The sequence below is a fragment of the Protopterus annectens genome, chromosome 13.part0 (assembly GCF_019279795.1).
Source record: "Protopterus annectens isolate FY-2018-M chromosome 13.part0, PAN1.0, whole genome shotgun sequence".
In the NCBI taxonomy this organism is placed as follows: Eukaryota; Metazoa; Chordata; order Ceratodontiformes; family Protopteridae; genus Protopterus; species Protopterus annectens.
In genome coordinates, this window is record NC_056747.1 from 897,774,564 (window position 1) to 898,062,921 (window position 288,358).

The following is a 288,358-nucleotide window of genomic DNA, read 5'->3' on the forward strand; positions in this document are numbered from 1 at the left end:
CTAGAGGAAAATAATTTTTTTTATTCAGGCATGTCCAAGGGTCAGCTCTGAGTGTTCTCTCCTGTCTAGCTGATGAATCTGGGCATCTTGGAGCAATGTAGAAATTGCCTCATGTACACAGACAACCATCTCCTCCTACCACCCAGCACTACAACCTGCGAGAGATGCACTTATCTAGCCAACTGGAGGTAAAGCTCTCTCCAATCAAGACTGAACTTGACAGTCAAGAGGAGAAGGTAAACACTTGCACTACACCACACTCATCACATAGTCTCACTAAATCTACACCACCAAAATCCACACATAGAAATACAAAAACATTCGCAGAGGCTCTCAATAATAATCTGCTCAAGCAACAGAGACCTCCAAAGCAGAAATGCAAGCAACCTCCACCCCCCAACACAACCCAAATGACACATAACCCGCAGACTCAGTGTGCCACTCAACCACAGCCAATAAGGCAAAACAATGTACCCAAGACACTAGTCATAGGTGACTCTATAGTCAGGCACACTGATGTCCCACTCACCAGGCTAAACAAGGAGAAGGTTACTGTCAGCTGCCTGTCAGTGCCACGATCCACCACATAACCCATGCACTCAGGTCACTCCACAACAAGTACAAATATAACTCTGTCATTGTCCATGTTGGTGTGAGCAACCTGCGACGTACCTCCCTGGACTACATGAAAAGAGACATGGAAGAGCTCTCCGATCTTGTAACCCATGCAGGTATGACCCTAGCCCTGAGCAGCATTCTGCCATCACCCAGAATGATGCCGCAGTACAAGGACAAAATGATTGACTTCAACAATTGGCTAAGCTTCTGGTGCCATTCTAAAGGGATCCAGTATCTGCCTGCCTGGGATGACATGGTCGACAGACCACGATGCTTTGCCAGAGATGGCCTGCATCTGTCACCCCTGGGATTCCAGATACTGACTAAGGTTCTTGCCTCCCCTATAGTGCCTTTTTTAGGCAAGGTTCAAATGACAAATTCACCACCATAACAGGAAGAGGCAAGCAAAAACTGAGGGTGATGCTACTCAATGACAGAAGTCTAAATCTCAAAATGCACTCACTTGAAGCACCCCTTAAAACAGAAAACATTGATATCTGTGCAGTAACTGAGACCTGGTTCAAGGCTCCAGAGAGCACCCCTGCACTACCAGGCTATAACTCATACCACACTTTTCGGCCATGTAACCTGGACCAGAACACCAAAGGTGGAGGTGTATCCATATTCATTAAGGATATCCACACCTCCAGGCTAGTTGCTCAACATAATGCAGCCGAGGTTATCCAAGTGCAACTAACTCTGGGCAAAACTGCAATCCAAATTGTAGCTTGCTACAGATCACCCACCATGCCCCAGGATTCCCACTCCTCTTTTCTTGATGTAATGGAAAATATTAGGGTTCAACCAAACACCCTAATAATGGGTGATTTCAACTAGCCCACCATTAACTGGGAAAACTACTCATGTACCAACTACTTCGCTCAACACTTTCTGGAATTCATAAACTCCAATGCCCTGGATCAACTTATCCACAACTTCACCAGGGGCAACAATATCCTAGATCTAGTCATTACCAATATGAGTGACCGGTGTTCCACACCTGAAGTCAATGCCTCATTGGTCCGATCCAACCATAAGCTAATTACCCTAGATATCCCCATCCTGCCTCCACCCCCCATTAAGGAAACCATAATAAAAAATTTCTCCAAAGCCAACTATATGCTTCTTAAGACAGAAGTGGTGGACTTCATGACACCCATGCAGATGGACAATACAGTTACGAATACTGAATCCTACACAATTGCACTTTATAAGCACTTACATGAGTGCATGGATCGTGCTATCCCAAACAGAACCAAGACGCTATCCTCCAAAAAAGGAAGTCAATCTGGTGGTCCCCTGCCATAAACAAACTGTACAACAGAAGGAAGAAACTCTTGCAAAAGAGAGTAAAATCCCACGAGTGGAGGAGCTCCCTGGTCAGCCTCAGTAAGAAGCTGCGATCCCTGATAAAATCCTCCAAAGCTAGTTACGAAAACAAAATTGCCACTGATTCTAAAGACACCCACAAAGCATTCTATAGCTATGTCAAGAATCTGAATGGCAACACTCAGATCTTCTCTGAGTTACAGCACAATGGCACTAAATATACAGACACAACTGATATTGCCAACATCCTGGCAGATAGGTTCAGTGCTAACTTTACCCCCTCTCACCCCCTAAAGAGCCCATCTTTATACCGGAAGAATACAAAGTTCCTGTAATCATGGCTGCACAGGTAAAAACCACACTCTCCAAAGCCAAGAACACAGCATCCATGGGACCAGACAACATCCCAGGCTGCGTTCTACATGAACTACAGAACGCACTGGCACCCCACCTAAGTACCATATTCAGTCATAGCCTCACCTCTGGCTTTGTGCCTGCTGAATGGCACACAGCAACGGTTATCCCACTCCACAAGGGGGGAGCCATCACAGACCCCGGGAACTACTGCCCCATTAGCCTGACGAGCCTGGTCTGCAAGGCCATGGAACGTATCATCATGGAACTTATAAACAAACACATTGGTAATCTCCAAACTCTGGATCCCACCCAGTTTGGGTTTGTAAAAGGCAGATCATGTCTACTAAATCTGATAGACTTCTTTGAAGCAGTCACCAAAGCCGTAGACAAGGGTAAGGTGGTTCACACAGCCTATCTAGATTTTGCCAAGGCTTTTGACACCATCCCCCAATCTGGAATTATAGATAAACTCACTAAACTAGGTATAAATCCCTGTGTCACAAGATGGGTTGCCAACTGGCTCACTGACAGAACCCACACTGTGAAAGTAGCAGACTCCAAATCCGACTTCAGACCAGTGACAAGTGGAGTAACACAGAGTTCAGTCCTGCATCCTCTCCTGTTTGGTATCTACTTCTCTGAAGTACAGGCTAACACAGAAGGTCTTTGGCTAATGAAGTTCACAGATGACTGCAAACTGGGAGTCATAATCAAAACTCCTAACGATGTGGATATCCTACAAAAGTGCCTCACTGAGACAGATGCCTGGTGTCAAAGCCATGGCCTCAAGCTCAATGCCAAAAAAGTGCATTGTCATCCAATTTGGTAAAAACTCTGTACCCATGAACTACAACATAGGCGGTAGTATACTTAACACCAAAAGTGTGATAAGAGACCTTGGGACACAGGTGGACAGTAGTCACTCCTTTGATAATCACATTGCCACAGTAGTCAGGAAATCCTTCTACGTGGCACACCTCATCACAAAAGGTTTCTCATCCAGGAAAAAAAGAGGTTATTATTCCCCTCTACTCATCACTCATTAGACCCATTATAGAGTGCAATGCCCCTTTTGGTATGTACCTCACAAGACATCTACAACAACTGGAAAGGCCGGAGAAATACCTCACAAGGAGGATTACCGGCCTCAAACAGATGCTCTATGTTGACTGTCTCAAAACACTCCAGCTTTACTCTGTCATATATCGCCTACTCAGAGGCAATCTCTGCCTAACATACAAAGCTATGTCAAACTCAGAGCTGTTGGACATGCTCCACTTAAAGAAATCCCAATCCCTCCGAGCTACACGGTCTAGGGACCTAAACCTTGTCACCACAATAAACAGAACATGTCAGAGGGATAGATTTCTGTCCCAGAGACTTCCCATACTCTGGAATAAACTACCTATCTATATCAAACAAAGCTCCTCATTAGCACTCTTCAAGAAAAATCTTGATGATTGGATGGGAAATAGGAAATTCACCCCGGGGATCACCTCTGTGGCTCTGCACGACAGTGGCACAGGAAAATAATTTTCTTGGGTGGCAAAAGCCAGGGTACCTTTTTGGCTGGGCTTGTATAGGCCCCAGGGCCGATAGCCTAGTACCTACCTATGAACCTATGAACCACCATAGATGGGAGAGCCATGGTACTGTGAAGTCCCACCATGATATAGCTGAATTTACTGCTGGCAGCATAGCTGGGAGAGGCATGGTACTGTGAAGTCCCACCACAATATCTCTGTATTTAGTGCTGGCACCATAGTTGGGAGAGGCATGGTATTGTGAAGTCCCTCCATGATATCGCTGCATTTAGTCCTGGCACCATAGTTGGGAGAGGCATAGTACTGTGAATTCCCACCATGATATTGCTGCATTTAGTGCTGGCACCATAGTTGGGAGAGGCATGGTATTGTGAATTCCCACCATGATATCGCTGCATTTAGTGCTGGCACCATAGTTGGGAGAGGCATGGTATTGTGAATTCCCATCATGATATCGCTGCATTTAGTGCTGGCACCATAGTTGGGAGAGGCATGGTACTATGAAGTCCCACCACAATATCGCTGCATTTAGTGCTGACACCATAGTTGGGAGAGACATGGTATTGTGAAGTCCCACCATGATATTGCTGCATTTAGTGCTGGCACCATAGTTGGGAGAGGCATGGTACTATGAAGTCACACCACAATATCGCTGCATTTAGTGCTGGCACCACAGTTGGGAGAGGCATGGTATTGTGAAGTTCCATCATGATATTGCTGCATTTAGTGCTGGCATCATAGTTGGGAGAGGCATGGTATTGTGAAGTCCCACCATGATATTACTCCATTTAGTGCTGGCATGCAAGGAGAAAAAGTCGGTTGATGGGCATGTAGATGACGTCTGTTGCTGATGGGCAAAGATACTGGGAGAACCAGTCTGGATAAATGGGGTAAAATTACTGCTAAATGTACATGCTAATATATATTGGTTATATCCTTGGGATCAGAATGTGTGATATTATTATAGATGAGCAGTACTTTGTTAATTTCCTGAAGTAAGTGAAGAAAGATATACCATTTGTCTTTGGTATCTGTAATGACCTTAAGCTTGTACTCTATTTTATATTTTCTAATAGTGCTCTTGTGTTTATTGCTGTCATGTTTCAGTGTAATCACAAGATAGAGGGATAGGAATTTCTTGAAACTTATCATCAATTTTCTTTTTTGTTATCTATTATATTAACAAGGGAGTTCTAACAGAGCATTTCATTCCTGAATTTAGCATTACAGAATATTTAGGGTGAACAGGCACTGACTTTTCTATGCCTCTGTTTAGATGCTGGTAAAAGTTGGAAGTGAATGTGGAAATCCTCTAAGTTGGATCCATTTGTGGGAGATTGTTGGACGTTTAGTGCAGGTCTTCTTCAAGCTGAAGTAGGTTGGCCTTTGTTAACATTTGTTAAAACTACCAATTTGAAGCCCTACATACAGTCTTATGTGGTGGTGAGCTTATATCAGTAGCCCTGACTGAGAATGACTGATTCATGGTCAGATTTAACAGTGGATGACGAGATGTAGGTAGGATATAGAAAAGAACTAGGTTGGTTAGGACCAGGACAAGGATATTAGAGCTTCAAATTGGTAGTTTTAACAAATGTTAACAAGTATGGAAAGCCTTCTCATAGAAAGCCTAGATTTTAGCAGATATTTATAGATTTAGAGATGCAATACTGAGCATTACTCAGAAATATAGTCTCACCAGTGTAATCTTTGTTGGAAAGAAAAGATGTTTCAGAGCAACGGGCAATTTTCTTCTAATTCTGAAACTGAAAACCAGTGGGTTTAGTAAAATGCCTGTAAGATGGTTTCAAAATATGTAGCTGACTGAACTTTCCATCTCTTAAATATTCTACCTGATGTGACAGACAATATTTAAATCAATGGTCTAGCAAAGATGAGCAGTAGTATAATACTGCTCTTACTCTTGAGGAATGCCCTAAAATTTGATTCCCCACATCTGCGGGTAAGCTGATATGTTCATAATCTTCTAATCTTCAAACCTGGCAGAACCTGGACAAAATTAAGGTTATAGCTGTTGCCAGCAAAACAATGGTTAAGTGATTATGCTACTGGGAAAACAGTAAAAACTGAAATATGCTACCAGTACCCATCATTGTGATAACTTAACAATTCCAACCCAAAAATTATGAACAAAGGTTATTATGGTTTATGCCTTCTTCTAACTCTGATCTTTAGAACTCATACAGTAAAAAATAGCTGCAGTTCTTAGGCAGTTCAGGTAGTGCTAGAATTAGCTAGTCATGTGGCTCTCAAAGCAATGAGAAAATTTCTATCAATAGTCATTTGTTAGCCGGGATAGTCCATTTGGACTAATAGCCCCCCTTTTCAGCAAAATCTTTGGAAAAAAGTTCTATTTTACAATGAAAAGGGTAATTAAGCATGAAATAAAGTAGTAGTGTGTCAAGTATATCAAAAACAAACATAAAATATTGGAAATCATAAGATGAACATACATAGGAGAAGCCTATATGCAAAGTGTCAGAAATCTGGCATTACTTTTCAGTGGTAAAAGGAGATGAAGAGTTAGAAAGAAGTAACAGAATGTAGTCAGATGACACCTGGGATAGATAATGAAAGTAATCAATAGATAACAATGGGCATAAATGAGAAACAGCTGTGACTGACCTTTCAGGTGTGACAGACAAGACCATGAAGAGGTTAAGTAGATTTTCAAATTGTTTTTGGAAACATTGTGTGCTTGATTCTGTTCTTTGTTCATAAGGAACAGAGTTCTATGGGTTTGGCCATGAGAGGAGAGGAGAGGAGAGTAGAGACAGTTGCCAAAATGATTGCTGGATTTTGTATAGAGTATTTAAATTTTGGTGATGGGATAAGAGTTGTCTGTTTGGAGTGTATCTGCACAGCAAGTCTGAGCTAGAAGGGCATTTGTTTTATATATCATGTTTAACACTGTCTTGAACATGTCTTCCCTGATTACCTTAAATTCATAGGTTCATAGGTTCATAGGTTGGTACTAGGCTATCAGCCCTAGGGCCTATACAAGCCTAGCCATAACAATTCCCTGGCTATTTCTTCCCACATTATTTACTTTCCTGGACCCCTGTCTAGCAGGGCGACTGACGTGATCCCTGGGGGAATTGAATTTCCTCCCATCCAATCATCAAGGTTCCTCTTGAAGAGGTCCAAAGAGGCCTCTGCTTGACATATGTGCAATCTATATTCCAGAGTCTGGGGGGTCTCTGGTCAGGAACCCTATCCCTCAGCATGTTTTTTTTATTGTGATGACAAGGTTTTATCCCCTGGGCGCTGTAGCTCTTGGGGATTGGGATTTCTTTAAGTGTCCAATGCTCAGGGGTTTGACATGACATACTTGTTTAAGTAAGCAGCCTGAGTAGACGATAGTAGATAGATATAGCTTTAGTTTTTAAGGCGTTTTTGGAGGGCCAGCGCCTGTGGGATTCTTTTTTTTTGAGGTATTTTCTGAGGGGCCATTCCAGTTGTTGCTTTGTTGTTGTTGTATGGGGCGCATGTGGGAATGGGTATTCTATAATGGGTCTAATGAGGATGAGTACAGTGGGACAATGACCTCCTTTTTCTGGATGAAAAGCCCTTCGTGATGAGGTGTGCCACATAGAAGGATTTGACTGTTGTGGCGATGTGGATGAATCGAAGTGAGACCACTGTCCACCTGTGTCCCTAAGTCTCTTATCACACTTTCTGTGTTTAGTGTACTGCCACCTATATGGTAATTCATGGATACATGTTTTTCCCAAAGGGATAACAATACATTTCTTGGCATTGAGCTTGAGCCCATGGCTCTGGCACCAAGCATCTGTTTCTGTAAGGCCCTTTTGTAGAGTATCCACATCATTTGGGATTCAATAATGGCTCCCAGTTTGCAGTCATCTGCAAACTTTGTTAGCCAGAGTCCCTTAGTGTTGACCTGTACTTCAGAGAAGTAGATGCCAAACAAGAGCGGCCCCAGGACTGAATCCTGAGGTACTCCACTTGTCACTTGTCTGGAGCTGGATTTGGAGTCAGCTACTTTTACAGTATGGGTTCTATCAGTAAGCCATTTAGCAACCCATTGGGTGACATAGGGATTAATGCCCAACTTAGTAAGTTTATATATGATTCCAGAGTGGGGGATGGTGAGAGCAAATCTGCTTCTTGCATTCACCACATTTGCATTTCATTTTGATTACTGCCCTCTTTGGGCCACAAATGTATAAACTGATTTTTATCACTATCCCCAGTGGGTTCAAGAGAAGGAGGCATTGACTCTAAAAAGGCCATCCATTGGTCTACCTATCAAAGAAAGCTCGGTCTCTAAAAACAGCATCTGAAAAGTGGAATCAGCCATCAAAAGAAGCAGGTAATGAAACTACCTACTTGGTTTTCTGGCTAAAACTGGTTAAGTATCTGAGATCAATACAAAGGCATAACTGGTGCTATACCCTTACATTTTGATCATGTAGAGGGTTTGACATGATGCTTATGTCTCTGACGGACAGAAGCAGTCAGTAAATCATGTCATAACTAACAATCACTCCTATACAAACATCTAAAACATATAACGTATGGGATACATTTGGGTAGCACAGTTAGACTTATAAAGGCCCCAGTAGTCATTAGCCTAGTATACACCTATGAACTTATGCTATATGTTAAAGTTCTTCTTTTTGCTATTAATGTTGCTCAAACATATGTGTTAACAGTAATGAGACGTGCTGCTGGTAGATAACATTCTTGTTTCTGATTCTTTATTAATTTCAGTTCTGCTGTTTAACTCCTGTTTATGTGGGTATCCAGAATGTTACATTGTATTTGTGCTAGAAGGCCTGGCTCATGGATGGAACATTCCCATTCCCTTGCCTGATTAACAAATAAATAAACAGATAATACAGTTATGAGACCTGGCCCTCCCCAAATCATTTTATTTATGCATGATAATAGCTCAAATATGTGTTTCACAGGGGGCAGTAAAGGAATCTTTTAAGCTAGACATTAAACAAATAAACTTAGAGACCTCTTGAATTATTGTATGATAGGACTTTCTGAAATACACTCTGGACAATGCTATACACAGCAGAAGGTAGCGAGATATAAATATTTCTGTACAGATACCTAAATCATAGTCTTGCCCAACTGAAAGATAACCATATCTTAATATGAACAAGGATTAAAATTAATCCATAATAATGCTTGTTTTGTTCTGTTGATTTTTGAAACCTGTTAAGATCTCGAAAATAAGAAAGCATCTGAGAAAAGATCTGCTAATATTTATCCACTTTAGAGAAGTAAATGAGTAAGTCACCAGAAAGTATTCAAGGCTTTGTTTGTTTGGAAATTCCCATCAGGGTGCTCTAATTATCTGAGCCAGAGGCTCTGAGAAAAGGTTAAAATACAGTGCTGAAGAGGGAATTCTTACCTATTCCCTATCAGCAAGACAGAGATCAAGGACCGAGTATAATTATCCATCAGCTGGACCTTCGACCCATGTTATACACTACCAAGACCGTAGACAAAAAGCCATGGAAATTTAAATGTCATTAGCATTAAACTGAATTTTTGACATTTGGTACAGAGATTAAGGTTGCAAACTGTAGCTACTGAGGTACATAGTTTGCTTCCCTTAGCCCTCGTTTGCCTACTGTGTGACCTTGAGCAAGTCACTTAACCAGACATTGCTTCTGGGTTGACTCTGAAAAGGGACTTTGTCCAGTGGACCTTCTTTGTAAACAAATAGGATGATTATTATTATTATTGTTATTACTATTATTAAAAGGCCACACAACACAGTGATATACATACTCTGCATCCAAAAAAAGTATGCTGCTTGACTCCCTCTGCAAAAAACTATCCCAAATAACCTAAGCCACATTTCAGGGTCAAATGAGTCTCCTGCCCCACATCAAGATTGTGATAAACACAGATACCATGAGCACCGAACACCCTTGGTCATTGCCCAGTAACCAAGGCGGCCCTCAACTTTTGTAGGTGTTTATATGCCAAGGAGTCTAGGCTAGTACTGGAATTGTTTCAGATAAGATTATTCTGTTATGTATTCCTCCATTACACTTCATTACTGATGACCCCTCTGCAGAAGAAGTAGCTGCATACCTCTCCCTACCTTATACTTCCCCACCCCCAAAACGGGTGGAATACTCTGAGATAAAGGAAAAACAATGATGCTAAGTAAAGTATTACTTTTTAAGATAGGAGAAAACTAAGAAGCAATGTATTATTTGTTTTATCTACTCCAGGGGTACAAAAACTGAGAATATAGCTTCTTTCTCTCCTGTTTTTCAAGATGCAGCAGGCACTATCTATATTTCCCTATAGAAACAGTTATTCAATAAAGGGATAGTGTTAAGCTTAATACCTGTTTAATATAATAACTGCTGATTGGTGTTCATTCCTCGCGCACAGCTCAGCCAGGGTGAGCCCAGCTCTTTTTGCCCTCGCTGTGCTTGGGCAAACTCCACTTCCCTACCCTACCCCCATTCCCACCCACCCCCACTACATCTAAACTTATAGTTAACCATTAACCACACTCCTCAACCAGTTATCCAGTAAGGACACATTCTTTTTAAACTAATACAACAGCAACCCTCGGGCTAACAATATCTTTTATTCTATTATCTCTTAAAGGCAAACCCATCTTAAACATCATACACTCACTTCCCCCTACACTATCAAAAATAAAAAGACATAATGATACAATTACACATTACCTTACTCACCCTACTAATCATAACTTAAAACTGTACCTCCTATCTGAATTAAAAAGTAATACACATCCACTCACCAACTAATTCCATGCTGACTACACAACGTACTACATCATCTAATATTATTATATGCTCACACCTCTACAACACATCCTATTCAAAACTTTTCACCATCAGATATGCCCAGTCACATAGAACACAACATCTACTGTGCAAAATATCAAAACTATCACCAAAATTCTCCCAAATAATTCTGCATAAACCAATGTAACTCAAACTAAGTGGTGACATACATCCCAACCCAGACCCCCAAATTTCAAAACAAACCCCCCCCACAAATCTACACTCCCACTCACATCACCAACCTAACTACCAAGTCTTCTAACCTCCTAACTTTCAATATGAATCTTCGAAGCATACTTAATAAAATTCATGATGAACCATGCAACTCTTGCACTATACTCTTTTCCGATCTAGTCATACTTACTGAAACCTGGCTCAAACCACATATGCAAGATACCAAAATCCTACCACAAGAGTATAACATACTCAGATGTGACAGATAATTGAAGTGTGGTGGTGGAATTGCCATAATGTTCAAAAATTCTCTAAACGTAGTTCACTTAGAGTATGCCCTTACCAGAACCTTTAGATTCTGAGATACTAATCTCTTGCCTTGAACTCACCCCCCAAAAATGTAATAATTATTGCTACATATATCTCTCTAGATAACAACCAGTCAAATATTGAAAACTTTCTTTACTGGCTAGCTTCTACATTCAATCAAGAAACTATCATTATGGGAGATTTCAATTTGGACTGGTACACCTGCTCATCAGATAACCCATCCGACTTCATCAGCTTGTATGTTTTTTTCCCAAATTATACTGTCCCCAACCAGAGTGGATAAAAATACTGCTAAACAAACCATCCTCAGCTGAACCTTAACAAATCAACCCAACCTTTGCCAACACGCCTGCTGCCTTCAAGACAAACTAAGTGGTCACCTGCCGACTTACCTAGTGTGACAAAATACCATATATAAACACATTGGGAACAAAAGAAATTTCCCTCCAGAACTCTTCAAATCCCTTCTGCAAAAATCCAACTGGTTCTCACATAAACATCTCCCTCTAGACACAGCAGTAGAATTCTTCAAATAAGCATTTCCTTGTGTATTAAATACTCTTGCACCCCTAAGGAAGACATGTATCAAATCAAAATTTCCATGGCTATGAAATGAGACAAGACAACTCTTCAAACAGAGAGATTGTGCCAGGTCCTAATACCAAGCAACCAAATCCCAAACATCCCAGCTCACCTGTTATAAATCAAAACCTAGCAAAAAAGCAAATCAAAAATGACAACAAAATTTACTACACTACATTGCTACAGAAACACCAAAACAACCCCCAGAAATTTTGGAGTACCATAAAACAAATTCTTAATCCTGGGTAAAGTACTACTCCATCCTCCACCACCAAAAATTCCTCCGAATGTATAGCCTCACAATTTAATACCCACTTTATGAACTCTAGACTAGTTCTAGTAAAAAAAATGCTAACAGTACACCACTAGCAATTCCTTCCAGTTCCCTGACAAACCTTAACTCATTTACTTCCAAAACAGTACAAACCAGGACCATCAAACAACTTCTAAACAAACTAAAACCCATTTCCTTTGCTGCTGACCAACTCCCCATTGAAATCCTCAAAATCACTGCTGATATTATTGCATATCCCACCTCCATTCTGTTTAATCATTCCATCTCTGATCAATATGTTCCCAGATTTTGAAAAATCTCACATATCAGCCCCTTGCACAAAGGCAGCCCCTCAACAGGCCTATCTAACTACAGACCAATTGCTATACTTCCTCCACTAGCCAAAATCCTAGAAAAATGCATACGCAAACAATTCCTAGACTACTTACTGAGCAGGAACCTCCTCTCTAGCTCACAACATGGCAGTCAACCTGAGAACAGGACCACAACAGCATTAATTAGCTTTACTAATACCATCATGATGCTTAATTCATCTCATCCATTTTCCTCAACATGTCAAAGGCTTTGGACAAGGTGTCACACCAAAAACTACTGACCAACCTTGCTTCTCTTAATTTATCCATCCAATCTTAACATAGTTCCATAACTACTTGACTGATCGCCAGCAAGCAGTCTAGTGGCTAAACTCACTCACCTCCCTACTACCTGTCTCTGTAGGCGTCCCATAACAGTTGATCCTCGGACCACTACTGTTCTCTATATTTACAACTAAACTATACACTGCTACTAGCAGTGCTACCATCATTCAATATGCAGATGATTACTCCCTCATATGCTCAGCCCCATCCCTCTCCAAACTCCTTGATACAACACAAAGGTCTTTTCTAGACATTGAGACATATCTCTCAGACTACTAACTAATGCTCAACCCAAAAAAAACAAAACTAATTGTCTTTACTAAAGGCATAACTCAAGAAATTTAACCCCCCCATTTACTATCATTCCTCCAACAAAATCAGAATAGAACCTGTTGAACACACAAAATTTATTGGTGTCATAACTGACAACACACTAAAATTTGATATACATGTGGCTTTAACCATTAGCAAGGTGCATATCAAATTTGGATCTCTCTGCAGAGCCAAACTATTTCTTACCAATACCACCAGACACACCATAGCCATAACACATGTCCTCTCTACTCTTCTACATGCCTCACCTATCTTTTCTAACCTTAGAAAATCAGACTTAACAAACTGGAGACCTGCTATAACAAAATAGCCAGATTTACCTGTAATCATCCCAATAGAACACACCACTGCTCTGCCTTATGGGAGCTAAACTGGATTGAACTACCCCATCTATTCTATGTAAATCAATTAACTATTGCCCACTCTACTGTATTCCAACCCCAAAATGCCCAGAACTTTAAAATCTAGTACAACCGTTCAGTAGCAACAGAACTCTAATATCTAATTGTATAGCATTTATTAAAACAGAATCCAGACTTTATTCTGCTTGCTGTTCCTGTGTTGCATTTTCTAGTTTGTCATGTGCCAGTAGTATTTTATATAAGAACTCTAATATCCTCTGAAAAATTGTTACTAAAATTCTCTAAAGTGAATAATTCCTCTGGAGAATCTCCTTATTCACACAAAACATCCAAAATCTGGAACAACCTCCCTCAACAAATTCTAAATACCACTAGCATGCACAAATTCAAACTACTCCTCTGTGACCACCTCAGGAAAATATGTCTCTTCTCCTGTATTTCCCCCGGATAACCCTACATCCCCTCCCTTCCTACCCTTTTAGTGCTGCCTAACCTCCTGTCAACCTAATATCTCCCAAACCTACCAGGCTTTCTTGCCTGTCAACTTAATTCATCTAAATTCTTCCTATGTTTCCCGACCTGACTCCAAGATCAAAACTCCCATGATGTCTTAGCTTTCCATGATCGGCTAGCATCTAGCAGCCCAAACAGAACTAAAGCCTCCAAAGACTGCACCTAAACTACTATTATTGATATGGCTCTATGAATAGCATAGCTAAGCAAGAAAATGTAGTCTCAATATATTTGTAAATTATCCTTCATTTATTAAATCTCCATACTGGAAGACATTACTGCCATATTTACAATGTTAACCAACCTTGTAACTCATTATCACAAAACATTTCTCAGTCTCTTACTTACTGCCTACTTGTATGCTTGAATGCTTTCCTCAGAACTATATGTACTTTTTGTAGTGCCTATACCTATGTATTCCTTGCACCCAGTACTCTTACTGTACTTTTGCATTTCTGCAAATATTGGCACTTTCTACATCACTGTCTCCTTTACTTAGTGGCATTTTGAAATATTTTGTATTTTTTTTGCATACTTTTCTATCTTTGGTATCTTTTGTATTTTTGTATATTTACATTATTGTATTCTGACATTTTCTGCCATATTGTATCTGGAGCTTTTCTCCCTGGGCTTCTACTGAAAATGGCCTCCTAGGTCAGTCAGACATTCCCAGGAAACAAATGTAAAATAAATAAATAAAATAAATAAAAGATTTTTCAGGGGACAAGCCCGTAAGAGTTACAGAGAATCTGCTGCATCTAAAGCCATCAGTATCATTTTGCACATCTCTGATCATTTTCACTGTATTTCATAAGAATCCTGTATTAATTGTTACATTTATCACACTTTAGAAGAGTTTCAAAGCTGAACTATTTTCACTGCTGCTGTAGTACTTAATTACATTGTGTCTGTTAAATTTACAGAATGGTAGTATCTAGACTGTGTGGTTTCCCTGCACTTGAGTTCTAAAACCAGAATTTTTTCATTAAGAGGGTTTTCTGACTGTACTGTTGTGACAGAAATGTGCTGTAGCAAACCTATGTGAATTGGGGTCTGCTGGCTGAAAGCTTATTGTGTGTGTCCCTGACTGGTCATAGGCCTTGTTTTATCTGATTCTATATAAGCCCAGTGTATGGGTTGGCTTGTACTCAATTCCTCACAGCTGCTCTTGGTTTGCCTACTTTGTCCGAGTTTCTGAGCAGAGACTATGCTATATCTAAAGCCACCTGCTGCCAAAAAAATGAACATAAGTATCATTTTGCACTTCTGCTGACTATTTTTACTGTATTTCATAAGAATTGTGTATTATTTTTACATTTCTCACACTTTAGTAGACTTTCAAAGATGATCTGTTTTCAGTGTTGTTGTACTACTTAATTACATGTTGTCTGCTTGTTTTACAGTACAGTAGTATTTAGACCAGTATTTTTACATTAAGAGGGTTTTCTGACTGCACTTTTGTTGTAGAAGTCAGTTGTAGTAAACCTATCTGAGTTGGGGACTATGGGCTGAAAGCTTCTTGTGTGTTTTCCTGATTAGTCTGTAGGCCTTACTGTTATAAAACTAGTTTTTCTGATTATATATAATCCCAGTGGTTGCACTAGGCTGCTGTCCACACAGGGTAGGTTAACAGTGCCCTGTATAGAAACAAATGCTTTCAAGTTAAAATTTCCCTTATAATAACTCTTTCTGATACATTCCACAGCCCGCCTGCTGCTCTAGGAACATCTCATTTGCACACCGTGCAGCATCACCTTGTTTCATAGCTGCAGTTCACAATGGGTATAGCACCCATTTTTCCTTTGTGTACCGTCATCCCAGTCCAGTTAAATCCCCCCACTCTTCTCCCTGGTTAAACCCATAGTAAAAAACCTGAAACCATAAATAGGAACTCTGCTGCTGTTGCTGTGGCCAGCCTGTTGGACAGGGGTATCTTGAAGCAATGTAGCAATTGTCTCATGTGTACTGACAGCCACTTAATCCTGAAACAAACAAACAAAGTATGTGAGAGATGTATTTACACTATGAATATTGAGACATGACTCTCACATACTGACAAATCAAATGACAAATGGGTTGTTAGTACATGCACCTCATTTCCCTCACTAAATGAGGTACACACAAGTGACTTATTAAAACCTCAGAGGCCTCCCATATACTGCCTTCAGAAACCACATACAAACAAAACCAAGTCAACACCAACCACTACACATAAAACATACACATCAAATTGTCTCCACAAGCAACCCCCTAAGGCAAAACACTATACATTCAAACATCTTGGTCATAAGAGACTCCATCGTGAGACACCAGGTTGGATAAAGGGAGGGTTACAGTCAGTTGCCTGTCAGGGGCCAGGATTCATCAGATCATGTAGGCACTCAGGTCACTCAACCACAAGTACAAGTATGACTCAGTCATAGTCCATGTGGGTATGAATGACCTGAGATTCACTTCTGTAGACTACATGAAGAGAGACATGATGAACCTCTCTGAGGCTGGCCAGCATACTGAGCAGCACGGAAGGACCTTCTGTCTTGGGCAATTTTCTGTATTGTGTTGTTTAAGGTCTTCAGGTCTGTTTCTGCAGTTTCCCACCAGGTGTTCTTTGGCCTGCCTGTCTTCCATTTGCCGTTTGAGGTTCAGTGAAGACCTGTTCTTGTAATGGAGTCTTGTTCTCTTCTCATGGTGTGTCTGATCCTTCTCCATCTTCCCCTCATAATGATGATGTCCATGTACTTTTGCTCTTACCTGGTGAGCTGTTTGTGGTTGAAGATGGTTTGCAGTCAGGAAATTTAGAGGATTCTTCTTAGGTTACTGATGTGGATAGTTGACACTTTGGTAATGCCACTTTTCATCATCCTCCAGCATTCTGACATATACAAGAGTATGAACATAATGCAGCTCTGGTACAGCCTCAGCTTGGTGTTACTGCTGTATTGAGATGACCTCCACACATTGTTCAGCATCCTGAATGTATTCTTGGTCTTGTTCAGTCTGCTGTTGATGTCATTGCCTACCCCTCCATCATGTCTAACAGTACTGCCTAGGTAGCTGAACTCTTTAATCATTGCTATGTCCTCTCAATCCACCTTGATTGGTGAAGGCATGACTTCTGATTTCTTGTTGATGATCATCAGGCCCATTTACTGTGTATAAGTGTTGAGGTGAGATGTCTTATCCTGCATGTGCTGATGTGTGAAAGAGAGCAAGGCAAGGTCCTCTGAATAGTCAAGATACTCCAACATAGAAAACAAAGTCCTTCTGATACCCCTGGCTAGGTCTTCTGTTGAGCATCGCATTACTCAGTCAATGACTATGATTCACATAAAACAGGGTCCCTTCCTGGCCCTCTTTAAGTGCAGCCTGGATCAAGTGGATGGGTAACCATAAATTCACTCCTGGGGTGAGCCCATGTCCCTCGTGGACAGAGGCAGTCATTATTAATCTTTATAAACTCATTCCTCTGCAAACCTTGCTCCCCTAAATACTTAATTTGGGTAGGTTGGGATAAATATGGCTAGGCTTTTCAAGGCTCCAGGGCAGTGCCTAGTAACCTGCTGTGAACCTATGAACCAAGTTGAAGGGTAATGCTAACATTATACATCCCTGTCTCACACCAGCCTTGACTTCAAAGCTGTACTCACTGATGCATACCTTGCAAAGAAAGTTGATATAAAAGCTCTTGATGAGGAGACCTATCTGCTGTGGTATGCCATAGGCTCTCAATGTATGTCGGAGGTTGTCATTGTGAATACTGTCAAGGACTTTCTTAAAATCAATGAAGATGATGCATAGCTAGTCTCTGCACTGCTTTATGATGCTGCGTAGAGTAAAGATCTGATCAGGGCATCTTTCAGTCTTGTGGAACCCAACTTTTTCATTTCTCAACTTCTTTTCCATGGCTTCAGAGATGCAATGTATAATGATTTTCTTTTTGTCTGTATCTTTTTATTATTTAACCATAAACACATAAAACATCTTGATTATATTTACAGTGCATGATCACTTAGCATAAAACAACATCCATGGATGTAAGTAAAATAAATTTCAGTGTATCGATTTTAATGTCAGTTTTACAAAGATTAACTGATGTATAATGAGTTTTGTCAGCATTCTGGATTAACAGAAGGGTGATAGTGCACCCCACTAGTAACATTATTCATAAATTACAGAATTAACCTATGAAACTCACAGTCCTTAACCAATAAAACCAGTTGAAGATAAACTGTATCAAAACCATCCCACTCCCACAACCAACCAGAAATGCTGCCTTTGTTATCCAGTTCCAGTGTTATCACATTGATATATGCAGATACAAAATATCCATATTTTTTTACTGCAGCAGCACCTAATTTGCTGTTGCTGTGAGCCTGAGCCATTTGTCTATTTATTTTGATTTGCAGTTTGTTTTTCCTTTTGGTGGTTTTTACTTTATTACATAGACTATTTAATGCTTGTTATCCAAATTTTAAAATTTTCAGGAAATCATTCCTCTTTACCATTTCAATCTATTACCAATTCAGCAGTCTTCCCAATGCAAAGTATATGACGTTGTTACATACCTCTCAACTGTTCAGATTTTTACAGAATTTCCAGATTTTTGCATCAAAATTCCAGTCTATTCATCATAAAAGTTTTGGTTTTCTGGCAAATCACAGGGATGATCTGAGAAATGAAATTAATAAATAATGTCATACATTTGAGATTAGGCTTCATACCCTTTAGAAAACATATTCTAATATATACACTGTTATTCTAGCAACTTTCTAAGTTTATAGGAGCAATATTTAAAATCTGTCCCTATTTTAGGTCCTTTGTAACCCATTATGTTAGGCTTTGTCCAGCTTTCTAGGGCTTAGAGGTTGAGGGGTATGAGTTGTTAACAATGCAATACACAATACAAACAATAGGACACATCCACTGAAACTATGAACTGAGGTTAATATAAAATTCACTGACTGACTTATCCTTCCTTGCAGTTTCTGAAAGTTCAGTTCTTCAATTCCCAGTCAGTATGCTCTTCTCTGTCATGAGTTTACTTGAAAATATCTTCTCAGTCTTAGGAGATTTTAAAAATCACCTACAGATTACTCGTTCAGAAATACTGGGGAGCAAATGGCTGTAACTAAGCAAATTACTTTTTAGAGGTGATACACATGACCTGAATTGCCTAGACATCGTAAGGCCCTAGTAAATTTAGCTCTGCTGGCAGCCAAAAAAGCAATTGCTAGAAAATGGAAATCAAAGTCTAAACCAACTGCATTTGAAGTATTGTCTTCTATAAAATTGATAAAAAGAACTAGAAGAGGGATCTAGAAAAAGGAAGGAGCAAATTATAAAGAAAAATAAAATTTGTGGGAAAAATACACACACAATAATGAATGTTCTGAAGTAAGAGTGAGGTTTAAGGGAAGATAATAACAAAACAATTTGTGTAATGGTGGACTGAATGATAATTGTTAAAAATAAAATCCATGTACATTGCATTAAAATGTTACTATGGATTGTTTTTTTCTGTTAATGTGGGCATATGTTAGATTAAGGTTTTTCACTTACAAGTAGCTGTTAGGCATAAGGCAGAATAAATAGTAGAATAAGCCTGAAAATACAGTCAGGTTTGTGTTTTCATTTTGGCATACAGTTTCAGGGAAATACAGTTCTGTAGAAAGGAAAAGATAACCTTGCTGGCTAAACAAGAGATGTGCAGAAATAACAGTTCTCAAGAGAAATATACTTGCAATGGAATGCTAGATAAAAAATATTCAGTTAGGCACTGTCAGGCACCTGGAAGACAATGAAGGTAGAGGTGGATATGGCTCCTAGTGAAAAGTTATTGGACTGAAGTAATATAATATGTACATTTAGGACAGAGAAGTTAGTTGAAGTCTGGTACAAGACTTGTTCAGATATCGTTATTGAAATACTTTCATGCTTTCAGTTATTTGATATACCATTTACATAATCTGCTATGACATTTTAGATATGCTGCTATTATACTAAATGTTACTCACTATAATAAACTATTAAGCAATCTGTGGCAACAGACCTCTGATTTCTTACAGTGTACCTATGTCACTATCTAAAATAGGATTTAATAAAGATGTTAAAAGAAATTATCCCTGATATTTAATATACATTTATCCATATTAACAACTGTATCCTTATGTACTATTTTGTTATATTATTTTGTTTCAGATTTTTGAAAGCCTTTAAAATAAGTATCATTTATTGCAAATAAACCACTGTTCAAAGAAACACTAGCTTAACGGCCTACACATATCTTGTATGCCACTAAGACTTTCCTATAACTACTTCCTTTTCAGCCTCATTGTCCTGAAGCCATTGCTATCTCCAGTATTGATAATCTCAGTACCCCTTTCTATAAACATATTTCACTTCATTTTTGCATTTAAAATGGAATTTCTGTGTAGCTGTTGCCACCAAGAAAACCAAACCCCTTCAATATTACCCTTATCCACAGCCTTCACAGCCAACACTTCATCCTTTACTCATTAAGAATCATGCCTTTTTGGGAGCAGGTTTACACTTTCTAACCCATTCTTAAGTATATATGCATGCAACAAAAGTTTCTTAGTTGTCAAATATTCGGCACAAAACCCACTTGTCCCATTAACTGATTCACTGCATAAATCTACTAGATAAAATATATTACCAATGTCAACACACTTATGCCCTGTCCCCTCTAAATGTGTTAATATCAACATATTATTCAGTTTCTATGCCCATCTTTTAAAAATCAGCAATGATCAATGTTCATTTTTTCACTTAACAATTCCGGAAAGATAATTCACCATTGAAATGTCCATTTATTATAAAAAGAAGTCATCAATTTATTGCTAAGAAGTCCATATACCATTACAAACTATCCATTTAATATTGTTAAATAACACTCCTATTATCATCATCTTCTTCTTCAGAGTCAATAGCTCTCAGCCAAGTCCTGAAAATTGAGATAAACCAAGCAGAATTGTAATTCCTAATTTCTAGTTTTGTAGCAAAAAAATAAAAAAAGAAGAAAATAAATTTGTGTTTTGTTTGCCATTCCTTTATGCATCTGATAGACAGAGAAGAAGAAGGCACATGTGTCTACATTTAGGTATAACCCAGGAGCTCTCAATGGTTCAGCAGTTTGCTCTGATCATCTAAAATGTAAGCAAAGGTACCAGGAATTAAGTGCATCACTGATATATCACTGTCATTCATGACCCTTTGCTCTAATCTGTATGTCATAATGCCCACAAGGTTTACCAAATGGGATAAAGTGGAATGTAACATGAATGCATAACAATTTCTTGTAAATGTGTTTAATGAATACATCTTAAGAATAAACATACCTCAACAGCATACTAGCATATGGCAACTCTGTTTTGAGTTATCTATTTTAAGGGGGGCTGGCACCCTGTTCATCCTTCCACCACTTTAGTTTAGCAGTGCCCAAAAAGTATTGCTAATGGGGTTTAAGGGGGCACAGACCTGCTATTATAAAGCTTCCCATAAGGTAGTGCATGTGTAAAAATACTGAAACAATGTAGTGATTAATTCATTCTGTTATCTTACACTTACACCTCAAAATTAGTCTTTTTTTTTTTTTTTTGTGGTTTACCACATTATAGAAGCAAATACATGATGTCTGTTATTGGTTCCTGCTTTTTTTTTTTTTTTTTTTTTTGTGGATAAATGCAGGATATTTGCCTGAGGTTCTGATGAATGTTTCTATGGTTTATAAGAGGTGTCGTATTTAATAATTTACATCTATCTGGTGCAAAGCCATCAGATGCGCCTTTATTTTACAATCTATATGAACTGGGGATGACAGAAATGCAGCATCCCACTTCCACTCTCACTACAGTATATGATCTCACATTTCCATACTAGGAATAAAACCCAGAGACTCCAATACTATGAGAACTCTGCATTTCAGATGGGCAGACAGTCTGCTGTGATACTGACACATCAAAGAGGTACACATATCTCTAATTTATTCAAAATCAACAGTCATACACCATTCTCTGATGAAATGGATGAATTATAAGGAACAAGCAGTATTTCATAAGAGAAGCACAGTGACCCAATTAAGAAATGCTTTCTTGAGGCCCCTTACATAGATATTGAGATGGCATGGTCTAATGAACAAATACAATTTGAAAATTACAGTTAGTGTATAATTTCATAGTGCATATTAATTACTACAAGATCATGTAGCTGTCTTTCTTATAGAAAACACAGCCTGATGGGCATTTGAGCATGGAACATTAATTAAAGCCTTAGATGTACGCTTGACACAGTCAGTCATTTCTGTTTAGTGCTCTTGTGTGCTGCTTTAAAGCCACAGATGTTTATCATAGTTTGCTGCAAGCAGAATAAGAATAATAACACAATTAAGTAAATATGTCATCTGCTTGATTGTTTTATTCAGTAAAACGCCACTTAAAATGTATTAGCTATGCCATGCTATTGTTTTATCATGTCTCCAAATGGCTGTAAGTGACTTAAATCATGAGCCGTTATGCAGAAAAATAAAGGTCTAACTGACTAGTCCTGCAGATCATGAGTAAGACCTTGCAACACTAGTTATCCTTGTTTTATTTATGTCATAATTAGGAGAAAGTTAGGCCAACTAGTGATAAGTGTCTTTTTAGAGAGAGACAGCCCTGGCACTCTGTCTGATTAAGTGATTTGTATAATGTTGCACAATATGAAACACAAGAAAATCACATGCAGGACTACAGAATGAATACTGTTAACAAATCGCTGCCTAGGCTAATTAATGATGGTATATTACTGTAATGCCACTCAAGATGATGAGGCTAATAACTATTGACATAGTACCATAACTCAATGCCACAGCCAGAAGCCAAAACAGTTAAGAGGTGATAATTTTTGCTCATAAAGGTGCCACAGACACATGTGCTTATGTCTGTTACATGCTGATGCCCTTAGTGCATGATTAGAAGGGGACTTGTTTCACTCAACTGTATTACTGCCCTATGTGTTGAATAACTGGGATGCTGGACAGACACCAGGACAGAGAGGAGAAAAAGGTATAAGCACAGAAACCAGGTGGACTGCTTATCTGTTCTATAAGGAATCTGGCAGTGTGCCTGAAGATTCCATAATGTTGTTTTCATTAGGGCACTATCCACTGCAGAAGTGCTAAGAAATGGAAGATGGTATATGTGGTACCCTTGTATGAGTGGGGAGCAGGAAAAATCCAGGGAGCTGCTGTCTTGTTCACCTAAAAGCAGTTGCAAAGAAAAGAATGGACATAATGCTGTGAAAAAGCCTGGCAGCTTTCCAAAAAGACAGAAATTTTCCAGAAAATGACTAAATGGGTTCATAGATGCAACTGTTAATTAAATCTGATCTAGTTTCACAGTGGAGTTACTGGAGAACTTTACAGGGGGGGAACTGATAGATGTAGTCCATCTGGACTGTCAGGAAAATGACCACAACTGGTTCATAGCCAGAAAAAGATGTAAGTCAAATCTGATAGTTTTATGATGGCGTTACTGAAGAACTTGACAAGGGAATGCTGTCAGATATGGTCTAGCTGGCCTACATCAAGGTCTGTGACTCAGTCTCAAACAGATGGTTGCTAGGAAAACTGGAGAAATAGGGTTAGGATCTTTACTGTATATTCTGTGGCAGAATTCATGTGCTAGTTATAGGCACTAAACAGCTTGATGGAAAGATACATGCATTCAGGAGTCAGTAAATAAGTAGGCAACCACCTGCTTTAAAACAAGTCAGCAACTGATTAAGCAATACATCCCACATGTACTACATGTTTAAATAACCTTGTAGGGTACTTAATAGATACACTGCAGTACATATGATATGCCTTCCCCCAAGGTACATGCTTGCATTTATCCAAAAGAAGCAAGTAATAATTTATGTTATACTATACTATGCTATGCTATGCTACATTATCGATTAAGGATGTTTCAACATTTCAGTATTTCATGGTTTAGCTTTTTGGTTAGAAGACCTCAGATGAGATCACTTGCACCCAAACTCTATGATTTACTTGTCCAAGAAAATTTCCACACTCCTTTGAGCTAATAATAATAATAATAATCTTAAGGGCTGAGGGAATCAAACTCTGTACCACAGGAATTACAGCTTGCAATTTGAACCTCTGCAACAACTGCAAACTCGAACAAAAGGAATCAATATTCAAAGCCATTTTTACATCATAGGACAAAAAAATTAAACCTTTTGTTTGTCCTAACATGGAAAAATACTCCATAAGTTAGTTCTCATAATCTGCAGATCAAGAAGAAACTTGTTAACCAACCATGTTAGAAAAACATTTAAAAATCCATAATCATTCCCCTGAAGATTCTATTAGTTCAATATTTTAAGTCTTTCCTCATATCCTTTACTTTTCTTATGAACCACTTCTTGAAAATGAACAAAACCTAACCCATATTCTATCATTGATCTTACTTTAGATTTATAAATGAGTCTTAGAATTTTAATGTTCCTCAATGATATTTACCTAAATAAAGTTCTTCAGGATAACCAACATCTCCCCAAAATAATTTTAATATGACTTAAGAAAATTAATTTATTATCAAAATTCAATCCCAATTCTACAAATTCATCACACTCTCCTATAGTAATTAAGTCCAAAGAGTAGGGTTAGCTCAGATTCAGTTTACTCAGCTGTATCACTTTAGATTTTGGATTGCACCTGCTGAAATAAGATGTCCAAAATACCCTTGAAGAACCATCTGATCTTTTACTGATGATCAAGCTGCAATTTTTGCACCATAACCAAATTTAATAAGGCTCTTACCATGGGCAACGTAGATGTAAATATATACAAAAGAAAGTTCTAGTACAGATCCTTCATGTACCCCTCTGTTTATACTGTATTCTTGCATAATTGACTACTTATGGACATCTAAATAAGAATATCTGCATTTTGTAATGAGCTTGACTAAATTGTCTGAACGACATTTAAAAGTATACTCAAGTGTTACTTAATATAATAATAAGAACTGATTACCTAAATAATTATTATCAGTATGAGTTAAGAAATATCTTCCTCGGTTATGTTACTGGTATGTGTATCTACTATTGCTTAATTTTGCAAAGTGTCTATGTATTGCTTTACGTATCTTGGTTTCAGTCATTACTGGTGTGATTTATAGATGTTGTACACACAGATGGATACAACTAGCCTGGCATTGGAGTACAAATAAGTTTCCTGTTGATATTCTAACTTCCTGGTGACATTGTAATTTTGGGATGAAGCCAGCTGGGACAGGTTACTCTTGCAAACCTAACTTATGTTACATACTGCAGTCTGACATATTTATCTTCATTTTTTTCTTGCTTTCTACTGACAATTAGTCTGCATGCTTCCCCTATATCATCCAGTCCTTTATTTTTTTATGCAAATCGCTCCATACAAGAAGCATATGTCCCACAGCTATGGAAGGTATTGTACATTATTCCACTACATAAAAGTGGAAACTCTTATGAATACTCAAATTATTGCCCCATTGCCATGGAAGGTATTCTACATTATTCCACTACATAAAAGTGGAAACTCTTATGAATACTCAAATTATTGCCCCATTGCCATTCTACCCCCTTATCTAAAATACTAGAGGAATGTATACATTCTCAAGTAACACAATACCTAAACTCAAAGCATCTCCTCTCCCCCACACAGCATGGCTTCTGACAACACTAGAGCACAACCACTGCTCTGCTCTCTTTCATCAATCTGATCAACCAACATAGAAATAATAATAACTTTGTATCTGCAATATTTCTAGACCTCTCCAAAGCATGTGACATGGTTTCACATTCCTTACTACTAGACACCCTGACATCCCTATCCTTTGCTCCTTCTGCTAGAGCCTGGTTTAAAAGCTAGCTGTCAAATAGGCAACAATCTGTCCAATGGCAAAATGTACTATGCCCCTTACTCCCAACTACCATAGGTGTACCACAAGGCTCTATATTAGGCCTATTTCTTTTCTCCATATTTACCAATAATCTCCATACCACCACACAGCATGCTTCACTTATAAAATACGCTGACGATTCATATCTTTTCTGTTCAGCTCCATCAATTCCCACCCTACAACAACTCACCCAGGAATCCTTTAGCTCTGAGGAAAGTTGGATCACATCCAACTTATCCTAAACCCTAATAAAACCAAATTACTACTTTTCACCCCAACAAAACCATTTCCACCACTCTATCCTTCACTATTTCCTCCAAAAAATGCACTATTATCTCTCCCTTTGACCATACCAAACTCCTTGGCATTGACATTGATAAAAATCTACACTTCAACATCCACATTTCACAAACTATCAAAAAAGTCCATAAAAAAATGGGAACACTATATAGGCACAGGAAATCCCTCTGAAAACAAGCATTGATTACCCTAGCCCAAACTCACCTCTTGTCTACCCTAATGTATGCTGCTCCAATTCTTACCCAGATTAGAAAACTTGACCTTTCCAGACTCAAATTATGTTATAATAAAATCACCAAGTTTGCAAACAACTCCACCTTTAGAACCCACCATTGCCAGGCTCTAAGGGAACTGCAATGGCTGGAACTTCCACAGCTACTAACCTATCACCAATTAGTCATTGCCTACAATGTGGTAACACATCCAGGAAAAAAACCCTGCACTAGGCCAACTTCTCACCCACTATAATACAAAACCGTCCTCTCCGATCTTCCGACAAACCCCTTCTCTGTATCTCTAGGGCTAACAGTACTGCAGGAAAAGCACTGTTTTCCCAGTCCATAGCTAGAACCTGGAATAATCTCCCTCCTGCTCTGATATCTGCCCCTATGTCTTCTTACTTTAAAAACTAACTTAGAACAGACTTAAAGAATAAGTGGCTATGCCCATGTATTACATATGTCCTCAAATTATTCCACTTATATACCTCACTTCCTAAAATACCTACTGTAATATATATTACAGTCTAGGTCTTCTTCTAAAGCTAATTGAATTTGTATACTTATTCTGTTATTAACCATGTGTAACTATTTTTTCCTGTATAGGTCTTGTTATGTCTTCTGCTATATACTATATTTTAACGGTTCCACTTCATATCATCGAATTACCATTTCATCGAATTGCAAATCATCGAGACCAAATCGTCAAAAACTCATTTCATTGAAAACTCATTTCATCGAATCTCAAATCATTGAAAACTATGAAGCAACTACAAATAACATTCCACAATGTTTTTACTATGTTTATGCAGGGGGGCAAGCCCCCCTGCACCCTCCACACCCCACATAATTAAATATACCAACTCCAAGGTCGCACTACAGTGGGGTTAGGGAAACAGATGATTGTATTTTTGATGAAAAGTATATATATCTACCAGTCTTTGTCCCCACATACGTCATCTAACTACTACATGTAATTCAAGAAAGAATTTCCGTGTGCACCCCTCCCACTACTACCACTGATTCTGTGGCTCTTTAAATTACAACCGTTAAACTTATCCCAGACTTTCCTAGGGGTAGCTGTCTATGGAGAAATTCCATCTCCTTACTACAGCTAAGAACATTGAATGGTTACAAGCCTTAATACACTTACTCTTCAAGCCAGTTCACCCCTCAGTAGCTTGCCTTTTAACCCTAGGCCTCCAGTAATGCATATGTATGCCTTGCTCTTTTGCCCCTACCAACATTGCCATATTTCTGATTAATTATCCCCAGTAAAGTTTTAAAAAAGGATTAATGTCATTGTGAGAGCAGTTAAGTATTGACCTCCATATACTTGCTTAGGTTTTTGCCATGCTCTCTCACTTCTGTAAGTTCAACTTAAGTAAGATAGCTACAGCACTGTTTTGCCTAATACTCTTTTTGCTGAAAGATCTTTGTTAGAGGCAAATGTCATGAGAATTCCACTGTGAATCTATTCTATTTTGTGTCCTATACTATACAGACTTCTGTATGGAACAAAACACTTCTTTCTGAGGTGATCCAATGATTTTTGGTGTCCAAAGACTGACTTACATGTTTAATGGAGATGGACAGAGGTGAGTCATTATATGCCTCCACCAGGAAAAGGACAAGAAAGAATGTCAGCAAGGTCACACATTAACAGGGTATAAGCAGGTATTTTGCACTGTGCACGTAGAAGCAATGCATCCCTTTATAGATTTATAGGTTCATAGTTGTACGCTAAACTAATGACCATTGGGGTCTTTATAGGTTCATAGGTTCATATGTAGGTACTAGGCTATTGGCCCTAGGGCCTATATAAGCCTAGCCAAATGGTACCCTGGCTTTTGCCACCCAAGAAAATTATTTTCCTGTGCCCCTGTCAAGCAGAGCCACATAGGTGATCCCCGGGATGAATTTCCTATCTCCCATCCAATCATCAAGATTTTTCTTGAAGAGTGCTAATGAGGAGGTTTGTTTGATATAGATAGGTAGTTTGTTCCAGAGTATGGGAAGTCTCTGCATGCTCTATTTATTGTGGTGACAAGGTTTAGGTCCCTAGAGCTTGTAGCTCGGAGGGATTGGGATTTCTTTACGTGGAGTATGTCCAACAGCTCTGGGTTTGACATAGCTTTGTATGTTAGGCAGAGATTGCCTCTGAGTAGGCGATATGTGACAGAGTAAAGCTGGAGATTTTTGAGATGGTCTGCGTAGGGCATCTGTTTGAGGCCAGTAATCCTCTTTGTGAGGTATTTCTGTGGCCTTTCCAGTTGTTGTAGATGTCTTGTGAGGTACATACCAAAAGGGGCGTTGTACTCTATAATGGGTCTAATGAGTGATGAGTAGAGGGGAACAATGACCTCTTTTTTCCTGGATAAGAAACCTTTTGTGATGAGATGTGCCATGTAGAAGGATTTCCTGACTACTGTGGCGATGTGATTATCAAAGAAGAGACTACTGTCCACCTGTGTCCCAAGGTCTCTTATCACACTTTCGGTGTTAAGTAGACTACCGCCTATGTGGTAGTTCATGGGTACAGAGTTTTTACCAAAAGGGATGACAATGCACTTTTTGGCATTGATCTTGAGGCCATGGCTTTGACACCAGGCATCTGTCTCAGTGAGGCCCTTTTGTAGGATATCCACATCGTTAGGAGATTTAATTATGGCTCCTAGTTTGCAGTCATCTGTGAACTTTGTTAGCCAAAGACCTCCTGTGTTAGCCTGTACTTCAGAGAAGTAGATATCAAACAGGAGAGGACCTAGGACTGAACCCTGTGATACTCCACTTGTCACTGGTCTGAAGTTGGATTTAGAGTCTGCTACTTTCACAGTGTGGGTTCGGTCAGTGAGTCAGTTGGCAACCCATCTTGTGACATAGGGATTTATACCTAGTTTAGTGAGTTTGTCTATAATTCCAGAGTGGGGGATGGTGTTGAAAGCCTTGGCGAGATCTAGATAGGCTGTGTGTACCACCTTACACTTATCTACAGCTTTGGTGACCGCTTCAAAGAAGTCTATCAAGTTTAGGAGACATGATCTGCCTTTTAAAAACCCAAACTGGGTAGGGTCCAGAGTTTGGAGATTACCAATGGCATTGTTTATAATTTCCATGATGATATGCTCCATAGCCTTGCAGACCAGGCTCGTCAGGCTAATGGGGCGGTAGTTCCCGGGGTCCGTGGTGGCTCCCCCTTTGTGGATTGGGATAACCATTGCTATGCACCATTAAGTGGGTGCAAAGTCTGAGGTGAGGCTATGATTGAACATGGTACTTAGGTGGGGTGCCAGTTTGTTCTGTAGTTCATGTAGAATGCAGCCTGGGATGTTGTCATGTCCCATGGATGCTGTGTTCTTGGCTTTGGAGAGTGTGTTTTTTACCTGTGCAGCCGTGATTACAGGTACTTTGCATTCTTCTGGTATAGAGATGAGCCCTTTAGGGTATGAGAGAGGGGTAAAGTTAGCACTGAACCTATCTGCCAGGATGTTGGCAATATCAGTTGGTTCTGTATATTTAGTGCCATTGTGCTGTAACTCAGAGCAGATCTGAGTGTTGCCATTGAGATTCTTGACATAGCTATAGAATGCTTTGTGGTTGTCTTTAGAATCAGTGGTGATTTTGTTTTCTTAACTAGCTTTGGAGGATTTTATGAGGGACCTCAGCTTCTTACTGAGGCTGACCACGGAGTTCCTCCAATCATGGGATTTTACTCTTTTTTGCAACAGTTTCTTTCTTCTGTTGTAGAGTTTGTTTATAGCAGGGGACCACCAAACTGGCTTCCTTTTTTGGGGGGGATAGCATCTTGGTTCTGTTAGGGATCCATGCACTCGTGTAAGTGTTTATAAAGTACAACTGTATAGGATTCAGCAGTCATATCTCTATTGTCCGTCAGCATGGGTGTCGTGAAGTTTGCCACTTCTGTCTTAAGAAGCATGAAGTTGGCTTTGGAGAAATAAGTTCAGCCATGCATCCCACATGTAGCCTGCAAGCTTTTTGAGCCTTAAAGATTATTTTAAGTATATGTATCGAGGAAAGCAAGGATCCACCTCAAAGAACATGGCTAATAAGAAGATCTTCTGTTTACTACAACCAATTTCCTTCCTTTATACCATAACTACTCTGGTTCATATGTAGTTAGTAGCCTCCATGGAACCATTGAGGAGGATAGCCCAAATTTACAGTTATCCCAAAACATTGCCTGGTTAAGTGATTTGCACAAGGTTACACAGTAGGCAAATGTGAGGGCTGAGGGAATCAAACCCTGTACCACAGGATCTAAAATGCATAACCTTGGCCCTCTGCTAGATAAACAGACAAGCCAACTGGATATAATGGACCCTCTTCAGGAGTGATCCAGGAGCATTGTCTGGTTAAGTGACTTATTCATAGTCATACAGTAGGCAAATGAAGGCTGAGGGAATCAAACCCTAAGTTACAGGAAGCAACTTACTAACAGTTCACAGCCGTAACCTGTGCAGTAACTGCCAAATTTAACATTAGACATTCAGTTCAGGAGAAGTACACAGCTGTCAAGTAATCACCACTTAGTGGTGAGTTGGGCCACTTGATAAGTGTGATTGCTGGACAGATGCAGGAAACCACAACATCTAGAGAGGGTATACTCACAATGTTTTGATGATGTAACTGTGTGGGGTGAGTGAAGATTCTGCATTCAGAAGACCTCCCATATACTTAGAGAGGTATGGACTGAGGAGTCTGAATGGATCCTGTTTAAGCCTTTAGAAGCTGAGGTGGTGGCAAGCACCAGTAGCCTTAAATGGTCATTTTTTAATGACAGTATCCCTAAATTTGGCTGGGTGGTCACATGAATTGCGACAAGTTGTCTCTTTAAAGAAAAGAGTTCAAGAGACACAGGCTACAGTGTTGTGCACCTGAATCACTCTACAGCGATACCACATCATATGGCATTTTCTTTAAAAAAAAGTACAGTGATCTAACAATATACTGAGCATTAGATATAATACAGACAGCATCTTGAAATAATATGTTTTGCTGTATTGGGCTTTCTTTCTGATTTATTGCCTAGTGCCTTGCTAATGCTGGACCTCATACACGGAAGCACATTTCATGTAAAGCACCTCCTGAAACATATAAAAACAAAAAACAAGAAAGCCGTAGATGTTCTCCTCACTTAAAATGAATCACTGTAAGCTTTAATAAACGCAAACCACATTGACATTAAGCGCTTTTCATTTAGCTGATAGCTAAACTTCATCAGATACAATTCACTTGTGTCAGTAGTGTTTATATAGGAATCATATGGCCTGCCCTCATCAACACTCGTTAAATATCTGTCTCTTAAAGTAAACACTAAAAGTCGAATTATGAGTGTCTTTAAATATAAAAACTCAAGGGAACTCTAAAATCCAACAATATAGTTACTTAAAATTTATGAACTAATACATTGATAATTAAAAAACATAGATGGTCTGTATAATGTTTAAAGTCCATGGTTAAACCAAAATAAACAGTTACTTGTTTACCAAATGTTATCTCAATAAACTTTTCAGTTTTAAAATACAGGTGATAGAATAAATTTCATTTAGACCTGGGTTCTGGCAAGCATTCAGCCTCAACTGCCACAGTAACTCCAATCTTTCATGTAATAAAGAAGCAGGGCCACACCTGATGTCTGCTTGTACTTGGTCTATTACTCTGAACTTGAATTTGTGGTCTGAAAAATCATTGCAGAGTTTTGCTAACACATTGTCCAGCTTTTTCTACTAATGTTGTAAGTGTGTTCGTATATTGTCTCTTTGAATTTACAGTCGGTTTTACCAACGTAGAATGCTGGACATTGTTGAAATGTTGCTAAGTAAACTATAGATTTGGATTTGCAATTAAATGTATTCTTTAACCAATAGACCTTGTCCCTGATTCTAAACTTGGAACCTATCTCTATATATTTGCATTGGTTACATGCATCACATCTATACATCCCTGGATGCCTACTAGGGGTTATTTTAGCTGATTCCATTAAATTCATTAGGTTCATAACCTTTTTAAAAATAACTACTGGGTGTTCACCTAATTTACTTTTAATATCATTGTCTGAAGTCAGTAGGTCCTGAAAAATTATACGGAGCTTACTGCTTACTTGCTTGCTGTGGGATTTGAAGTCTTCTTAAGACACACAGTCTTGCTGTGCTGTTTACTGCTGAATCAGAGACACATAGCTCTGCATGACTCCATCTGTAGTCTGTTTAAAGCACCAAGCCTTTCAAATTGCACACTGATAAAGAAATATATTTTGCAGCTATAAGCACAGTTACAGACAACTTATTTTATAACAAACCACACGTAGTCTGTCAGATTTGTAGCATATATTTACAAAGTTTTCCTTCATTACAGATATGAATGATGACTTCTACAAAATACCTCTCTGTTCTTCTCTCACATAACTGAATTACTACAATTGCTATATACAGAGCTAGTCATACACCCATTTCCTCTTGGTATGTTTTTCTGGCCTTATGTGGGAAGTCACATAATGTCTGTTTTAGACTTTTCTATTGTCCTTTGTGATTTAAGCACTTTTGCTGATGTGAGGATGCCATTCTGAAAGGAAACATCTGTATAAGCTGTTCCTACTGGAAAAACATCACGTATTGCTGAATTTATAAAAAAGGATGTCTGTTAATAGATATTTGTTCTACAAACATGAGAAAATCATGTAATGCTTGTTTTCCAGTATTGCTTTGTTAGGCATTTTCTGATGCTGTGAAGAGAAGTCTGTCTGTTATACATATAGTATGAATGCACATTGTAAACTCTATACATATATTCAAGCAAACTTTTTCTTTCAGCATATTTACAACAGAATTAATTTCAGCCTTATATTCATAATATCTATTATACAATTCCTCCCCTAAAATGTGCACGCTGATTGGCCAGCCCAACCAGCGTGCCCGTTGTAAATCCCTCAATATACTAACGGAAAAAGTCCGGTCACCCGGACTTTTTCCATTAGTATAAAACACTGTCTCGCTATGTTAAAAGAGTTTAACATAGCGATGCAGGTTTAAAAAAAAGCAACGGAGATCTCTGTTGTTTTTAAGTATCTCGCTATGTTAAACTGTTTAACATAGCGACACAGGTTTAAAAAATAAGAAGGAGATATCCGTTGCTTATTTTAAAGCTGTCTCGCTATGTTAAACCCATTTAACATAGCGAGACAGTTTTAAAAGCAACGGAGATCGCAAGATCTCCGTTGCTTTCGCTATGTTAAATGGGTTTAACATAGCGAGACAGCTTTACAATAAGCAACGGAGATCTCTGTTACTTATTTTAAAGCTGTCTCGCTATGTTAAACCCATTTAACATAGCTTAAACAGTGCTTTTGCCATAGCTCTGATGTACTGTAGGCATGCACAGTACATCAGAACTGCCGCAGAATACCAGACAGCTGCGGAAGGGCAGTAAAGAGGCATTATACAATGCCATTATTTAAGAAAAGTAATTATTTCTTTTCTTAAATAATGTCATTGTATAATAATAGCAATACCCATGGCTTTGTTTGGTCCCGAAGCCCGATGCCAAACCATGGGTAAATCCAGCATTAACCACACCCAGGTGTGGGTTATTGCTATAACAATTCCCTCTGTTTTTAAACATACTCAAAACATTCTATATAAAAAACACATTAAGAAACAAAACCTTTAGTCTTTTTTGATACAAGTCAAAATGCAATTTTACATAGTTAATACAATGAAAACATGTATTACTACCAAACCTGAATGTATTTAACAACTTTTTCTTTTGCAGACCATTCTGTGAAAATATTTTATCAGTTATGAGCTGTGTCTGTTTTAATTTTACTTGATTAATTTATTCTTTTGCAATCACAGAATTTAATTTATGACTTAGAATTGTTTCATTAACTCTTTGCAACTGTTGAATTAACTATAAGAGACAATAACTATGTGCTACTGCAAGCATTTATACACTGTTGAAAATATACAGTTTTAATGTCATTTTAACCATAAGATTGTGGTCATGTCTCTGAACTGCTCATTAACATCTTGGTAAAATCCTGAACTGGGTTTAAAGAATGCTATGTACATATTAGTCCATTAGCTGTATATGAGTACAATATTTTAATATAATTTTCTTCTAACTGGGGTAAAACCAGTGATATTACAACTTGACAAATTAGTTTTGAACTTATTACAATGTATCCTGTACAGTATGTATTTACACAGACTGTTTACTATTTATGCATTTCAATCTAGTAGGTACCCTGGACCCATTTTTTCTTTAAATATGTTTTTTTTTCTACATTTGTACATACAAAGACTATCATTTGTACTGAAATTTTCTACATTTGTGCATACAAAGACTGTAAAGTACATTTAGTCTAATCTTACAGATTTAATAACATTAATGTTAAGCAACATCTTGGAAAATGTTTGTCTCTTTAGAAATATTTAGTGGAACTGATACTGATATGTCCTGTTATTTTAAAGTACATACTCAGGAATTAAAAATATTCATACTTTTTTATACCAACATTGTTTTGCCAAAAACATATTAAAAATAGTGACCATTCTTGCTATTAGAAACATTTATGCATTTTGCATATCTTTATTCTCTCTTGTATAGCTTTAATAAAGCAATTTTAAATCATCTCTTGCTTTTTAACCCATCTCTTGTATAGCTTTACAATTTAACAGGTTGTAAATACAATTTAATTCTAAATAATACAATAATTATGATAGCTATTAAAATATCTTATCCTGTCAGGTTTAATCTAGTTTACCAGTATTTCTAATACACTAATACCTGTTTTTCGCTCTCCCTAAAAGAGTATTGTCAAGAAGGAATGATATATTTCTTCCTGTAGCTTTATTTTAGACCCTTATTGTTTATTTTTTCTGTAGCTTTATTTCAGACCCTTGTGCAGTACTGCTTATACAGTCAGTGTAAAACTGAGAAAGTACCCCTCCCCCTGTAGTACTGCAGCACTGTTTACCTGCCCTATGCTGTGAGAATAGAATGTATGTCAGCCCAACACTTTGGTTATACATTTATTTTATTAGGTTACTAAATAAAGCTTTCACTGTATATTACCTCTAGTAGGTATTTACACCCTCCTGCACAATTGATTTGAACTGTATATATACTATAGCCCATTTGCTGGCTGTACTTGATGCAACTGAGGTTTTTTTTCCTTTTAACATTTACTTGCAAACAGATTATAAGTGACATCTATGCACAATTGTGGCATTTTGTTACAATTACCAAATAGTGTTGCCTGCAAACATTTTAACAATTATGTTTTAATAACAATGATGCTTTAGAAAAACTCAAGCTACTTGCCTGGCAATCAGTCTTGTTGTTTATCTTATCTTTTCAACATTTCTTGTAACTAGTCATTCAGTCTAGGAAGGTCTGAGCTCACATTTTATACTCTATAAACTATAATTAATTATTTTGGCATTTTTCCTTTAATGTGATTGTGATTTGCATAACTATGCATTTATACAACATAAATAGATATCATTTTACAATTACCTTACATGGATTTCAGTATTTTTTTTTTATTTATTTAACTATTTAACTGTCCTGCCATTAATTTTACAAAAACTGTTTGACTAATACCATCTGTGATTTTCTTTTTAAAATTCAGAACTTTAACTGTTTGGTGTTAACTATATAATTATAAACAAATTGTAAAAAATAAAATAGATATTAGTTTAACCAACACATTTATATTTATATTATTTATATTTGCTGTTGTCTGCCTGTTATTCTTGTGTATTTTAACAGATGTACTCTAGATGAAAAGAACACACATGCATGTCTGTCTTGTATATGTATATCTTTATACAAGCATGTCATGTCCCTACCATCCTAGCATGCATGCTTAACCATTTTCAAAACATAAACATATTATAAAATATATTTCTTTTGCACAGATTAACTGTGTATGCAGGAAATTCCCAGTCTTTGTCAGTTGAGCTAATTTATTTCCTTTATCCTGCAACTGCTGTTGAATTTCCTGTGATGTTGCATGGTCTTTCTGACATTCTTTAGTAAGCTGTTCTGCTGAATTTGAAACTCCTATGCACTTTTGAAAAGATGTGTGTATAACTTGTCTAAGCTTCCTGAACTCATTGTGTCTGTCTTTTAGAAGTTTATTACATTTCTTTGTAACAAAATGTACTAGAGTTTCTATCAGTAACTGATTTGACTGTTGTTGCAACTCTGAAATAAACCTTTTACATCTGGTGACAGAACATAACTGTCTAACATTTGAATATAATGTCAACATATTAACTTTTCTTGGTTCTTTACCTTTACAATTTTTGTCTGTACAGTCTAACCTTTGGATAATGTCATGCACTGTATTTTTATGACATTGTACACACAATAAACATTTTTATACCACACATGATTTTATTTCAGATACCAGTCAAATATTATAATCCATTTGCATAATGCCTTACTATCAAATTGCAATCCATTTGCATAATGCCTTACTATTAACTTGCCCTAATAAGGTTTTACATTTGCTAATATGTTGTATATACATTTATTCTGTTATTATTATTACCTCTATGGCATTCATACTGTATGTAACACAGAATAATTTTCTTACCAATCAACAGACAGGCAGATGGCCAAGCTGCTTTACTGTAGATTGTTAGATTTTATGAATATAAATCTGAAATTAATTATGTTGTAAATATGCTGAAAGAAAAGGTTTGCTTAAATGCAGAAACAAAGTTTAGTAATATGTGATCAAAAGGAATCTGCTGAATGGACATTCTTCCCTTACAGACTCAAAATAGGATGTAAAATACAAAATCTGCTTTTAAAGAATGGACATTTTTCCTTACAGACTCAGAAACAGGATGTATGCAAGAACAAAATGCAAAATCTGCTTTTAAAGAACACTGACATGCAAAATGGACACAATATGTTTCCTAAAACAACAGGATATGTTTATTTCACTGTGACAATGTGAAAACAGGATATAGCACAGAACAGATTTTTTATACAAAGATCCAAATAAAATACAGGATGTTCACACTGTCAGAAAAGCTGATCTCTGACAATGTGTTTTCTCAAAATATGTTTTCTACATGGACATCAGGACACTGTTACAGGATATTCACACTGTCAGAAAAGCTGGTCTCTTACAAGACATTGTTAAACAAGGAAGCTTAGTATTGTTTCTACAGGATAAGCAATTCTCCAAAATAGATTACAGAACAATGTGTTTCAAAAATATGTTTATGCATGACTAAAAAGTGTATATAAAGAGCTGTATAAATCCAGCTATGTTAGAGGTATGGTAGGGACACAAGTCCTAAGGTAAATGTTATATCTCTCACATCATCTGTACTATATGAAAAGTTATTTGTTACTGCTCTTAAAGACAAGTGCTGCAAAGTATATTCTCTCATCAGTGTATATTCTGCAAGTTTCTGTATGCAACAGACTGTGAATGCAAATATAACCAGACTTTGAATTTTAGCAGAATCTAGCCAGCAAGACTGAGTGTCTTAAGAACACTGCAGATCCATCACACCATGTGCACCAAGCAGTAAGCAAAGTAAATCTCAAAATAGGCAGCTGAGTGACTAGCTCCATATAATTTTTCAATCATTTGAACCTACAATCTGCATTCAAACACAGGGTAAGAATTGCAGTAACTAACATTTGTGCGTATGTGTCAATGAACAGAAGTATTCCAGTTCATGCAGCTTGCAGTAGTTAGTTCACTGCCTGTTGCAACAACAGCCTGATCACCTGTTTTCTTGCTCACTGGCAAGACTTTTTTCTATCACCACATTTTGGTATGGTTGCTATTCGACAGTATGGATATTTTCATGCATAATTTAAGCAAATGTAAAAATTGCTATGTTGGTATACACAGCACATTAGTAAATGTAAAACCGTTGATAGTAAGGCATTATGCAAATATATTACAATATTTGACTGGTATCTCAAAGAAAACCATATGAAATATGACAAATGTTTATTGTGTGCTTCAACATAAACTGCATTTTGTGTATTATAAAATAGACTGTAAAGACAGATCTGAAGAATGAACTAAGGGTAAAGTGTTTCCATTACATTCTGATATTGAACAGTTATGTCATGTCACAAAGTGCATAGGAGTTTCAAAAAATTCACCAGCAGTTGCAGGATAAAGGAAATAAATTAGCTGAACTGACAGAAATATATTTTATAATATGTTTATGTTTTGAAAATGGTTAAACATACATGGTAGGATGGTAGGATCTGATGTCTGGACAAATCATTCTTAAATGTTTTACTTTCATTCAGTTAAAGCATGACATATATCAGTACTATGACATATATCAGTACTACAGTAAGTAAAAGCATATGAATGCCATTCAAACTGTTCTAGTGTATACAAAATTAAATGAAAATAGTTAATAAGAATAAAGATTTTTTCATCTAGAGTACATTTGTTTACAATGCAAAAGGCAGACAACAGCAAATATAAATAATATAAATATAAATGTGTTGGTTAAACTAATATCTATTTTGTTTTTTACAATTTGTTTATAATTATATAGTTACACCAAACAGCTAAAGTTCTGAATTTTAAAATGAAAATCACAGATGGTATTAGTCAAACAGTTATGTAGTATAAATGCATAGTTATGCAAATCACAATCACATTAAAGGAAAAATGCCAAAAGAATTAATTATAGTTTACAGAGTATGAAATGTGAGCTCAGACCTTCCTAGACTGAATGAATAGTTACAGGAAATGCTGGAAAGATAAGATAAACAACAAGACTGATTGCCAGATAAGTAGCTTGAGTGCCAGATAAGTAGCTTGAGTTTTTCTAAAGCATCATTGTTATTAAAACATAATTGTTAAAATATTTACAGGCAACACTATTTAGTAATTGTCATAAAATGCCACAATTGTGCATAGATGTCACTGATAATCTGTTTGCAAGTAAATGTTAAAAGGACAAAAACTCAGTTGATATATATATATATACAGTTCAAATCAATACCTACTAGAGGTAGAGGTAGTAAAACAGCAAAAGCTTTAGAAAAAAATTATCAAATCAGACAGGGGTCTATAGTTTGGTAACCTAATAAAATAAATGTATAACCAAAGTGTTGGGCTGACATGCATTCTATTCTCACAGCATAAAGCAGGTAAACAGTGCTGAAGTACTACAGTACTTTCTCAGTTTTACACTGACTGTATAAGGGGAGGGCACTTTCTCAGTTTTACACTGACTGTATAAGCAGTACTGCACAAGGGTCTGAAATAAAGCTACAGAAAAAATAAAAACAACAAGGGTCTGAAATAAAGCTACAGAAAAAATAAACAACAAGGGTCTGAAATAAAGCTACAGAAAAAATAAAAACAACAAGGGTCTGAAATAAAGCTACAGAAAAAATAAACAACAAGTGTCTAAAATAAAGCTACAGGAAAAAAAATATCTCATTCATTCTTGACAATACTCTTTTAGGGAGAGGGAAAAACAGGTATTAGTGTATTAGAAATACTGGTAAACTGGATTAAACCTAACAGGGTGAAATATTTTACAAGTTGTTAATAGCTATCATAATGGTTATTATTGTATTGTTTAGTATTAAATTGTATTTACAACCTGTTAAACTGTACAGCTATACAAGAGATAGTTTAAAAAACAAGAGATGGCTTAAAATTGATAAAGCTATCAAGACAGAATAAAGATATGCAAAATGCATAAATGTTTCTAATAGCAAGAATGGTCACTATTTTTAATATGTTTTTGGCAAAACAATGTTGGTATAAAAAAGCATCAATGTTTCTAATTGCTGAGTATGTAGTTTAAAATAACAGGACATATGCATTTGGTGACAGTTCCACTAGATATTTCTAAAGAGACAAACATTTTCCAAGATTTTGCTTAATATTAATGTTATTAAATTTGTAAGATTAAACTAAATGTACTTTATAGTCTTTGTATGTACAAATGCAGAAGAATTCAGTACAAATGAGATTAATGTCTAGTAATAAATATGTGTGAAAAACCATATTTAAATAAAAAATGGGTCCAAGATACCTACAAAATTGAAATGCATAAATAGCAAACAGTCTGTGTAAATACATACTGTACAGGATACATTGTAATAAGTTCAAAACTAATTTGTCAAGTTGTAATATCATTGGTTTTACACCAGTAAAATAATTGCTTTCAAATATTTATTATCTAAGCCCAGCTCAGAATTTTACCAAGATGTTAATGAGCAGTTTGAAGACATGATCACAATGTTATGGTTAAAATGACATTGAAACTGTATATTTTCAGCAGTGTATAAATCCTTGCAGTAGCACATAGTTATTGTCTCTTATAGTTAATTCAACAGTTGCAAAGAGTTAATGAAACAGTTCTAAGTCATAAATTAAATTCTGTGATTGCAAAAGAATAAATTGATCAAGTTAAACTAAAGCAGACACAGCTCATAACTGATAAAATATTTTCACAGAATGGTCTGCAAAAGTTGTTAAATACATTCAGTTTTGGTAGTAATACTTTAATATCATTGTATTAACTATGTAAAATTGCATTTTGATTTGTTGTATCAAACTAAAGGTTTGTTTATTGTGTTTTCTATATAAAATGTTTTGAGTATGTTTAAAATCAGAGGGAATTGTTAGATTTTATGAATATAAATCTGAAATTAAAAATATGCTGAAAGAAAAGGTTTGCTTAAATGCAGAAACAAAGTTTAGTAATATGTGATCAGCAGTCATACTAAATGACCATGGCTTGGAAAAGGAATCTGCTGAATGGACATTCTTCCCTTACAGACTCAAAACAGGATGTATGCAAGAGCAAAAATACAAAATCTGCTTTTAAAGAATGGACATTTTTCCCTTACAGACTCAGAAACAGGATGTATGCAAGAACAAAAATGCAAAATCTGCTTTTAAAGAACACTGACATGCTTTTCTGCATATAAAAAATTATGTTTCCTAAAACAACAGGATATGTTTATTTCACTGTGACAATGTGTTTTCTCAAAAATATGTTTTTCTGCATGAAAAACAGGATATGGCACAAGAACAGATGTTTTTTTATACAAAGATCCAAATAAAATACAGAATGTTCACACTGTCAGAAAAGCTGATCTCTGACAATGTGTTTTCTCAAAAATATGTTTTTCTACATGGACATCAGGGCACTGTTACAGGATATTCACACTGTCAGAAAAGCTGGTCTCTTACAAGACATTGTTAAACAAGGAAGCTTAGTATTGTTTCTACAGGATAAGCAATTCTCCAAAATAGAATACAGAACAATGTGTTTCCTCAAAAATATGTTTATGCATGACTAAAAAGTGTATATAAAGAGCTGTATAAATCCAGCTATGTTAGAGGTATGGTAGACAACAAGCAGTCCAGTGGCAAAGCAAACTATCCCTCTTGCTACCAAATACCATAGGAGTTCCCCAAGGCTCTATACTTGGTCCCCTTCTCTTCTCTGTATTCATAAACGACCTCCATTCAGTCATCCCCAAAGCCACCTGCATCCAATATGCAGATGACTCCACCCTGATTTGTTCTGATGTCTCCCTCCATAATCTCCAAATAGCCACCCAACACTGCTTCGCGGCAGTGGAAAAATGGTTTTCAGAACGGAAACTCATACTGAATCCCATAAAAACTAAGCTACTTCTAATCTTCCTCACCACAGGAATCCCCTCAGGCCAATACCCACCTCATTCTAATAATAAGATCTTTCATGTTCAATCCATTAATGGCACCATCATTGAACCTGTTACCAACACTAAACTACTAGGTGTTACTATTGATCACAAGCTTAAATTTGATGTTCACATTACTCAAACTATTAAGACAGTTAATAAGAAACTAGGTTCTATGTACAGAATTAAGAACTTTCTAACTCCTTATACCAAATTAACTATAGCGCGAACTCACCTTCTTTCCACTCTACTGTATGCTTCCTCAATAAAAATGAGCTCAACAAACTCTCAGTTGCTTATAACCATATCGCTAAATTTGTGACTGGGTCTCCTTCATCACTGTCTCAACCTAAAGAAGCTTGAATGGTTAGAATTACCTAATCTTCTAAAATTTAACCAACTTACGGAAGCATTTAAAATAATTAAGGAACCAGAAAAAATACCCTCTCTGAACAAACTCCTGACCCCTTACTCCAACCTTAACTGCCTCCGATCTTCTAACAGTGTCCTGGTACAAACCATGAAATCAAATAACTTGGGAGGTGATGCTCTCTATGCCAATTCTATTGGAAGGCTATGGAATTCCCTTCCCAATAACCTTAGACTAACAACCTCACTCAGCCATTTTAAAACTAGTCTCAAGTCATTTCTTAAGGCACACTGGCTATGCCCTTGTGACAATCCTGACTAACCCTATAGCTCCCTACAACCCACTCTTTATTATCTATAGGACTTCCTCACCCAAATCTCACTGGTTTCACTTAAACTTATTCTCTATACACGTCCTCTTCTCTTTGACTGCCCTCTCCTATACCCATAGACTCGACTTGTCTATGTAGATATAGCCTTCTCCCTTGTGCTTAAAAGCGTAAACCTCTTTACTTCTCAACCTATCTAAATATTTGGTTATCTACTCAGCATTGTAATTGTGGAATTTAATAGAATATACTTGTATTCAATCTATCTGTATTTTGAATGTTTCTGATCTTAGACTATGTATTGTTTGTTCTATTTAATTGTGGAGCTTTTCTCCCCGGGTCTCTGCTGAAAAGGGATATGTATCCAGTCAGACTAACCCGGTAAACAAATGTAAAATAAAAATAAAATAAAATAAATAAAGTCCTAAGGTAAATGTTATATCTCTCACATCATCTGTACTATATGAGAAGTAAAGTTGGAACAGTACTTTAAGCCTGCAACGTGTTTCCGTTGGGTTTATTATAAAAAGTTATTTGTTACTGCTCTTAAAGACAAGTGCTGCAAAGTATATTCTCTCATCAGTGTATATTCTGCAAGTTTCTGTATGCAACAGACTGTGAATGCAAATATAACCAGACTTTGAATTTTAGCAGAATCTAGCCAGCAAGACTGAGTGTCTTAAGAACACTTCAGATCCATCCCACAGCAAGAAGCAGCAAGAAAGTAAAGCTCAAAATATTTTTTCATAGATGGTTGAAAAGTTTCTGTAGTCACTTGTGGAGTCGGTACAGCAAAACTGGCAGATTCAGTCTTACAACTTTGTCTTGTACCTTTTCTGGAGAATTTATGGAACTGCTCCACCTTCCTGCAATGCAGTCTCACCGGATTTAGACATCTATTAAACTGTATTGCTACAAACTGTTGAAAACTGTAGAAATCTGAAGTACTTCACATAAACGTTACTGTGCTTTTACAGGAGTGACATTACCCATTCACTCCCCCTGTTTTTGGATACAGGCTAGGAACGTTGTCAAAGGATCACCACTGAAAAATTATACGGAGCTTACTGCTTACTTGCTTGCTGTGGGATTTGAAGTCTTCTTAAGACACACAGTCTTGCTGTGCTGTTTACTGTTGAATCAGAGACACATAGCTCTGCATGACTCCATCTGAAATCTGTTTAAAGCACCAAGCCTTTCAAATTGCACACTGATAAAGAAATATATTTTGCAGCTATAAGCACAGTTACAGATAACTTATTTTATAACAAACCACACGTAGTCTGTCAGATTTGTAGCATATATTTACAAAGTTTTCCTTCATTACAGATATGAATGATGACTTCTACAAAATACCTCTCTGTCCTTCTCTCACATAACTGAATTACTACAATTGCTATATACAGAGCTAGTCATGCACCCATTTCCTCTTGGTATGTTTTTCTGGCCTTATGTGGGAAGTCACATAATGTCTGTTTTTAGACTTTTCTATTGTCCTTTTGTGATTTAAGCACTTTTGCTGATGTGAGGATGCCATTCTGAAAGGAAACATCTGAATAAGCTGTTCCTACTGGAAAAACATCATGTATTGCTGAATTTATAAAAAAGGATGTCTGTTAATAGATATTTGTTCTACAAACATGAGAAAATCATGTAATGCTTGTTTTCCAGTATTGCTTTGTTAGGCATTTTCTGATGCTGTGAAGAGAAGCCTGTCTGTTATACATATAGTATGAATGCACATTGTAAACTCTATACATATATTCAAGCAAACTTTTTCTTTCAGCATATTTACAACAGAATTAATTTCAGCCTTATATTCATAATATCTAACAGGTCCCAGTTTTTTACCAGTATCCTTTTTAAATCCAGTGCGTCTACACTGATAGTTGTTATTAAACTCAAAGTGTATGGAGCAACTGCTTTAGTCATGTTACTGTTGTAGTTCTCAATTTTTTCCAACCTTGTTTGGAAATCTACATGGTTCTCTTGATTCACTGTTCTCATGGTACCGTCATTTAAGATAGGTCTATATAGCCCCTGTTTTCGTTTGACCTGTACTTCTATAATTAGTTGGAACAAGAGGGTGTTTGTATAACCTCTATGTAAGAGCATGCACCATAGGGTTTCACATTCTTCTTCAAAGTGGTTATCTTCCATCACCATCCTTGCAGCCTGTACTAACTGCCCCTTCACTACCAACTTCTTCTGATGGTAGGGGTGGGAGCTGGTGTAGTGCAGGAAAGAGTTTGAATATGTATTCTTCCTGTAAATACAGGCTCTGTATTGTAAGTCTTTCCTGTCTTTAGTAAGTTCAATGTCCAAATAGTTTATTGTCTCCACAGAATGCTGTAAAAACATGTTTCATATACTGGTTAGTGCTGAACACATACTAGTCTATTAGCTGTATGAGTACAATGTTCAGTTTTGTAAATCCATATAATTTCCCTCTAGCTGGGGCAACCAGTACTGATATGGATAAAATGATGGTAAAAAAAACAGTGGTAAAACTACAACCTGACACATTAGTTTTGAGCTTGTTACATTATAATATGTAACTTTTCCTGTACAGTACATATTTGTGCAGATTGTCTGCTGCTCATGCATTTCAATCCAGTTGGTACTTGGGATTAATCTTTTAAACATAGTCCTCCACACATATTCATTGCTAGACATTAATTTCATTTGCACTGATTTTTTTTGTATTTGTACGTACAGAGACTGAAAAGTACATTTAGTCCAATCTGCAAATTTAGTAACATTAACATCAAACCCTAATCCGCTAATTAAAGAGTCATTAAAGTGTTGGAAGAAAGTATTTTGAAAATTTATATGTGTCTTTTGTGATTTACATATGGTAGTTAAGCATTGTGCCTGTAAATCTACAATTCGTGGAATATTCTGACCTGTCAGTTTTAATCTGTTTGACAATATTTCTATTAAAAATGTATAAAAAGCAGTCCGATCCACATCCATATGGATTTAATACCATATAAAGACAAATAAAACAAACTTATTTAGCACTTTCATCTCTCTCAGGAGACTTCATCAGAATACAATCAGTGCCATTTCTTCTACCATTTTATATGCAAACTTTCAAGTTAAGTCATTAATTGTGTCACCAATCAAATTCCATTTGGCAAATGTTCTCATTAACATTTAAAAAGACATATATTTAATAACACATCATAAAATACTTTAAAAACAACACAAATAAAATAGAATAATCAATGTATATGTTCCCTACCTTTATATTTATAAATATGATACATTTAAAAACATCTTAAAAATATATTTATTAACTTAAATGGATTTGAGTTATATTGTTAGCCCTTTCTACTAACATGGGTGTAATGGAAACTGTTTAATTGAGTCCCGGTGGAAGCATAGCTGCTAATTTCAACTGCCAAACAGTTTCTTTCTTCTTTAACAGATTTTCCAATCCCCCTGGGATTCAAATTCACATTGTCCAGTATACCTAAAGAAAATTTTGTAAAAGTGGGGCAAGAGTGGGAATGCTTATACAAGGCATTGGTCATCTTTTTATTTTTTATGTCATTGGTGTGCTCATAAATTCTAGTTTTAAACGCACGTTCAATTTTCCCCACATAAAAATGGGGGCAGGTCTCACACAGTGCCAAGCAAACCACTCTGTTAGTATTGCAATTCCCTCTCTTCAAAAACACTTTATTTTGCCCATAATTCTCCAATTTCACAACCCTTTCTTTCATAATAAATGAACATTGCCCACATCTTCCACAGGCTCTAGTGCCTTGGGTCATGTTATCCTCCATTTCAATTTTTTGTTCAAGCAATCTCTTAAAGTTTGGTGCGGTTTTAGTGGCAAAAATAGGTTGCCTTCCCAATTTTTCATCCACTTCTTTATTGATTTTAAAAATGTTCCAATTATGTTTTAAAGCTTCCTGGATTCTACCAGTAAGATGGTTATGTTCCAGAATACAAGCTTTATTGTAACTCTTATTAACTTCCAAGTTTACTTCTTTAGTCAAACCTACCCCCAACAGGGGCCAATACCTCGTCCCCCATTTACTATACACATCATAGATTATCCCATTCACCAGGGGTACAGGGTACCCCCTTTCATAGAACAAATGTGCAATTTTATCAAGCTCCTCACTAACATCCTCATGATGTGAGGTCATCCGAGCAACTCTTATTGCCTGTCCCTTAATGATACTCTTCTTTTGAACCAAGGGGTGGTTACTGTTGAAGTGTAAATAAGAGTTACAGAAAGTATCCTTTCTAAATACTCTAGATCTAAAACCATTTGTGTCATGTGTAATAAGTGTATCTAAGTAATTAATCCTGTCCTCATGAAAATTATAAGTAAATTTAAAAAAAATGTGTTGAATTGTTTAAATAAAACATAAATTCCTCAATTTCAGCCACTGTTCCTTTCCATAAAAAAATATCATCCAAGAAGCAGGAATCTAACTGTATTTTGTCCCAATGGGGGCAGCCTATCACACATCTATTCTCCCATCCCAAAAGGACCAAATTAGCATATACCAGTGCACAGGCTGCACCCATGGCGTCCCCTCAAATTTGTTGGAAATATTCCCCTTCAAGCCAAATAAAATTATTTTCCAACACCAAACTCATTAATTCACAGATCAAGGTCACCTGCTCATGGGTTAAATCTGAAAACTGAAATAAGGTTTCTTCAAAAAATTCTAACCCTTACACTTTAGGTATAACTGTAAAAAGGTCCTTAATGTCTATAGTTAAAAAAATCAACTCCTTAGTCCACAGTTCCTTTTTAAGTAACCCCAAGAAATTCCACGAGTCCTTGACCAAGTGGGATGTCTTTTCTACAACGTGCTGTACATTTTGATCTATAACTTCAGGCATTTGGCAGCCACTATGGGTCTAAAGGGGGACTTTCCTATATCTTTGTGTATTTTCGGTATTCCAAAGAATACCGGAATATTATAGTATTTCTTATATATGAAATCATAAACATCCCCATTTATCCTATTGTTCAACAAATATTCTTCCAGATAGGAGTCAATTCTGGAATAAGAAACATTAATTTGATTTATAGACACTGCTGTGTATGTAGTTTCTTCAAACAAAAGCTGTTGCATTTCATTTATGTAGTCTTCATTTTTAAACAAGACCACCCCACCCACTTTATCTGGGGTCATAATAAGTATTTATTTATTTTATTTTACATTTGTTGACCGGGCTGGTCTAGCTGGATACATGTCCTTTTTCAGTAGAAGCCCGGGGAGAAAAGCTCCAAAAAGAAGAGAAGGTACAATTCAAATACGTACAGAAGTAAATATTATTAACATAAAGACACAAAAAACAGTTGGCTTTACATACTGTTGAATAACAGGCACAGAGCTTATGTAGATAATCTTACATGGTTACATTGTGCAGCCTTGAGGGAAAATTGTTAACTCTGGGATGGGGAAGAGGCTTAGGTGGTCTGGGACATTTGGGGTTAGTCTGGTTTAGTACTAGGGCATAGCCAGTGGGACTTAAGGTGGTTATGTTCCAGAATACAAGCTTTATTGTAACATTTATTGTAAGTATTGTTTTGTCTTTCCTTAAATCCATTAATAAATGATGTTCTTCTCTACTTAAATTCCAGGGAATCTTTCTATCTAAAGTGTGTATATGATAGAAATCCTCCAACACTAGTTTTTCAAATGTATCCACTAAAGCATGTAATGGAGGGTTATATGTACTTCTTTTTTTCCATCTATTTTCACTCACTGTGTTCCCTTCTCCTAATTCTCCATCTCTATCATTAAATTGTAACTCAAAATTTAATTTTCTAGTATACAATTTCAAAGCCAGGACATTGTCCACAAGGTTGCTTCTTCCCTCAGGAATGAATTTAATTATTTTAGATAACAAACCAAAGTATTAATCTGTAATCTCTCTATTAGTATAATTGTACACAGTAAAACCATTTTACATTTAACTATATTACCAACTAATTCCTGTGTCTGTTTGTTTGATAAAACCCCTTCTTCTGTGTCTGTTGATAGGAATTCTGATTGTATTTCCCTTTCTCTATGTTTCTCTGTGCCAGTCTCTCGGAGCGTCTGATATATGGAAAATCCTGTACCTCCCCCCTCTCATATTCCATCTGAGTAGTATTTACATTATTCACCCTTAAAACTTCACTATAACTCAATGTTTCTAATTCTTCCCTTCCATTACTTTTACTATGGTTAAAATCCATACTGTGAGGGGTGGGATACACTTCTTTTTTATTATATTGATTTGAATCCTGTTCTAGCTTCCACTTCTTTTTATGATAAATGTTATTACATCTCCTTTCATCTTTGAGCAATATTTTGTGATACAGGTCTTGAAATTGGGGAAATAACAAATCTTCCCTAATTTTCCTATCCAGCTCCTCAATTTCACGAGTTAGAGCAACCTTCTGTATTTCATAATAAAAGACAGTCTTTCTTAGAAAATCCATACCAATTGTGTCAAAAAATTCAATAAAATCAATGATCACATCTTTTTCATAAAACACGCCAAATGGAAATTTATAAAGTCTAAGTCCCTGAGGGACTATTTTTAAATTTAAACATTCATTTAAATAAGCAATGTCAATTTGGGATGTCTTTAATTTAAACAGTCTCTTCTTGAAGAAAAAAATTAACTTTTTTAATGAACCAAAATTGTGTTTATCAAACTGAAGCGGTAGTCTTACAGGAACCTAGTTGGTATTGGGCTGATTAAAACTGAACTGTTTAGCAATAAAATCAGTTAAGTTAAAGTTACTTTCACGTTCCCATTGGTATGCATATTACTGCCCAATGCTACCAAATTATTCGCTGTGTTAACAAAACCATTGGAACCAGATGCTACTGGGTTTACAGTACCTTTGGGGGAAGTGCCATTGCTTCAATTAGCATTACGCTGTATTTCCTTGCTCCAAACGACCCCACTGACAGTGGGATTCAAATCTAGTCCAAAACGCTGCTGTCCCCTGTCTGCGGCACCATCTTGCCTCAACTCCATTCTTTGAACCACCTGCTCATTAGAACCAATAGGGCTGGAAGCTTGTACCTCCTTATGGTTTACCTCATGCATATTCATGCCCGCCTGGATACCAGCAATACTTCCGCCACTAGTTGTACTGACAATCCCATCGTTTTGAGAAAAAAGTTCAATGAGCCTGGTCAAGTCACCTCAGATTTGGCTTACTTCTTCCCTTAGCTGAATTAGTTCGGTTTGATGCCCATGATTGGAACCATCGGTACCGGATAAATTAAAGACATCCAATGTATCCATGGGTGGTCCCGGACCACTTAAAACTATGAAAAACTAATGAAACCAACAAATAAAATAAAAAAATAATAAAAATGTATAAAAAGCAGTGTGATCCACATCTAAATAGATTTAATACCATATATAGACAAATAAAACAAACGTATTTAGCGCTTTCATCTCTCTCAGGAGACTTCATCAGAATACAATCAATTACATTTCTTCTACCATTTTATATGAAAACTTTCAAGTTAAGTCATTAATTGTGTCACCAATCAAATTCCATTTGGCAAATGTCCTCATTAACATTTAAAAAGACAGATATTTAATAACACATCATAAAATACTTCTGAAAAAAATGTTTGTATATCTTGTCTAAACTTTCTGAATTAATTTTGTTTGTCTTTTACAAGTTTATTAAAATTTTCTGTCAGTTCACCATGAATCTCGTCCCTGTCCTTATCTGTTTTGTGCTGTGCAGTGACTTCGTTCCACTTTTGTCTAAAGGGTGTAACAAGATGTACAGGATATTCTGTCAATAACTGATGTGACTGCTGTTGTAACTCTGAAAATAACATTTCACATGTGGTGACAGGACATAACTATTTAACATCTGGAAATAATGCAAGTGTATGACCCTTATTTGGTTGTTTACCATTAGAAGATTTTTCTCTGTTGTTTAACTTTTTAACAATGGTCTGAATTGTACTTTTATGACATTGCACACAAAAGCAGTTTCATATGACTTACCCAATAAACATTTACTGTCATACCACACGTGTTTTTGTTTAAGATACCAGGTAAACGTAATCCGTTTGCATAATGCCCAACTGTCAACTTACCCTAATAAGGTTTTACATTTGCTAATATACTGTTTATACAAACTCTGTAGCCTGTCCAAAATTTTGTAAAACCTTCTTTAACAGCATCTATACTGCATGTAATATAAAAGGTTTCTTACCAGTTCCATGGGGACTCGGATGGCTAGTCTGGTCACTGTAAATGGCTGGAAAACTTCTGTAGTTACTTGAAAAACTGGTGAAATTAAGCTATATTCACCTGGAAATAGAACACAATGAACAGACTACATGACATCAGGGAAATACCAAAGTACGGACTTTGAAAGTTCCCTAGAGACTGCATTACATCAAGCAAATTCCAAAGACTGCTTTCATAAAAAAAGTATAAACAAAGAACAGTGACTGAATGGCAGTCTATCTGATTTTTGTTAGCTCTGGTACATGTAGGAAAACATTTGTTCTGAGGTAACTGAAGAATAAAATGCTATAATGTATGCTATGTTGAGAAACTAAGCCTGGCACATAACAGAATAGTATGTGTTGTCTGTTATGTAGACAAGTTAATTTATTAGTAACTGCGCATAATACAGTGCTGAAAAGGTTATAGTCTGCAATGTTTGGTGCATTAATCAGACTTTGGTTTCAGCAAGTAGCAGCACTATCATCATAAATAACTTTTCAACTAGATTCTTGGTTTGGAAGCAATATATAATGGGACTGTGAAACCCATGTATTAATGGTTTTCAACCTTAATGTAGTGTATCCACAGCACAAAACTATGAAACTATTTGTAAGTGAGCAGTACACGCCTGTTGCTTTCATTAGTTTGGACTTTTATAGATTTCTTTTTACCTCAATAAACCATACTTTTCCTGAGAGTTGCTCAGAAAAAAATGTACTCTCTTGAGTACATTTAGTATGACTGGTTATACCCTTGTACTGAAACCCCCCCTTCGACTACAATATGCTAATAAAATTAATGTTCTAATTCAGACCTGAGAAATAGAGAAAGTGATTAGATGAAATACTTGTAGATTAGGTCTGTGTAATAAATTAAACATGATAAAGGAGTTTAGTTCATAACCTGTGGTTTCATCATTTGTCCTAAAACTAACTCTGTAAACCTGCAGTATAACACGTTTAATTTGTTGCACACTCAGCTGTACATATTCCATATACCAATCATTTCACAAACTGTTCGTGATACAATGCTTTGACATTCTAAAAAGATACATGGCTAAAAAACGTGTTCTAAAATGCCATCCAAAGACTTTCACTGCATAACAATGCTAATTATAACAGCAACATCGTGCTTTTATCAGCACATGAAGTTTAGACTCACCCTACTTGCAGCAACAAGTATTGTCTACTCTGCTCAAATATTAATGAATATTTTTACTTCTCATGTAATGACAACTAAGTGCACATATCTTCTCCTCAAAGTATTTCTAATCATACACATGTGCAGGCTTGTGCACACACTCAGCAGAAGCTGTTACAGCCTGGTTTCTCATTGTGGACTTTACAGAAGCAGCTATCACACAACCAATTGGTCAATGCAGCATAGATGTCTTTGAATTAGTGAATCCCAGAGGTTCACACAGATGCTTAGCAGAGAAATTCCCAACCCTAATACATGATGTGATTGTTAGAATCCCCAGTGCTAATCAAGATGGGATTGGTATACTCCCAAGTGTTAATCGTGATGAAAATGACAGAATCCCCAAACATAATACATGTTGTGATTGATAGGGTTTGAACTTTGCAATCTGCAAACAGAAAACCACTTCCTTAACCACTAGATCCCTAATGCTAATCATGATGGGACCAATAGAATCCCCAATCCTAATGTATGACATGATTGATAAAATCAACAAAGAAACCAGGAACTGAAGAAAACCAATGAGTACTAAAACTGACAAACCGAAGTGCAGGAGGTGCAGGATAACAATAAATCCAAGTGGCGCAAACTGGCTATAAAGTGCAAATGCGTTTATTTGAACAGAACAAAAATCACGTTAAACACTGTAGCAAATGCCGGAACTTCATCAGACAACAACTTCCTCTCCCACTGGTATCTTTATAAGAATTACCAGCTGTCAACAATTAATTATTTAAAACACACATATCACGTTGTTTTTTAAGAAATAAGTGCATAGTTAATAGTGTTAAAATAAATGAAATAAAAATACAATACAAAACAATACAATTGCAGAAGTCCTACATGGGTTCTTTGTACATAGCCAAGTTACAGACAATAAATAAATTGTAATAGTCCGTATTATATTTTTTCCGATAGCTGTACAAACAACCCAACTTTTGTTATTTGTATGCTTTTATACTTTTTATTATCACAATATATCTTACAATGCATATACTAACTATGTTATAATAAATGTATATATTAAAAAATGTATATATTAAAAATATGTGTAATACCGTACCTATTAGAATTAAAAGAATGAGTTGGTATTAACTGTATGAGGTCTCTCCCTACCTAAATGTTATTTAATCAGTTAAAATACCATAACACAATGAATATATTTAATAAACATATAACTGTCTGGTTGCATAAACATAAAAAATATATATAAATATAAAATATATATATATAATATATAAAAAGTGTATATATACCAAACAATGACAATAAATAGATGGACAGTGAAAAAGTAATAAACAATAAAAAATAAAAAATAAAAATGTGTTTATTAAATTTATAACATTCTTTTCTATAAGTGTTTTGTTTAATTTTTCTTTATTTTATATTATTTAAGTTCTCAATGGCCTATTTTTTAATAACCAATGTCTATTCTCATGTGTATAACACTCATCTAAATAAACTTTTAATTTTAAGAATGCATGCAATAGAGCAGAACTCATTCAGGCCTGGGTCACTACAGGCCATTAAACGTAGTTGCCATTTGAGTTCGCTTCTCTCGAGTTCAAGTTTTAATAAATTTTCATTAATAAGACCCTGTTCATTAGTTTTTTGCACAATTTGATTTATAACCATGAATTTAAATGTATGGCCTGAGTTTTTTGTGCAATGCCTAGCCAAGGCATTGTCATCCTTATTTTTCTAATAGCATAATTATGCTCATATATCCTATCATCTGTTTTGCCCACGTAAAAGCCCACGCGTGGGCACTTGGTACATTGAGCTAGATAGACTATTGACCTAGAATTGCAATTGCATGATGTGTTGACATAAAAGATTTCATTTCTAATGTTAAAGTTTTCAGATGTGTCTATATATTGACAATATTTACAACTCCCACATTTCGTGGTGCCTCTTTTGGTTTTCTTTATTTTGGGATTTGTTTCCAGTAACTTTTTTAAGTTATAACCCCTTCTGTATGAAATCGGGCCAAAATTAAAAATATGTGATAAGTTTTTATCTAAAGATTATTTTTCACTATTCTACCTATGTTTAATGCTTCTGTACAATAGGTAAATGTAAATGCAATAGTAAAATCCTGTTTGTATTCTAATGACTCAGTCGATTCTATTAATTATTAATATTACCTATTATTAATTCTAATAGGTACGGTATTACACATATTTTTAATATATACATTTTTTAATATATACATTTATTATAACATAGTTAGTATATGCATTGTAAGATATATTGTGATAATAAAAAGTATAAAAGCATACAAATAACAAAAGTTGGGTTGTTTGTACAGCAATCGGAAAAAATATAATACGGACTATTACAATTTATTTATTGTCTGTAACTTGGCTATGTACAAAGAACCTATGTAGGACTTCTGCAATTGTATTGTTTTGTATTGTATTTTTATTTCATTTATTTTAACACTATTAACTATGCACTTATTTCTTAAAAAACAACGTGATATGCGTTTAAATAATTAATTGTTGACAGCTGGTAATTCTTATAAAGATACCAGTGGGAGAGGAAGTTGTTGTCTGATGAAGTTCCGGCATTTGCTGGGATGAAAAACGCTTTCAGTGTTTAACGTGATTTTTGTTCTGTTCAAATAAACGCATTTGCACTTTACAGCCAGTTTGCGCTAATTGGATTTATTGTTATCCTGCACCTCCTGCACTTCCACGAACTTGCGGTTTGTCAGTTTTAGTACTCATGATTGATAAAATCCCCGATACTAATCATGATGGGGATGACAGAATCCCCAAACATAACATATGGTGTGATTGATAGAATCCCCAGTACTAATCATTATGAGAGTGTTAGAACCTCCAGCCCTAATGTCTATTGCGACTGATAGAAAGCCAAATACTTATCTTAATGGGATCAATAGAATCCCCAACCTTAATGCAGGATGTGATTCACAGAGTGCCCAACCCTAATGCATCGTGTTACTGATCTTGACACCACTACCTAAACTCTACTGCAAAAAATAATGGAAGTGTTGCAATTAGACAGGAGGAGGAGGCAACTGGATCACTCCACTGAGCAATAAAATGAAGAAGAACCTGAAGCAAAGAAACAAACAAGCAAAGGAAAACAAAGTGATTTCAAGATGCTATCTTTCTTTCAGTAGAAAGTGAGAGCTTGCCATTTTCAACATGTGTTTTCCTTCCGCTCTTTTAGAAATGAAGTATACTTTTCCATTGCCAAGTACCTTACCATGCTCATGCGATTTATTAAACATTTTTTAAGCCCGCACGTGTGTGTGTGTGTGTGTGTGTGTGTGTGTGTGTGTGTGTGTGTGTGTGTGTGTGTGTGTGTGTGTGTGTGTGTGTGTGTTTTCTTGCCCCTCTGTTGATTCAGGTTCTGGGTGCCAAGTTTTCTACTACAGCTGTTATTGTGCTCTTTCCTTCCTTCTTTCTTTCCTTCTATCTTTCCTTCCATCCTTTCTTCTTTCCTTCCATCTTTCCTTCCATCCTTTCTTCTTTCCTTCCATCTTTCCTTCCATCCTTTCTTCTTTCCTTCCATCTTTTCTTCCATCCTTCCTTATTTTCTTCCTTCCTTCCTTCTTTCCTTCCATCTTTCCTTCCATGATTTCTTCTTTCCTTCCATCTTTCCTTCTTTCTTTCTATCTTTCCTTCCATCCTTCTATCTTTCCTTCCATCCTTTCTTCTTTCCTTCCATCTTTCTCCTTCTATCTTTTCTTCCATCCTTTCTTCTTTCCTTCCATCTTTCCTTCCATCCTTCCTTCTTTACTTCCATCTTTCCTTCCATCCTTTCTTCTTTCCTTCCATCTTTCCTTCCATCCTTCCTTCTTTCCTTCCATCTTTCCTTCCATCCTTCCTTCTTTTTTTCCTTCTCTAATCCTCTTGAAGGGGCAAAACTTTGCAGCAGAGGTCGGAAGCCATCATACTACACAGTGAGAATTTTATGTTAAATCTTACATCTTATTAGTGCGGGATATGATAATACTTTTACGGGATATCTGTTTCACCCCTTAAGTGTGTCTGCTTTGTGGGTTTCCCCTACTGTTAACTAAAGGGTAGCCAGACAATGTGATGTCTCCAACAGAGATCAACAGTCTGTAACCATGCTCCCCTCCTCTTCCCATATGGTTGCCTTGCACCTGGATCTCCAGCCAAATCTGTGTCATCACTGGTGCATGCATATAACCTAGTCTTGTTTCAAACATTCGGTTAATCAAAAATATTAATTTATGTCGCATTAACTAGGTACTCTATAGACACACAAACACACACAACTGTCTGTCTGTAACACAATCACTGCTCATAAGTGGAGCATTCACCAGAGATATGTCACTGGAAGTGCCCTGATGTTGAAATGTAATACTTCAGTGTTATACCAGTTTGCATGAGTCATAACATTTGCCCACATACTGTACAGTGGAACATGAATATATTAAGGTACAAAGAAGTGTGCCAAGGCAAGTTTATATTCGAGACTTTATGACTTAGTGAATATTCCGTATTTATGCACATAATGCATTGATGTTGTGCATATCGTCAAACTAGGATAAGAAGTCACTGTTGGGCATCTATACTCTGATGCTGGCATGAAATCATCACTTATATATCTGCCCTGATCAGTGCAAGTGTGCATTGAACACATTCTTCACAGATATTGTTTATTGAGCTTAACGCTTTTTTAACACACAGCCTCTATGTTGAAGTGCTTTTCAACAGAATCTACAATAAGAGTTTGTAAAAACATCAAGGCACTATGTTTGTGTAGTATAAGCCCTATGTATAAGTCATACATTCCTATATGAATGTTGTACTGCAGTGCAGACAGAATTATTAACAGGTGTTACTCATTACCCAAAAAAGCATCCAGTAGATATCATATTAGCATTGTTGAATAGTTGTACATACATAAACTGTAATATGCTTGTGCATCATGGAACTTATACTATATTGCAACCATGCACGTCACATGTGGTGTCATCCTTTATATACCTGTGCAGAAATGTACAAGAAGGTGTACACCTTGCAGAGAGGTATGTTGCTCTGATCACATTATCTAGCCAATCATTGACATAACATAATATTTACAGGCTAGACACACAGATGCACCTTCGTAGTTGATGGTATGTGATAATAAGCACTAATAGATCATCAGAATTATTAATTTCTATTGTATCTCATCCAGTTCACTATTTTGCTTCAGTCAATATGTAGTCAACTTAAGTAACAAGTTACTTTACATCTACTTCCCTATCACTGAACTTTGGCCTAACACTTTTGTTCACTGAAGTAGGGAAATCACATTCCTTTCAATCATAAGCAATCAATCAATTAAACAACCAATCAGCCATTCAGTGAGTCATTCAACCAGTCACTCAGCGTTTTATTATGTAAATCAGTTTTCTTCCTTTCTCAAGGTACTGTACCAACTGAATACAAGATACTTTTTAAAACCATTATTAAATGTTAAAATTATGCCTAGTTAAACTACATGAGAAATACTTCTGTTTTAAAAATAAAGGTCTTTACTTATGCCCTAAAGGTTGTGGTGTTATAATTATTCCTTAGAGAGTTCTAGATTTCAGAAGGGTTACGGCATTTATGGTATTCGCTTTCACCAAAATTAAAATTGATTGGAATTCCACCAGAAATTGGTACTGTGAGCCTATAGCCTTAGAAAAAGAACATGTACTTTTCTCCTGATGGTATGTCAGCTTGGAGCAAGAATAGTTAAGTTGTAAGGGTTTGGGGATACAACCCCCCCCCATATAGATTATGGAGGGGACAGATGTGAGGATTGCTGAACTGGCTGAGCTGGTAGCAGCAGAGCTAAACCAGAACAGGGACAGCAAATGTCAGGAGTCACAGAGAGTAAGTAGCAGTGCTGAGCCCAATAATACAGACTAAACACTAACAGCACCATCAAATCACATAGTGACATTTTTATATTTTCATACGTATACATATACATATACATATACATATATATTATCTTTTAAACAATTATCATTCACACCAACATTACATAAATGTTAAATTCCTGCCTTCCCTTAAATGTCATTCCTCCTCCTGAACATTATTCTCCATGTCTTGTTCCCACAAAGCTTCATCTTAATATGTTCCCATAAATATGGATATTAGTGTACCAATTCAGATGTGGGCACATAGATAACTGTTATAATCAACGCACCACTCGGGAACAAAATACACCATTTAATGAGAGAATAAGCCCTTTCATCTCAGAAAACACATACACGAGATTTTATCAGATACAAACTGACTATAAAATGACCCCATATAAATAGTATTAAGAACATCAGATGATTACAAATGCAATCAGCAAGCTAAATTTTAAAGTGACCATGTTTAAAAACAAAAAAATGTTCACATAAGAGAATACACATAAAAAACACTATGCAATAGAAGCCATCAGCTAATCTAGTCAGATACATGCAACTCTATCTAATTTGTGCTTTAAACTTTAAAAGGCATTCAGTGGATGCTAATTCATTAAGACCAGGCCATCCAATTGCATTAAAAACGGTATCTGATAAAGTTCATGTCTTTCTAAATGTAGTGAACAAGCTTTCCCCGTCACATTACGTACAACTTTCTCAATAACAATAAACTTAAAATTATGTACCGGGCAATCTAAAGTATGTTTAAAGAAAGAATTAGTCAATTTTCTCTTGCTAATTTCATAGCTATGTTCGCACATTCTGTCTCTTAATCTCTGCTTGGTTTTCCTGATAAAGAATGCAGAACAGTCCTGACAAATTGCTGCATAAACAATGTCCGTAGTGTTACAGTTATATTTGCCCTTGATTTTAAAAAGATGTCCATTAATTTCAAGCAGCTAAATATATTTACAAATTGTGCAACTATCACATTTGTTCATGTAACTAGTTGTGTCAGTCTTGTTTATAACCACGTGTTTATCAAATAATTAAAGTTAGGTCCATTGCTATATACAATAAGGGGTTTATCACCTAATGTCTTTAGGTCCTTCCTATATACAATAAGGAGTTTATTACCCAATTTCTTTTTAACAGCTCAGTCTTCATTAATAATAATTCAGTTCTTGAAAATAATTTGTTTAACCATGTTACTATCAGTACTAAAAGTAGTGATAAAAGATGTTCCAAAATTGTAAATTATTTAGCTGTTTGAAATGAATGGACATTTTTTTAAAATCAAGGGCAAATATAAATGTAACATTACAGGCATTGTGCATGCAGCACCTTGTCAGGACTGTTCTGCATTCTATATCGGGAATAACAAGTAGATGTTAAGAGATAGAATGTATGAACATAACTATGAAATTAACAAGGCAAAATTGACTAATGCTTTCTTTAAACATACTTAGATTATCTGGGGCATAATTTTAAATTTGTTGTTATTGAGAAAGTTGCACATAATGTGAGGGGGGAGCTTGGCCACTATATTTGGAAAGACGTGAACTTTATTGGATACTGTGTTTTAATGCATTTGGATGGTCTGGTCTTAATGAATTAACATCCGCTGGATGTCTTTTAAAGCTTAAAGTACAAATTTGATAGAGGTGCATGTATCTGACTGGATTAGCTGCTGACTATTATTGCACAGTGTTTTATATGTGTATTCTCTTATGTGAGCACGATTTTGTTTTTAGACATGGTCACTTTAAGATTTTGCTTGCTGATTAATTGCATTTGTAATCATGTGATGTTCTTAATTCTATTTATATGGGGTTATTTTATAATGGGTTTGTATCTAATGAAGTTTTGTTTATGTGTTTTCAGAGACAAAAGGGCTTACTCTCTCATTAAATGGTATGTTTTATTCCTGAGTGTTGCGTACAGCTTTATCTGCTTTTATTAGTTTGTGCTTTGTATCCAGTCTTCATCTGCAAATAATGCTAACTTTTCTTGATTACCATTGTAATATAACCAGGCACCCTCATTCTGGAGTTGCTTACAGGGTGACCTACCATTGGTGTTGCTTGAAGTCCAGTCTTTTTCATGGGAGTGATTTGCATGGCTTTGACATGATGAATGTGTTGGGTGTGAAATGCTGACTGGTCTGGTTAAAACAGGGGAAGCAGATTGCTCACAAAGTTGAGAAAAATAATGCATGAATCTCATTCTAATGTTGTTAACCATTTTTCTGTGTTCTGTGCTAGAAATTAGAAGTCCGTTTGTACAAGAACAATTTATTTTTGCTAGTCTGGCTTTTTCACCAAGTACAGACAGTTGCTCAGTAGTATCCTTCTTAACACGGCCACTGTCATCAGAGTGTGAGTTAGGATTCATAAAGGCCTGCATTTACTGCTGAAGACACTGCAGTGTTGTTACTAGCTTCATGTAAGATTGCAGTGAAACTGGTAATAAATTTGTCAATAAGCAGAAAAGTATATATATATATATATATATATATATATATATATATATATATATATATATACACACACACACACACACACACACACACACACACACACACACACACACACACACACACATTTTCATAAGTATAAGAAAGTAAAAATATCCTGTTTTAAAATTTGATAGACTAAGTTTTCTTGAAGATAGAAGAACTAGAACTGGAGTTTACTTAAGCAACATTGCTGAATTTAAGAATAAAATAAAAAAAGCAAAGACATAAAAAGGCACAAAACAGACAACCAACATGTATGAGAATCCCTAACAAAAAATACGTAATAATTAATAAAGAAGAAAGACACATAAAAGAAACATGTCAGTGGTTGTGACTGACCTACCCTCACTTGACAGTGATTGTAACAGAATAGCATTGGATCACAGTGGAAGAGATGGGTAGCCAGTTTCAGCAATAATACCACTGTACTTAACTTCACTGCACTGTTAATACATGCTGTCTGTTTAGAAAGAGAGACATGCCTTTCAACTTTTGCCTTAAATCTACCTTTCATCACACTCACTGAACCACTATCTTGTGGTTTATCTACATACTTTAAATATCCTTGGTGATCTTTGTCATTTTGTAAGTCCACCTCACATCCACGAACCCCATGTGCACCAAAAGTGTGTCAGAGGATGAGCACATACATAAACAGCAGCAGAGATGAGAGGAGAAAGATATCCTGCTGTAAACAATAGCAGGCTGCCTTCACATGTTATTTGACAAAAATAAAAACTCACAAACTTAGAATACCAAGCAGCAGTAATAAACAGTCTAAAACTTCAAATGTAAATTCTCCTTCTATAAAAATACTGAGGAAATAAACCTGAGCAGACTTAGTCACATGAATAATTCAACTTTTATTTATGATTCGTTTAGCAGATGCATTTTTATCATCTTTGAGTTTTTAGGAGACTTCTAAACTTATTATTTGTAAGCAGATGCACTAGTCCTTCTCTTGTATTGTGTCTGTTGGTAACAAAAAAAATTCACAGAAATACAGTCAGTAAAGGTCAGGAACCGAAACAATATAAAACAGAATGGTGATATTATCCGTAGTATGGAACTTTGGACAAACAGAAGGCAAATCAAATGATAAAAATCACCAAAGCCTCTTGTAAGCCCACCTAACATCCAAGAACCCTGTATACACAGGGTGTTCTGCTATTCTAAAAAGAATGGGAGATATCAGAATTATTCTTATTTTCATAATCTTTAAAAAGAGTCTCAGTAAAAGACTAATAGCTGGTTAGTTTCAGGGACTCGTTTTCCTGTTTACTGCATCTGACAACCAGTAGTAGCGGTTATTCTGTCATTATAACCCGAGCTGGTTTCCCTTCTTTGGATAAAACCACACAGCAATGCAGGAAAAGCACAGTGAAGCTAATACCTTATTTATATGCGTCAATGCAGGTATTATTTAGAAAGTAAGAAAATATACTCTGGGATTTGGAAACACTGTTTAATTCATAAATTGTTTTGTTAGAGCAATGCTCTTCGAGAAATTACATTTGGAGTTACATTTTCATAACACATGCTCACATTTCAAGACAATAGTACTGCAGCCCTAGATGAAATTAACATGAAATCTATACAATGGAAAAAAGTCATCTCTTCCTTCTCCCTTCCATATGGAATCACAAATCTAATCATACTGTAGCTACACAAAGGTCAAGGAAAGTCTTGATTTCTTCCTATGTCAAAGGTGACAAATGCAGCTGCCTCACACTCAGACACATATACACACATGCACAGTGAAAAAAGCATGTATTTTCCCTTCACCATTTACAATTACCATTCTATTGTGTACATTTTATGTTATCTAGTAACAGAAATTGTATATATCACTTTTGTAATCAACTTTGTACAGAAAGCTCATGCTAAAATTAATGTGTAGAATCTTGCATTTTTCTTCTAAAACTGTAATCATGAGAAAACAGAGTTTTTTGTTACCAGTCCACCCACCTAGATAACAAGTGCTTAAATAAGTAAAGAAATGCATCTATCCAAACATCCATCATAGTTCAGTCAGCTCTCAAAATAAGTATTAGAAGCATAGTGTCCTTACTTGCAAACCACTAGATAAGCATCCAGCCAGACATATACGGATTCACTTTAGAACACTGAAAGCCCATAATATTGAAATTCAAAACACTGAGACCAAAATCTTGAAAATTCAAAACACTGAAAACTCAAAACTTTGAATTCCATAACACTGAAAATACATATAAAACCAAAATTTAATACATGCCAGCACAACTACATACAGAAACAAATAAAAAACAAACCATATTATACTTCTCCAGCTATAAGCAGGGGTGCAAGCCACCCTGCACCTCCAGCTACGTAAATATATCAAATCCAAAATCGCATTATACAGAACAAAACAGCAAACATACAATTCCGCGCTTCTTGACTGCCTGTTTAAATTGTAAACAACTTTCCTCAACCTTCTGTTAGAAACACTACTTCACTGTTAAAACATTACACATTACTATACATCTCTCTGATACTTACCAGAGTTTCATAGGTAACCTCAGTCATGTTCACTTCTTACTTGCTATACTACAACATAACACATCTTAGTGTAGTATAGTGGGATCTCAAAGTTGATATATTTAAGTAGCAGGGGTGTGTGGAGGGCACAGCCCCCCCCCCCCACGGGGTGCAGGTGGGCTTGCCTCCCTGCTTATAGTTGAAGAAGTGTAATATGGTTTGTTTTTTATTTATTTCTGTATGTAGTTGTGCTGGAATATAGTACATGCTGATTTCCTATGTATTTTCAGTGTTATTGGATTCAGTGTTTTGAATTTTCAAGATTTTGGTCTCACTTTTTTTGAATTTCAGTGTTATGGGTTTTCAATGTTCTAAAGTGAATCCACATATTAAGAGACACATAGCCTGACAGAAAGACAGATGAGTCTGAACACATATTTCCGGCTACATACAAATGGATAGATATCCATTACACCTTCTTAAATGAAACCATTTAAATGTATTTATCTTTTTTCACTATTTGATGGAAGCATTTTAGTTCTACATTAAACTGTTTATAGTTATAGTAACAATATAATGCAGTTAAAATAAAGCTGTCATAGACATGACCTGATACTCATATATTTAGTGAATTACCAAAAATACCAGATCAACACCACTGTACTGCATTTTTCTGGCATGAATGGATTTCCTGAAAGAGATCTCCCATAATATCAAGCAAATGATGCCACCCCCATCTTACTGCACTAAATGATTTGATGAAAGCCGTTGTGCATGTAATGCATATGTACTTATTTGTTGAGCAGTGATGCAGATAGTGCAGAGGTTAAGCGTTCAACATATAAATGAGTTTCTTCCTATAACGAAAAGGTGCAGCGTTTGAATCTTTTCACCTCCATTTGTCTACAGTGTGACTCTGAGCAAGTCCCTGAAAAGGTCATGTGTCTAGTGAGTTTAACTGTTTGACAAATGCATAACATAAAAAAAGTGTAATGCAGACTGATTTATGCAAATGGTATAAACATTACAAGTTCTTGTAAATCAGGGATAATTTATGCAATGTCCTTAAAAGTATGAGTCAGATAATTTCAGTAATAACGTTCTCTTCAGAAGCACCCAATTAAACACGTGTACAACATGTGTACAATGATACAAAGTGCTTTAATGATTATGTCACAGTTTCTCCTGTTATGTTTCAGATGATTAAAACAGATACTGATGAAACTTGTTTTTAAACACCTTTATTAAATTCTCGCTTAAGACATAGGCACACATACATTAACAGAAAAGAAAACAAACCATATTAACATTTTTCATGTTCATACATTATATATTACATATATATTTTCTTTTAAAATTATTACCCAAGGTAGCAGCCCCATTCAATCCAGTGTGTTTTTATACTACATCTATACCCACAAAAGCTGATGGTGTTTGGTTTAGTGGGAATATATTTGTCAGCATGTAGTTACATAAGTGGTACCACTGGTAAAATAAATTCATAAAACAAAATCAAGAACATAAATGTATTGACAATGATGTGGAGCAGGAAGAGGGTCTGAACTGTGATGCATGAAATATTCGGTACTGCAAGACTACAGAAAAAGTTTTTATGATGAGATTGGAAGGAAGGGATGGGTAGAAATTTAGGAATGTATGTATTACTCCTGAAAAAATACTTATGTAAATGCACTTTAATGTGTTGTACTTGGGGTTTACATGCAGTTGTGGCCAGCCTGGTGGACACGGGCTTTCTGAGGCAATGGAACAATTGTCTCATGTATACTGACAGTCATTTAATCCTAAAACAAACAACCACAGTACTTGAGAGATGTGGTTATACTATGAAAATTAAGACACAGCTCTCACATACTGGCAAATCAAATGACAAAGAGGTTGTCAGCATATGCACATCATTTCCCTCATGAAATAAGGTTTCGACACATAAATCCACATATCTGGAGGTACTCACAAGTTACTTAACAAAAACTCTGTAAGCTGCTTTCAGAAACCACATGCAAGCAAAAGCAAGTCAACACCAGCTACTGCACGTAAAAATATATATCACAGTGTTTCCACAAGCAAGCCCCTAAGGCAAAACACCACAGATTCAAACATCTTGGTCATAGGAGACTCTATTGGGAGACATACTGAACAGACTGGATAAAGAGAAGACTGCTGTCAGTTGCATGTCAGGGGTCAGGATTTGCCAGATCATACAGGCACTCAGGTCACTCAACCACGAGTACCAGTATGAATCAGTCATAGTCCATGTGAGTATGAATAACCTGAGATGTACCTCCCTAGACTGTATGAAGAGAAGCATGAGAGACCTGTCTGAATATGTTTCACAGACTGATGTGAGCCTCGCATTGCACAGCATTCTACCCTCACCCACAATGACATCATAATGCAAACAGAAAATGATTGGCTTCAGTAATTGGCCTAGCTACTGGTGTCATTCCAAGGGCATCTTCTATTTGTCAGCCTGAGACAACATTACTGACAGACCATGCTAAGTTGTCAGAGATGGTCTACACCTTCCACTGCTAGGCTTTCAAATACTGACCAAGGCATTAGCTACCCACAAAGTGCCTTTTTTAGGCAGCAAAAAACCAACAGACCTACCAATATTACAAATTCTACTGCTCATAGCTAGGAGTTTTAACAAGAAACTGCACTCCCTCTAAGCACTCCTCACTCTGGAGAATGCTGATGACTGTCCAGTTATAGAGATGTGGTTCAAGGCTGTGGAACACACCCCAGCAGTGGAAGGCTACAATGTCTATCATGCATTGAGACCACCTGATGAAACATAAAAAAACGAAAGGAGGAGGTGTTTCCATTTACATAAAAAACAATCACACCTCTACATTGCCCACACATAATGACTGACTTGAGCTACTCCATAAATAGACTATACAACAGAAGGAAGGAATTCATGTCTAGAAGTAAGTGGGAGGGTGCACAACAGAGAATAAATCCATCATTAGTCTCAACCGGCAAATCAGAGAAATAGATGAGTCTTTTAAAGCTCAATATATGACTAAAATAGCCTCTCAAGCAAAGGATAACCACAAAGCATTTTAGTTATGTCCAAAATCTTAAGGGAAACATGCAAAATGTGCTGTGTTGGCTGTGAATGGCACTATCTATACTCAGCCAGAAAAAATAGCAAACCTGCTGGCTGATAAATTCAGCTCAAATTTCATCCCATCATCACCTCTGGTCACTACTCATGAAATACCCCCTACCATTCCTTTGCCTGGTATCACAAACGTACAGGTCATCATTGTGTTCTATAAGCTAGAAACATGGCATCAATGGGCCTGACAAAATTTCAGGGTACCTGTTAAATAGTTTGAAACATAACCTAGCAGACAGACCCACTCAGATCTCTATTTAACCACAGTCTGCAGACAGGCTTTGTCCCAGTAGAGTGGAGGACAGCAACCGTCATCCCTCTGCACGAGGGGGGGGACCATCAACTGACCAAGGAAACTACAGACCCACTAATCTGACTGTCCTCATATTCAAGGCTATGGAAAGGATAATCATGGACCTGATTAACAACTACATAGGAAATCTTCAGACTCTAGACCTAACCCAATTCAGCTTCGTCAAGGGAAGGTCCTTCCTCCTGAATCTGGTGGACTCCTTTGAGAAGGTCACTAAGGTCATGAATGAGCATAAGACCACCTATTTTGACCTGTCCAAGGCATTTGACACAATACCCCACTCAGGTATTATGGATAAACTCACAAGATTGGGCATAAACCTTTATGTCACCAGATGGATAGCCAAATGGCTCATGGCTAGGACACATGTTGTTAGAGTCAGGGAATCCACATCCAGCAAGAGGCCAGTCAACAGTGGAGTACCAGAGAGCTCAATGCTGGGCCTCCTCCTGTTTGGGATATACTTCACAGATCACAAGGCACATGCAGATGGCCTTTGGCTGACCAAGTTTGCTGATGACTGGCAATCATTGACTCCTCAAATGATGTCGATGTCCTACAGAAATGACTGAAGCAGACTAATGATTCATGTCAGAGCCATGCCCTGAAAAACAAAGTAGTGCATGATAATACCCTTTGGGAAATCAAATACCACTGCAAATGACAACCCCCCCCCAAAAGTGGACCCAGTGGTGAGAGATTTGGGTACTCAGAATGAGTAATAAAAAATGAACGGCTAAAAATACAAAATTACTTTATTACATAAAAATCCATCTGGTAATTGTTTTCATTCCCTTCATGGAACTTCTTCAGACCAAGTTGTATAATGAACAAACTTATTTAAATACTTAATAACAATAACATGTGACCCAAATCACTTGATGCCTTAACCCTTTCCTTCTAAGGACAACGTCAATGTTTTCCCTAGCATTTAAACCAGGGAATACACATGCATTCAGCCTGATTTGCCAGCAGTATTCTCTCCAGTCCAGTTCATCTTCTGCATCAAACCTATGATCAAAACCATTAACTTTATCAATTATTACAAATTTGAAGCATGCCTTATTTTTTTCTACCAAATGTTTTTGCTTAACATGGTTTGCCAAGGCATTGCTTACATCAATCCTGTCTACTGCTCTTATATGTTCATTCGCTTGCATGTAGAGTTCTGTAATGGTTCTTCCTATACAAAATGCTGGACATAATTCACACAGAGCCACGTATAAAAAATATTTGGACCTGCAATTATACAAATTATTCAACCTAATTTCAAAGCTTCTTGTTGTCACTACAAAATTCTTAACTTCTTTCATATATTAACATAACTTACAACTGTTACATATTTTCATCCCCACTTCCAAAACATCAGGCATACTTGAGCATAAATTCCTTTTCTTAAAAAAGTCTTTTAAACTCTTTCCTCTTTTAGAGACAAAGACAGGCCCCAGGATTCGCGAAGCCTCCGTGTAAGAGTTATAACTCTTACACGGAGGCTGCAGTTAAATGAAGTGATGTCAGCATGCTTTGCATATTCATGAGAGCATGCTGAATCACACCTAAGTCTAACATGGTCCATGTAAGACAGTAGGGGGCGTGTCCGTAGGCTGAGCCCTGCAAGCGGACATGCCCCCAGAAGTGTAAAAGTGCCCAAAGTAAACACCCACAACAGAGTCCACGGAAATGTGAATAAACACAACACAACACATGCCCCCACAGACTATGAACATAAAATATATATAAATGAACATGTTATATATTTTTTTTAAATTGTAAAGATGTTTAACCGTGAGTGCGCTCGTTTGCGAGGGCGTGCCCGTAGCGCAGCTACAGTTAGCAGTCAGTGGGAAAGCAAATAAGAACTAAATATGCAAACTAAGCCAGGAAGCAATAGCGTAGCGGTAGAGATGTTGGCTAAAGAGCAGGCATTCATGGTTGGAGCCCCCACAACACCAATTTTTTTTTTTCAAAATAAGCAGGAAACAAGTCCCTGACAAATATGTACACATAAAACCCCAATATATGTAAAATGTAATGAAATAGCCCATTTATATTGAAGACATGTGAGATAACAAAAGAAGAAAAAATGCCAGATGTGCTCATAGCTGAGCTACAGTTTAACAGAGTGAGTGCATGTGCCCATAAGATGAGCAGTGGTTTAACTGGCGCAAAATGAGTGCCCGTAGCTGAGCAGTGGTTTAACATGCTAAATCTATGTGCCCCTAACTGAGCTGAGTGTAATATGCATGCCGATAGCCAAATGAGGCTTAAACCAGCGTACCCCGTTTGCGCGGAGCTGCGCACAGCGCAAAAAAGCTAACCGATGGGCAACATTGAGCAAGCCGTATCAAAACTGCCTTTACACAGACACACCCCTCAGCATGTCTAGACAGTCATGAAAAATAAAAAGCAGTGGCCAGGTTCGAACCCAGGATACTATACACCATAGTCAAGGTACAGAACCACTAAGCCATGACAGCAGCACCTGTAAATGCAATAATAGCTAATATATAGGAATGAATACAAACTAGAGCATGACAATGCAGGTTTACTGAAGTTGATACAATTCCAAAATGGCCAATCACAGATATGTGCGGGAAAAACGGACTATATAAGCCCCATAGGCGGGAATACAAAGCATAAACAATTGTAGAACTGACCTGCAGGCAGAATGACAGGAGTAGGAGAGGGTAGTCGCTTTCGAGCACAGAGGTGGGGTGTTGAGGAGTCCAGGTACATGGTCTGGCTCCTAGTCCATAATCATGAGGCCCAACTCATGCAGGGCCAGGTCCTCTGGGGAGCATACAGGGCTGAGGCGTGGGACCAGTTGGCTCATGATCTCACCAGTGCCACAGGGATTCCAAGGACTGGTGAGCAGGTCCATCACCACCATGCGGACCTGAAGAGATGCAAGCAGGACCAACTGAACCTTTTGATCAAGGAGGCCCGGCAAACACCCAACGCCCCACTACTGAGTAAGTAACATTTAATTATGTATGTAAGAAATTAAACTAGCTGATATTATGGAGATGTGTATTCCAATATTACTTCATTTATATTACAGCTGCAGGTGTCCGTTCTGCGAACCGCAGAGCCTATGGTGATAGGCTGGTGCGGTTGCACCACCAGGCAGGTCAGTAATCCACTACCAGTAACTGTAAAGAAATATAAAAGTATGACAGTCAGCAAAAGAGTGCAGTGTAGTCAGTAAGAAATAAAATCTGCAAGTAACAGTGTGAAAATGTATGCAAGTATTGCTTGATTACAAAAGTGTGTTTCAGCCTGTAAGTTTAACCTAAACATGAAACTGTCCAACATATATTCTGAAATAAAAATGCCCTGCCTGTAAGAAAATAGTACACAACCTGCAGCAGGCTGAAAAGTATAGCTGCAGAAGATGATGAAATCACATGTGTGAAATATATCCATGTGGAAATACTGAAACATGACAGAAGTGAGACTGCTGGAAAGGATTGTAATAACTACTGGTAAAACATGTCAATAAAGCCTAGAAGTACCATCCTGAATAGTAAAATGAAAGCAAGTGAGAGAGTGTGAGAAAGTGTCATGAATCCAGCAATACAGTAGTAATAACCCCTGAATAAAGTATACTGCAGTCAAGACAGAATGAAATGCATGTGAGATTCAAAACCAAACAGCAAAATCTGTTCAAAGTGTTGCTGCATCTGGAATGTGTATCCCAAAATATGGATAAGTTGCTCTCAGTCTGCAATATGCAGATAGGATCTTTGTCTGATATACCAAACATCCACACTTGTCTACAGCTATATAAAGCAAATGTAGCAGGATGATGTAGCTGAACAAAGCTAGATATGAATGTGTATGAAGAACCATAAAATGTATATTGATGTTGCAGTAACAGTCCTATCACCAAGTTGAAATAGTTATCATATAGGAAACTGTAGTTAGAACAGTAGTGTGTATATAACTGTAGCTATTAGAAATGTACAGCATATGTATTGTTATTTGAAGGTGTTAATATTACTTTCTTCACCCCACCCTATAACCACATATAACCCATTCCACATGAAAATGGTATGTGCAATCACAATTAACACCCCTGGACGTTTGTCCTGTTGGGTCATATATATTTGCATGTCTGTTGATGCATCTGCCCTGTTCATACATCCACACCTGATGGCCTGTTGCCATCAATTAACCCTGCATGTTGTTGGACTGTGTATTTCTGTTCAAATTATGCATGTGTTATGCACACTGTTCAATGGTGTGAATATCTGGGTGTTTGGTTAATGGGAATACTAATGCATGCTGTTACAACTAATTGTGAATGCTATTATATGTCACTAACCCAAACTGTCATGACATAATGCAAAACATAGTACGACAGGGAAGTCGGGTTCCAGCGGACCCACCTCTCCCACCTCAGCTGGCGAGTGCACCTGGCACTAGTGCCGAGTCCGGACCCTCCTCCGGTGGCCCTGTGCCACCTGTGGGTGGAAGCGCTGCAGGGGATAGGGCTTGCCCCCCCTCTGCAAGTGTGGCTGGAGGAGAACCACCACTCACCCTCCGTAGCATCCGGACTGTGGTGCGTAGGGAGATTCGGGACTCTGTTCTCGAGCCCCTACCCCAGCTCGAGGCATGGGTGGTGCAACTAACGGGCATGCCTCTTGCCCTGCCTACACTGCCCCCAGCACAGCCCCATCCTGGGCAGTGAAGGAACAGTGGCAACTGCCTATGGGCGGGTATATCAGTTCCACTGTTGCCATCTGTGGGCTTATGGGCTCTGGATATCCAAACCTCCATCCCCATCAATTGCGTAACCCCCCCACACGTGTCATACACTGCCCCTGTATGCGTCTTGTTTGTCTTGTCTGTTTACCTACCCAACCTACCTCCCCAGCTGTACCGACTTCCTTCACCTGACATACCACTCTCACCTGAAAAAAAAAAAAAGGCACTCTGTACCCACAAAAAATTACTCCCCATACATAGCTGCCCATTCTGCACACATGTCTACTGGACATGGAACCTATCAATTACAATTGGCTGTACAACAAGTATTATTGTTGTCCTGACACCTCTCTCAGGGGTGGAAGGTTTCAAATGTCACACCAAATTACATACATATGCACAGCTGTTGCTGATGAAGAAATGGGCAGCTATGGGCCTTACCTACATCCCTCCTGCACATCCCAAGCTTGTTTCCCTACTGTCTTACCCTCTTTGTGACCCCTTTTTCACCACTTTCCTGTCTCCCCATTTTCTTTTCTTTCAAAGAAAATAGCGTGGGTGTGCGCAAGAGTAAGCACGTTTAAGCTGTTGTAAGCGAGAGTGCGCTTGTGTGCGCGGAGCTAAATGCCAGTGCACATGTGTGAGCTCCGCGCAAACCAGCGCTAACCTGGTTACAACTGCTTAAAAGTGCCTTAGTCACTTTGATTGACAGGTCCTGTACTCAGTTCAAAAGCAAAATAAAATCCCACTGTGAGTCCCGAACCAAGGACCTTGGAAACAGTAGTCTGCATGACTTACCACTAAGCCATGACTCTTATACAAGAACATTGTGCTAAAATAAATATATCATGTAATAGTAGGAATGAATGTAAAGGGAATATAGATGTGTAGTACACAAAGCATGCCATTTAGAATTACTATCAAAACTAGTGGATTTCCATAATAGTAGTGTGTGAACAGAAACAGCCATGCTAGTTGGAAGCTAGAAGGTAATAATGTCACTATAGCACCTTGCAAGCCACACACAAACTCACAGCAGGATAAGCACTGCCCATACCCCACAACCTCTTACAGGAACACATCTGGACCAAGTAATAAAATATGTGGAGCAAAGGCCCAAAACCAGGGACACATTACAAATAATGTTACAACAAATGCAGACAGTTCAGAGAGTAACAGGGTCTGCACTTTGTGGGATGTTTGGAAGGGTATGCAGTCTGAAACATGAATGATTGTCACCATATTCTGACTTGAGCCCAGAGTGACTTGCCAGAAAAAGGAGTGCATGAGATATTGACCAAAATATGAGGCAGAAATGTGGACAACCTGCAAATATCTGTACATATGACGGGTCTGACACCACCATATTTGAATAGTTAAGAGCCTAGACATAGCAACAGTGAATGACTTACAGGGATGCCCCACAGACCCCATGTGAAATGTACAAACAGTAGGCAGAAAGGTGTAACACATGCAATGGTAACTATGGAGTCCTGAAAGTATTCATCACTTGCATGGCAGAAAAAGTATAGTAATACATATGCTCATGCTAACCCACAGTCACAACTGCAGCATACCAGCCATTTTAATGGGTGTACCCCACTGATATGTACCATTCCATGAGGCACATAACAGATGAACCTGAAAGTCTCTGGGGCCTGCTCAGCACCACACTCAAATACCCTAATAGATGTCAAGGCCCACACCATGGCCAGACCACACTGCATGCTGTAACACCCTAGCAGATATAGCAAGCATTCCAAGGTGTGAATGTACATGGACAATAGGAAAGCTACAGCAGCACACTACAGTCAAGACACCTAGCAGGCATACAAGTAGTGACTGTAAAGGGCAACTATTGAAGCCTTAGCAACAAAGTGCAAGCAAAAGTGAAAGGAAAGCACACACACACATTAACAGTAGTAGTAGTTGTAGGTGTCAGTGTACATACACAGTTAGTACAGGAAACTGGAGAAATTAATGGAGGAATGTTAATCTACAACACACCTGGAAATATGAGAGAGATACCAACCTTTACACTCACAAAACATTGTCCACAGCATAACAGCATTGTCCCTGCTCTTAAAATCTGAAAAGGCTACACCTATCTCACATACCTTTTTATAGCACTGTTCTGAAATCACAGTGAGAACTGCAATCAGTACACAACTGGCTGCATGCAATTAGCAAATGCTGGCTAACAACTGGTGCAGAGGCCATCACATGGGCATATGCAGATACCTACAAAAGTATGCTGTACTCCCAGTCCACACATGCAGTACTTTCATTGCACCCTGAGAAGGACGTGAGAGACAGACAGAGAGATAGAGAGAGAGACAGAGACAGAGAAAACTGCAATTAAGCAGACACAAACAAATTGTTCAGCAACAGCTACCTGAAAGCTGACAACTGGGAAGTGGAGCAGCAGGACAAAGAACCAGACAGCAACACAAGCAGCTGTGACAAACACAGGTAATGTAAAGTAATACTATAAAGGTCTACATACTGTGAACCCTCCATATGTGTCATTGGTCTGTATCCATATGTATATGAAGATGTGTAAAGGGCAGGGGACATACAGCAACTATCAGTGAAGGCTGTACATACATTTGTATGTGAGAGCATTTATGTGCACATATCAGTGTTGGTTGATTGTAGGTTGTAGTGCCATGTACAAAGTAGGTTTCACAGTTATGTATGTTTAGCAGTATGTTAGTGTGTGTATACAGTATGGTAGACAAATATGTTGATATACCTGTCTAACATATGGATATGTATGTATATCAACATATGTATGTGTGTATATATATATATATATATATATATATATATATATATATATATATGATATGCATATATGTATACATACATAGAGAGAGAGAGATGTAGGAATACATAGACATATGTAGATAGAATATTGTACAAACATATCTATGTAATGCACACATACAGATATAGATATATGTAGATACATATATGTAGACAGACTGATCTGACTATCTACAGGTATGACTGTATATGACAACCTGCAACACAGCCTGTCCCTCCCCCTCTGTCACTCACACCCCCTCTGTGTCCCCCCCCTCCACATCTATAGCAATATATGTACATCAATATATATATATATATGTGTATATGTATACGGACATATATATATATATATATATATATATATATATATACACACACATATAGATATATCTATATACATACATATATATATAGAGAGAGAGATGTATATAAATTCTGAGTGAGGCACATGTGTACAGATGTATTGCAACAGGTGCCTGGTGACAAAGGCATGGAGTGAACACCAGTGTCAAAACCGGAGTACCATACCACATTCCAGATCACCTACACCAGTAACCACCAGATATGTGATTGGCTGCCCACCACTGCATGTGTCAGGGGTAAACAGGGTCATAAATGTGTACAATAGTGGCCCCAATGATATTCACAGTAGCACACTATCCCTGGAATACCTGCACATGGTATGTGTCAGCGGACATGGTGTGTCAGCTATGGACATGTAGGTCGGTGTACCCCTCCACACCACATAATGGATGCCATGGTATGGACCTCACATGACAGCTACAGATATGGAGAAGGACACAGTGACATGTACAACACTGTCACAATGCACTCAAACACATTACCAATGCACAGTGACTGACAACACCACAGAGTACACATATGCTACCCACATAGAGGTTACCACTCCCGGATTTACATATGTAAGTCACACCCATTACAGATGTCCAACAACCATAGTAACACCTCACACCATCCACAACCTAAATGTCTGCTGTGTGTCATCCATGCCACTGCAATAGAGTGCACATGTGGAGGTAAGAGTTCCTACCCACAGATAAGACATACCCTGCAATAAACCACACAGTGTTAAGAAGCAAGACTCCCCATGAGTACATGTCACACATACCCCTGCTGAATGTTAGTCAGATAGGTAATATGCCATATGAGTCACCCTGTCTAACTGTGTGACAGCCGCAGGTACCATCACACCACATGTGTCACAATGGTCAGGGTAGCAGAACAGTATGCTGCTGTAGTCCCAGGGGCAATAGCATATTGTATAGTATTGTATTGTAATGTAATGTATTGTGTTGTATTGTATTGGTATGTTGAGGTGCCTCCTTCATAGAGTGGAACCACTGCTGCTGTGTGCCAGTGTACAGGTACATATCCTGTAGTCAGGCTAGTGTTACATAGCACTTCTATATGTGTGTTTAGCTCCTGTCAGAGTTTATGTAGCATGCAACTGGGGATACCATCAGGTCCCATTCATGTTGTGTATTCTGCTGTCCTGAGGGTGGCTCTCACCTGGACATCTGTGATGACAGGGAGGTTACAGTCAGCTGGGATAACTATGTCTTATTTTGGGGGAGAGGGCGGGGTGACACCTGCACTGAACCTGTCTGCCACAATGTTGTTGATATCTGTGGTGTCAGTGAAATATTTGTTGTTGTGTACTAACTATGGGCATAGAGGATGGATCCTGACCAGGTTGCTAACATAACTGAAGAAGGCCTTCTGGTTATCTGTAGTGTCCCTCTTGATTTCCCTCTCAAAGTTGCCCATGGATTTTGTATGATGGAAAATAGATCCATACTAGTGCTGCTCAGACATGCCCTCCTTTTATGGAATTATGCTCTGTCTTGCAGTAGCTTCCATCTTCTGTAATACAATCTGTCTATGGCTGGGATCCACCAGACAGGATGCTGTCCCTTTGTTGAGAGTGTCTTGGTCATATATGGGATTGCATGATCCATGCATTCTCAGAGATGTCTGTAAAAAGCAATTGTGTAGGGGGTCAGCATTGTGGGTTGTATCTGCCACTGGCCCAGTGGGCTGAAAGGATACCATGTCACTGTTACAAAGTGTAAAGTTTGTATCTGTAATGTCATGCACTATAGTCATTTGTGCTGGTGGTGGAGGTGGGATATGTATATCCAGGGCAATCAGTGTGTGGTCAGCTCACAGTAGTTGATGATGTAGGCCATACAGTACCTAGATACAAACCCCCAGAGTGAGGAGGTGCTCTTGACCTGATCAGTGTTCTGACTGCTGGGGTTTGGTAGTATGTCGTATGGAGTGTGCCAGGTACTGTTGCACAGTTGCTGGCTGAGCACTGATACCTGGCCATGTGTATCCACCAATAGACAGACAGATGCTACATATGTGAGATATGTTGTATCATAACAGTCGAGTAGCATGTGTAGTATGTGTGCCAAATTCTGCTGACATATATTGCTGATACCAGGTTATTTTCTTTCTCAGGTACATGGCCCACCCGTGGAATCCCACCTACTCCACAGCTGTGGATGAGGAGATACACCAGAGCCTGGTGCAGGATTATGCAATACTCTTTTCCCGCACCAGCCAGAATCAGCAGGAGAGGGCTGCACTGTGGCAAGACCTTGTCCATCGGGTAAATGACATAGGCACGCATAATAGGACATATGAGCAGGTACGACATCACTGTAGTGATTTAATCAGACATGTCCATCAGCGTGCATCGGATATCCACAGGCAACAGGTTGCCACAGGTGGTGGGGTGGCTACATATCCCCCACTCACAAGACTGGAGGGACTACTCATGAGTGTAGTGGCTCCAGTTTGCCAGCAACAACAACAACAGCAGACATGCATTATGATGGAGGCTGGAGCCACGCAGCAGCAAGACAGTGAACGTGCAGGTAATATGCCATATGTATAGTTGACTGTTGTGTACACTGGTAGTTAATGCATGTATGAGGTGTGTCCTTGGTTTGTAGCTGTCACCATAGTATTTAATGTGCAAGTGTGATATCCTCAATATTAGCAGCTGACCTGTGAAAGGCGACTGTTGTACTACTGACCTGTATCATACTCAGTAACAATGGCACAGTTGTGCCCACTGACATTAGTTTCTTCACGTCTGCAGGACCCTCTGGTATAACAGCAATGCAGCCTATCCATGCTGGTGAGTATGTATTAACAATTCCTGTAATAGTGTTAATAGCAATAGTACTAGTTGGCTCACTTAGTAGTGCTCTTTGTATGCATGTAGGTGTGTCTGTGTCTGTGTGTTGATATCACACATACTGAGTACTGTACAATTGTGTGAAACTGTGTGCATGTGTGCATGTGTGCACCTGTGCATGTGTGCATGTGTGCATGTGTGCATGTGTGCATGTGTGCACCTGTGCACCTGTGCATGTGTGCACGTGTGCATGTGTGCATGTGTGCACGTGTGCATGTGTGCACGTGTGCATGTGTGCATGTGTGCACCTGTGCATGTGTGCATGTGTGCATCACTGGTAATGTGTAGACATTGTAAACTGTGTTTCCTGTTTCCCTCCCACAAGTTCTGTTGCTGCTCTGGTGTCATGTAGCATGGAACCTGAATCAGGTGCCGTGGGTACTGATAATGATGACATCTGTGTAATGGCACAGGAAAGTATGCCAGGGTCTGCCATTGGTCAGCCGATTGACAGTACACAGCTGTCGACCCCATCAATGCGCACAGTTATCCTGCCAATACACCCTTTGTCACCAATGTCCCTAGGTGATGGACAGCATACAGTGGGTATTAACCAGGGTCATGTGGCATCTGTGGCACATGCCTCCCCACACAGCATCCATGGGCATGGCCCAGAGATGGTACCACACAGACAGATGTCCAGGGGTTCTCGTGGGAGCATCCGTGGGCGTACTGCCCCTGTCAGACATGCCCACAGAGGTCTTACAACCTCAGCTATGTTTCGGGCTGTCATGCAGGCACAGTCACGTATGGAACGGTACACCAGACAGGGTCTGAAGGAGCTGACAGCATGTCGCACAGCCATGACTGACAGTATGCGTGACATTGTGGCTGCCATCCGTGATTTCACCGATGTCATAGACAGACGTTGTGGGGACATATTAGACCGGTTCCACAACTACATGTCCATGAGCCAGGGCGATGGTGGGCGGTTGAGGCATTGACATGGCCGTATGCCAGCAACAGCAGCAGCTGGCAGTCGGCGCGGATGACAGCAGGGCCGCGACTGCCCCCGTAGTGCCAGCAGCAGCCCCAGCAATGCTAGGTCTGTGCTGTCATCAGACCTCCCCAGGAGACCACGTGCACGTGGCTCTGGCCAGGCCCGACAGGGATCTGTGTCCAGTCAATGAACACCTGCTTCTGATGACAGTACCCAGTCTGGGTTGGTACTGGATATGGTCCGTAGCACCCCTGCAAGGCAATGGTACCGTGTCCGTGGCCAGAGACACTGATCTGTATGACCTGGCAGGTACAGTCTGTGGCTGTCCACAAACACCAGTATATGGCAGCCATGAGGTGGAACTGTGTGCATCCATACACACATGCGAATTGACAACACCTAGGGCTACCACATACATGCACACACTGCATCAACATTGCCCCACCTTCACTGCTGTCCCTCACCAACACACATGCACATACATGTCAATTGGTGGTATCAGTGGCTGACTCAGGCATACCAAGTTCACACCCTGTGCATATGATGAAACTGTGCCACCTCTGCAATCTGTAACAACTGTGCAGGTACAGGTTAACATGTTGCTGATGCACAGGGTGACCACATATATGTGTAGTAATAGTATTGTGTTGTTAACAGTACTGTGTGCTGAATTAATTGTGGGTATATCACAGCATGCCTGATGCAGTAAGTGTGTGATTGTCATGTCCTGTTGTCTACACCCATGGTAAGTACCATAGTGTATCATCTGCACATGTTGGCATACTGGTGGTAGTGATGTCAACAGAAGGCTACATACATAGGTAGCACAGGGGATAAGGTAATGAATGTAGTAATACACAATGATGGACATGTAAATTGCAAGTGGCATGTTGCCCACACTGGACTCTGCAATGCAGATGTTTGAGGATGTTGATATGTGTGCAGTACTACATGACTGGTACAGGACACACAGGGGCACCCTACACTGCATGCTCACATCTCATACCATGCTAGACAGCCCCAACACACATAACTAACTGTCACAGGAGGGAGAGTCCCCATATATGTCAGGGATACTGTGGTGGCAGGCCAGGTAGCATACATCCTACTAAGTATGGAACCACTGAGTGAAGGCTCAGTGTCTGTTATTTGACATGTGTATTACTGCAGATATGAGCACATGGGTTTCCATCCAGTTATTGTACATCCTGACAGTACATGGTCTATACACTTGTGTGCACTGAGACTGGACCCTAGCCATCTGACCCATGTATTTCCATGTACATGTGCATAGTGCCTGCATATTTGCAGTGTTACCTACTGGAACTGGTACAACTTGTTTGTTGTACAATGGACTACATGCAGCCCTGTTTACTGTAGCTTTGTTTGCATGCATGTTTGCTTGCAATTACCCTGGAATACTGATCACACCTGCAATGCATAGTTATAGAGCTTCTGTGGACTCCTAGTGCCATCTGCATAGCTTGCTATATGTATGTCCATGTCCCACTTGACAGGATGTCACTGTTTGTCCTGTTCACATGTACATTGCCTGTGACACAGTGCATATGACTTACCTGGCATGTGTCCACGTGAGCAGTCATATATGCTACTGCTAACTAATCACAGGCACTACACCTTCACATATTCATCTTCTGTTGAACTACCTGCTTCGCTAGGGACGGCCTGCACCTGTCACCCTGGGCTTTCAGATATTGGCAAAGGCTCTTGCTACCCCCATAGTGCCTATGTTAGGCAAGGCTCAAATGACAAACCCACCTTCATAGGTATCACAAGGGATAAGAAACTAAGAGTAATGCTACCCAACGCCAGAAGTCTAAACCTCCAGATGCATGCACCCAAAACACTCGTTGGCATGGAGAACATCGATATCTGTGCAGTAACAGATGCCTGGTTCAGGGCTACTGAGAGCACACCAGCACTACCAGGTTTAACCTGGTTGATTTCTTTGAAACAGTCACCAAGGCCATTGACGAGGGGAAGGTGGTTCACACAGCCTACCTGGACCTTGCCTTCACAACAATACCCCACTTTGGCATTCTGGAGAAGCTCACCAGCTTAAATATAAGCCCCTATGTCACTAGATGGATTGCACAGTGGCTCAAGGACAGAACCCACATGGTTAGAATTGCTGGAGCCATGCCAGACTCCAAACCAGTTATGAGTTGTGTCCCACAAGGCTCAGTCCTGGGACCTCTCTTGTTTGGTATATATTTATTGGAGGTACAGGCCAACACGGACAGACTGTGGCTGACCAAATATGCAGATGACTGCGAACTGGCCACCATAATCGACTCTCCAGCAAACACAAGCACCTTCCAAAGGGGCTTCATAGAAACAGACAACTTGTGCCAGAGCCATGGCCTTCAGCTGAACAGTGATTAGAAAGGGGAATGTGCATCCTGTAGTCTGTTCTCCTTGTTGCCAAAAGGGACATTTCCCTCACACTAACCCCCCTCAGACAAAGACACACACTTGCCATTTGCAGGATTCAAACCCCTACCTAACTATGTTATGACACTTGAGAAGGACGCATTAGCAGAGCACGCTATTCGCATTACTGGGAGGTTTCCCTTCTCCTGCTATACTTATAGAGTGCTGACATCATCAGTGTTTAGAAAGGGGAATGTGCATCCTGTAGTCTATTCTCCTAGTTGCCAAAAGGGACATTTCCCTCACACACACTAACCCCCCTCAGACAAACACACTTACCATTTGCAGGATTCGAACCCCTACCTAACTATATTATGACACTTGAGATGGACGCATTAGCAGAGCGCGCTATTCGCATTACTGGGAGGTTTTGCTTCTCCTGCTGTACTTATAGAGTGCTGACATCATCGGTGTTTAGAAAGGGGAATGTGCATCCTGTAGTGTGTTTTCCCAGTTGCCAAAAGGGACATTTCTCTCCCACAGACTTACACACACACCAACCCCACTCACACACAGAGCATTTGCAGGATTCAAACCCCTACCTAACTATGTTATGATACTTGTGACGGACGCATTAGCGGAACGCGTTATTCGCATTACTTGGAAGCTTCTTTTCTCCTGCTGTACTTATAGGGTGCTGACATCATTGGTGTTTAGAAAGGGGACTGTGCATCCTGTGGGGAGGCAGACACCAAGCACACTCTGGCTAAGCTGTCATTCCCTAGGGCAAACAGCCTAGTGTTGACCTCTACACCCATATGTTTAATTGTCAAATGCACATTATTTGTTGCTGATAGACTGTTTGCACATCTTTATTGCCATAGCATTCCCTGTTTGTATGAACAACTTGTGCATCTGTGGAAGATGTTTGCATATGGGAGGGATCCACTACATCACGTATGTCTCTGTAGTCATTTAACTGTGTGCACTGGGCAGACTGCTGTAATGTGGTTGGTTCCTGGAATAACACATAAAAATACCAGATATGTGTGTCCAACTGCTAAACTGAGATTTGGCCTAAGTGTGTGAACATGCCCAGTTCAGCCTTCCCATGGCATGTTGTCTGACATATGTCTCATTTATCAAAGTGTGTGAGCATGCCCAGTGTGAGCATTCCATATGTTGGACTCTGCAGCCCACCACATTTGTGGATGAGTGTGAACTTCAACAAATATCACCCGTTTATGGTTGTGTGTTGTGTGTCATGTTGTGTAGTTACTGTACAACTGCTTTGTGTGTGAACACAACAGGATTATACTGTGCCTGCAGTGTTTGCATGGGATACTTTGCATACAGTTGTCAACATCCTTTCACACTGACCTAACACTGTAGTACTGTATAGTGTACTGGTAGTATTTTGACTGTGGTGGACAGTATCCTGGGCTTTAGTGCTATCACTGCTTTATATTTCGACAGTGGGCACAACAGCCTGGTTAGGGGCCAGTTGTGTACATCTGACCATGTTGCATTCTGTTCAGATATGAACTACTTAAACCAGGCTTGTCCAACATTGGTAGTGTATTCCACAACATAGGTGTACATTTGCAAACACTAGCGATGTGCCCTAGTCCATGTCTAATGCTAGTTGGAGAGTGTGTTTGTCCTTCAACACACACTGTAAGTGGAGTTTGCCATGACATATGTCATGGTTAGTATACAGTGCCTCAGTCTACCTGTGATATGACAGTGATACCCAGGATAAAGCTACCATCTCCCATCCACTCATCAAGATTCCTATTGAGGAAGATTGATAAGTGACTCTATGGGTAGCTTGTACTGGGGGTTCATTCATGGGTCAGGGTGGCTTCTGTGTTATGGATCATGCAGTACAGCTTGTCCTATGTAAGTCAGTGCTGGGGTTCAGGTCTCTCATGTGCATAGCTCACTGCCATTCAGATTGTACAAAGTGCAGCATGTTTATTGATACCAGCAACACAGGCAACACATGGCATCTGTGCAAGCTCTTTGATACTCCTGGTGAGGTACTGTTGGGGACTTTATGGTTGATGGAGGTGTCTGCTGAGGTACATCCCACAGGGGCTATTGTAGTCAATTGTACCGCTGATGAAGGATGACTGCAGAGCCACAATGACCTCCCCTTATCTAGATCTGACAACCTTCATGATTAGGTGGGTATATGGTATGTTTCTGTAAACACTACAGCACATGTTTGTCCAATGCAGGATATCTATCACCTTGTGTCCCCAGGTCTCTCATTACATGTTAACTACATAATGGGTTAACACCTATGTGGTAATTGGTGGGCACTTACTGTATATCCACGGGGGTTGACTATACACGTTTCTGCAATTAGCTTGCTGACATGGCTATGGCACCAGTTGTCTGTTTCTATGTGGCCCTTTTGTGGGATGCTTGTGTCAGCTGGTGGATCATATGTGGTGAGCAGTTTGTAGTCCTCTGCAAACTTGTTCAGACACAGTCCTTCCATGTTTGCCTGTACCTATGGGACATATATACCAGACGAGGGAGATCCCAGGACCAAGCCTTTTGGGATGCCAGTTATATCTGGTTTGTAGTCTGACATGGCTGCTGCATGTCTGACCATGTCTGTTCTGTCCTTGGTCTGGTTTGCAACCCCTCTACTGACATAGGGGTTTATATTTAAGCTGGTGAGCTTATCTATAATGAACATGTAGGGTATTGTATAGAAGCCTTTGCAAGGTCCAGCTACGCTGTGTGTACCACATTGCCCTCATCAATGACTTTAATGACTGTTTCAATTGAGTCAAACATGTTTAGGGGCAGGATCTGCACTTAAGAAAGCCACACTGGGTAGGGTCCAGTGTCAGTAGGTCCCCAATATCTTTATGTCTGTGGTACATGCTGATCCTTTCCATAGCTGTGCAGACCGAGCTTCTCAGGATTCTGGGGTAGTAGTTTTCAGTATCCATTCAGGCAACACCTTTGTTGAGAAGGACCACTGTTGTTGTACACTGCTCTTTGGGTACATATTCTGTAGTAAGGCTGACATTGAGCAGTAGTGTGGTTTGGCATTCCATTCATCTTGGAGTCCATGTTGCACTAAGCCCAGGACACCATCTCATACCATTGCTGCTGTGTGTTTTGCTTTGTAGATGTTGGCTGTTACCTCAGCATCTGCAATGTCACGGGGCCAGCGGTCTGCTGGGATAGATATTCTGCATTCGGGGGGGGGGGGGGTTTGCACTGCACCTGTCAAGATGTATGTTGGCAATATGTGTGTGTGTTTGTGATATTTGTGTGATTCAGAGCATATCTGTGAATTCCCAACATGGTTCCTACCATCAGTTGTGAAAGCCTTGGGATTATCCTTAGTGTCCTGTACAATTTGTATCTTCATAGGTTCATAGGTTCATACTAGGCTATCCACCCTAGAGCATTTGTTAGCCTAGCCAGAGTGTGTGTGGCTTTTGCCACCCGTTGCTATGTGAATATTATGGCCATTTATGATTTGCTTTGCTGTGCCACTGTCTGGACATGACACAGTGAAGACCCCCAGTGTAACTCTACAATCATCCATCCACTTGGCAAGATTCCTGTTGAAGAGTGTCAGTGAGGGGCTCTGCCTAACATGGAGTGGGATTCTGGTCCAGGGTGTGGGGAGCCTCTGGATTATGTATCTGTCCCACCAGCACATCCTATTTCATTATTTGTTGAGGTTGACATCTCTCACTCTCACAGCTCCGATGGATTTGAGTTTTCTGGGGTGGAGCATGTCCATTACTCCTGTGTTGGGCATGGCCTACTACAACAGGCATGCAATACCTCTGTGTAGGCAGTATGTGACTGCATTTAGCTGGGGTGTCTACAGCCAGGCAGCATATGACATATATTCGAGACCCTTTATCCTCTTGGTGAGGTACCTTTGAGGTCTTTCTAACTGCTGCAGGTGTCAGGTAAGGTACATCCCATATGAGGCATTGTACTAGATTATGGGTGTGATTAGAGAACAGTATAGGGGCACAATGACCTCTGTTGACGTAGATGTGAATCCTTTCCTGATACAGTGTCAAATGTAGACAGTCTTCCTAGCCACATTGGCAATGTGGGTGTCACATAACAGGTTACTGTCCACTTGTGTCCCTAGGTCCCTGGTTACTCCTTCCATACATAATGGTTTACCACCTATGTGGTAATTTGTGGTACCTTGTTTGGTATTTGGTGGGACATTCATACTGTCCAGTGTCTTCAGGATGGCTGGGTGGGGTTCCTGTGTGTGAGAGTGTGGTCTGTAGCATGCTACAGACTGTACAGCAGTCTTGCCTACAGTTAGTTGCACATGGGTGGACTCCAATGCCTTGTGCATTGTCAGTTACCTGGACGTATGGGTGTCTGTGCTGAATATGGATACTCACCCTCCTTTTATGTTTTGTTCCAGGTTTTGGGGCCATGACACATGATACGTGGTATAACCTGGTAGTGCTGGTGTGCTGTCAGGAGGCTTGCAGCAGGTTTCTGTCACTGCACAGACATCGATGTTCTCCATACTGGGGATGGCCTTGGGAGCATGCATATTGGGGTTTACACATCTGGCATTGGTCAGCATTACCCTTATGTTTCTTTCCACTTATGTTTTCTAGGGTGGTGGGTCAGTCTTTTCAGTCTTGCCTACAAAAGGCTCTATGGAGGTGGCAAAGGCCTTATCCAATATTCAGACGCCCAGGGGTAACAAGTGCAAGCCATCCCAAGAATAGCTGCGTGGATTGTCAAGCATGACATCCCAAGCAGACAGACATTGGATCCCCTTGGAATGACACCAGTAAGTGTGCCACTTGCTATGACTGATCATTCCGTGTTCGTACTGTGGCATTATTCTTGGTAAGGGTAGGATGCTGCAAACGGTGAGTGTCATACCGGCCTGGACTACATAATCAGAAAGCTCATCTATGTCTCTTTTCATGTAGTCTAGGGAGGTACATCTCAGGTCATTCACACCAGCATGGACTATGACTGCATCATATTTCTACTTGCTTTGGAGTGACCTGCATACTTGTGTTATGTGGCGTATTGTGGCAGCCTACAGGCAGCTTACTGTACCCTTTCCCTTGTTCAGTCTGGTGTGGGACAGCAGTGTGTCTGACTATGGAGTCACCTATTACAACTGTATCAGGCATGTTGTTTCTCCTTCTGGCCTGTGACTGTTTGGCACACCAGCTTTGTGTACTATGTGTTGCATGTGCTATGTTTGGAGGTTGTTTGATTGGGTGTCTGCTTTAGAGGCCTCTGTTGGTGTGCTGTGTTTGTAATTTGTGCCTCTGGGAATGTTTTTCTGTGTTTATGTGTTTGGTTTGCAGTTGTGATAGGTCTATGTGGGACTGTGTTTGTGGTGTGTGTGGTTACCTCCTCCTCCTGACTAGTTTTGGGAGTACTGAGTTGAGGGAGCTCAGCCTCTAGTTTGGATAGATGGTTGCATCTCTCACATATATTTGTATTTCTTGGGTGGAGTTGGGGGTTGTCTGTGTATTTAGGGTGGGTGTAACATTGCCTCAGGATTCACAGATTCAACTTGTTGTGGCTGGCCTTAGTGGATTGTATGTGTGGACAGATTTTATTGCCATACTACTGATCAGTGATTACTTCATTGTTTATGTTTGCTCTATCATGTAGTAGCTTCCTCATTCTCTTGCATGGTTTGGTTATGGCTGGTGTCCACCATGCCAGATTCCTGCATGTATGGCATTGTGTCTTGTTTTAATTTAAGATTGCATAATCCAAGCATTCCTGGCAGTGTTCATGGAATGGCTGTATTACAGGTTCTGAGGTGTGGCCCATATTTTGCACCTGCACAGGACCTTTAATGGATTCCACATCAGTTTGGAGGAGTGCAAATATTGCTTAACACATGTTTTCCACTGTGGTTTTCTGGCCAGGTACTGTGGTCAGGATTTGTATATCCAGTGTGATTACTCTATGGTCTGGTTTTACCAGTGAGCAATACACTTCTCATCTTGCCATCCAGTACACATGTTGCTGATTATCACATCCAGTACGCTTACCCCTCTTGTGGGAGTGGTACGTTGTTCCTGGGCCTTTTGGTTTATGGATTCTATGAACTTTTGTCCTACACTGTTGGAGCTAGTATAATTCTCCCAGTCTATGTCTGGGTATTTTCAGTCACCCAATATAATGTGGTTTGGAGGACTTGATATATTCATGTATTCCACCATAGGCCAGGTGCAGTTCCTGGTGTTGGGACAGTAGTCTGTAGCAGGCTATAAACTGGGGGGCAGTTTTAGCCACTATTACTTGACCATGGCTAGTCCATGCTGCTTTTTGTTGTGGTACCAACATGGGGGTGTAGTTATCCTTGACAATTCTTGCTAGTCGCCCTCCTTTTGTAGCTTGTTCCATGTTTTGAGCCTGTACAGCACAGTATGAGGTGTAACCTGGTAGTGTTAGGGTGCTGTTGTGAGCCTTGGCTCAGTTTTCTGTTACAGCGCAGATATCACCATTCTCCATACTGGGTGAGTTTAGACTGCATGCATCTTGCTGTTTCGACTTATCCCTTATCTTATTCTTATCCCTTCTGATACCTATGGAGATAGGTTTGTGTTTTGAGCCTTACCTATTCAGGGCACACTGTGGGTAACAACAGCCTTTTCCAGTATGCATACGGCCTGCACTGATAGGTGCACGCCAGTCCTAGCAGGTGGTGCATCATGTCATGCTCAGCTTGTCATCCCAGACTGGCACACATTGGATCCCCTTTGACTAACTGCGATACTTCCGTCAATTATTGCACTTGATCATCTCATTGTCATGTTGTGGCATGATGCTTGGTGAGGGTAGGATGTTAGTCAGGGTCCTCAGGTGTGCATATAGTACATGGTGTTACATTACTTAACACATAGCATTCATGCCTCAGGTGGTGCTGCAGGGCTGCCTCTGTTGGATGCGCATATTACACTTCCCTGTACATGTTTGAGAGCAGGCTGTGTCATGTTAGGCATTCCTGTTACTATATGAGTGAGTCAGAGAGGGGTATCATTCCCAGGGTTCCTACTGAGCCAGTCTATGTGCTATGTGTTGCCTCTTTGCCAAGGCCAGGGCATACTGGGCACGCCTCCTTCTGCCTACTGGGGCAGGCTCAGGTTGTTCCTCCTCCGAGTCACACTCTGCCTGTGATGGCCTTGGCAATGGTGGGGGGCTGTTTGGCCCGGCCCTATGCTGGTCCTGCTGCAGCTGTTTTCACAAGATCATATTATGTAGCATAGCACATACCATGACAATTTGGGTACATGTAGTTGGTGTGTACTGCAAGGCTCCACCAGATGTGTCCAGACACCGGAACCATGACTTGAGCAGCCCAAACACACGCTCTATTACATTATGTGTTTGTGCGTGTGCCTCATTACGGCGTTCCTGTTCAGGTGTGTGTGCGTTTCTGATGGGTGTCATCAGCCACGGCTCCAGTGCATAACCTGCATCCCCCACTAGGTGTCCATGCGGGATGTCCCCATTGGCAAATGTCTGGTACAGCTGCATCAAATGCCAGATGTGGGAATCATGGTAGCTCCCAGGACAGCCAGCACACACATTCATTATTATGCCCTGGGCATCACACACGACCTGGCAGTTGATGGAGGGGAAGCCCTTGTGGTTGATGTATGCCCAACCCCGCTCACCGGCTGGTGCTTTGATGCATATGTGCATGCAGTCTATTGCACCCACTACCTCAGGGTATTCCGCTATTTGCTGGAAGAGATGCATATTGCTGGCCAATACCTCACGGGCATTGGGGAAATATACATGATCACCGACATGTGCTGACATGGCATACAGGAACTGGTGTAGTACCCTGGAGGCTGATGCCTGTGATATCCCCATCATATCACCAGTTGGTCTCTGGAAGGTACCTGTTGCTAGTATTCTTAGGCCAACACATACCTTGGTTTCCACTGGGATGGGTTCCCTCTGTTGGTTCTGTGTGTGAGGTGTGGCCTGCACAGCTCCACTATTTGCTGCAGGAGGTCTCTGTCCACTCTATAGCTCTACTATCTCCAGCTCATGTAACCCGTGGTAGGTGACCCTGGGCCTGTACACTCTTCTCCGTCTCCTCACTGTGGGTTGTCTGGCACCATCTGCATTGTCACCACCCTCAGCAAGTCGCCTATGTCTCATTATGACAGCTATGGCAGCCCCTAACATTTCTGCTCTGAGTTCAGCTTTTTCAGTTTTCACTTCTGATAACTTAACTCCTGTCTTGCAGTGTCTCTTGAGAGAAACATCCTGCACTGCTGTTTGCAGAGTTTTAAGTGCTGGGCTGGGCTACTATTCTGCCTGTGTAATTGCCTGCATCTAATTGTTTTCACCTGCTAGCTCCAGCAGTATTCCTGCTAGCTTCCTACTAAATCTGTCGCTTCCTTTTTCCTTTCTGTTTCCTCAGGGTGGAGCCGTGTAAACCAGCAGAAACACGCTCACAGTGGCTTACACGCACACACATACTTACACGGTTCAGAATCTGCTTATTCGATTAAAACGTGCACCCATGCAAACAGTGTTAAACATTTCCCAACACGCTCCCACATGCTCAGTCTGTCTTACACGCCAAGACACTGCCTTACTGCTTCATAGCGCACGCAAGATACACATCCAGCAAGAAACTTTGGTGTAGGCAACAGTGTACACCTTCTATTTCTTGACTTTCTCATGCTTAGTTAGTGGCACACCTCTTTCCATGATATCTGTCTGACATCTGTCATGTAACTCTGACCTCCAATGAACTGCATTTCTTTCTACCATTCCCCCCTGTGATGTCACCTATCTCCTACTCTGTTCCTCCCCCTTCTGTAACTCTTACACTACTCAGACTGTGCTCATTTGCTATGTGACAGTGGAATTCAGTATCCTTACACTCATTTGCATCAGATTGCCTACTAATGCTTAGTTACATGTCTTAGACTCAGCTTCCCCCCTTAGCAACCACTACACGGTGGCCATGTTGGTTTTGGTCTGCTGGTCCCTGCATTGACATTCCATGTATTGCATAAAACCTACATTTGTAGGTTTAAAACCTTCGTTTTTATGTTTTATAGCGCAGCCTTTGCACGGGCTGCGCTGGTTTAAACATCGGCAACGAAAAAAAATTATATTTTTAATATATTTGCATCAGGTTACTTTGCCAATGGCCACATATTTGGCCATTGGCATGCTGCCTGACACATATGCACCCTTTATTTGAGCTGACATGGCACCATTGCAGTTTTTGCAGAAACGTACTCAGTTGTCAACTTAGTACATTTCTGCAGCTAAAACGGCTCTTACACGGGCTGTTCTGGGCTTCCTGGATCACTAATCATCCTCATTTGCATGCTATTCGGCTGCAAGTGAGGTGATTAGCTTATCCACGCCCACTCCGTGTAAGAGCCGTTTTAGCTTGTCTCTTACATGGACTTTGGGCTGTTCCTGGATCGCGAAGGCTGCATGGAGTCTTACACTACTCTTAGAATCCATGCAAGCCTTCGTGAATCCGGCCCAGGGTCTCCCCCTATAACATTTTTAATTTCTTGAAAATTCATTAAGAATCTCCAATTATTCTTAATTATTCCTTTGATTTTACTTTGATCTACTGAATTTTCTAAAATACATGCTAAGGAAAAATCATTTTCATGTTCTTTTGACTTGCTATTTACATTTGCTACCTTATGTTCCTTACATTTTTTACTTCCATCCAGGAATTATTAATAAAATCCTTGGGGTACCCTCTTTCTTGAAATTTCCTTTTGAGTTCTTCACATTCTTTTTCAAACAATACTGCCCCATCTGTTAACCTGCTTATTCTAGTGAATTGTCCCTTCACTGTGTTTTTTTTTTCAGGCTAAACTTATGCATGCTATTGTAGTGGAGATAGCTGTTACTTTGCACTTCCTTTTTATAAATCTTAACTTTTAAAGCATTGCTAGATCTGCACACATTCAGGTCCAAAGAATTAATGTTGTCCTTCCTAAATTTAAATGTCAGCCGAAGGTAACTCATGGATTCATTCAATGTTTAATAATATCTAAGAGTTCTTTTTCAGAACTCTCCTAAATAAAAAATAAATCATCAATAAAATGTCTGTACGTGATGATATGTTTTGCAAAAACTGATTCTAAAATAACTTCTTTTTCCCATTTCATCAGGACTATATTTGCATAGTTGGGAGCCATAGCAACCCCCATAGCTACACCATTTTTCTGTCTGTATATTTCATCATTATATTCAAAAAAATTATATGATAAAATAACATCCAACATTTCTGCGAACAATCTCACTTGTCTAGTATTAAATAATCCTGAAATACGAAGCTCCCTATTCACCATTTCCAACCCTTCTACATTTGGTATGACTATATATATAATGAGGCAATATCTGCTGTAACCAACCACATGGAATCCTCTATTTTCTCATTCTTCACCAAACTTTTGAATTCAAAGGAATCTTTAATATAATATTTACTTTGTATGACCAACTTCTGTAAATATTTATCTACAAAGATGGCCAAAGGTTCCGTCTTACTGCCTTTACTGGATACCATCGGTCTAAAATCGGGGCAATTCAGGTTTTATGGATTTTGGAAAGTTCAAAAAACCTTGCCAGTTTGGGGTTTTCTACTTTAAAAAATTCCACTGTTTCTTTGTCGTCAAGTTATATAAAAAACATTCTTCTATACAAGCATCAACAACTCCATATGCTTTTTTAAACAGATGCCCACATTGTTATTTGGTAACACTTGTCATCATTTAGCATCAAGGTATTTTTTCTACATACAGAAATAAAATCGTGGCAGAACACAGCTTGGAATCCAAAATTTTAATAAAACTACATAAAACACTGACATATAATTTTCACAGAAATGAGCGCTTTCGGGTATCTAACCCTTCATCAGATTAACAAACACACTCATTCAAAGGAGATTTAACCTAAATAACTACCAATAAAATATGAGTAAAATTAATTAGTGAAGCTAATAGTGTACACGCCTATTCCTTAAAGCAGGCTTCATAGGAACTGCCTCATTTAGACCTGGTTTCCTATGAGCCATAAGCTCTATGATCCATTTAGCCTCTTCTAATTCAGTGTGTAATTTTATGTCACCCCCTATTTTACCCAAGTTTACATTTACTATCGCTCTAAATCTAAACGAATGTGTAGGATTACTTTCTACTTGTTTAAAAAGGGCATTATGCACATCTCCATTTCTTATTGAACTTAAGTGTTGTAGAATCCTAACTTTAAAAAACAGTTAGTCTTTCCCACATAGAAACTGTTACATAACTGACACTCTGCTAAATAGACCAAATCCTTGGTCCTACATGTTGCCCTTGCTTTAAATTCAAATGTCTTGCCCGTTAATGGATGTTTAAAACTGGTATCTTGGTCTATGTATGCACAGGCCTTGCATGTACCACAAGGAGTGCTCCCAAATCTATTCTTAAATGGTGTGGGCTTAAAATGTCTTTCTTTACCAATGATGTCCTTTAAATTCTTGTTTCTCTTAAATCCAGAATTGGGCTTACTACCTACTATGGCTTTTATACCTTCTTCACTAGTTAAAATATTCCAATTCTTGGCTATAATGTCACAGAGACCCCTGATGTTACTACTGTGGGTGAACATAAACGTGAGACCTGTTGTTCTACTATTAATCTGGTGGCCCTCACCCTTATTCTTTTGTAATAACCAGGGTCTATATCTCCTCCTTTGAGTAGCTAAATCTACGTCCATCACCTTGTTGATGGCATCCGTTCTATAACCCCTGTCTTGAAAATGCCCCTTCAATATCCCTAACTCCGTCTTGTATTGTGCATCATCTGTGCAGATTCTAGATAGCCTACCTACTTGTCCCTGTATAATACCCGGGAAGATGTACCTTGGGTGCATACTATCGTAATGTAGGAGTGTATTCTTCCAACAATCTTTCCTATACAAACGTGAGGAAAAACCATTCAATGTTTGTTTTACATACACATCAAGAAACTCTAGTTCTATGTATGAGCTCTTAACGGTAAACCTAAGAAAGGTGGTAGTGGAATCTAAATAAGTGACAAACGAATCAAATGAACTTCTGTCCCCCTTCCACAAAATAAAAATATCATCAACAAAACATTTGTACAACCCTATATAGGGCAACCATCTAACATCACTCAAAAAGTATTTCTTCTCCCAATATGAGTGCACCAAGTTAGCATAAGTATTGGCACGGGGGGTTCCCATGGCCACCCCCAGTGCCTGCCTATAGGCCTGTTGCATGCCCAGGAAAACATTGTTCTCTAGGACTAATGTTAACATGTGTTTTATCAAATTAATCTTGGTGTCCCCCTCCCCCATATCTTTTAATAATGTACTAATGGCATGAATACCGTAATCATTACTGATCACGGTAAACAAATTCTGAACATCCATGGATGCCATTAAATACAACCCTTGTGTTTTATCAAGCTTAATATCACCTAAAGCTCTCAAGAAATCTCCTGTGTCCAGCAGAATATCCGTGATCTGTTCAACATAAGGTCTAAGCACCGTTTCCAACCAAATAGAAGCATGTTCCGTGACCCAACCTCTGCCTGACACAATAGGTCTGAGTGGTGGATCACTCAAAGACTTATGTATTTTTGGTAGTGCTTTAAATATCGGAGTCACTACCCCTTCTTTCATCAAAAAAAGAAAAAGGTCCTCACTGATCTCCATATTATCATACATGTGTCTCAGTTCACTATGCACTCTGTTTACGGTATTCATGCCATTAGTACAATTATACAAATTATTCAACCTAATTTCAAAGCTTCTTGCTGTCACTACAAAATTCTTAACTTCTTTCATATATTAACATAACTTACAACTGTTACATATTTTCATCCCCACTTCCAAAACATCAGGCATACTTGAGCATAAATTCCTTTTCTTAAAAAAGTCTTTTAAACTCTTTCCTCTTTTAGAGACAAAGACAGGGTCTCCCCCTATAACATTTTTAATTTATTGAAAATTCATTAAGAATCTCCAATTATTCTTGATTATTCCTTTGATTTTACTTTGATCTACTGAATTTTCTAAAATACATTCTAAGGAAAAATCATTTTCATGTTCTTTTGACTTGCTATTTACATTTGCTACCTTATGTTCCTTACATTTTTTACTTCCATCCAGGAATTATTAATAAAATCCTTGGGGTACCCTCTTTCTTGAAATTTCCTTTTGAGTTCTTCACATTCTTTTCCAAACAATACTGCCCCATCTGTTAACCTGCTTATTCTAGTGAATTGTCCCTTCACTGTGTTTTTTTTCAGGCTAAACTTATGCATGCTATTGTAGTGGAGATAGCTGTTACTTTGCACTTCCTTTTTATAAATCTTAACTTTGAAAGCATTGCTAGATCTGCACACATTCAGGTCCAAAGAATTAATGTTGTCCTTCCTAAATTTAAATGTCAGCCAAAGGTAACTCATGGATTCATTCAATGTTTAATAATATCTAAGAGTTCTTTTTCAGAATTCTCCCAAATAAAAAATAAATCATCAATAAAATGTCTGTATGTGATGATATGTTTCACAAAAACTGATTCTAAAATAACTTCTTTTTCCCATTTCATCAGGACTATATATTTGCATAGCTGGGGGCCATAGCAACCCCCATAGCTACACCATTTTTCTGTCTGTATATTTCATCATTATATTCAAAAAAATTATATGATAAAATAACATCCAACATTTCTGTGAACAATCTCACTTGTCTAGTATTAAATAATCCTGAAATACGAAGCTCCCTATTCACCATTTCCAACCCTTCTACATTTGGTATGACTATATATATAATGAGGCAATATCTGCTGTAACCAACCACATGGAATCATCTATTTTCTCATTCTTCACCAAACTTTTGAATTCAAAGGAATCTTTAATATAAGATTTACTTTGTATGACCAACTTCTGTAAATATTTATCTACAAAGATGGCCAGAGGTTCCGTCTTACTGCCTTTACTGGATACCATTGGTCTAAAATCGGGGCAGTTCAGGTTTTATGGATTTTGGAAAGTTCAAAAACCTTGCCAGTTTGGGGTTTTCTACTTTAAAAAATTCCACTGTTTCTTTGTCGTCAAATTATATAAAAAACATTCTTCTATACAAGCATCAACAGCTCCATATGCTTTTTTTAACAGATGCCCACGTTGTTATTTGGTAACACTTGTCATCATTTAGCATCAAGGTATTTTTTCTACATAAAATGTCGTATTGAGCACCACAACTGCATTGCCTTTATCTGCTTTCATAATATACAGCTTAGTGTCATTTTTAACTCAAACAATGCATTTTTTTCTTCTTTGTTTAAATTATAAAATACAGGTTCACTTTTGTCATACAATAATTTTCTCACATCATTCTCACATGTTACTAAAATGCTTCCAATTCTGGCCTAAGTAATCTGATCTTTGACCACCATGTATCCATAGTGGTGAGTTAATCCTTCTATTTGGCTCATAGGTTCATAGGTGTGTACTAGGCTAATGGCCCTAGAGCCTTTACAAGCCTAGCCCATAAAAACTGCCCTGGCATCAAGCCACCCAATGATAGCTCCCAGTGCTGCTATCCAGTAGAGACACTGGAGAGATCCCTGTGGTGAATTTTCTGTTACCCATCCTTTCGTCAAGATTTCTCTTGAAGAGGGCCAGTGAGCTGCTCTGCTTGACATGAATAGGAAACTTATTCCGCAGTATGGGCAGTCTCTGGGTGATGAACCTGTCCCTTCAGCATGTTTTGTGGTTGAGATCTCTGGAGTGTGTGGTGCAGGGGGATTGGGATTTCTTTAGGTGTAGCATTTCTAGTAGAGCTGGGTCGGACATGGCTTTGTAAGTCAGGCAGAGATCACCTATAAGCAGATGATAAGAGACTGGGAATTGCTGAAGTTTCTTGAGTCTGCCCAAGTAGGACATGTATTTAAGGCCTAGGATCCTCTTTGTGAGGTACTTCTGTGGCCTCTCCTTTTGTTGAAGGTGTCTGGTGAGGTACATCCCAAATGGGAGATTGTACTCAATGACTGGTCTAATGAGGGATGAGTAGAGAGGGATGATGACCTCTTTCTTTCTGGATGTGAAATCCTTGATTATGAGATGTGCACATAAAAGGATTTTCTGACTGTGGTGGCAATGTGGTGGTAGAAGGTGAGGTCGCTGTCGACCTGGGTGCCCAGATCTTTTATAGCACCTTCAGTGTTCAGTGGGCTCCCATCGATGTGGCAATTAGTGGGAACTGAGTTCTTTGCAGAGGGAATGATAATGCATTTTTTGGTGTTGAGCTTAAGGCCATGACTCTCACACAAGTCATTTGTCTCAGTGAGGCTTCTCTGTAGGATGTCTGCATCACTTGGGGAGTTAGTAATGACATCCAGCTGTCATCTGTGAACTTGGTCAACCAGAGTCCCTCTGTGTTAGCCTGGACTTCTGAGAAGTAGATGCCAGACAGGATGGGGGCCCAGGACCGAGCCCTGTGGGACTCCACTTGTGACTAGTCAGCAATCTGACTTGGAATCCACTACTTTCACTGTGTGGGTCCTGTCTGTGAGCCAATTTGCAACCCACATAGTGATACAGGGATTGAAGTCTAGTTTGGTGAGTTTATCAATAATTCCTGAGTGAGGCATGGTATCAAAGGCTTTAGCCAGATTGAGGTAGGCTGTATGCACTGCCTTACCCTCATCCACAGAATTGGTGACTGCCTTGAAGAATTCAACCAGGTTGAGCAGGCAAGATCTCCATTTAACAAAGTCAAACTGTGTGGGGTCTAGAGTTTGGAGATTGCCTATATCCTTGTTAAGCAGGTCCGTGATGATGCACTCCATAGCTTTACAAACCAGACTCATCAAGCTAATGGGGCGATAGTTCCCAGGGTCTGTGGTTGTACCCCCCCCCTTATGGAGAGAGAAGACTGTAGCAGTGCACCATTCAGTAGGGACAAAGCCTGAGGTGAGGTTGTGGTTGAACAGGGCACACAGGTGTGGTGCCAGTTCATTTTGTAGTTCATGTAGGACACAGCCAGGAATATTATCAGGTCTCATGGATGCTGTATTCTTGGACTTGGACAATGCAGCTTTACCTGTGCTGCCAAAATGTTTGGTACCAGGCATTCTTCTGGTATTGTGATTGGTCCTTTGGGGGGAGGGGTAAAGAGGAGACCATCTTGGTTCTATTTGGTATGGCTAGTTCCATGCATTTGTGTACATGTTCGTACAGTGCATTTGTATATGTTTCAACAGTCATGCAGCTGTTTTCCATTGGCATGGGTGCAGAGAAGTTAGTCACCTCAGATTTTAGGAACCCAAAGTCAGCTTTGGAGAAACTTTTCAGGGTGGCCACGTTTGTGGGGGGCGTAGGGGAGATGGAGATTTTCATGGTGATCAGTTTGTGGTCGGATCTAACCAGGGAGGAATTGACTATAGGTGTAGAGCAATGGTCATCCATGTTAGTGATAACCAGGTCATGGATGTTGCTTCCTCTTATTGGGATCAGAATGAGCTGGTCCAGGGTATTGGAATTGATGAATTCCAGGAAGCACTGGACCAGTGCATTGTTACACGAGTAGTTTTCCCAGTTGCTGAAGGGGTAGTTGAAGTTTCCCAAAATTAGAGTATTGGGCTAGACCTTATAGATTCCAGGGTGCTTAGGAATGTGGAGTGAGTGTCTAGGGACATGTTTGCGGTCTTATAGCAAGCTATGACCTGTATTGCTGTCTTGCCCAGTGTTAGTTGTACCTGGAGTATTTCGTATGCATTATGCTGGGCTACCAGTCTAGATGTGTGTATATCCTTGATGAATATGAAGACACCACCGCCTTTAGAGCTTCTGGCCATATTCTGGGGCTGAAAGGTATGGAATGAGTTGTAGCCTGGAAGTGCAGGGGTGCTTTCTGCCTCTTTGAACCAGGTCTCAGTTATACCACAAATGTCGACATTCTCCATTTTGAGGAGCACTTCGAGTGAGTGCATTTTGAGATTTAGACGTCTAGCAATGAGCAGCATGACCCTCAGATTGCATTTGTTTGTAGCTGTTACGGTGGATATTTGGTCTTTGGAACACTGCCTAAAAAAGGCACTACAGGGGTGGCAAGAGCCTTAGCCAGTATGCGGAATCCCAAAAATAGGGACAGATTTTAAATGTTGCACTCATAAACTTAAAAAGTTGCTAGAATAACAGGATCTACCTTAGCATGTGTTTTTGAAGGACATAAAATCTGAAACTCAAATGTGTGTCATTATTTAGTGACTACAATCATCAGATAGTTCCAGTGATTTGCTAGAAAAACACAGATTTTATGAGGAACAGACCAACAATATGAAGCAAGCATCTAGACAGTCTGAAAAAATCTGGACAGTTGAGAGGTATGTCTGGTACCTGTGTTTCTAAAGGAGAACCTCTTCCTGCTTATACTCGTAAAGCTAAAGCTACCGTACCTAGCTCTTTAGGCTTTGTGTTTTTCATATAATCTCAGCTGATATAGCTATACAGCTATATCAGTCTGTACTTATTTATTCATATATCTATCAATATATGCACATGTATGTATGTGCCCTGGATCCTCTGATAAAGTGTGGGATTAGAACACATATGTGGTATATTATGCAAATATTTTTATCTATTTCTCAGTTATAATTAACAGTTTATCTTCATCCTTGATCAGTCATCCATGCTACTAAAATTTTTCTAAACCTACTATACTTTAGCTACTCATAAATATCTAAACAAAACTTTACACAGAGTACGTACAAACCATAGACATTGGCACTCAAAAATACCTTTTGTCACCTACCAAAAAATACCAAAGCTCTAATCTACAGTTAATTTTACTTAAAAAAAACTGAAGTACGGATCATATTTCCCATTCACTACAATGTAGAAAAGGTAACTTTACCCACTGCATACACAGAATCCCCATATAAAGTGTGTGATGAGAAACACATATCTGGTACAGTATGCAAAAGATCTCCCTAAAAATTTCATACTAAAATTTCATAATGTTAAAATGTTATAGACTACATATCAATCAGTTACAATTGACAACGTGCTTTTTAAGCATTATTTTTAGCAAATAAATCACCTTCAAGTTGTCAGCATAACATCTATGCACCTGTGTCATGCAAACCATGACACTGCATTACTACAACTCCAATCAAAAATACAGTTTATGAAAGAAACTGTGAAATTATTCTTATTAATTGACGTGCACAATGCATGTAAGATTTTGATAGAAAGGTCCTTAAAGAGTACCCCTGAAATTTTTATACCAAATTTCCACGCTGATATTTCTTCTGTTTTGTTGGAGCATATATCTGTTTTTAGGGCACTCTAATCTTTGTAGTTTGCTTTGGGATTTTGCTAGAATGACTGCATGGGGTTTGCTGCAGGACTTATGGGCTGCATTCTCTAGAGTTTGAATAGTGCAATTTTTCCTAATTACATTTAACCTACTGTCTTCCACAATTTAACTTCATAGAAACACTTTTATCCCACAAAACTGATAGATTTAAAATTCCTCAGTGAGAGCTTTGCGTGTTAAATCATAATAAAAAGTTAAAAGTTCAAGCCAGAAAAAGGAAGAAAGGAGGCAGTAATAGAACAATTGTAGGTGTGTGTGACATACTTCTCATACGTATGTGGCAAATAAATTAGCTATCAGACTAGCACCTTTTTTTAACAACTTGAGAACACCCTGGAGTGCAGAAAAGTCATCAAGATTGTTTAGCTGTCCACCCATGTAATCTGCCTAATCATTCCCTGCAGAACGTGTATTTTGCAAAAGTATAGATTGGAAAGGAAGAAAGCATGAAAGGGAAGGAGAGACTAAATAGGTAATACTGACTTTCTAGCATAAATGAATGGAGGTTTGCATGAATGTCAGAAACAGTAGCCAGAGATTACAAATGTACACACAAGGCTCTTATGCTATTACTGTCTACCAGAATAGCTGCCCTTTTCAGTGGCAAATATCCTAAATTTGTCATTGAAATTACAGCATGTTGTTTTCTTTCGGCTTTTCCCGGTTAGGGGTCGCCACAGCGGAACTCCGGTCTACTAATGATTGGCAGTAGATTCTGAAAATGCCAAGGTGCCAGCTGGACGTCCAACCTTCAACGAAGGCATGCCCATTTACACATGTCTTTCGAATGCCCACCCAACCACGGGGAGGACATGCAGATTCCACACAGAAGGCACTCTCCACACTCCAGCCAAGAATCGAATGGGAGAACCTCTTGCTAAATACTTATACTAGAATACTTTAGCTGGAAGGATAGCAATAATGATTGCTTCACTGTGGATACATTTGTCTTTTTACTGAACCACTTTTAGTCTTTTTGTTTCATTTATGCATTTGAAGACAAGGGAATTAATGTCTTTGCACTGGTCACACTGTTCATCATCATCTTCTTTCAGCTGTCCCTGTTAGGGGTCGCCACAGCGGATCATCTGCTTCCATTTCTTCCTGTCCTCTGCATCATGCTCTTTCACACCAACCGCCTGCATGTCCTCTCTCACCACGTCCATAAACCTTATCTTAGGCCTTCCTCTTTTCCTCTTACCTGGAAGCTCCATCCTTAGCATCCTTTTCCCAATATACCCAGCATCCCTCCTCAGCACATGTCCAAACAAACACAATCTCGTCACACTGTTGATTTCTTAAAAATTGCTTTATTTTTTTTTTTTTATTTGGTCCAACAGTTTTCAGCCATGACCTGTGCTAGAAAGATGCTTACAAATTAAATTTCTTACCTATATATTTAATTCATAGATATCACATAGCATATATCAGAGTACAGTAACACAGTCATAAAAGGTGTGAAATCATTGCCAGTAGACACATGGGACATAATTTCAGTTAGTTCTAGAAGAACATATTGCTTAACAAAGACAGAACACATGTTTCTCAGTGGGAGTGATTTTTACTGCATTCAGTCATGGTTACATAATTAGACTGTGCTTGAAATTTATGCAACATTTAGAGGTATACTAGATACATTAATTAAATGTGCATTATACATTGGCTCTAGGTCATGGTCATACCCAGACACCATGTAGAAAATTGGAAAAAGGGGGTAATGCCAATGCTGATTTACTGGTTCATTGTATTTTATGTCATTTACATCATTGTTGCATATTGCTGGTTGTAGTGAATTTTAGAAGGATAGGGTTTACATTGGTTCTATTGCTCTAACCTGGTTCTCTATAGCAATTGCATTTATATTTGTCAGTGTGTTATGTTTTGGGGAGCTTTCAAAAGTTATTTTATTAGCACTCTATATTTTTCTGTCATTGTGCATTTTACTCTGGAGGATCTTTTTTGCAGAACGTACTTTCTTTTGCCCATGGATGTTTAGGGTCTCTATAGTTTCTGTCTATATTACACCGACGAATGCTTAAATGTTCGAATCTCTAAAGGTCGACCTTTAGAGATCAAACAGTTAAATGTTTGAAAATGTAAGAAAATAAATTTTAAAAAAAAGTAAAAGTAAAGGGTTTTAGTAGGGGGGCAATCCCCCCTGCACCACCCATACCCCCACTACTTAAATATACCAACTCCGAGATCGCACTTCAGTAAACTACAATGGGAAAATGAGAAATTTCCCATTCCCTACACTGTAGCGCGATCTTGAAGTTAGTATATTTAAGTTTTTTCACTTTAGTTTTTTTTTTTTTTTTTTTTTTTTTAATTTTTAAACATATTCAAACATTTAACTGTTTGATCTTTAAAGGATGACCTTTAGAGATTCGAACATTTAAGCGTTCGTCGATGTAATATAGACCTCATAATTATAGGCCATCCCAGCTTCTTAGATTGTACTGGAGATTCTAATTAGTAATATGTTTTTAACAGTGGACAGCAGTCTTCATTTAATAGCTTTTAGGTTAATATATTCAGTAAAATATATTCTATGGCTTCAATTGACGACTGTTTATTTTTCTGTGTGGTACCATAGTTACAATTCCCTTTGTGATAAGTAAATTAATCTAAGTATTTATTTTCAGATGTTTGAAGGTTAGAAATATTTTGTACAGAATGTAGACTGGTTAGTGGCAGTACATATTTATGTCATGGGATGAAAATGTTTTTGGGTAACTATTTAAAATCTCAGCACCTGATGCTGCGACTGAATGGGCAAATATTCGGACTTGCATATACTAAGTCTAAGATGGCCATTTCTTGTAATATTACATTTTTTTCTGAGGTATGGTGATCTTGGAGATAGTATATACAGGTTTGATGGGTATAAGGAGCTTACCTCCCCACTGTAAAATTTTAGAAGAATTTTGTTTGTGTCTTTCGGCTTTTCCCGGTTCAGGGTCGCCACAGTGGAACTCCGGACCGCTAATGATTGGCAGTAGAGTTTTATGTGCTGGCTTGCCGGGCCTAACGCACAACCTTCAATGAAGGAACGCCCATTCACATGTCGCCACAAAGAAGATGCTCTAACTGAGAATCGAACGGGCAACGTCTAACTGTGAGGCAACAACGCTACCACAGCACCACCACCGCAGTTCGATATTTACTCTTTTCCTATATTTTTGGTCTTTTTTTCTGTTCATTGGCACTTGATATTTTAGTACAGACCCCTTTGTTTTGCTGTTGTGTACTCATTGTTCCACATATTTACCAAAGATTGATTTATTGTTTGTATGCTGGGGATAACCTGATGTATACATGGTTATGGTCATAACTGAGTACGTTATTTTCTCTTCTATGGCAGGATTTCCTTGTATCATCTTCTACTGTTGAATGAATTGACTGGGAAATTTCGAGGAGGTGGATATGAAGCTAAAGAACAATTTGTGAACAGAAGTGGCTGGTAGGCAAATTGTTTAGTAGAAGAAGATAAAGTGCACCATAGAAAATTCAACACAGGTTGACTGCTAAATAATCACATTTGTCTGACTTCAGTAATACTTTATGCACAACAGTTTCCAAAGAGAGCAGGAAATCAGGAAAAAAAAACAAAACAAAGAGGACACCTTCATGACAACTGAAGGAGAAACCAGTACCACGAGTGACAAATCATGCAACATCAGCCAAGTGAATGGTGCGTCTGGTAGTTGTAGGTATTTACATGAAACGAATGGGAATAACAGCAGTTAGGAAAAAGTGGGGGGTTTAACTATGAAGGAAGAAACTGATACAGACTGAAATCTTACAGAGAGTAACTGTCCATTTACTGGAGGTTAAATGTAACTTTGAGTAGTATAATAGGAGACATTTAAGGAGCGGGTGGTATTGCTCAGGATAAGCCAGATAAGTGCCACTGGATATAAATATATGCCCTGTTAGTGGTATATAGGGCATACTACAAAATGAGAATGGCAAAAGACATGGTAAGCCATTTGACTTGCAAATAAGATACGATACTGTATGACACATGACAAAATATAAAAAGTATAGAACATTTTACATTTACTCTTAATGTTTCCCATTTCCACTACTCACTCAGTCTCCTCTCTTACTCCCCTGTCTTCCCCTTCCATCCCATTAGCCCTTCTAGCTTGTTCCACCTTCATGTGGAGCTTCTGCTTTATATCTGCTTGAGTTTAGTGCAATATTTGTATACAAGATTTAGGTATATGAGTTTAGAACAGTATCTGTTTGAGCTTAGTACTATCTGTATATACATCCGACCTTTATTCCTGGCCTCTACCTACATATTGGTTTATCTGTTCATTAGTATGTTTCATATTGCATGTATAACTAATGTTTGCTGCAGTATGTATTATTTGCTATTGTATGTATATTCAGTTGTTCTTCATGTACTCTGCTGCTCATTTATTTGTCTGTGGAGCTTTCCTCCCCGGGCCTCCACTGAAAAAGGACCTGTATCCAGTTGGAATTTCTCCAGTAAACAAATGCAAATAAATAAATAAAATAAATAAATAAATATATTTTTTTCATCTGATAACCATGTTAAGTGTATTTATAGTGATGATTCAGGAATACAGTCTAGGAAAGTTATTTTCTCAGTCTCACGCTGTGAAATATGAGATTGAGGAACAAAAGTTAACATTTCAGTAGCTCATAGTCTTAACACTCAGCACCTAATGTAACGCAAGCAACTCAGCACCCATCCTCCAAACAGACCAGCAAGCAAACTGGTAAGTCTTAATCCAGTGGATCTCCAACAAAAGACTCCTTGTCAACTTTAGCAAATGAAAATGTCACTTTTGGCACAAAGCAGAAACTACAAAAAAAAAATTATAACCACAACTTTTCCAAGGAAAATACTGCCTCTTCTAAATACATTGGTATTTGACTTGACACTTCCCCTTTGTTTTTCCTTCAGCTTGATAATATAGAAAAAAAGGTTAACTATCTCTCTCTCTCTCCTGTATTGAGTCAATAAAACATCTCCTTTTCTTACAAAAAAACCTCCCCAACAGCTATAGACAAAGACATTCTGTTCTCCTAATTTGACTATGACCAACTACTCACCTCCTCAGTATCAAAACTAAGCTGGACACACATAGAAACAATAACCAATAACATTTGTAGATTTATTACTCAGTCCCTTAAAATGGACACCATGGTAAACAGTGAAAAAAACCCAAATGGTTCCCTGTTCAACAAAGGGTCGACATTCTCATAGGATCACAACTATTCAGACTGCCAATAAACCAGACATTCACTCCCCTAGTGTAAATCAGAGTGTATGTGCTGTGTCTTTAAGAAACATATCAAGGACTGACTGTGCACATATAAATACCAGGCACGTGCTATTCCCAGCGCCATTTTGAGAGTGCAGCCAGAGAGTGAGCATGTATGATTGCAGTAGTAAGTTTGTATATAAGTTACTTAAGTTAAAGTCAGTAAACTTCTCTTGTGATGTGTTTGTATTTAATAAAGCTGTTTGAACAGAACCAATGACGACTCTTCTATTGTGTCCAAAGTAGGACAGTGACATGGTGTCAGAACCAGGATTCCAGAGAATGATATTTGGAGCCATGAGGTACAGAGATGACAGTGAAGGTAAACTAAGAGAAACGAGCACGAAAAAGGGACAGAAAAGAATCAAAGGTAATGACAATTCACATGAACTGCTTGCTTTAGAAAAAGATAAAATGGAGCATTACAAGGGCACAAACCACATTATTAAACAAGCGGGAGGCATGAAAGGTTTATTAGCTAAGGGAAATGTTTACGATTAAGATATTTGACAAAATGATTATCAGAAAAGCTAAACAAGTATGTTTAAAGCAAAAAGAGCATGTTTAAGGCAAAAAGAGCATGTTTAGTGTAAACGGGCATGTTTAGTGTAAAACGAGCACAAGAAAAGTACAATGGGCATGAAAAGAGAGTAAACGAGCAAAAAGAATATAATAAGAGCAAAAAGGGCACATTAAGCATAAATAAAGCAAGGTGACTGCAGGTTTTTTGGCAAAATGCTGTGTTTTGGCATAACTATGACTTCGTATTGTATCAAGGGCATAACTAGAGTTATCTAAAGTGTCTCAAAGTGTGTAAAAGTGCTTACAGTGTCTGCTTATTACTGTGCATGTATTCCAAAGAGTTTATTTGTGTGAAAAGTGCAACTATTTCGTGAAGTACAGTCAAAGTGTAGCCATTTCGAAAAGTTTCTTGTGCTGGGTGTGTCTATTCGCAAAGTGCTGCCATTACAGAGTGTTTCTTGTACTTTAAAGAATTGCCTAGAAAGGTAACGCCATTTTGGGGAAATTTCAGTGTGCTGTGCAAAGTGCAATTACTTTGAAATGTTATTGACTCTGAGTTTCTCTTGCCCGGTTCATTCACAACCTGCAGTTATTTAATATGTTTCTTATACTGATAAGAGGTGATTTCTTGCAATACAGTAATTTCAAGAGTATTACATTTCCAGAGAGACTTATTTCACAATGTTCAGTTACACAGAGGCTTATTGTGCTATTTGACAAAGTTACAAATGCTAGCATAAATTTCTGGCATATGTGTATGTGTTTGAGCTTACTTGTAAAACCCTTCACTGGTATGTTTTAATATTGCAGACGGATTTCAAAAGCCCTTACCACTTGTATTTGATCAGAATATTGCAGACAATTGGAGAATATTTGAACAAGAGTACAATATTTTTATACAAGCAGCTTATTCAGATAAAGATGCACACTCCAGGGCATTCATTTTGCTAAACCTAGCTGGGTCAGAGGCTGTAGAAAGACAGTGTTCATTTGTGTATGCACCAGCAGTATATGAGGGAGAAGGTGAAAACCGTCATATTGTTGTACAGGCTGAATCAAGGGATGATCCCACGTATTTGAAGCGCAAGTTCAGAGAAATGTGTAACCCCCTGACAAATATTACATTAGAGAGGCATTTGTTTTACACAAGAGATCAGAAACCAGGAGAAACGTTTATAGCTTATATAACTGACCTGAGAAACAAAGTTAAAACTTGTCAGTTTGGTGACTTAAAAGATGAGTTAATAAAGAACAGGCTAGTGTGTGAAAAAGATCTTGCTTCGTAACAGTGATTTAACATTGAGTAAAGCCATTGAGATTTGTCAAATCCATGAAGTGATAGAAAAACACACAAGTATGCTTGCAAGTGACAAGACCATGGTTTCAGCAAGCTCCAGAGCAAATGTAGATAGCATGCAACACATGACAAACAGCAGTAGGCCCAAGCACATGGCAGCCACAGCCGCTGCTGGTTCACCAGGGAAACCACATAGTTTTCCAACAAGTTCTAAAATTAGTTCAGTTAAAGGAGCATGTTCTCAGTGCAGTACAAACATGAATCAGCAAAATCCAAGTCTAGCTTTATTGTTAACTGTCAGAATTGTGGTGCCAGTCATGAATCTAAAAGAGAGAAATGCTTAGCATTTGGTCACCAATGTCACAAGTGTAGAAAATGGAACCATTTTCAAAAATTTTGCAAATCAAGTAAACCCCATACAGTTGTGAAGAAAGGTCACACAAAAAGCAAGTTGATCAAGTAGAGCAGAAGCAGTCAACTTTCTATGTAGATGGTGTGTCAGTAGTTGGTGAGAGAGTTGATGCAGTAAATTTATTGGCAAAGAGCAAAGTGTTTTGTGCAGTCCAGATCAATGGTAAATCTACAGAGCTTAAAGTCGACACTGGTTCAAATTGTAACGTTATATCAGCAGACACATTTGCTAAAGTGAGAATCAATGTCTAACTCAATGTGGCCAGTAGTGCGAAACTTGTTGCTTATGGAGGTGAAGAAATTCAAACCAAAGGCTCAATGATGCTTTCATGTTATTTGGCCTAGAACTGTTACAACGTTTTATTCTATGTAGTCTGAAGACCAGTAGAGTCTTTATTGGTTCTCAAAGTCAGTTTGAGAATGAATCTGCTGTCTTTTACCAAAGACGCTCATCGCATAAGTGCATCTCCTACTTCCAATTATTCTGAAGCCATTTTCTCAAGAGTATGCTGATGCTTTCAATGACAGGTTGGGCAAAATTCCAGTTGTGTATTTCATGAAGTTAGACACAGAGGTCACTCCAGTAGGCAGAACAGCAAGAAGAGTTCCGATAGCTATGAAGGATAAAGTTAAGGCTCAGTTGGATAAAATGGTACAGCAAGGTGTAATTGTCCAGCTACAAAATCAACTGAATGGGTGTCGTTTATGGTAGCAGCTCAAGAAAAGGCTCAGATGAAATCAGAACATGTATTGACCCAAGAGATTTGAACAAAGCACTGAAGAGACTGCATCATGCAATGCGTGCATTCAAAGAAGTTGCAGCTCTAATACCGAATGCCACTGTTTTTTCCGTCTTGGATGCAAAATGCTCATTTTGGCAAGTGATGCTTGATCGCAAATCCTCATTACTAACAACTTTTGGTACCCTGTTTGGCAGATACAGATTCCTAAGGATGCCATTTGGAATAAATTCTGCTTGTGAAGTCTTTCAGCGTGCAATGGAGCAAATTTTTTCTTGTTATCCTTGTGCCATAATAGTAGATGATTTATTGGTTGGAGGCAATGGTGAAGCAGAGCATGACAGAAACCTAAAGAGAGTTTTAGACAGAGCACATGAAGTAAATTTGATGCTCAGTCCTCTGAAGCACAAACTCAGACTACCAGAAGTTACATATGTCAGTCATTTACTTACCAGTACTGGCTTGAGATCAGACCCGACCAAGCTAGTAGCTATTCTTGAGATGTCAGCACCAGCTAATATTCAAGCTCTACAGCATTTCCTAGGCATGGTCAACTATTTAGGCAAGTTTATACCAGACTTCAGTGAGTTGGCAGCACCTTTAAGAGAGCCGACACTCAAAAATGTTGCCTGGTCATGGTTAGAACAGCACTTGGAGGCATTTGAAGACCTTAAGCTGAAAATTGCCACCTTACTTACATTAAGATACTATGATGTGAATAAACCACTCACTCTTTCCTGTGATGCTTCAAAATGTGGTCTTGGCACAGTTATACTTCAAGAGGGTAGACCAGTAGCCTATGCATCTAGAACACTTACCCCAACTGAAATGCAGTATGCTCAAATTGAGAAAGAACTTTTGGTAATAGTATTTGCATGTTCCAAGTTTCATGATTATATTTATGGTCGAGCTATTCAGATTAAAACTGACCACCAACCTCTAGTTACTCTTCTAAACAAGCCTATGCATTCAGCTCCAGCGAAATTACAAAGAATGATGCCCAAATTGCAGAAGTACAACTTTAAAATGGTCTATACGAAAGGCAAATAAATCTGTCTGGCTGATACCTTATCCAGATCACCCAGAAATATGGCAGAACAGCTTGATGCAGAAAATGTTAACTTTGACATGATGTCAGTGCATAATTTACCTACTGCTAAGCTTGATGAGCTGAGAGATCACACAAAGACTGATCCAATTTTGCAAAAGCTCAATCACTACATTAATGCTGGATGGCCGTCAAAGCAATCTAGTGTACCATCTGAATTGCAGACCTATTTTGCTTGCAGAGATGAAATGTTGATGGAAGATGGCATTATTTTCAAAGGTCCTAAAATTGTTGTCCCTGCTTCCTTACAACAAGAATATATACAGATTTTGCATGGTCACCCAGGATCCACATCCACTAAGAGAAGAGTGAGAGAACTAGTATTTTGGCCTTCATTACTGAAAGACATTGATAAAGTACTTTCTTCTTGTTCAGTATGCAATAATACTGGAGCGCATTTGCAAAGAGAACCACTTTAGCTAAGTCAAGTTCCTGAACTATCTTGGTCAACAGTTGCCACTGATATGTTCAAGTGGGACAATCAACACTACTTAGTATTGGTAGACTCTTATTTGAATTGGTTTGAGATTGACACTACCTAACCTAACATCCCTAAGTTGAAACATCATTTCTCAGTCCATGGTATTCCACATAAAATTATTTCTGACAATGGTACCCAATTTACTAGTCAGTTGTTTCAGAAATTTGCAAGAGAATGGGACTTTGTACATGTTACTAGTAGTCCAGAATATCCACAGTCAAATGGACGAACTGAACGTGCAGTGCAGAGTACAAAGCACTTACCTGAAAGGTCAAAGTGTGAAAATACCAATGTCTTTTTGAATTTACTTAATCTCAGAAACATACCCCGTGATGATATACTTGGCTCACCTGCACAAAGACTTCTATCCAGGCAAACCAGAACAATATTGCCTATTAGTTCCAGTTTATTGAGGCCAAAAGCAAAGAACAACAAAACTACCAAGGCTCAATTATTCAAGAAGCATTCTATCCAGAAGTCCAGTTATGAAAAATCGAGCAGATTTCTTCACCCGTTGAGGGAAGGAAAGACAGTGAGGATACAAACGGCGAAAGGTTTCGACCAGATTGGTCAAGTTACAGGCATATGTGCCGAGCCGAGATCTTACCTTGTAGAATCTGAGGGTGTGGAGTACAGGAGAAATTGCAGCCATCTTTTCCCTGTGCCAGAGTCATCATCGCAGCATAGATCCTGTGATACAGATGCTAGATCTCAAATTGAACCAAATGTTCTAATCACAGAGTGTGTTTTAACCTCTATTTCCATTACTGAAGATGTTCCAATTACTTTTAAGGTTGAACATTCTGTAGAGACAGCTCCAGCTGCTAAATCCAATTCCCAGTTTTATGTCACACGATATGGTCAAATATCCAGGCCCAGTGTGAAATATTCAGCAACATGGACATAACTGTATATATGTTCCTAGTCTTGTATAATTCCACTACTTGTAATATCTGCATGCCAAATAGATTCATAACATTGCATGATCTATTTCTCAAAGAGGGAGGATGTAGATCAGTGTATGCAATGTGTTTTTAAGAAGCATATCAAGGACTAAACGTGCACATATGAATACCAGCAAGTGCTATTCCCAGTGCCATTTTGAGAGAGCAGCCAGAGAGTGAGCATGTATGATTGCAGTAGTTAGTTTGTATATTACATTAAAGTCAGTAAACTTCTATCATGATGTGTTTGACTGTAATAAAGCTGTTTCAACAGAACCCATGAAGACTCTTCTATTGTATCCAAAGTAGGAGAGTGACACCTACTAAGTAAACTAATTAGACATCCTTCTTTTTACAGCTACAGAAACTGCAACCAGTCTGCCCCCACTTGGCAACCCCCCACAACCAACAGCTAAACTCTATCATACAAATCACTGTTTCTCTATGATAAGCCCAAAACTCTGAAAAAGTATTCCCTTTCAAATAAAGGACATGCCATGCTGCTCAAAATTTAGGAATGAACTAAAAACACACCTTTCTCTCATCCTCTAAATGCCACTAGCTCTCCTACAACCAAGCACTTAGCCTGAGCTATATCACTTTTCTCTTAATCATATAATTCATACTGTCCCTCATGCACTACATTCTATTGTTCCTAATCATATCATTCATACTGTCCCTCATGTGGTACATTCTGTTGTTCCTAATCATATCATTCATACTGTCCCTCGTGGTACATGCTATTGTTCCTAATCATATCATTCATACTGTCCCTCATGTGGTACATGCTATTGTTCCTAATCATATCATTCATACTGTCCCTCATGTGCTACATTCTATTGTTCCTAATCATATCATTCATACTGTCCCTCATGTGGTACATGCTATTGTTCCTAATCATATCATTCATACTGTCCCTCATGTGGTACATACTATTGTTCCTAATCATATCATTCATACTGTCCCTCATGTGCTACATTCTGTTGTTCCTAATCATATCATTCATACTGTCCCTCATGTGGTACATGCTATTGCTCCGAATCATATTATTCATACTGTCCTTCATATGCTACATTCTATTGTTCCTAATCATATCATTCATTCTGTCCCTCATGTTGTACATTCTATTGTTCCTAATCATATCATTCATACTGTCCCTCATGTGGTACATTCTATTGCTCCTAATCATATCATTCATACTGTCCCTCATATGCTACATTCTGTTGTTCCTAATCATATCATTCATACTGTCCCTCATGTGCTACATTCTATTGTTCCTAATCATATCATTCATACTGTCCCTCATGTGCTACATTCTATTGTTCCTAATCATATCATTCATACTGTCCCTCATGTGGTACATGCTATTGTTCCTAATCATATCATTCATACTGTCCCTCATGTGGTACATGCTATTGTTCCTAATCATTTCATTCATACTGTCCCTCATGTGCTACATTCTATTGTTCCTAATCATATCATTCATAATGTCCCTCATGTGGTACATGCTATTGTTCCTAATCATATCATTCATTCTGTCCCTCATGTGGTACATGCTATTGTTCCTAATCATATCATTCATACTGTCCCTCATGTGCTACATTCTGTTGTTCCTAATCATATCATTCATACTGTCCCTCATGTGGTACATGCTATTGTTCCTAATCATATAATTCATACTGTCCCTCATGTGGTACATGCTATTGTTCCTAATCATATCATTCATACTGTCCCTCATGTGGTACATGCTATTGTTCCTAATCATATCATTCATACTGTCCCTCATGTGGTACATGCTATTGTTCCTAATCATATCATTCATACTGTCCCTCATGTGGTACATGCTATTGCTCCTAATCATATCATTCATACTGTCCCTCACATGCTACATTCTGTTGTTCCTAATCATATCATTCATACTGTCCCTCATGTGGTACATGCTATTGCTCCTAATCATATCATTCATACTGTCCCTCATGTGGTACATGCTATTGTTCCTAATCATATCATTCATACTGTCCCTCATGTGCTACATTCTATTGTTCCTAATCATATCATTCATACTGTCCCTCATGTGGTACATGCTATTGTTCCTAATCATATCATTCATACTGTCCCTCATGTGGTACATGCTATTGCTCCTAATCATATCGTTCATACTGTCCCTCATGTGCTACATTCTATTGTTCCTAATCATATCATTCATACTGTCCCTCATGTGCTACATTCTGTTGTTCCTAATCATATCATTCATACTGTCCCTCATGTGGTACATGCTATTGTTCCTAATCATATCATTCATACTGTCCCTCATGTGGTACATGCTATTGTTCCTAATCATATCATTCATACTGTCCCTCATGTGCTACATTCTATTGTTCCTAATCATATCATTCATACTGTCCCTCATGTGGTACATGCTATTGTTCAATCATATCATTCATACTGTCCCTCATGTGGTACATGCTATTGTTCCTAATCATATCATTCATACTGTCCCTCATGTGCTACATTCTGTTGTTCCTAATCATATCATTCATACTGTCCCTCATGTGGTACATGCTATTGCTCCGAATCATATCATTCATACTGTCCCTCATGTGGTACATGCTATTGTTCCTAATCATATCATTCATACTGTCCCTCATGTGGTACATGCTATTGCTCCTAATCATATCATTCATACTGTCCCTCATGTGGTACATGCTATTGTTCCTAATCATATCATTCATACTGTCCCTCATGTGGTACATGCTATTGTTCCTAATCATATCATTCATACTGTCCCTCATGTGCTACATTCTGTTGTTCCTAATCATATCATTCATACTGTCCCTCATGTGGTACATGCTATTGCTCCTAATCATATCGTTCATACTGTCCCTCATGTGCTACATTCTATTGTTCCTAATCATATCATTCATACTGTCCCTCACGTGCTACATTCTATTGCTCCTAATCATATCATTCATACTGTCCCTCATGTGGTACATTCTATTGCTCCTAATCATATCATTCATACTGTCCCTCATGTGGTACATTCTATTGCTCCTAATCATATCATTCATACTGTCCCTCATGTGCTACATTCTATTGTTCCTAATCATATCATTCATACTGTCCCTCATGTGCTACATGCTATTGCTCCTAAACATATCATTCATACTGTCCCTCATGTGCTACATGCTATTGCTCCTAATCATATCATTCATACTGTCCCTCATGTGCTACATTCTATTGCTCCTAATCATATCATTCATACTGTCCCTCATGTGCTACATTCTATTGTTCCTAATCATATCATTCATACTGTCCCTCATGTGGTACATTCTATTGCTCCTAATCATATCATTCATACTGTCCCTCATATGCTACATTCTGTTGTTCCTAATCATATCATTCATACTGTCCCTCATGTGCTACATTCTATTGTTCCTAATCATATCATTCATACTGTCCCTCATGTGCTACATTCTATTGTTCCTAATCATATCATTCATACTGTCCCTCATGTGGTACATTCTATTGCTCCTAATCATATCATTCATACTGTCCCTCATATGCTACATTCTGTTGTTCCTAATCATACTATTCATACTGTCCCTCATGTGCTACATTCTATTGTTCCTAATCATATCATTCATACTGTCCCTCATGTGCTACATTCTATTGTTCCTAATCATATCATTCATACTGTCCCTCATGTGGTACATGCTATTGTTCCTAATCATATCATTCATACTGTCCCTCATGTGGTACATGCTATTGTTCCTAATCATATTATTCATACTGTCCCTCATGTGCTACATTCTATTGTTCCTAATCATATCATTCATAATGTCCCTCATGTGGTACATGCTATTGTTCCTAATCATATCATTCATTCTGTCCCTCATGTGGTACATGCTATTGTTCCTAATCATATCATTCATACTGTCCCTCATGTGCTACATTCTGTTGTTCCTAATCATATCATTCATACTGTCCCTCATGTGGTACATGCTATTGCTCCGAATCATATAATTCATACTGTCCCTCATGTGGTACATGCTATTGTTCCTAATCATATCATTCATACTGTCCCTCATGTGGTACATGCTATTGTTCCTAATCATATCATTCATACTGTCCCTCATGAGGTACATGCTATTGTTCCTAATCATATCATTCATACTGTCCCTCATGTGCTACATTCTATTGTTCCTAATCATATCATCCATACTGTCCTTCATATGCTACATTCTGTTGTTCCTAATCATATCATTCATACTGTCCCTCATGTGGTACATGCTATTGCTCCTAATCATATCATTCATACTGTCCCTCATGTGGTACATGCTATTGTTCCTAATCATATCATTCATACTGTCCCTCACGTGCTACATTCTATTGCTCCTAATCATATCATTCATACTGTCCCTCATGTGGTACATGCTATTGCTCCTAATCATATCATTCATACTGTCCCTCATGTGGTACATGCTATTGTTCCTAATCATATCATTCATACTGTCCCTCATGTGCTACATTCTGTTGTTCCTAATCATATCATTCATACTGTCCCTCATGTGGTACATGCTATTGCTCCTAATCATATCATTCATACTGTCCCTCATGTGCTACATTCTATTGTTCCTAATCATATCATTCATACTGTCCCTCATGTGGTACATGCTATTGTTCCTAATCATATCATTCATACTGTCCCTCATGTGGTACATGCTATTGTTCCTAATCATATCATTCATACTGTCCCTCATGTGGTACATGCTATTGTTCCTAATCATATCATTCATACTGTCCCTCATGTGGTACATGCTATTGTTCCTAATCATATCATTCATACTGTCCCTCGTGTGGTACATGCTATTGTTCCTAATCATATCATTCATACTATCCCTCATGTGCTACATTCTGTTGTTCCTAATCATATCATTCATACTGTCCCTCATGTGGTACATGCTATTGCTCCTAATCATATCGTTCATACTGTCCCTCATGTGCTACATTCTATTATTCCTAATCATATCATTCATACTGTCCCTCACGTGCTACATTCTATTGCTCCTAATCATATCATTCATACTGTCCCTCATGTGGTACATGCTATTGTTCCTAATCATATCATTCATACTGTCCCTCGTGTGGTACATGCTGTTGTTCCTAATCATATCATTCATACTGTCCCTCATGTGCTACATTCTATTGCTCCTAATCATATCATTCATACTGTCCCTCATGTGGTACATTCTATTGCTCCTAATCATATCATTCATACTGTCCCACATGTGGTACATTCTATTGCTCCTAATCATATCATTCATACTGTCCCTCATGTGCTACATTCTATTGTTCCTAATCATATCATTCATACTGTCCCTCATGTGCTACATGCTATTGCTCCTAATCATATCATTCATACTGTCCTTCATGTGCTACATGCTATTGCTCCTAATCATATCATTCATACTGTCCCTCATGTGCTACATTCTATTGCTCCTAATCATATCATTCATACTGTCCCTCATGTGGTACATGCTATTGTTCCTAATCATATCATTCATACTGTCCCTCATGTGGTACATGCTATTGTTCCTAATCATATCATTCATACTGTCCCTCATGTGCTACATTCTATTGCTCCTAATCATATCATTCATACTGTCCCTCATGTGGTACATTCTATTGCTCCTAATCATATCATTCATACTGTCCCTCATGTGGAACATTCTCTTGCTCCTAATCATATCATTCATACTGTCCCTCATGTGCTACATTCTATTGTTCCTAATCATATCATTCATACTGTCCCTCACGTGCTACATGCTATTGCTCCTAATCATATCATTCATACTGTCCCTCATGTGGTACATTCTATTGCTCCTAATCATATCGTTCATACTGTCCCTCATGTGCTACATGCTATTGCTCCTAATCATATAATTCATACTGTCCCTCATGTGCTACATTCTGTTGTTCCTAATCATATCATTCATACTGTCCCTCATGTGCTACATTCTGTTGTTCCTAATCATATCATTCATACTGTCCCTCATGTGCTACATGCTATTGTTCCTAATCATATCGTTCATACTGTCCCTCATGTGCTACATGCTATTGCTCCGAATCATATAATTCATACTGTCCCTCATGTGGTACATGCTATTGCTCCTAATCATATCATTCATACTGTCCCTCATGTGGTACATGCTATTGCTCCTAATCATATAATTCATACTGTCCCTCATGTGGTACATTCTATTGTTCCTAATCATATCATTCATACTGTCCCTCATGTGGTACATTCTATTGTTCCTAATCATATCATTCATACTGTCCCTCATGTGGTACATGCTATTGTTCCTAATCATATCGTTCATACTGTCCCTCATGTGGTACATGCTATTGTTCCTAATCATATCGTTCATACTGTCCCTCATGTGGTACATGCTATTGCTCCGAATCATATAATTCATACTGTCCCTCATGTGGTACATGCTATTGTTCCTAATCATATCGTTCATACTGTCCCTCATGTGGTACATGCTATTGTTCCTAATCATATCATTCATACTGTCCCTCATGTGGTACATGCTATTGCTCCTAATCATATCATTCATACTGTCCCTCATGTGGTACATGCTATTGTTCCTAATCATATCATTCATACTGTCCCTCATGTGCTACATTCTATTGTTCCTAATCATATCATTCATACTGTCCCTCATGTGGTACATGCTATTGCTCCTAATCATATCATTCATACTGTCCCTCATGTGCTACATTCTATTGTTCCTAATCATATCATTCATACTGTCCCTCATGTGGTACATGCTATTGTTCCTAATCATATCATTCATACTGTCCCTCATGTGGTACATGCTATTGTTCCTAATCATATCATTCATACTGTCCCTCATGTGGTACATGCTATTGTTCCTAATCATATCATTCATACTGTCCCTCATGTGGTACATGCTATTGTTCCTAATCATATCATTCATACTGTCCCTCATGTGGTACATGCTATTGTTCCTAATCATATCATTCATACTGTCCCTCATGTGCTACATTCTGTTGTTCCTAATCATATCATTCATACTGTCCCTCATGTGGTACATGCTATTGTTCCTAATCATATCATTCATACTGTCCCTCATGTGCTACATTCTATTGTTCCTAATCATATGATTCATACTGTCCCTCACGTGCTACATTCTATTGCTCCTAATCATATCATTCATACTGTCCCTCATGTGGTACATGCTATTGTTCCTAATCATATCATTCATACTGTCCCTCGTGTGGTACATGCTATTGTTCCTAATCATATCATTCATACTGTCCCTCATGTGCTACATTCTATTGCTCCTAATCATATCATTCATACTGTCCCTCATGTGGTACATTCTATTGCTCCTAATCATATCATTCATAATGTCCCTCATGTGGTACATTCTATTGCTCCTAATCATATCATTCATACTGTCCCTCATGTGCTACATTCTATTGTTCCTAATCATATCATTCATACTGTCCCTCACGTGCTACATGCTATTGCTCCTAATCATATCATTCATACTGTCCCTCATGTGGTACATTCTATTGCTCCTAATCATATCGTTCATACTGTCCCTCATGTGCTACATGCTATTGCTCCTAATCATATAATTCATACTGTCCCTCATGTGCTACATTCTGTTGTTCCTAATCATATCATTCATACTGTCCCTCATGGGCTACATTCTGTTGTTCCTAATCATATCATTCATACTGTCCCTCATGTGCTACATGCTATTGTTCCTAATCATATCGTTCATACTGTCCCTCATGTGCTACATGCTATTGCTCCGAATCATATAATTCATACTGTCCCTCATGTGGTACATGCTATTGCTCCTAATCATATCATTCATACTGTCCCTCATGTGGTACATGCTATTGCTCCTAATCATATAATTCATACTGTCCCTCATGTGGTACATTCTATTGTTCCTAATCATATCATTCATACTGTCCCTCATGTGGTACATTCTATTGTTCCTAATCATATCATTCATACTGTCCCTCATGTGGTACATGCTATTGTTCCTAATCATATCGTTCATACTGTCCCTCATGTGGTACATGCTATTGTTCCTAATCATATCGTTCATACTGTCCCTCATGTGGTACATGCTATTGCTCCGAATCATATAATTCATACTGTCCCTCATGTGGTACATGCTATTGTTCCTAATCATATCATTCATAATGTCCCTCATGTGGTACATGCTATTGTTCCTAATCATATCATTCATACTGTCCCTCATGTGGTACATGCTATTGCTCCTAATCATATCATTCATACTGTCCCTCATGTGGTACATGCTATTGCTCCTAATCATATAATTCATACTGTCCCGCATGTGGTACATTCTATTGTTCCTAATCATATCATTCATACTGTCCCTCATGTGGTGCATTCTATTGTTCCTAATCATATCATTCATACTGTCCCTCATGTGGTACATGCTATTGTTCCTAATCATATCATTCATACTGTCCCTCATGTAGTACATGCTATTGTTCCTAATCATATCGTTCATACTGTCCCTCATGTGGTACATGCTATTGTTCCTAATCATATCATTCATACTGTCCCTCGTGTGGTACATGCTGTTGTTCCTAATCATATCATTCATACTGTCCCTCATGTGGTACATGCTATTGTTCCTAATCATTGCTCCTAATCATATCGTTCATACTGTCCCTCATGTGGTACATGCTATTGTTCCTAATCATATCATTCATACTGTCCCTCACGTGCTACATTCTATTGTTCCTCATCATATCGTTCATACTGTCCCTCATGTGGTACATGCTATTGCTCCTAATCATATAATTCATACTGTCCCTCATGTGGTACATTCTATTGTTCCTAATCATATCATTCATACTGTCCCTCATGTGGTACATTCTATTGTTCCTAATCATATCATTCATACTGTCCCTCATGTGGTACATGCTATTGTTCCTAATCATATCATTCATACTGTCCCTCATGTGGTACATGCTATTGTTCCTAATCATATCATTCATACTGTCCCTCATGTGGTACATGCTATTGTTCCTAATCATATCATTCATACTGTCCCTCATGTGGTACATGCTATTGTTCCTAATCATATCATTCATACTGTCCCTCATGTGGTACATGCTATTGCTCCTAATCATATCATTCATACAGTCCCTCATGTGGTACATGCTATTGCTCCTAATCATATCATTCATACTGTCCCTCATGTTGTACATTCTATTGTTCCTAATCTTATAATTCATACTGTCCCTCATGTGGTACATGCTATTGCTCCTAATCATATCATTCATACTGTCCCTCATGTGGTACATGCTATTGTTCCTAATCATATCATTCATACTGTCCCTCATGTGGTACATGCTATTGCTCCGAATCATATCATTCATACTGTCCCTCATGTGGTACATTCTATTGTTCCTAATCATATCATTCATACTGTCCCTCATGTGCTACATTCTATTGTTCCTAATCATATCATTCATACTGTCCCTCATGTGGTACATGCTATTGCTCCTAATCATATCATTCATACTGTCCCTCATGTGGTACATGCTATTGTTCCTAATCATATCATTCATACTGTCCCTCATGTGGTACATGCTATTGTTCCTAATCATATCATTCATACTGTCCCTCATGTGGTACATGCTATTGTTCCTAATCATATCATTCATACTGTCCCTCATGTGGTACATGCTATTGTTCCTAATCATATCATTCATACTGTCCCTCATGTGGTACATTCTATTGTTCCTAATCATATCATTCATACTGTCCCTCGTGTGGTACATGCTATTGTTCCTATTCATATCATTCATAATGTCCCTCATGTGCTACATTCTATTGTTCCTAATCATATCATTCATACTGTCCCTCATGTGCTACATGCTATTGTTCCTAATCATATCATTCATACTGTCCCTCATGTGCTACATGCTATTGTTCCTAATCATATCATTCATACTGTCCCTCATGTGCTACATTCTATTGTTCCTAATCATATCATTCATACTGTCCCTCATGTGCTACATTCTGTTGCTCCAAATCATATCATTCATACTGTCCCTCATGTGGTACATGCTATTGTTCCTAATCATATCATTCATACTGTCCCTCATGTGCTACATGCTATTGTTCCTAATCATATCATTCATACTGTCCCTCATGTGCTACATGCTATTGCTCCTAATCATATCATTCATACTGTCCCTCATGTGCTACATGCTATTGCTCCTAATCATATCATTCATACTGTCCCTCATGTGCTACATTCTATTGCTCCTAATCATATCATTCATACTGTCCCTCATGTGGTACATGCTATTGCTCCGAATCATATCATTCATACTGTCCCTCACGTGCTACATGCTATTGCTCCTAATCATATCATTCATACTGTCCCTCATGTGGTACATGCTATTGCTCCTAATCATATCATTCATACTGTCCCTCATGTGCTACATGCTATTGATCCTAATCATATCATTCATACTGTCCCTCATGTGGTACATGCTATTGTTCCTAATCATATCATTCATACTGTCCTTCATGTGCTACATTCTATTGTTCCTAATCATATCATTCATACTGTCCCTCATGTGCTACATGCTATTGCTCCTAATCATATCATTCATACTGTCCCTCACGTGCTACATGCTATTGCTCCTAATCATATCATTCATACTGTCCCTCATGTGGTACATGCTATTGTTCCTAATCATATCATTCATACTGTCCCTCATGTGGTACATGCTATTGTTCCTAATCATATCATTCATACTGTCCCTCACGTGCTACATGCTATTGCTCCTAATCATATCATTCATACTGTCCCTCATGTGGTACATGCTATTGTTCTTAATCATATCATTCATACTGTCCCTCATGTGGTACATGCTATTGTTCCTAATCATATCATTCATACTGTCCCTCATGTGGTACATGCTATTGTTCCTAATCATATCGTTCATACTGTCCCTCGTGGTACATGCTATTGTTCCTAATCATATCATTCATACTGTCCCTCATGTGGTACATGCTATTGTTCCTAATCATATCATTCATACTGTCCCTCATGTGCTACATGCTATTGCTCCTAATCATATCATTCATACTGTCCCTCATGTGGTACATGCTATTGTTCCTAATCATATCATTCATACTGTCCCTCATGTGCTACATGCTATTGTTCCTAATCGTATCATTCATACTGTCCCTCGTGGTACATTCTATTGCTCCTAATCATATCGTTCATACTGTCCCTCATGTGCTACATTCTATTGCTCCTAATCGTATCATTCATACTGTCCCTCGTGGTACATTCTATTGCTCCTAATCATATCGTTCATACTGTCCCTCATGTGGTACATGCTATTGTTCCTAATCATATCATTCATACTGTCCCTCACGTGCTACATGCTATTGCTCCTAATCATATCATTCATACTGTCCCTCATGTGGTACATGCTATTGTTCCTAATCATATCATTCATACTGTCCCTCATGTGGTACATGCTATTGTTCCTAATCATATCATTCATACTGTCCCTCATGTGGTACATGCTATTGTTCCTAATCATATCATTCATACTGTCCCTCATGTGGTACATGCTATTGTTCCTAATCATATCGTTCATACTGTCCCTCATGTGGTACATGCTATTGTTCCTAATCATATCATTCATACTGTCCCTCATGTGCTACATGCTATTGTTCCTAATCATATCATTCATACTGTCCCTCGTGGTACATTCTATTGCTCCTAATCATATCGTTCATACTGTCCCTCATGTGCTACATTCTATTGCTCCTAATCGTATCATTCATACAGTCCCTCGTGGTACATTCTATTGCTCCTAATCATATCGTTCATACTGTCCCTCGTGGTACATTCTATTGCTCCTAATCATATCATTCATACTGTCCCTCACGTGCTACATTCTATTGTTCCTAATCATATCATTCATACTGTCCCTCATGTGCTACATGCTATTGTTCCTAATCATATCATTCATACTGTCCCTCATGTGGTACATTCTATTGCTCCTAATCATATCATTCATACTGTCCCTCATGTGCTACATGCTATTGCTCCTAATCATATCATTCATACTGTCCCTCATGTGCTACATTCTATTGTTCCTAATCATATCATTCATACTGTCCCTCACGTGCTACATTCTATTGTTCCTAATCATATCATTCATACTGTCCCTCATGTGCTACATGCTATTGTTCCTAATCATATCATTCATACTGTCCCTCACGTGCTACATGCTATTGCTCCGAATCATATCATTCATACTGTCCCTCATGTGGTACATGCTATTGTTCCTAATCATATCATTCATACTGTCCCTCATGTGGTACATGCTATTGTTCCTAATCATATAATTCATACTGTCCCTCATGTGGTACATTCTATTGTTCCTAATCATATCATTCATACTGTCCCTCATGTGGTACATGCTATTGTTCCTAATCATATCGTTCATACTGTCCCTCATGTGGTACATGCTATTGTTCCTAATCATATCATTCATACTGTCCCTCATGTGGTACATGCTATTGTTCCTAATCATATCATTCATACTGTCCCTCATGTGGTACATGCTATTGTTCCTAATCATATCATTCATACTGTCCCTCATGTGGTACATGCTATTGTTCCTAATCATATCATTCATACTGTCCCTCATGTGGTACATGCTATTGTTCCTAATCATATCATTCATACTGTCCCTCATGTGCTACATGCTATTGTTCCTAATCATATCATTCATACTGTCCCTCATGTGGTACATGCTATTGTTCCTAATCATATCATTCATACTGTCCCTCATGTGCTACATTCTATTGCTCCTAATCATATCATTCATACTGTCCCTCATGTGCTACATTCTATTGCTCCTAATCATATCATTCATACTGTCCCTCATGTGGTACATGCTATTGTTCCTAATCATATCATTCATACTGTCCCTCATGTGGTACATGCTATTGTTCCTAATCATATCATTCATACTGTCCCTCATGTGGTACATGCTATTGTTCCTAATCATATCATTCATACTGTCCCTCATGTGGTACATGCTATTGTTCCTAATCATATCATTCATACTGTCCCTCATGTGGTACATGCTATTGTTCCTAATCATATCATTCATACTGTCCCTCATGTGGTACATGCTATTGTTCCTAATCATATCGTTCATACTGTCCCTCGTGGTACATGCTATTGTTCCTAATCATATCGTTCATACTGTCCCTCATGTGCTACATGCTATTGTTCCTAATCGTATCATTCATACTGTCCCTCGTGGTACATTCTATTGCTCCTAATCATATCATTCATACTGTCCCTCATGTGCTACATTCTATTGCTCCTAATCATATCATTCATACTGTCCCTCATGTGGTACATTCTATTGCTCCTAATCATATCATTCATACTGTCCCTCATGTGCTACATTCTATTGTTCCTAATCATATCATTCATACTGTCCCTCATGTGCTACATTCTATTGTTCCTAATCATATCATTCATACTGTCCTCATGTGGTACATGCTATTGTTCCTAATCATATCATTCATACTGTCCCTCATGTGGTACATGCTATTGTTCCTAATCATATCATTCATACTGTCCCTCATGTGCTACATGCTATTGCTCCTAATCATATCATTCATACTGTCCCTCATGTGCTACATTCTATTGTTCCTAATCATATCATTCATACTGTCCCTCATGTGGTACATGCTATTGTTCCTAATCATATCATTCATACTGTCCCTCATGTGCTACATGCTATTGTTCCTAATCATATCATTCATACTGTCCCTCATGTGGTACATGCTATTGTTCCTAATCATATCATTCATACTGTCCCTCATGTGGTACATGCTATTGCTCCTAATCATATCATTCATACTGTCCCTCATGTGGTACATGCTATTGTTCCTAATCATATCATTCATACTGTCCCTCATGTGGTACATTCTATTGTTCCTAATCATATCATTCATACTGTCCCTCATGTGGTACATTCTATTGTTCCTAATCATATCATTCATACTGTCCCTCATGTGGTACATGCTATTGTTCCTAATCATATCATTCATACTGTCCCTCATGTGGTACATGCTATTGTTCCTAATCATATCATTCATACTGTCCCTCATGTGCTACATGCTATTGTTCCTAATCATATCATTCATACTGTCCCTCATGTGGTACATGCTATTGTTCCTAATCATATCATTCATACTGTCCCTCATGTGGTACATGCTATTGTTCCTAATCATATCATTCATACTGTCCCTCATGTGGTACATGCTATTGTTCCTAATCATATCATTCATACTGTCCCTCATGTGGTACATGCTATTGTTCCTAATCATATCATTCATACTGTCCCTCATGTGCTACATTCTATTGTTCCTAATCATATCATTCATACTGTCCCTCATGTGGTACATGCTATTGTTCCTAATCATATCATTCATACTGTCCCTCATGTGCTACATTCTATTGTTCCTAATCATATCATTCATACTGTCCCTCATGTGGTACATGCTATTGTTCCTAATCATATCATTCATACTGTCCCTCATGTGGTACATGCTATTGTTCCTAATCATATCATTCATACTGTCCCTCATGTGGTACATGCTATTGTTCCTAATCATATCATTCATACTGTCCCTCATGTGGTACATGCTATTGTTCCTAATCATATCATTCATACTGTCCCTCATGTGGTACATTCTATTGTTCCTAATCATATCATTCATACTGTCCCTCATGTGCTACATTCTATTGTTCCTAATCATATCATTCATACTGTCCCTCATGTGGTACATGCTATTGTTCCTAATCATATCATTCATACTGTCCCTCATGTGCTACATGCTATTGTTCCTAATCATATCATTCATACTGTCCCTCATGTGCTACATTCTATTGTTCCTAATCATATCATTCATACTGTCCCTCATGTGGTACATGCTATTGTTCCTAATCATATCATTCATACTGTCCCTCATGTGGTACATGCTATTGTTCCTAATCATATCATTCATACTGTCCCTCATGTGCTACATTCTATTGTTCCTAATCATATCATTCATACTGTCCCTCATGTGGTACATGCTATTGCTCCTAATCATATCATTCATACTGTCCCTCATGTGGTACATTCTATTGTTCCTAATCATATCATTCATACTGTCCCTCATGTGCTACATGCTATTGTTCCTAATCATATCGTTCATACTGTCCCTCATGTGGTACATGCTATTGTTCCTAATCATATCATTCATACTGTCCCTCATGTGGTACATGCTATTGTTCCTAATCATATCATTCATACTGTCCCTCATGTGGTACATGCTATTGTTCCTAATCATATCATTCATACTGTCCCTCACGTGGTACATTCTATTGCTCCTAATTATATCATTCATACTGTCCCTCATGTGGTACATGCTATTGTTCCTAATCATATCATTCATACTGTCCCTCATGTGGTACATGCTATTGTTCCTAATCATATCATTCATACTGTCCCTCATGTGGTACATGCTATTGTTCCTAATCATATCATTCATACTGTCCCTCATGTGGTACATGCTATTGTTCCTAATCATATCATTCATACTGTCCCTCATGTGGTACATGCTATTGTTCCTAATCATATCATTCATACTGTCCCTCATGTGGTACATGCTATTGTTCCTAATCATATCATTCATACTGTCCCTCATGTGGTACATGCTATTCTTCCTAATCATATCATTCATAATGTCCCTCATGTGGTACATACTATTGTTCCTAATCATATCATTCATACTGTCCCTCATGTGGTACATGCTATTGTTCCTAATCATATCATTCATACTGTCCCTCATGTGGTACATGCTATTGTTCCTAATCATATCATTCATACTGTCCCTCATGTGGTACATGCTATTGTTCCTAATCATATCATTCATACTGTCCCTCATGTGGTACATGCTATTGTTCCTAATCATATCATTCATACTGTCCCTCATGTGGTACATGCTATTGTTCCTAATCATATCATTCATACTGTCCCTCATGTGGTACATGCTATTGTTCCTAATCATATCATTCATACTGTCCCTCATGTGGTACATGCTATTGTTCCTAATCATATCATTCATACTGTCCCTCATGTGGTACATGCTATTGTTCCTAATCATATCATTCATACTGTCCCTCATGTGGTACATGCTATTGTTCCTAATCATATCATTCATACTGTCCCTCATGTGGTACATGCTATTGTTCCTAATCATATCATTCATACTGTCCCTCATGTGGTACATGCTATTGTTCCTAATCATATCATTCATACTGTCCCTCATGTGGTACATGCTATTGTTCCTAATCATATCATTCATACTGTCCCTCATGTGGTACATGCTATTGTTCATAATCATATCATTCATACTGTCCCTCATGTGGTACATGCTATTGTTCCTAATCATATCATTCATACTGTCCCTCATGTGGTACATGCTATTGTTCCTAATCATATCATTCATACTGTCCCTCATGTGGTACATGCTATTGTTCCTAATCATATCATTCATACTGTCCCTCATGTGGTACATTCTATTGTTCCTAATCGTATCATTCATACTGTCCCTCGTGTGGTACATGCTATTGTTCCTAATCATATCATTCATACTGTCCTCATGTGCTACATGCTATTGTTCCTAATCATATCGTTCATACTGTCCCTCATGTGGTACATGCTATTGTTCCTAATCATATCGTTCATACTGTCCCTCATGTGGTACATGCTATTGTTCCTAATCATATCATTCATACTGTCCCTCATGTGGTACATGCTATTGTTCCTAATCATATCATTCATACTGTCCCTCATGTGGTACATGCTATTGTTCCTAATCATATCATTCATACTGTCCCTCATGTGGTACATGCTATTGTTCCTAATCATATCATTCATACTGTCCCTCATGTGGTACATGCTATTGTTCCTAATCATATCATTCATATTGTCCCTCATGTGGTACATGCTATTGTTCCTAATCATATCATTCATACTGTCCCTCATGTGGTACATGCTATTGTTCCTAATCATATCATTCATACTGTCCCTCATGTGCTACATGCTATTGTTCCTAATCATATCATTCATACTGTCCCTCATGTGCTACATGCTATTGTTCCTAATCATATCATTCATACTGTCCCTCATGTGCTACATGCTATTGTTCCTAATCATATCGTTCATACTGTCCCTCATGTGGTACACGCTATTGTTCCTAATTATATCATTCATACTGTCCCTCATGTGGTACATGCTATTGTTCCTAATCATATCATTCATACTGTCCCTCATGTGCTACATGCTATTGTTCCTAATCATATAATTCATACTGTCCCTCATGTGGTACATGCTATTGTTCCTAATCATATCATTCATACTGTCCCTCATGTGCTACATGCTATTGCTCCTAATCATATCATTCATACTGTCCCTCATGTGGTACATGCTATTGTTCCTAATCATATCATTCATACTGTCCCTCATGTGCTACATGCTATTGTTCCTAATCATATCATTCATACTGTCCCTCATGTGGTACATGCTATTGTTCCTAATCATATCATTCATACTGTCCCTCATGTGCTACATGCTATTGTTCCTAATCATATCATTCATACTGTCCCTCATGTGCTACATGCTATTGCTCCTAATCATATCATTCATACTGTCCCTCACGTGGTACATGCTATTGTTCCTAATCATATCATTCATACTGTCCCTCATGTGGTACATGCTATTGTTCCTAATCATATCATTCATACTGTCCCTCATGTGCTACATGCTATTGTTCCTAATCATATCATTCATACTGTCCCTCATGTGGTACATGCTATTGTTCCTAATCATATCATTCATACTGTCCCTCATGTGGTACATGCTATTGTTCCTAATCATATCATTCATACTGTCCCTCATGTGCTACATTCTATTGTTCCTAATCATATCATTCATACTGTCCCTCATGTGCTACATGCTATTGCTCCTAATCATATCATTCATACTGTCCCTCATGTGGTACATGCTATTGTTCCTAATCATATCATTCATACTGTCCCTCATGTGGTACATGCTATTGTTCCTAATCATATCATTCATACTGTCCCTCATGTGGTACATGCTATTGTTCCTAATCATATCGTTCATACTGTCCCTCATGTGGTACATTCTATTGCTCCTAATCATATCATTCATACTGTCCCTCATGTGGTACATGTTATTGTTCCTAATCATATCATTCATACTGTCCCTCATGTGGTACATGCTATTGTTCCGAATCATATCATTCATACTGTCCCTCATGTGGTACATGCTATTGTTCCTAATCATATCATTCATACTGTCCCTCATGTGGTACATGCTATTGTTCCTAATCATATCATTCATACTGTCCCTCATGTGGTACATGCTATTGTTCCTAATCATATCATTCATACTGTCCCTCATGTGGTACATGCTATTGTTCCTAATCATATCATTCATACTGTCCCTCATGTGGTACATGCTATTGTTCCTAATCATATCATTCATACTGTCCCTCATGTGGTACATGCTATTGTTCCTAATCATATCATTCATACTGTCCCTCATGTGGTACATGCTATTGTTCCTAATCATATCATTCATACTGTCCCTCATGTGGTACATGCTATTGTTCCTAATCATATCGTTCATACTGTCCCTCGTGGTACATGCTATTGTTCCTAATCATATCGTTCATACTGTCCCTCATGTGGTACATGCTATTGTTCCTAATCATATCATTCATACTGTCCCTCATGTGGTACATGCTATTGTTCCTAATCATATCATTCATACTGTCCCTCATGTGGTACATGCTATTGTTCCTAATCATATCATTCATACTGTCCCTCATGTGGTACATGCTATTGTTCCTAATCATATCATTCATACTGTCCCTCATGTGGTACATGCTATTGTTCCTAATCATATCATTCATACTGTCCCTCATGTGGTACATGCTATTGTTCCTAATCATATCATTCATACTGTCCCTCATGTGGTACATGCTATTGTTCCTAATCATATCATTCATACTGTCCCTCATGTGCTACATGCTATTGTTCCTAATCATATCATTCATACTGTCCCTCATGTGGTACATTCTATTGCTCCTAATCATATCATTCATACTGTCCCTCATGTGGTACATTCTATTGTTCCTAATCATATCATTCATACTGTCCCTCATGTGGTACATGCTATTGTTCCTAATCATATCATTCATACTGTCCCTCGTGTGGTACATGCTATTGTTCCTAATCATATCATTCATACTGTCCCTCATGTGGTACATGCTATTGTTCCTAATCATATCATTCATACTGTCCCTCATGTGGTACATGCTATTGTTCCTAATCATATCATTCATACTGTCCCTCATGTGGTACATGCTATTGTTCCTAATCATATCGTTCATACTGTCCCTCGTGGTACATGCTATTGTTCCTAATCATATCGTTCATACTGTCCCTCGTGGTACATGCTATTGTTCCTAATCATATCGTTCATACTGTCCCTCATGTGCTACATGCTATTGTTCCTAATTGTATCATTCATACTGTCCCTCATGTGGTACATTCTATTGCTCCTAATCATATCATTCATACTGTCCCTCACGTGCTACATTCTATTGCTCCTAATCATATCATTCATACTGTCCCTCATGTGGTACATTCTATTGCTCCTAATCATATCATTCATACTGTCCCTCATGTGGTACATGCTATTGCTCCTAATCGTATCATTCATACTGTCCCTCGTGGTACATTCTATTGCTCCTAATCATATCGTTCATACTGTCCCTCATGTGGTACATGCTATTGCAGTGATTTACTCTTCTCACTCACATAGTCCTTTGCTTTACATAGCTTCTTCCAACTACTCACAATCTCTAATATCCTTTACTCCACTCATATATCCTATGATACCACCTTATACAACACATAACTGTAACTAACACACAGGCATCTCACTTTCTGCATGAAATATGAATTAATTTATTGTAAATAATGCATATTACAGTTGCATATACACTTTAATTTTACATTTTTTAGCTGATAATGGTATTTTACAGATATATATTTTCATTAGACTAGCTATGTTTATTACATTTCTATTTCCAGGCTGAGACTGAAATTAGTCACTTGTGATCAGTGCACATTTATAATAAAACAGAATAAAAACTCTGCACCATACTGCTAGACATTTTTTGTGTATCAGTAACAAGGTATATGCATTCTGCTCTATCTGTAAAAAGGTTGTCAGCAAAGCTGGCAAAATGCTGTAATCAGAAAGAAATGTTTCAGCACGTAGACTTAAGTTAAATGAGATCACCTCATCTCTGTCATGCATTCTGTGATATGAATACTAGAATGACTGAGATTTCTACTGGAGTTTCTTTCAGAGGCTTTCAGAGGTATACTTGTCATCTTTGTTTTTTCACATAGCTGCAATCATTTAATATGTTTCCGTAATACTTGTTTAGAAGAGGAATCAATTAACATGACAGAACAAAATGTCATTTTAAACAAATTAAAACTCTTGTTATAATGTTATAATGTCAAATAACTTTTGGCTTTGGAAGACATGTCTCTGCATTGGTTAAAATAATGGATTGTCATCTATGCAACTTTATCAACATAAAAGAGCTGCTCCTGTGGAGGTCTTTTTTGTAATGCCTGTGTTTGTTAAAACTGCTTTGGATTACTTTAATGCAATGTACCTTAGGCTTACCAGAGAAAGATTTGTGCCATATGCATTTAGCATTTAACATGTTAACACGTGTCACAACACAGGCATGTACAAGAGAGAACATTGATACTATGCTATGATGACAGTCTCAGTTATTTGAAAAACATTTTCTGCTTCATTGCCCCAGCACATTTCTTTCACTTCTCTGTAATGGGCTTCTGTGGAACACAGGGACAAAGCCCTGACTATAAGCCATATGACTTGTGATTAGTTAGTAACCCAGGTTTTGCAGAAGCCAATGTGGGGAGGTGGACGTTCATGGCTGAGGCCATATTATTCATATGAGAGGCATGGAGGTCAGCTGACCTGTGGTTGTACCACCCCCTAGCAGAGATTGGACCAAATGCAAACAGCAAGACAGAGCATGATATGTGTAGGAACAGACCAAGGAGTACACCATTCTGTTGACAGAGGACAGAGCCTGCATGTGTCACACACTGAGGTTAATACTGTGTACTCTCATTTTAGAATCACACATGCCAGAAGCTTTGGGAATGCAGTCCAAACAGTATAGAGAATAGCTCCCTGTCATTGTGTGTGAGCACTGACAGTTCTGCAGCTTGGGCACACTTATGGTCTGCTTTTAACCTGGGGATTCTTCAGTCTGGGTAGGGTAGCCACACTTTCTGGTCTGTGGAATGATGTCAGTTTTCTGGAATGGAAAACTGAGACAAACATGGTGGTTGTAGAGTAAATTCCCTTTCATGGTTCCCTGGATGGACTACCTCTCTGGCTGAATAAAGAAAACTAGGTGGTCCACAGGCACAACTGGGAAAATGCATACAAAAAAAACAACACTTCTGATATGGATGTATTAGAGGTTCTGAGGTTTCAAACTAACACAGCTGGCAACCACTTTGATGCATTTTTAACCCTGTTCTATGGAATTCTGTAGCCGGGCAATTAGAATTTTCGCAAAAGTTGCATCTTTAAAACAGCTCTTAAGGGATGTCTATGGGTGGCTCAGCATAATGGTTAAGGTCTTCATCTCATAGACACAAGGTACAGGGTTTAATTTTTACAGTGAATTATTTATTAGGCTTAAAATGGCCCTTAAGGTCTGTTAACCTTATATTCACCTATGATTCTGGACTATTTTGATTTATGAGTTAAAGTCAGATTTTTCTCTTTCATTTCTCTGTGCTTTAATTACATGTTTATATTTGGTCTCAAGGCACATTGAGAAGGTACCTATTAATAAAACTTTGACTGAGTTACCAGACACATGTAACTAAAAGCAGACCTACTGGTCATCCTGTTACAATATTTCTGCTTCTATAATAATTTCTCACATCGTGATTTCCACAAAAAATATTGTAAGTAATAATTTATCCAGCTTATTCACTTCTCTCTCTTGTTTCATCCTGTGTTTTCCATATAATATCATGTCCATATTAATGACCTTATCTAAAATGGTCCTTGAATATTTCACGAAATGCCTTAACTTTCTTACATTAAAAAAAACATGCTCCATTATCTCTTCCACTCTGCATGCATTGCAGAACCTTTCACCTTGTACCTTATCTTTCATTCGTGCCTTTACATGTAACTTTCCTGATGATAAGCTTCATAAAAAGTAACCACCATTTTCATACATTTTCTCAAACATTTTTGCTTGCCTTTTTCACCACTGTTTATCCACTCTTCTAGAAATCTCCATGTCTAAAATAAAAATTCTCTATACCATGCCTTCCTTTACCTTTGAACTTCACTTACTTTTATTGTCCATCTTTTCCACTTGTTCAGATATTCCTTTATTTCACCACTATCACTTTATCTCTTCCCTTTTCGTCATTCCTTCTACCTATACTTCTTACTTGCCTCTGACTACAAGTTTGTCTCCCTCGTCTTTTATATTTTTTCAACTCCCAAAACTGATGCATTAAAGCGATATATGCCACATGGCCGACCAAGCCCAATATCTCATTTCATAGTGGTAATAGGGGTTACAAAGCAATTTAATCATAGATGACTTGTGATTTACCAATTCTCACTACTCAGGCTGTGTCCCCTTCTCAAGAAGGGTGAGACCAGTAAATCCTGGAGTGAATTTGTGGGGACCCTTCCAATTATTAAGGCTTGTGTGTCACATTGTTTAAGGGTAGCCTTTTCCAGAGGATTCGTAGGCACTGGGTGATAAACCCATCCTCCAGTTTATGTTGCTTACTTTCTGGTGGAGATTTAGTTTCCTGATTTGAGTATAAGTGGGGTTGACTTTCAGAGAAGCAACAGAATGAAGAAAACAAGCTCTTCAGTGGCACAAAATGTTAAATATAGATATCTCATCAGGAACCTATGAGCTACCAAGTACAGTGACAGTGTGTCCAGCCTAGCTGAAAGTTAAGGGTCTTGAAATCAGTAATCTTATTAGTCAAGAACCCTTATGGCATTTCCAGTTGTTTATTGTACCAAGCAACGTGCATCCCAGAGGTGCATTATGTTCAATGACTGGTCTGATTAGCGGAGTATACAGTGGTACGATGACTTATTTTACATTAATAATGTAACTTTAGCAATTTGTTGTCCTAGGTAGAATAATTTTTAACTCCTGTTGCTACATGGTGGTCAGAGAGGAGACAATTTTCGACTTTATGTTCCAAGATCAATAATTACATTGTTATTGTACAGATGTATTGATATTACATTATGTTGAAGGATAAGGCAGCTTGTCAAACAAAGCAATACTAAACTTTTCTGCATTTAGCTTTAGCCCTTTTAAATATAACACTTGTTTACTTGGGTTCCTTCTTGCTGTAATGTGAGTTATTACTAGATAAAAATATTATAAGAAAATGATGATGAAAAAAGTCAAAAAAGGATATTCTATGATAGATTCCTGTATAGAAGAGCGGTTTCTAACAGGAAGAATAGATGACAAAACAAGAAAAAATGTGATGAACACCATCCCTAAGATCAATCAGATCTTTGTGATACCTAAGATCCACAAAGATCTGAATGAACCCCCACTAAGACCCATAGTGGCAAATGCCAGTAGTAATACTGAAGGCCTCTCAGTGTTTGTTGATAAACACCTGCAAAAAGTAGTTGTGAACAATTCACCGTATATTAAATACAGCTTTGATTTCCTTAAGAAAATAGAGGATATGACTGTAAATTAAACTGACCTTTTGGAGACTTTAGATGTTAAGTTGCTTTGTACTATGATTCCAAATGATGAAGAGATGGAAACAGTGAGGCTAGAATCATTGAGAACAAGGATGTTTTCAACTAACACTATAGGGTTATTGATGGAAATGATTGAAATTGTTTTAAGTTATAATTTTCTGTCCTTTGATGAAGAAATATATGTACAAACAAATGGCGTTGCTATGGGTGCAGCACTAGCCCTTAGCTACGCAAATGTATTCATGCATGGTTGGGAAGTAGCAAATGTAATGGAGAGTAGATTCAACATGAACATCATTAAACTGGTACGTTTTATTGATTATGTGTTTCTTGTTTGGAGAGAAAAGCTATTAGAACTGGTAGATTTTATACATTATTCATCTGCTTTTACTGTATTTCTGTTTTTCCTGCTTTATTACTTTATTTTGCTTTTGCTGCCTGTTTGTAAAAGTACTTAATTGCATTTATTCTGGTGCATTTATTACTGCTTGTTAGTAGCCTGATTAAATTGTAACTGTTATTCTAAGCCTTTGGTTTATGCTCTTAGGCCTCAGACCAGTTGTTTTACATTAACAAGGTGTGGTCTGCACTCTTGTGGGAGGAGAGGGTAGATTCTGCCCTTCTGAGCTGGGAGTTTCTGCTTAGAGGCTTATTGTGCCTGCTTATGTGAACCATTTCTTACTGAACTCGGTATACATTGATTGCTGTAGCATAGACTAGATTCAGACCTGCTGAATCAAGCTTTGTTTGTATAACTTCAGAACTAATCCAGGCCATCTTTTTTGGAGAAGGTTCCCCTGCACCCTAGTGGCAGTAGTGTGTAGTTAGAACTTGTCTGATCAAAGACTGCTGGAACGGGGCTCAGTTTTTAGCTCTTATTGGTCAATTGGTTAATTTGTTTAAATGAGTTTGCTCATTTGCTACTGTAAAAAAAATACATTTTATGCATCGCCACTTAGGGTTAAACTATTCCCTGCACGATAAAATCTGCTCTTCAAATTTTCCCTTAGAACTATTCAGTTTTTTTAGTTTTAGCAGTCAAATCTGTTTCAGTTTGGCACTTGTTCAGAACTTGTTGTAGGCACTAAATAAGCTGCTAATTACTACAGCACTCAATTTTCCTCACTTATCTAGAGGAAAACAGCTTTTAGTACTTAATAAATAAGCACCTATCCAGGCATGTCTAAGGGTCAGCTCCCGGTGTTTTCTCCTGTCTATCTGATGAATCTGGGCATCTTGGGGCAATGCAGCAATTGCCTCATGTACACAGACAACCCTCTCCTCCTACCACCCAACACTACAACATGTGAGAGATGCACTTATATAGCCAAACTGGAAGCAAAGCTCTCTTCAGCCAAGACTGGACTAGAAAGTCAAGAGGAGAAGGTAAACACCTGCACCACACCACACTCATGACATAGTCCCTCAAAACCTACACCACCAAAATCCACACATAGAAATACAAAAACATCCGCGGAGGCTCTGAATAATAATTTGCTCAAGCAACAGAGACCTCCAAAGCAGAAATGCAAGCAATCTCCAGCCCCCAACACAACCTAAATGACATATAGCCCACAGACTCAGTGTGCCAATCAACCACAGCTCATAAGGCAAAACAATGTACCCAACACACTAGTAATAGGTGACTCTATAGTCAGGCATACTGATGTCCCACTCACCAGGCTAAACAAGGAGAAGGTTACTGTCAGTTGCCTGTCGGGTGCCAGGATCCGTCACATAACCCATGCACTCAGGTCACTCCACAACAAGTACAAATATGACTCTGTCATTGTCCATGTTGGTGTGAATGACCTGAGACATACCTCCCTGGACTACATGAAAAGAGACATGGAAGAACTCTCCAGTCTTGTAGCCCAGACAGGCATGACACTAGCCCTGAGTAGCATCCTGCCATCACCCAGAATGATACCACAGTACAAGGGCAAAATGATTGACCTCAACAATTGGCTAAGCTTCTGGTGTCATTCTAAGGGGATCCAGCATCTGTCTGCCTGGGATGACATGATCGACAGACCACAATGCTTTGCCAGAGATGGCCTGCACCTGTCGCCCTTGGGATTCCAGATACTGGCTAAGGCACTTGCCACCCCTATAGTGCCTTTTTTAGGCAAGGTTCAAATGACAAATTCACCACAGTAACAGGTACAAGCAAGTAAAGTCTGAGGGTAGTGCTACTTAATGCTAGAAGTCTAACCCTCAAAATGCACTCACTCCAAGCACTCCTTAAAATGGAGAACATCAGCATCTGTGCAGTGTCAGAGACCTGGATCAAGGCTCCAGAGAGCACCCCTGCATTACCAGGCTATAATTCAAACCACACCTTTCAGCCACCTAACCTGGACTGAAACACTAAAGGCAGAGGCGTGTCCACATTCATTAAGGATATCCACACCTCCAGGCTAGTTGCTCAGCATAATGCATCCGAGATTAATCAAGTGCAACTAACTCTGGGCAAGACCACAATCCTAATTGTAGCTTGCTACAGATCCCCCACCATGCCCCAGGATTTCCACTCCTCATTTCTTAATACACTGGAAAATATTAGCGTACAACCCAACACCCTAATAATGGGCGATTTCAACTACCCCATCATTAACTGGGAAAACTACTCATGTACCAACTCTTTTGCTCAACGTTTTCTGGAATTCATAAATTCCAAAGCCTTGGATCAACTTATCTACACCCCCACCAGGGGCAGCAATATCCTAGACCTGGTCATTACCAACATGGGTGACCGGTGTTCCACACCAAAGGCCAACTCTTTGTTGGTCAGATCTGACCTCACACTAATCATCCTAGACATCCACATCCCACCCCCACCCTCCATTTGGGAAACTACCATAAAAAATTTCTCCAAAGCCAACTTCATGTTTCTTAAGACAGAAGTGGCAAATTCATGACACCCATGTACACGGATAATAGAGGTTTGACTGCTGAATCCTACACAGTTGCACTTTATAAGCACTTACACAAGTGCATGGATCATGCTATCCCTAACAGAACCAAGATGCTATCCTCCAAAAATAATAAAGCCAATCTGGTGGTCCCCTGCCATAAACAAACTCTAGAATAGAAGAAAGAAACTGTTGCAAAAAAGAGTAAAATCCCATGATTGGAGGAACTCCCTGGTCAGCCTCAGTAAGAAGTTGAGATCCCTCATAAAATCCTCCAAAGCTAGTTACGAAAACAAAATCACCACTGATTCTAAAGACAACCACAAAGCATTCTATAGCTATGTCAAGAATCTCAATGGCAACACTCAGATCTGCTCTGAGTTACAGCACAATGGCACTAAGTATACAGAACTAACTGATATTGCCAACATCCTGGCAGATAGAGTCAGTGCTAACTTTACCCCCCTTTCACTCCCTAAAGGCTCTATACCAGAAAAATGCAAAGTTACTGTAATCATGGCTGCACAGGTAAAAACCACACTCTCCAAAGCCAAGAACACAGCATCCATGGGACCTGACAACATCCCAGGCTGCGTTCTACATGGACTACAGAATAAACTGGCACCCCACCTAAGTACCATGTTCAATTATAGCCTCAGCTCAGGCTTTGTGCCCACTGAATGGCACACAGCGATGGTTATCCCACTCCACAAAGAGGAATCCACCACTGAGCCCGGGAACTACTGCCCAATTAGCCTGACGAGCCTGGTCTGCAAGGTCATGGAATGTATCATCATGGAACTTATAAACAAAGACATTGGTAATCTCCAAACACTGGACCACACCCAGTTCAGGTTTGTAAAAGGCAGATCATGTCTCCTAAACCTGACAGACTTCTTTGAAGCAGTCACCAAAGCCGTAGACGAGGGTAAGATGGTTCACACAGCCTATCTAGATCTCGCCAAGGCTTTTGACACCATCCCCCACTCTGGAATTATATATAAACTCACTAAATTACATATAAATCCCTATGTCACAAGATGGGTTGCCAACTGGTTCACTGACAGAACCCACACTGTGAAAGTAGCAGACACCAAATCCAACTTCAGACCAGTGACAAGTGGAGTACCACATGGTTCAGTCCTGGGTCCTCTTCTGTTTGGTATCTACTTCTCTGAAGTACAGGCTAACACAGAAGGTCTTTGGCTAATGAAGTTTACAGATGACTGCAAACTAGGAGCCATAATTGTAACTCCTAATGATGTGGACATCCTACAAAAGGGCCTCACTGTGACAGATGCCTGGTGTCAAAGCCATGACCTCAAGCTCAGTGCCAAAATGTGCATTGTCATCCCCTTTGGTAAAAACTCTGTACCCATGAACTGCCACATAGGCGGTAGTAAACTTAACACCAAAAGTGTGATAAGAGACCTTGGGACACATGTGGACAGTAGTCTCTCCTTTGATAATCACGTCACCACAGTAGTCAGGAAATCCTTCTACATGGCACACCTCATCACAAAAGGTTTCTCATCCAGGAAAAAAGAGGTCATTGTTCCCCTCTACTCATCACTCATTAGACCCATTATAGAGTACAATGCCCCTTTTGGTATGTACCTCACAAGACATCTACAACAACTGGAAAGGCCACAGAAATACCTCACAAAGAGGATTACTGGCCTCAAACCGATGACCTATGCAGACCGTCTCAAAAATATCCAGCTTTACTCCATCGCATATCGCCTACTCAGAGGCGATCTTTGCCTAACATACAAAGCTATGTCAAGCCCAGAGCTGTTGGACATGCTTCACTTAAAGAAATCCCAATCCCTCCGAGCTACACGCTCTAGGGACCTAAACCTTGTCACTACAATAAACAGAACATGCTGGAGGGATAGATTCCTGTCCCAGAGACTTCCCATACTCTGGAACAAAGTACCTATCTATATCAAACAAAGCTGCTCATTAGCACTCTTCAAGAAAAATCTTGATGATTGGATGAGAAATAGGAAATTCACCCCGGGGATCACGTCTGTGGCTCTGCTTGACAGTGGCACAGGAAAATAATTTTCCTGGGTGGCAAAAGCCAGGGTACTTTTTTGGCTAGGCTTATATAGGCCCTAGGGCCAATAGCCTAGTACCTACCTATGAACCTATATTAATAATGTATGTTCATACATAAAATTTACCCATCATTATGATTATAGAGAAATTAATTTTTTGGACCTAACAATCTATAAAGAAAAAAAACAAGCTAGCTTCCAAAATTTATAAAAAAGAAGTTCAGAATAACATATATCTACACTACTCAAATATGCATCCGAAGAAGAATAAGACCAATGTAGTAAAGGGACAATTAAAAGGATAAGTAACTTAACAAAAAATAACAATGATTTTCTGGAAGAAGCAAAGCACTTTGGTAAGAAAACAGAGAAAAGAGGGTATCCAGAACCAGAAGTTAAAAGAATAGTACAAAATCAGGTAGATGAAAGAATGGGATAGTGACCATTAAGGATGATAATAGAAATGGTTTTAATTATAGAATGGCAATGGCAGTACAAAATAGTGTTGACTCACAAGCCATTAAAAACATTATAAGGAACAATTGGGGATTATTTAAAGGTAATGGTGAGTCAGTTAATAAAATAGGAGTATGTCCAATATTTGTACAAAAAAAAGCAAAAAGTTTTAAAAATGTTTTTCAAGGAAAATTTAATAAAATGAAACAGATAGAGCATAAGTGTGGAATGATAAAATGTTACAACTGCAATATGTGTAACTTCTTATATACAGAAGGAAGTGAGATAGAAGTGGGGAAGAGCAAAGTCAGAATTCCAGGGGTATTTAATTGTAAATCTAAGAATGTGGTTTATCTCATAACATGTTTAGAATGTAAATCCTTCTATGTGGGTAGAACCACTCATGAGTTGAATAGAAGGCTATATGAGCATAAGTATGCCATTCCAATGGGTGATGAGAAAATGCTATGAGTAAACACTATAAACAAAAAAAACTGTAAAATTAATTTTAGGTTTTTAGTACTGGAAGCCTTGTCAAATGTTTCTAATACAATACATATAGAAGAAGAACGAGGCTGGCTAGAATACTGCTGTCAGGTAAGACTAAATGCTTGTTTCCCACCGGGACTAAATAACAGGGAAGAACGTATTTAAAGAGAAAAGGGTTGAAACACTAAGGGTAGCATTGTAAATGACTTTTGTACAATTGTTTTTTTTTTATTAATGGTTTGATATAATAGATTTTATAAATATTATGTAAGTTTTTTTAGGAATGAAACATGATGGATGATGTCATTTTTAATAAGTCATGTGACTGAAGTTTGTATGTTTAAAAATGGTGAACTCTTAAGAGAACCTCTGAAGACGTCTCTAAGGTAGTTGTTTTATATAAGACAAAAGTACTAACTGAAGGTTATTTGTTTCTTTGTGGAATAAAGTGTTGGGTTTTCCAGTAGATACTGAAAATGTCTTTATTTTGGACTGGCTATTTGACTACCTTTCAATTTATATTTGTTGTGTGAGTACCATTTGCAGACATCTTTAGTACACATCCTTTCAAACAGACTCAATGTAGGCTGTAGTGTAGGATTAAAAATACTCTTTAGAATAAAGCATGGACCAGTGAGGGGGACACAGGCCAGCCTCATTTCGAATCGAGGAGGACTTCTCCAATGTCCAACCTCTATGCAGTTACAAAAGTAAAACCTTTACCAAATAAATAAAACTACTTATCATCTATCACTAAATTACTACAGCTAGAAATCTTAAAACCATGGGATTTCAATACTACATTATCACAATCCCCATCTGAGCTAAAATGTTCATCCAGGGTAGATATCTGAGGGGCATCTAATGCCTTTTCCAACCCCTGCCTCTGCCTTTATCCTCCTTGTTGAGGGCACTCATACTCAGTCCCCTGATGAAAAAAAATCTCCGGAGACCATTTGAGTTTTAGTGCTATCCTCTTGGATCTCCTGGGTAGGGGAGGTGTTTTTTTTCTCAATAAAAGATTGTCTATAAAATCATCAGGTTCTATCCCTTGCTCAATATTCAATGAAGTTCCCCTATGGGGTTTGGGGGCCAGATACGCTGTATTATTCTTGTATTTCCTTTCATCTTCTGTCATTTTTCTTAGCTTTCCTGTTCCTCAAGTCACAAAGCACTTTATCAGCCTTGTTGAATACTTGGTGGTATTTAGCACTGCATACTGTAAATAACAAATTCTGTTTTAATTTATAATAAATTTTTAAAATTTCATTGTAAAGTTTTCCATAAGAAATTCATTATCTTTGATATTCAGCCACATAATATGGAATCCACACTCATCAAATATATTTACTAATTCACTATAATAATTAGTACCTTCACAAACCCCATTAGGAAACTTCCACAATCTTAGTACCTTAGGTACTTTATGACACTTGATACAGTCATTTAAATATGCATTGCCCACTTGTAAACACTTATATTTAATTAACTTTTTTCAAATATTAAAAGAGAAGCATTAAATGTCTTAGAATAATCATTACCAGTCTCTGTGTTGTGAGAAAGTAAAAATGGACAAGTCAACCATGAATTCAAATCAAACATTCCCCCACTCTTTGGTGCAGTTGCTTCAAAACCACCATTGCCAGAGGAATTACATCCATAAACCACTGTAATATTATGATCCTCAATCTGCTCATGCTTCACACTCAAACCACCATTGTTCTATTGACTGATGCTGCCACCTTTAATGATAGATGCATAGGTGGAATTGTTAGCCCCAGAAGATTGTCTCAGATTATAATGAAGTTCAACAACTTGCTCACATGTCATGCCATCAAGACTGTGACTGTTATTGCCAAAACCAGAAGTGCTTGCATTATTATCACACCCAGAGCTCACCTCACCAGAAGAGGCAGTAATTTTCTATGTAAGCAGCTTCACCTTCATGTTTAAATCTCCAATGAGAGAGGGTAAAGAAGACAAGAAAGGCAAAAACATGGTCTCTGCTCCATTGGGACTGGACATTGTGTTAATATACTAAGAACCAACAACCATGATTTAGCCAGAAATGAAAACTAAAAATCAAATAACTTGGCTGACATCAGACGGGAGCTTAAGAAGAGTAAATAAAATGTATTAAATGAAGTTAAGTGCTTTCACCTTTCCAGTAAGGGAGGACTGTATACTTTTAGATTTAGCACATGACAGGGAAGGACTTGTATTGTAACAGTATATTTTATGCTTTATAATAAGCATGTACGATGTGTAATGTTCCTTTAAGAAATGTATGTTTTCACAGTTGGTTCACAATGATTGGTTAGCTAATTAATTTATTTTGTATTTAAATGTGAGACGATAGTAATTATTAGTTCTGGTGAAGTCTTTACTGGAAGGATGAAAGCTCTTAACTCCATTTAATACATTTTATTTACTTTTCTTGAGCTCCTGTACGGTGTCAGTCAAGTTATTCAGAAGACTGAAGTTAATGAGGTTGTTTTTTTAATTTTCTGCTTTACACAAAATATTGAAAGTGATCAGCACAAACATATCTATATCTGTGAATTATTATCTGCATGTTGACAATTTTCCCCTTCTTCACATAAAAAGGCTCTAAAATACCAGTGGCTTAGGTCTGCATACCGTATTTCAAAGGGCACTGACTTTAAAGATAAGTGGCATGTTTTTGTGAAGGGGATATGGTGAACATTTTATAGATACAATTATTATTGATGTGATTGTTTTAAGATGCACCAGATGTAAACCTAATTTACATGATATTAAAGTTGACATCAGTGAACAGGTGTGCCAAAATCCAGTTTTTACAAATAGTATCTGGCGATTTAATTTCTCCAAGTCTTTTGGGTTTCTAATATCATGACAAGAATGAACCCCATTCCTAAGTCAAAGTATGATTAAAATTTATGAAATTAGTATTGTTTTACTCTTTGATGTTAGCCAAAAGTGCTCTTCGCAGCACCCACAATGTGCCCAGAAATGACTCTTTCTGCAGTTCATATGCAGTTACCTGTATCTGTAGCATATCTGAATATGACTGTAAATTTGTTTTATTAAGACCCATTGCTCCTATTAGCTACTATTAGAACTGTTTGGATATCCTTGTACCACATTTCTCTCATTGCTGCCTGCAAATTCTGGTATTTTATGGCTTTGTGTCTCTTTGTATGTAAGACATTGTAATCACTGGATGTAGCAATTTTAATGATCAAAGCTACTTTTGTCTTCTTTTCATGGACTGCTATATCTGGTTTTCTCACATCTATTTTTTTAGCTGTTGTTAATTGGTGATCCCATGTGATATAAACTTCATTTTCTATAATGCTTTGCGGCTCATGTTTCTGGTGCTTCTCAGCTACTTCAATATTGTAATATTTGCATAATCCCCTGATGTAACAGTCTTGCCAAATTATTATTCCTTTCAGTGTACAGGCCCTCTGCCATTAGTGTAGCACACCTAGTAACAACATGTGTGACTGTTTCCAATTCCTGGGCCATCAATATAAACTTTTCATCTTTTAGTTTAAATTCACATCTCCTTAACCATTCTTGCATCAGATCCTGATCTACATGAGGTTGTTCCAGGAGTTTTCTGTACTTGCAACTATATTTATGCCTTTTCCGCATTTCTTGCATTGTCCTCTGATGCTTCGCTTTATATTCTTTCTTTTGTTTTTTGGCACATTCAGATGCTGCCTGATTTTTGACTACTTCTACCTTGGTTTCCATTCCCACTTGACACTAATATGCTTCTGCTTTTGCTAAACTAAGCAGGAAAGTCATCTTGGACTTTTTGTCCTCAAGTTTTGAAACTTTCAGTATGTTTGAATATTAAGAGGTCAGCAGATATGCATGTGGTCCTATGCCTGCATATCTATACATGTAATCAGTTTTGAGGAGGCCCATACCTCCTTCAGAAAGAGAGATATATAATCTTGGTATACACTGATTTTTATACACCATTTGATAAGCATGAAGCATTTTTCTTGTTTTCCTATCCAACTGATAAAATACTTTTTGGGGACAGTCAGTCAAATGGTATTTAATAATAGCACTGATGCCAAGTTAATTAAAAATTCACTTTGTAAAAATTTGAAATTGCAATGGGAAATTACACCCTGTTTAAGTTGTTGAGAGACAAACTGACATTCACTTATCAAAATAACAACAACTTAATACTATCTTTTTAGACAGATCTTTGTATTTTAGAGTCTTTTTATACTATGGGGAGAAAGGTATGTTCAGATGAGAAAATTGTTTAATGTGTAGGTATATTTTTGAGGGCCCAGTACTCGTGTCCAATTATTGCAAGATGACTTCTCCAATAGCTAAACATTATATTTGTAATATATGCTGCAATGTGTTCAAGCTGTGAAGATTTCAACATTCCTAAAACAAAGGGTGGTTAAAAATGAGGATTGATGAACATGTTTATGCAAGTAAAAACAAATATGCTAACAATGTTCCATGCAAATATAACACTGTGTATAGAAACTTCAAGAATTTTCTGTTTACAGTGTTAGAAAATGTAAATCAAACATATAAAGTTAGGGATTATAACTCCTCGTTGGAATTAAAATAACTAGGCTGGTGTAATCATTGTTAGACACCTTTTGTTCACTAGGGAGTGTTCTTAAGATAAAATCCATAAAGTAAGCATTTGCATTATCATTATATGCATTTTACATTCTTTACTTTACTTGTTAATGTTTTACCTCTTCACTATGATGATTTTTTTTGATTATTTAAACTTGTTGAACTTTAAGTGTTTTGCTTTGATGAAGTCTCTTTTTACTGTCAAAGATAAAAGCACTTAACCTGAGTTTTTAGACATTGAAGGCATTGCTAGAAGTAGTATTTCTTTTGGTTTAGTCCCTTTGTTTTACACTTCTTTCTTCTTTAAATTGCCCCATCACACTGTTTTGATCCTTGTATGTAGATCCAGGGGAGAAAGTATGGCTAATTTATTTAGCCACACCCCCACGGCTGCTATATGTGCATGAAATGTTACCCAGCAAGACTTTTGTTAAACTGTTTGTCATAGTCTTCCTGCCACTGTAGTAAAACAGTTGTCTTTAAATCATTCCTGCACAATGCACTGCGCAATCCTACTAGAAACAAGATTGTGCACTGTGTTATGTGTTTCTGGATGCCTCCTGATTTGTCGTTTTGAACTGGGTCCATTTTTGTCAGCAGTGATTGTTTCTAGTTAGCCACTTGCTGTTCTTTTTTATGACTGTTTGTGTCATGTCATGTCACTTTGAAATCAGCCTAAATATACAATGTCCATTAAGTGAAAGTATTCTGAAGAAGTCTGTTGATTAATGGTTGCAAGCACTGAATAAATTTTATATTGTTTATAGTTACTATCTGTGCAAGTTCATGGTGCTTTTGGTGTTTTTTATTTCCTCTAGCTAAAGCATTCTGACAATTTCCCCTGAACCAGTCATTTTGCACACTTTTATTGGCACATTCATTAGTTTGCTATACCCATTGGTGGAATATATTTTTATACATATGTTTATTAACAATACAAAATAATAAATTCCAACAGAAGATAAGCATCAGCAATACAATTAACAATCATCATACAAAAAACAAACTTTGATGGAAGAGTTAAATCAAACTATTATTAGAAGTCAGAAATTAAAAACTTAAGTCTTACAGGGGTTTCAGGAGGGTGATATCTCACGTGAACTGAAATGACCTTCATTTAATAACAGATCATCAAGGGAAGATGGTTGTTTGTGCTCAAAGGTTGTGAATGCAAAGTTAAAAGTCAGTTATGTGTTATTATGCAGTATAAATACCACCTCAGGTCTTCTCTGAAAAGAGACCACTAACCCAATACGTCTAACCTGGCCAACAAAAGGATAAATAAATAAAACAAAAATTTTGCAGCATAAAAATATTTATCATTCATGTAGTCTAGGACTATAAATTATTGAAATTTTAAAAAATGAGGAATGCACACATAATTAACTATCCTCTTATTGTTCCTTTGATTAGTCCCTACTATGCTTGTATTGGAAGAGTATGATATGTAACATCCCAAATGGGCCTATTTTGGGTATGTTATAAAGGAACTGCTCCTTTTATAGGCCAAAAATCATTTATCTTTAGTGGACCCCTCTTCTTCCAAAACTTTGTGTTTTTTTTTCAATATTTTCAAATTCAAGGCTAACAAATTATGATCATGAGTTTACAATTCCAACTGTGCATCTACCCCGAACAAAATAACATCTGAGAGAGTTCAGTAATTTATGGCCAAATAGTGTTGAATATCCACTGTAAGGGAGTTTTCAATAAGACCAGATCTTGGCAGCCCCAGAAAATATGAAACAAGTATCCCGTGGCTCCTTACTTGTATTTCTAACACCTCAAGGTAACTTCAGAAAACATCCATGCCAGTCTTCCAGGCATATAGAAGTATTTGAAGAAACATTCCCATCCAAAAAATATGAACTTGTGAGATTTGCTGACATTTTTTGTATATCTTAGCTATCAGTCTTTTATGGGACAGCTGACCACCTCTTGTATCCATCCAGCATAATAGCCACAAGGGCCAAGCCATTTTCAACTGTGCAAATTGCTATATTGCTAAATGCTTTTATTCAATCTTGTGTTGCCATTTTATCAGTTTGCTCCACACATATATTAACCCCTGTTCCCAAAGCAAAATACCAACTTTAATGCAAACCCTAACTACAGGCAAACTCCTGCCCAACAACAAAGAACTATATATAAAAATGTTCCAAACTTCCAAGGAGGAGACATAATGCCTCTGGTCTGCCAGATGGAGGACAGTTCTTCACTGTCTGAATGAGAGAGAAGATTGGAATAATATTCCAGTTACTTTCCTAGCACGTTCCCCTTCCTCTTGATCCAACCAAGTAACAAAATTTCATCAGCATCATCTTATTTACATGTTGTATCATCTCAACTGGTAAACAATTGTGTGTAAATTGATGCTAACCTAAAAATCATGATGTTGTGCTTACCAGGACCATCTTCCTCTTCGAGAAGCATAAAACAGTCATAGACCCCTTTTACTACAACCAGGCTTAAACTTAAAGTGTGGCCCTGTACTGCCACCCAACAGTCAGTAACCAAACAACCCCATCCACAAGGTGTTGAGAGAAATTCTCCATTCGTAAATAAATTCCCCCCTTTCTCTACTGAGAATAAGGTGCATGTTTCCTGCTCTAAGTGACCCACAAATAACATCTTCCATTTTATGACCTGGAATGTATACAGAATTGTCTCCTTCTGCAGTTCATGTGGGGTTACCTGTATTGGTAGCTTATTTAAATATGTTTGAAAATTCTTTCTTATTAGCCCAGTTGCTCCTACTACTAGTACAGGTACTATGTGTGTGCCGTTATTCCATATTGCTCTAGTTTTGCTCATATGTCTTGATATTTTATAACTTTACATCTTTCAGCCCATCTAATGCTATAGTGCTTGGTGTCGTTTCATTTTAACAACCAATGCTGCTTTTGTCGTTTTCTTTTGAACTACAGTATCTGGCTTCCTTGTTCCTACTTCTTAGCTGTTTGTATTGGGTGATTCCACATGATCATTACGTCTTCATTTTCAGCAATTCTTGTGGTTCATGTTTCCAGTGCCTCTCAGCTACCTATATGTTGAAATGTTTACACAGTCTCCATTGTAACAACCTTCACAAAGAGTTATGCCTTTCAGTATACAAACCTTCAACCATGAGTGTATCACAAACTGCAACAAGATGCAAAACTATTTCTAATTCTATCCTGAAAAAACTACATTTGTCTGTATCTCCTACCTTTTCTATAAGTTTTGTAAACCATCATGTATGCAGGCTACTACAATGAGCAGTGCCTGAGTCACTTTTGAATTAACTCTTGATCCACATGTGATTGTTCCACTAGTTCTCTGTACATTCAGTTACTGTCTCTCTCATATCTTCCCACTGGTTAGTGCATACAGTAATACCTAGAATATTAATCCATTTTCTTCCATCTTAGATTTAAAATCACAGATATGTGGACAAGAATACCAGTCAGTGTGGTAGCCTACAGTGACTTCTCAGGAACCAGATTGGAATTAGGGCTTCTGTTTTGCTTCTAGTGGGAGAAGGAGCAGAGAGGCTCTATTTTTGTTAGCCTTCCTAGAGAGTATGATCACTGGATAGCCAAAAACTGCTTCTTATGACCCAGCTTGAGATTAGCGCTACTGTGTTGCTCCTGGTAAGTGAAGGAGCACAGCTACATTGACTTTTGACTTTTTATGACTGGATAGTGTCTATGGGACTTCCCTGATTGTTCTAGTGTTTATCCATTGTACAACGTACCTCTCTTGTACTAAGCTGATGAATGTGCTATCCAGGGCATCTACCAGAAGAAAGTTGTCAAAAGCCTACAGAGCCCTGTAACATTTCAGATGAGACTACTAATCACTAAAGAACCTGCCCCCTGCTTCTCAGGAAGCAGATTGGGATCAATGCACTCTTGCTTCTGGTGGAGGAAGAAGCAAAAGGGATAGTGATTCCTATATGAGTGTGGCTACAGTGAGATTAGCACTAGTAGTAGTAGCTAGCTAGTAGCAAATAGGTGAATTATGACTATTTGTCATTCTTGGCAAACCTCATACTATCTTTTCAATAAGTACTGTTAGATTAACCATGGTCTAACCTATCTTCAAAGTATCACCTTAAATACTTCATCCTTAAATCTTCACGGTCTATTATAGTAATTTGGTAGTCTGATTGCATTAGGTGTTCTAAGGCCATGTAGCAATTCTCTATGCTTACTGACTATTCTTCTTCTAACAACTGATAGTAGAATCTGTGAAAGATGCAAAATATTTAAGAAAATTTGAGGTGAACCTCTCACATCTGCCCATTATCTGAAAGCATCATACATCCACAATACCATATCAATCAAAACATAACACTAAACTCATATCTTATGTTGTGTTGCTAAACAAAAAATTGTCAGAATGTCCAAGAACATACTCTGAAAGATCTCAGCCTTCAACAGGCATGACAATATCACATAGATCACTCATGAATCACCAGGAAAGCAGGCCTAAACCCATAAGACTCACTATGTCTGGTTAAACACATGGAAAGGTCTTGGTCATAGGTCACTCTTTAGTTAGGCATATAGACTTAAGTAGTTGGTGTCTTTCTATGGGGTGTCTTTCTATGTGTCGACATAGGATGATATAGGAGATAAGGCTTCCTGTTTCACCTGGGATGATTTACACCCCTAACACACAATGGCCTTTGCTGCCCCCATACTGCCTTTTTAGGCAGAGTCTCCCTACTGGATATTCCTACATAACAAACTCAAACCCAGAAATGGACAACCTCATAGTGGCCCTAGTCAATAATAGGGGTCTAAACAGAAATATGCCAGAACTTGAGGCCCTCCTGTAACTCAAACCCATTCATATTTGTGTAGTTATTGAGACATGGTTTCAATGCAATAACAGCACTCCCTCTATACCAGTGTTTACTGCCTATTGTGCCTTCAGGCTCTCAGGTAACTGTGGGGATGGGGGTGGGAGGTTGGGAGGGTATTTGTCAAACACTATTATTTCACACCACATTACCCACAACCCTTACTTGGATCTCCTGGAGATCCAAACAACCCTTAATAAATCAAACTGTTACTTCATTGCTAGCTACAGATACCCATGGATGTCTCTCATACATCCTGTAAATTACCATATTGCCTTTGAGGGGTTAAATATCAAACCAAACACCCTCTTATTATAATACTTACAGCTCATGAAACAGATATGCTCAGCATTGTCTAGATTTTGATAATACCAATGCATTGGAGCAAACTGTAAAACTACCTGTTAGTGGCTCTGATATCCTTGACTTAGTCCTTAGTAACCTAACCCCAGCCTGTATTCCCCATATATCTCAGTATCCCCGATTAAATCTGACTACAAATCAGTTACCTTCTCTGTGAGATACAATGGTACCATCCCTTTAATGAATGAGGCCATCCTTAGTGACTTCTCATGGGCAAATCTACCTCAACTTGAGGAAGACCTAAACAAAATTCCCAACAATGCCATATAAATGGACCCAGCTGAGAGGGTTGTCACATTTAACTCCAATTAAGCACTATCAGAACCTCTACTTAAACTGTTCAGCCTCTGCTCAGAGTTTGCCCCTGATGCTTGCAGAGCAATCACTGTAACTTCTTTACAGAAGGAAAGCCTTTTCTACAGTTCCAGGTAATCAGAGGCCCAGCAGCCTTATCAGTCATATATGCAAAACAATGGGATGTATCATAACGGAACTCATTATACTGACATAGGCAGCTTACCTGATCTAAGGTTAAAAAGGCAGTGGACAGTGGTCACTCTGTCCACACTGCTTATCTTGATCTGTCCGAGGCTTTTGACACTATTCCTCATGTTGGTATTATTGAAAAGTTTAGACAAACTTATTATAAACGTTTCTGTCTTAGTCTTTGTCTTAGTGTAAACATGTGCTGTCTACAAGATTGCAAACTGGCAATCCAACAGATCCTAAGTAGTGAAAGTTGCTGGTATCCCCTCTGAATATAAAACTGTAACCAGTAGGTACCACAGAGATCAGTGCTGGGCCATCTCATGTTTGACATTTATTTTGCAGACATCCAAGCCAATATCCCTGAAATGTAGTCGACCAGTGTTGCTGATTATTGCAAGCTGGATACTGTTGCCACTCATGCACTGATAATAAAGTGCTCCAACAATTGCAGATATATATATATATATATATATATATATATATATATAAATATATATACATGATGTACCAAAAATGGTCTCAAGCTAAATGCTAAAATGTGCAACATGGTATTCAGCAAAAAAGCTGTTCCCACCTTGTATGTTATATGTAATAATCTTCATCAAACAGATGCAGTCACAACAGACCTGTGTACTTGTATGGATAAATCTCTCTCGTTCAATCATTTTGTTTCTACCATAGTCGTAGGTCTCTTCTATCTTCCACTGGAAATACTGATATTGGTACTGGAAATACTTCCAATACTGATGGACATACTATACATCACCAACTCAAATGATATCAGAAATACTCACTCCAGGGGACCTCAACCTCTTCTGTGACATCAGCAGAACAGTTTGGAGGGACAGGTATATCACGCAGAGGATGCCACTTTTCTAGAACAGACTTCACATCCATGTCAAACAAAGCTCATCCTTGTCCATATTCAAGTGCAACCTGGATCTATGGATGGATAATAGAAAATGTAACATAAGACTGCCTCCTTGCACTACTAATGAACACAGGCAGGTCCTTAATGCGTTATTCTACACATGGGTCCATTCAAATTATCTATGGTATAATTTTCTCACTAGATGTGATATATAATTATTATCCATGGATGGGTAAGGCCAATCTAACAGTAAATGGGCTAGGTTAATTCAAGCACCAAAAGGGAAAGTGGCTAGGCTTAAAATGGCAAACAAGGGCAAACAGCACTTACCTATGGACCTATGAACATATGAAAAAAAACAACAATTTTTAGCCAAAAAATGAAAGACCTTAAATCCTTCAAATATCCCAACAGATTGGCACAACTTTCCTTATACTCACTGACCTACTGGCTACTCTGAAGTTATCTGTTTCTCTCTTTTTTGAGCCATGAAAGACCAAATCCTATTTGACTTCCCAATTCTTTGTAAAACCAGTGGCTCTACAAAGACATACTTAGGACCTAAATTTTCACCAACAAATAAAAAAGATGTGTTCAAGGGATAGGGTCCAAATTCAGCTTATTCCCAGCCTATGGAATAAGTTGCCATTACAGGTCAAGAAAAGTACTATTTTTGTCTGCCTTTAAGGTTAGTCTTGATGATCAGATGGGTACAGCCCTGCTTGATTTAGGAGGTTATCATTATTAAGTGCCCATAAAGAGTCTCAAGATATTGTAAGTGCATCTACCTGTAAGTGTACATGGCTAGGCATCTGATAGTCCCTGTAATCACATGCCTGGTATCATTCCTATGTTCCCAACTATGAGCGTTCATTTTTCTTTTTTTTCTGATCATGTTCTTTGCATTTTTTCTTCTACGTTTTTTGCAGTTTTTGCGCTTACCTGACTTTTGTCCACTTCTGGTTTGATTTCCATGGTGCTCCTTAACTAAAGGCTTCTTCTAACCTGAGCAAATATGTCATCTTAGACTTATTTTCTTCTTGATTTAGAACTTTCACTATGTTTGGAACTGTTGATATTATTTATTTATTTATTTATTTATTTATTTTTATTTTACATTTGTTGACCGGGCTAGTTCAGCTGGATATATGTCCATTTTCAGTAGAGGCACAAGGAGAAAAGCTCCATAAAGCACAGTATTATTTATATTATGTGACATTTTACAGGTGCATGTACATTACAGATTTTTGCATTTCTTTACATTTCCTTACATTTTTGCTTACAGAATCATAGTACATATATATGGATAGTCATACAAAGATATCTCTAATAACATTAGATTAATATATAAAAGCACATTCTCTTTATAGTTGACAGAAAAGTTACTAGCTTATAGAGGTATAGTGATTAGTACCCAGAGATAAGTGAGGTAGTTAGGATTAGCACAAGGGCATAACCAATGTGATTTAAGGTATGGTTTCAATTTGCTTTTAAACAGGGACGTCGGGAGGCGTACGCACTGTACTGATTTCAGTACAAGTTCTTTAGAAGAGGGCGTAGCTGGGGTAGCTTTTTTAATTAATGAAAAATTCTGATTGGCCCCCTTTATTCCCAATTATTTCCCGGCCATTTTAAAAAAAATTTTCCACGGCAATTTCCACTGATGTCATCACGTACGCAATGATGTCAGCATCATGAACAGCCTGTCGGAATTCGGCTTGAGGAGTGTGACTGCTGAATCACTGGCTTGTGTTTATGTTTGTGTAGCAGCAACATGTGTCTGGGATGTCAGGTGCAGCAGCTATCCTAAAGGTAAGTGCAGAGCAGCAGAGACTATGGGTGCCATCTAGTTTTATGTATAGTGTTGTCAGGTTTTATTTTCTGTATTAGTGTTGACATTGATATTTGGTTGCTTTCACTTGCCTTTAAAGCATATTTATTGTTGCCACTTGCCAGCTGTATTTACTCTTATTGTGCTTCCAGTTGTTTAGCAATGCTAACGTAATGCCTGATCGCGGCAGTTGTTATCTATTGTTTGAGCATTAAATTTGTATGCATTTCGGTATTTTTAGATGTCAGAAATTGATTGGTCAATTCTACCTTAAATCCGGTGACAGAACTGTTTTAGTGCTTTACTTTTGGAGGGATTTGCTCTGTCTATGGTTATCAGGCTTAATGGCCCCTATGCAGATGTCGTGCAACTTTATTGAAGGGCTGCATTCATGGTTTAGTGCATACAGTCTACAAATATGATGGCTTCTGGACTGGTGGTTAAGTTTTCATGTTACAAAGGTAGGTTTATTATGCCCGGATATGCTTTTGAATGTTTAACATTTTGCAGTATTCTAGAGCTATGATTACCAACCAATTTTGGTCAGATTTATGTATTTTAATCTGTGATTGGGTGCAGTTTTTACAATTATAAATGTAGCCGCGTAAGTTACAGTTTGTGAATATATTTTTTGTTGTTATATGGCTTGCAGTAATTAGTTGCTTAGATCAGCTTTCAGCTTAGGAGCTTATGTGCAAGCTGTTTGATATTTTGGTTCTACTTCTACGCACCGTAGGCTGTTTTTAATTATGGCATTTTATTCTTTATTGTGAGTTTTTATCCAATACGTAATTGTTGTAGAAGATTTTAACCTATAAGATGCAAATATTTAAGAAACTTTGAGGCGAACCTCTCACATCAGCCCATTATCTGAAAGCATCATACATCCACAATACCATATCAATCAAAACATAACACTAAACTCATATCTTATGTTGTGTCGCTAAACAAAAATTTGTCAGAATGTCCAAGAACATACTCTGAAAGATCTCAGCCTTCAACAGATAGGACATTATCACACAGATCACTCATGAATCACCAGGAAAGCAGGCCTAAACCCATAAGACTCACTATGTCTGGTTAAACACATGGAAAAGTCTTGGTCATAGGTCACTCTTTAGTTAGGCATATAGACTTCATATTCACCAGACTGGACAATAACAAGGTGACTGTAAACTGTTTGTCCATTGTCAGGATTGATGTTGTCACAAGGGCTCTAAGGTTCCTTAAAAAAGACAAATATGACTACAACCTAGTGGTGCTCCATCTGGAAGTGAATGATCTGAGGAGTGACATTCAGAAAGACATGCAGAGAGAAATGTAGAGAGACATAATGGAACTTATTATGAATGTGTTAGAGGCAGGACATGAGTCATGAGTAGTATCTTACCTTCACCAAGAATGAAGCCTAGATACCAAGACAAGATAATTGACTTTAACAACTGGCTAAGTAGTTGGTGTCTTTCTATGGGGTGTCTTTCTATGTGTCGACATAGGATGATATAGGAGATAAGGCTTCCTGTTTCACCTGGGATGATTACACCCCTAACACAAAATGGCCTTTGCTGCCCCCATACTGCCTTTTTAGGCAGAGTCTCCCTACTGGATATTCCTACATAACAAACTCAAACTCAGAAATGGACAACCTCATAGTGGCCCTAGTCAATGCTAGGGGTCTAAACAGAAAGATGCCAGAACTTGAGGCCCTCCTGTAACTCAGACCCATTCATATTTGTGCAGTTATTGAGACATGGTTTCAATGCAATAACAGCACTCCCTCTATACCAATGTTTACTGCCTACTGTGCCATCAGGCTCTCAGGTAACTGTGGGGATGGGGGTGGGAGGTTGGGGGGTATTTGTCAAACACTATTATTTCACACCACATTACCCACAACCCTTACTTGGATCTCCTGGAGATCCAAACAACCCTTAATAAATCAAACTGTTACTTCATTGCTAGCAACAGATACCCATGAATGTCTCTCATAGATCCTGTAAATTACCATATTGCCTTTGAGGGGTTAAATATCAAACCAAACACCCTCATATTAGAATACTTACAGCTCATGAAATAGATATGCTCAGCATTTTCTAGATGTTGATAATACCAATGCATTGGAGCAAACTGTAAAACTACCTGTTTGTGTCTCTGATATCCTTGACTTAGTCCTTAGTAACCTAGCCCCAGCCTGTATTCCCCATATATCTCAGTATCCCCGATTAAATCTGACTACAAATCAGTTACCTTCTCTGTGAGATATAATGGTACCATGCCTTTAATGAATGAGGCCATCCTTAGTGACTTCTCATGGGCAAATCTACCTCAATTTGTGGAAGACCTAAACAAAATTCCCAACAATGCCATATAAATGGACCCAGCTGAGAGGGTTGTCACATTTAACTCCAATTAAGCACTATCAGAACCTCTACTTAAACTGTTCAGCCTATGCTCAGAGTTTGTCCCTGATGCTTGCAGAGCAATCACTGTAACTTCTTTACAGAAGGAAAGCCTTTTCTACAGTTCCAGGTAATCAGAGGCCCAGCAGCCTTATCGGTCATATATGCAAAACAATGGGATGTATCATAACGGAACTCATTATACTGACATAGGCAGCTTAACTGATCTAAGGTTAAAAAGGCAGTGGACAGTGGTCACTCTGTCCACACTGCTTATCTTGATCTGTCTGAGGCTTTTGACCAGTGGCGGCTGGTGACTTCAAATTAAAGGAGAGCTGCAGAAGACAGCTGACTGGGTGGGGCCAATGGGAAGGGGTGTGGCCAACTCGAACGGGGTGGAGCTATGCTCAAAACTACAACAACTTGAACTTTAATTAAATACGCTGCCCTGGGTGCCAAACAGTCATTACGAGAGTCCAATCAAGACAAAATGAAGTGTAGAAGAAAATAATATTTCAATGCATTGGCTACATGACAACTTACTTAATATCCAGATGGAAACAGGTTGTGAGGATTGAAAAAATAAATTACTTTTTAAATACATTACTGGAATGCCAGTCAAAATCAAGTATAAAAAAACAAGCAGCACTCATCTCAAACCACTACTCCTTGCACTGCAATTCTAATTATAATTTATATTCAGCTTTATAAAATTACCAAGTAACATGCTGAAAGTAGCAATCTCTGTGATATCTCCACTTGTAAAAATGTTTCTTATCCAAAAAAGACCTGCTGCCTGACACAACTATCTACTTGTTTCATGTGGAAGACATGATCAAAGTAAAAAATGAACAGCAAACAAGAAACAAGCTCAAGATAAATTGCTTAAAGGATTCCTGCACAAGTTATGGACCACACATGATAGATTGGTATTCTGTTTAGTTTACGGGTAAGCCTGCAAAGATGACTGCAAGTCTCCAATAAATGTATTGAGCTTCTGAAAATACTGTAATCCTGTCCTTTTATTACAAATACTGTCATATGCATTTCAATACCCAAGGCTTATACATTATCTAGTTATGTAAATATTCTCTGCATGGCAACAACGAAAAGTCTTTCAGTGCTGGTAATTCTTTAACAGTATGCTTATTAAAGCTTACTTGCATCTTACAATCACCGACAAGCTTACCTGATGCTCATTAAATCATTGCTACTTAAACAGAGCCACAGGGCAGTGTGACTGTTTTCCCGCCTTTACTGAACTAGAATAGTCCAGTCTTCAGATTTTGCTGATCTCTGGGCTGTGTCATAGTTCCTGTGTTGTCCATATCCTTATTTGGATAGGAGGAAGCTTCTTTGTTCACCAGTGGGAGTGTGGAGCACTGAGCAGCCTATTTGTCCCTAAAGGAGTGGTTCCAGCCCAGCAACTTGTAGTTTATTGGCCATTTTGGGCCATTTCCTAGCTCATTCTAACCCCCTGCTATAAAGCCTGCTGTTGCGCTTGTATACGACTCAGCACAGCTCCTCGTGGTGTCCTGCAGAGTTCTACAAGCAGCAGATAGTGGAAGAGTGACTTTCCATTGATTTATAAGTATTTTTCTGGCTTTCTATTTTCGACTGCTGTATCTTGACTAAAAAGCACATTTTTATTACTAAACTAGCTCTGCAAGTTGATTTACAGTATTTCTGTTTGTTTCTAAACTGTTTTGCACTTTAAAAGTTTGTTTTTTGCTTAAATTAACTGGTATGCTACACACTCAAGTGCGCTAGCCGATTTAAAGCATTTACTGTTTGTTACTGTATCTATTTTTTATCTGTTTGTGAAAAACAACAAAAAAATATACTTGTTTTCCCGCCTTTACTGAACTAGAATAGTCCAGTCTTCAGATTTTGCTGATCTCTGGGCTGTGGCATAGTTCCTGTGTTGTCCATATCCTTATTTGGATAGGAGGAAGCTTCTTTGTTCACCAGTGGGAGTGGAGAGCACTGAGCAGCCTATTTGTCCCTAAAGGAGTGGTTCCAGCCCAGCAACTTGTAGTTTATTGACCGTTTTGGGCCATTTCCTAGCTTTTTCTAACCCCCTGCTATAAAGCCCGCTTTAGCACGAAGTTGCACATAACGCAGCATCGGGCAGCGCTGGTTAATGAAGTTTAAACTATTTCTGGCTCCGCTAAGTGTGCTCTTCAGTTTTTCCCTTAAAACTGCTCTACTTTCAATCTAAACAGTCTATTCTCTATCTGAAAAGCCCAGCACTTGCTCCTAAAGCATTTTTACACAGGTAAAGCACTCTTAAACAAAAAGAAAGCACTACATCCACCTACAATCCCCTTGAGTACCCATTTCTCTATAGGTCCCTTCTGACTCAGTTACACAGCAATCCCTTACACTATTCTAGCATGTCGAAGTGTCAATTACTGCTGTCCTCTCCAGTTCAGCTGGTGAATCTGGGAATCCTGAGGCAATGTTACAACTGCCTCATGTACACAGACAACCCTATCCTCCTCCCAACAAATACAAATATATGTGAGAGATGCAACTATATAGCCAAACTGGAGGCTGAGCTCTCTCGACTCAGTACTGGCAAAACCAGTCAGGAGGAGAAGGTAACCACACACACCACAAACCCAGTCTCACATAGACCTATCACAACTGCAAACCAAACACATAAACACACAAAAACATACTCGGAGGCTCTAATTAAAAATCTACCAAAACAACAGAGGCCTCCAAAGCAGACATCCAAGCAACCACTACCTCAAAACATAGCACATGCAACACATAGTTCACAAAGTCAGTGTGCCAAATAGTCACAGCCCTTAAGGCCAAACAACATGCCTGATACACTTGTAATAGGTGACTCCATAGTCAGACACACTGATGTCCCACTCACCAGACAGAACAAGGAAAAGGTTACAGTAAGCTGCCTGTCAGGTGCTAGAATCCGCCACATAACACAAGTACTCAGGTCACTCCAAAGCAAGTACAAATATGACTCCGTCATTGTCCATGCCGGTGTGAATGACCTGAGATGTACCTCCCTGGACTACATGAAAAGAGACATAGAGGAGCTCTCTGATTATGTAGCCCAGGCCGGTATGACCCTGACCAGCATCTTACCCTCACCAAGAATGATGCCACAGTACAAAGACAAAATGATCAGCTTTAACAATTGGCTCAATTACTGGTGTCATTCTAAGGGGATCCAATGTCTGTCTGCTTGGGATGACATGCTTGACAAGCCACGCTGCTTCGCAGGGGATGGCTTGCACCTGTCACCCCTGGGCTTCCGGATATTGGCCAAGGCTCTTGCCACCCCATAGTGCCTTTTTTAGGCAAGGCTCAAAAGACAAACCCACCTCCCTAGAAAACACAAGTGGAAAAAAACTAAGGGTAATGCTGCTCAACGCCAGAAGTTTAAACCTCAAGATGCACGCTCTCGAAGCCCTCCTCAGTATGGAGAACATCGATGTCTGTGCAGTGACTGAAACCTGGTTCAAGGCTCCTGAGAGCACCCCAGCACTACCAGGTTATACCTCATATCATGCTTTTCAGCCCCAAAACTTGGACCGAACCACAAAAGGAGGGGGAGTATCCATATTCATGAAAGATACCCACACCTCCAGGTTAGTGGCAGCGTACGAAGCATTGGAGACCATCCATGTGCAACTAACCATAGGCAAAACTGCCCTACAGTTTGTAGCATGCTAGAGACCACCCTCCCCACTCAGCCTTCCTGAAGACACTGGAGAGTATGAATGTCTCTCCAAATACCATCATATTGGGAGACTTCAACTACCCAAACATAGACTGGGAGCATTACTCAAGCTCCAACACCCTAGACCAAAGGTTCCTAGAATTCATAAACTCAAATGCGATGGAACAACTAGTCACCACTCCCACAAGAGGAGATAATATACTACACCTCATTATCACAAACATGGGGACACAATGTTCCACACCGGAAGTATACCCCTCATTGGTGAGATCAGACCATAAATTAATCTCACTGGAAATCCACATCCCACCCCCACCCCCAGCACAAAAGACCACAGTGAAGAATTTCTCAAAAGCTGACTTCACACTTCTTAAGACTGAAGTGGTATCCTTCAAGGCCCGTGGGCCAGTGGAAACCACAGCCCACACCGCCGAATCCTTTATAAACACTTTCTACGGACACCTTCAAGAATGCATGGATCATATAATCCTAAATAAAACCAAGACCCATTCCCCCAAAGGCAGGCATCCTGTCCGGTGGACCCCAGCCATTAACAAGCTTTACAACAGGAGGAGGAAGCTACTACATGACAGAGCAAAATCCCCAAAAGGGAAGGCATCTCTGATCAGTACTAGCAAAAAACTACGATCACTCATAAAATCATCCAAGGCCAACTTTGAGAGAAAAATCACAAAAGACACTAAAGACAATTACAAGGCCTTCTTTAGTTATGTTAGAAACCTGGGTGGAAACTCCCAGATATGCTCAGAGTTGGTCCAAAATGACAAAAAATACACTGAACCCACAGACATTGCCAACATACTGGCAGACAGGTTCAGTGCAAATCCCCCCACCCCAAAAGGAGAAATATCTATCCCAGCAGAGTGTAGCCTCCCTGATATCCCAGATGCCCAGGTGAGAGCCACCCTCTCCAAAGCTAAAAACACAGCATCAATGGGACCAGACGGTGTCCCGGGTTGCATGCTACATGAACTCCAAGAGGAACTAAACCCGCACATAAGGCTGCTGTTTAATCTTAGCCTTACTACAGTATACGTACCCATAGAATGGCGTACAGCAACAGTGGTCCCACTCCACAAAGGATGTGCTTCTATGGACCCTGGAAATTACCGCCCCATAAGCTTGACGAGCCTGGTCTGCAAAGCTATGGAGAGGATCATTATGGAACTCATAAACAAAGACATTGGGGACCTACAGACACTGGATCCTACCCAATTCAGCTTTGTCAAGGGCAGATCCTGCCTTTTGAACCTGGTCGACTTTTTAAAAACAGTCACTAAGGCCATTGATGAGGGTAAGGCAGTTCACACAGCCTACCTTGATCTTGCAAAAGCCTTTGACACAATACCCCACTCGGGCATCATAGACAAACTCACCAGCTTAAATGTAAACCCATATGTCATAAGATGGGTTGCAAACTGGCTCAAGGACAGAACCCACAAGGTCAGAATTGCTGGAGCCATGTCAGACTCTAAGCCAGTCACAAGCGGTGTCCTACAGGGCTCGGTCCTGGGACCCCTCTTGTTCGGCATTTATTTTTCCAAGGTGCAAGCAAACATAGGAGGATTGTGGCTGACAAAGTTCGCAGATGAATGCAAGCTGGGCACCATAATTGATACTCCAGTAGACACAAGCATCCTTCAGAAAGGCCTCATAGAAACAGATAACTGGTGCCAGAGCCATTGAATGCCAAAAAATGTATAGTCATACCCTTTGGGAAAAACAAAGTACCCACAAATTACCACATAGGTGGTAATCCATTAAGTACGGAAGAAGTAATCAGGGACCTAGGGACTCAAGTTGACAGTAACCTCTCATTTGACACTCACATCGCCAAGGTGGTTAGGAAGACCTTCTATATTACCCACCTTATCATGAAAGGATTCACATCTAGATCAAGAGAGGTCATTGTGCCCCTGTACTCTTCCCTTATCAGGCCCATGATTGAGTACAATGCCCCATTTGGGATGTACCTTACCCAACACCTGCAGCAGTTAGAAAGATCCCAAAAGTACCTCAACAAGAGGATCAAGGGTCTCAAACATATGTCATATGCTGCCCGGCTGAAGAAACTCCAGTGCTATTCACTCGCATACCGCCTACTCAGAGGCGATTTATGCCTGACGTACAAGGCCATGTCCAATCCGGAATTAATGGACATGCTCCACCTCAGAAAATCCAAATCCACCAGAGCCACGAGAGCGAGAGATTTGAACCTCAACACAGAAATAAATAGGATGTGCTGGAGGGACAGATTCATAACCCAGAGGCTCCCTACACTCTGGAACAGAATCCCAGTCCATGTTAGGCAAAGCCCCTCACTGACTCTCTTCAAGAGAAATCTTAACGAGTGGATGGGAGATCGTAGGTTTACCCCGGGGTTCATCTCTGTGTCACTGCTAGACAGAGGCACAGTAAACTAAACCCTAAATGGGCATAGTATTCTCATTCCGAGGGGTGGCGAAAGCCACACACACTCTGGCTAGGCTTGTAAATACCCTAGGGCAGATAGCCTAGTATGAACCTATGAACCTATTTCCTGAATAATAAGCATAAATCAACAGTATAAAAATCTGACAGAAAACCAGAACATTCTGCAAAATCAAGGACAGATGAAAAGCCACGGTCGTACTTGTGGTCTACCTTGGATGGGGGAATACTCTGCACACTTACACTGCATAACTGCTCCTTGCCTTCCTTGGACAAATCCAGAGCCACTACACTGGGGAGTGGGGTGCAACAAGTATTTCACAATTTGAAATGTCTCTGGCTGATGGTGATGGCTCTGACACTCATACCTCTCATCTTCAGAGCAAGAAATCTGGCCAAAGCCATACATATAACTAGAAGTGGGACACAGGCCCAAATATAAGGACAATTTTTAAATATTGCTCTTATTAACTTAGATAATAGAACAGTAGTAGCCCTTGCATTAGTATGAATTTTCTGAAGGGTATGAAATCTGAAACTCAAATGTCTGCCATTATTTTCTAACTTCAATCTTTAATGACTTGCCACTAATTTGTCAGAAAACCACAATTTTATGAAAAACAGACCAAAAATGTGATGCAAAAATATAAAGTTGCCACGCAATACAGCTGGAAACCTGTCAAAAAAGGGACACCTTTTTAATATTAACACTGTTAACTTGAGCAGCTAACAAAATAAGAGCATCTACATGCATTTCTGAAATAAAAGTATCTATAACTCTGATCATTACAGTTATATATAATTGTAAACCCTCCATATTTTCTTCCAAAATTGCCATTTTGAGGAGGGATTATTAGGGGAGAGCAACATTTTGAGCCAAAATTGGGGACAATTGAGAGGTTTGGATATTCCTAATTCTACAAAGCGATTTGCACGTACCTGTCAACCTCTTAATGCAGGAAATCTGGACAAGGCCAAATATATTGGGGGGAACATACAAACACTACTAAAAATTGCTCTTGCATAAACTTAAGACAGTTGATAGAATAACAGGTCTTGCATTAGCATGCATTTTTCTGAAGGTTATGACGTCTGAAACTCAATGTCTGTCATTTAGTGACTTAATTCCTAAATGATTTGCTAGAAAACCACAACTTTCATGAGGAACAAACCAAAAATAAGAAGCAAATATCTATTCATTCTGCAAAAAATGGACAACTGAGAGGTATAGTTGAACCTAGGCTGTCTGAGTTTGCTACCCTCTCCCCCCTCACAAAATCATGGTCGAATGGAGCATCCCCCTTGCAGCCATTCCAACATCCCATTCCTTGGTTATTTTTCCCCATTTACCATAAACACTGTAATGTGCATACTGCTTTACTTCTGCAATTATTTAGATTTCATTTGAAAGTTTTATTTTGCATTTTACAGCACAAACCCTAATAGATATCTGTTAAACAAAGCAATGCAGTCTCACAATGAAAATAGACTTAGCATTAAAACTTCTCTGCCCTTGAAACTCACATGCATTGAAACAGCACTGAAACCCACATTCAAAGAAAATACATTTTGCCAGTGGCAGATAAAGATTAACTCTGGGCTGTTTTCAAAATCATAGGCCCCTTGAACATGAAACATATGCATGCTCTTTGATAAACCTTCCTGACTGTATTACATTATATTCCTTGTACAATACAGTATAGTTGTTAGAGGGCATTTTAAATTTGTTTTGAACATTTTTCCAGTAAACAATTAAACAAAATGCATGCACCAGTGATAATACTGCCCAATTCAGAACATTTCCATCATAAAATGTCTACTCAACCTTCTATAGTCCACCAGTATCAGTAAATATGCACAATCTCTGAAGTAGTAAAATCCACATTAAAGAAATCTGTAACTAATAAAGAGGTTGCTGCTAGCAAACAACTTTATATGTCATTGTTTCATCTACAAATAAAGTGCCTGTTGCCCTTGAAGAATAAATTGCCTATGTTGCATGCATTAAAAAATGATAAGCTAGTAATACCGCAATAGGGAATGGATAGCAAACTGATAACAGGTTCATAGTTATTGGTATCTTTGCCAAAAAGGACTGCAGCATCCACCCCCTTTACAACACAGTACAGTATCAGCAATGCATCTACCTACTGTGGGAGTAGAACGCACAGCCTTCTGCATCAAAAGCAAGTATACACTACCTGTTGTGCTATTAACAATGCAAGCAGAACAGGTAGTGTATACTTGCTTTTGATGCAGAAGGCTGTGGGTTCTACTAGCAGCACTAAACTTTTGTTCCCCTGCAGCTCTCAACTCCTTGTAAAATCTACTCGACACTCAGCTGTATCTCTGAACTTTGCAGCACAAGATATCTGGAAAAAGCCAAAATTTATTGGGGGGGACAAAGGGCCAAAAACCAGGGACACATTTTAAACATTGCTTGTATAATGTTGGAAAGTTGCTAGAACAAAATGCTGTGTTACCACCATACATTTCACTGCCATGTCTTGAACCCAGGGGACCCTGTGCAAAACAGACAGAGAAACATACCACTATGCCAAATCAGCTGAAACAGAGGAAGATAAACTTAAATGGCTACTATTTAGTGAATTCAGTTCTCACCATAGCTGTCAACCTCTGAGCAAAAAACACCTGAAAAAAGCCAATAATGTGGGAAAACAGCTGCCAAACATATTCAGTGAATTTAGTTCTCACCATAGCTCTCAACCTTAGCACAAAATACCTGGACAAGGCCAATAATGGGGGAATACAGTCCCAAAAATATGGGCAAATTTCAAATATCCAAGTTATAAACTTAGACAATTGCTAGAATAAAAGGTTTTGTTTTACCATGTATTTTCTGAAGAATATGAAGTCTGAAATTCAAATGCCTGTTATTTTTAAACATGTGTTAACCAGGAAACTAGTCTGACTTGGAACAAAACAAAGCCAAATTTCAGCAGAGCAGGGAGAAACACTCCAGACACATCTTTGTAAGGGATGGGAAGACATGCAGACTCCACACAGAAGGCACCCCAGCCAAGAATCAAACCAGAGAACCTGTAGCTGTCAGGCAACAATGCTACCAGTGCACCACTGCACTACAAACCTTTGCAAGGAAATATGAAGATACAGAAACCACAGATTTTATGAGGAACAGAACAAATATGAGGAAAAAATCTGCAATTTTTTACAAATAGTGGTGGGTAGGGAATTCAGGTCCTTGCCACCTGCATCCAAGGTACAGGGTTCAAGCCAAAGTATTTCTACCCACCACTATGTGTTCACAAGGGCATTGTATACACACACACACACACACACACACACACACACACACACACACACACACACACACACCCAACACCATTACCTGTAAATGGGTCCAGAAGCAATAAAACAGGTCCAACTCCATTGTCTCGAAGCGTAACGCTTCCCTGCAAGAGCTTTCAACTCAACTTACCTCACTCCTGATTGGTCCTGCACTCATATCCCTGCTTACCTCTCTCCTGATTGCTCCTGTCTGCAGCTCAAGCAGTCCGGAGTTCCACTCTTCTGTGTGGTTGTCTACCGCATGGCATCTTGGGCATCTGCGGGGCAGAAAATACCTTCTCTGCATCAGGACTGCTGACTCAGGCAGTCAGAGTTCGCACAGATTACTGGGCATCTGCGGGGCAGTCTGTGTGTGTCCGCGCATGCGCGGCAGTTCTGGTACTCATTAAAAAAAAAAAAATGTTTTAAAGTTTATGTTTCACGTTATGTATTTCTTTTATTTCTAGGTGGGAGGGCTGCAGTGCTGCAGGCCAATTGCATGAGCCACCCCTGCTTTTGACACTATTCCTCATGTTGGTATTATTGAAAAGTTTAGACAAACTTATGATAAACGTTTCTGTCTTAGTCTTTGTCTTAGTGTAAACATGTGCTGTCTACAAGATTGCAAACTGGCAATCCAACAGATCCTAAGTAGTGAAAGTTGCTGGTATCCCCTCTGAATATAAAACTGTAACCAGTAGGTACCACAGAGATCAGTGCTGGGCCATCTCATGTTTGACATTTATTTTGCAGACATCCAAGCCAATATCCCTGAAATGTAGTCGACCAGTGTTGCTGATTATTGCAAGCTGGATACTGTTGTCCACTCCAACAATTGCAAATATATATATATTTATATATATATATATATATATATATATATATATATATATATATATATATATATATACATGATGTACCAAAAACGGTCTCAAGCTAAATGCTAAAATGTGCAACATGGTATTCAGCAAAAAAGCTGTTCCCACCTTGTATGTTATATGTAATAATCTTCATCAAACAGATGCAGTCACAACAGACCTGTGTACTTGTATGGATAAATCTCTCTCGTTCAATCATTTTGTTTCTACCATAGTCGTAGGTCACTTCTATCTTCCACTGGAAATACTGATATTGGTACTGGAAATACTTCCAATACTGATGGACATACTATACATCACCAACTCAAATGATATCAGAAATACTCACTCCAGGGGACCTCAACCTCTTCTGTGATATCAGCAGAACAGTTTGGAGGGACAGGTATATCACGCAGAGGATGCCACTTTTCTAGAACAGACTTCATATCCATGTCAAACAAAGCTCATCCTTGTCCATATTCAAGTGCAACCTGGATCTATGGATGGATAATAGAAAATGTAACATAAGACTGCCTCCTTGCACTACTAATGAACACAGGCAGGTCCTAAATGTGTTATTCTACACATGGGTCCATTCAAATTATCTATGGTATAATCTTCTCACTAGATGTGATATATAATTATTATCTATGGCTGGGTAAGGCCAATCTAGCAGTAAATGGGCTAGGTTAATTTCAAAAGGGAAAGTGGCTAGGCTTAAAATGGCAAACAAGGGCAAACAGCACTTACCTATGGACCTATGAACATATGAAAAAAACAACAATCTTTAGCCAAAAAATGAAAGACCTTAAATCCTTCAAATATCCCAACAGATTGGCACAACTTTCCTTATACTTACTGACCTACTGGCTACTTTGAAGTTATCTGTTTCTCTCTTTTTTGAGCCATGAAAGACCAAATCCTATTTGACTTCCCAATTCTTTGTAAAACCAGTGGCTCTACAAAGACATACTTAGGACCTAAATTTTCACCAACAAATAAAAAAGATGTGTTCAAGGGATAGGGTCCAAATTCAGCTTATTCCCAGCCTATGGAATAAGTTGCCATTACAGGTCAAGAAAAGTACTATTTTTGTCTGCCTTTAAGGTTAGTCTTGATGATCAGATGGGTACAGCCCTGCTTGATTTAGGAGGTTATCATTATTAAGTGCCCATAAAGAGTCTCAAGATATTGTAAGTGCATCTACCTGTAAGTGTACATGGCTAGGCATCTGATAGTCCCTGTAATCACATGCCTGGTATCATTCCTATGTTCCCAACTATGAGCGTTCATTTTTCTTTTTTTTCTGATCCTGTTCTTTGCATTCTTTCTTCTACGTTTTTTGCAGTTTTTGCGCTTACCTGACTTTTGTCCACTTCTGGTTTGATTTCCATGGTGCTCCTTAACTAAAGGCTTCTTCTAACCTGAGCAAATATGTCATCTTAGCCTTATTTTCTTCATGATTTAGAACTTTCACTATGTTTGGAACTGTTGATATTATTTATTTATTTATTTATTTTTATTTTACATTTGTTGACCGGGCTAGTTCAGCTGGATATATGTCCATTTTCAGTAGAGGCACAGGGAGAAAAGCTCCATAAAGCACAGTATTATTTATATTATGTGACATTTTACAGATGCAGGTACATTACAGATTTTTGCATTTCTTTACATTTCCTTACATTTCTGCTTACAGAATCATAGTACATATATATGGATAGTCATACAAAGATATCTCTAATAACATTAGATTAATATATAAAAGCACATTCTCTTTATAGTTGACAGAAAAGTTACTAGCTTATAGAGGTATAGTGATTAGTACCCAGAGATAAGTGAGGTAGTTAGGATTAGCACAAGGGCATAACCAATGTGATTTAAGGTATGGTTTCAGTTTGCTTTTAAACAGGGATGTCGGGAGGCGTACGCACTGTACTGATTTCAGTACAAGTTCTTTAGAAGAGGGCGTAGCTGGGGTAGCTTTTTTAATTAATGAAAAATTCTGATTGGCCCCCTTTATTCCCAATTATTTCCCGGCCATTTTAAAAAAAATTTTCCACGGCAATTTCCACTGATGTCATCATGTACACGATGACGTCAGCATCATGAACAGCCTGTCGGAATTCGGCTTGAGCGGTGCGACTGCTGAATCACTGGCTTGTGTTTATGTTTGTGTAGCAGCAACATGTGTCTGGGATGTCAGGTGCAGCAGCTATCCTAAAGGTAAGTGCAGAGCAGCAGAGACTATGGGTGCCATCTAGTTTTATGTATAGTGTTGTCAGGTTTTATTTTCTATATTAGTGTTGACATTGATATTTGGTTGCTTTCACTTGCCTTTAAAGCATATTTATTGTTGCCAAGTGCCAGCTGTATTTACTCTTATTGTGCTTCCAGTTGTTTAGCAATGCTAACGTAATGCCTGATCATGGCAGTTGTTATCTATTGTTTGAGCATTAAATTTGTATGCATTTCGGTATTTTTAGATGTCAGAAATTGATTGGGTAATTCTACCTTAAATCCGGTGACAGAACTGTTTTAGTGCTTTACTTTTGGAGGGATTTGCTCTGTCTATGGGTATTCAGGCTTAATGGCCCCTATGCAGATGTCGTGTGACTATATTGAAGGGCTGCATTCATAGTTTAGTGCATACAGTCTACAAATATGATGGCTTCTGTACTGGTGGTTAAGTTTTCATGTTACAAAGGTAGGTTTATTATGCCCGGATATGCTTTTGAGTGTTTAACATTTTGCAGTATTCTAGAGCTATCATTACCAACCAATTTTGGTCAGATTTATGTATTTTAATCTGTGATTGGGTGCAGTTTTTACAATTATAAATGTAGCCGTGTAAGTTACAGTTTGTGAATATATTTTTTGTTGTTATATGGCTTGCAGTAATTAGTTGCTTAGATCAGCTTTCAGCTTAGGAGCTTATGTGCAAGCTGTTTGATATTTTGGTTCTACTTCTACGCACCGTAGGCTGTTTTTAATTATGGCATTTTATTCTTTATTGTGAGTTTTTATCCAATACGTAATTGTTGTAGTAGATTTTAACCAATCAGCTATCTTTGATTATGATCTGTTGCTTTGATATTACTATTGTAAACAGACAGCCTTGAGTGAGTTCACTTAGCGTGAGTTTTTGATCTTTTTACATATGTTACTGCATTGGTTTCATCTTTTAAGGGCTCTATAAGTTCTCAACATGTGGATTGATTTTACTTTTCTAAAGTATAAGGACATTTACACTTTTAATGGCTAGGTTCACCTAAACTGGATAAGAGATTTAATGGTGATTTTAATGGACAGACTGCAGGAGGGCACCAGGCTCACTTACTACTGTGTGTGTGACTGTAAATATTTGAATTGAAGTGTGTCTGAGTATTTGATTTGCAGGGTCTGCTTGTACTGTGTGCGACTATTTGATTTGCAGGTCTGTTCTGCTTTTTAGTTTCATTTACCGCGCACCGCGCATTTGAATTATCAGTTCCGTTCAGTGGTTCACTACTTGACTCAGGCCAGGGAGAGGGTGCGTGTGCGTGCAACTATTTGATTTACAGGTCTGTTCTGATTTACTACTTAAACTCTGCATTTTATTCAATTACTGCATTCTGCTTTATTACTTAAACTCTGCATGTGAATTATTCAGTTCATTGAATACAGCAGGGCACCAGGTCCACTTATGACTGTGTAAGTATTTAATTTGCAGGTTCTGAAGTGTCTGAGTATTTGATTTGCAGCCGGTTCTGCTTTAAATTTGCACTGTGTTTGCGACTATTTGATTTGCAGGTCCATTCTGCTTTACAATTTCATTACCACATTTAAATCATCAGGTCTGTTCACTACTTGACCTGGGGGGGTGCAACTATTTCATTTGCAGGTCCATTCTGCTTTACTACTTAAACAGCCCAAATGTAATCTTTATCCACCACTGGCCAGATGCTGAGATACATTTTCTTTAAATGTGGGTTTCAATGCTGTTTCAATGAATGTGAGTTTCAAGGGCAGAGAAGTTTTAATGCTAAGTCTAGTTTCATTGTGAGACTGCATTGCTTTGTTTAGCAGATATTTATTGGTGTTTGTGCTTATCTTTCTAAGTTTATAAGAGCAATATTTACAAAATGTCCCTATTTTTGGGCCTTTGCCTCAGTTTTATTTATGGGTTTGTTGTTCTAAGAGGTTGAGAGGTATTTTGTGTGTGTGTGTGTGTGTGTGTGTGTGTGTGTGTGTGTGTGTGTGTGTGTGTGTGCGTGTGTGTGTGTGTGTTTATGTGTAAGAGGTAGGTAGCATACCTCTCAATTGTCCACATTTTGCAGTATGTCCAGATTTTTGCCCCATATTTTTTGTCTGTACCTCATACATTTTGTGATTTTCTAGAAAATCATTGAAGGCTGAAGTTACTAAATAATGACAGACATTTGAGTTTCAGACTTCATGTCCTTTAGAAAAATTCATACTAGCACAAATCCTGTTATTCTAGCAACTTTCTAGGTTCACGAGAGCATTATTTAATATCCGTCCCTGTTTATTTTAGGCTTTGTCCATATTTCTTGCACTAAGAGGTAGGTAGGGATGTGTGTGTGAGTGAAACACCCTAGTTAGGGGTAGCAGGTGATTAGTAATTTACTCAACCTCAAAACTTGTACCTTAGTTACAGAAAACAAAAGCATGAATCCTCTACCCCAACTACCATGCTGCATTTTTCAAAGAACTGACTTTCAGGTTCATTTTCAACTAATCTAGTTTGAGTGAATCTATATTATATTACTGAAGAGGCATTACAGCAAATGCCTCTTCATCGACACTAAAAGAGTGAACCGTGAATTACGAGAATGGCCGTAGCTTGGCTGTGGGGGGGGGGGGGGTAGCAGTTTGAGAGCTGTGAGTACAAATTTGAAAATCCTAGCTACACCCCTGCTTTTAAATAGTGATCTGATGTTGTAAATCTTTGTTTATTCATTACAGATCAGAACTTGGTTCCATCCTCGGAACCAATACAGCTGTTTCCCAGCTCACGCAAGCCAAAAACTCTCAGCTAAGAACCTACCCTCAATGCCCCTCTCCTAGATACTCCAGATCTCATTTACCACGTTCCTAGTCAGCTGTGTTAGACATCTCTCTCAAAGCTAAGTTTTTCTTCAGAATTACTAAACTTTTAGTCAAGTTAGCCTTTTCTCACTGTCGCCTATAACCTAAGCCTATTTCCTAACCTTTTCCTTGGTAATTTTATTTTTTACCTTTTTTGGTATCTTTGACAGGCCTTCCCTTTTTACTAGTGTTATTCTTTAAAATAACATCACTGGTATTTTCTCCCTTATTTTTTCTATAGGATAGCATTGTTACCTTACCATGTCAGACAAAGCTAAGCTGGGATTTAAACAGTATAACAAGTGTGGACATAAGATGCCTAACACAGATACACAAGTCTGTTGTGTCTACTGTTTTGGCGTGGATTATATTAAAACTGACTGTGACATTTGTGGTAGTTTTAGTAATTAAACACTAGCAGAATGTAAGAATAAACTTATTTTAAAAGGTTTACTCAAGACACCTTTCTCGGAGGCTATAGCTGGGTCAGAGGTCTCACCCCTCCTAAGACCAAAAAACATAAGGAAAAACAGAGTCACTCAGTTCCTGCATCTCTTCACCCATGCCCTCAGCACAGACCTCCTCGACACCAGGATCTGTGTCCTCTCCCTTGGTGCCAACCATGATATTCCCTCCTATTTCGGTTCCAACCACGGCACCACTGACTTTGGTACTGTCCTTGGTTCCCACATCGGCTCCGATGACTGTACATGCCTCGGCACCATCCCCGACCATGGTGCTGACAGTTTCTTCAGCTCCATGTGCTCTGATGACTGTATATGCCTTGGCACCATCCCCAGCCATGGTGCCAACAGTTTCTTTGGCTCCATCAGCTCCAAAACTCGAATACCTGCCAAGGACAAGATATTCTCCAACTTATGACCCTTTTTTGGGGCAGAGGTTTAGCCCCTTTCTAGACATACCTGATTCCCCTTCAGCAGCCTTCTTTCGATCCACTAGGAGGTTTTCTGAACTACACCTAGTGCAGGCTATGGATCAGCTTCTGGCAGCTAGTGGATTGCCCATTCCAGCTAGAGCTTCCGTCCCTCCTGGCTCGGAATCTTTTACCACATCTTCCCCTGTTTATCCTCCTCCAGCATCCATCCTAATCTTAGTACCGATGTTCGCTTCGGTACATACTGTCTCAGCTCCAACAGCAGTGTTTCCCCTGTCAGCACCGACCACCCTTGCTGCATTGGCTCCAATAGAGCTGAAGCTTTCTTGGAGTGGTACTTGGACCATCCATACCTTGGTACCTAGTCTGGCACCTATTTTCTCGCTGGCACTATCTATGTCCATGGGTCTGATGGCTTCTAGTTCTCTTGGAACCCCTAAACTGGAGGTGGGCTCTTTGAGGAGGAGTGTGACCCCAGTTCCAAGGCTGCCCCTCCAGGTTCCAGGCTCCCATCCCTCCTCATGTGGGCCTGCTGTACAGGTGATGGAAAGGGTCCTTCATTCTGAAGGCTCACAGTCTACACCAATGACATCAGTATCAGAAACCTCCTCTAGCATGCACCTCTCCCAACCCGCTATCTCAGGTGCCCAGGCATGGGAGTCACAAGAACCCCCTTTGAAGGGAACCACTTCTCCGGAGTCCTCCTCAGAAGATCCCACTGGAGAGCCACCCCGGAAGAAACAATGCAAGAAGAAGCACCTTGATTCCCTGGAGGAATCTATCACAGAAGACACTGATTGTGGTGACGGGGAAGGGTCCCCACATTCTCCCCCAGATGGCATTTCTTTTGGAGACATTCTCAAAGTCCTCAAACAGCGAGGGGAATGGAAGTCCTCTAACCCTTCTTCTGAGGAATCAGTGTTCCTGCAGGCCTTCCATACCCGGCCATCTACTTCCTGGGTGACCCACCAACAGATGACCTTGTTAAACTAATTGTGCAGCATGCCTGGAAGGCCCTGGATAATGTAGAACCTGTCCCCCGGAGGCCAGACAAAATTTTATCTACACCTGAAGTCCAGCCCCACTGGTCCAAGCAGTTGACAGTTGATTCTATGGTCATGGCGACGGCCACCAAGAGGGAACTGGCAGAAGAAAGTTCCACTGTCCATCCTCCAAACAGGGAATCCTGGACCATGGGCAGACTAGGGAAGTGGACCTATGCTTCAGCGACCTTCTCCATTTGGTCACTGAACTATCTGCCACACTTTACTCGCCTCCAAAGAGACCTAATTTCCGAAATGTCTTCCTCTTTGGTGGGCATACTGCCTGATGAGCTGTGTGACACTGTCGTCTTGCAGCTAGCTACCCTTGAATCCATCTCAAACTCCTCGATGCATTTCATATCTCACACCACTGAGGGGGCAGCTCGAGCTGCTGCATCTGGTGTTGTCATGAGACGTAATGCTTGAATGCAGTTGTATGACTTCACAGACCCCTTTAAATCTTCCTTCCTTGATGCACCTGTTGATAAATCTGATCTTTTTTGACCCAAGGTACGAGACACACTTGCACGTAGTTAGAAAAATGAAAAGACCTTGTCTGCTGTGGGCATATGCTTTTCCAACCCCCAGAGGTCCTACTCCAGAAACCAGAAGGGAGGAAAGATGTGGCTCAAGAAATCCCAAGGATCCTTTCATGACACTTGTGGTGAACAATCCCCCCAGGAGAGAGGGGGCAACTCTTATGGAAGATGCCCCTTTTGGGGTAGAGGGGGTCCACGTAACCAGGGTACCAGAGATTCCTACTCCGGCAGACCCTACCAGCGCTCCTGAGGAGCATCCCAATTGCTTTCCTCTGGAAGCAGTCGGGGGTCATTTTTCTCTGCATCTAACAGCCTAGCATCTTATTACTACCGATGCTTGAGTGCAGAGAATAATATCCAGAGGTTACAAAATACCATTCGATTTAACTCCCAGACCTGTCAAACAAATCCCCAATATACCACCCAGTCAGAGGGAATTAGCAGCCCTAGAAATCGAAAAGCTGCTAAGAAAAAGAGTCATCCAACCAGTCCCACCAGACCAGAGAGGATCTGGGTTTTACTCGAGGTTCTTTTTAGTGCCAAAAACAACAGAGGACTGGAGACCAATCCTGGATCTCAGCCTACTGAACAAATTTATCAAACCTCAAAAATTCCGGATGGTCACAGTACAGTCCATTCTTCCCTTCCTAGGGAGGGACAATTGGATGTGCTCTATAGACCTCCAGGATGCGTACTACCACATAAAGATGGATCACCACTCCCAGAGGTTTCTCTGCTTCCAGCTGGGAGCCAATCACTACCAGTTTAGGGCACTGCCTTTTGGTCTCTCGACAGCCCCCAGAGTGTTCACCAAATGTATGGCAGCTGTGGTAGCTCATCTTCGACTACAAGGATTCCAGGTGTTTCCCCTATCTACCACTCTGACCAGGAATCTCCTAGTCAGCAGCCTCTCTTACACTCAAGGTCTCGCTCTCTGCTTGGGGATTGCAATCAACAAAGACATATCTCAGATGTCCTCAACAAAGATGCTGGAATTTATTGGAGCAGTCTTTGACACAAAATCCTGTCAAGCTTCTCTACCCCCTCACAGGCTTTTGAAAATAAGACACCGAATCCAATACCTTCCACCTCACACATATGTACCAGCAAGTCTTGTACTGCAAATCTTGGGCTCCATGGCAGCTGCCATTACGATAGTACCACTGGCGAGACTGCACATGAGAATCCTGCAGTGGCTCCTTTCTGCACAATGGTCATTGTTAACCCACCCACTCAACCACACGATACGCCTTACAAACCATTGCAAGGAAGAAATGCTATGGTGGATGAAGCCACAAACGAATCTTTGGTGTCAACCGTTCTGTCTTCCCCAAACCACGGCCATGGTGACCACAGATGCTTCACTGTTAGGGTGGGAGGAGTATTTCCAGGGAGAGACTGTCCAAGGCACCTGGACCCCCATCGAGGCCAACTTGCACATAAATGTCCTGGAACTGAGGGCAGTTCTCTTAGCGTTGCAAGCGTTCCATGCATCCCTACCCTCGGGGACCATTGCAATCCAGTCAGACAATATGTCAGTCGTCTGGTATATCAACAAGCAAGGCAGAATCAAATCTTACCCCCTGTGTTGGGAAGCCATGAGGATTTGGCACTGGGCGATAGCTTCCAATCACTTTCTTATAGCAACACACATTCCCAGGAGTTCCAACCTTATTGCAGACAATCTGAGTAGGAACATCCTGATGTCTCTTGAGTGGTCCCTCAACCCTGTAATAGCAGATCGGATCTTCCAACATTGAGCCAAGCCTTGCTGCGACCTGTTTGCTTCCCCTCTAAACTACAAATGCAGAAGCTATTTTGCCTTGATCCCCCCCTCAGGGGGAACCACTGAGGGATGCTCTACTGCATGATTGGCCCCCGGGTCTTCTGTATGCCTTTCCCCCATTTCCCCTCATTCCAAAATTTCTCCAGAAAGCTCAGAGGTTGAAAAGCAAAGTGATCCTCATTGCTCCTTACTGGCCATATCAAGTCTAGTTCCCATTTCTATGGCCTCATCTGATTCACCACCCGTGGATCCTGGATCATTCCCAGGACCTGTTATCTCACCCTCAGGGACTGATTCATCTGAACCTGCACAGTCTCAAGCTTACAGCTTGGTTCCTCCACTTCCAATGATTGCCAGGCTGCCTGACATCCCATATCCTGTTTGTGAAATTCTTCTGGCCTCACACAAACCTTCCACTACAAAGGTTTATTCTAGTAAATGGACTAGGTTCTCTATTTAGGCCAAAGACCAGAACTTAGACCCTTTCTCTATGCCTATTCAAAAGATCCTACAATACTTGACTACTCTTCTACATGCAGGAGCCTCAGCTTCAACGATCACTGTACATTTAGCAGCTATCGCCAATTTTCATAATGGTCTTGATAATTTTTTAATTATGTCACACTGCCTATGCAAGACCTTTTTGAAGGGAGTATTACATGTTAAACTTCTGGTCAAGCCTCCCTTAGAACCCTGGGACTTGACTCTGGTGCTTCAGTCTCTAACAGGTTCTCCCTTCAAGCCCCTTGATTCATGGGATTTGAAATTTTTGTCATGGAAAACCATACTTCTAGTAGCACTCACCTCAGCAAGAAGAGTATCTGACCTGCAGGCCTTGATTGTCAAGAGTCCTTACTTGATCTTTCACATGGATAGGTTGTCCCTTTGTACTGACCCTTCTTTCTTGCTCAAGGTCATTTCTGGATTTTCCATTAACCAATCTGTTGACCTGCCGGTTTTCTTCCCAAGGCATTCTAATAGAGGGGAGTACCTTTTGCACACCCTTGATGTGCACCAGCAGCTTCGTTGTTATTTGGACAGGACTAAATATTTTAGGAAACCAGACCAATTGTTTATGGCCTTTGCAGGACCCAGATTGGGTAAACATGTTTCCAATGTGACTTTATCCTCTTGGCTTAGAAACATCATTACCTTTATCTACCAACAGAATAAGCTATCCTTACCTTCCATAATAAAGGCTCATTCTACCAGATCTATGGCTACTTCTGTAGCTTTTTATTCCAGAGCCTCTATGGATGATATATGCACAGCAGCCACTCGGGCGAGACCTCATACCTTTATATCTCATTACAAATTGGATTTGGCCTCCAGGGGGCGAGCATCTTTTGGTTCTATGGTGCTCAATAATATCCTTCCGTAGGTCCACCCAGGACTGAAGTAGCTGGAGACTCGGTCCTATCTGTAATGAATAAACAAAGATTTACAACATCAGATAAAGAAGTTATGTCTTACCATAACATTCCATCTGTGTTGGTAGATCTTTATTCATTCATTACTTCCCGCCCTCCTTCCCCCTGCCTGGACTCCTTGTGGACTTTAGGAACTCCTGGTTAGGGTATTTGCTCAGACTGAGCCTCCTACTATTTTTTCTATTACTACATCTTTTATCTAGGGTGGGCAAACTCGATCTTGAGTAAATGGGAGAGGGGCATTGTGGGTAGGTTCTTGGCTGAGAGTTTTTGGCTTGCGCGAACTAGGAAACAGCCATATCGGTTCCGAGGATGGAACCAAGGTCCTATCTGTAATGAATGAACAATGATTTGCAACACAGATGGAACGCTACAGTAAGGCATAACTTCTTTTTATTGAGGAAAGAGAGGTTAGGTCACTGGGGAGTGAGTTCCAAGTTTTACCCACGGTATTAGCGAACAAGGAGTCTCTAGCCATATTTTTAGTTTTACCTATTTGTACAAGTCGTTTATTAGATGAGCATAAGGTGTTAAGGTTATTGTAGGGGGTGATAAGGTTGGTAAGTATTGGTGTATTAGTAGGTTGATACAGGATCTTGTGGGCAACTGTTCATTGGTTAAATAGTAGTAGATTTGGCAACTCTAGCCATCCTAGTTGTTCAAGATTGTAAAAATGATGGGTTCTGATAGCAGACCGGGTTGCAAATCTGGCAATATTATTGTGGGAGATAGCCAGCTTGTTCAGGTTGTTTTTACACAGTTCAGTATATATAGGGGAGGCATAGAGAAGGCTAGTGGAGTCAGAAAGGGTTTGAGCCTATAGTGGGATCCTAATTTTTTGTTGACTGTTTTTATAGTACTATTAATATGGGAACCAAAGTTAAGGTTGTTATAAATTAGTACCCCAAGAAGTTTTGTAATAGGATCAGGAGATATGATAGTACCATTGCTTGATATAATAGTAAAGTTAAGTGGGGAGACCCTACGGGTGGGAGTGAATAGTAACAGTTTTGTTTTTTTGGGGTTCAAGATGAGGCATCAGTGTAGAAGCCATTTCTCAACTGTATTAAACACATTTTGGGTTAGGGTCTGTAGGTCTGATGGAGAAGTGGCTGCGCATATTAACGTGGAATCATCTGCTTATTGGATACAGGTAGCTTGAGGTATTACAGAATGTACGTCATTTATAAAAATAGAAAATAGGAGAGGGCCTAATATGGAACCTTGAGTGACACCAAGGCCAATTGGGAGGTGGGTAGATAAGTTGTTCTCCCATAGTACAGCCTGATGTCTATTGTTTAAGTAGGATTGGAACCATTGTATAGCCAGTGCATCTAGTGACAGTTTTTTGAGTATGTTCATGAGTAACTGGTGGTTAACCATATCAAAAGGGATTCGAGAGATCAGTAAAGAGGGCTGAGGATAGTGTCATTACTGCGATTTTTGTTAATACAGTCAGAGAAGGATAAGAGGGCAGAGGTGGTGCTATGAAATGGCCTAAAGCCATGGTGGCAGTTAGCTAATAAGTTGTTTTCTATTAGGTAGCTTAACAGTTGTTTATGAATGTATTTCTCAATGATTTTTGCCAGTGGAGATAATATGGCTATAGGTCTATAGTTTGATAATTATAGGTTCATAGGTTCATAGGTTGGTACTAGGCTATCGGCCCTAGGGCCTATGCAAGCCTAGCCATAACAATTCCCTGGACATTTCTTCCCACAGTATTTACTTCTCCAGGACCCTATCTAGCAGGGAGACTGACATGATCCCCGGGGTGAATTTCCTATCTCCCATCCAATCATCAAGGTTCTTTTTGAAGAGGGCCAATGAGGCACTCTGCTTGAAATGTATGGGCAGTCTATTCCGGAGTATGGGGAGTCTCTGGGTCAGGAACCTATCCCTCCAGCATGTTTTGTTCGTTGTGATGACAAGGTTTAGATCCCTGGAGCGTGTGACTCTGAGGGATTGGGATTTTTTTAAGTGGAGCATGTCCAACACCTCAGGGTTTGACATGACCTTGTATGTTAAGCAGAGATCGCCTCTGAGTAGACGATATGTCACAGAGTATAGCTGAAGTTTTCTTAGACGGTCAGTATATGGCATCTGCTTTAGGCCTGTGATTCTTTTAGTGAGGTATTTCTGTGGCCTTTCCAGCTGTTGCAGATGTCTTGTGAGGTACATACCAAATGGGGCATTATACTCTATAATGGGTCTAATGAGGGATGAGTACAGTGGGACAATGACCTCCTTTTTTCTGGATGAAAAGGCCTTAGAGATGAGGTGTGCCACATAGAAGGATTTCCTGACTGTTATGGCGAAAGTGAGACCACTGTCCACCTGTGTCCCTAAGTTTCTCATCACACTTTCGATGTTTAGTATCCTGCCACCTATGTGGTAATTCATGGGTACATGCTTTTTTCCAAAGGGGATAACTATACATTTCTTTGCATTAAGCTTGAGCCCATGGCTCTGGCACCAGACATCTGTTTCTGTAAGGCCCTTTTCTAGAATATCCACATCATTTGGGGATTCAATAATGGCTCCCAGTTTGCAGTCATCTGCAAAATTTGTTAGCCAGAGTCCCTTAGTGTTGGCCTGTACTTCAGAGAAGTAGATGCCAAACAAGAGTGGTCCCAGGACTGAACCCTGAGGTACTCCACTTGTCACTTGTCTGGAGCTGGATTTGGAGTCGGCTACTTTTACTGTCTGGGTTCTGTCAGTAAGCCAGTTAGCAACCCATCGAGTGACGTAGGGATTTATGCCCAGCTTAGTAAGTTTATCTATGATTGCAGAGTGGAGGGTGGTGTCAAAGGCATTGATGAAGTCCAGATAGGTTGTGTGGACTGCCTTACCCTCGTCCACAGCTCTGGAGACTGAGTTGAAGAAGTCAATCAGATTCAGGAGACAAGATCGGCCCTTCACAAACCCAAACTGCATGGGGTCCAGTGTTTGAAGGTTGCCAATGTCTTTGTTTATAAGTTCCATGATAATGCGTTCCATGCCCTTGCAAATCAGGCTTGTCAGACTGATGGGATGGTAGTTCCCGGGATCCAAGGTGGATCCTCCCTTGTGGAGCGGGATAACTGTAGTTGTGCGCCACTCAGTGGGCACAAAGTCTGAGGTGAGGCTATGATTAAACATGACACTTAGGTGAGGTGCCAGTTCATTTTGTAGTTCATGTAGTACACATCCTGGGATGTCATCTGGTCCCATGGATGCTGTATTCTTAGCTTTGGAGAGTGCGGTATCTACCTGTGTGGTCGTGATTATCGGAATTTGGCAATATTTTGGTATTGAGATGGGCCCTTTAGGGGGTGAGAGTGGGGTGAAGTTGGCACTAAATCGATCTGCCAGGATATTGGCAATATCCTTGGGATCAGTATATTTAATGCCATTCTGTTGTAACTCGGATCTGAGCATTGCCATTTAGATTCTTGACATAACTATAGAATGCCTTGTGGTTGTCTTTGGAATCTTTGGCAATTTTATTTTCGTAACTAGCTTTTGAGGATTTTATGAGGGATCTCAGCTTCTTACTGAGGCTGATGAGGGAGTTTTTTGCATCCTGGGATTTTCCTCTTTTTTGCAACAGTTTCTTCCTTCTGTTGTATAGTTTGTTTATAGCAGGGGACCACCAGATTGGCTTCCTTTTTGGAGAAGAGCATCTTGGTTCTATTTGGGATGGCACGAGTCATGCAGTGGATGTGCTCGTACAGTGCCTTAGTGTAGGATTCTGCAGTCGAACTTCCAGATCCCATCTGCGTGGGTGTTGTGAAGTTTGTCACTTCTGACTTCAGTAGCTTGAAGTTGGCTTTGGAGAATTTTTTTAAGGAGGTTTCCTTACTGGGGGGTGGGGGTGGGATGTGGATGTCAAGGGTGATTTGCTTATGGTCAGACCAGACCAATGAGGGGGTGACCATTGGTGTGGAGCATCTATCTCCCATGTTGGTAATGACCAGGTCTAGGATATTGGAGCCCATGGTGGGACAATGGATTAGTTGATCCAGGACATTGGAATTTATGAATTCCAAGAACCGTTGGGAAAAGGAGTTGGTACCTGAGTAGTTTTCCCAATTAATGGCAGGGTAGTTGAAATCACCCAGTATTAGGGTGTTTGGTTGTATCTTAATATTTTCCAGTATGTTTGGAAAGGTGTAGTGAGAATCTTGGGGCATGGTTGGGGATCTGTAGCAAGCTACAATTTGGATTGTAGTCTTACCTAATGTTAGTTGCACCTGGAGAATTTCAGATGCATTGTGTTGGGCAACTAGCCTGGAGGTGTGAATATCCTTGGTGAATATGGACACTCCTCCACCTTTAGTGTTTCTGTCCTGGTTTTGTGGACGAAAAGTGTGGTAAGAATTCTAGCCTGGTATTGCAGGGGTGTTCTCTGGAGCCTTGAACCAGGTCTCAGTTACTGCACAAATATCTATGTTCTCCATTTTAGGAGTGCCTCAAGAGAGTGCCTTTTGAGGTTTAGACTTCTAACATTGAGTAGCATTACCTTCAAATTTTGCCTGCTTCTATCTGTTACGGTGGTGGTTTTATCCTTTGAACCTTGCCTAAAAAAGGCACTATAGGGGTGGCAAGAGCTTTAGCCACTAACCTGAATCCCAGGGGTGACAGGTGCAGACCATCTCTGGCAAAGCATCATGGTTTGTCGATTATGTCTTCCCAGGCAGACACATACTGGATCCCCTTTGAATGACACCAGAAGCTTAGCCAATTGTTGAATTCAATCATTTTGTCCTCATGCATTGGTATCATTCTGGGCGAAGGCAGGATGCTACTCAGGTCTAGGGTCATACCTGCCTGGGTCACATGATCCAAGAGCTCTTCCATATCTCTTTTCATGTAGTCCAGGGAGGTACGTCTCAAGTCATTCACTCCAGCATGGACAATGACAGAGTCGTATTTGTACTTGTTGTGGAGTGACTTCAGTGCATGTGTTATGTGGTGGATCCTGGCACCTGACAGGCAGCTGACTGTAAAATTCGTTGGAGTTACCACCTTTATGCAGGGGGATAATATGAGAAATTTTCCAGATTGATGGGATAGTTCCTTCACTAATAGCTCTATTAATCAGGATGGAAATGGGGTAGGCTATGGCTTTTGCAGCTTTTTGCAGGTATTCTGCAGGTAGTAGATCAGCAGAGAGGGTGGTTGGTTTAAGTTTTTGAATAAGGGTGCAGACAAGGGATGTAGAAACAGGTTGAAAGTGAAATGATGGGGGAGAGATAGAAATAGAGGTAGTCAAAGATGAGGTGTCAGAGGATAGTTGATTGGCAAGAGATTGAATGGTCTCTGTGAAGAAAGTGTTAAAGGTATTGGCTATTTTCTTGGGACTATTGTGATCAGAACCTAGTGGGGTGGGTGTGATGGAACGACCTAGGTATAAGAGTTTATTAAAGCCTGACCAGAACTTTTGTGGTTTGTTTTGGTGGGTTTGCTGGAGTTGAAAGCAAAAGTTTCTTTTATCTAACAGTATGGCTTTTTTGTATAATTTCTTAGCTGTCTAAACTTTAATTGATCTGCAGTGCTTTTAGTAGTACACCAACTGGACCAGACTTTATTTCTAAGGAGGATTTTTTGTTTGGTTGCTTTTGAGAGCCATGGGGCAGGTTTAATCCTAGTTCTAATTGTACATGTTGCTGCAATGAAGTCTAAAATGGCTAAGAATGTAGTATTAAAGTATTTTACTGCTTCCTGTAGAGGTAGGTGTTTCAGAGGTGACCAATCACATGCCTTAAGTTAATTTTGAAAGATGTCAGGGTTAAAATTTTTGTTAGTCCTTATTGTCCGATGGGTGGTTGAGCTTGGAATGTCACTCTTATATCTGATTATGAAGGTAAGTGAATGGTCACTTATATCTTTGGGGAGGGTCCCTACTGTGTAAGTTTGGTGGTGACTGTTTATGAGAATCCAGTCTAAGGTGCTTTCCTTGTTATTAAGTTTATTGGTCCTTGTGGGGGATGTAATGGTTTGAGTAAAACCATATAGGTTAATATGAGTAGTAGGCTCTTCAGAGGTACAGCTCCTCCAGTTGATATTAAAGTCACCAAGTACTATGGCTTCTTGGGGATAGTTAGTGGAAAGCCAGCTAAGGTTATCCTCTAGGGTGTTAGAGTTATTGCCTTGGGGAAGATAAACACAGCTGATATAGATGGATTTATATTTATTAAGCTGAATCTTGGAAATAAGGATTTCCGCATTACTAGTTAGAGGTGGTTTAGAGTCTATAGAGGTCACCTGTAATCCAGACTTATATAGAATAGCTACTCCCCCACCCTTCTTAGCTTTATGGTCTAGTCTCAAGATATTGTATCTGGGCAGAATAACTTCATTGTCTTGTGTTGCTGGCTTGAGCCATGTTTCAGTCAGACATAGGATGTCAAATGAATGTCCATCCATGAGAGCATGTAGGTGGGCAACTTTATTATTTATGCTCTGAATATTGATATGGGCTATCAGTAGTGAGTTAGGGGGTCTAGTGAGCAACTGTGTGTCAGCAGGAGTTGGAGTATGGGGCTATGTGGTTGTAGTAGAATTTGGGCCGGGGTTTGATTGTATATCACCGTCTATTAAGAAGTGGTCTTGTATTCTCAGTGTAAGTTTTAGAAGTTTACATATTAGGTTCTGGAATTTTCTAGCTCTTGGGCTATAATATCTGATGGGAGTCAGTCTATGATATTTTGCTGGTAGGTAGTTTGGTATGCAGGGTATGTTTGTATGGCTATGAGAGACTGCAAGTGTTGGTATGGAGGTTTGCTTTATGGGGCAATGAAATCCTAGGCAGTTAAGGTGTTCATAGAATGTAAGTAGGTAAGGTATAGATAAAATAGGTAGGAGTGAGAATAAGAGTAGGAACTTCAGGTATGATGAGGTAGATGTAGGTGGCATTTTGGAAGTATTATATATAGGTTAATATATAGGGATACGTACTGATAGTTTATTAAGTTAAAGACTAGTGAGAAGTAGGTTATAGCACTTTAAGTAATTAGAACATGTGATTGGTTGTATGGATGGAGGTGTGGCTAGGGTGTATAAATGTAGAAGCACTGGGGGTGGGTGGGAATTGGGGGCAGGGTAGGGGAGCGGAGTGAGCCTGCAGGGTGAACGGAGTGGGTAGAGCCAGCCAGTGAAGGAGTAAATCCTATGAGAACAATCAGTGGAGTGCTGACTGCTAAGGTAAGTTTAGGTGGAGATAGGTAAGGAGGTAAGGACCTTGATAGTAGGGATAGTAGGCAGGGTAGTTGGGTGATATACAATGAAAAATAGAAGGATAGAGTGGGACTGCAATAATAACAAGTAATGGAAAAACTGGATGCTTGAGAGTTATATTTTAAGCCAGTAGGATAGATGTTCAAGGAGATTAATCCTAGGAAAATGGTGCCATCTAGTGGGCAATGCTATATTGCAACAGTAGCGTCTGGTTGGAGCTAGCAGGTCTAGGAATAAAAGGAGGGAAAACTGGTGTTATATGCAGAGGCTACAAGAGGAGAAAATATGGATGTAGGGAAAAGAGAAGGTTTTGGCTGCTGGCTGCCCTGGCTAGGGAGTGTACATTAAAAATATGGAGTATTTTAAACAATTTTATCTTTTACAGGCAATATTAGTAGAACAAATACTTTCTTGTTTCCTTGAGGGAATGTTACTCAGGCAGAGGTTTGGCTCTATTCCTTAGCTTAGGGAAGAGACAGCAGTTTTTATGTTAATATAAGGTTCTTGGTCATCAGACAGGGCAATCTCTCAAACCCTAGTACAGGACAGGCAGGTTGGAGAGCTGGGTACATAAAGGGAGAGAAAACAAAGTGGTATAGTAAACAATATGTTGGCTGCACTTACTAAGTAAATAACAGTTAAAGATAATGAACATATAAACACATCAGCAGGTAAAATTTGTTACTTTTTCTGAATATACTTATTAGCTAATTAAGTAAAATGCCAGGTAGATTCAGTTATATAGTCTAAAAATACTCAGTGGTTTCTGAACAATTCTGTATATCCACAGCTATACAGTTCTAAAAACACAGCAGTACAGAAACACTAAACAGCCATTTGCTTTTCAGGTGCTGATTATAGTTGCCCTAAATAGACTAGGAGGTAGTATTATGCATGTATAATGCTTCTACAGTTTTAAGACACTAAAGCAGTCTAACTAATTCAGCGTATAGCCACACAGAATTAAACACACTCTGTAAAGCAGCTTTTTGGTAAAAATTTAACTAGTGCCACATATATGCAGTCTAGATACAGTAATACACTAAAGCAGTCTAACTAGTTCAGCGTATAGCCACACAGCATTAAACATAGTATGTAAAGCAGCTGTTTTAGTTTGAATTTTAACAAAGTCCAAGTGTGTGCAGTCCAGGTAACAGAAACGCTAATCTAACTTAGTGTTTTCTGTATAAAATAAGACCATTACAGCATTTTTAGTTTGCATTTAAACAAATTCCACTTATATGCAGTCTAGATAACAGAAGTGCTAATCTGACTTGGCGTTTTCTGTATAAAATAGGACCATTACAGCTTTTTTAGTTTGCACATAAACAAAATAAATAAAATAGGACCATTACAGTTATTTTAGTTTGCGTTTAAACAAATTCCACATGCATGGCATCTAGATAACAGAAACGCTAATCTAACATGGCGTTTTCTATGTAAAGAAGGACCAGTACCGCTTCTTTAGTTTGTATTTTTAAAAAATTCCATGTGTATGCAGTCTACATTACAGAAACGCTACTCTAACTTGCTGTTTTCTGTTTAAAATAGGACCATTACTCGTTAAAGTAACAACGGAACTTCCTTCAGGTATCTAAAATAGCATGTATTAGTTCCACGTGCAAAACGCGTACACAAGTAGCCATTAACGGCTACTACCAGTACACTGGTAGTACGACCAGTACACTGTTACTTAAACAACTGTAACATTTAGCTGTTAAGAAACACTTGCTATCACTTTTGTAGGTAAAATACAACTATATATACAAATGGATCTAGAATTGTTGCATGAAACTTCAACAGTCCGAATCCAACTTCACTGGACACACTTTAACGAAAGTGCTTTTACCGAAAAAGCACTTTGGCTAAAGTGCATTAACAAATAGAAAGAAAAAAGTATTTATGCAGGGGGGCAAGTCCCCCCTCGCACCCAGCCCCCCCACACCCCCCTACTTTAATATTCTCACTCTGAGATCGCACTACAGTGGGGAAAAGGAAAAAATTCCCTTATCTGCACCGTAGTGCGATCTCCGCAACAGTCACTCCCCCACAACTCCTTCTACCTGCAAGCATACTTCCGCGAAAGTGCTTCTTCAGTGAAAAGCACTTTCCCAGAAGTATGCCCGGCCATTTTGGATTCGGTGAAACAGCCATTCATGCATCAGTCCTAGACCCAGTCAAATAATTGCAGCAATGCATTACTTACACAAGGTATGGACACTGGAGCCAGGGACACACAGCAGTCGAGAGTTAGTACAAGAAGTAAAGATGGCACCACATGTGGCTAGGTATATTTATGTGGTTGGTGAGGATGTAAGGTAGAAAGGGGAGGAGAATGATAAATGAGGGCAGGTACAGGCCAGAAGTGACTGGTACTCTCCAACAGGTAGAGAGAGCTGGAAGGAGCTAGTACCTATTTTGTATCTAGTATCTAATTCAGTCCAGCTTGAAAAAGGAGGGTGGAGTGAGGAAAGAGGGAAGGAGCAGAAGCAGGGAAAAACAGGGCTATGAATGAGATAGTCTTGGCTAGGAGGAAACGGCGAGAAGCATAGTGGGATATGGAAGCAGGGTCCGTGCCAGTGAAGGAGTAAACCCTATGAGAACAATCAGTGCAGTGCTGACTGCTAAGGTAAGTTTAGGTGGAGATAGGTAAGGAGGTAAGGACCTTGATAGTAGGGATAGTAGGCAGGGTAGTTGAGTGATGTACAGTGAAAAATAAATTGCAATATTAAAGACTGGATAAATATTAATAAATATTTATCCAGTCCTACAATCACTGAGCTATACATGCAGTCAATTTCAAAGAGGCAAAGAGGCCTATGCCTCCTTGAGACCATATATAATCTTGGCAAACCCTGGTTCTTGTATATCATTTGATGGGCATGAAGTAGTTTTCCTGTTTTCCTGTGAAGCTTGACTAGCTCATTAATCACCCCAAAGCTGTACTTTATCCTAATATCTGCCTGCTTCTCTTCGTACTCACCCACACTCACCAACCTTATGTGTCAGCCTAGGCTTCCTGCTCCCCACACAGCACCCTGCTCAAGTGAAGATAACTGTGCCATATCCCTGTTTTCTATCTTTTGAATTCAGGGATACAAAAGCTTTGAGTCCAATGCTCATGGTGCATAGCTAATTTAGTGCTTAGTATATCTGTATTTGTGGTGCTGAACTGGTAATTGTACCTTTGACTTATATTGGCCTTAATCAAAATTTCCCAGCTTTATAGTGAATGATCTTGTGAGGGTTGTGAAGTCAGAAACTGCAACGTGCATCACTTTTGAACTTCTCTCTTTAATCATTTTCCAGTACAAATGTATTGTGCTAAATTGAAGGCATGCAGTGATCATCAGTACTTTTGAGAGGTATGAATATGTAAATCTTTGATGCCTGAGGCCTACTACTTAGTAATAGACACATATAAGTCACATAAGACTCTGCTGTCACATGTTAAAGTTATTTCTGTAAAAATCACCCACCTTTTACTTGCTTACACTAGCAAGTAAAAACATGCAAGGATATGCCATTCATTTGCATTATTACATAATACACTCCAGGTTCAAAACGTACCTTGTAAATCCAGCAGTTGCAAGAATTTTAGTTCAGGGCTGACTCTGTCTGATGCTAGCAGTACACAGACATTACATGGGAACTTAAAGATTGTGAACGTTGCCTGGCATCAATGTTACTATATATATATGTGCATAGGAGGAAGGTTTTAGCCCCTTAGGTGGTGTGCTGTGAGTTGCCTCTTAGTCAAAGCAAGGGCATATTGAACATGCCTACATCTGCCTATACCCACAACAGCTGCTGGTTCCCCCTCTGACTCCTCAGCTGCATGTGGTTGTGGTGGCCTTGCCACTGGTGGTGGGATGTGTTCCCCTTCCCCTTGTTGATCCTGCTGAAATTGTTTTTCTCAGGATGATTTTGTGTAGCATGGCACATACAGATAATATTTCAGTACATCTATGTGGACTGTATACTACAGGGCCCCCCAGATGTATCTAGGCACCAGAACCATGATTTCAGCAGCCCAACCATATGCTCTATGATATTTCTGGTTTGAGAGTGTGTCTCAATGTGGCATTCTACAGCAGGTGTGTGTGCATTTCTGATGGGTGTCATCAGCCACAGTTCCAGTGCATAACCTGCATTATCAAGTAAATAATACTGTGTGATATCCCCCCTAGTGAGCGTTGAACATATTTAGAAGGTGTGCCAGTTATGTGATCCATGGTAACAGTTTGGGTTGCCAGCATACACGTTCAGGGTGATTCTCTTGGCATTACACATGACTTGGCAGTTAATTGAGTGGAATCATTTTCTAATTATGTAGAGCCTTCCCTGTTCCCCAGCTGGTATCTTAATTTCTATATATATGCAGTCTATGGCACCCAGTACTTCAGGGTATTGTGCTACAGGGTAGAACTCTTGCATATTTCTGGCCCTGGCCGCAGGAGTATGGAGAAAATATATGTGGTCTCTGGCATGTTGGAGCATAGCATTTAGGAATTGATAGAGGATCCTCGATGCTGATGCCTGTGACACCCACAGCATGTCCCCTGTTGTTCTCTGAAAGGTACCTGTAGCTAAAATTTTAAGTGTCACACATACCTTTGTCTCCACTGGTATGGGTTTCCCTCTGTGCACCCTAGCTCTGAGTTGAGGACAACAGAGGTTGCAGAGTTCCTGTGGTGTGTCTCTATCCACCTTGTAGCGCTCTACAATTCCCACGTCATGTAGATTGTGATAAGTTAAATAGGGTCTGAAAATTCTTCTCTTTCTTGACCTTGGTCTATTTGCAGAAGCAGCAGCATAGACTTCAGCCTGTTGCACATACACATGATTTAAAGCAACAGCAGCCCCTAATATTGTTTCTGTGTCAACTCCTTTCTGTGGCTGTATTCCAATAGGTTTTGGAATTCACAGGGAAAACTAGCACTGAGTCTATGCTACACTGTTGCTTTATAGCTTGTTGAATATCTCCTCCATCTTGGATTGGTTGATTAAAACCCAACTCAGCTGCTTATGCTGTAATTAGCATCCCACTGTGTTTACCTTGTTTGCACAGCTTTACAAACCATGTAGAGCCACTTACTCAATCTAAAACAGTGCACTTCTGTGTTTGCACTACGTAGCGATGTGCACATGCTGTAAACAGACCATGTAGGCTTTATTGAATCTGGCTGATTATTTATTAACTACACAACTTTAAAGTTTTCTTTATTTTAAACTTTTAAATATAATATATTATTTTTTTTCCAAATAAGGTATGTAGGAAATTGATTAAACATATGTGGCATGTTAACTTATTGATCATTAAATAAATTACATATTTAATGATTCATTAATGGTTGCAGCAACAGTTTGGGTATAATAATAGATTGGAATGACATTCTGGTGGTTAGGGAGCCTTTGGAAATATCAATAAACTGTTTTAGACATAGACTGATATTGGCAGGTGACTTTAATTGTAAAATGAATGACGCTGGCAGCACTGCAAAAATAAAACCAAGAATTGCAGCTTCGGCCAAAGCATTAAACAAATGTGCATATAGTGCTAATCTTAAACATATAGTAAAATATGTAGGAAATAGTTTATTACATTTTGCCCACTATTCCTGTATTTTTGGAACTCAGTCTCAGTTAGATAGAGTATATATCTCTATCTGGATTAAAAAAAATAAAACTGGAGATGTGAAGATAGTTTATTGCCCACTGTCAGATCACATTGCAATTTGCTTTAACTTAAAAATGGACATATGGGCATTTTATGTAGTTTCTATAATACTAGCATATATCAAACTGGGTCACAAAAACAAACGAAACGAACTGAATACACTAAGTCACGACACTGGAGCATCAAACGAGCAGACCAAATAGTTTATTAAAAGTGCATAAAGCGCTTTTCGTTTGAATAGGTACAAACTTCTTCAGATGCATAAAAAAATATCACTACAAAACCTCATTTAAAAACTCAACACAGTCATATGGAAAGAAAATTGATCAAAAAAACACTCTATCAGGCTATGGCACTATTAACCCTTCACTTCACGTACGAAAGGTGTAATGTAAATACAAATTATGTAACGTAAATGTAAATTAATACTTAGTAACTACTATTAACTACACTACCTTAAAATTAAACATATACAATAAATGACTAATAACTGATAAAACTAAAATAATTTATGAGTTATATGGAATATAATATAAATTCATCTAGCAACCACACTACCCAATATTCTACCCAAAATGACAATGCTAAAAAGCATGACATGCTTTGGGACTTGGTCAAAACATCCTTCTTTAAAAGAACAAACATTTAATGCTCCATAACATATATATAATAATATTCTGTACAATATAATTGGCAGCAAACAGTGATATTCTGCCCATTTCATCTAAGCAAACTTTTTCATTTCAAAATGCATGACGTGTCGTGACTTAGTGTACACTAGCATATATGACCAAACTGAAAGATTTTAAGATATTTTTAATTAAAGCCATTGATGATAACTATTGATAAGTACATTCAATTGTTTTGTGGGGCTTGTAAAAAAAAAAAAAAATATATATATATATATATATATATATATATATATATATATATATGTAGGGAAATAAAATATTGGTGTCATAGGACAATGAAACAATGGGATTCGGATTTAATAAAAATACAAACAATGATTCATGATGTCAAATTAACACAGCAAAAAGGAGATAAAAGTAATATTGAGATTATTAAAGTTATAACAAAACAATACCAGGAAATACTAAATCATACAATTAAATGCCTTTGGTAAAAAACTAAACTGCATTCATACATGACACCTAAATATTTACACTGCTTAGCCAACAGAAGTAAAATTATATATAGAGGAAAACAGAAGGTTAAAAGAACGAGTATACGAACATTTATATAAAATAAAGATCCTTAACAGAGAAAATGCACTGGCTAGACACATTATTTCCTATCCACAACATTCATTTTCGTTCAAAGCAATTGATTCAGTTGTTGATGATAGTCGGGGGGGCCCGCTTACACTTTTACTTGAGCAACTTGAGTTAAGTTGGCAAATACGCACTGGGGCAATGTTTTACCCGGGTTTGAATGAGACAATATCTTTAAACAGTATACTGAAGTTGAAAAATATTAAACGTTAATGTGCGTATGAATTTTTATAAAATGTGTTCATATTTGTGATATCTGACTTCATTTGATTCGGATATGTAAGTTTCTGACTTCTTAGTTAACTAAGTAATATCATATTTTGAGAGTCAACACAATTATTTGAGATATAGTATTGTTAGTATATGTATGTTTGTGTATATATATATATTTCTATCACCATTACAGGTAAACATTCTGAAGGAAGGGAAGAGTTGAGATGTTCTAAAATATTGCCAGTCATATTTGTTTTTAAAAAAATGTTTTAAGTAGTAATAATGTGGATGTGCCTTTAAGACACAAGATTTTAATTAGAAGTGTCATGTGAAAAAAGGGTGTGTTTATATTGTTTGTGTTGAAGTTTGTTCAGTCTCTGATGAAGTCTTGCCACATGTGCAAGACGAAAAGCGCTTCATTAAACTGAAAGAGAATTAAACTGAGAGAGAATTTGCTTTGGTGTTTCCAAGCTGTCTTTTTGTTTTTCACTAGATGGATCTTTATTATACCATTATTATGCCATTACTTAACATTTTTATACATTTGTATTATTATTTTATTTTTTTTTTTTTTTGTGGGGATGTTGAGTAAATAGAGATTCATGTTCATCTTAGGACAGTCACTTCTATAGGGGGTGTACTGAAATATGGGCAAGTAGACACATGGGGTGGTCTTAACACATGATAGCCAATGAAACTTGCTTGGGTGTGGAATGAAATATGATAATATAAAGAGAGGGATGGTTATCAAGATGACTGAAACATTTCACATATACGGATAAGTAAGTGTATAAGATGCAACTCTCTCTTTCTTTCAGCATTTCCAATTTAGGGGTCGCCACAGAGGATCACCTTGTCCATTCATGATTAGCAGTGGAGTTTTACGGTGTCGAGTTGCCAGCCCAGCGCCCAACCTTCCGTGGAAGGCACACACATGCACGCACTCATGCCTAGCGTCACTTTTAGCATGTCCAATCCACTTGCAGCATGTCTTTGAGGATTTGGGAGGAAACCGGAGCACCCCGAGGAAACCCACACGACCACAGGGAGGACATGCAGACTCCGTACAGAAGACACCTCAGCCGAAGATCAAACTGGAGAGCCTCTTGCTGTGAGGTGACAACGCTAACTGCTGTACCACTGCAGCTGTCCTGTATAAGACACAGCTATAGAGTGTAATATTAAATGGTGACGGATGGATCTGTCATGAAGTAGGAGTAGAATTTGTGATTTTGAACTTAAAAAGTAACGACTGGAAGTTTACAAAAACATTTAAGTTAAATATAGGATAGATATGTATCAATTATATATAACCAGTCAAAGGTGTATAGTTTCAAAGCCCCAACAAGGCTTTATTTAAATGTCATTATAACTTTATATTAGAAACTAGGTATTCTCAGAGGAGGGGACGAAGAAAAATACAGATTATAAGGAAAGAAAGGTGGGAAGGAAAATAGGGAGAACCAGTATAACCGGACTGCGTTTACACACTATCATAGTTATGATATAACTGGGGACAGGCGCTGATGCTAATCTGCATAGAGACAATGATGTGCTACAGAAGGTTGTAATGTATATAGATATGTATACAGTTTCTAAAGAAAGCAGTGAAGGGTTGGGATATTCAAAAAAGGAAAACAAAAACTGGTATCATAATACAGATAAAAAAAGGATGATTGAGCAGGTAGATAGGGAAGAGGAGGAGGAGTGAAAGCTAGAATTCTTGCACTGGGATAATGATGGTTGAGAGAGACAAAATAATACCTAATGTAATGCAAGATAAAAAAATAATGATAGAAATTAAATCTTGGAATAGCAATGGCCTTGGAAACAGAAATAAGAGGGAAAGAGCTCTAAACTATATAAACGATTTTAAAGTACAAATAATTGCCCAGCAGGAAACTCACTTGAGTAATCAAGATCATAAAATGTTAAGGGGAAGTGGTTATAACCTGATGGCAAGTTCAAGCTGGGTGAATAATAAAAGCAAAGGAACAGTAATTTTAGTAAAAGGGATCTACCCATTAGACATTATTGGAAGACTGGAAGACAAGAAAAGTAGAGTAGTGGAGACAAAAGGGATGATTGAAGGAATACTTTTAATAGTTTCAGTATACCTTCCTCCAGATAACTAGGGTAAAAGAAATAAAGAAGGTATTATTATTAGAAATCAATTTCAAGAAGGGATAGTAGCATACATAGGAGACTGGAATATTGTGGATAGAATAGACCAAGTGGGCAAAGGACCAAGAAGGAAAAAGTTGTTGAAGGAAGATTTTTAGCTGAATATATGAGGAAGATAGGGATATAAAACACTTGGTATTATGCAAGAGAACAGGAAGATAGAGAGAATATACTTTCTTCTCATTTAGATTTAACACATGGTCAAGGATAGATAGAAGTTATATTTCAAAAAAATCATATTCATAGCGTGCCAGACAAAAGTACTGAGCAGATAATTCACTCAGATCATGCAGCTATAGGATTAAGATTTTTTTTTTAAAAAGTAATATAAAACTAGATAGGTTATAAGAGTCCCAGAGGACTGGTTAGGGAAAGAGAAGGACAAGGATTGGTTAAAATGGTAATAGAACAGGAAATGGAAGGAGAAAAGATGGCAGATGCTTTGGGATGGGACAAGGGAAAAGAGAATGTAAGAGAAAGGATAATGACAGAAGAGAGAAAGAGATATGGATAGACAGATCAAAGGAGGATGGAATGGAATAAAGAATTGTTACATATTCAAAAAGAAATACAGGAAATAAGGGAATATGAAAATTAGAGACAGAGAGAGAGATTACAATGGATACAGAAGGCTGAGGATGACAGAATATGGAAGAAGATGATAGTGGTGGAAAAATTGTCTTTATTGAGAATCCTAAAGCAACAAAGTCATAGCACTATGACTATGACAACATGAGGTAGAAAGAGGCATATTTAAAATACAGACCACTAATGAACAGGCAGTGGCAGTTGAATTGGCAGAAATATTAAGTAAGTTCAGAGAGTATTATCTGAACTTGTATAAGGAGCAAGATGAGAATGAATTAAGAGATGGAGTGGGTACACAGAATCATATTTACCAAGGATGCCACAAATAACAAATCAGGAAAAAGAGATATTAGTTAAACCTATAGAGATAGAAGAAATAAAACAAGCATGGGAGAAGACTCTGAGGACTGATGGAATTCTGATTGAGGTATAGGAGCTACAGAAAGAGATGGTGTTAGAAAGATGGAAGAATATCTTTAATCAGATCTTGACAGCTAAAAAGGTTCCCAAGGCATAGAAACAGACCATTAGATTGGTGATTTGTAAAGAGGGCAAGGACCCAATGAGACCAGATTTATATAGACTGATTTCTCTGTTGAATCATGATTATAAATGTTTTATGTAGATTCAGGCAGGATGATTGAGTAGAGTTTTGGGGAAAATAATTAAGGCTGATCAGACAAGATTAGTACGACAATGTATGACTACAGATAACCTAGTCAAAGCTATGCTTATAATGAAGGAATTTCATCAAACAAGTACAGAAGTAAACTTTATCTCTCTAGATGCAGAAATATCCTTTGATAGGGTAAGATGGGAATATTTGTTTTGGACATCCGGAGAATTTGGCTTGCCAGTTCAATGGATATAAATGTTGAAAAAGCTTTATAGAGGAGTGACAGCAAGGATTAAGACAAGTGCTAGATTATCAGAAGGCGTAGTAGTAAGGAAAGGTACCAGACAGGGTTGTCCTTTGTTTCCACTGTTTGTACTTTATACAGAGCCATTTGTGAAGTGGATAAGATAATCAGGTATAAGGGGATTTAAATGGGGAGGTGAGGAGAAAATGTTTTTTTTGATATGCAGTTGATATTTTGCTTATTATGACTAAATGGGAAGAGGATAAACTGGTATTATGGAATATTCTGAACCAGTTTGGAAAAATTTCAGGATATAAAGTGAACAATGATAAAACACGGGCTATTAGAGTATTTGAGGAGTGAACTGGAGAAGAGAGAATGATGGATGGAATGGAATGGAGAAAGCAGATTAAATATCTGGGGATATGGATGGGGAGAACATTTGAGAACACAAAAAGGGTTTCATATGAGAAAATATATGACAGGATAAAAGGTCAGTTACAGACTTGGAAAACAATAAACTTGGAATTAGATCAGAAAGTGCAGATATTACAGATGTATATTATGCCTAAGCTTATATATTTGGGTCAAATGTTTTGGAGACTTCCAGAAGGAAAGTTGGTGAAAACGGTTAAACAAGTATGTAGGGACTTTATATGGGATGGAACACAGGTGAGGGTAAAACTGGAAAAATTAGTGTTGGTGAAAGAAAAGGGGGGGTTGGGGATACCAGATTTGAAAGAGACTTTGTTGGCATATATATTAACAATTATTCTGAGAGTGCTAGATGATCAGTATGACCCAGACTGGAAAAATGCTGAGACGCAAGGAGAAGGAATATCAGGAGGATAGAGATATTATGACACTATTACTGGAGAAGCATCAAAAACAGTGGAAGCAAGATTTGACGAAAGAAGGAAATAAGACTTTGATGATGGGATGGAAAGATAAAGGGATGGAAAATTGGAGAGAAAGGATAGCAGAAATTACAGGTTTCAGAAAGGATGTGATAGATAAAAATAATTTATCAAGATGGTGGAAGAACCAAAATACAATTTGATATTGGAGTCAATTACTTAAAGAGGAACAACTTAAACTTGGCAACCAATACAGTACAAGTACCAACTGAATAGGAATCTAGAATGTGATTATCAGGCACTAAAGTCGAGATAGAGCAAATTGCATAAGAAGGTGAAAGAGAAGAGGGGTATTTTCGAGTTTTTAAAGGAGATAGAAGAGAGGTGAATGGAGGGAAAGGAAATGAGAGGATTGTTAAAAATGAGTAAAGAGTGGATATGGGGCAATACAGAGCAGATAGAGGAAGAACTGAGTGTGCAATGGATAAAAGAGGTAGGGCAAGAAATAACTAGACTGGGATGGGGGAAGTGATAAAGGTCCCAAGAGAGTGTACAAAGGGTAGGAAGTTTGCAATCTTTGCTTGGAAATGTCTATATAAGTTTATTTATACACTGATTGGATTGGCAGGAAGTAGATCAAAGAAGTTGGAGATGTGGGACCTAGAAGCATAGGTTTTGGGATTGCAAGTTCATGAAAAGTTTTAGAGCAGGAATTAATCAGTTAGTGAAAATATTAATAGATGATAACATACATATTGCTTCAAATTTGTTTTGCCAGGATATCAGGGAGGAATACCCAAATATAGGAAGGCCTTGATAGGATTATTGATGGCAATGAGTAAAAAACTAATAACACGAAAATGGAAACAGAGGGAAATACTAACAGTGTAGGAGGTAAAGGATCTCATGAACAAAATAAAGGAGGGAGAAGAAAAGAATATGGTAGTGAAAGGTTATATGAAATGGAAGAAAAAATGGAATAATTGACAAAAGAGGATGTCTACAAATGGGTAAATATAAAAAAGAAAGCACTCATAAGACACCAATGAGAAATTAAAGTAGAGAATTAAATGGGGTTGAGGTTAGGGTTGGGAATAGTTGTACATAGTTTACTATTCCTTATTTCTGGTGGATGACTGCACTGGAATAGAGGAAAAAAACAATTATACAATGACCCCCCCATTAATATTCCAAAACGTGCACACTGATTGGTCAGCGTGCACGTTGTAAATCAGAGTTATAGTAATGGAAAAAGGTCCAGTCGCCCGGACTTTTTCTGTTAGTATAACTCTTTTTTTTTTTTACAGCAACGGAGAATGTAAGATCTCCGTTGCTTTTTACAACCTCTCTTGTTATGTTAAACGAGTTTAACATAGTGAGACAGCTTTTAAAAAAAGCAACGGAGCATCTCCGTTGCTTTTTTTTAAAGCTGTCTCGCTATGTTAAACCCATATAACATAGCGAGAAACTTTAAAAAGCAACGGAGATCTTGCTTTCTCCATTGCTTTTTTCAAAACTGTCTTGCTATGTTAAATGGGTTTAACCTAGCGAGACAGCTTTAAAAAAAGCAACGGAGATTCTCCGTTGCTTTTTTTAAAGCTGTCTCGCTATGTTAAACTCGTCTAACATAGCGAGACAGGTTGTAAAAAGCATTAGAGATCTTGCTTTCTCCATTGCTTTTGCCCACAGCTCTGATGTACTAAGTAAGTATACGCATGCGCAGTACATCAGAACTGCCGCAGCATACCAGACAGCTGTGGAAGGGCAGCAAGGAAGCATTATACAATGCTATTATTTAAGAAAAATTATTATTTTTTTCTTAAATAATGTCATTGTATAATAGCAATAACCCATGCCTGGGTGTGGATAATGCTGGATTTACCCACAGTTGGCTTTATTTGGCCACTCGGGCTTTACCCTCATGACCAAACCGCACCAACCATGGGTAAATCCAGCATTACCCACACCCAGGCATGGGTTATTGCTATAATAATAGCTTATCTTAAAGTAAAAGATTCATACATGATGTAAGAATGTTTTGAAGTTGGATGGAAACTTGAGGTTTGGACCAGTACTTAATATTAATTAGATAATGGAAGATAGATAATAAAGGACCAGCCACCAATGTAGTAGAAGGAAATATAAGTGCACCATGCATGAGGATCATTCAGTAATAATGGAGATGATTATGATAAAGGAAATACAAACAGTTTAAATCTGAAAAAAAATAGATTTTCAGTAAATATAAACAACATTATACAGAAGAAATAAATCAGCTAGCTTAAAAAAGTGAACTATTTAGTAATAATGATAGTTTTACCCAAGATATATATTGCTGCACCGGGCTGGCAACTCGACACCATAAAACAACACTGCCAATCATGAGCGAACAAGTGATCTGCTGTGGTGACCCCTAACTGGGAAAAGCCGAAAGAAGAAGAAGTTATTGCCATTTTATGGTATCCTTCAAAACCAAAAATAGCACAATCAGTAATATTAGGACATTAGGAAAAATGAACTTGGTTTCCAATTCAAAGATGCATGTTATAGCATCAACATTCAAAAATTAATGCACTGGGCAGATAAATCATATTAGGAACAATGGGAATTATTTCATGAAGATATATGTGAGACTTTAAAAGCAAGACATGCCTTAATCCGCTTGAAAATGTAAACAATAAATGCTATATTTTTAAAATATATTTAAATGAAGAATTTACTCAGTCAGTTCCAATTATATTACCACTATTTTTAAAAAAAATATCTGAAACTATTTATATAAATTACATTGACTTAAAATTGTGATTCATTATGTTTCCTCTGGCAAACATTGGGAGTTCATAGGTTCATAGTTGAGCAGTGACACTTTGAGGGTGAAGCATTCATCAAATCTGGGTTTGACATGGCCTTGTATGTTAGGGGCAAGGTCACACCTCTGCAGCAGTGCGGAATAGACTGAGAGAGTTCTTTCAGTCGTTCAGCAGCACAGGTTTGAGACCCTGCATATTCATCAAATCTGGGTTTGACATCAGCCTTGTATGTTAGGCAAAAAGGTCACCTCTGAGCAAAGCGACTGCGACTGAATGGGGCTGGAGTTCTTTCAGTCGCAGCAGCATAGGACGTTTTAGATTGCCACCTAAGGTCCCATGGATGCTGTGTTTTTCTTTGGAGAGAGCAGTTCTCCTTGTGGAGATGTTTGGGGGCTGGGGCTTGCTTGGTATAGATATCTCTCTCCTTTGGGGAGGAGAGGGGGAGGGGAACCTGTCAGCCAGTATGTTGGCAATGTCATAGGATAATGTAATCTATATCAGTTTTCTTCTAGTCATGAGATTTAGTTTAGTCTGAGCCTCCCTTTCTTCTGGGTTTCTTCAAGTTTATAACTAAATTGTCTTTTCTTTGTCTTTTTTCTCTTTTTTTTGCTTTTTTCTTTGGATGATTTTGCTGAGGCTTTTAGTTTTTTAGTTTTTTGTCTTACGCTTTAAAGGTTTGCTCTATCTTGTAGTAGCCTAGTGCTTTTGTTTATGTTTTTGTTTATGGCTGGGGTCCACCCAGAGTTTGTTTATTGCTGGGGTCCACCTTACTAGTTTGTTTTCTTTGGATTGCTAGGAGTCTTTGTTTTGCCAGGTGCTGGTGAAGGCATTTGTAAGTGATTCAAGTAATTCGAATTACTGAGTTCTTTTTAGCTCGGGCCCCTTAAAGGAGACCACACTCTTCTACACAAAGGAAGTCCAAAGGAAGTTCAGCTTTTGCTGTGGTCTTTTTTTGTGTGGTGTTTTTATTTTATTTTGAAGTGGACGAGATTAGTTTGAGATCTGATCTGAGGAGTGAGGGTATGGTGAAATTGTTGTCACGGTGTGCTCCCATGTTATTGAATGTTGAATGAAGATGTGTTGAGATGATGAGGGGATGGTAGCTAGTCTTTCCTCTATGTGTTCCATTTACTTTTGGTTGGGATTTTTTGGGCGGCTAGGATTCCAGAACTTTTGGGCTAGGGGGTGTTTGGTTCGAGTGGTAATTAGTGTCTATATTGATGATGGTGAATGATGATACATTTGGTGTTTCTAGTGTTTGTCCCTCTGGTGTTTCAGGAAGGTGTGAGGTAAGGCAGGAGTTCCTATCACAATTTGGTGGAGTGTAACATGCTACAATTAATTGCACCTGCATGGCGGTTGTGCCCTGGTGGCGTTGCCACTGGTCTGCTTCGATGGGTTGCCACCAGTCCCCTTGATTGAGGTATGTTACTGATGGTATTCCTCCTTTCTTGGTTGGAGCATGATAAAGAGTAAAACAGACATGTGATAAAAGGATAAAACCAGGGTAGTTGCTCCATTCTGCATGCACTGAACTTCTGTTTCTGTTCTGTCTTTTTTTCAGTGCGTGCATTTTGAAATTGCCTGAGTGGCATTGGTTGAGATTTAGACTTCTTTTTTTGGTTAGTTTTTGTCTTCTAGTGGAGTAGGTTTAGAATTTGAGCCTTGGTTTTCTTGACAACCATGTGAAAATTTGCCAATATCCAGATAGGGGAATTTGACAGGTGCAAACCCGTCCCTTGGGAAGGGCAAGGCGGCTTGGAAGGCATGTCATCAGGCCGTCAGACATTGGATCCTTTGCTGTGATGCACAACATCCAGAGTTTAAAGCTGAGTTTAAGCCAATTGTTTTGTGCTGATCATCTTATCTGTGTGTTGTGGCATCGGTGTTCTCAGGGTCATACCTGCCTGTCAGTAGGGGTCATAGAGAGCTCCAGGTCAAGATCCTTCATGTCTTGGGAGGGAGTCCATGAGGGAGGTCCTCAGTCACCAGCGTGTTAAAAGCTGTGGTCGTGTTGTACCTTATTTGTACCACCGTGAGTGGACCTACACCTGAGCGTTATAGAAACTATGAATTTAACAAGCATGCAGATATTAAAAAAACACATTTATGTTTGTTTTCCAGGGTAGAACACTTCTCACTATTCACCTTCAATAATTTGAAGGAAATACAGTGATATCCAAGAATAAATTAATGGACAGCTTTGATCTAGACAACTGTGAATGGATAGCAAAGCAAATTATTAGAGATATATCAATTAAAATGCAAATTTTATCTGCTGAAGAAATTAAACGATTTGACAGGTTTATTATTATATGGCATTGGACCTCTTTTGTTAAAGAATCTTGCTAAAATAAACATTTCTAAATAATATAACTTAATACTGAATTATAATAAAAATGTAAAAAAGATTACTGGAGCTTCTTAAATACAATGACCTTGATAATTTAGAAAATAACTATAACAACAGTTTAATATGGAACTCAATGTGTTTAAAATCCATTAGCTTATATTGGAAAATATTTCTTTGGAAATACATATATAGAATCTTAATTACCCTTTGTAAAGTGACCAAAGTTATAGAATAAATGAAACTGCATGGTGGAGGTGCAAAAATTAATTAAAAGATGATTGGAAACACACAACGCTTTATGGTAAGATAGTTGTATGTTAGCAAGATCTGTGATTCTTTGCAAACACAACAATGCCTAAGTGGGAAAAGCTAATTTAATACTGCTTTGTAGTTTAGTGGCAGTTTGCAGAAAGACTATAAAAAAATGGAAGTGTAATTTAGCTCTTTCAGACTTTCTGGATCTTGCCACTGACTAATGTAGAAAAAATGGGTTTCGTTAAATTAAGATCTAAAAATACCAAATAAATTATAGCTGTTAGATTAAGGTAGATTCATTGTCTGAGAAAAGTTGAAGAAAAAATGGGAAAAGCTAATGTTATTTAAATGTGGATTTTGATAATTTTGTATTTTGATAATACTGATGTAGTTCATGTTTCTGTATTTTTTCTTCTTTTGTTTGTACATGATTGCATAAATGTTAATAAAAGTATTACAAATATTTAAAAAAAGTCTTTAAAAATAAGCATAGCTTCTTCTAACTCCCTTTCTAAGTGAATAGGCAGAACAACCTGTTGTAAAAGTCATATTGTGAGACAACAAAATATATTGTGGGAGAGAGAAACTTTACACAAAAAGAAAAATCACCTCAGTATGACAAAGCACAACAGGCCATTTTAGAGTAGAACACATTAAAATAATTCTAGACATCCAGACTGATAAATTGATATCAGAAATCCATAAAATAAGACATCATCACAAAAAGCATTTCCTCCATTTCTGACCAAACAGCCCTTTAAACACCCTTTAGTTAAATAGCTAGAAAGAACATCATTCTGATTATAGGGTAATTATAGTTAGGTCTTTGTTCAAAATGTGAGTCTGAGTGCCACCTACACTTAACACTGCACAGTTTCATACCCCCTTTGTATGAAATAGTGCTCCCCCACCTAGCAATTTCCCAATATATACCTAATTTGAAGGAGGTGCCACTTTCAACCAAGAAGCCTGTGCATGTTTTGGGAAGATGCAGATTTAAAGAAAAAGAGGATACTGAATTAGTCAGAGCTGTTATAGTGGCATATTATAAACATATTTGAGGTTCTCTATATTTGTGCCTTAACTTATAAAAATCATACACAGAATGTCATAAGAACACACTGATCAAATATTTAAGAACTGTGGTTCCCATTAGACTATCACCTACTATTTCTTCCTTTAAGACCAAATTTAATTCATGGACAAGGATTGGCATATGTGATACCACCTTTAATGAATTCTTGGTCTTCTACAGCCTTTGGGCTTGAGAATTGCAACAAGAAACTACGAGAAATATATCAATCTCTGTGGTAAAAGTCATAATCAAGAAGAGTATTCAAAACTGGCAGTCAATCTGCAAGGTGTAATGTGTGTGTGAAATTAATAATTTCTGCTGCCATTTCTGTTCAGTTAATGATTCACTACAACCAATTGTTTATAAAAAGAAGTTATGTCTTACCATAACATTCCATCTGTGTTGTTGATCTTCGTTCATTCATTATGATGGGTTATCGGTTCTCTCCTCGGAACCAAGCCGGCCTTATAGCAAGCTCGCATCAGCCAAAACCTCTCGAGCCAAGATCCTACCCACAATGCTCTGCTCCCTGTTATTTCAGATCAAGTTTGCAAGTTGATAGACAAAAGTAGAGGTTACCTCTGGTCATAACAGACCGACAAGAGTGGAAAAAGGAACCATATAACACTTGCCAGGAACCTCTGGAGGGGGACGGAGGGTGGGGAGTAATGAATGAATGAAGATCAACAACACAGATAGAACATTATGGTAAGACATAACTTCTTTATCTGATGTTGTTAATCTTCATTAATTCCTTACGATGGGACAGAGTTCCCAGCTACCTATATCCCTGAGTGGCCCTCATGGAAGGACATTCTTGAGCACCATGGAACAAAAAGAAGCTCTTCCTCTGGGGGCCAAATCCAATTTGTAATGAAAAATAAACATATGGAGGTTGGCCCAAGTCACAGCTGAGCAAATGTCATTGAGGAAAAGCTGCTAAAGCTGCCATCGACCTTGTAGAATGGGCTTTCACTTTGTGAGGCAAGGTGACGTTCTTGTTGTAGATGAAGGTAATGCAATTTCTCAACCATGATGCTAATGTAACTTTAGAAACAGGATTACCTAGCCTTGGACCAGAAAAGGCCAGAAATAATTTATAGGTAGATTTTGTTCTGTCCAAATAAAAATGGATTTGCCTGTGAAAATCTAGGAAGTGCAGGTAATACTCTCCCTTGTTAGAATGATTAGGAAAAAATACTGGGAGGTCAATAATCTGGTTGATAGACAGCTCTGACATCACTTTCAGTAAGAAGGAGGAATTAGTTCTTAGTTAGAATTTATCCTTATGGAAAATAAGGTAGGGACGTTTGATGCATAAGGCTTGAAGTTCTGACAGATGTCTAGCCGATATGATAGCGACCAGAAACAAGGTTTTCCAAGAGAGGTACTTTAAGTCATATGAAGATGCAGGTTTAAAGGGGGGGGTGCTGTTAGGGCTTGCAGAACCAAAGCCAGGTCCCAAGGTTGTACTGGTTCTCTAAAGGGAGGGTTTAGGTGAAAAACGCCCTTCAAGAAAGTCTTACAGAGTCTGCGTGATATGAGTGAAGAATCATGGAAGCCAATGTGGAAATTAGAAATGGCAGCTAAATGAACATGAACAGTAGAGGCTGATACCCCAGATTAAAAGAAATCTGATAAATAATCTAATACCACTGAAACTGGGGCTGACAAGGGGCCCAGTTGTTTGTTCGGTGCCCATAAGGTAAATCTTTTCCATTTGCTGAGATAGGTTAGCCTAGTGGATGATTTATGAGATGCAATAAGAATATTGCGCACCGGGGAGGAGAGGTTATCCTGTTTGGCAATCATTGGAAATGAAAAAAAACAAGCTGTCAGCTTCAGGTTTGTTAGATTGGAGTGGATCAGACCCTGCAGATGGGAGATCAGCCTCGGAGTTGGATTGAGAATCCATGGTCGATCTAGCAGGTGAGGCCAAAGGAAGGGGAACCAAACTTGTTGAGGCCAGTATGGTGCAATGAGGATTACTTTGCTCTTCAACTGCTGTGCTTTCTTCAAAAATTGGGAAATGAGGGGGTAGAGGAGGGTAAGCATAAAGCAGACCCGAGGGCCAAGTGTGGACTAGAGCATCTCTCGGTGACTGTCCCTGAGGGAGGATCAGGGGTAAAGTAGTTGCTGCACTTGTAGTTGATTGGGGAGGTGAATAGATTGCAGCAAGGCTGGCCCCAGCGGTTGAAAATTTTTGCCGCTATCACAGGAATGAGGCACCACTCGTGACATTGTAGAATGCACCTGCTCAATTTGTCCTCTATCATGTTGGAGCTCCCAGGAATGTGCATTGCAATTAGAAAGTGGTTGCAAGCTATTGCCCATTGCCATATTCTCAAGGCCTCAGCATAATACGTAAGATCTGGTGCCCCCTTGCTTGTTGATGTACTAGACTACTGACATGTTGTCTGACTGGATTGCAATAATTCCTGATGGAAGGATCGAGTGAAATGCTTACAATGCTAGTAGCACTGCCCTCAGTTCCAGGACATTGATATGCAAATGAGTCTATGTCTCCAACCAGGTGCCTTGGACCGAGTTTCCCTGACATAGACCCCCCACCCCATCAGGGAGGCATCCATGGTCACCGTGGCTTTTGGCTGATGGGGGCTGAAGGGATGAGTCCATTGTTGGGGATTTTGAGATGTCCACCAGAGCAAGTCTTGCTTGCATCTCTGAGTTACACTTATCTGAAACGACAAACGATATTGTAGAGGGTACCACTGAGTGAGAAGCAGCCACTGAAGAAGTCTCATGTGGAACCTGGACAGAGGAAAAATGCTGATCGAGGCTGCCATCGACCCCAAGATTTGGAGGACTGAGCAGAAGATTTGTGGTGACAGATTAGCGACCAAACCTGTTGTCTTATTCTCTGAAGTCTGTGATCCAGAAGAGATGCTGTGCAATTTCTTGTGTCCAACAGAACTCCGAAGAATTCTAAAGATTGTGCCAGGGTCGTGTTGGACTTCTCCCTGTTTATAGTGATTCCCAGGCACTGAGCTGTGAGAAGAGTGTAATCCAGGGCTTTCTCTAGTAGACGTTTGGTGGGGGCAGTAAGGAGCCAGTAGTCTAGGTATGAAAATGCCTGGAATCATTGAAGTCTCAGGTGAGCAATAATCACTGCCATGCATTTGGTGAACACTCTGGGGGCTGTAGAGACACCAAAGGGTAGTGATCGAAATTGGTAGTGGCTGGCTCCTATGCAGAAGTGGAGGTATCTTCTTGAGCATTTGTCCACTTTTATATGGTAATACACATCTTGAAGATCTATAGAGCATATCCAATCATCTTCTTCCAAAAGAGGAAGAATAGACTGAACTGTGACCATCCAGAATTTCTCTATTTTTACAAATTTGTTTAGTGTGCTAATATCCAGAATCGGTCTCCAGTCCCCTGTCTTTTTTGGCACTAAAAAGAATCTTTAGTAAAAATCTGATCCTATCTGGTCTGGGGGGACAATTTGGATGACTCTTTTTTGTAGCAGCCTTTGGATTTCGTGTGCGACTGCTTCCCTTTGACTGAGTGGAATGTCAGGTAAACCTCTGGATATTATCCATTATACCCAAGAATCGGTGGTTATGGTTCACCAGGCAGTAGGGTACATGGAAAAACAACCCCTGACCGCTTCCAGAGGTGAGCAGTTGGGCAACACTTCAGGAGTGCTGGTAGGGTTTCCCAGAGAAAGAATCTCTGGAACCCTGGTTTCCCAGACCTCCCCTGCCCCAAAAGGGACATCTTCCATTAGAGTTTCTCCTGCTGCCCTTAGGGGGGAACTCAGCACATGGGTCACAGAAAGAGCCCTGCCATTTTCTGTGCCACACCTTCCCCCTCCTCTGATTTCTGGAGTAGAATTGTTGATGGGTGGAGTGTCGGACACCAGTGGCAGACAGGGTCTTACCATCTTGTTCACACCTTGCCAGTGTATCCTTAACCTTTGGACCCAACAATGAAGAGGCCTCGATGGGGGCATTCATAAAGGAAGCCTTAAAGGAGTCTGCAAAGTTACAAAGGTGCATCCAGGCATGACATTTCATCACTATGCCTGTGCCTGCCACTCTAGCTGCTCCTTTCATTGCATGTGAAATGAGGCGCATGGAAGAATTGGAAATAGATTCCAGGAACACTATCTGAGAGACTACGTTGTCATGCACCTCATAAGAAAAAGAGCTCCTGCCAAGGTTTCAGAGAGTTGGTTAATAAGGTCCCTCTGCAGCCTTGTAAAGTGTGCCAAGTAGTTCAAGGAACTTACAGCAAAGGTCGATGAAGCAAACACATGCTTCCCAAGTCTGTCTATTGCCTGTGACTCCTTGGGTGGATGGACAGTCTGGCTCTTTTCTGCCAAGTCTTTTTTGGTTGCAGCCACCACCACCATGGCATCTACTGGAAGACCTTTGGACCAATGAGGATGTTCAGCAGTAGGAGATAAAATTTTGTCAGGCCTCCAAGGTATAGCTTCCAAAGTCCCTGGAGCCTTCCATGCATGCTGGATGATGAGCTGGACAAGCTCATTGGCTAGTGGGGTAACCTAGGAGGTAGGGGGTGAGGCACGAAAGGCCTGCAGGAATACGGACTCCTCTAAGGAAGGGTTGGAGGACTTCCAGTCACCCATCTGTCTTAGGATCTCGAGGATGTCACCAAAGGACACCTCATCAGAGGGTGACTGTAGGGACCCTTCCCCATCATCAAAGTCCATATCTTTTGTTAGAGACTCCTCAGTGGAGTCCATGTGCTTCCTCTTGCATGAAGCCTTGCCAGGGACTTCCTCCGTGGGGTGCTCTGGGAACATTGCGAGGAGGGGATCTCCTGTGGGGCAGAAGCCTGAGACCCTTGTGCCCAGGGTCCAGTAGTTGTGGCCTGTGACAGTTGTGGCAGAGAGGGGGGCAAGGACTCTGACAGGGATGTTTTGCCAGCAGATGCAAGTGCCCTCTTCATGGCCTGGAAAGCCAGACTACCTGAAGAGGGATGGAAGCCCAGATCCGAGCACAACAACCTCAGGACTGGGGTCACACCCTGCTCTGATGAGCCAACCCCCAGACCAGGAGTCTCAAGAGGGCTGTGGAGTGTGAAGGGAGGAGGATTCCTGGAGGGTGCCATAGAAAATATAGGCGTTGAACCAAGAATACCTGCTCCCATGGCACAGCTGCTAGCCTGAGAAGGGCGAGGTGCCCAGTGCACTGAGAGCCAGAAGGATGACTCTGGCTCCAAAGTGAAGTCCACTGTTGGTGTCGAAAGAAGGGAAGCTGCTGTCAGAGGAAGAGGCTTTGATGCTTCCCTGAAGGTCAAAGGAGGAGTGTAAGATGGAGTCTCTGGAGAAATACAGTCACCTGCAAGAGAGAGTGCAGCTTTAGACAAATTAGAGATTCCCCTGGCCACAAGCAACTGATTGACAAGCCGCAACACATCCTGTTCTGAGAGGTTCCTGGTGGACCTCATAGAGAGACCTGATGGAGATTCTGGTCCGTCTAAAAAGATGCTGTACTGACTTCCCACCAAAAGATCTATGGAGAGAGAGTACTTAGTTCTGGCGAGTTGTTGTAATGTAGAGCCCAGAGCCGAGGGTGTCTGCACCAAGGAGAATGGTGCCGAGGGTATCTGCACTGACAAAGGTGGCACCATAGGTGTCAAGGGTGTCTGCACTGTGAAGGGTAGTGTGGCAAATGTCTGCACCAATGAATATGGTGCCATCGAAGAAGGTGTCTGCACTGGTAATGACAGTGCTGAAAGTGACTGCACTGAGCAGGTCAGTGCCAAAGGCATCTGCACAGTAGAGGGCAGTATCCCAGAAGTTGACTCCATCAGCAAGGATGGAGCCAAAGGAGTTAGCACTAATGGTGCCGAAGGAGACTGTACCTGTAGAGACAGTGCCAATAGAGTCTGCACCAATGTCAGTGGTGCCAAAAAAGGCTGTGATGATACTGTTGGAGCCGTGTGAGTTTCTGAACCGGGAAGTCCGGTGCCGGTGGTGGTGACGAAGACATAGCTGGAGTGAGAACAAATTGGGGCAGTGCCAAGGCTGGGGCCAAAAGGACCACAGATGGCAGCACCGGGCCCAAAGTTTTCACCATTTTATGAGTCGGGTCCTTGTGATCTCCAGAGGGAGACGAAGTGAGCGACCTTGAGAAGGAAGAAGAACACCTCTTATGGGGTTTAGAAGGAAGGGGTGAGCCCTCTGATTCAGAGATAGCCTCACAGTAAGGAGTTTTAAGGAGGCCTTTTAGTATAAGTTTGTTCTTCCTTTCATTCAGACTCCTAGTTCAGAAATTTCTATAAATCCCACATGGGGGGTCCACAGACAGGTGGGAAACATTCTGACAATAGCCACACAAATCATGATCATCAGAAAGCAGTAACTTACAGCCACATTCTGTACATCCAACATTGTAATATCGGGGGAAAAACTACGATACTACTAAAAAGTTATGAAAGTACCCAGAAGGGTGAGAAAGGGAGAGAAAGAATTACCAACAATGGTAATGGAGAATTACCTCAAAGGTAAGAAAAAGGACAGAATATACTATAGGGAGAGAGTCTCAAAGTTGAGATAGGATAAGAAGATAGAGACAGTGAAGAATTGAAAACTTTCTATTCACTAATAATAGAAAAACTTCAAAAAATTTAACACTTAGCTAAGAGAGAAAGCTTGGCACGGCTGTACAGCAATGTGGCAAATGAGATCTGAAGTAACAGGGTGCAGAGCATTGTGGGTAGGATCTTGGCTCGAGAGTTTTTGGCTGATGCGAGCTTGGTATAAGTCTGGCTTGGTTCCGAGGATGAAACCGATAACCCATCATATGATGAATAAAGATTAACAACATCAGATCAAAATTTATATGACATAGATATATGCTACTTGCTCATGTATGTATGCATGTGTTTGATTGTTGTTGCTAATAAAAATGTGACTTATTGAAAAATCAAGTTAATGTTTGACTGGAAGTTTTAGATTAGCTTTCTTAGAAGCAAACCAGACATCCTCCAAATAGTCTTTTGGATATCTGAAAAAAAACACAATAAATGACACTTTTGACACTTTTCTGCTGTTTGATTTCCTGCTTTAAATGACCATCAAGAAACAATTTGAACCCAAAGCCATCTCAACAAATCTACTCACTTGTTTTATTTGTAGATGCAAACTCTTTGATGATATTTTAACTCATTACATCCGAGTGACGCCTGTAACGCCTTCTGACGCCTCTATTCATCAATATTGCTTGTTCATATTTGTATCAAAAATTCCAAAACCATGCTTGATACAAGGTTTTAAAATATTTCATCTTAAAGGTTACACAATAGCAAACTCAACTGCATTAATATTTGACCTCTGTCTAGTGCAGGTAAATAGATATCAACTGTTGTTTTTAGTATATTAATTTATATAGATTTAATTTTCACATTTTTCTAAATATCTCAACAACCAAATAGCACAGACAGAACTCCTTAGCCTCATATGAAAGCTATCATCTAGATGAATAAATGCTGCTGACAGTATGTGTGTAACTTGAATGGTTGCTGAGATATTGTAAGTTGTTTACAAAATATTACAAATGTAATAGTTACTGTGTTTACTGTGACTTATAAAATTTGATTTAACAACTAGAACCTAAAGTATACTAGCACTATACAATAGTTTGTGCTGAAGAGTTTACAGTTTATAATTCTTTCATAAGCTTTATGGTTCCAGAGATATGAACATTTGTTTGAAATGTGAGGACATAATTTGATTCTGTCAAAAGGATTAGGCTCCGCCCATTGGAAGTTACAGGGCAAACTTCCTGAGTGCCATTGGAGTGAATGAGTTAATACAGACTTACTGTCAATCATAGATGATAACCACATACAGCAAAAATAACATCAAAAACTTATTGACAGCATGCCTTTTTAGATTACTGGTATGTTGACACTCTCACACAAGTGCAGGTGGCAGTTATTGCCTTCTTTTTTAGTGAAAAACATTAATCATGTTGGTTGGGATTCACAGACAAATTATCTACATCTGCACAGTGTTATTTTTGATTGGTGTGTTGTACTTTGAGCCAAATTGTGACACCCGTGCCCTGGCCCAGAAATCAAGGAGTCTCAATCCTCACCACTAACACCAGATAACACCAGAACAGTCTCATATATGAGGAAAGGATAACAAATACACACAGTAAGGTGCAGTTTCCCTTAAGAGCACACAGAGATCACAGTCAGTCTGGTGCTGGTCGCTCCCTTGCTCTCCAGGTCCCCAATAACTCTCCCCACTGGCACAGCTATATGGTCCAGATCTTAGCTTAGTGGGCAAGCTAAAACCTCTAGCACCCTCTCTGTCCAACCAGTGCTTTGTGTCCCTGCCCAAGTAGCTGACACACACACACACACACACACACACACACACACACACACACACACACACACACACACACACACATGCACTTTGAGAAGAGTTTATACAACCACGCAGACACTCCTGGGGAAGGCTGGCACAGTTTCTCCAAGTGTGCCCCTTTCTCCCAGACTATACAGTAGTTCCACTTGCCACCACCCACTAATATGTATCAGCTACTCAAAGGCCCTTAAAAGGGTGTCCAATTATTACTGTGCAATATTATCCAATTGGTAGTTGTGACTAAACAGTCAATGCTTATTTAGAGTGACTTGGACAGTAAACTCTATAAATATGCAATGTACTCTAGAGCTTAACTTATCTCGACACAAAACAGCCACAGTTGAAAGGTTTTAAAATATTTAATAATAAATAATAAAAACACAAGACAATACTTCTTACTACACAGTGCTACTCAAGAGTTCAGAGATCACACAGAAATACTTAAAATAATTCAGTAGTACAGTTTTGACATCACAGAAAAACACTTAGTCTAATCTTTCTAGTTCCTAGCTATTTCTAAAAAGAAAACACAAGTCTAAGATAACTTACATATGAGCAAGACAGTGCTGTGAGTTGGATTGTCCAGACAAAAATGCTTAATGCCTTCTGATTCTCTCTGTTTAAATTGCTATTTTCAGTCCTGATTCACATTACATCATTTTTACACTTTCCTGGGGTTCCCATGCTGACAGATGCTGCATTCTTTTGTTATCTTGCAGCTGCAGGAAACTACAGCCATAAAAGACATTCCATATGTAAACCCTAGTAATTATTCCTTAAGTTAAAACAATAGGCAGGATGCTTCACTCCAGACTCATCTACTCCAAATTCTAACTTCAAAGGGACAGGCATGACATAATTTCAACTTCAAAGGACAGACAAGAAATGCTTGACTTAGCTTTCTTTACAGCAGAGGGCAATGTTGCTGCATTGTTTTAAGTTCAACATTTCACAGCATATTCTTTCATGTAAGAAAACAAGCTTGTATTTCAACATTTCACAGTATTTTCTTTCAATTAAGAAAACAAATCTGTAGTTCAACATTCATATTTACAAATGATAGAATTATGTACCAAATTCTATTTGACTAGGCTGGCAGCCTTCATCTATCTTCACCCAATCTTCACACACATAATGAATCAGACATATATGAAACATTGACTATTGCTGGCAGTATGTTGCTAACAGGAGAAGCAGCATTAGGCTACCTAGGATCTGGAGTGGTGATACAGTATGGCACATGACATATACAGTACAAATCGCAAAGAAAGCAGGCTAGCATGGCCAAGTGAATGCATGCTCATACCTGCAACTACTGCTGCACTGATGCATCTTGCACTACTCCAGCATAAGAAGGCAGCAAAATAGCCATTATATAAACCACTGAGTATTAGTCCTGTTCATTATATAAATGGAGAGGACATGGTGAAGCTAGGAAAGTGGGAAAGGGGAGAACAGCAAACAGAATGAAACCACAAGGGTAACTATAATTTATGAAAGTCGGAGATGAAAGGGTATTTTTTCTTTCAGCAAAACTGCCCTATTTTTCATATATAGAAAATAAGGGCATGCAGATAAGGTAGTGTGGGATGGTTATAGATCTAATAGAAAGAGAATGCAATAAGCAGGAACAGACAGAGACAAACATAAAACACAGACTTAAACAGGCAAGGACAGCAGATGCACAAATGATTTGGAGGACAGTGGATGGGTGCAGATATACAAAGGTGGAGCAAGGGAGATGGGAAAGAATGGACAATGGAAAAAGAATGAGGAATGACACATAAGGAAGGGAGAATACGGTGATGTAGATAAGTTAGTGCCCTGGTCTGATGGGATTTTAGGCCAGCCCAGTTGGTAACAAATCCGGGTCTATATTAGAGGAAGGAAAGTTCATAATCTTGAACGCTCTGAAGAGCAAAAATGCTGGACCTTGAAGAGCTTCTTGTGGAATTGCGATACAGTGAATGTTGGAATATTTGCCCTTTCCTCACTGTAGTGCATATATATATATATATATATATATATATATATATATATATATATATGGGATCCGTACAGATTCCCGAAAACATTTTGCACCGAATGATTATCGGTGGGGCATATTTACGCAAAAGTGCTTTTCACCGAAAAAGCACCTTCGCGTAAGTATGCCTGTTCTGGAGATCGTACTATGGTGCGGGTAAGGGAAAATTCCCTTTTTCCCACTGTAGTGCGATCTCGGAGTGAGACTATTAAAATAGGGGGTGGGGGTACAGCCCCCCACATGGGGGGTGCAGTGCCCCCCTGCATAAACATAGTTTTTTTAACGCACTTTAACGAAAGCGCTTTTCTGTGAAAAGCGCTTTCGTTAAAGTGTGTTCGGTGATAATGGTTTCGGGCTTTTGCACTTTCGTGCAAAAGTCATAGATCCATATATATTTAGTGGGGGGTATGGGGGGTGCAGCCCCCCAAAAAAATGAGTTCAAGCTCCGGCATTTTCACTCTTTAGAGTGTTCGAGATTATGACCTTTCGTTAATATAATATAGACCCACAAATTCAGGCATCATTCAGTTGCATGGCTGATGTTGCAGACCTGTTGCTCCTCTGGTGGCCTGACAGATGGAGTTTGCAAATCAAGTAACACCAAAAGACATGTAAGAAGGCATTCCACAGTGCTGAGGGAGATATCCAGCTGCCGCTGTACCACATCTACCACCAGTCTCCACAAATGATATAAGGACAGCAGGTCAAACCCATTCGGGCAACTTCCAGAAGAACAATGTTTGGCACTCCTATATTACATAAATCAGTGCATAAATTTGAAAGTGTCCAAAACTATGGCCACCTCTCAGGGTACCATGCAAACACTGACTGACTGGCTGGCTGCTGATTTGCCCACAGGTATACATGTACCTCATGGCCACCTGAGGGAGGCAACAGCTGTAAATGTTCACTGCCCAGAAAAATAAGGAGCTACAGCAGACCCTACTCATGCATGAGGAGTGAAGTATCCATAACTATGGTCATCTCATAAGATATCATGCACACATTGACTACATGGTGTGCCCACAGGTACTCAAGTACAGAATGGCCACCTGAGTGAAGCAACACCAGCAAATGTTTACTGCTCAGGGAAACACGGAAATACTGCAGACCCTCCTCACACATGGCATGTGCCTCTTGGCTAAAGTTGCTGCAGTCATTTGACATCAGGACCAGATTTTGCAGGGAATGGTGCATAATGTGAATTCAGTGGGCTGGATATCTATCATTGATCTTTGTTACATGTTCAATCATGGTTTACTGATATGATGTTCCATATAAAGGGAACGACATAGGACATTGTTACAGATAGCTCTGTCACAAGAGATGAACCAGCTACATTATAACATCACACTGAGGCTGAAGGGCTTTTGGCCACACTTGTCACCCAAAGTATGCAGTCCTCATACTGTGTGGCTTGATGTGGTTGGATATAGGTTCATAGATTAGTACTGGGTTAACTACCCTTCTTGGCCATTTTAAGCTTAGAGAAATGCCCCTGGTGAGAATCAAACCTTGCACTTTCTGTTTGTAAGATAAACACCTCAACCATTATGTCAACCTCCCACCTGAAAGCTAAGCTGACACCAACCACCCAATGTGTCAGTTGAAGATATCACATCATGGTGGCTTGACCTATTCACTGGAAGATATCATCCCTGAATTCATACAACCTTTCAGTGTATGTGGCAACTATATTCAGCTCACATTAGTCTTACCCAAATTCAACAAACTTTCTAAACTCCTACCCAACACATTAGGTGTACCCCAGGGATCCATACTAGGGCCCCTTCTATTCTCCATCTTTATTAACGACTTCTATTCTGCTAGCCCTACAGTCAGCTGTGTCCAATATGCTGACAACTCCACCCTGATATGCTCAGCCACATCTCCAAATGAACTGTGGTCAGCTATACAAACCACCTTTAACACCATTGAAAACTAGCTTTCTGGTCGCCATCTGATCCTGAATCCCAAAAATACAAAACTGTTGCTTTTATCACAAACACACAGGTCTACTGTATTCACTTTTACCATTAAATCTAATAATGATGCAATAATCTCCCCAGACTCCTCTACAAAACTGTTAGGTGTTTTAATCGATAATAATCTTAAATTCGACCTACATGTTAATAAATCCATAAAGACCATCAATAAAAAACTAGGCTCTGAAAACTTTCCCCCTGGATAATGCCATACCCTACTTCAATTCAACATTCTTAAACCTCCTAGATTCACATGCCCCTCTAAAAACTAAAAAAATAAAAAGCAAAGCTACCCCATGGCTAACCAAGGACACACTAGCTGCCATGCACCTTAGAGACAAAGCTTGGGTACGCCACCAGAAAAATAAGACCCCCTCCACCCTTAAAGAATACAAAGTGCTCCACAACAAAGTCAAAAAGCTTATCATAGCAGACCACAAAGCTTATTTCTCCATATTACAAAGTAGCCATAAAACAAATCCTAGAAAATTCTGGAATGGGATCTCCTCCCTCCTCAATCCTGGCAAAAAAGAAAACCCTTGTCCTGACCACAATGCTCTAGACACAGATCTTGCCACTCAGTTCAACTCTTTCTTCATCAACTCAGTTAGAAATCTTACTTCATCCTTCACTAACAAAACTACTATTACAACCCCTCCCCTATCCTCCCCTACCCCTTCACTCTCAGATATCTCCACCTCTCAACCTCCTCCTTTCTCTATAAAATCCACTCCCATGTCTACCATAAAAAAACCTCCAAAAACTGAAACCCTGCTCCAATGCCCCAGACAACATTCCCTCATACTTTCTTAGTATAACCACCAAAGCCATTGCCTTCCCAACTCTATCTTAATCAGCCACTCTATCCAAGAAGGCTATGTACCCCAACTTTGGAAAATGGCCTTCATCTTACCCCTTCACAAAGGGGGAAACAACAATAATATCACACATTTCCACCCCATCACAATCTTATCCCCTATCTCCAATGTTCTTGAGAAATGCATCCATTTACAACTCCTACCCTATCTCATACACAATCACTTACTAACTCCCACACAGTATGGTTTCAGACCATGCCACAGCACAACCATGGCTCTTCTGTCCTTCCTCAAAACTGTCAACAAAGGACGTGATTCTGGATATATTGTATCTACACTCCTACTGGACCTCTCCAAGGCCATTGACACCATCTCTCACAACCTTCTCCTAGCTAAACTCTCTAATCTAACCCTATCTCCTTCCTCTCTCAACTGGTTCTCTAGTTACCTTTCAAATAGGCAACAAGCAGTTAAATGGAAAAAAATCACCTCCCCATTCCTCAGCACATCCACTAGTGTACCTCAAGGCTCCATACTGGGTCCCCTCCTGTTTAATATTTTCATAAATTATTTTCGCCACTCAATCCCTAACACAAATCTTATCCAATATGCAGATGATTCAACTATAATCTGTTCTGCCACATCTGTCCCCACTCTCCTAAAACTAACCCAAGATGCTTTTTCTACCACTGAACAGTAGATGAGAGACAATCACCTAGCACTCAATGCCTCAAAAAACAAACTTATGTTATTTACCCTTTCTAAAACAACCACTATAAATAAAAACACATTCTGCATCACCAGCCACAACAATACAGCTCTCAAAGTTGTACCTGAGGCCAAACTATTAGGTGACCTCATTGATGATCAGCTTAAATTAACCTCCCACATACATACAAACATCAAAATACCCATCAGAAACTTGGTATGCTCTACCGCTATTGTCGCTACCTCACTCCCTTTACTAAATTCACTCTCTCTCTCTCTCTCTCTCTACCACATTCCTCATCCCTTCTCTCCTATATGGTGCCCCACTCCTAACTAATCTACAATCCACACTGAAGTCAAAACTCTCCTCCTGCTATAATAAGATTGCCAAGTTTGCCACTAGCCACAATTCTTGTACCCTTCACTGTGTTGCCCTTCACAAACTAAATTGGTTAGAGCTGCCCAAGTATCACACCTACATTCAACTCACTCATGTTCACAAACTCATTTTTAGTCCCTCCCTCTGTCCCTCCCTATCCACATCCCTTAAAATGCACCTACCAGAAATATCCTTAAGATCCAGCAATCAAAACTTGATAGAATTGCATAAGCCACCCACCCCCCTGGCAAAAATCTCCTAAGCTTTGCCCTTACGCATCAGTAGAACTCCATACCACCTTCCATCCATACTATCTCTAGTCACTCTTCCTTCAAACCCTCACTGCACTCACACCTAACATCTCAATGGGAATGCTCCTGCACCCATCCCACATAACCTCTTCTCCTCTCTATACCTCAGACATCTCATTTACTCCAGAGTCCTATTCTTTTCCTCATAAAGTACTAGCAAGAATTTACAACGATTCTTATTTTTCTTAACCTTGATTGTTTGCTTCATGTTGTATCTGTAAATACTATGATTTCAGTGTACTTCTGTATTTACTGTTATATAATTACTTGTTTATAACTTTTGCTATTGTGGAGCTTTTTACAATTACTTGTTTATAACTTTTGTTATTGTGGAGCTTTTCTCCCCAGGACTCCATTGAAAATGGGTTCTTCTTGGCCCAATGGACCATCATGGCAAACAAATTGCAAATAAATAAATAAAAATAATAAATTAACTCTAACATGTTTAGCTATGCATCCACTGTAAATATTGTATCTGTAACTAACTGTATGAGTTAATAACAGTATTCTTAGCTGACTTGAATTACTTAATGCTGACCTACTCACTGAGTTTCTCTTACCCTGGAACTTCTATAATTTGCCTAGGTATGAAACCTCTGTAATATTTTATCTTAAACTTAACTGCTTGCTTAAACATGTTAACTACTTTATACACTCTATTTTTTAATCTAATTTGCTGACCTTAGAGCATTTCTCCCCAGGAAACTGGACAAGTATCTAGATGGACTAACCCGGTCAAAAATGTAAAATAAAATAAAATAAATAAAAAAGATGTATTGTTCCCATAATTCATAATAAACCTAATAAGTTTATTATTAGATTTATCCTTGACTTGATACTTCAATAGTTCAGACCTGAGGAACTTTTCAGTTGAAAATAAAGTTTGTTGAACCTTCCACCTTGAATATCTCCTGTTGGAACATCTGCAAACTATATCCTGAACCTGAATACCAAAATAATCAGTAGATGAACATATTCTTTTGAGTCTCAAAAATTGGGACTTAGGAATATTGTGAGTCATATGTTTTGGATGGCAACTGGTGCCATGCAACAATGTGTTGAACTGATGATGTTTCCTGAATATTGAACTTTGTAGGGTACCATCATCCCTTACAGTAACTTCTACATCCAAAAATGTAATAACCATCATATGATAATTTAACGTAAAGTTGATGCCCCACTTATTTTCATTCAAATATTCCACATATTCATGTAAATACACGACATCAGAATGCCATACCAACTAGCAGTCATCCAAATAACAACGCCAAATATCCATTCCACTAAGAAAGATATTATGGCACCCATCATAAATCAATTGCTCGTCTATGTATCCCTTAAAAAGATCTGCATAAATGGGTGCAAATGAAGCCCCATCACAGTCCCTTTCAATTGTAGATAACATTAATTATCAAAATAAAATACATTTTTTCGAGAACATGCTCAGTTAGACATAACAAAAATGTATTAAATCCTGGGCTATACAGGGATGCTCGTACTAACCAATATTCCAAGGCCAAAAGACCTCCTAATGAGGGATGTTAGTATATAATGCTGATACAGCCAATGTACATAACAACCACCTATCCTCAATTTGCATCTCATTAATAATGTTCAAAAATTCAGTGGTATCCTGAATACGTGAACGCACATATACTAAAAGTGGTTTCAAATATCTGGTCAAAAAGACAGAAAGAAGTTCTGTTAAGGACACCCTTCCTGAAATTATTGGTCTACCTGGAGGCAGGCATCACATATAGGTGACATGACCATTTCAACTATTTCAGGTAAAGCACATGATTTCTTGGGGGTTTAAAACATTTAATTATAGTGACCCTCATTAGGACAATTGTTATTGAAGAGGTTCACTTTTGTCCCCACTACCAAAGCTCACCTTGTTGATACTTTGAAGGATATCAAGCTGTGTACCAGAAAATGAACTTAGCCTTGTTTTTTAAAAATGTGAATACTTTTAAACCCCCTTTCATCTCACCCATTGCTTTGTATGAGTGTATGAAAGGGCCTTAAGACATCTTATAAACAATCATCAGGCAAAAGTTTTTAAATTTGTCCAACAAAGAATGCACTGTTGACTAAACTGTGGGATAATAAGGCGATTAGAGTTTTGGTCCCTACAAAGGGTAGAGACAGTTATTCTGGATTCTTACATCTATTGTCAGAGAATGCTACATTATTAAAATGATGGGCATTTTTTTATAAGTGCCTCAGTAAATGAAACAATATAACATATCATACACTGAGCATGTTTTTACATGACTTAATTGTTGATTATCAGTAAGTAATGATCTTGCTGATTTTTTTGAAGGTAGAAAAAATGATTATCCCTAGTATTTTTGTGATCCACCATTGTGACTTATCGTGGATGCAGGGGGATCTATTACTAAACGAAAACAGTCCTTGAACCAAATAAGGAATCAGATGCAAAAACCAGAGAGTACAAGATAAAGAAAAATAATCTGGTTCCACACAGCAGTGAAAATCAATATGTCCTTTATTGTAGTAGGTAAGCGCTTTCTCGGAATAAAATCCGCTTCATCAGACCAACAAAGATAGAATAGCAGTTACATTTTTAAACACTAAAACATCCAATCAAAAATAAGATAAAATGTGCATCATAGCTAAAAGCCATGTGATAAAATACATCTGTAGAATATATAGATCATTAAAAAAAATTGAATAAAACAGACTAAATGAACAATATGTACTTAAAACTGGTAAATACAATAGTAAAAAATAATAAAAGATGGACTATTGAAATATACATGATAAAATATTAAAAGAGAGATCAATGCTTTAATGGCCATGCTTTAAGGAAGGGTTTCAGGGAAACTCTGTTGTTTAATCCAGGAGGTTTATCAGTTTGAAAACGCAAAATCCATTTCTGTTCTCTAGATTATGTTCTATTATTTATGTCACCTCCTCTCTTGGTACTATGCAGAATCTCTAGTACCATAAAGCTAAATTTATTTTCTTTACCCTTTTTAGCTACATGTAGTGACAGTGCGCTGGTTTCTTTAACATTCCTTATATCCCTAAGGTGGTCAAGTATTCTATCCTTAAACACCCTGTTCGTTTTCCCTATGTAAAATGAGAAGCAGGTAGTACAATAGCAAAAATAGACAACATTTGTTGTTCGACAATCTGCATAAAAAGCAGTATCTATCTTAAAACCCAAAGTGGGATGTGTGAAATGATTACCAATATGTATATGTGTACAGGCCATACAATTCCTACACATATATGTACCAAGTCTATCAGATATTATAGTTGATTTAGTATTAAAGGATCGGTAACAGAGCTGACTCAGTGATCTATTATTTCTAAAAGCAAAATCTGGCTGTGTGCCAATGACCCCATACAACTCATGTACAGTAGACAGAATATCCCAGTTCTTTTTAATAATATCACATGCTATATGCACATTACTGGCAAAGGTCAATGGCATCCTTAGTTTATTACTAGAGGTATCACTGGAAGCATCACTTGAGAAAGTATTGTCAATATTATCCCTGTTGTTAATACTAGTGGGGAGGGGGGAAAAGTATGGCTGGCACTTACCTGATCTATGCTGCCATCCTTCTGTTATTTGAGAATCAATAAGTTCACTACTATAGCCTCTTTCTAAAAATTCTTGTTTAAGTGTTTGTAATGCAACAATGAGACTATCATTGTCATTAAAACGTCTCATAGTTCAAAATATCTGTCCTTTCAACACATTGAATTTCATATGATTCGCATGCATACTGCCATAGTGTAGAACATTATTCTTTCTAACAGTTTTCTTATACAAAGTAGTAGACACAGTGGATAAATTATTTTTAGTAGCTTTAACATCCAAAAACTCTACCTCTTTATCAGAATATTCATAGGTAAATCTCAAAAAAGTATTCAACTGATTTAAGTATAAAAGAAACTCTTGTAGCCGCTGCTCTGAGTCATGCCACAACAAAAAAATATCATCCACAAAACGTTTATACCATTTGATGTTAACCTGGTATTCATTATTCAGAAGTACATGTTTAGCTTTCCAATTAGCTAGGGATAGGTTGGCGTAGCTATTAGCACAAGCTGTACCCATAGCTATGCCAACTTTTTGTGCATAATAAACATCATTAAAAATAAACACATTGTTTTCTAGGATGATTTCCAAAAGTCTGCAAATAAGTTTCACCTTAGTATCAGGGGTGTTTCTCTCACACAGTAATTCTCTGACATTTTCAATTCCTCATTCATTGGGTATAACAGTGAACAATGATTCAATATCCAGTTACAAATAAACATTGTCCTAAGATAATTTCATTTTGTTTAGATAGCTCATTTAAAAAACTCTTGGTATCCTTTAAAACAGTGCTACAATTAGCCAAGGCAGCATGCAAAGTCTTTTCCATGAAAATAGAAAGTGGCTCAGTTACCCAACCTTGGCCTGAAACTATAAGGCGCATAGGTGGAGTTAAAGGATTCTTATGTATTTTGGGTAGACCATATATCAAAGGGACTGTTGGATGTTCTACCTTGAAATATTCAGAGTTGCTCAGATATCATGCCTGTTATTAATAAATCAAAGATCAAAAACTGTACTTTTTCTATGACACCACTGAGTATATGCATAGGTAAAATGGCATACATATCAACGTCACTGAGATTAATTAACATAGATTCTATATATTTGTCCTTGTCGATAACAATACCACCTCCTTTATCAGCTGGGCATATTTCTATACTATTTAGTTCTTTCAATTCAACTAGAGCTTGTAACTCTGCAGCTGATAAATTACTAAAATTATTAGTTTGCTTTTCTAGAGACGTCTCTCTAAGTTGTTTTTCACAAAGGTCAATGAACAGATCTATAGTAGAATTACTGGGTGGTATGTAAGTGCTGGGCTTTCTAAATATACAATCAGCATTATTAGAATTACCAAACATAGCTTTAAGTGTAAGAGTTCTGCCAAAAAGGTGTAGGTCTTTAATTACCTCTGTTATGTCCATTCTTTGAGCCGGAACAAATGTTAAACCTCTGTTTAACACAGATAATTGTGAGTCAGTTAAAGTTAAAGTAGAGATATTGTGAAATAAGCTTGTTTGTATCTCTTTCCTGACCTTATTTCGTCCTCCTGGCTGTGTAGTCGTCGTGTACGTTGATTTTGCAGGCGATTCCTCGATCTGCCTCTTATAGGTAGAGGTTCTTTCAATAAAAAATGTCCACGGGTGGAGCCTGATGGTACAGAGGCCTGCTCTGTGGAATTCAGGCTCACACTGGAAGCCATGCTTGTTTTAGGTCTAACAGATGCAGTGCTTGTGCTAGCATCAGAGTGACTGCTTACTGCAGCTACAGAAGTATTTAGGTTGACTTCTGAAACAATTCCCTCACTTACAGGAACAATAGGAACATTGGGTAAAAGTTCTGTGGGTTCTGTAGAAGTGGTAGTTAATAATTTTATGTGGGAAAAATGCAGAAGTATGCTACAAAGTGATGTAATATGACCAGTGCCTTATACAGACATTCTGTTCCATGCAAGAACCAAAAAGTTTTTTTTTTTTTTTTTTTTTTTTTTAGAGAAGGTACAGCTGTTTACTAGGAGTGATAAACGGGAGGCCCCTTTGGAAGCTAAAGAGTTGTTCTGGCAACTGCTTTTGGATGCAATGAACCCCCCCCCCCCCCAGAAATTAATGATAAAATCTCTATTAATAGTTTGTTACAGCTTAAAATGGCCAAATTTTAACAGGGTTGATTTTATGTATTGCACTTCTTATAAATATTTAAGAATATGTATTTTATACAGTTGCTTGATTTTGGCACATAGGTTACTTTGTTGTGTAACATATGCATTATGGTTATTACTGGTGTCTTTTGAGTTGTTATAGGGAATACAAGTGCTTAACTTTTCAGTGCATTAAATGTTTGTCCTGGAGAACCGTTTGAGCTACAATGCCTTTTTATGTATTTTGGTCTTGTTTTTGGGCATTGGTACAAAAATGATTTAAAATAATGACAATCACTTTTAGAATTATAGACTTCTTTTATTTCAGGAAAATGTGTCTTGCTAATTCACATTTTCTTATGTAGTTAGCTTTTCAAATATATTTTAAAAAGTGTACCTTTCTGCCCTGCCTTTTTTTCAGAATTTGATTGAAGACCAGCACTTACAATCCTGGGTGGCACCATGACATGCATAGTCCTCTTATAAAAATAAAAAATAAACCTTTAAAAAAATTGCTCCCATCAAACCTCCAGGATCCCATCCACTTTTTCCCCTTTCTTCAGCCTGTCTTGTGAACAAACAGGAAAAAGCTCTTGCTGTTTCTTACAGCAGTCCAGCAAGTCTCCAGTGAAGCAGCATTCCTTCACTTTAGAAATGCAGGAAAGCCTGTGATAACACAGGAGTAGTTTTCAGAACGCCCTTCTGAATAAGCCTGTGTATTTTCTTAAACAGAAAGAGAAACTCTGCATGAGTAGTTGCATGCACAAAGTCATGATTTTACAAAATGGGGACAATGATTACTCTTTTTTCTATATTTTTAGTGTGAAATGAAATACTAAAAACAATAATAAAGTATTTATTTGATCTAAGAATTTATTGGAGGGGCTGCAGCCAGCAGCCAGTACCACCAGCCATCCCTGAGTCCTGGACCTCTTGTAACTTCACAAGTCAAATATTCCAACAAATACTAGAAGCAGGGATCTAAATCTTCACCAGCAGATAAATTACACACAGTGGAGAGATAGGTTCATTATGCAGTGCCTTCTTCACCTCTGGAATACCCTATAAATTAAGAAGCACCTTCCCAACCAATTGATTAGACTCCCACAGAAAATTGTGTTGTGCTACATTATTTTCATTCAAACATGAACTGGATGATTGTATGGGTATTTAAAAATGAATCCCTGGATTGACTGGCCTTGCCCTCCCCAAAAAGGAGATAATGCCAATGGGTGGGTATTGCCATGGTGTAAAGGGTTGCAATACTCATTTCCCTTGTATTCCCTACAATGCTATGATAAACAAATTGTTCATGCCTATGTAAAAAATCCCCCTGTCTGGGCTAAAGTTCATGTTCTTGCTATCTTCCATGCTCTTATCCTTGCTCCTTACTTCTTCTAGTTTGTTCTTAGGCCATTTAAATGACTGCGAAGGCACATAAGTTTCCAAACCTAGGAACAATTATTTTTTTTAGGGCCATCTAGCTTATCACATTGCCAAGTATTTACACAGCTCCTGAAACAATATGGTCCCCTCCTAGTTTCCTCTTGTCCTTCACCATTGAGCAGAATATTATCTGAATAATACACCACTCTTTTGCTTGCATTACTGAATTTCCAGATCTAGTGCAGGGCAGTGCTAAGCTTTCCAAACTTTAAGCAAGTAACTCCACTCCCCTTATACATGTTTTTAACATAAAATGCTTAATTCCCAGCAACTTATGTACACATAAAAAGTAATTAAAAACAGTGTCTGTGTCCACATTAGCTGCCCACTGTTCTTCTATTGCCTGCATTATCCTTAAAGCACTATCCAAGGATGAATATTGTACTGTGGCTACCTCCTCATGAATGAATGGATGATATCATTCAGTGACCCCTTTCTGAGTAGGACAAATGGTGAATAAGCATAACAAGTGCATACTGATTCTTATGGAGAATTGTTTCTAATATTTTTAAATGTTTATGTGATTTATGCTTTTCCTTTGTGGTTTAACAACTAGCTCTCATCTAGCTGTCATCTACTGATTTTTTCTTACATTTGGTAAATGAAGTGGTACTTTTCCCAGCTTATGTTTGATACCAAATCCAAAGGATGAACCTTGAACATTGCAAAGGGGTGTATGGGTATTCCATGGCTCTGCTAATCTAGCAAATTAGTATTTTTTCTAGTAACTTCAATTCTGCATTTACCTCCCCAACAACTGTCTTAAGATTGTCATACTTGTCCCTGGAAATATATGGGTATGCACTCAGTAAGAATCTTGGCTTAAAACTTTGCACTAAACTATGTATCTCTCCTTCCTTGGGCTCAGGCTCCAAATAATGGCGCAAGACTTTTCACTAATAATGATGTTAATTGCTGCCTATCACAACTCCCAAGCCACCTGTTTTGTTACTTCTTCACATGTGAAAAGATTCCCTTCCCTACCTCGGCAATCTCCCAGTATTTACAACCAGTGTTGGTTTCTTGTGATCCTACTAGCTGCATAACCAAAGAACAAGAAAAACTACTGAAATAGAAAAAAGCAAGTGGAGTGGTAGGAGAAAGCTGGAAAAAGCTAATACAAATCACGTAGTGCTACTGCAACAAATCCTTTATTGTGGTAAGCGCTTTCAGTGGTACAAATGTTCCACCTTCATCAGACCAAGAACAACGTGTAACAAATACATATATATACTCTTGTTACTCAATTAATTATCAAATTACTCTATGTGACTCAATTAACCAATAAATACAATAAAATAAAAATACAGTATTAAAATAAATAGTAATAAAACCTATTCTCTCAAGTAACATACACTATTACAATGCTATAACCATACTATACTCACAAAACTTTTAAAATATATCCCAAGAAAAATTACAAAATAATGCTACTAGGGGTTACTTAAAAAATCTACAATGGTCAGTCTACTTACATTAGTAAGATGCATGAACATATGGATTCTGAGGTATACACTCCTGCTAGTTTAAATCAGGTCCATACTGCATACCGTCATATCAGAAGTTCCCTTGATGATTTATTTCTAGAAGGGTTTATTGACATAGATACCTTTCAGTACCTTTCAATGTCAGCACCTAGAATCCCCAGCATCTTTGGGGCCCCTAAACTACACAAGGATATTAGGGACCCTCATTTTAGACCTATTGTTGATGGTAGGGGTTCGATTACATTTGCCTGTGCAAAATTGGTTGATAGCATTCTCAAACCACTTATCAATCAGGAAACACAAATATGTTGTGACTCATGGAGTTTCTTAGATAATATTAACAGCTTGGAATATAATGATAACAACATTTTTGTTACGATTGATGTAAAAGATTTATACACGGTAATCCCTCACCAATTAGGCATAGAATGGGTGAGAGAATTCATGTTGTTTAAGAACGCAGAACATGATAAAATATGTTTGACCGAAACTCTTTTGGATCTGATTTTGTCTAACAACTATATCATGTTCGACAAAAACATTTTCTTGCAAAACAAGGGGGTGGCCATGGGATCTCCCTGTGGCACTAGTTTCGCTAATAGTGTCATGGCCTATTGGGAACATAATTTCTTGTTTTCTGATAGCGAATTTCAGGAAAATGTGTTATGGTAACACCAGATACCAGGACGACATGTGCCTGGTATGGCAGGGTAACATTAATTTGATTGAAGGATTTATACAGCGCATCACAAACAAAACCGATTTTCTTGAATTTACTTATGAAGTAGGGGTTGATAGTATAACATATTTGGATGTGCAACTGAGTTATGATAGGCACAACAAGCAGTATAAAGCTTCCATTTATAGGAAACCTACCTACTCCAATGCTTTCTTGCATTACACTAGTGAACACCCTCACCATCAGAAAAAAGCAGTTGTTAAAGGTTAGATGGTGAGGGCTGCGAGGATGGTCACTGAAGATGTTGATTTTGACTTGGAATGTGATAAGTTAAAGTCCATGTTCATGAGTAGGGGGTACCCTATTCAATTACTTCTTAAGATACTAACAGAAGTAAAAAAATAAGAGAACAATGGGTTTGTTTAAACCTATTTTGTCCAGTAGAGCTCGTAGGGATGATGTTGCTATTAACACTATTCAAGTTGCATGACAGAATGATACAACTGTTGATGTAGTTACACCATTACAGCTCAGTTTCCTGTCTATTTTTTCATCTGTTACTGCAAGAGTCAAGGAGATTTTTATTAAAAACTGGGCAGTTATTTTGGAAGAACCATCTATTTGCACTAAGTTAGGTATCAGACCCCACTTTACTTTTAGGAGGGGCCTTAATCTTAAGAATATGTTGGAAAAGTATAAGAAGGATAATCTAGGTAAGAATCAACAGACATATAAAGGTATGCGTAAATGTGGGCATTGCACACAATGTAAGTACATCCAAGTGACTACCACTATTAACATTAACCACAAGGAGTACACAATTAATGGCTCTTTTAATTGTGATTCCAAAGCAGTTGTGTATGCAGCTTGCTGCCAAGTTTGTCCCTCATTTTATATAGGGAAGACCGAGCGGAAACTAAGACAGAGACTATATGAGCAATACTATGCAGTTAGTAAAGGGGATGTTAATAATGCTCTTGCAAGACATATTTTGCAATTTCCAACTCACGAGTTTTTATTTTTAGTTGTACATCAAACATCTTTAGACCCGAGAGGGGGGCCCTGGCTACTTTTACTAGAACAAAATGAGTTGTATTGGCAAATCAAAACGGCTGCATATATTTTCCCCGGTCTAAATGAATGCGTGTCTATTAAAAGTGTTTTAAAATTGAAAGCATTAAATAGATAACACATTAATAAATTTTTTTCATAAGGTTATTAACATAATAGAATATAAACTTGATGTTCCATTTATAGTATGCAGTATTAACTGGTTTTCATATATACAGTGATTTCTATTTATATTTTGATCCTTAGTTATATAGTATTATAATAATGTTTAGATATTTGTTCCTGATCAGCATGCATTTATTATATGTGTTTCTATTCATTTTATTTGACTACATAAATTATATGACACAACCTTTATATTATATTTGTATAACATATGTATAAAACATAAATATAGGTTTTGTATTTTATTTAATCATTAATTCATTTTTGTGTGCCACTCATATCAAGGGTATTAAATCCAATACTGACCATTGTAGATTTTTTAAGTAACCCCTAGTAGCATTATTTTGTAATTTTTCTTGGGATATATTTAAAAGTTTTGTGAGTTTAGTATGGTTATAGCATTGTAATAGTGTATGTTACTTGAGAGAATAGGTTTTATTACTATTTATTTTAATACTGTATTTTTATTTTATTTTATTTATTGGTTAATTGAGTCACTTATAGAGTAATTTGATAATTAATTGAGTAACAAGAGTATATATATGTATTTGTTACACGTTGTTCTTGGTCTGATGAAGGTGGAACATTTGTACTACTGAAAGCGCTGACCACAATAAAGGATTTGTTGCAGTAGCAATACGTGATTTGTATTAGCTTTTTCCAGCTTTCTCCTACCACTCCACTTGCTTTTTTCTATCCTACTAGCTGCAGCTACAGACCACTGCAGACTTCCTTATTAAAGCACCTTGAGACCAGACACCCCCTTTCCAATTGTAAAATTTAAAGCACAGCAGGATTTAAGAGTCATTCTCTACAACCCCCCCACCAGCATACACACACATGCACACACACACACACACACACACACACACACACACACATACACACACACACACACACACACACACACACACGCACACGCACACACATGGACACACGCACACACATGCACGCACACACACGCACATGCAAACACACACACACACGCGCACACGCACACACACATACACACACACACACACACACACACACACACACACACACACACACACACACACACACACACACACACACACACACACACACACCTCAAATGAGCTTTATATATTCTCACTTACAACCAAATGATAGGGTGTCTTACCTCCCACCTAAGGAACTTATCAATTGTTGTTTTCAAAAAGGTTGATCATAGGATAGCAATGGCTGTTTATATATGTTCTTTAATTTAGCCTTGAATATCAGAAAATATGAGCAAAATGGCAAAGTCTGCTTGAACATCTTTCCTATGGCAACTGCCATAAAGTTTACAAATCCCATAATCTAATTGTCTAACAACATCATCCTAAAGTTGGTGGATGATGTTCCCCAAAAGCAGCCATACCACTTTGATATAATTTGCCCAGACTGATCCAGCATCTATGCCCTCTATATCCATCTTTGTTCAGAAAAAAATCAAAGCCGTCAACGTGCTCCTCTTTCCAGATGCCTTTGGCCACTTCTGAAACATTGTTTGCTTCCTTTGAAAGATCTCTCCACTGTTATCTTTTTGCTCAGAGGTTATAACAGTGATATCCTCCCTGATCTGTACTCCTAAAACACAAGCAACCAAAATGGACATCAGTCTTCATCCATTTCTCTTCTGGTCACCTGACTACCTAAACTGTATGTAAAAGCTCCCAGTGTCACTCCTGCATCTACCTACCTCGATGCCCCCTCACCTAGCCTAGCTCTTAACCTCCACCCCTTCTTGCTCCAAACAGTCAAAAGTACAATGTACTCACTACTTCCTTCAGTACCCCTTACAGACATCATCTAGAAAAAGTGTAACATCATTACCGGAATGTCCTGATTGATTGATTGATTGATTGATTGATTGATTGATTGATTGACTGACTGATATTTTGTTGATCCGGTTAGCTCTACTGGCAGAGACAATTTTCAGAGGGAGGCAAATAAATAAATAAAAAGAAATCATAAACAGTTTATAAAGTAGTAACAATATTGTGTAGTATAGGGGATACTAACAAAAGCAAACAAGTGAGCACAATTGTATAAAAACTACTAAATGTCTAAAGTGCAATGCAGATAATTATAATTATTTATTTATTTATTCACTTTGTCATTTATTAATTGGGTTAGTCCAACTGAGCCAAAGGCCCATTTTCAGTGGAGAAAATCTCCAGAGAAAATAGGAAGTTACAAATATAGTAGAAAAGTGTATCAACATTGCATGAAGTCAAAGGCAGTGTAGTAAGATTTATCAGTTACATAAAAGTTTGGGTAAAGTTACATGCGTACATTCCTATAGTTGTACAAAAAAAACTATCAAGCTTGAAATACAAAATACCACTCAAGTAGGATTTAACTCTTACATAAAAGTTTGGGTAAAGTTACATGCATACATTCCAATAGTTGTACAAAAAATATCAAATGTAAAATACAACATACCACTCGAGTTATTATTTACATATGTACAAGGAAGTGTTTGGTGACTTCTCATCATGCTTAGCATATGTAGAAAATGAACCATTAGAGAAGATAGTAAGTTAGTTTAAAAGAAGTGGAAAGAAAAAGGGGTGGGGGAGAATTAAATGGAGTCATGACAAAGGCAGGGACTGATGATAGCCAGGTGATTTTTCAGTTCTTTTTTGAAACTGTTAGGGTGTTTAATTTGCCAAATATTTGGAGGGAGTTTGCTCCAGGCTTGGGACACTGTGCATTTGTAAAGTAGCTTACCTATGTTCTTATTCGGTTTATACACTTCAAGAAGGAGTTGATCAGAGCTACAGAGGGATGAGAAGGAGTATAGAGGGATACCAGTGAGGAGAGGGAAGTACAGGAAGAGGGTTTATTAAGTAATGAGTGAGTGAACTGGAGCTGGGATAACAGCAGTAGTAGAGGAAATTCAAGCCATTGTAGTTGTTTAAAAGCCTGGCAGTGGCTGGATTTGTATGGTTGGTTACTGGTAAATCTAGCAATTTTATTATACGTTTGTACAAGTTTGTTTAATAAGGAGGACTGTAGGTGTGTAAAGATAGGACAGGCATAGAAGAGGCTCAGCTCTGATGTTATCATCACCCCCTCTATCACTTATCATCACCCTATCAATTACAAAAAATATAAACTTTTTAAAGTTGACACAATTCTTGGAATGTAAATAGAACGCGTTATGATTATCCTTATTTTTAATAGCCCTCTGGTGTTCTGCTATCCTTTGATATGATATTTGATATCCTTTGGGGTGATAACATCAGAGTTGAGTCTTTAGAATTTAAATGGTAGGTGATTTTAGACGCAACAACTTACCCTGGACTCAACGACCATATTTCTATTAAGCCCATTTTGAAACAAAGGGCTATGGTTGTTTGAAGTCATTTTGCTTTGTTTTATTGGGAAAAAATAAGGTTTCAGCACTAATATGTGTACAATGAGTATGTTCAAAGTGAGTGTATAGATGTTTTAATACATGCTTCAAGCACATTTAGCATGCATGTTTTATGGTTCATTTGAAAGATATAACAGTATGTTCATTGGGATTGTAATTAATCAAAGAAGTTGATTGGTCAGTGTGCATGTGGAATTTCGTATTTAAACAATGTAAGTATGAGCTCCTTTTACTCTGAAGAAGCCATCAGTTGATGGTGAAAGCGTTTAGTATTTTGGAGCCTGTTAGCTCTTCATTAAAACAGCTTGGTGCAGTCCGTGAATTTGTGTTTTTGTTTGTTTTTTACTTATATAGGTTCATAGGTTCATAGGTTCATACTAGGCTAGCTGCCCAAGGGCATTTATAAGCCTAGCCCATAGATATGTGGCTTTCACCACCCCTTTAGTTTGAATAAAACTATGCCTATTATTTTGCTGTGCCTCTGTCAAGCAGTGACACTGAAGTAATCCCTGGGGTATATCTGCGATCTCCCATCCATTGGTCAAGATTCCTCTTGAACAAGGCCAGCGAGGTGCTCTGCCTCACATTTACCGGGATTTTGTTCCACAGCATAGGGAGTCTCTGGGTGATGAATCTGTCCCTCCAGCACATCCTATTAATAACCATGTCAAGGTTTAAGTCTCCCGCCCTTGTAGTTCTGAGGGATCTAGATTTTTTTAGGTGAAGCATATTCATCAAATCTGGGTTTGACATGGCCTTATATGTCAGGCACAGGTCACCTCTAAGCAAGCGGTATGAGACTGAATAGAGCTGGAGTTCTTTCAGTCAGGCAGCATAAGACATATTTTTGAGACCCTTTATCCTCTTGGTGAGGAACTTTTGGGGCCTTTCCAGCTGCTGCAGGTGTCGGGTCAGATACATTCCAAATGGGGCATTGTACTCAATCATAGGTCTAATGAGTGATGAGTACAGGGGGACGATGACCTCCCTTGATCTAGATGTGAATCCCTTCATGATCAGGTGGACAATGTAGAAGGTTTTCCTGACTACTTTAGCAACATGAGTGTCAAACGAAAGGCTAGTGTCAACCTGGGTCCCCAGGTCCCTGATGTCTTTTTCTGTGCTCAGTGGATTGCCACCTATATGGTAGCTAGGGGTAACCTTGTTTTTCCCGAAGGGTATGACTATGCATTTCTTGGCGTTTAACTTTAGGCCATGGCTCTGGCACCAGTTATCCGTTTCTGTGAGGCCCTTCTGAAGGATATCTGTGTCAGAAGTGTTTTCGACTATGGCCCAGTTTGCAGTCATCTGCAAACTTTGTCAGCCATAACCCTCCTGTGTTTGCTTGTACTTCAGAAAAGTAGATGCCGAACAAGAGTGGACCCAGGACTGAGTCCTGTGGGACACCACTTGTGACAGGCTTTGAGTCTGACATGGCTCCAGCAACTCTGACCCTGTGGGTTCTGTCACTTAGCCAGTTTGCAACCCATCTTGTGATGTATGGGTTTACATTCAAGCTGATGAGTTTTTCAATAATACCTGTGTGGGGTATTGTGTCGAAGGCCTTTGCCAGGTCGAGATAGGCTGTATGGACTGCCTTTCCCTCATTAATGGCCTTGGTGACTGTTTCGAAAAAGTCAACCAAGTTTAAAAGGCATGATCTGCCTTTGACAAAGCCAAACTGGGTTGGATCCAAAGTCTGCAAGTTCCCTATGTCTTTATTTATGAGTTCCATTATGATCCTCTCCATGGCTTTGCAGATAAGGCTTGTCAAGCTAATGGGACGGTAATTTCCAGGGTCGGTGGAGGCACCGCCCTTGTGAAGTGGGACCACAGTCGCAGTGCGCCACTCCTTGGGTACGTATCCTGAGGTGATGCTAAGATTAAACAGCTGTCCTAACTGTGGGTTTAATTCCTCATTGAGTTCGTGGAGCACACAGCCAGGGACACCATCCGTCCCATGGATGCTGTGTTTTTGCCTTGGAGAGAGCAGTTCTCACCTGGGCGTTGGAGATGTTTGGGGCTACAATCCTCTGGTATAGATATCTCTCCTTTTGGGGGGGAGAAGTTTGCACTGAACCTGTCAGCCAGTATGTTGGCAATGTGTGTAGGTTCAGTAATCTTCACATCATTTTGGACTAATTCTGAGCATATCTGGGAGTTTCCTCCTAGGTTTCTAACATAGCTAAAGAAGGCCTTATGATTGTCTTTTGTGTCCTTGGCGATTTTTCTCTCAAAGTTAGCCTTGGATGATTTTATGAGAGCTCTTAGTTTTTTACTTATAATGATCAAAGGTGTCTTACCTTTCAAGGATTTTGCTCTATCTTCTAGTAGCTTCCTCCTTTTATTGTAGAGCTTGTTTATGGCTGGGGTCCACCAGACTGGACGCTTGCCTTTGGTACAAAGAGTCTTAGTTTTGTTTGGGATTGCCTGATCCATGCAGTCTTGTAGGTACTGGTAGAAGGCATTTGTAAGTGATTCAGCAGTTTGCGTAATGTTTACCACTGGCTCAGGGACCTTAAAGGAGACCACACTAGTTTTTAGAAGTGTGAAGTCGGCTTTTGAGAAGTTTTTCACTGTGGTCTCTTATTTCAGGTGGGGGCGGGATGATATATATATATATATATATATATATATATATATATATATATATAAAATGTATGTGTATATATATATATATATATATATATATATATATATATATATATACACATTTGATATATATATATATATATATATATATATATATATATATATATATGTATATATATGTATATATATGTATATATATATATATATATATATATATATATATATATATGTATATATATATAGAGAGAGAGAGAGAGATAATAGAAGTGAGACAATGATTTTTTTTTTAATATGCCTCACTCATATGGAGGTTTAACCAAACTATCAAACACCTGCCACCTATAAACATCCTTACACAAAAGCCTACCTTGATGCAGATCAGTGGTAGTTTTGAGGTATATTTTTTTAATGCAGCTACTCACATGGTTTAAACCTCACTAAGACGGTGACCTGCAGATTGCTATATCTCCTCATAAAGGCAGTCTTCTCCTAACTTGTATCAAATTAGTTTGACATTGCAGGATGAAGAATTAACTAATTTAGTTAAAGCTTACAAAACCTTCAATGACATTTTTAATGACATATACAAAATGATGTATACCCTTTAACCTTTGCCATCCATGCAATTTCATTCCATGCATGCTTGAGACCTGTCTTAGCTTCCATTTTGAAATAATCACCTCAGCCTTCTAAAAAGCAAGGAGGCAGTTTCTCCACTGACCCTTTGATGTCTGATATCCAGGAATTTAAGATGTTGGTCAAAAGTTTACATACCAGTCTGGAACAGCATTTTATACAGAATTTAATAAAATGGCAAATTTAAATATTTAAGTGCCCACAACACCAATAATGAGTTTCCAGACCCTAAACGGAGTGATTTTTTATCACAAAACATTCAATTTAAAATGGTGATGATTTTAATTAAACATCTGAAAGTACCAAGCACAGCATACCATAAATAAAGAAATCATGCTTGTGACAATTACAATTGTCAGCAAAATGATGACAATTTGAATTAAATAATTGCAAAATAGCAACCCTAGCAAGTCATAAAGAAAGTATGGTTGTAACAGTCAAAATAGCTGCCAGTAGCCTAAAACAAGTTCAAAACCCTTTACATTTCTTCCAATTTAACACAATATTATAATATTCCTAATCCTGCTGACAAATAATTTACCAAATAAACTTGAAAGATTAAGTGCATTTACACAAATCATCCCTGTAAATCAGAAATGCAAGTCATAACCTAGCAACCTGCAAAACCTTCTGCAAGTCTTAACTTGTCTGTTTTCCTTCATGCTTAATAAATACATCTGCAATGTCAGTCTATAGTTATTGTTATTTTCATATAAACGTATAAAAGTCACACTTAATCCTTACTGGCTACTTACCACAGACATTTTAGCCAGCTCAGCTTGAGTTGACTAATGGCTTGGGCTGGTGGAAGGTGCCCTAAAGCTTTAGAGGCTGTCCATCTGCAATATCTTTATCAGGATATGACCAATATAGCTAATGCTACTGCAGCACTAATCCACATGATGAACATCATTAGTAACCGTAAGTATAACTCTGTCCAGTACCACTGCTCTTCAAAGGTATCTGTCAGAACCTTGGACTTTCTCTATCTCTTTCTCTCTCTTTCTCTATTTCCTTCATTTAGCTAAACCAAGCCACAGCCTATGTGTACTAACTGCAAACAACATCCATACATTCTGTACGAAATGAACACACCAGCCATACATTCTGTACTAACTGTACACAACATACACACATTCTGTATGAATTGAAAACACAATCTATACATTCTGTACTAACTGCACACAAAATCCACACATGCTGTATGAACTGAAAACACAATCTATACATTCTGTACTAACTGCAAACAACATCCATACATTCTGTACAAAATGAACACGCCAGCCATACATTCTGTACTAACTGCACACAACATACACACATCTTGTACAAACTGAAAACACAAACTATACATTCTGTACTAACTGCACACAAAATCCACACATTCTGTATGAACTGAAAACACAATCCATACATTCTGTACTAACTGCACACAACATCCATGCATTTTATATGAAATTAACACAACATCCATGCATTCTATACTAACTGCACACAACATCCACACATTCTGCATGAAATGAACACACCATCCATACATTCTGTACTAACTGCACACACCATCCAAACATTCTGTACGAACTGCACACAAATTCCATGCATCCTGTACAAACTGCACACAGCATACAAACATTCCAATCCAATATCATATTCTCTTAGCAGTGCTTGCCTTTCTCATAACACATATCTTCAACAGTAAACTTGACATTATTGCAAATCCATATCTTCTGTGAATTACAACATAAATCTCACAAAGATTGCCTGTTTAGACAAACACAAACTAATGTACTGCAAATTAGAACTTCTTGTTTTTTTTCTTTTCTGGATTTAACAAATCTCTGTATACATTTCTTGTATTATGATTTTTATAGTTGGGCATGAGCTATACATCCACGGTGGTGTAGTGGTAGCTTTGTTGCCTCACAGCAAGAGGTTCTCCCATTCGATTCTCGGTTGGAGTGCAGGGAGTGCCTTCTTTGTGGAGTCTGCATGTCCTCCCCGCAGTTGGGTGGGCATTCAAAAGACATGCGTAAATGGGCGTGCCTTCACTGAAGGTTGAACGTCAAGCTGGCACCTCGGCGTTCGTAAAAATCTACTGCCAATCGTTAGCGGACCAGAGTTCTGCTGTGGCGACCCCTAACTGGGAAAAAGCCGAACGACAAAGAAACATAGTTGGGCATGAGCTGGTTGTACACAATTTCAGTCTCTCTCTCTATCTCTTGCTGTTTCTCTTCCACTCCCATACACATCCCCTGTTTTCTCTCTCTCCCCCTCCCCATACACACACCTCTCAAGTGTCCCTGATTTTCAGGAAGAGTCCAGATGTGGCTCAAAATGTTGCCCTGGCCCTCCTAGTGCCTCCTAAAGCTCATAATTTAGAGAGAAACAATGGTGTATTAAACTTAATAAATAATGAAAATGATTAGAGACTTCATTTACTTCAGAAAATGTGTGTTGATTTTCATTGTTTTATTTTGTCAGCTTCTCAGGTTAATAGTACTAATACATCTTTGCAAGCCGCTATTCAGAGAAACGCAAGAACTGTGTTTTTTGTGAAGGGAAAAAACACAATCCCCTATTCCAGTGAGAGGTGCTGTGCATCCTTACCTCCTTTTAATATAACTAATTCTAATAGTGCTTTATCTTGGAGAAAGATCATTTCTGAGTAAATTTGAGGCTGGTTAAATTTAAATGTTACTTACATGGATCACATACAAACAACCTCTCTATTAAAAAAGTGCTCACATCAAAGTAGGACTCAGGCAACTGTAATTTAAATAATTAATCTACTTCATCTTATTTGTTAAAAGTGTAAAACTACTAGAAGTGTCTCTTTTAAAGACAGACCAAAACCTCGGTCTGGTTAGTGATTTGTTCAGAGTCACACAGGAAGCAAATGGAGACTGACAGAACAAACCACAGAACTAAGTGAAGCTCATTAGGCACTCAAAGCCTTGATGCTCTGTGCTAATTGCCAGATGTAAACAGTGTACTCTGCTGTGTCACCTACAGTAGAATATCAGTTATAGGACTGCCTTTACATAAATGGTATGAATCTATCTGATCAAATACAGCAGTTCATATATATATATATATATATATATATATATATATATATATATATATATATATATATATATATATATATATATATATATCGGTCTACTTCTAAATTTTGAACTTTCGAAACCTTGAATTCTTTATGGTCGATAGCATAAGATTGAACCATATAAATGGAGATCACTCTACAGAGCAGAACAGTATATGTACCATTTTCCTCACTGTAGTGCGATCTCAGAGTTGGTATATTTAATTAGCAGGGGATGTGGGGGGTGCAGGGGACTTGCCCCCTGCGAAAACATAAAAAAAAAAATGTTTTTGTTTTTATTTTTTTATTTAAATTTTGAACTTTTAAAATTTTGATTTGATGGTCTCAGCTATAATCAATTTAAGGTTTTTATAGTAAGAAATTTAGAAGTAGACCCATATATACACACACACACACACACACACATATATATATATATATATATATATATATATATATATATATATATATATATATATATATATATATATATATAAAAATGGAAATACCTGCTGCATAATTTAAAAATGGAAATACCTGCCACTAAAAAAAGTCATGGACATTCAGAAGCCATATAGCTGAAGCACTTGTTATGCTTAAAAGTTAATTTGCATACATCCCATAGGCCTCTATTACATTATTTTTAAAGTATACTGCGGTGGTGGTGCTGCGGTAGCATTGTCGCCTCACCGTAAGACATTATCCTGCTCGATTCTCAGCTAGAGTGTCTTCTGTGTGGAGACATGTGTGAATGGGCGTACCTTCGTTGAAGGCTGTGCGTCAGGGCTGGCAACTCGGCATGTAAAAATCTACTGCCAATCATTAGCGAATCGGAGTTCCGCTGTGGCGACCCCTAACCAGGAAAAGCTGAAAGACAACAACAACATACAGTGAAAATGAGGTTTGGCTTTTTTGGCCTGAATATGTCCACAAAGACTTTTAAAAAGTCACCGGCATTCAGAGGCCATATATCTGAAGCACTTGATGTCCTTAATGTGCCATTTGCATATATTTCATGGGCCTCTATTACAGGAGGTTTAAGCCATCACACAGTAAAATCTCTAGCTTGGCTAAGTTTTTCTTGTAGTATTTACTAGTCAGCAATAAAAGGATCTTGAAAACAGTGAGTTTATACAGTCGATCTTCCCATGTGTTTTTCCTTTTGGGAGAAGGGGAGTTAATTTGTCTTAGTTCAACTTGAGAGCACTTAAGCAGGGATCCTCTAGTTGTTTAGTGCTCATAGTTTGAGTGTACACACACACACACACACACACACACACACACACACACACACACACACACACACACACACACACACACACACACTCACTCACACACACACACACACACACACACACACACACACACACACACACACACATATAACATATATATGTATTTATGTGTGTATGTTTGTATACATGCATACATATCTGCCTCATTGCCAATTTACTGTTCACACTGTTTTGAACAAGCAGCACTGCACATCTCCGCTTTGTCCCGTATGTATGTAGCCAAGACAGTCTGATCACTGAAGTAACAAACCTTGCGCCATATTGGCCACTATAATCTTCTGATCCTCTAGATTGGTTTCACCACATTTACTTTGCCTGTCAGTGATAAGCATGTGATCTAATCTGGGTCTGAGGGAAGTAATGGGTCATTCAAATCCATAATGCATAGGTGAAGCAGCCAGGAATGTTCTAGTTTGATTTAACACGTGTTTTTATGACTATTTGGCCATACTACTGCTTCTCTGTCTATACATTTGCACTTCTGGGAGTCTGGACATGACTAAACATCAATGTTATTTTAAATACAGAGCGAATGTGAGTTTCACAAGTTAATATAATAGCAGTATATAAGTCCTATATTTCACATATACATAGCTTCTATATACACTGCAGACATCATTGCTTTGCACCTGTCAAAATTATCATTAGCTTCTCTGATAGTCTTTATATAAGTTTAGTTTCATCTTCACTGACTTAACATGAATTCTCCCTTAGCCATTAAACTCTGGCACAAAGCAAGGAATGTCTGTTTTCGATAATGATTCTTCCTTGCATTATGTTTGATGCTCACAATATGACCACATGTATACCAAGCTTTGTCTGTGACAATAATGAAAACGGAAGGCAGAAGAAGAGAACTGATACTTGAGAGAGTGAATATATGTGTAATATAGTTAAAATAAATATATCACCGGTAGCTAACCATGTTTAAAGTGACACTACAAAAATGACAATTGCCTGTAGTCGTCCTACTAATATGTTGCAGATTGATGCTTTATTATAGTAGGTAGGAGCTCACCCACAATTTTAAAAGGAACATTCCAGGGTAGAGGCAACAAAATATCAGAGTTTATTGATATCTTTGGTGGAAAAACCTGTAGTACTTCAACTCACAGGAACAGTTTTTAATGCTGCCAGGTCCATTTTATGAATGCAGACATCTTGCAAGCTCCTTCTATTGAAATGACTTCACAGTACATTTCACAGGAGACATTGTTGTCATTCTGCTGAGAGTGGCTATTAATAAAATTTGCATTTTATTAATTTACAAGCAAAGTGTAGTATTTGTTGTACTCTTGCATCAAGGAATCACGGTCTACAAGAGAGCTTGAGGCTGCAATACTTGCAGTCTGTGTGCCACTGGGTTGTGCTTAATTAGTGCACAATATAGAGTTAGAAGTGAGCCTTTCACCTAACAAAATGTAACAAATGTACTAAATAAGTTGCATGCATCAGCTAATGAGCGGTGAAAAGTATACTATAGCAGTAGTAAATATGTACAAATGTATATTTTCATGTCTCCGGATTGCTAACAGGTTATTTATTACCTGTTCAAAGGGCATATAATGTTTTGATATAGATGGCTGAGTTCTGCAAAGTATAGCAATATCTGAGACAAAAGTTGAGACGTGAAGCATTAGCACATTAAGTTTGCTGCTGTCGTTACAACCTAATTATTTCTGGTCAGATAGAAATGGGAAAACCCTAAATCTACTTCCTTCAAAGAAGCATGTTTCTTTTTTTTTTGCCTGTGGTGAGATTAAATGAAAAACACAAAAGCAGTAAACACAGTCAAGTTCAGTATGCAGTTTATTGCTATGAGGGAAAAATCAATGAACAGTTAACAATTAATTATACAATGGTAAATTTATCATAAAGCTTGAAATAAAAAAACAGTGTCTTAACACTAACAAGTTGAAACTCAGGACACACATCAGTATTTAAAAGTTACCCTTTAGACTAAGAAGAGGTGAAAACAAAACAAAACTTTATTTTTTAGTTCTGTTCCTTCTTAAAAATAAATGCACTAAAGTACTTTTAAAAATTATAAATTTTGTTTTACTCTAAAACACATCCATTTTGCATGTTATCTGTAATATATGGGTTATACATCTATTTATTGCTTGCTTGTTCGTTAAATGGATAACTAGGGTGGTCTATGGACTTCTTTCAGCCATTACCTGGAGCACAAGAGACTAGGATAGATTCAATATCTATCTTTAAATATCTATCTTTCTAAATATATATATATATATATATATATATATATATATATATGTGTGTGTGTGTGTGTGTGTGTGTGTGTGTGTATAGCTATATATAGTGATAGTTTATTGTAATTAATCAGACAGTGACTGTAAGTTAGAACTGGACCCCAGGATCATGAAGCTGTGAAGCAGAGATCACCCAATGAGCCACTGTGCATTGTGATGCAACTGTTACAGTGATAGGTGATGCAGGCAATCAACACAATACACAAGCCTATACACCACAGCTTTCATTTACACATGTGCCCTCAATACATTTTAAATCTGCAACCAGTTCCTCAAATCAGCACAAGCAGAACAAAATACCAAGTAGAACACATTGTACAATGGATCTGTTTTAAAAAACATAATTGTTTTTCCATTGTACAACACAGTGCCATATGGCAGGATCCTGTCCTGTTCATATTTAGGCGGGAGACTGGTTTCCACGGTGGTACGGCGGTAGCATTGTTACCTCACAGCAAGAGGTTCTCCCGTTCGATTCTCGGCTTGGCTTGGGAGTGCCTTCTGTGTGGAGTCTGCATGTCCTCACCGCGGTTGGGTAGCGTTCGAAAGACATGCGTGCGTAAATGGGTGTTCCTTCGTTTTAGGTTGGGCGTCGAGCTGGAACCTTGGCATTTCATAAAAATCTACTGCTAATCATTAGCGAACCGGAGTTCTTGTAGGTGATAATTCTGTAAATAACACAATTTTGAAACTCGGAAATTATACAACTGTTGGAAATTAGAATTTTTGAGGGTGACGCAGTTGTCTGTTTGCATACCATTTACTTTTTATGATACCATTTTGATAATAATACAACAAGAAAAGAAAAGCAGTCTTAAGGACAGACAAAAATGTGCACTGACTCACATCTTGTGCTTCCTGTGCATTGTACACTAAGCAACAAGGGCAGGAACAGAGAAAAGAAAATCATGCAGAGGATAAGGGCAGTAAGCAAAAATAGATTAATACAGAGCAGCAGCAGGAGAGAAACCTTAGAGTAAGGGAGAGTAACAATATAGTGGGGGTTGTAGTTTGCCAAGGTCTACACTTATTTTCTTATTTATTTCCATTTGTTAAAAGGGATAGCCTGAGTGGGAATTGTTCCTTTTCGGGGAGGTTCAGGGAGATACACTCCACAGTGTAGGAAAATGACTGTATAGAATATTCATTTTCTTATCTGTACAAATTCTGATATATGTACATACTAGTCAAACTGTACAGTTTTAAAATATAAATGGGTAAGCGTATTTTGTGCATAATATATTCAGTTTCTTATCTAAGATAGAAGTTAATTTATATAGTTTTAGTATAAGTACTAACAAGTCAAAACTATGTACTTCAACAACAAGGACAGGTAAGGCAGTATTTGTACTGAAAAGTAACTACATATAATAGATACAAAATATATAATCACACACACACACACACACACACACACACACACACACACACACACACACACACACACACACACACACACACATATACACACACACACACACACACACACACACACACACACACAAAATACTTAAGGTGGTAGGTTAATAGGTTGTAGTTAACATGCACAACAGAGGACTATTCAGTAAGGGGAAGAAAGACTGCAATGAACAAGAGAAAGTTAAGGAAAGTGGAATAACATATATAAAGAGGGGAGACAGAGATAGGTAAGGGAAATACTGTAGTATACAGGATGAGGGAGAAAGTGACAAAACTAGTACAAGACATTAGAGTAGGAAAGTACGCTAGAAAAGGAATTATTAAGTTTGGTTTAAACAGTGAAAGTGCTGGGTCACTCATCAAAGATAAGTAGCTGTCAGATACAGTATAACATGTAGAAGGGATGTTAAGATTGACAGACAGCAGTTATGATAGTTTTAGGATATTATAAAGCACAGCAGCACCAGAGGATTCAACTAATGACATCAGTCAAATAAATAAATACTCCCTGAATCACAGAATCTACTACTGTAGCAGTGAAAAAAGGTTCATATATACAGAAGCTCCTATTAATGTATAAAAATAACTGTTTATACTAATGTTCTTCTGAAACTGCAGAATTTTGTTTTCTGACATTACACTAAATTTCAGCAATAATGATTAATGGTGTAGAGGTATGTTGCTGTGATTGTAGTCATCAGGGTCCTGGGTTCAAGACTTGGTAGTAATGACTTAGCCCTGCTAGACAGAGGCATAAGGAAATAATGTTGGGTGGCATGTTGCCAGGGAATCATTTGGGCTAGGCGTGTAAAGGCTCCAGGGCCATTAGCCTAGTACACTCCTATGAAACTATGAACCTTTAAGTTTTATTTCCTCTTTAGCACTGAGTGATTTAAGCTGCAGAGCATGATAGTGTATGTTATAATAGAATGAGAAACTAATTATGGAACAGTCTAGCAAAGGTTCTCTCAGCTATCTGCCACTGTCCTGACTTAGTTGTAATTTTTAATCACATATAAAAAAGGCTGGCTATTTAAAAGGCAAGACAGAATTTAGAAATGCTGCATTTCTTTTCTTATCATTCATATGGAATAGAACAAAGTAAACAGTTTGGCATAGGCCTGTGCCTGTGGTTCAAATACAGCTACAGCATTACTTACATGATAGTGAACTTACTCACATGTCCATTTACTTTAATAATGCAAATTGCTTGCCAGTTTACCTTCTTACAGCCTATATTTTTAATATAATAACACTGATAATATGATAAATCAGATGTACAGTAAAATATGGCTCTGGTTTATAGTGAACAAGTCTGAGACTTTGTTTGAAACTATGAAAATTTATCTCATACTGTTCTGTTGCTATTATATATTGAATTGTTAAGACAGTCTACATTGGAGTGTGTTTTCTGTTTTGCAATTTTTACTCCACAAGAATAAATTGAGTTTTGCTTGTGCTTTGTGAATTTAATGATCTTAAATGTATAATCAGAAGCAGATAGTAAAAGACAAGTTTAGTTCAGTAACTTGTACAGCTTTTTTTCCACTCCAGTGGCATAGAGGGATAAAGCTGTGATTACAACTCAGGTGACCCTGGTTCGATTAGCAGCTGAGGAGACTGACAGAGCAGCAGGGAGGGATGGGCATGCCTAACTCAGGGAGGGCAGTATCAGGAGTCTCTCTCTGATGATTCTTGACAGAGGCTGAGGACACTTCTGGAAGAAGTGTAGTTTATAAGGTGGGAGATGGGCCTCACTGATCTGCCACTGAGGCAGGGGCAATATACTGGATGTCTACATTACACATTCACTTTGGATGAGACTACATTGGCAAGAGGGAAGGTGTTAGTGGGAAGGGCTTAAAAGCCCGTGGACAGATGTACAGACATGTTGATCCCCCAAACACCCTTAGGATCCACAATTGGGCCCAGCAGCATGTTCTGGGGGGTGCAAAGAGATAGCCAGTAAACCCAGCATTGAGGAGGGGCACTGGGGTACTGGGCCAGTACAAAAAAAAGAAAACTTACACAGTTTTTTTTTTCTTTTTTTTTTTTTCCTCAGAAGAATACATGGTGATGGAATTCATGATTACTTTTTTTTAACTCTACTAGATTAGGGGATGCATTACTAATGTCATAAATGCCATATAGTTACAATGGACAAGACAGTTCTAAATTTAATGAATGGTATACACTAAAAATAAAATGTTAAGCTAGTTTAGAAATAGAGTAATATGGTCTATGGGTTTGACATTGATGGATAATTTAAGTAACTGCCTATTTCTTCACATGGACTAATTTTATGCAACTTGATATGATAAAAAGTTGATTATATTTAAGTTGTGCAGGGCCTGGTTTTCTACATAACATCCAAATCTGTCATGTTATTGCTTTTATATCAGCAATTTCACAATAATGCACTGCAGACAAAAATGGTCCTTTTGAACCATATCCAGATAGTTTACCTAATGTAGTGTTAGAACATGGATTTGACTACATAAAAGACATGACCTGATATTGCCTACAGGAACTATTAAATCAAGATATTTAATCATGGCAAGACCTGCTGCTGCACTTAACTCACTAACTAAAAAAAATACCATACCGTTCTCGTCCTGTTGTCTGTTAGTGTCTGACTGACCACTGCTAGAGGTGCTTTTTAGGAATCAAAATCACAGCTATCGTCAGTATTCCTTGAATAGTGTTTGCTATTTATTTTAACAGTGGCTTTGGGAATTATGATTTATAGTCCACAATCCAATCAGTTCACTTGAACATCTTCAGAGGACTGCAGTTAGAACATGGGTTAAACTGTCAGGCTGACGGCTATCAACGTTTACCTACAGAGCAAGAGACAGAGCAAAAAAAAATTAGGGAAAAGGTCCCAAATTAATAACATTTTAAATGCTGGCATTATTAACTTAGAATTTATCAAAATATTTTCAAATTTTTAAGAGACCTAGAGGCATCCCTCCTAAATGTGCACAGTTGAGTGGTATGCACATCTCAGGTGTAAGTTTATGCAGCCCTGGTGATTTTTATCTCCTCTGCAGCTAAACAATCCTTATTTGTATTTAAGGGCCAGATTACTACATTTGTCAAAGGCCAGGATGTTTGTCAAAGTCAAAGAAAACTTTATTGTCATTCAGAACTACACAGCAGTGTAGCTGAATGAAATTACAATGCTTCATTCTCAATGCATGAAACAGTTGCACATACAGACAGAAAAAAAATAATACAATATCACAGTACAATTTTAAAAAGTAGCAATTTCTAAGTAAAGCAGGACAGCAGTGACCCACACCCATCCCAGAACAGGAGGCAAGGAAGACAAGGAACATTATGAATGTAATATTGTAAAAGTAAAATTGAAACAATAGCAGCCATCTATGATTAGACTGAATTATTGCAAAGTTTGTATATTGCACTTAACAGTCCTTCAGTGTGATAGGTGAGCTACCTTAGTATTGTACTTGGTTATTACACATCCATAAAATAAGCCACTTGAAAGGCTAGTTATGCAACAGAAATGGTTGAGTTACTGCAGTCATTAAATTGTTTTCTTGGTATACTTCGTGCTGTGGCGAGTCTCATTCTGTTCGTTTTTAAGAAATGGTTGAGTGTTTCGACAGACTTATGGTTCGTTTTTCCCAAGAATTCAACAGTCTAATGGAGAGCAGAAAAAAACTGTAATTTAGTCTGGTGGTCTTACAATGTAGGCTTCTGTATCTCCTGCTTAAGGAAAGGTGAGTGGACAGACCATTGGCAGGATGCGTTGGATCGCTGGAAATCTTTTTGGCCCTGTCGATGCACCTGCATTTGTGTAGATCTTCCAGAGCTGTAAGGGAGGTGCCAATGATTCTTTCTACCAACCTTACAACTCCCTTGGGAGCCTTCCAATCCTGATTGTTACAGCTCCCATACCAGACTTTAATGCTGTCAGTCAGGACACTTTCAATGGTGACCCTATAAAAGGTCTGAAGTATGGAGCTTGGTAATATGTTTTATCATGGTCTGGATGGGAGGAGAAATGACGTAGGAGTTATTCTGAAGGAACAGTATGCTAAGAGTGTTTTGGAGGTGAAAAGAGTGTCAGATAGAGTGATGTTTATGAAGCTGGAAATTGATGGTGTAATGATGAATGTTGTTAGTGCATATGCTCCACAAGTTGGATGTGCAATGGATGAGAAAGAAAAATTTTGGAGTGAATTGGATGAAGTGGTGATGACTGTACCCAAGGGTGAGAGAGTGGTGATTGGAGCAGATTTCAACGGGCATGTTGGTGAAGGGAGCAGAGGGAATGAGGAAGTGATGGGTAGGTATGGTGTTAAGCAAAGGAATGCATAAGGTCAGATGGTAGTGGATTTTGCGAAAAGGATGGACATGGCTGTGGTGAATACATATTTTAACAATAGAGAGGAGCATAGGGTGACATACAAGAGTGGAGGAAGATGCACACAGGTGGATTATATCTTATGTAGGAGGGCCAGTTTGAAGGAGATTGGAGACTGTAAAGTGGTGACCGGAGAAAGTGTAGTTAGGCAGCATAGGATGGTGGTTTGTAGGATGACGTTGGTGATCAAGAAGAGGAGGAGGAGTGTGAGGGCAGCACCGAGGATCAAATGACGGAAATTGAAAAAGGGTAATTGTGAGGTGGAGTTCAGGGATGAGTTAAGACAAGCACTGGGTGGCAGTGAAGACTTACCAAATAGCTGGGTAACTACAGCAGAGCTAGTAAGGGAGATGGCTAGAAAGGTGCTTGCTATCACATCTGGACAGAGGAAGGATGACAAGGAGATATGGTGTTGGAATAAGGAAGTACAGGAGAGTATACAGACAAAGAGGTTGGCAAAGAAGAAGTGGGACTGTCAGAGAGACGAAGAAAGTAGACAGGAGTATAAGGAGATGAGGTGCATGGCAAAGAGAGAGGTGGCGATGGCTAAGGTTAAGGCATATGAAGAGTTGTATGAATGGTTGGACACTAAGGAGGGAGAAAAGGACTTGTACCGATTGGCTATACAGAGGGACCGAGCTAGGAACAATGTGAAATAGGTAAAGGTGATAAAGGATAATGAGGGAAACATACTCACAAGCGAGGAGAGTGTGTTGAGGAGATGGAAAGAGTACTTTGAGGGGTTGATGAATGAAGAGAATGAGAGGGAGAGAAGGTTGGACGATGTAGGGATAGTAAATCATGAAGTACAATGGATTATCAAGGAGGAAGTAAGGATAGCTATGAAGAGAATGAAGAATGGAAAGGCTGTTGGCCCAGATGACATACCCGTGGAAGCATGGAGGTGTTTAGGTGAAATGGCAGTGGAGTTTTTAACCAGATTGTTTAATGAAATCTTGGAAAGTGAGAGGATGCCTGAGGAATGGAGAAAAAGTGTTTTGGTACCGATTTTTAAGAATAAGGGTGATGTGCAGAGCTGTAGTAACTACAGAGGGATTAAACTGATCAGTCACAGCATGAAGTTATGGGAAAGAGTAGTGGAAGCTAGGTTAAGAAGGGACGTGATGATTAGTGATCAGCAGTATGGTTTCATGCCGGGAAAGAGCACTAAAGATGCAATGTTTGCTTTGAGAGGGTTGATGGAGAAGTACAGAGAATGTCAGAAGGAGTTGCATTGTGTTTTTGTAGACTTAGAGAAAGCATATGACAGGGTGCCTAGAGAGGAGCTGTGGTATTGTATGAGGAAGATGGGAGTGTCAGAGAAGCATGTAATAGTGGTACAGGATATGTACGAGGGTAGTGTGACAATGGTGAGGTCTGCGGTGGGAGTGACGGATGTGTTTAAGGTGGAGGTGGGGTTACATCAAGGATCAGCTCTGAGCCTTTCTTATTTGCAATGGTGATGGACAGGTTGACAGACCAGATCAGACAGGAGTCCCCGTGGACTATGTTGTTTGCAGATGATATTGTGATCTGTAGTGATAGTAGGAAACAGGTGGAGGAGACCCTGGAGAGGTAGAGATATGCTCTAGAGAGAAGAGGAATGAAGGTCAGCAGGACTAAGACAGAATATATGTGTGTGAATGAGAGGGAGGATAGAGGAATGATGAGGATGCAGGGAGTAGAGGTGGCGAAGGTGGATGAGTTTAGATACTTGGGGTCAATAGTTCAGAGTAATGGTGAGTGTGGAAGAGGGGTGAAGAAGAGAATACAGGCAGGATGGAGTGGGTGGAGAAGAGTGTCAGGAGTGATTTGTGACAGACGAGTACCTGTAAGAGTGAAAGGGAAGGTCTACAAGAGGGTAGTGAGACCAGCTATGCTATATGGGTTGGAGACAGTGGCATTGACAAAAGGCAGAAGTCAGAGCTTCATGTGGCAGAGTTGAAGATGTTAAGATTTGCACTGGGTGTGACGAGGATGGACAGGATTAGGAATAAGTATATTAGAGGGTCAGCCCAGGTTGGAAGGTTTGGAGACAAAGCCAGAGAGGAAAAATTACATTGGTTTGGACATGTGCTGAGGAGGAATGCTGAGTATATTGGGAAAAAGATGCTAAGGATGAAGCTACCAGGTAACAGGAAAAGAGGAAGGCCTAAGATAAGGTTTATGGATGTTGTGAGAGAGTGCATGCAGGTGGTTGGTGTGACAGAGCAAGATGCAGAGGACAGGAAGAAATGGAAAGAGGTGATCCACTGTGGCGACCCCTAACAGGAACAGCCGAAAGAAGATGATGACATATATATATATATATATATATATATATATATATATATATATATTAATTATAGCATACCCCAAATGCAAATTCTTTGTGCTGACAGTGACATTTATGGGGTACAGGCATTTTCTACATTAATGCAGGAGATCAGCAATTTACATATCCAGCAAAACTGAAAATCTGTACACAGTAATTACTCTGCTGTCTGCATAAAGATGCTGTAAAAAGAACTTAAATCTGGCGTTTGGACTGGAGGACAGGAAAAGGAAAAGCTGGTGAAGTCAGACTACTGAGCTCTAGAATTCCACAATCAGGCAGTAACAGAATGGAAGGAGAAGCAGAAGAAAGGCTGAGAGGGATGAAGTTGAGGACCACACTACAACTCAAGCAGCATGGTGCAAGGAACATATAGACTGAATGTAAGACATTGTTTTTAACTGTTTTACTGCTACTTGTACTTAGTTGCAATATATTTTGTGGGTTGCAGTCACTTGCGATGTTTAAGGTGAACATTTTGCTCTAATGCTACTAATACTGCTGTTTCTGGTGCATTGTCATATTGTCTGCATCAGTGCATCTAATAACTTAAGGTCAAGAGCTTTGTTTCAAGTTGTTTCTACAACTTATTTATAGAAATGTTCAGTGACTACCTAACCTGCAAAGCTGCTTGTGTGTGTTTCTTTGTGTGTGTGTGTGTGTGTGTGTGTGTGTGTGTGTGTGTGTGTGTGTGTGTGTGTGTGTGTGTGTGGTAAGGGTAAAATTTAGCTGCCATTGTTTTTTGTTGTAATATATTTGTGTTAGTATACATTTTCCGAAGGATATGAAGTCTGAAAGTGAGTTGCTCGAAAACCAGAAATTTTAACAGAAAAGTCAAAAAAATATGAGGCAAAAATCTGGACATTCTCTGAAAATGATGACAATTGAGAGATATGGTAGCCAGTGATGTTGCTTCATTTGCTTAAGTTACTAGAAAATGCAGCAGATAAGCTGCAGCAGAATTTTTTGACAGGAAGGCAGCTCTGGACAATATTACAACTTCAAGAAGTAAAATAACAGAAACGTTGATTGGGCATAAGGCTGTATTTTCAACTTTCTGCTACACGTACGTATGTCAAAATATACATATGTGTTGCAGACACTTGTCTTGTTTAGCGGAGATCAACATATCTGCACTGATGTCATTCATACTGCTGTTTGCAGTTGAATGTGGAAAAGGAGCTAAAGAGCCACTAAAAGTCAGAATATGTAAATCAGTGCCACTTACACTGATCAGCATGAGAAGAAATATTTTACTTGTTTAGGTGATTGTCATGCTGCTTAAGCTATAAGGCTGCTTGTTTGCAGAGACATAGCTAGCTCAGCTACCACATGTGATAGTCCCACAAACCTGTACCCCACTCCCTCAGCTCTTCAAGTGAAGAGTAAAAAAAAAATCATAAAAGTAAATCTGCCAATACCCACCAAATCCATGCCCCTACAACTCTCAACTGTAGAGCAAAACAAACAAACAAAAAAGTCTTCGGATTACTGTAGGAAGTCAATTAGCATCTTACAGTAAATCTGCCAATCATGACAAACCAGTTCCATGTCCCCACAGCTCTCAACTGACAAAGTACAGCAGCCAATCCACAGCTTCTAGCCCCCACCAAAAAAAAACGCACTGAACTGAAGTGACTCTCTGTACCAGAATTTTAGCATACAAAAATGTTGCAGAACCCTTGATTGTGCTCCCTAGCACTTTGCACTCAGGGTAATTACTCCCTTTTACTTACCTTATGTGTGGCGTGTGCGTGGAGAGGCAGAATTTAAATGTGTGCTGCAATTTCACGGAAGAAATTTCAGTGGTGTGTGTTTTGGTTGTTGAGGCAATTCTTGGTGGTACCTGAATACAAACTTGTTTGAGTGAGAAAGAGTTAAGCTGCTCAGTGTGACTTAATAAAGTTTGTTTTCTTCAAGTCTTTTTCTGATTTAGCTGAACTGAAATTTTCCATTATGTTTTTTTTTTAAATAAACATGGTCTAAATGCTTGACAGTAACACGGTTACTTTCCAAGAAAGAGGACTGGATGCAAAAGAGGTTGAGAGAACTACCACATCATTGGCTCCTGCAAATAAAACAAATGGCTTCTGTAGCTATAAGAAGGCTTGGGAGCAGAACTTCCTATTGATGTGTTCTGTGGCAAAATCAGATGCATTAGCAAAGTCCGTTCCCTGCAGGATAATCTTCACCGTCAAGTAGGATGGGGGTAAGGTCCTGAAGAGCCACCAGAAGTCTGAGAGGAGTCAACAAAGCCTACATTTACAAAAATAGAACTTGATTAAATTTTTTCAGCCTTGTGCCCCATCAAGTAAGTCTTTGAAACTGACTGCCATGGAGGGAAACGTAATCACTCTTATGTGTCTATGAAGTGCGGCACTAAACTGGCACAAGCAATCTACTCAGATTCACAGACTATAACAAAACTTATTGCTGTTTGTATTATTATGAATGCATGGTACAGTACTCAGATGGGCTGCTTCTGCAGAATATAGGGTGCTCAGATTTTTCCATTGCATCTGATGTCTCCATTACAGGAAATAGAAAATGTTCCTGATGATACTTTAGTACTTCCACCACAACCACAGTACCCAGCAGAAGCTGCCAGACTTTTACGAGGACCACAATGAGTCTGCTGAATCTATATTTCCAAAAAAATCAAACACACCCTATTGTAGAATTGGGTCTATATTAGATACTCGATCATTTAAAAGTTCGAATCACTAAAGAACGAACTTTAGTGCTCGAACTTTTAAATGTTCGAATATATTTAAAAATTTTAAAAAAAGAAAAAAAAACTAAAGGGTGTAAGCAGGGGGGCAAGCACCCCTGCACCCCCACACCCCCGCTACTTAAATATAACACTCCAAGATAGTGCTACAGTGTAGGAAATGGGAAATTCTCCATTTCCACACTGTAGCACACAGAAGTGCGATCTCGGAGTTGGTATATTTAAGTAACGGGGAGTGTGGTGGTGCAGGGGGGGCTTGTACCCCCCCCCGCTTAAACCCTTTACTTTTTTTATTTTTTATTTTGTTTTTATAGATATTCGAACTTTTAAAAGTTAGATCACTAAAGTTCATTCTTTAGTGATTCAAACTTTTAAACATTCAAATAACTAATATAGACCCCTAGAATGAACTACAGCTGCAGCATGTGCCCAATTACACATGGTGCAGACGTTTCTGTCAATTACAGGAAACATTTTTTTTTAAACTACTTCAAACTGAGGTGCCACATATAATCCTAGATAACTACCTATGCAACTTGCTACTTAACTGTGGTAAAACTACCAGCAAGGCACTTGCATGATTTAATATTGCAGTACTGGCCTTGAAATTTCACAGTGAATTTGCATCGTCTGTTAAAAAATGTCAAAATTGAAAGGCATTTGTTTTCTTGGAGCAAGGCGGGAAAAGGATTCTACAGTATATTGAAACAAGGTATTTGTCTGTTTCAAGACTGCTAAAATGCTGACCAGAAAAAAAATTAGTCTGGGGTCTGAGGAATGCCACATTTGTGGAGGATGACGAGGATGGATTGCCAGGGAATAGCCTCTCTGAGACAGAGTGTACATCCACTTCTTACATATCATTGTGTTAGACTACCAAAGATTGATAACAACACTAGAACACTAGAAAGCATCATCATCACTACTGCTGAGGTGTATGCAGTGATACAGGAGGTCAAAGGTGAATTCCCAAAAAAGGCTGGATGCTCACTACTTTGGAACCAAAGTGGCATGTGCTTTACTCACTTATGCCACAGGTAAAGCAGTGGGTTTCATGGCAGGTTATTGCAATTTAAAGCAGAGCATTTCATACATACAAAAATAGTTTGTTTTTTAACAGTAGGCCTTTATTTATTTATTTATTTATTTAGATGCTTTTACTTTGTAAGTGCACTGGTCACATGTCCCTCATGTGCAGCAGCATAAAGAGTGAGCAGTAAAAAAATCAAACAATAAAATTCATAAATACAAGTACACTTTAGGAGGAAACCCATTTATACAATGATGATTAAAGACTAAGACAATGTAGTATCAGTAAAAAGTTAATAACAAATTCATAGCAAAATTAGAAGAGTTGCATCCCTTAACCCTTCTGGATTTAAGGGGGGTACACTTTATTCAGTGTGTGGGCTGGTGTGTTAGTGGAGACCTATGAGGTTTATCAGAATAGTCTATTGATGGTATTTCAATGAGCAAGCACACCTCATTAGTTTCAGGAAAGTCTCTGTACTGAATAAGTTTAAAATGCAGTTTGTGAAATTTGAAAGATAAAGACCTGGAGATGGGCCAGCGATCACTAAATGAGTATGAGTAAACCATGATGTTGTGAATCTTGTGGGGAATATGATTGAAAAGGAGGTCTAGAATGGAATGTTTATTTGAGTGTTGGTTGCATCTGGTTGGAGGAGATGTTATTAGTTCAGAAAGTCCAAACTGAGAGCTAACTTTAGTGACATGAGACCTTTTAGGGTCTAATAAATCTAAACTAAATACACCTAGCAGAATGAGTTTGTTATTTTTTTTGATAGGTTCAGAATGTCTTGTGATGAGTTCTTAAACATGGTAAAGTTAGTAGATGGGGTGGTAGGCAGTACCTGAGTTTACCTTTCTGGCATTGCTAACCAGTACCTGAAACCTGAAAGAGTAATTATTTCAGGGAATTCTGTTTTTATTTTGTCCCAGGTGTGTCATTTTAACTTTGTCATGCTTTTTTGTCAGTACCTTAACTCCACTATTTTGAGGATTTGTCTTATTTTTGTTAGCAAGTAATAAAAAACTATGCAGATATTCATTCAGCCTTCAGGAAGATGTACCTTGGGATGAATTCTACATACTTAATATTAATTGGTAGGTCAATGTGATTTGAATTTACAATGTAATACTTACTGTGCCACATTTTTCTGCCACGTTTATTTTTTGTTCAAGTACCATCATTTTTGACCAGTCTGCTAATTATTATATCTGCGGCAGTCACATCTCATATTCTTGTATCTTTTGCCCACATCCCATAGCATCATCAATTTGTAATACAGGCCATTACACCCTTCTCTTTTATACCAAGACTACATTTTTAAGATACACTGTTTTCTAACACATATTCCACTTCAGTGGTCATTATGGAATCTTAGTCAGCTTTTGCCCCTTCTGTAGCCAGACTTAAGTATTTTTAGGCAGTATAGCAACTGCATCATGCATACCAAAAAACATTTACTGCTACCTCACAATGATTCAATATGTGAGAAGGTGAAGTATTTACAAACATAGAAGTTTCCTTCTCATCTCAAAATACATTTGGTAAGAACAGTGCAGAGCACCTTCACTACGCTACCTTATATTGAGGTTGTTAAAAGAAGACTGCCTAAGTCTCACAGACTAAAGTCTTATTCATTAGATCATACAGTAACACATCCAACATCACTCTCACATACAAATAATAGAAAACCTACTTATACGAATCACAAGGGTGCAGGCTCAAAACCCTTAAGGTCCACTGACACTACATCCACCTACTGTAATGCTTTAGTAATAGGTGACTATTGCTAGGTATATAAACACCAACCAAATCAGGCTAAATAAGAATATGGTGATGGTTAACTTCCTTTCAAGAGCCAGGATCTGGGATGCAACATGAGCTCTTAGATCTGAATATTCTAAAACATATGATTATGACAAGGCAGAGGTCCATATAGCGGTGAGTGACCATAGGTGCTTTACCATAAGGGACATACAGAAAGATATGATTAATCTATCTCAGCTCACCTAGTGTGAGTTGCATCACTTCCAGTTATATGGTAGGACTCCTGAGCCTAGTCAAGGTGATAGTTCTGCTGCACTGGATCATGGATGGGGTCATTCTCCTTCAGCAAAGCAGCAGAGAACACAAGGCCTGGTCAAAAATGACCATGTTATCTCTATACTCAAGTTAAATTCAATGTTCCAACCCAACTGATATGTTCTGTGCTTTCTCTGTTGTCTGTGCACATAATGAAGGTAGCTCTGCCAGTTAAAATCTTTACTGTATGATTATAAAATTGTGATCTCTAATGTTGCAGGTGAATAGGACATGCAGTAGTCAGGTTGTCCTGTACCTGCCATGTTGCTGCAACATCCCAGATGAAGGCATCATGTTATTTTTTTATGCTATGTGTGCAAATGGTATGTCATTGTACATTGATTTCTACCAGATGTTTCCATGTCAAATACTGCCCTGCCAACCTAAAACAACTGATTTTCTCTTTCTGATGCCTGAAGTTGTCTGGATTCCAGATGTAGTTGTTAACAGTGGCTGTATAGGGTAATTGGTGTTAGCCTAAGGAAAAGTTTTAGTTATGTTATGTATTGTCCTAACAGTTATTATGACTCTACTTGAAATTGTCTGTTCCTCCGGATCACTATGTGCTCACCCGCTATGTATCCATACAGAATACAGTCATCTAAAAATGATGGGGTAGGCTACACTTCCACTAGATGCATAAATAATGCACACTGCCAAGGTATTGTGCCAACACAGTCAATCGTATCAATATCCCATTTTTGCAGGTGATATAGATTTCCTCATTGTCAGCACATGGAGTCTTGATAGCCAACTGAGTTGATGTCAACAGTGTCAAGAACTCCAGGGAGCTACATTATTCCCAAATAGGTTTCCGTGACCACATGGCACTCGGTGTTATTTATTTATTTATTTGTTTATTTATTTATTTATTTATTTTACATTTGTTGACCGGGATAGTCCGACTGGATACATGTCCATTTTCAGCGGAGGCCCAGGGAGAAAAGCTCCAACAGAGTCTCAATGACAGATAGTTACATAATAGAGTTTAAGATGAACAAGAAAAAAAAAAAAAAAGGCAATTTACATACTATCATAAACTACCATGCTCTAGCAAACACAGAATACTACAGTTCATTATACAGTACTTTAAAAACATGCTAGCAAAGTCATTAGGACAAATTATAGCTTAGAATTTGGCTAAGATACAATGTTCTTTTTGAGGTTAGATATCCCCTCTCAAGGTTGTTCTTTTTGGGATTGGATTATACTAAGAACTAGTATGGGCTTGGTTTAACGTCAAGGAGCTAGTCTGGGTTTGTGCAAGGACAAAGCCAATGTGACTTATAATGGAGTTTTAGACTCTTTTTGAATTGAACTAGTGAAGTTATAAGTATGAGGTTGTTGGGGAGGGAGTTCCATATTTTTCCAATGGTATTGGCAAACAGAGTGTCACCACCTAGGTTGTAATATTTAATTGTTTGGACAATAAGTCTATTTGCTGAACGAAGGCAACTTAGATTGGTGTAAGGAATTATTATATTTTTCAGAGCAGGGGTGTTCTCAGGTTGTTTAAGGATTTTAAATGCTTCTATGAGTTGGTACAGTTGGAGAAGATTTGGAAGTTCTATCCAGCCAAGTTTTTTCAGGTTAATGCAATGGTGTGTTCTGTAGGGCAAGCCAGTTACAAATCTGGCAATATGATTATAACAAGATGAGAGTTTGTTTAGGTCAGATTTGTTAAGGTTAGTAAGCACAGGAGAGGCATATAGTAGGGTAAAGAGAAGGTGTGAGCGGGCAGTGGCCGCTCTGGCAGTTGGGGTTAGGAAGGTTTTTATCCTGTATAAGGACCCAAGTTTCTTGTTTACTGATTTAATGGTTTGGTTGATATGCATATCAAATCTAAGTTTATTGTCAATGTTTACTCCTAGTAGCTTTGTGTAGGAGTCTGGGGAGATGATGGTCCCATTGTTGGATTGTATAGTGAAATGTGTGGTAGGTGGTTTATTCGTTGGGTAAAAGAGAAGTAGTTTGGTTTTATTTGGGTTTAAGATCAGTTGATGGTCAGCGAGCCAGTTTTCGACTGTAGTAAAACTGCGCTGGGTTGTAGATAGTAGGTTTTCTAGAGAGGCATTGGAGCATATTAGAGTTGAGTCATCTGCATACTGAATACAGGTGGCTTCAGGGATAACTGTATGGAGGTCATTTATAAAGACTGAAAAGAGAAGAGGTCCTAATATGGAGCCTTGAGGAACTCCTATGGTATTTGCTAACAGGCAAGAGAGCTTGTTCTGCCACAGTACTGCTTGCTGTCTGCCAGTGAGGTAGGCTTGAAACCAGTCAAGAGCTGCATTTTCCAGATGCAGGGTTTTCAGAGTGTGGAGAAGTAGCTGGTGGTTTACCATGTCGAAGGCTTTCGACAGGTCCAGAAAGAGAGCTGAGGATATTTTTTTGTTATTCCGGTTATGGTTAATTTTTTCGGTAAAAGAGAGGAGGGCAGTAGTCGTACTGTGATGGGGTCTAAATCCATGTTGAGAGTCAGTTAGTAGTTTACGGGAACTTTGTTTTTTCCCACTCCACCACACATTATAGACAGACATTTTCCCAAGCAATATGAGACAGTAGTCTGTGATGTTACTTCACTATCACACATACAGCACTGAAAAGTTTCAGATTACAGTATGCCTGGCAAAAGAGATATTTTGCTTTCACAGAGAATTTCTTCTCCCCGGGCTATGTGCCATTATGTTAAATGCACACATTTAATACATAGCCTGTGCCAGCTGTGTCCATTCTATATCAATTAATTACCTCATTGTTAAAAAAACTAGCTAAGGTACAGTACAGTGCACTGAGTGGACAGTCCTTTGCAGATGTCCGCTGCAACAAGGACATTGTTTTGTATATATATATATATATATATATATATATATATATATATATATAAATAGATATATGTTTCCTGGCATTTTTCAGTAATTTTTACTTCTGCCTTTTTAAGCTTACTGTATACCGCCAAAGTATTTTGGAGTTGCATATTAGGTATTCCTGAATATATCAGTCTTTATCAATTCCTCATTTGCATCCAACCTTCACAGACTACCCCAGAATCACAACATTTTGACAAAATTCATATAATTCCTTCTGCATCTTGTCAGCACTGTGACTTGCTCTTGAATTCAACCCACAGTCTGCACTATGGCTGGTTCATTATACAGGCAATGACTTTGAATCTTGTCCAGTCAATGCTGGAAAAGTAGTAGGAAAAATCAGGTCTATTTTAATTAGTTTTCTTTACTTTTGCAAGTTGTAGCATTAATGTGGATGAAACATTAAACCAAGGCTCCATCTTCTTGAGTTGTTGGCAGCTTACATGGATGTAAAAGATCCCACAGCACCTATCAAAAAGAGTCAAGGGTCCCTTATATATATATATATATATATATATATATATATATATATATATATATATATATATAAATCTTTACATATTTATACAAGTACACCTTTTTATAAACCTATATATCTACATTTCCATTTATAGCTTATCATTGCCTGTGTAGCATACTGATAGTTATGTTTTGATAATTGTTTCTCACTCCTTTTCCACTACCACCATAATCTAATTGTACATAATATAGCTGCTAACATCTATTTCCCATTAAACAAAATTGCATTCAGTCTTTCACTCCAAATAACTCATGTTATGTAAAATAAATTCTTATCTATCCCTTCTCACATATTCTTTCTTGTTATTTTTATAATATCCATACATAATCACATTCATATTTATCTTATTTATATCATTAATATTCTTTAAAAAATTCTTAACACAACTTTTTCCATAGTTTCATCACTCTTTTACATTTCAAAAAACATGCTCTGTTGCCCCTTTCTCCCTGCAAAATTAATATACTCTTTCAACTTTTTTTATGTGGTATATTCCACTTTACTGGTAACTTTTTACCAGTGTACATTAAAAATCTTGACACTCTACCATCTTGACACACAACTTTTTTGTTGATTTAATGGATTTAATCCATATTCTGATACATTTTCCCATGGATTTACAAAATAACATTGTTTCATCACATTTTTGTACCACACCCTACTATCTTTCTCTATATCTTCAAGTTTTATTTTCCATATTAACTTTTTTCTTAATAAGTTTTAATTTTTGATTTACATATTTTTTCTTAATTTTTTTTATTTTCATCATATCCGAAAAATTCTTGTAATTATATTTAAACATTTTTACACTGAATTCTCAATCTCTTCCTTTATTCACTTTAATACTCTATACAGGTTTAGATAAGCAGAATATATAACTGTATTTAGTGACCCTAATCTCCTTTTATCTTCACTCATATAAAACACACCTCTTTTCACTGGGTTTTATCTTGAGCCCCATATAAAAGAAAATACCATTTATACAATTTACTTTTCATATTTTTCTGGAATCATATAAAGAATTGACAAATATGCTATTTTCAGTTAAATGGAGGAACTGTAGTACCAAAATGAACTATTAACCAAGAAAAGGCACCACAAACACCACAGTTTGCAAAATCCGGAAATCCAGTTTATTCCAAGATGAAGGTTAAGACCAAACAGAATGACGAACAATGGACATATACATAAATGCATTAAAATCCCAGCATTTTCATCCGTGTGACTTCTTCAGATGTTTGATGACATGGAGCAAAATATTGGTGATAAAAGCTCAAAAATGCCCTGGACTTTATCCTAGGATCCCGCGGATGTATGTTTAATTCAACTTTTTCCACTGGAGATAGGGTAGCATGCTATTAGATACAGACAATATCATGTCCAAGACTGACCACATTATACTAAGCTCCTCTTATGTCACTTGTCAAAATGGGGCATGCTGTACTGCACAACAGACACCCCCCTCAAGCACATGCAGTAGTGACTGCAAGTAACTTGACTTTCATAGGTTACTTGCAGTCACTACTGCATGTGCTTGAGGGGGGTGTCTGTTATGCAGTATGGCGTGCCCCATTTTGACAAGTGACATGAAAGGAGCTTAGTCTCTTGTTCCAGAGGTGAGAGGTACCATGAGATACGATACTGTCAATCTCTTATTTATCTGTTTTATGAAAGTTCAATTATTTTAACTGGGTATTTGAGGAAACATTTGTTCTTCAAAAGAAAAAATGCCTAAGACTGTTGAATCTTGAATCTCAAGAGGCTAAAATGAGTACAAAGACAGAGCTGCAAGTCAGTCCTGATAACTAAGATTTTTCAGGCCAGCTATATTTTTAGTTAGTTGAATACAATGCTTAGACCAATAAATGACAAAAGGGACATCATTTTCAATAATGGGTTTTCATCAGATATTATTAAAGGTGAATTCAGATGTCTTTAGACCTAGCACCAGATAGAACTAGAAGGCTTTCTGAACTAGTGTGGAGACATCATGGTCAATAAGGCGTTATTAACAAGTGTGCCTAGATCACTTATGACAATGTCTGATTGGAGGGGCGTGGCACTTGTATGGTATGGGAATGCCTTGTTTATCAAAATGAACTGTATTACATTTGTTCCCATTTAATTTAAGATCATTGCCCTTGCACTAGTTCTTAACATGGTCTACCCTATTTTGGAGCAATTATGAGTCAGTGGAAGATCAAATAATAACACCACTTTACAGTTATCTGCAAACTTACATAACAAAACCACAAGGCGGGAGAGACTTACCTTGACATGGTTATTAATAGGATGTGCTGAGGGACAGATTCATCACCCAGAAGACTCCCTATGCTGTGGAACAAAATCCGGTAAATGTGAGGCAGAGCACCACTGGCCTTGTTCAAGAGGAATCTTGACCAATGTATGGGGAGATGTAGATATACCCCAGGGATTACTTCAGTGTGCCTGCTTGACAGAACACAGCAAAATAAAAGGCATAGTTTTATTCAATTCAAAGGGTGTGGGTGGCGAAATATCTATAGCTGCTGAGCTTATATATGCCCTTGGGCAGATAACCTAGTATGAACCTATGAACCTATGAACCTAAGAGTGTTGGCCTGATGGGTTGAGAAATATATGTTAAGTAGAAGAGTGCCCAGTACTGAGTCCTGTAGTACACCACTGTTAAATTTTTTGCCTTCAGATATTGCACCTGCAACTCAGACTACATGAGTTTTGTCAGACAACCTGCTAGCCATCCACCACACAAAATAAGGATTTAGATTTAGATTTACAAGTCTGTCAATAATGCTTGCATGTGGAGTTGTTACAAAGGTTTTGACCAGGTCCAGATATGCTGTATGCAGTGTGTAACTGTTATATATAGCTTTGGTGACTTTTTTCATAGAAATTAATGTGGTTAAGGAGACATGAACATCTTTTGATAAAGCCAAATTGATAAGGGTCCAGGTTTAAGAGATTTTCAATGTCCAGATTAATGAAGTTTGACATATTACATTCCATAGCTTTACATGTGAGGCTAATGAGACAAATGGATCTGTAGTTACCAGGGACTGTGACCGGGCCATCCTTGTGTAATGGTATTACAATGGCTATTTTCTAGGCTTTGTGAACATAACCAGTTGAGAGACTTAGATTTAACAAGTTAAATAACATTTCAGATAGGCCAGACTTGGTACTGACAATCAGGTGACCTGGTGTGTTATATCAGGGGCCCATAGATGAAATGTTGTTACCTGCTGAGAGGGCTGATGAGACATGTTTCATGGTAATTAAAGAGGGTGACTACAACTGTGGAATCCATTGAATAGCTGTGCGTGGAGTAAAATCTGTACTAAATTTGTGAGCTAAGATATTAGCTATTTCCATTTATTCAGAATGAGCAGTATTATTGAGGACTAGCTCCGAAGATGCTGGGTGTTAGTTCCTAATTTCTTGGCATAGTTAAAGAAAGATTTGTAATTATTTTTGGCTTTAGTGACTATTTTAAGTCCATATTAAGCTTTCAGCATCCTAATAGTTCCCTTAAGCACCTTACTTGTTTGCTTAAGAGCATACCTCTCAACCTCTTAGTGCAAGAAATCTGGACATAGCCCCCAAAAAAATAGGGAATCAAAGGCCCAAAAATAGGAACATTTTAAATATTGCTCTTATAATCTTAGAAAGTTGCTAGAGTAACAGGACTTGTTTTAGAATACATTTTCTGAAGGATATGGAGTCAGAAAGTGAAATGTATATCATTATTTAGTGACTTCAATCCTCAGAGCATCCCAGTGCTTTGCCAGAAAACCACAAATTTTATGAGGAATGGACCAAAAATGTGAGCCAAAAATCTGGACATTCTACAAAAATCTGTACAATTGAGAGGTGTGCTTAAGAGTGCTCTTAATGGTAGGTAGAACAAGACCTCTTATAAGCATTAAGTACATTCTTCCTACTGTTACATAATTCATATATACAGGTATTCCACCACAGGAGTTAGTGTTTAAATTACACACAATATTTGGTGTGGATAGCAACTGCCTTATCAATGCCACTATTTGTGCTGAAGTAGAAGTCAGAGGCATAGACAGAGGTTTTAGCAATTGAATCCATCAGAGGAGGATTGCAGCAAACCTTAAGTCATTGAATAATTAATACTAGTTGGTTTTTGAGATGTCCCTAAACTCAGAGGTATTTGCAGGAGAAATGCCAGAAGTTTTAAAGGAAAAGGTTCACTGACTTGTGATCTGATTTGCAATTTAGTGGAAAGCAAGAAGTGGCCATGTTTGTGAGGACAAGGTTAAGCATATTGGGGTCCTAGTAGGATAATTAACCATTTGTGCAAGGAAGTTAGCATTTTTAGGTCAGCCATTTTTTTGATGAATAGTCAAAGTCTCCCAGTAGTAAGGAGATGAGTTTATCTGGAATTTCAGCTAAGGTGTTAAGATAGCTATCATGTTCAGAAAGGGACATAGAGGGCATTTTATTGCTAACTTTGAAGTAGTAATTAATGTTGTTTATAGTGATTTGGACATCTAAGTGATCACATTTGGTGTTCTGAATATCTAAAGTACTTTCTAGTGGAGTCTGGTGGGTTTGTAGTTATAGACAATTTATTTTATTTAACATTTGTTTATTTAACATTTGTTTACCGAGAAAGTCCGACTTGGAACGAAGCCAATTTTCAGCAGAGGCCCAGGGAGAAACTTTCTAGATGCATGTCTTTGTAATGAGAAGCTGCCAACTGTTAGGTGGTGTGGGTGCAGCTGATGTCCCATGCATTGCAGTATGGGATATCATTACACAATTAACCCCATTTAAGTTTCCCTTCTGCTAGTATTACAAAAAATCCTCTGTTCACCTTGGCCATGCATATAATACCTTTCCTCCTGACTCCCAGCCTTCATGTGGGCAATGATGTCACTAGAAAGCACCAAAAGGTTGAGAGTCAGAATCAGCTGCTGTTATAGATCTTGTACAGTACAGGAACTTTGTCACATTACAATTTAGTGAGTGAAATTCGCCATTGCATATGTATCACTTAATTCACGTACTGCTTTTCAGGTTCACCAAACTGAGGGTGGGCCAGATTCTCCAGAATCAAAAAACTTTTTTTGGTTTTTGAGGGTGCAGTTCTTGCTATGATGTCTACGTCTAATGTGTTTTGCTTCCTACAATATCTATTTGTATAAGCTTCTTAGCTCATTAGCTGTATATATGCAGCTTTATATAAATGGATGCCAGTTTTTTATTCACACAAATCTGACTGCTAGTTCCATGGATGCTGGGAATCTGTGTACTTCACCAGTGGAAGTATTATGTGGGCGCTGAACATGTTCAGAACCACGAACATGTGGACAATGTCACCCAGCACATAACACCTGATGCAAAACTGTTTCCTGATTCTAGCAGTATGATGTGTGGCATGGCAAGCAACAAAATCTGTTTACAAAATGTACTGCATTACTCAGACCACCTTGGTGGGGATGCCAGATGATGTTCTCATGGGCATACAGCCAAGTACAGCTCCTATGCAGTTATGAACATAGAAAATAGTCAGCCTGTTGACATATAGTAGATGTGACATCTATGTAAACCACAGCAAAAAAATTGCACATCTCAGGCATGAACACCAGGATGGCAGGAAATGGTTCACAAGTGGTAAGTGGGACTCTTGCTGCCTTTTAAGAATGCTTGCCTAAATTACTATATGGTAACCACAGGAACTTCTGTATAGCAGTGTACATTGCAAAAGTATCTCTGAATGTATGCATTGTGCATCACATGAAAAGTATACCAAACAATATGCACTGTTTACTTGAAAGTAATGGGATAACCTTAGTAAACATTCTTTAATTATATCTGCTTTCTGAGCAGGCAGTCAGCCATGCAAAAAGCCGGAGACCATCAACTGCAAATCTGACATTACTGTGGGATATTGCTCAAATGACTCATTCACATCAGATCTCAGTCCTGGAGGCATATTGTTGTGTTATCACATTTTTCCCCTCAAATGGCAGCATGCAGGCCAGGTAAGTTCATATTGCCATGCAAGCAGTAGTTCCATATACACAGAGTATTGTGCTTGTATGTGGCTGGGTAATGTGTACTCACTGCCACTTTTCTCATAGGTTGGTGTTATCAGCTCTCCATTTCAATGAAAATGAAAATCGTAACCAAACCACCAAAGCTGATGATGCTACTCAACGGCCAGTGAATAGTGGCACAATAGATCAGGGGAAGCAGTCATCAAACAGCTGAAGACACTGCTCACATATGTTAAGTAACAACGACTTCACTTTACCTTTTTTTATCTTTCATCTTATCTGACATTACCTCTAGTATCTGTATTGCCACTCACTGTTGTTCTTTGTTGACAGGGATATGTCATATCACTATACCTTTCAGTGTAATGCTACTGTTTGCAGTGGCAATGCTATTCTGCATATTTAGTTTGATGCCCACTTTAACCACCCACCACAAACCTAGGTTGTTTTGCCACAAACATGTATTCTCAATCTCATTAATGTCATTCCTTTGTTATCTAATTTTAATCCTGTTCATCAGCCCGCTGGCAATACCTTTAAAAATTAACAGTGGTGAGCTGTGAGTAACTGTCTTTGTTTTTTATACAGGATACATGAATGAGTTGACGAATGCCATATTTGCTCTATGTAAGGCTATTCCTTCATACAGTATGGCCATGTGCCATAATATCAAATGTTGCTTCCAACCATTGTGACATCCAAGTACAAGGGACAGAGCAAGACTGAAATTATTGCTAGGCTATGAACACATTTCACTTGTATTAGGCAAGGAAGGTGCTGATTGCACATAAAACAGTGCCGCTGGAGTGCAGGAGTCATAGTAAAACTTATGCACAAACTCGTAATTTACATGATGTTAAGGTGAATAACGACTGATGTTGAGAAATGAGATTGACACATATCAATGTGTCCTAAGTAATATGTGATTGTGCAGTTTGTTGTGATACAATGCTTACATCTTCTGTGTGCTGTCCCTCTGAATGAAATGTGTTGAGCACTGTACACTAATGAAGACTCCAAACTGAGTTCTTTAACTGAAATTTACTGTTGTTGATTGTCAGCCATTAATACATTGCCTGACACTTGACTGCAATTAATTATGTGTATCTAGTCATTGATAAAATCAGGTTGTATAGTTCTCAGTTTATTACTGAGTGAATATTGAGTATTATACCATGACCCCTTATTAATATTCCAAAACGTGCATACTGATTGGCCAGCGTGCATGTTGTAAATCGACTTATACTATCACATCTCCGTTGCTTATTTTAAAGCTGTTTCGCTATGTTAAACCCATTTAACATAGCGAAACAGTAAAAAAGCAACGGAGATCTTGCTTTCTCTGTTGCTTTTGGCCACAGCTCTGATGTACTGTGTAGGCATGCGCAGTACATCAGAACTGCCGCGGATGCCAGACAGCTGCGGAAGGGCAGCAAAGAGGCATTATACAATGCCATTATTTAAGAAAAGTAATTGGTTTTTTTCTTAAATAATGTCATAGTATAATAGAAATAACCCACTTCTGGGTGTGGGTAATGCGGGATTTAACCACGGTTGTCTTTGTTTGGTCCCTCAAGCGAACCCAACCATGGTTAAATCCCGCATTACCCACACCCAGGCGTGGGTTATTGCTATATTATACCATGACCCCCTATTAATATTCCAAAACGTGCACGCTGATTGGCCAGCGTGCATGTTGTAAATCAACTTATACTAATGGAAAAAGGTCCGGTTGCCCGGACTTTTTCCATTAGTATAAGTCTTTTTTTAAAACACTGTCTCGCTATGTTAAAAGAGTTTAACATAGCGACACAGGTTTAAAAAAAGCAACGGAGATCTCCGTTGCTTTTTTTAAAGCTGTCTCGCTATGTTAAACTCCTTTAACATAGCGACACAGTGTTTAAAAAGCAACGGAGATCTTGCTTTCTACGTTGCTTTTTTTTTAAACCTGTCTCGCTATGTTAAATGGGTTTAACATAGCGAGACAGCTTTAAAATAAGCAACAGAGATCTCTGTTGCTTATTTTAAAGCTGTCTCGCTATGTTAAACCTATTTAACATAGCGAGACAGGTTTAAAAAAAAAAGCAACGGAGAAAGCAAGATCTCCATTGCTTATTTTAAAGCTGTCTCGCTATGTTAAACCCATTTAACATAGCAAAACAATAAAAAGCAACGGAGATCTTGCTTTCTCCGTTGCTTTTTTTTTAAAACCTGTCTCGCTATGTTAAATGGGTTTAACATAGCGAGACAGCTTTAAAATAATTGGGCCGATAGCCTAGTACCTACCTATGAACCTATGAACCTATATATGAACCTATATAGGTTCATAGGTTCATACTAGGCTATTTGCCCTAGGGCATTTATAAGCCTAGCCAGAGTGTGTTTGGCTTTCACCACCCATTTTAAATTAATTTTGCTATGCCTTTTTTTGAGGTTAGTATACTGTGCCTCTGTCTAACAGTGACACAGAAGTGATAGCCGGGGTAAACCTATGATCTCCCATCCACTCATCAAGATTCCTCTTGAAGAGAGTCAATGTGGGACTCTGCCTAACCTGGACTGGGATTTTATTCCAGAGTGAAGGGAGCCTCTGGGTTATGAATCTGTCCCTCCAGCATGTCCTATTTATTTCAGTGCTGAAGTTCAAGTCTCTCGAGCACGTAGCTCAATGGGATTTGGATTTTCTGAGGTGCAGCATGTCCATTAATTCCGGGTTGGACATGGCTTTATACGTCAGGCACAGATCGCCTCTGAGCAGGCGGTATGCCACTGAGTAGAGCTGGAGTTTCTTTAACCGGGCAGCATATGGCATCTGTTTGAGCCCTTTGATCCTCTTGGTGAGGTACTTTTGGGGTCTTTCCAGTTGCTGCAGGTGTCTGGTAAGGTACATCCCAAAAGGGGCATTGTACTCAATTATGGGCCTGATGAGGGATGTGTAAAGAGGCACGATGACCTCCCCTGATCTAGATGTGAATCCCTTCATGATTAGGTGGGCTATATAAAATGTTTTTCTAACTGCTTTGGCCACGTGGTTGTCAAATGAGAGATTGCTATCAACTTGGGTCCCCAGGTCCCTAATGACTTCTTCTGTACTTAATGGTTCACCACCTATGTGGTAATTTGTGGGCACTTTGTTTTTGCCAAAGGGGATAACTATAAACTTTTTGGCATTTAGCTTGAGGCCATGGATCTGGCGCCAGTTGTCTGTTTCTATGAGGCCCTTTTTGGAGGATGCTTGTGTCGGCTGGAGAGTTGATTATGGCGCCCAGTTTGCAGTCATCTGCAAACTTGGTCAGCCACAGTCCTTCCGTGTTGGCCTGTACCGCCGAGAAATATATACCGAACAAGAGAGGTCCCAGGACTGAGCCTTGTAGGATGCCACTTGTAACTGGTTTGGGGTCTGACATGGCTCCAGCAATTCTAACCATGTGGGTTCTGTCCTTGAGCCAGTTTGCAACCCATCTAGTGACATAGGGGTTTATATTTAAGCTGGTGAGCTTATCTATAATGCCCGAGTGGGGTATTGTATCGAAGGCTTTTGCGAGGTCCAGGTAGGCTGTGTGGACCACCTTCCCCTCGTCAATGGCCTTGGTGACCGTTTCAAAGAAATCAACCAGGTTTAAGAGGTAGGATCTGCCCTTAACAAAGCCAAACTGAGTAGGATCCAGTGTCTGTAGGTCTCCAATATCTTTATTTATGAGGTCCATGATGATCCTTTCCATAGCTTTGCAGACCAAGCTAGTCAGGCTTATGGGGCGATAGTTTCCAGGATCCGTTGAGGCACCACCTTTGTGGAGAGGGACCACTGTTGCTGTACGCCACTCTTTGGGTACATATCCTGTAGTAAGGCTAAGATTGAACAGTAGTTTTATGTTTGGGTTTAGCTCTTCTTGGAGTTCATGTAGGATGCAGCCCGGGACACCATCTGGTTCCATTGATGCTGTATTTTTTGCTTTGGAGAGGGCGGCTCTTACCTGAGCATCTGAGATGTCAGGGGGGCAGCACTCTTTTGGGATAGATATTTGCCCTTTTGGTTGGGAGGGGGGGAGAAGTTTGCACTGAACCTGTCAGCTAGGATGTTGGCAATGTCTGTGGGCTCGGTGTATTTTTTGTCATTTTGGACTAATTCTGAGCATATCTGGGAATTCCCACCCAGGTTCCTAACATAACTAAAGAAAGCCTTGTGATTATCCTCAGTGTCCTGTGCAATTTTTCTCTCAAAGCTGGCCTTAGACGATTTTATGAGTGTCCGTAGCTTTTTGCTAATACTGATCAGAGATGCCTTCCCTTTTTGGGATTTTGCTCTATCATGTAGTAGCTTCCTCCTTCTATTGTATAGTTTGTTTATGGCTGGGGTCCACCAGACAGGACGTCTGCCATTGGAGGATTGGGTCTTGGTTTTATAGCACATCACATGGGGACAGATCATGCTCCTGGTCTGAATGAAATAATAGATAAATGTTTTTGCAGGCACAAAGATTACATTAGTTATAACAATTTTAGAAATGTTGTTTTTATTACTATTAATATATTTTAAGTGTTTACTTTAGCACTGTGATTGGTGAGACAATTCCCACTTTGTATTAGTTCAGCATTTGTTACTTTGCATCATATGACATTTCGGCTGGATTTTTAAATTGGTTGTGAGGTTCATTTCAGATTTTTCTGAAGATGTTCTTAACGTAATTAAAAAACGAAAGCTCTTAATTTCTCAGTGTCCGGAGCCTTGCTTTGGTTTTGTTATGTTTTTATTCCTGAATGTTTCTGACAAGTTTTGATACCCTAGGGTAATTTGTAAGGGGTATATTTAAGCATGGTGGTCAAACATTTTTTGTGTGCTAGTGTTTAATAGGAACTTTCAGAGAAGGGGTAAGTTCCATCATTCTCATCCACTGGTCAAAGTTACGCTTGGATTGTATTAGGGAAGAACTAGTGCAGGGGAGGTTTTGGTCCTTATATCAGGTAAGTCTGATGCTACTGGGTTTGTAGATGTACAGCAGCTCCATCAGAATGAGATGGTGGGGTAGCTTGCTGGCCAGGCAGATTGTCCCTCAGTAGTCTGTAGCAGACAAAGTACCGGGGTAGGGCTAAGATTGTGTCTGTGTGGAACATATTGTTTATGACAGTTTCCTTTTGATAGGACCCCCTTGTGGGCAATCCATTTGTTGCTTATGCCTAGTCACAGGGTAGTTGTACAGCATAACTGGTCTGATGATGGTCAAGTACTCTGGAAAATGACATCCTTGGAACTAGTTTCTATAGCCTTGCTCTCAACTTGTGAAACATAGAATGATTTCCTTACTACCACAGACACAAGACGGTCAAAGTACAGACTACTGTATACACATTTCCCCATATTGCTGACCACTATGTCTGCTCTAATGTGTGTATTATCAATGTTTTTAGTCTCCAGGGGATGGTGGATACTCTCATGTATTTATTGGCATTGAGTTTTTGACTCTGTCTATGGCACCACTTATTGGTCTGTGTCCATCTTTATTGGTGGTTATTGTGTGGCTTCTATCACAGGGTGAGGTTTATGATTTTCTGGAAACTTAGTCGGCAAGAACCCCTTGAGGGTGGCCTTGACAAAAGAGAAGTGCAAGCCAGAAATGAGAACTGCCCCAGCACTGAGGGACTCTGCTGCTGCCTGTCCTTAATGCCGAGGTACACTGCCATAACATAAGTTTGTGGGTCCTATCTTTGAACCAGATGGCTATTCAGCAGGTGACATAGGGGTTCATACCAACTGTTGTGATTTTGTCTACAACAGCCAAGTGTGGTATTGTTTGCAATAGTTTGGCCATGTCAAGGTAGGCAGTATGCACCATTTTACTATCCTCCATTGCATTGGTCAACTTCTTGAAGAAGTCCACCAGATTGTGCAGGCATCACTTTCCCTTGATGGTACCAAATAGGGTCGATCTATTGTCTGAATGTCTGGTAAGTGATTTTTCATTTTCATGGTAATTCTTTCCATGGCTTTTCATGTGAGTATAATGCACAAAATCATAAAGATTATGTTTTTTTTCATGTACATCTTGCGAGTGGATAACAGCTGTCGCTATCCAGCAGTTAACATGAATGTACACTGTGAACGGTTTTCCATATACCTGGTCTTCACATGGTTTGGGGGTACTTGAAATTTGGCAATGATGTCATTAATGTTCACCTTCAAATTATTCCTAAAAGTTCCAGGGTTACCTGTAGTAACAGGTATTCTATCCCTTTTGTGGGAGATTGCATTATATTATGACCATACCAGTGATGGCATTACACTAACGGTGATTGCAACAGTCTTCAGAATGTCTAAGGACAATGTCAATGCTTTTCTCAGCCATGGTGGACATGCAGACTACCCAGACTACCCAGTTCAGGGTGTTTGTGTTTACAAACTCCATGAATCTCTGGGACTGTATATCTATTTTCATGTATGATTCTGACTGAGTAGTGTGGCAGTTAAAGTCGAGCCTGGATGTGGCACTCTTTTGAATGGGCGGTGGGTTGTTTCCAGTACATTTAATTATTTCTTATTGTTTTCCTGGGTTATAGAGAGTGGATATATAGCTTGCTAGGATATGGTATGGCACTTTACCTATGGTAATTTGGACTAGGAGAAGCTCAACCACGTCATAAAATTTGACCATCCTTGAGGTGTGTTTGATTTTGATGTAGATTGAGACACCACCACTGATTATCCCTTCCTTCGCAATAGTTGTTTGAAATGTGTGAAAAGCATTATATCCCTTCATTGCTGGGATGCTCTCTGTGGTTGTAAACTATGCCTTACTAACTGCATAGATGAGTACCCTCCCCGTGTTGAGGAGAGCTTGAAGGAGGTGAAGTTTCTTGTCCAGACATCTGATATTGTACATTAGTTTTGTTACAGCTAATGGTTTATCTGTCTGGCAATATCAAAAATGCACTGGTGGGATGGACAAGGTTTTATACATTATTCAAAAGACTATAGTGAACTATGTCAAGCATATCCTCCCATGCTGAGAAATATGGTGCATGTGGCATAACATGGCAGCACAGGTCATTATGGAGAAGTGAACCAAAGCCAAGGTATGCATTAGTCCAGAAGATGGAAAAATATTGCCTACCTCGCAGGACATACTAACTTCCTTTAGTAGCACAATATTTCTAGACTGCATTATAGCAATAGCAATGACTATATGAAAAATTTCCAAGAAACAGTGTAGCACACTCTCAAATCCACCACAGATCCAATGACACTTTGCACGCACCTGGTAAAATACACAAAAATTTAATAAAATAACAATCTGTGAACTAGTATAGCAAAAGAGTTAGCGCTTTCATCCACCATAAACGTGGACTTCATCAGAATGCTATACTTCTCCTTCATATCATTAAAATACCCTTTACAAAAAGGCACCTTTAGGTTTGAACCAATGAAAAGTTACAACTGGTTCACAAAATTTAAAAAATTTAAAGGTACATGTAACATTTAGTACAATTCAAAACCCTTGTCCATAAAGAAAAACAGTAACATTTCTCCATACTTGTTGTGAGCTTATTTCATTTCTTACAATGTAAAATTAATATATATACTTGTGAGATATAACTATTCTGTACAGATTTAAATATTCAGTTACATGCTTTTCATTCATATCAAATTCATATTTTTGCTAATAATACTGGTCCTATAGGTATGTGATCATTAAGTCTGGGGGGGGGGGGGGGCGGGGTAGCATCAAGCAGTAATTGCCACTTCACTTCTTTTTCTGCAAGTAAAATTCTAATATCTCCCCCTCTCGGGTTGGGTTTCACCTGTTGCAATATACCAAACTTGAAGTTTTTACAATTTGTACTACTGTCTAAATGTCTATATAGTGCAGTGTTCTTATCTTTCCTACCAATGTTATACAAATGGTCATAAATTCTGTTTTTTAGACATCTGTCGGTCTTTCCGACATAATAACTTGAACATTCTAGACATTTAGCCAAATATATAACATGTTTGGTATTACAGTTTCCATTTCTAAATGTCACTTTCGTCCTGTTAAGATTCCCAAGGACTAAACTACTAACTTCTAAAATTCGCATGACACTGCTTGCATCTTACACATTTAGTGGTATGTTTGTCTTTTTTTATCCATCCCTCTGTTGTCAAAGGGTGCTCAAGTTGTTTTTTTTTTATGTTTAATCCTGTTTTGTACACAAACATAGGTGTCTCCCCTAACATATCGACCAAACCATCCACTGATTTTAAAATGTTCCAATTGGATATCATATTTTTTACAAGTTGAACATATTGATTGTATTCTAGTATTTGTTGTTGCCTTCCTTACTTCGCATTGAATCTATATGGGAGTTATCCATTCCTAAAATGGGTTTATATCTTTTACCCCATTCACTCTTTACAAAACCTGTAATATCAGATATTAGGCCATTAGGATATCCCCTGTCCCTAAATAAACTTCCAAAATATTCTGTTTCTAATACCATTTCATCATAAAGGGATGTCATCCTAGTGGCCCTAATACACTGTCCTTTCAGTATACTTCTCATCCGATTTCTGGGATGATTGCTAGACTATTCCAGGTAGGAATTGCTAAACATCTCCTTCCTATGTATTCGAGACTTGAACCCAGTAGATGTATGAGAAGCATAAGTATCTAAATAAGCTATTCCTACTTGGTTACTGTTGTGAGTAAATTGGAGAAAGCTACTAGTATTGTTTAAATATTGTACAAACTTAGCTGCCTCGTCATAAGGTCCCGCACACAAAATAAAAATATCATCCAGAAATCTGGTGTAACATTTAACATACTTGAAGTACTCACTGTTAAAGACATGTTGTTCCTCCCAATCAAGCAGTACTAAGTTTGCAAAGATGGGGGCACAAGCTGCCCCCATCGCTACACCCTTAGTCTGTCTGTAATACTCCCCCTCGAAGTAAATGAAGTTTTCTAATACAATGGACATACATTCAACAATAAGTTGTGTCCTGTCCCATTCAATCTCTGAATATTTTCTAATACTGTTGGTAAACATCTCTAATCTTTTGGAATACATGAGAATAAGTCAATAACATCTACAGTGAGAAATACTAATTCCCTTTTCCATAGACTGGGTTTCATCTTTTGTTATGTGAGGTACTTTAACCAAAATGGGTTTTAACCAGTGATCTATAGCTACACCTATAGGAAATGTTTTAGATTTGCTACCCGATACTATTGGTCGAAAGGGGGGATCCAACAAATGTTTATGTATTTTGGGTATACCCACTATTGTAGCTATAACTGGGGATATTACCCTCAAAAAATTAAATGTGTCAGTGCTAATTCTACCATCTAAATGAAATTCTTCCAAATATAAATTTATATGCCTGTAAGCAATGTGAATTTCATTCATTGCGACAGTTTCATAATTCCCAGACTCATGTAATATTCTATACATTTTGTTGGTATATTCCATGGAATCATATATTACCACCCCTCCCCCCTTGTCATGTTTCATAACCCTAATTCCAGGATCTGATCTTAATTGGTTCAACACTTAATTTTCTTTGACCGATAGGCTGTATATGTGTCTATCCTGGTTAATCCTCTGTTGTAGCTTATACAGTTCCCTAGTAACTACCTTCTCATAAGTGGCTATAGTAGGATGCATGGGGGAACAAATGCAGTCTTTTTCTTAAGTGTTCCAGAGACAACTTTACTTGTTTGATTATGAAAATTAATTGCTAAATTTAATTTCCTTAAATATAGTTTGAATTCAGTCATATTATCAACTATATTGAACCTAGTTCTAGACACAAATTTCATCCCTTTGGATAATTTACTGAAATGTTCTTCCTCTAACTGAATTCTTTTGTAATTAAAAATGTTGAAATTATTCAAACTATAAACTACTTCATTCGAGACCTCTATCTGTCTTCCATTAGCCTCATCATTCCCTATATTTACCTTTAATTTTGTCTCCTTTTCCACCTCTGTTGACCCCCATACCAGTTCTTCCTGTCCCATTCCTGTTCATCGTCCCTGCCGTATCTCCTTGTCCCAGGTGGATAATTCCTCTGTCCCCTCTGAACATTTTGAACCTGCTTGTTGTAATAATTAGGTTGAAGGAAGTCCTGCCGAACTTCACTTTCTCGATAGTCTTCTACAGGAAACATAGAGTTCCCTTCCCTACTTTTCTTCCAAGGATATATTACTTCCTCCTTGTATCGTTCAAGATCTCTCTCCATTTTCTTACATTTCCTTTTATAAAGTTTTTCAGATTTATCCACCACAATGTCAAACTGTTTACTATATAATTTATCCCACTATGCAAATAATAAATCATTTGTAATCAAAGAATTTAACTTTTCCACTTCATTAATTAAATGACATAACGTTTCATCATTATATTTAATAATTAACTTCATAAATGCAAAACCAAAGTTGTCAAATAATGCATTAAATTCATTTTTCACAGTTTCATTTATAGTGATTCCCATCGGTGCCTTAAAAAACCTCAACCCCACAGGAACAATGTTAAGTTCCAAACATTTATTTAAATACACATTGTCTATTTTTAAGCACAACTCTAAAAAAATGTTGATCCGCAATTAAAGAAATCTTACATCCTGGCGAAAAAGCGAACACAATCCCCTCTCCTGATAACTCACCACTCAAAATTGCAATATAGTTCAACTCTAATTTTATAGTTATTATAGCAGCTCTAACCAAGGATTTCTCAACATCTAATCCCAACTCTGTCCAACAGCCACATAACATCACATCCACTTTCACCTTCAAACCTTTGCCCATATCCTATATAAAGCTATTCTTAAACAATCTTAAACCATGTGGTTCTTCAGCTGATGATCTTCCAAGTGAGTCCCTAAAAATAGCAGCAAATAGCATTGCCTGATCTGTCTCAGTCCTTTTAAATAGGTCAGTCCAGGAATTCCACAATCCCTCTCTCTGGAAAAAGTCACACATTGTCCCTCTGAAATTCAACAGGCATTAATAACGTTAGACCTATAGCGATTGCATCTCCCCTCACCAAAATACTGAAAAATGTATTCAAAAACAATTGCTAGACAAATGCCTGTAGGAAGAACTCCTATCCCCTACACAATATGGCTTCCGTCCTTCCCATAGTACTAGCACTGCTCTTCTAACCCATATAGATACTGTCAATAAAGCTAGAGATAATGGCAAAGTAGTCTCTTCCTTATTTCTACTCTTCTCTAAAGCCTTCAACACAGTTTGTCACAGGAAACTTCTACTTCAAATGTCCTTACTAGGTCTCTCTCAGCCCACCCTTCTGTGGTTAAAAACTACCTGTGCAGTGGGTATCAGTCAGTAAAATGGCACTCTATGCTCTCTCCTTACCTCCCAGTCAACACCAGTGTACCACAAGGCTCTATCCTTGGTCCCCTCATCTTTAACATTTTCATCAACACCCTCCAAACATCCACACAGCAGGCCACACTAATACAATACACAGATGATTCCACTCTCATTTGCACATCTGACAACATGGTGCACCTACAAAAAATGACTCAGGAAGCTTTAACAAGTACCGAAACATAGCTTTGTAACTCACAAGTCATGCTCAATCCAAAAAAGACCAAACTACTACTTTTTTTCCCTAAAGCCCTCTCTTGACAATACAACCATTGAAGTCACTTCTCATTGCAAATTATTATGGGTGATAGTGGAGGATAATCTTACATTCGACCTGCATATACAAAATTGTATAAGAAAAACTCATCAAAAACTAGGGATGATTTACATGGCAAAAAACTTTCTCGCTGATGCAACTAAAGCTGCACTTGCCACTACTTATCTCCTCCTCACTCTTCTTTATGGCACTGCCATCCTTACCACCCTCCAGGCTTCACAAAAATTTAAACTTGAACAATGCTCAGTTTACCAGAGCTGCTCAGCATTTGGCAACTTTAGCCAGACGTCTGGAGTGCATCTGATCTGAAACCTAAAGCATCCACTGAAAACAACCAAAAAATAAGTATAATTTAATTCTGCTTTGCACGTTTTGATCTGCATTTAATTGAGCTGCTACCTTATTTTTGCATTTTTGCTGTTTGTCTGCTTGTATTCTGCACTTTGGATTTTTTTTCAGTAAACTGCCTTATTTAGCATAGGCTAGATTCAGACCTGTGCTGAGTCTAGACTGTTTGGTATCACTTGAGCACTAAAGCCAGCATCTTACATTAAGAGGGCCTCCCTCCACCCTTTTGGCAGACGTATGTAGCTCCGGACACATCTGAGTTGGAGATTGCTGAAAAAAGGCTCAGTTGTGGGCTTTTCTACTGGATAATTTGTGTTAAAACTGTCTAACTCCTCTTCTTTATAAACCTCGCATTTCAACTGGGCTTAGCAGTGCTTTGTATAGATGCAGATGCCTAGAATCACTTTTTTTTCCCTAGACTACAGTCAGTAAAACTTTCCCAAGCTTCCCTGCTCCTCTTCAGGCAACTCAGCTGCACTTTTCTGCACTGCAGGCAGCTCAGCTGAGCACTGAGCAGTGTCACCCAACTTTTCATCCCTGATCTTCTATAGAATAAGTCCCCTTTTTTTCCCAGAGCAATACCTGATCTAAATTGCCCTCTCATAAACTAGTACTTAGGAATTAACTGCTACTATGGACACTCAGTTACCCAGCATTTCTCCAGCTAACCTGACTGACATGGGCATCCTGAAGCAATATAGCGATTGCCTCATGTATACTGACAACCACCTGCTCCTAAAGCAAACACAGTATGTGGAAAATGTAACTATACCATGAAACTAGAATCAGTCCTCTCACTTAACAATGAACAAGTCATCAAACAGGTTGTCAGCCCACACATCTCTCCTTTACACAAGATAAAGTCAAAACACATAAACCCACATACGGGGTGGTATACTCACCAAGAGCCTACCAAAAGACCAGAGACCTCCCAAGTTCAAACAACTCACACATACTGGCACACAACAAAATTTACCACTACACATAACAACACACATATCAGTGTCTCAGCAATTAAGCCCCTAAGGCAAAACACCTCAAACCCTAATGTTCTGGTAGTGAGACACACAGATATCTCCCTCATCAGGCTGGACAAGGAGAAGGTCATGATCAGCTGCTTGTCAGGTGCCAGGATCCATGAAATAATGCATGCACTGAAGTCACTCAGCAACAATTACCATAATGACTCTGTCATCGTATACATGAATGACTTGAGATGTACCTCTCTGGACTATATGGAGAAAGACATGATTAAACTCAGATTATGTGTCCCAGGCAGGTATGTCCTTAGCCCTAAGCAGCATTCTACCTTCACCTGGGATAATGCCACAATACATAAAAAAAATGATTAATTTCAATAACTGGCTTAGCTTCTGATGTCACTCTATGGGGATCCAGTATCTGTCAGCCTGGGAAGGCATGGTCGACAGACCACAATGCTTTGCCAGAGATGGCCTTCACCTGTCTCCTCAAGGCTTTCATATACTGGCAAAGATGCTTGCCACCTCCATACTGCCTTTTTCAGGCTATATCAAAACAGCAAAACTTCCAATGTAAAATAATCCACTAGAGACAAAGACAAACTCAAGGTCATGCTGCTCTATGCTAGGAGCCTAAATAGCAAACTGCACTCCCTAGAAGCACTCCTCACCTTGGAAGATGCTGACATCTGTGCAGTCATGAAGACTTGGTTCAAGGCCACAGAGATCACCACAGCTATACAAGGCTACAATGCCTTTCACAAGTTCAGACCCCAGAAGAAGCATGAAAGAACCAAAGGTGGAGACGTGTTCTTCTTCATTAAATCCAAATACACCTCAAGACTGGTGAAACAGTATGACTCTCTTGAGCAACTCCAGGTCCAAATAACTATTGGTAAAATACCTTACCATGTCATGGCTAGCTACAGACCCCAACCATGAACCAGGAGAATCACACCACCTACGTGGATCTTGCTAGAGTCAGTCAATATGCAGCCCAACACCTTGGTCATAGGAGACTTCAGCTACCCATCCATCTATTTGGGCAGTTAACACTCGCACATACATGACTGGTCTGAGGTTTCTGGACTTTGTTAATTGAAATGCCCTGAAAGAGTTAAGTCTGCACCTACACAAGGGGCTCAAATGTCCTAGACTTAGTACTCACCAACAAGGGGGGGAACTGCACTACCCCCAGTGTGTTGCCCTCCCTGGTTAAGTCAGACCATAAATCTGTCTCATCTAAAGTAAAGATCAAACCTGACACCCCCACAGGAACAAAAAAAAATGAAACATTTCTCCAAAGCAAACTATGACTTTCAATGCAATGGTATAAAGGGCTTTGAAGCCCCTGCTAACACAGACAACAACTACTCCTATGCAGAGGAGTACACAAACATGTACTGAGTTGGCTGTACCTGTCAAGACTAAAACTAGGTCCTCTCGGAAAAAAAAACATCCTGATGGACTGCAAGTATAAATACATTATATAACAAAAGAAAGAAACTGATATCTAAGAACAAGAGGGAACTTACTCAACAGAGGAAGAATAGCCTCCACAGCTTAAACAAGCCAATCAGAAACCTTGTTAAGTTAAAGCTAGATTTTGGGACTAAACTAGCATCATAAGGCATTCTATAGCTACGTCCAAAACTGGAAAGGGAATGCCCAGCTGTGTGCGAATTTACAGTGAATGGTACCACTCACACTGAACCTGAAGAAATTGCCAACGTGCTAGTTGACAGATTTGGTGATAACTTCACCTCACTGTCCCCACCAGCCATAACCCATAGCATTCCTGGCACCAATCTTATACCGAGTATTGCCAAAAACAAGTCATACAAGCACTCTCCAAGGTGAAAAATCTGACCTCTATGGGACCAGACAACATCCCGGGCTGCTTATTAAACAATCTAAAACAAGACCTAGTGGAACCACTTAGCACCCTCTGTCACCACAGCTTGAACACTGCCTTTGTGCTGACAGAGTGGTGAACAGCAACAGTAATCCCCCTGCACAAAGGGGGCCCATCAACCAACCCTGGGAACTATAGAGTCATTATCCTGACCAGCGTTATCTATAAGGCCATGTAAAGAATCATCACGGACCTTATCAACCAGGACATATGCCATTCAAACTCTTTACCAGACCCAGCCTGGTTTTCTCAATGGTAGATCTTGCTTATTAAACATGGTGGACTTCCTTGAGAAAGTCACCAAAGTCCTGGATGATGGAAAACAGTACATATTGCCTGTCTTGATTTAGCCAAGGTGTTTGACACAATTCCCCACTCATGGATCATTGTGAAACTCTCCCAGGTGGAGATTAACCCATACATCACTAGATGGGTTGCCAACTGGCTCACTGATAAAATGCACACTGTCAAAGTTGGGGAGTCCACTTCCACTAGTTTACCAGTTTCCAGTGGTGTACCACAAGGATCTCTACTGGGCCCTCTTCTGTTTGGAATCTATTTCTCTGAAGTCCAGGCAAAAGTAGATGGCTTGTGACTTACCAAATTTGCAAATGACCGTAAACTGGTAGAAATCATAGAGTCCCCCAACAATGTTAACATATTATAGAAGGGACTGACACAGACAAATGACTGGTGTCAATGCCATGGACTAAAACTAAATGCGAAAAAATGCCTCATTATCTCCTTTGGCAAAGAGGTGCCCCCTGCTAATTACGATATAGATACCACCCCTTTAAGCTCAAACCCAGTGGTGTGAGACTTGGGAACACAGGTTGATAGCAATTTAAACTTTGATGACCTCGTGTCCTTAGTGGTAAGGAAAGACTTCTACACTGTGCATCTCATAAACAAGGGCATCATATCCAAGACCAAATAGGTTATATCTCTGCTGTACTCAACCCTTATCAGACCACTAATTGAGTACAATGCTCCCTTTTGTATGTACCTCACCAGATACCTACAGCAACTGGAGAGACCACAGAGGTTTCTGACCTAATCCAAGGCCTCCAAAACATGACCTACATGGAAAGACTGAAAGCCCTGTCACCGTACTCTGTGTCATACAGGCTGATGAGGTGTGACCCATATCTGGCCTACAGAACAGTCTCAGACCAGCTCATCTAGTCTATCCTTCTTGATATGTCTAAGGCCTTTGATACAGTATCCCATTAAATGCTACTAAATGAGCTTGCTTCCTTAAACCTAACCCAGCCAGCCAGCCATCTTCTGGTTTCTCTGCTACTTAGCTGACCGCCAACAGCAATTAAGTGGCAAAATAAACTCTCTATTAGCAGTCTCAGTAGAAGTACCCCAAGGCTCAGTTCTCAGTCCATTACTCTTCACTATATTCCCCATCAGGCTCAGCACAGCCACCCAGCATGCAACCATCGTTCAATGCACAGAAGGCTCCTCCCTCATATGTTCAACTCCCTCCCTACCAGAACTCCTACAAACAACCCAACAATCTTTCCAAGACATTAAAAATACCTCTCAGACTCTCAACTCATAATCAAAATAAAGCAAAGCCTATGCTCTTTACTAATAGCAAAGTTCCTGATAACTCTCCCCTTCATCATCTACTTGGCCAATAAAACTAAAATGAACCTATCCAGTGCACCAAACCCCTTGGAATCACAACTGACAACAACCTAAAATTTGACAAACACCTCACTCTGTCAAAAAGGTCCACATTAAGCTAGGCTCACTATACAGAGTCAAGCCATACCTAACTGAGGCCACTAAACATTCCATAGCTAGGACTCGTCTAATCTCTACCCTTCTATATGCCTCATCAATGTTCACTAATCTCAAAATATCAGATGTAAACAAGCTGGAATCCTGTTGTAAAAAAAAATCACATGATTCACTACTAACTTCCCCTACAGATCACATCACTGCACAGTAATTTATACTGGATTGGATTGAACTATCCAGTCTCTTATCCTTCAACAACTAACTTTCATACATTGCATTTTCCACCATCCAGATAGCTGTCCAGCCCTCAAGAGCTTAGTGCAGCCCTACTCAAATGGCAGGCCACTAAGATCCTCCAACAAACTACTACTCAAAGTAACTAAATCTGACAATTGTTAAGATAACTCTCTATTCTCCCACCAAATATCTAAGTCCTGGAATTCCATGCGTCAGACTATACTAAATTCTAGCAACACATCCAAATTTTAAACTACTGCTTACAGAACACTTAACCAAAAACTGGCTTTGCTCCTGCACTAATCCAGGCTGATCATTCTGTCCTTCCTTGTTCTTACAACCAAAATATCTGTTCCCTTACATAATTCTAACATCCAAACCATCCCTTCTCTCACGGAATTCCAGTTTCTCTCGACCTCTCTCAAGCTCACTACTGCTCCTATTTTTATCTGTATATCTCAAGCTTCCTACAGTTTCATCATATTCCTCCTTCTTGTTCTTCACTCAATACTGCCTTAGCTACCACTGTATAGAACAAGTAACACTACCATAGCAACAATCAGCCATATTTTTGTTCATATACCATACATTCATCTCATAAATATTTAACACCAAAACCATGATACTAAGTCATTTCTCTAAGACGGCACAAACTATTTCATGCTAGTTTATTTGTTAACTTTCTTTTTTTCCAGTTATAGTACTCTCTCAATTTTTATTATTTATGTATAAACTATTTACTACCTACATTTATCAAAGTTATGTATTCTTGATTGTTATCAATTTCTGATATCGTTTGTAATGTGTTTTTATAATGGGGATTTTCTCCCAGGACCTCCACTGAAAAAGGGCCAGTGGCTCAGTCGGACATCCCTGGTAAACAAATGTAAAATAAAGATAAATAAATAAATAATGGAAATGAATGCTGCATATCCACAAATCAAATGGGACAAGAGTCACTCACTCCAGGGATCTCAACCCAGCCTGTGACATTAACAGCACATGTGGGGGAGACAGATATATCTCCGAGAGAATGACACTTCTCTGGAATAAGCTCCCACTTCAAGTGATGCTGAGCTCCTCACTGACCTTATTTAAATACAATCTTGACAATTGGATGGGTAACTATAAATTAACCCCGGGGTTGGCACCCATATCCCTCATGGACAGGGGCAGTCCATGCTGATCATAGATACGTTCTGCTAACAATGACCACCTAACTATGGTCAGTTGGGGTACATGGGTTTTATTGTAAGTCAAGGCTTGTAAAGGCCCTAGGGCCATTAGCTTAATAACCTCCTATGAACTTATGAACAAAGTTGCTAACTTTACAGCAAATGCCCCTTTCAGAACCCACCAGGGTATAGTACTAAAAAGCATAAACTGGATAGAACTGCCTCATCAACTAATGTATACACAGCTTCTTACCACCTATAAAATTATCCAGCAGCCATCTGCATGTCCAGCACTAAAAAACATTCTACACAATTATATTCCCAGTTGGTCATTGCAATCCAGTGACCAAAAACTCATGTCTATCTACATTGTCTGTACTGGTACAAGGCTGCTAAGGCTTGGAACTCCTTACCTGTATCCACCAGGTCAATACCCCCTCCCTCCTGTCTTTCAAAACCCCTCTGAAAGACTTGTTAGCTAAAATCTGGCTCTGTTCTTGCTCAAAGCCCGGATAAACGATACCCCTAAATGTGAACGAGTACCTGTTCATTCCTTATGCCTCCTTCCTCACCCTTTTCACTTAATTCCTTTACTGCTATTGAATTCTGTCTCTGACTTTCCTCTCTGCATTTCTATAAGCCTGTTTTTCCCCTCACCTCATATTGCAATTTCTGTTTATATTAGACTAACGTAACTCTAATTTTTCTACAAACTGTCTAAAATTTCTGTAAATATTAAATGATCTGTCATATAGCTTGTATCAATTCTTAACCAATCTTTTTATATTATGTCTAATTTGTTATAATTATTTAAACTGCAGGTGTTTTGTTTTATTTTTGAAGATTGTAAAATTATTGTTCTTAAAATGTTTTGTAATAATTTGGAGCTTTTCTCCGCAGGCATCTGCTGCAAATGGGCTTCTACCCAGTCAGACTTTCTCGGTAATCAAACGTCAATAAGTAGATATAAATAAAGGAACACTACTTTCCAAGGGAATGAAAATGCATCTATTTTCCAGGCTTACTTGTCTAGTAGTCTGCTAGGAAATGAGATGAACAGATGTATTTGAAGTGTTTGTACAACAAAACCAATGCTAGCAAGGCCCCCCCCCCCCATTCAATTTTCATTCATGAGTTTCTGTCCTGGTCCTGCTCAGCTTGTTTGCCACTGTTTTGCTCTGACAGACTGTGCAATGCCTAGAGAGTTCAGGAATGCTGAACAGCTAACTCCCAAGCTATCATTTCAACCCTGCATAGGTGAGCCAACCTTGTACCTCCCAACTGTGTGTGTGTGTGTGTGTGTGTGTGTGTGTGTGTGTGTGTGTGTGTGTGTGTGTGTGTGTGTATGTGTGTGGTCCAGCTTTGCAGTTTTTTGCCTTCAAAGAGGCTTTCCAGATCTCAAGTGCCAATTTTTCATCCCAGGCCAGGTAAACAATGGACTGGGGGATTCTCATGTAATTTCTTCATATGTTTGCTTTTCTTATTTTCGAAAGCAAGTTCAGCTTAATTAAGCTCTTAAGTGACCTGATTTGTATGTATCTCTATCTGTGCATGTGCATGTTTGCATGCATATAAAAAATAAAAAAGCACACTACTGAACCGCAGTAGTACCGGAACACAATTTAATTCACCAAAAGAAAATAAATTAAATAAATAAAATAACAGACTTAGTACATTCGCCCTTCCACAGTCTAGGGCATCATCACAGTAAAGAGCCGTTAATCACATGATTTGTTTGGTGTGACATTTTCCATGTTTCCATGCATGTTTTATATGAGTGTGGGTACACTTGTGGGTGTGTATTTCTAATATATTTATGTTTTGTACTAATAATTCGGATATGTACATATTTTTCCCTCTTACATGTAAAGTTTACTGCATTACTGTTTTGATCCACAACTATACAAGCGCTAGTTTGAACCCATTAATCACTGTTAAAGTAGGTGGATTTTGTATGTGTGTATATGCTAGTCGGGCTGTATATCAAAGGAGCAGTCTGCTTGTGCTTTTGCCATCTCATGCATAACATATATTGTTGACAACTAGTGCATCCATGACCACCCGCTAATAATGGAAATGTAATACCATTCGTGCACTGGTCCACTGAACTGACCCTTGAAAACATAAAAGTAACAAAGCTCTCAACCGATCCTGATTTTGCCTCACATATTTGGTCTGTTTCTCATAACAAATAGGAAGGCAGGCAAATCATTGAAGAATGCTGTTAATAAATGACAAACATTTGAAGTTTCAGACTTCATATCCTTCAGAAAAAGGCATGCTAATGAAAAACTGTTATTCTGTCAATGTTCTAGATGTGCAAGACCACTGTTTAAAATATGTCCCTGATTTTGACCCTTTTTTTCTGAGACTGATGACAACAAGTGAAACAGTGGCATAATTCCAGGGTATCATATACTGTTTAAACTTTTCATGCAGTCTGGCAGCCTAATAAGGAGAAGTTTCCATGCAGTCTGGCAGCCTAGTAAGGAGAATGCCTCCCCTTAGCTCCCCCAGGCAACAATATTTATTTTCCTAACTATGGGTAATTTCAAAGCTTAGTAGAGGAGCTAGAGCCCCCGCCTACCAACACACTTTTGCAAAACATGAAACAGGATACCTTCTGTGCTCATATGCAAGACGCTAGGTAAGGTGGTGTGCATGTCAGTTAGTCAGGAAGAGTACAATGGTTGCACTGCTAGTAGTAAACAGTTGCATAATGAGCACTGATAGTAATAACAAACAAAAAAAAAAAAAGATCAGACTACCTTTCAGCACACGATGTCAGAATAGTTATGAAAAAATTAATCATGGCAAAAGCACACCACATTGAAGAACTCAGGGAAGAAAGAAAGGAACCTGTCACCGCACTGATTGTAACAACAACAGACACACAGAGGTTGGATACACTATGCATGGATTGTGATGGTAAGTATAAACCCTTAAAAAAGTAACAATTTTGTAATGTTTTAATACAACAGGGGCTTTAGGTGATGCAACAGCAGCAAAATAGGAACAAAACAAAGTGATCTGATGATTCTGATTTGGACCTTTGCACTTGATCTTTAAGCAAAAACAAAATTTGTATAGGAATGGAAAAATGACTTAAAAGTCCTGACTGGCTGTTTATTACCTTCAGAAACATGGAAAATGGAGCGTTTAAGGCTATGAAAGCACCATTTTACTTTTGTTGATTAATGTGCTAACAAGCAAAAACCTGCACAACTGGATAAAGGTTGAAAATTCCAATGAAGTCCAATGAAAAAAAATGGTAAAATAATCTGACCAGCACGGCTGTTGTGTACTAAAACTTTAATCACAAATCTAAAAAGGTAAGTGCTTTTGCAGTGTGCACACTGTCTTCTTCAGACAATAAAATAACATCATAAAACTATAATCTTTTATAAAACAAATTCAAAACTCAATTAGCCTATAGCCATCAAAAATAGCTTTACATCACAGCAAAGAACAAATCAAAATTATATTCATTCATAGGCTAAATTCCATCAACTTGCAGTGAATCATTAAACTATAATCATTTATAAAACAAATTCAAGATTCAATTAGCCTATTAGCATAGAAGATGGCATTACATCACAATAAAGAACAAATCAAAAATCTATACATTCATAGGCTAAATACCAGCAACATACCACAAATTAGGTTACAAAAACTGATCACTGGTCATTGGCTATAAACAGATACTAAGGGAACACCCTTATTCAATCAGGTTACAAAAATTCTTTCTTAATCATTGGTTAGGCACAAATGTTAAGAGAAATACCATACTTCCACTTATAGGTTAGAAATGTTGATTCCAGGAACATATAGCAAATCAAATTACCACAATTCATTGTTAACCATTAGTTAAGGACAGCAAGCATGGAATAAATCACATTACAAAAATTCATCTCTGGCCATTGGTTAAAAATAAATACTAAGAGAATGCCCTTATTCCTTCATATAACAAATTAGGTTACAAAACTTCATTGCTGGCCATTGGTTGAGCAGAAATGTTAAATATGCTAACTGGACAGAACTTTGGATTAGTTATAAGTTAAAATATAAAAAGATTGTGAATTAGAGAAAGAAACATGGAATGGAAAAGAAAGAATATGACTACTGGAAAAATATAATTCTTTGCAAAGGCTTTTATAAAATATAACAGAAGAAAAAATAATACAAGCACTATTGTTTAAGCAAAAATATATTGTTAAAGTGACAAAAGATGAAGTTTCCCCATTCATGGGTAAAAAATTTAAAAAAACGGCACCAGTTAGATGATGGTATTTTAGTACAGTACAAGAAAGAATTATGCATATAGTAAAAAACAATGTTTTTAAAATGTATCATAGTTATCCTGTGATAAGTATAGAATGGGCAGATCCAAAACTGAGTAATCAGGACAATAACAGATTGGATAACCTTATTTCATTAGACAAATTCAATTGAATGCTAGGATTTTTCTCCTGGTATAACCAGAACAACTTCAAAGCCATGCTTCTCTCCCATCTCTCCTCCAAATGGGAATGTCCTTCACATGCTCCCACCTAAAACACCCACACTACTAACTCCACACCTAAAATTATCACTTCTTTGCCAACTTTAACAAACCTCATAGATCTTGCTCAGAACATGATTCCAAAAATCTTTTGCATGCGTGCCTCTGGCCTACCTTACTCATATTCTCAAACTGACAAGCTCTAAATTACAAACCAGTGTGTTTATATTACTTGTAAAACTGTTACTCCTGTACAGACTAATATCGACACATGCTACTCACTTTCTTCTTTCTGCTTTTCCCAGTTAGGGGTCACCACAGCGGATCATCTGTCCGCTCATGATTGGCAGTGGAGTTTTCATGGTGTCGAGTTGCCAGCCCGGCGCCCAACCTTCCACAGAAGGCACACACATGCACATACACACTCACTCACTCACACCTAGGGCCAATTTAGAGTGTCCAATCCACCTACAGCATGTCTTTGGGAGGAAACCGGAGCACCCAGAGGAAACCCATGTGACCACAGGGAGGACATGCAGACTCTGCACAGAAGGGACCCCAGCCGAGGATCGAACCAGAGAACCTCTTGCTGTGAGGTGACAACACTAACCGCTGCACCACCGTGGCTCACTTTATCTATTATAAATGTGGCAACTCTCTGTAATTCTGCCTTTGTAAACTCACAACTGTTTGAACTTACATCATATAATGGCGCATATACTGTATACTTAGATATATTATAATGATGTAAACCTATATACTTTATATTATAATGCACAAACGAAAAACTATTAAACTGAGAACTGAGCGTACAAGCGAACTAGAACACTATGAGAGACTACTTCTTAAAATAGGCAGGCGTTTATTAGATCCAAATGAAATGTTAGCGCTTTCGGCTAAATCAAATATTTAGCCTTCCTCAGACAAACAGCAGAATATGGAATCACATTTCTTTAAATACATTCGTAAAACCAGTTAGAATAAAGTGCATTTTTCAATTACACGTAACCTTGGCTACCTTAAAGCAAGATGGTATATTGCATGTATGAAACTTAAGTAGAAATATGTCTTAAATAAAGATGAAATACTTCTACATACAGTACAACAGAGTGACAAACATTACCATTTCGCAAAAGTCCTTATTTATGAAGTCATTTACCCCAATATTAAATGACAAATACGTATGGTGTTTACCAAATTACTCTATGTTACACCTTACTACGTGAGTTTGTAATGTTCAAGATATTGTGAAATCCTACCTAAAGGACTAATAAAAAATATTAATTTATAATTATACAGGAAAATATTACTAAAAATATTCCTTCAGAAAATACTAATTAATAAAGGAATACTAATTAACTTTCCCTATCTAACTTATGTAGGAGAATCATGAAATAACATAACATTACATCTATACATTCTCTTGAAAAGTACTAAATATAAACAAAATTACTAATCTAAATATAAAAAACCGCCTAAAGTGTGTTATCTATTATACGATAACCATTTCAACACACATTTAATTGATAGATTATCGTTAATCCCTGGTAGTAAATGTGCCCTTGTTCGTATCTGCCACATAAGTTCATCCATCTCCAGCCTGATTTGCCACGGGCCACCTCTTACATCTGGCATTCTTTGTTGGACTATAACAAAACTAAAAGAATGTCCGATATTGTCCATAATATGCTTGGCTAAAGCGTTGTTTTCATCTTTTTTGCCAATAGCATATATATGCTCATATATTCTGGTCTTAATTCTGCGTTCTGTCTTACCAATGTAAAAAGCTTTACATTGGTTACACAGAGCAGCATATACCACGGATTTAGATTCACAGTTGTAGTGTTTATTGATTTTGTATGTCTTGTCCTTGATAATAAAATGGGTGCCTACTTTCAGAAATTTACATTGTGCACAAGCACCACACTTATACATACCATTAGGACGTTGTGAGGTAGACTTTTTCGGTGCCCTCTCCAAAATAGCTTTGAGATTTTGACCTCTCCTATATGTTATTTTGGGTTTATCACCTAATAATATGGAGAGGGTACTATCGTGATTAATGACATCCCAATTTTTGTTTACAATTTCCCTAATTTTTTGAAAATCTAGTGAGAAAGTGTGTAAAAAAGACACACTATAGTTGGTGTCATTAAAT